The sequence below is a fragment of the Metopolophium dirhodum genome, chromosome 1 (assembly GCF_019925205.1).
Source record: "Metopolophium dirhodum isolate CAU chromosome 1, ASM1992520v1, whole genome shotgun sequence".
Lineage (NCBI taxonomy): Eukaryota > Metazoa > Arthropoda > Insecta > Hemiptera > Aphididae > Metopolophium > Metopolophium dirhodum.
Genome location: NC_083560.1, coordinates 78,300,614 through 78,580,966, shown reverse-complemented (window position 1 = coordinate 78,580,966; position 280,353 = coordinate 78,300,614). Strand labels below are relative to the sequence as shown.

Below are 280,353 nucleotides of genomic sequence, written 5' to 3'. Positions count from 1 at the left end.
GCGGTTTCTTTTTGTTCACCTTCTCCTCAGTTGATCGCTTCTGTCTTTTTAGCTCTTCCTCTTCATACTCTTTCTTTTTCTGTGTGAAAAATAGCTAGTCACAATGAAAAATTTAATATGGTTTTAATTTTTAATGAGTGTCGCCAAAATTCCTGCCAAGCACAGTTATACGCTAAAAGTTATCCTAATAGAAATCAACCAACACAGGCAACACATAATTATTTTCTACGTATTTAAATAAAATCAGAACTTATGGTTTATTCGGAAGTAGAAGCTATCGTCATTTTTCGTTCAATAAAGCAAGCAGATATTGAAGCTAACAAAGAAATTGAAGTTTAAGTACTTGACGTATGTTCAGATTAACCCCCGATCATCCATACGTCATGTTACAAGATAAGTTAGAATTGACCCATGAAATGAATATTTTATTTTTAAAAAATCTAAGCTTCATTCCTATAAGCCAGATTTAATACATTATCTTTGAGCTAGTGATAATGAACGTATATTACTATTTATTTCATGGCTACTGGTACAAATTTAAAATCTTGCTCAGTTTTTAAAATAGACTGCTAAAAATTGATTTGCATTATAATATGATAGTGGTGGTGGGACCTTTTTTTCCCCTCACTTATATGTAGCCTTTAGTATGTACGGTGTGTAAGCACTAGTTAGTACAGTTTGGGTGTCTGCGTCGCATGGACGAGACTGTCCTGGAATACCGGATGTATAGTTAAGTGAAAGTATTTAATTTAAAATATTTAATAAATATTTCGAGTATCAAGCTGTGTGTTTTTTTTTTTTGGTTGGAATTCCTGTTAAATTTGAAATATAGTTAACAGACAGTCAGAAGTGAGATAACAACAATACTTCGAGGAGATGTTGACCTGGTCCGCAGAAAAGGAACTGCGAACGAGGCGGAGTTGGATCTTGTAGTTTTCGTCGTGCTTGCTCACCAGCGTTACGAGGACGTAAAGCGAGAAAAGAGTTACGCGTACATAGTACGAGTCACGGAGTTGCAGTCAAGATACGTAAATATTTGTATATTACAGGCGTAAGGCTACGCGAAAACGTGGTTACAACTGATGTGAGGTTAGTATTTAGTTACACTATACCAGAGGTCACCAACTGGCGGCCCGCGGTTCGCATCCGGACCGTGGACACGTTTTTTACAGACCCTAATGGCTGCGTAATGATAAAATATACAATAAAGATTTTACATTACGTTTTTATAATAAAATTACGAATAAAAATATTTTCCTATATTGTGAGTATGGTATACATATATAATATATTATGTATATCATATACGTGTCTCCTTCCTCGAGGGTTACGTTGAAAGCCCATAGGTGCAAAAAATAATTCAGAGAAGTTGACTGATAGGTACGTTAGTAACGTTAGACGCTCGTTCCAAGTAGGTACGTTTTATTACAATTTAGTAGTTATTAATTATTAATGTATGAAAAAAGTCATTGGGTATTTAAACGTGTTTTGGACCGTGGGAAGTTTGGTAAGTTTCGAAACGGACCCCTGTAGAAATTAGTTGGTGACCCCTGCACTATACTATGGTACACTATAGCATTATTGTTGGTGGTAAAGGATCAAGTGGCTGGACGAACGGTGACCACCATACAAAGACTGGTGATACTTGTATTCCGTGGTTGTGGTTACCAGGGGAATCACGACTATACGGTGTGTGTATGACTCTGGAGAAGGACGATAAGGTGCTTATGGCCCAACACGTAGATGAAGAATTACGACGTATCAGTATCATTTTACAGAAACCTGATGGGCTCAGAACGAAGACAGAGCAAGGGATTGCTAGAAGTCCGTTTCACCAGCCCCCCAAATATTGAAATCTCGGATTTTTTTTTCACTAAAAATTAGCATGATTGGCAAGACTATTATCATAATTTGCATGGCACTATTTAATGAGAAATAATCAATAAACTTTGGGGGGGGGGGCTGTTGAAACGTTTCGCCAGCCCCCCCCCCCCTATCCTTGAAAAAAAAAGATTTTCCCGAATTTTTTTTAACCAATAAGTACCAAGTCTGCTTATTTTGGCTACTAATATGAATACAATTATTTTATATAATGATAAGATTAAGTTGTAAAAAATTAATTAAAATTATTAATACAAATCAATAATACCTACTTATTGTATGGTTGAATCGATTAGGAATCACTTAGGTATACATTTACTACTTGCCTGTTATACTGGACCCTTTTCGTTTACAACAAAATATAGGATACGACGGGATGAGCCAACTTGTGTACGGGAAAATCGGGAAAATCTTTTTTTTTCAAGGATGGGGGGGGCTGGCGAAACGGTCAAAATAAAGAAAGAGGGATTGCTCGGTAAATATTGGCGTGCGAATTCCGTGCGTAGGCGTGCCAATTCATGCTAATCACGTGCTAATTATTGGTTAAAAAAAATTCGGGAAAATCTTTTTTTTCAAGGATGGGGGGGACTGGCGAAACGGTAAAAATAAAGAAAGAGGGATTGCTCGGTAAATATTGGCGTGCGAATTCCGTGCGTAGGCGTGCCAATTCATGGTAATCGCGTGCTAATTATTGGTTAAAAAAAATTCGGGAAAAACTTTTTTTTTTCAAGGATGGGGGGGGGGGGGCTGGCGAAACGGTCAAAATAAAGAAAGAGGGATTGCTCGGTAAATATTGCCTTGCGAATTCCGTGCGTAGGCGTGCCAATTCATGCTAATCGCGTGCTAATTATTGGTTAAAAAAAATTCGGGACATTTTTTTTTTTTTCAAGGATGGGGGGAGCTGGCGAAACGTTTCAACAGCCCCCCCCCCCCCCCCAAAGTTTATTGATTATTTCTCATTACATATTGTCATGCAAATTATGATAATAGTCTTGCCAATTCATGCTAATTTCATGCTAATTTTTAGTGAAAAAAAATCCGAGATTTCAATTTTGGGGGGGCTGGCGAAACGGACGTGATTGCTAGTGGGTATAGCCTACAGAGGAAACTATTGTATAAGCAGTATCGACTACTATTTTTGACGCCGAGAAACATATGTGGTAGAGTATTGTGGTAGCAGCGCATGACTTGGGCGGACACCTATCAGTCGACAACACCGTCAGTAATATCATTCAAAACGTTTGGTTTGTCGGAGACGTCGGACTACGTATATCTGAGTGCCTGATGACAAAGAAGCCAAGGGGATGACAACCTGAATTATTACATCCTATACCACCGGTATTCAAGCTATTCAAGCTCAGTTGAGATAGAGGTTAGGTTAGGTAGGGTAGGGGGTTTTAGAGACGAATTAAATGGTAGTTTCAACCAAGGTTTGGGCAAATAAGTTTTCGTCCTCGTCAAATATAGCTGAAAAGACAATTGATGATCCCAAGCGTTGGTTGGCGTATGAGGTAGCTGGCAATTCGGTTATATCCTTTAGTTCGGTTAAATTTCAAACAGTCGCAGCGTCGATGCGGTTACCCAAAATTCCTCTACCTAATTTCTCAGGAGACTTGGCAGATTGGCCAGTGTTTCACTGTTTTGGGATCGTTTTATATCTGCAATGGATAGTCATACCGACGTCCCAGATATTGAAAAATTCTATCACCTCCTGAGTTATCTAGAACCTGGGGCATCTAAAGTGGTAATATGGATAACTTTTTCGAGTGAAATGTATTCGCTAGCTTGGAGAGCTCTAGTTGATCGGTTTTCAAAACCTCACAGATTGTTTATGCTCGATACGATATTATCAGTTCCGATAATTCAGCAGAAATCTATTTCATCCTTAAATAAGTTCTTGAATAGTTTTAATGAAAATATTTCTGTTCTTAAATCTCTTGATATTCCTAATATAGGCGATTTTCTACTATTTTCTTTTGCCTTTCGATCTTTGACTTTATCTTCACGTCGTCTGTTTGAAATGGAAAACTCAGAAGAGTACCCAATTATTCAAATTTGTCGAAATCCATGTTCAAGTTTTGGAATTGGCAGGGGAAGCTTCATCTTCTTCCGGTACAAAGGATAGACATTTGAAACCGTCGAAGTTTACGATAGAATAGCAAAAGGGTCGAAAGCCATCTACATTGTTAGTAGCAACCAAGCCAGATGACACGCCACTTTCTAAGAACGATAAGTGCCTGCACTGTAATGAATCTCATCGGTTGAGTAACTGTCCCGTCTGTAAGGAGCTCTCGGCGGACGGCCATATCAAGTGGCATCAAAGCACAGACTTAGAATGACGTGATTCAGCAATCAACACTGGTCAAACAAGTGCAAAGAAAGCTGTTCCAAACGTAAACGGCGCCATTACCTGCTTCTTCATAGAGATACACAACCAAGTCAGAGTTCTGCAGCTCAGCAGTCGCCTGCCGTAATGCTTGGATCCAAATCGTCTACGTTTGCATTGCTAGATACAGCGGTGTACTGGTTAGAAATGTTCAATTTGTCAGGGCTCTTCTTGACTCAGGATCTCAAATCAGTGTCATCACGAAAAAATGTTCAGATCGGCTGGGTCTTGGGTGGTCAATATGGACAGCCTCACTGAAAGGGCTTCAGTGTGTTCCAAAAGTTTTAAGAACAGTTGAATTAAACGTGCGACCTTGTTATCAATCAGCTTTGGTCATAACTGTCAAGACGTGGGTTTTACCTACAATAACGGCAGACATGCCAAGTCAACAGTTAACTTCCAACATTAGGAAAAGCTGATCTTATCTGAAGCTTGAAGACCCCTACTTCGATACTCCAGCTCCAGTTGAATTGTTATTAGGTGCCGACGTTTTTCCACAAGTGTGGATTGGTAAGCAATGCTCATTTGGTCTCCCGTCCGCATACAGTTCCGTGTTTGGGTGGGTGCTAATCAGTCCAGTTCTGCAGACTGCAAGACGTTAGCTTCAGTGTACATTGCATGTTAGCAACGTTTTATCCGTCCGTAGAATCGCTGATGGAGAGGTTCTGGAAGGTGGAAAAACCAGTTATTGATGAAACTGGTTATTATAGTGTCCCATTACCATTTAGATAAAATCAACAACTTCCCACGTTTGAAAGTATGCGTAGAATTTCGATCAAGCGCTTCGAAAGAACGGAAGTTGGAGCAAGATGAAAATTTGGGAATAGCCTATCGTAAATTCATAGCCGAATACGAGGGGTTGGGTCACATGACCAACGCTCAAGAACCAGAACTGAATGTTATTCCACATCATGCTGTATGGAAGCAAGGAGCCAATCTATGTAAATTAAATTGCGTATCATGTTTGATGCGTCTGCTCGTTGTGATTCAGGTCAGTATCTGAACGACACTCTATATGTGGGTCTGAAACTTCAACGTGACATAGTAGACGTCTTGCTCGGATTCCGGTTATATCGCATTCTCGTCTGATATTTGTAAGATGTACAGACAAATTCAGGTGAATGTCAACAGTGCTCCATTTTTAGCTTCGAAAGTGTTGCACTACATTGCTGATCGCTTCTGTGTACAGCATCTCCTGTTCAAAGGACTCTTAAACTTCAGACTTATATGGACGATATTTTCACAGGAGTGGAAACATTAGACGAACCTTATATATTACAGCGGAGTCTCATTAACAATATGTCAACATATAGGTTTGAACTCAATAAATGGTCCAGCAACACTCCGGAACTGCTAGAAAGGATACCAAAGGAATATCGCGTGTAAGGTTCATTTTCGTTCGAAGATGAAAAGTCGACGGTCCATGTCTTAGGAATAAATTGGAGACCAAATGAAGATTCTTTGAGTTATGATTTCAGTTTAATTAAATTCGTATTCACAAAACGCGGTGTACTGTCCGTAATCCTAGGATCTTAGATCCATTAGGGTTTTTGTCTCCAGTGGTGTTATTCGCAAGACATTTTGTGCAGTCTATTTGGTTGTCTGGTCGCTTGGGATGACAAGCTACCACTCAAAATTGGAGAAAAATGGTCCCAGTTCATTGCGGAGTTGCTGCCCTCGTTGTCATTTATACGCATTCCTCGTTTTGTTGGGACCCAAAGTGGATCCACATATTATATGTTATGTGGATTTTGCGACGCTTCGGTTCGTGGGTTCATGGACAGATCCCCGTAATACATTTCCCCATCAAATATTCCCCCATCTAGTGATTTTCCCTGTATTACGTAATTTCCCCGTAAAAAAAATACTATTTTTTTATAATTCCACAGCTATATGTTTTAATAATACAAATGCTTGCATAATGTTGTTTAATAATAATAATTATAAAAATATGTAAAAATTGTAATGTTTTAATAATAATGTTGCAAAATGTTCTTTAATAATAATATTATAAAAATATGTATGTAAAAATGTAAACATTTTAATGTTTTAATAATAAATAATGTTGCAAAATGTTCTTTAATAATAATAATTATAAAACATATGTATGTAAAAATGTAATCATTTTAATGTTTTAATAATAAATAATGCTGCAAAATGTTATTTATAATAAATTATTATTATTATTATTATTGTTAATAATAATTATAAAAATTAATACCTTACATTTAAGAATTGTGAGCAATTCCAATTAAATATTCTTCAAGATTACGTTCAATTTTTTAATGCGTGTAGTCGTTTTCATATATTTTTCCTTTTAGCTGGCTGTTCTTGACCAGTAATTAACTGATTGATTATTAATTCAGTTAAACCCTGTTATTTTTTAATTATGTATAATGTCTATTAATCTCCATACAGTTGAATGAAATGCATCTGCGAGAGTTGCATCGTATTGATTCCATACCTATAGTGCTAAACTAAATGTAGGTGGACGTCGAGTTCTACGTCTATTTGGTCTACCGATCCATGTTTCTTCAAAGTAGTCTGTCAATGGAAGCAATAGTTCTTCATATTCAACAAAAAATGTTGGGACATTAACTCGTCAAATCTTTCTTTGACGTCAGGTATTGATAGAAATTCTAAATCCATTAACTGTTGTATATTTAAGGCAAAGTCAGAGTTTAAAATATATTTTTCTCGTACTTCAGTGATACACTTTATTTTTTTCCATATACACTGACCAAAATGAAAAAAACCGCCTATTATTTGAACATTCTTGCAAACGTCTGTAAATGCTCCAAACAGCGCTTTTTCTAAATCGACCATAATAGGTACTTGATGGCCGTAAGTTTTTTCCCAAATTTAGAAGATCTTGTGCAATCCTAATATAACTATTACGTGTTTTGTTTGGAATAAGTGCAAACACTAAAGGTAATTCTGTGGCGTATTTTATTGAATGGATTGTAAGAAGCTGAGTAAAGAGTTGTGGTGATGATTTAAATGTACCATCAATAAATCAATGACACTGGTCTTACCAGGGTCGTATTTACGGGGGTGGATATGAGGACAAATCCGCCCCCATGACCCTAAGTACATGAGTATTATTATATTATAATTATTACATCGTAATGTGTAAGCTAAAATTCTTGTCATCCGCCCCCTTCAAAAAAATACTAAATACGCCACTGGGTCGGACGCTAATATTTTTAAATTTTATTCAGTTGAAAACAATATTATTCGATTATCATCATCAACACCACTATCATACAGAAGAAATGGGTGATTATTTAATGTAAGTATGTACGGCTCAATAATAGTTAATTCTGCTAACGTTGAAGGATTTGCAGGTGGTGCGTTTTCATAACGCCTTAGTCTTTGGACAGTTTTCCTCATAGCGGGTACTGAAGGTATAGCGCCAGATATTGCTTGAGATGATATAGCAGATATACTATCAACAACCATTTGGTAAGGAATTTAAGTGACTTGGCTGGATGCTGTCTCTTTAAATTCGTTAATAATAACTTTAGCACTAATTTCTGTAACTTCGGTGTGATTGTGAGCAGTGCTCGAATTGGGAAAAATTAAGTAGAGGAGCTCAATCTAACGATTTAAAAATTGCGTTCTAAGGGCGCAATTATTCAACACATACCATACAAAAAATAGTAGTGGTACGCAAAAAAAAAATAAAAATAGTAGGGTAGCTCCGTCCCCCTGCGCACCCCCCTCCCACCCCCCCCCCCCAATTCGAGCACTATTTGTGAGTGTCTTTGTGCAAAACAACTTTATTGTTTTTTGTATATGCCCGTACTGAACACTTGTACGTATTATATTTAATACATTTCCAATACGTCTTTCCATTTGTTTTATTCGTGTAGTCCTTTCTCAAAAATATATTCCTCATGTACTAATAAATTTTGTCCTTTAGTACTTTTTATGTAAGTTATTTTCTGGTAAAAAAAAAATAACTCGATTTAACTGGAAAAAAATTAGGGATAAGCCGATACTAGAACCGATACTAGATATCGGCCAATATCAGTGATATCGGTTTTTTTTCAAAACCAATGCCAAAAAAAAAAAATCTATAGATCAGCATATTAATAATAAAATATTAATATTAAAGTATTAAAGACTAAAAAATAAACAACAAACATGTGATAACTATTAAGTAATAATCAATGTTTTCACTTTTCTAGGTATCGGTGTGTTATCGGGTATCCGTTTTATGGTGGTATCGGCTCATGTTATTTTGTCAAAAATGTTGTTTTTATATTTTCATATATTATCGGGTATCGGATTTATATCGGCAGCATATATCGGAGTATCGGAAATCGGTAAAGTGGTATCGGCCCATCCCTAGAAAGAATATGGCAAGTATTACATGGCGTATAATATAATATATGGCGTGACGGCATTTCGATATAACGACGCGACGGTTATCGACAAACTGTTGCAAGTTTTGGTCATGTAGGTATACAGTATACTGAATACGGGGATCTTATTATCCTTATAGGTACTGTTGTAACGTGTCCGCTTCAACACTCAAAATTGAATCAGAAGTATAATAAAGATACACAAATTTACATATACTCAAAGTATTTTATTAATTATAACAACGTCTGTTCTAAAACTAAAAGTACATACTCTTGTCGTCTCTCGTATTCGACTCCCTTACTTGTCTATGACTTTCCTATTTATGCTAAGCGGAGTCACCTTGTTATGATGACGTCCGTAAAATCTAAAGATGAGCGCTATTCCTAGTCTTCACCTTTGATCTGTGCACACGCTTTCCTATAAAATGGATTTCTAGCAAAGTCATCGAATGTCAGTGAATTCAAATACATAATTATAAATATTATTTTACATACTAATAATGAGGAATGAGGATTATTACAGTACAAATAAACAGGCTATTGACTTCCGCTGTCGAAGTCTTTATTCTAAATAATAAAAAATATATTTGATAAAAACTATAATATTTATAGATTAAACAACAAAGTTTAATAGTTTGTCCATATACAGACATACTGTGTGTACCTAATTATAAGCTATATAAACATTACATGATATGCTCACACACCATTATAACAAACTATAATTGTATAGAATAATAAACAACGGCCAGACTGTCGTTTGTAGAAATCGGTCACATCAATTAAAACCATTAACGACGACAATTAAGATATGGGCATACACTTATAACGGTATTACGTAGGATGTGTGCGACTTTATTTTATGCTGACGCCAAAGAAAAATCTAGTTCCCAGGCTCACGATAACTTTTTGATAAAGCCGCCTACCACTCTCTGGTCAGCATCCTCGCATCGTGCCTTAAACCAGTGCATGAGCACCAACCACCAGAGTAACAACCTAAAGTCTCAAAAAACGATTTCAACGAGCGACAACTGGACTCCTTATGCGAGCAATAATCAGTGTGTTATTTAATTAAATTTGTGTGTTTGAAGTATTACTTTGTTTCATCTAAAACCTAAAACCCCTACAATATTATCTACAAACAACTGCGAATCAGGTAAGGCATATAATATAATATTTTATGTTTATTGCAGTTAATACATTCTATGTGCTTTTTTCCATAAAATTGTATTGTACGGTGTATTTGATCTAATTCTCGAATACAACCTGGAGGAAGGTAATAGCGTAATTTTACTACTCCAACTTTTACCATTTTAATATAACTATCGACAGGAGTCGTTTTATATTTATCTTATTTCTACGTTATTACAAACATATTATACATTATGGACTTTTTACGGGGAATTGTAATAGGTACGGGGAAATCACTGGGTCTGTTAGGGCTGTGAGGAATTAATTATGTGATTGTGTAGGGCTGTAATTGAAAAAATATTTAAAAAATATATAAGAGATGGTAAAACGGGAAATAAATTAAAATATATTATATATTTGTAATACTGTGTTATATAATATGTCTACTGACTACTACCTATGTATATAGAAAGTGCGAAACGAAAACATGTTTTATTAGTTGGCACATTAATGAATCTCACTAAAAAATTCACACAAAAACGCGGAATTGATACACCTTAAATCCAGAAAAAAGTTAGAACATTTTATTCAATCACCACCATTTATGATAATTACTATCAGCAAATAATTTCAATGAACATTCGGAGATTTTAATTGTTATGTTTGATTATATGTAATATCATGTGAAAATATTTAACTGTTTTGAAGAAACAAATTTCACATATTTTGTATGAGTTAAACTAAAAATATTTTAAGTACAAAAAACAACAAGTGAAATATAACACTAAATATTTATTATTATTAATCAATAATACTAAAACGGTTAAAATAATAACAGTTGAAATTTTAATGATAATTGTTAATTGCATTGTCAAAATACAGTTAATAATCATCAAATGATAACAAAAAAAAAAAACAATAAGTAACTTTCTTAAAAATAAAAATACTTTTTAAAAACATAAAATAAAATTTTAAGATTTCTTCATAAAAAAAATTATTATACACATCAATCATAGTTGAATGACATATTATAAAGTATACTAAAGGAAGTATAACAACTCATCCAATCCTATGTTGGGCGAACGTCTGAGACTCTGTCCAGTGAGGAATGCCAACTTGTGAGCCAATTGACATGGAGCAGGAACTCGAACCGTACCCTAGGAGTTATTAACATAATTAATGAGTATAGGCATTAAAAAAAGAATAGCCTACAAAAAGGTATACTAACCGACCAATTGTAGTACATATGGGTCAACTTGAATGTAAGTCTTTGCATTATATCGGGAGGAAGTCTAAGTGTATCTTCAATAACTTGATAATGTGTAGGAGTTACAGTACCCTGTCTTACATGTTGTGATACCAAGAAGAAATCATACCTACAATTCATAATTTTAAGCATTACATTTTTTTTTTATAAATATACTTTTGCTTTACTTTATGACAAACAAAAGTAATTTTTAAAAAATTCAAAAATGCCAATATAATAGAATTAAATTACTTTAATCCCATTAAATGTACAAATTTAGGTTAAATAATTTATGTATGACTTACTTAGTTGGGTCTGTAACAACACTATCAATAATAGTACCGGGTCGAGGATTTTCAGGCCCTCTATTACTAGGAGCAAAAAATCTTGCACTAATTCGTTTCGTGACTATGACAAAAGCTAGTGGGACAGAAGTTGCCCCATAAAATTGTTCACAGGCAGTCTAAAAAAAGATAAAAATAAAATACAAAATACAATTTAAAATAATTTAAACCTACCTGCAAAAGTCTAACTTCTGTCTTATGGACGTGTGATATTTGGCCTTCTCCAACACCATCTCTATATACAATTATCGAAGTAGGTAATGCCCCATTTTTAGCCCTATACTTGGCCAGTGCCTCTGAAAAATAAAATCAATTTTTTAAAACTTATATCAATAGCATACCTACGCATATAAAATAAGTTTAGATAATAATTAAATTGTTAATTCTACAATAATAATTAATTATGAGACAATAATAAAGCGGATACATCTAAGTTAAATGACTACCTAATTTCAAAAAAAAATCCAAATTATATAAAATTTCAGTATTTTATGGTTTAATAATTATTTGATTATTCAATACTTATTCCTCATACTTTTGAATAGAGAAACTGATGATATTTATTCTTTATCCTATACAGTTTAGAAGTAGTTGGTAGGCAGATTCCTACTTACCCGAATAATACTGATTTTGAGGGTAGTGTTGTAAGTTCACGGCTCACAGGTGTGAAATTGAGTTAGTGTTAAACCAGTAATTTGGTATTATTTATAATATTTAATAAACTACAAATGAGATCTAAAAATTAGATAAGTGGTACATTGTAGTACTTTAGTAGCTTTAAGCCGATTTGTTGATCAAGCCAACTACTGGTAAATTGTTACAGTTGTGACTGAGAAATGGAATATAATTTTAACTTAGAATAATATTTTAGTTAATAGCTTAATAATATAATGACGTGTTCTCAAATTTCAGGAACATCGACATAAAAATCTGGTAAAATACATAAGTTAACAAATAAAATCCACAATTGACGAATTAACAAATACATACTGCTTATGCCTGTAGCAAAATGAACAGATAGTTCCTCTCCACTTTCATGTGGTTCAACACAACTGAAGTAACTAGTGTGAGCATCATTCATGGTTGATACCAAAGCTCCAAATGATATGTTTTTCCGCTGGCTGTCATGACACACATCAAAACCAACTATCATCATCCCCTAAGACAGAAATAGAATAAAAATAACTACTATTTAATTTGTATATTTTATTTTATTTAAATTACTTTTTTAGGAATGGTAACTAGCCAAGGGGCACCTCCAAGTTTACAATTTATTTGTATAGCAATTTTTGTACAAACAGACAAATTGTTCTTTTGCACGTTTTTTAACAGTACTACTTGGGACGGTACTGAAAATAGATATTCATTAAAAATTCATTTAATTTTATAAAATCATTGTCATATATATTAAAAATATACCTGCTCTATCAATACATAGTTTTCTTTTAATCATACTATAAATATCACCACGTGCTGACGGAATAACACATAAAATCAATGACGGATTCGATTCATTAATTACTTTTTCCAGATCGTTCAAAAATGTATTTGACCTCCCATCAACCATAGGGAATCTAAAGATTATATTTGTGAGCTTTCAAAAAATAAATAAATTAAAAAAATATTTACATAACAGGCCTGGGTAGTACAAATGTCATTCCTTGTGCTGCTTTTGAAAGACTTTGAGCAAATGCTTCTACTTCACGGCAACAGTCTTTAGGAGCTAATATGGTCCAATTCTTTACAGTGGCAGAGGTGAACATTGGTAAAGAGCGTAAATGCTTTGTCCAATCAGCTTCTTCGCCGCCATTATAGCCTTTAGAACGACTTTGAATTGGCTCTGGTTGTAATGTACGACCAGTAAGTTCAACCAATTTGTTACTTAATGTCAGATTCCATCTTTTCAATTCAGTTACAGACTTAAATAAAAATGAACTCAAAATTAAAAAAATTAAAAAAACTAGCTATGAAAATAATTAATTACATCCGGTGTAGAAAGAAGTCTATTTGCAAAGTTCGTTAATCTTTCCATGCGTTCTTTGGGATTCACACGGGTATGTATGGCCATATCTTTCATAAGTGTAAAATTATTTCTATAATTTAAAACAAGATAATGCACATCAATTAAAAAAAGTTTTGAATTAAAATACCAATTTATCTACCTCATGGCATCAGTTATACCAGTCATAATGCATAGTTCTGGAACAAGATACACTAACGTATCTTCAGCTCCAAATCGTCTTACAGATTTTTTATTTTTCGAAATCAACATTGGTTGTCTACCACCACGAATTGTTATGTTCCATTTCTAATACAGTAATAAATATAATATTAATATAGGTCTACAATAGTTATAATAAATCATTAGATATATACTTCTTTGTAATATTGAATGTAAGTCATTTTAGACCCATCTTTTTTACTAAATTCAGAATTAGGGTCAGAATTTTCATCTATATCGTCAATTCTGTAAGTTTCATTATTGTATTTTGTCATAACTGTGGTACCAACGACACCACTTTTAAAGTTTATCTAAATAATAAAATATATTTATCATTTAATTATTCATTTAAGGTATTATAAACTGAAATCCTCCAAAATCATAACAAACACACCATCCAATCTTTGTTTCTATTTCTATCAGCAGCGCACTGATTTAAAAAGTCCAATACTGTCTCTTGACGCATTACTTTAGTTGAAATTTCCGCACAGAGTAAAATATTATCTTCATACCTTCCAATCGTTGTTTCATAACCTGGCCAAAGTTGAAGCTTATGTTGAGCCATATCAATCTAAAACCAATTATAAGGGGTCGAATAAATAACAAATAAAATACTTATGGAATTAAAAATTTTTACTTTGGCATCTGGATCATAAAAGTTTCTTCCAATCAATGTCAATTTAAGATGTCGAAGACAATTACGCAAAAGTAAGTTAAAAACTTGAATGTTGGCATAATCACCGGTTTCTATTACATTTGTGAATTTCACTGTAATTATTACAATTTGATCATCCTGGCGACGTGAAGATGTAAGTTCAAAAGTCTAAACCAAAAAATTACAATTGACTTCTAACTTTCTAATTAATTGATAATCACTAAACGTTTAATGAACCAATTGATGATAGTGAGCTAGCGGTCCTTAAACTTTATTTAGTGGTCATCATTTATATACATTTTTAATGCAGCTCTTGGCAAAATAATTCTTGATTATCCTTGGTTATTGTTGTGATAGCATTATTACAATAATAACCAATAAAATAAAAACATTTGATTAATTATCAACCTTTTCACTGCTTCACTATTTATGCTCTGCAACCTGTGTATGCAACGTACAATGAAATATGTTTTTTTAAATTTAATTTTGAGGTTTCTATGATCTAATTATTTAAATTTAAAATAATGTGATTCAGGGTTTTTTTTACAATGATTGGAAAATCATAATATAAAATACAGGAATTATAATAATACATCTGGAGCAGTGAAAGGGTTTACTTTATACAACAACTTACAGATGGATCAAATCGAGTGCCAGAAAATAACATGGTTCCATCAAACAAATATCCTCCTAAAAGTTCTCGATGCTGAGCTAATAATCCTCTTTTAGTACTAATTCTATCCTCTTCAGGATTGAAGTCAACTCGATATTGATACAAACACCAATTTGTATATGAGGTGATGGGAAAATAATTTGCCAACAATTTTACTGGCTGTCCAGAAGTTCCTGAAGTACATATATAATTCATAATCACAATGAAAATACTATTAATGTTTTCAATTTTACTTTATAATATTTCATTAAAATCAATTTGGCACAATCATTAATTTTACCATAGTACTTATATAATAATGAAAGCAATTTTAGTGAATTATTCCATTAAATCATAAGTATAATAATAAATATAATTGGTTTAAGTATACATTGTATAATGTACATTTACTCTAAGGCTCGGATTTCAATGCATTTGCATCTTGTTTATGGAATGCTTGACATGATGCTTTCCAACTATAATGTGTATCAATAACATATAGACAGACCACGTTTTGTAAGGGTATTTTTATTAGATTTATTACCTTGTATGGCATTTTAAACAGTTTAAGTGAATTTGTTCAGGTTATTTTTAGATGGTAACTAGAAATGGTGAAGAAAAAGTTAAGCCATAGCAATATTGAAAAATAAATATACCAAAAATAAAAAAAAAAGATTAAGAAAATAAGTCAAATATTAGAAATAAGAAAGAGATAATTTATGGTCAATAAAAACTTATTAGTAGTCGTCAAATATAAGTCATTTTAGTTTCTAAATATTAGAGAACAATTATTGTACAGTGCAATAAATTTAAATATCTATTTCACTGCAAATATTTTCCTTTTTTTTTCAGTTATAAAATATTGACAAAATTACATGTTAAAAACACCTAGGTATACTTTTTTTTTACATTTTTATATTTATTTACATCAACATATAATTTATGTTCTTTAAAAATAAAAATATTCAAAGTGAATTAAATTATTTAAAAATATTTTATTAGAGCATTGAAATTAGAGTCCTTAAATATCATTTAAATAATTCAAAATTAATTCTTTCAAAGCCATATTTTAGTATAGTTCATTTTAGCTCTAATACACGAGCCAGCTAGTATTTTAAAATCAATTTTTTTCTATAAATTATAATATATAGGTGTACTATGTAAAATAATATAAATAGTATATATTATGAAAACTGCCCAGAAAGTAAGATTACAACGTCAAGGAGATCAAGGTTGTAGAAATGTGGCTTAAGGAGGTGGAGTAAAAGGTATATGAGCACATACTAAAAGCTGGTGTCAAGCCTTCAGAAATGTAGTGAAAATTTTTTGGAGAAATAATCACATATTTTGACATATTATATATCCAGCAACTGTAATTAAAATATATGCCTTTTTTTCGATTTTGAACAGTGTAGTAACCTTACATTCTAGACGATTCTCTTATAAATGTATAATATATTTTCTAGATATTACAAAAAATAAAATAAAAATTGTATTCAAACATTAAACCTTACCTTGTTTTCCAATATCCCCTAATGAAGATTGAGGTCTTGGTGTTCTAAAATGTTCAAGATCAATTTGTCTTCGGCCTCTAACTGCTCCGCGCCCTAACGGTACTAGTGCATCACCTTAAATGTATAAGATATAAGTTGGCTATGTCATTTAGATTAAATTGATTTTACCTTTTCACTGCTAAGATTTTTTTTCTAAAATACCATTTCAATTTTTTTTTTTTCATATTCTTAAATGATAATAATTATTTTGTTAAACCATATTATGTAGAAATTTAAAAAATATGTTTATTGGCTTGCATTTTAAGTTTTAAATTTATACGACAACGGTACACAACAGGGCCAACAAGAGCTAGACACATTCTATAGTTAGAAGTGGTGTCAGTTTGGTCTTCACTAGAAATAATAATGATTTAAAATGTGTATCATTAATACAATGAACACAGAAACATGTTTTTACTGTTACATTTGTTATTTTTTTACCCATTTTATTTTATGGATAAAGGAACGTAATAGTATGTCTGTAGCTAGTACGTCCATAGCAGTGAAAGGGTTAAGACAGACTATATTGACTATAAGATATATTACCTGCACCCAAATTTTTGAGGCCTTCTGTAATTTGTTGCACCTTAAAAAAATTGCATATAAATATGTATGTAAATAATATTAAATTTTGAGATTCTTACTCCTGCCATAGGGTCTTGTTTAAGGGCTGCAGTATCAGCAGACATTCCAGGCCTTGGTACATTATCACTAAAAATCCCAGGTCTTTGTAAATTATCAGTAGACATCCCAGTTCTTGGTAAATTATCAGTAGACATCCCAGGTCTTGGTAAATTATCAGTAGACATCCCAGGTCTTGGTAAATTATCAGTAGACATCCCAGGTCTTGGCCCTAGTGGCCTAGGGGCTCTTTGCTGGGGTGCACCAGTAGGTCGTGGTGGCATTGGACGAGGAGGCCGTGGCATTGTACCCGTAACTGGCGTTTGTAGTGGCTGTGAAGAAGGTATTGGCTGTGATATGGTTGGTCTAGGTCCTCTTATTCCTTGAGGAGGTAAATTTGATACACCTGGTTGAATGGTTGGGAATTGAGGACGTCCGCGGGCTTTTCCCCTAGATGGTCTTATGGGTTCCATTTGGAACAAATCTACTGAAATAAAGTTTTAATTTCTATATTATGCTACGATAAAAATAAGATAAAAAACATATACAGTTATGCAAATCTAAAATAAATAGTAGTGGAATAAAAGTAAATACTATCACACCATAAAATGCTGTTAAACTGACCTATATCAATGATAAACTATCAACGGTGATGCATTGCTACACTATATAGATCAATTTGTATTTTATAAGTTGATTCAATATTTTTATAAAATGTATATATTTGTTTTTTTATTATTAAACTTAACTATTTACAGAGGTTTGAGGATGGTTAGCCAAAAAATATATTTATCTTACAAAAAACATAAGTTAAGTTAAAGTGTGTTAAATCCTCCTTTAATGAATAAACCCAAAATACGACTGTTCAAGTTGATGAGAAGATATTAAGATGATTTCAACATGAATTATGGAAAAAGTTGAGAGGTACATATGTCAAAAATATAATGATGAAGTCAAGATATAAAAAAAATTGGCTATATTATATAAAATTATCGAAAGAGAATCAAAATTCTTTAGGATTAATGACTTGCTTAGAAGATATTGAATATGAAAGGTTACATCTAAAAGACTGAACTATTCTTAAAATGTTGTGAATCTGTTCAACAAATAAAATGTTGTTAGGCATCTCCTCAAAAGTTATGAATTGTCATAAAAATCTATAAAACTTCTCCTCATTTTCTGCCTAAATGAATGACATTGGTGTCTAAAATGTGCAATGCAATGATACTTTTGAATGTTTTTTTAAGAGAAGTTATATTAAATATATTTTAAATGGATAAAACAATAATATGTTAATAATAATAAAACACCCAACCACACACCTGACCACGGTAGGTAAAATAAGATACAACTGAGTACTTGACCGACCAGGGTCGTTAAGATATAGAATTAGAACAATTTTCATACAGAATACAATTATATATTATTTATTTGATTTTCTAATATTAACTTGAAACTAAATAATAATTAATTTTAAAATTTTAAATGTGGATCCTCCTTTAATACATTTTAAGCTTTTTGTCCGAAAAAACAATTTTTAGGAACATTTATATGGGCATCTGCCATAGTGTTTTTAATACTATTATTGTTTTTTTATATCTATACTATAAAAGCAAGTCTAGTTTTTTGCGCTTCCGTACGATACCAACTTATTTTGGTGCTAATGTCTTCCACCAGTACAAACAGCACGGTGTCTGCGATCTATCCCAGGTAGATTGCTTACCTGATAATATAATGCTGCGAATCTCACGGGACAACGCCGGTCGTGATAGCTATACATTAAAATATAATATCATTTACACTTAAAAAGATATTGCCTCCACATCATATATTACACCAAAAAAGTTTAACAATCAGAATTTTTTTACAGGTAACGGAAAAGTTAAGATAAGTTTTAAACAGTTTTACACTACTTTGCATACAGTTCAATTACTCTTAATATAAAAAACAAATTGCAAGATAGATAGACAGGATTTTTGGAGCCACGAACAGCCCCACAATTAACAAACAACTATCCACCGGGCGGAGCACGCGGGTGACAGCTAGTAGTATTATAATAAATCATAATCATTGTAAAAAATAAAAGATACTATTTCTTCACTGTTACCATCATTCAGTATCAGTGTTTACTATTTTCTTGTTATTCACTATAGCTGATTTAGGTAAAACAATTTCACTATCAGTCTTGTAATAAGTCAGAGATTCCCAACCAGGTTGCCGCGAAATTTATTTAGGGTACCGCAAAATTATTTGAAATATATTTTTTAAGAAAAACGATTTCATGAAAAATATAGCACTGCGAGTAACAAATAAATATTTAAGACTTAAATTATTAAATTTATATTGGGAATATTGTTTTGGTATTTGCATTGATAGCGCTCCTAGTATGACTGGTTCTATAAAAGGTTTTGTTTCATTGGCAAAAAACTGGTCCTCAGTTAAAAAATGTTCTTGATGATGTGGTAAAAATGGTAAATTTTATTAAAATGAGACCATTAAAAACACAAGTTTTTCTTTAATATGTGAAGCAATGGAATCACAATTTACTGAACTTATTTTACATACAGAAGTGGTAAATCTCGTGGTAAAGTTTTGTCCAGAGTAAATGAGTTAAAAAATGAACTTATCGTATTTTTTACTCTTGAAAATGTACCTGAATTTTCTAAGTTATTGACGAACGAAAAATGATTGGAAAAATTATCATACCTAGCAGGCATATTTTCATACTTAAATCAAAAAAATTCAAGTATGCAAGGACCAAATGAAAATATATTAACATTGTGTAGTAAGTTATTTACTCTTAAAGATAAATTAAATATCTGGAAAAAACGTGTGCAAAAAAATCAATTTGAGATTTCATTATCTGTGACACAAAAAAGTTCCCAAGTTATGACATTTGTAATGGTACATTTAACTGCCTTAGAAGAAAGTATAGACAAGTATTTTCCTGATTTAGATATTTCCGAGTATGGTTGGAGAAATGACCAATCTGATAAAAATATAAGTTTAACGAATTCAGCCTTGAAGAAGAAGAATAGCTTGCTGAAATAAGAAACAGTCGGAACTCTTTTATTAAAATACAAAAATGTTTCATTAAATGAATTTTGTATTCAGGTTGAAAAAATTCACTTAGAAATTAGCAAAAAAGCTCTAAAAATATTACTGTAGTATTCAACTTCATATTTATGTAAACAAGGATTTTCTACTCTTGTAAACATAAAATCAAATAAACTAATGAAAATGAAGTTAGTTGAAGAAGAAATGAGAGTATGTCTTTCAACCATTCGACCACAAATAAAAGATTTGTGTAAAAAAAAACAAGTGTCACATTAGTTCCATAAGTTCCTTAATTATAAATTAATATTGTAAATCAATTAATAAATAAAAATAAATACAATGTAATGTGTATACTGTATATAGTATATACCTACACCTTACTACTTTTGTTTATACTTATGCACTGATACATAAAACCGAAGTAGTCTATATAGGCCATAGAGCATAAGGTTCCTCCAGATTTTTAGAAAATGACTAAGGGTGCGGTGAGTCAAATTTTATTTTTATGAAATTCTAAATACAAATATTTTTAAATATTTGTTAAGTATTCTGAATACTTTTTAAAATTATTTTTAACAACAGTTTAAATACTATAAAATCTATTTTATTAATTATTTTTCACAAAAATTTGATAATCAATAAAAATAAAAGCTATTGTTTTCGATGAAACTATATTGGCAATATATCATAATATTATTCCAAGAATAATTTATTGTATTTAATTATTATAACAGGCATTGAAATTTGGAAAAAAGTTATAATAATTATAGTAGGTCTAGACATATATCCTCGTTTTCAAAAGAGAACATACCGCTTTCGAATGATTTGATTGGTGCGTCGAGAACCACGTGATCACACTAACAATGGGAAATTGGTGGGGGATGCCCGCCGCCGGACATAAATTAGTCGCCGACCGGTATGTTCTCTTTTGAAACAGAGTATAATTTCACAGAATATAATTTATACAATTATTGAATTACAACAAATAAGTTATTAGTAGTTATTGCTGTTATTAGGTAGATATCTAAAATATTAATATTATTTTGTAAAACTAGTAATAACTAATAATATATTTATAACATTTACAGTATTTTACATTGTTTACAGTTGACATTATTTTTCTTTAAATAGTTATTTATTTTTTAATTGTACTTGTAGAAATGTAAAATAATATTTAATTTATACTTGTATTATATATAAAGTATATTATCTAATTATGTGTTGATAGTTATCAAGCTCTAATATGTATATCATCGGCTTAATTTATAAGTATCAACTATAGCAGCGGTTCCCAACCTTTTACTTATCTATTCAATTTATTTATACATGCAAAAGGGGTAAGTATAAATAGAGAAAAAATTCACTGCATAAGATTTTCAGATGAAATTGTCATCATGTATCAGAATCAAAAAAAACTTGCATAACTTGCTTTACATTGCAGAGACATCAAAATAAAATAAATGCTATGTAAAACAAAAACAATGGTGGTGACTAAAACAATGGTGATCACTAAGCTATTATCCAACAGCTATGGCAAAAAGAGCATTTATACAAAAAATATGGTTAATTATAAATAAGAAATATGAATGGGGAGGAGGTGGGGCTGCAGTCAATGAAAAAAAAGTGGCTCTTAGACCAAAAAGCAAGACAAGACTGAAGGAATTAGGTTTGATAGATTTTAATTTTGAAAACAGATTATGATTGATCAACAAGGTTTCCTAGGTTTCAATAGTCTATTTTTATATATTCCAAATATTGTTAGTGTCACAATGAATAATATAACTAAAAAATATCATATTTTTATTTATAGATTTATAGCTGGAAAAAATAGATATTCAAAATTACCTATATAATAACATAGTTAAATTAATGGTTAACTTGTTTAACTATTAAATCAGTTTTAAGAGGACGAGAATACATGATACTCGCATGTGTACATACTCTCCGTCTTACAAGTGCATAAGATAGCAAATTTTACACTCAGCAGAACACGTGTAAGACCAAATTGACCAAATTGACCTCTTATAAAATCTAAAGATAAGAGTATTATCTAGGTAACCATGGGCTTTCTATTATATTTTAATTTTAACGCGAGTTATGAGTATTTTAAAATTGGAAATTGTCAGAACATCTTAAAATACACATAACTTGGTTTAAAATTAAAATATATTGTTATATGTCATCTCATGACGATTTCAGTTCAAGAACGCAATAAAATATAGTTAAATTATTGACCACGAGAGGGCATTTTAAATATTATAATTTACATTACATAGAGAAACAATAAAGAAAACAAATTATACCCAATGAACCAATTTTTTGAGTTGTTGCAGTTCTGAACTGGACCGTGGAATTGATCTAATGAAGCAATTAAATTCTAAAAACAAGTTTGAATTTGTTGTCAAACCTACTTGAAATCAACTTTCCAAATTTTACTTTTCCAAAAATTTTAATGTGACTATTTTATAATAATATTACTCTTTTTCAATAAAACGTTTTAGGAATTGGGGAGAAAATATCAAAAATGTGGGAAAAGTCAATTTCAAATAGACTTATTGACAAATTCAAATCTATTTTCAAATTGCTTCATTAGATCACCTGGCATATTTGGCAAAGCAAAAAGCTAAAATCCTATGCCATACGTGTGTAAGACAAAGACAGAAAATCACGGGGTGGAATCTCCTTAACAAGATGAGGGAAAATGTCATCAAATGCTATGTGGATGGAGAGTATTGATAAATGATTGTGAAACATGGACCATGAATGAACAAAACAAAAAGAAGCTGGAAGCCATGGAAATGTGGAAGTATAGAAGGTTATTGAAAGTTAGTTGGTCAGAAATGAGAAGTAACCTCGGAAGTAACATAAATGTATTAAACCAAGTAAATGAAAAAAAGGATTCTACTAATTAGCATAAGAGAAAGAAGTAGAAAAATGTGCGGTCACTTATTGAGGCATGACCAGTTTGTGGCAAACATATTCAACAGGCAGAAAAATGGATATAAAGGAAGAGGAAGACCAAGAAAGACATACATTTAGAAGATATGACAAGACAAGCTGGCTGTAATCGATACACAGACACAAACAGGAAAGAATGGAGGACCAGATTTACAGCGACAAGATAAGTAGAATAAGAAAAATTGAGTATATTAAATAACCCAAGTATAGGAACTGTTTTTATGTATTTTCAAAAATGCAGAATTTAATTGATTTTATTGATCGAATTAATGACTGGAAACATTTGCACAATAGAATATAATGAAATCATTATTCACAAGAATTTAAAAAAGATTATCTTAAAACCTTGCATCAATTGATGGAATTGTCTGTATTTTGACAGAGAGAAAAGATTGTATCATCATCAAAACCTAAACCCTAACCATTAGCTATTAGGTATATCTAAAAAATATTACCGACATCTGAAATATGATATTATTATAAGCTATATTGCTGATATTAAAAGTTATTTCTAATAAATAAATAATTTTAATTTTGATTTTTATAAGATAACTTAGAAAAAATATTTTAAAAAAATACCAAGTTAATAGGTTTCAAAATCAACATTTTTTAACTATACAATTTGTTATGGATATTATATAAATAATTAAAATGTACCTACCTACCTAATTATTTGTCACTTAGTTAAATAGTTACTAACTATTAATAAAAAAATTTTTTTTTCTTAAATTGATTAAATTAATGAAAGTTAAACATCCTAATAGCACTATTAGTTCAACAATCTAATAGTTCCATTGTAAAATATCCTTAACACACATTAGCTAAATTTAAAGTGATTTAATTAAATACATTTAATTTTGTAATTATTACATTTAACCACTTGGGATTCCAAATTATAAGGTAATTTACTGCAATTTATTTTTTCCACGAACCTCGAAAATCCTTAGCACGGTGAGCGATAGTAAATAAATCCATAAGTTCATAATTAATCTTACAATTAAGAGGTCAACACTAACCATATTAGACATTCTCATTGCGCCATCGTTATTCACAAAAATAATACTTGGTACCTAGCCTTAACTCAATATTAACGTCAATACATTTTTAATAAGTAGGTAAAATTTAAACGCTTGGTTAGTTAAGATAATACAATGGCATCTCGTCGACCAAAAAAAAGTACAACCTACAAATGTTCACAAAAAAATAAAAATACTTGGTGAAACCATTAAGACACGGCTCTGGTCAATCAAATTGACGTGAACAATACAGAAATCTAATACGTAGCCAGCGCACGAAGCACACAGAACACAAGGAATCAATCAGAAAAAAAAAATTAAAAACCACGTTTTCTTCCAACATGTCTGCCTCCCCAACGACCGTCGTTCGAACGTCGAAACCAAACGAAATAGGATGAACAATATAATACTAATGTTATTACATAAATAAAACAATCATACCTGAACGTTGAGTGTAAAATTGAATTAAAACAACGTTTGCGCCAAACGCAAAAACAAAATCTGCATACACGTGAAACGGACGTGAGTGACGGTTAAACGAAAATTCGAAAATGTCGGACGGCGGAACAGAGTGAAGAATGCAACTTGTAAGTTTGAAACTAGCGCTGGTTTGCCGTGCGGGCTTGTCGGAACACCAAAACGAAAGTGCGCTTGCGCCGTACGGGATTCCGTGTCGCGAGTGGGCAGTGACGGCAACTGCCGAGCGGCAACGGCGTAAGCAGAACCGGCAAACTTGTGTAAAAGTGCACAGAAAGAACGGTAGAAGTGGTAAAAGTGGCGGAAAACGGCGGAAGGAAAGAACGAGCAACCGCCAATCGGAAGGCCGGATATGGAAAAAACTGTCTACAGTCCATATGGCATATTATGCCTGCGGTGTGTGGGCTGCAAACGTACGCGGGGGTATCGGCGCTCGGCAGAATATTATGGAATATTACGTACTATAAATAAACTTCATGATACCACTCGGCCGAACAAAACTCGACTTGTTCACGCATCGCCGCCACAAAACGGGCACTGCAGGGCGCGTTAGTGTCGGCCAACACGGAACTACAGGCTGCAGCAACTGTAGAAAACTGTATTATCATAATTAACTGAACACAATCAATTGTTTGATTCATTATAATATAATATTATATGTATTATAATAATATGTCTATGGTTTGATCCCACTCCATAATTAGTCCATATTACTCTATGTTCCACTCGCGCGCATACGTTTACTCTTGCAATTATCACACATATATATTTTATTTACTATAATAATATACCTTTTTGTTTGTAGTTTTTGTTAGTTTTTGTCATCGAATGTTTATTGACTATAATATATTATGCCGTGGGTATTTGGATACATTTATTTCTAAGACCTTATCATTTTCATAATAATAATAATACATAGGTAACCAACCTATAAGAATAGTTTATATTATTAGTTCATTGTTTATATTATTAAGGTTAATGCGAGGGTGTATTAAATTAAGTTGTATGCATGGAGGCAGAGGCCCCCACTAATCACTTTAGTCGACATTAATCTAGCACCCCCATAAATTTAACCCAAATTGCGCCTATGCAAATGAGGTTATCGATGAACTGAGCATCCAAAAAAAATAGAAAACTGAATTTTGTATTGAAACTATTTTTTTTTTGTTTATTGTATTAAACACGGGGTTGGCGCTAGTATGAATTTATAATAAATGCTATAAGGTACTATACAATTTGTGTTCATTATTATTTCACCTTGATCCACACTAACCTCAATAGGTAACATGTTAGGGTATTTTAAAAATGTATTTTATGTACGTATTTGTGGGTGTATTATTATATATTTCATACCCCTCCCTTAGCAAAATTCCTAAATACGCCACTGTAAACATTAACTATAAGCTTTAAAAGTCCCGTGTGCAAAATATCTTTTGAGGCCCCAAATGACCATTATTATTATTGTTATTTTTAAAATATAATAAGGAAGTTAAAGTTACTTCATTAGTTACCTATTACTTTTTATTAACCATCCCAACAGGCAACAAATCAATATCAATGTTAGATAATATGTATTCCACTAATGTAAAATTAAAATGACTAAAAAAAAGTAAAAACTAATCTACGATTACGATAATACAAAGGAATCTATACACATAGACCGTGAACGAGTTTTATTACATATAAATATATGATAGACATATAATGGATTCAGTCACGGATTTAGGGTGGGCTAGGGGAAAAATTTAAATTTTCCAAATTTTTGACAAATTTGATTTTGATTGTTTTGTGTAACTAAAATAAAAATAACCGTCGATACATGACATGTTTTAAATTAATTATAAGCTATTATCATATGACGATTTGGTCATTTTCTATAAATATTTACATTGGTTTTAAACAATATTTTAATGCAAGAAAGGCGAAGGCCGTATACCGTTTTGCGGCTTTTATCAATTTCTTTTTTAAGAAATATTAATTTTAAATAAGTTTATTATTTTATAAATAAATAAAAATAATAATTAATACAATTTACAATTTGCTTTTATTATTTTGTTATCACGGGCACGAGCACAAACAATTTTAAATACCCCACCGAATGGGTGTGTAATTTAAACAGTTGTGTTGTCAACAAAAGTACCTACCTAAATACCCAATACAGCGGGTCTTTACTATAATATTATAGAAATACTCATCTGAAAATGTATTTCCTTGAGATGCGAAATAAATGTTGGTATTCGCCCAAGCAAAAAGGATAGTAATATACTATACTAAACATTAGTTCCTTTTATGCCAAAAACAAGGACAATATTCTGGTTAGATTGATGCAATAGAAGCACAAGATTTATACGATGACAACAAAATTAAAAATTATATCATTATAATAATTATCATACAAATTTCTTAGTCTGATACTCTAATTAAATTATTTTTATTTATTACCTACTATTTTGTAAGTGTTAATTTTTTGTAAAAGTAAAAAGTACTTACTTGCTTAAAGGTGTTTGCCCTGAAAATTGAAAAATACAATGCTTTCATATTTATATTTATAAAGTGAAACATTTTCAAATGCCATGTAGTGAGTGCAATGGGGACTTGAGAGTTGAGAACCGAATAAAAACAAATATATTTTAACATAGGTAATTCTATTTTCAAACACCATGCATCTTTAATAATTATAATTTATACTTATTACATGTAATTTATCAATAGGTATAAGTAATATTAATAATTTAAAATTAATTAAATGATTTAAATGTGTCATTAGTAAATTACAGAACAGCTCTCTATCATTAAGTTATGATTAGTTTTTAAGTTTAACAAATTAAGCTTTTTAACATTGAAAGGATTAGGGCAATTAATAGAAAAATATACCTTAAAACAAAAGTCAACTTAAAAAAAAGACAATATTAAAATAAGTATCATAAATTATTATCTTTACACAAGTCACAAACATACCTTTTATTTTAATATAGAAAATATATCTTTACCAACTATTAGAACGTACATAGTTCCCATATTGAATATATTTGTTTCTTCTTTGTATGATCTCTGACTCCAGTTATGTTCTATTTAAAAAAATATGTATAATATGAACATATAGCTAATAGCTGTACAAGTATACAACAACGAACAAGCCCGATTAAGATAATTTTGGGCCCAGGGCCAAACAATTTTAAGGGCCCATAAACATAATCAAAATATTGATGACCCACATTATTTCAGAGATAACATTTTTTTTACTTTATAAATTATAGGTATATTATATTTCATTATTTAAATACTTTTTTATAAAATGTAAGTGTTTGAACAATGAACATAATATACATAATAAATTATAAATATTATTGTATGAATACATAAAAAATTATATTATTTTGTTTTCATTTTTATCAATAATATGTACTGTAAAATTGTGTATAGTTAATTAATTAATATTGTAACGGACTCCCTACTCTTACCACAAGCTATTGCTTATAGTCTATAGAGTATAGAGAGTAGGTATCAACAAGAGGACGCCACACCCGCATGTGTTCACTCCGTCTTACAAACGCGTAACATACCAAATTTACGGTCAGAAATTCAAGTTTTATGCCGTTAGCTGAAAAATTAGAGTGAATCGACATATTATGAAACTTGGTGGTAAGAACATTATCTGTGTTTTGTTGAAAGTTTTTTTACGATGATTCAGTTTTTAAGTGAGTTGTAGCGTGTATAATAAATGTAAATTAAAAATGCTCATAACTCACTTAAAAACTGAATTATCGTAAAAAAACACAGATTATGTTCTTACCACCAAGTTTCATAATAGGTCGATTCACTCTAATTTTTAAGCTAACGGCATAAAACTTGAATTTAAGGTAATGAGTAATGACTAATAAATAATAATGTTTCAATCGTCATTCTGCATCCGCCGTAAATTCGTAATCGACAGTATTCAGTATTCACCATACTCGGATATTCCTATAAATCCCATTTCCCTACCAACTATCTTAATGCTAAAAATAGACGATATTACGATACCATAATAATAATAATAATAACATAATTATCCATTATCGATATATTATTATAGTAATATCATTGATTATAAATACTAGTACTATAAAATATACTATATAGTATTTATAATCAATGTTAAGGGGATTCGATACCGTGATTTTCTGTTTTTGTCTAACACACGCGCGACATAGTATTTTAGACGTGTTTTTTGCCAAACATTCCAACTGATCTATTGAAGCGATAAGAATTCTGAAAACAGATTTGAATTCGTCGTCAAGTCTACTTGAAATCGACTTTCCCACATTTTTGATATTATCCCCCAAATTCCAGAAAACGTCATATTAAAAAAGAGTATTTAAACATTTTTGTATTTCAATTTTTGGAGAAGCTAAAATCAAACAATCAAAATTGTGAGAAAGTCGATTTCAAGTAGACTTGAAAACAAATTCAAATCTTTTTTCAGAATTCTCATCACTTCATTAGATCAATTGATATGTTTGGCAAAGAATCCGTCAAATATCCTATGTCGCGCGTGTGTTAGACAAAAACAGAAAATTACGGTATGGAATCCCCTTAATATTTAGCAATACAGTCTATTATGAGAAACGTTAATATATTGTATTCAAATATTTCTAATTTAATAAAACAAAACGTACTATCCGCTAGAGGCCCACTGTTGTTTGTGGGCCCAGGGCCATGGACCCTCTGCCTCCCCTTAATCTGGACTTGACAACAAAAGTAATGAAAGCGGCAGTAAAATGTGGGGAAATGGCGGTTTCAATTTTTTTTAAATACTATTGAGAACAGTGTCAGTAGTCTTTTCAGGGGCGGACATAAGGCCATGCCCCCCAAGACGAGACATCTTATTTTTAAAATATTTTCATTGATTTAATTATGTATAATTAATTGTATAATATTAATTATTATGTGATAATATTTTGATCCAAATTAATTATCATTTGATAATGAAATTATAAAAATTTTTACTCAAAATAATAACTTAATAAACTAATTTTTGCTATATTATATAAACACTTGCCGACTAATTTTACTATAGTTTAAATATATATATTACGGGCAAAGTAGTAAATCGGGCACTGTGAACAATGCCCGGACATTTTGGGCAATGTAAAAATGATAATTTTAATACTCAATTTGTTCATACATTGGCGTACATTGGTACGAGATTAGCGGGCAAAGTGTACCCTGCCGGATTCAAGTGGGCAAAGTGAATTAATTACTGTACACATTTATGTCGAATGGTATTTATACAATTGTACGTAACAATAATACTACACAACTATTCTTACATAGTTACATATTTTATTCGTTTGATATTGATACCACGACTTACGCGTTACGATAGATATACCTATCTAATTGTACGCAATATACGCGTTGACGGCTGCTGATAATACGAACCGAACCGTAATTTCAACGACAAAGTGATCACATAGAATATTGTGCATTTGCAAAAAAACACTAAGATTGTAAACACTACAATCAAGATCATTTTTCATGATTATCGAATGATTATATTGTCACATAGTCCGTCATTACTACTGTATTATTATGTAACACCAATCGGTGTAAATGCAAACAATTTAGTCGACTTTGTGACTCAAAGTGCCATAATAGTTGTGTAAGAGTTAATAAATAAAGTAATATAATGCTATTTTACGTGCATAAGATTACTTTTTAGTAATAATTAATTAAAATAACTATAATTTAATAATACAGTAGTCACTCGATAATTCGAAATTCAAGGGACCGAGTTAAAAATTCTATTTATAGAGGTTTTCGATTTACCGAGTGTTTGAATAATATTGAGGGAAAACAAATTAATTCCAATTAAAGAGAAGTGAAACATTGTATGTATATATTACATTAATTATAATTACACCAATAATTGTGACGTAATACGGTTTGAAAAATAGTTTTATACCGGATTTCTACGGTCCGGGACTATACTTTTTTGTTCCATATTTATACGGTCCATGCGAATACGTTCGAGATTTTACGGCCCCCTGATGTTTTCACAATTTTTGGACAATTCTAAAAAGTCCAAAAGGCTATGAATTAGACAATAAATTACAGTAGTCACTCGATAATTTATTCGAACCTCGATAATTCGAAAAACTACATAAATCGAACTAAAGGCTGAGTCCAGTGGCGAATCTAGGGCTTAATTTTGGGAGGAGCATGGGGGGTAAAGGTACAAAAAGTTCCAAAATTGGCTAAACACAATTGCTATTGCAATTTGCCCTCCCCCTGGATTCGCCACTGACTGAGTCCCCTGAGAAGAGGGGCCGTAAAATCTCGGAACGTATTCGCATGGACCGTATAAATACGGAACAAAAAAGTATAGTCCCGGACCGTAGAAATCCGGGATAAAATTATTTTTCAAACCGTATTATGCGGCACTGTGTAATCGCGGAATTTCAAAATATGCGGACTATATTGTCATGGACCGTATAAATCTGGAAAGTATACTCCCGAACCGTATTCTCTCGGAAAAAAATATTACTTAGAAATCCGGAATAAAATATTTTTCGAACCGTATTATGCCGGACCGTATACTCTCGGAATCCTAATTTTGAATGATATTAATGTCATCAAGCGGTGTTAATGTGTTATACTACAATCATATAATAAGGTTTAAACATTCTTAGGGGGTTTTAAATAGGCAATTTAAAATGTGGATTATTATTTATTATTTCTAACATTTGGTCTCTGTAAGCTGTCTGCTACTTTTTAAATCATAGCAATTAACAAACCAACAGATAAGATACTAATTTAAAACTGTTCAAACAATAGAAAAATGTTCGTGTTGAATAAAAAATTAAATATGTTTATATTTTATATTGTGACGATGTAACATATTAATTATACCGTATAGGTAATAGGTATCTATTGTTTAAATTCCAAAAAATCAAAAAGTCCATTCGATATGAAAGCTAATAATTATTACATTAAATTCGGGAACTTATTGCTTAAAGGTCTGGTTTCTAATCAAAGATGTTACTAATTCTTTTTCTTGTGACTATAAACGTATTAATGGTATTATGAATTTAACTTATTCTTTAGCAATGTTGGAAATAATATTTCATATATTTATTTTATGGTTACAGAAATGTACAGCGGTCTATTATAGTATTATGCATGATATATAAATGACATATTAGTAACTCAATCTTCTTAACACCTATTACCTTAAATTAAATAGAAGAAAATATTATAAACATAAAAGACAATATTCCCCTTTTTTATGTTAAACTTAAAAATAGAATAGGTGCATGCAAAACTATATCAATACCTTTAAATATATTTTTATAACTATACTCTATCTGGAATATTTCCTACAAAATTAAAAAACACCCTTATTATTTCTTTGTATAAATCAGGGGCTTCTGAAAATTTTACTGATTATAGACCTTTCTCTCTCACACTGTCTATCTCAAAAATGTCTTAAAAATAGACAAGTAAATTTCTTAAATCATCATAATTTTTTTTTCTAATAGTTAGTTTGGGTTCAGGAAAGGTATGTCTACTAATGGTGATCTACTGCAGACTTTAAATTTTATTCATTCAAGTCTGGATAGAGGTAATAAGCTAATAGACATGTTCCTTGATTTGAAAAGAGCATTTGATTCGGTCGATCAACTATAATATTTTTATAAAGAAATTAAAGTATTGTGGTATCCGTAGAATTGCTCTACCTCTATTATCATCTTACCTTTCAAATAATAACTCAACACAGGTAGTTAGGATTAATGAGGGCTTTAGTTTTTCGATTTCTGTTAAATGTGGTGTTCTTCAAGGTACCATCTTAAGACCTATACTATTCCTTATATACATTAATGGACTTATTAATTTGAAAATTAATGCTAAGGTAATTTATTTTGATACATAGTGTTACCTTGAACATAATAATATTGACAATCTATATAGCTTAGCTAAAACATATATCAACAACATTAAACCTGGTTAGATAAAAATTTCTTGTACTTAATATTAACAAATCTAAATCTATGTTTTTTTAGTATAAATAATACTAATGTACCTTAGAAAGATGTCATAGCTCATAGCTACAATTATTTAAGTAAAATAGAAATTTGGGATTGCCTTTTACTTGAAAATATTTTAAAATATTTTATAATCATCACAAAATATAATAAAGGCTAGTTATCATTAAAAGTAACCGTGACTTAGATACTTATTAATAAACCACAGTTGAGGTCACCCTAGATAAACTAATAGGTATAATAATAATATGATAATATAATAATATGATGGTTAGGTACTAAATATGTATTATGCATAACGATGGAATTATATAATTCCTTAAAACACTACCTAAATAACATAATACTTGATGAGGGAAATGCACTTTTACAATATAATATATTAGTATTAGGTATTAGTATTATAGGTTAGTACAAACACATAGGATTCATATATTCACCAATACCTTAACTAGATATAGAAATGTGTATAATAAATATGCAATGCACATAGTATAACATACTTTTGATTTATAATATTTAAAATAATTTAACAACAAAAACGTATAATAATGTGTAGGTTGTAGGTATATGTTATATGTATCATGGGTTGCCGTCAATGAGTGACTTCACATTTCTGTCAATAAACTATCATCAAATTAAGCCATTGTATAACTTGTAAATACAGATTGTAAATTTACTAAACTTTGTTCAATAAAAAAAAGGCTTGTATATTATATAATAATAATATTACATTATATTATGACTTTATACAGGTAACTTTTATTTAATGTCTCAATATAAATTATTATTTAAACCAGTAATTATAATTTATAATGGTGTGATATGGCATGTATATACAAGTAGGTACCTATGTATCATGTATGTATATAGTTTGCATTGTGTATCTTAATACATCTATGCAGTGGTGTAGTGGGGCGTATACGCGGGTATACGGCGTATAACGACTTCTCCAGTTTTTTGTTGATGCGTATACTTATAATATAATTTGTGATACGGGTATACTGTATAGCTATAAATCAATAATATAAATAGTATTAACGAATAATCAATAATACCAAACATATTTCCTTATTATCATGTTCATTAGGAACTGTTATTATTTTTACATTTTACACATCTATTTTTAACTTCATTGCATGGATTTCTATTTATTATATATATATATATATATTATACGTCTAAAATTATAAGCTTATCGATAACGATAGCCGACGCTGTGATTCACGGTCACATGCATTACTGAAAATAATTTTGTCAAAAAATATTATTTTATGTACATACACTGTGTCACACAATAATTACATAAATATAACAATTGATCTAAAAAAAATTATGTTTTCATTTATTTTTAATCATTCAAAGTTGTGATACCTAATTTATATACTACCGAGTATACATTTAAGACTATAAATATTAATAAATATTTAGGTTTTTTGACTTAAAAAGAAGTGGGGATAGGGGGGTTAAGAAATTAACATAGGTAATCATAAACAATTTAAATGTATAATCATATATTTTAGGAGTATGATTGTAAACTATAGAGACTCAATTGCGGTAAGGTATTAGTAAAGTGTATGTAATTATAAATATATCATTGGTAATAGCGTAGTATATAAAGTGGTGGGGGGGGGGAGGGGAGAAGCCCCCACGTTTACATATCAAGCCCATTAAAACGTATACTCAGTAAAAAAATTACGACTACATCACTGCATCTATGTGTATTAGATAAATAATTATAACATTCAAAATCATTTAATTTAAAACTAACAACTGTTACTTCCAACATACCTACTTAAAAAAATTAATAAAAATAATAAGAGAATAATAAAAGCATAAGAAGAGCCCAAATGTATACAATAGCCTATATTATAATATGGTACCTACCTACCTATTTAATATCATAGAAATATATAAATTACAAAAATTAGTGAAAATACTTAATTTACAAATATTTCAATACACCCACAATTAATATGATAATTTATTTAACTCATTGAGTGATGTATTAAATAAATCAATATTACAGATAGAATTACCAACCAACATAAGTTTGTTTACAGATGAGTGCATACTGCATACTATATGTACTAGAACCAAATAAAATGATAAAATAAGGATTTATTCCTAGACTTAAATGAATTAGTTTTAAAATTTAAACGCTCTATTAGTTTAGAGCAATCAATGTGATTATTGAGTATATTAAATAAGAGTTTTAAATTAAGCATGTGTATAATGTATATAAAATATATATGAATTAATAGGAAAGTGGCTGGTTAGTAAATGTAATTCAATTTAGCTACATGTAAGGGGGGATTGGGGGACCATAGGTGATTTTTTCCAAGTATTAACCATAATTTTAGTGTATTTTTTGGTAGTATTTCTACTATTATAAATATAGAAATAAAGTAAGAAAATAATAAAACATTTTATTTGAAGGAAGGCAAGGGATACAACTGTACAAGTACATAGGTGCACACAGGCTATGGAGATTTGTTAAGACTGAAGCTCTTGCTATACTATTAAAATATTTGTAAAAGTAATCTAGGTTCAAAACAATTTTCCTAGCTTGACTCCTTGGAGAGAATACATGTAATGAGAATAATACTTTTTGAACCAGGTGCGGCTCCGTCCAGATGAAATCAATATTTATTTCGATAGACCTCCGTGATATACGCGTACCTACACGTCAAATAAACAGACCACTTGTCCTTAAACGCGTGTGCTCTCGTTGACAAAAATAAATATTTATGGAGGCCTATCGATGCTAGGAATTATTTATAATTGAATATTCTTGTCATGTAAACAATACCGTTGAAAGATAAAAATGTTATCACATGATTAATGGAAAATCTAGTTTTATAGAATGATATTTTTTTGAATACAATAATTGTATGGAAAAAACAATTTTCGAACCAATTATGGAATGGAACATAATACTATATTTATTGGAAACTTAAATTTCGGAACACTATTTTAACTGTGTGTCTGTGTGTCTGTTACTATAGTATAATTTATCCATTATGGGAGTATATACTTCATTAGGTATTGTAAAAAATGCATATTGAAGCATAATACCTAATAGGTATAATAAATTATTATGATTATTGATTATTTTTGCATATTTTTCTAATTTTCCAGATAATATAAGGATAATATTTGTAGGTTTTTTAGAGAATATTAGCATCATATTTTAGATGTATTAGGAGATTATAAATCCGGAATTTAAGTCTAATATGGATTCGTATATTGTATAGTCCTACAATTAACATATAGATGTTTGCAGGGTCGACTAGTTCCTAAAGTTATTGTAACTCGTTACAAAAATACCTAACCTATACCAACCAAAATCGTACAAACACTAAAAATCTACTGGCCAGATTAATTGTAAAAACCAAAATGAACGAATTATACCCACTTATGAATTATCAAAGCACAATAAGCACAACGTAACTTGTAACTTTCATATAAAGTTATAGAAAAATTTGTGACTAGTTACAAGTTACAAGTTAAATTGAAAATGAGTAACTTGTTACAATTTACAAAAGTTACCGAGTTGCATAATATAGTTACAATATTGAATATACATGTATCCAATTTACTCATAAACATACGTGTTTCACATTAATTATTAATTTTAAAAACTATCCAAATAACATGTTTTCGTTTATCCAATTTCTCAACTGTATTTGTTCTTAAGAATTAATTTTTTATTTATTTATTTTCCAAATAAAGACAGTTCTTAATTGTATTTTTTCTACATAATATAATTCCAAATAATAAATATCTTTAATATGTCATTTTAAATTTTGTCCGTCCAGATATTAACGTTTCTAAAAAAAATGTTATGGAATCGGTGGTGCTCCTGTGAAATAAAATAAGTAATAAAATTGACTATATCAAACCCTTTAACACGGGGGTATGAATGCGGCTAAGAATAATAGTAGACTTATAGACTAATAGACTGAGCTTATCGCGAATCAGGATTTGTACGTGTGTATTTTTTTTCCTGAGAAATACGGTTCGAGAAAAGACGGTCCGGGAGTATACTTTCCAGATTTATACAATCCGCATATTTTGAAATTCCGTGATTATACCGGTCCGGCATAATACCGTTAGAAAAATATTTTATTCCGGATTTATACGGTCCGCGACTATACGGTGTCATAATTTTTTTTCCGAGAGAATACGGTTCGGAAATATACTTTCCAGATTTATACAGTCCGTGACAATACAGTCCGCATATTTTGAAATTCTGCGATTATACGGTCCGGCATAATACGGTTAGAAAAATATTTTATTCCGGATTTATACGGTCCGCGACTATACGGTGTCATAATTTTTTTTCCGAGAGAATACGGTTCGGAAATATACTTTCCAGATTTATACAGTCCGTGACAATACAGTCCGCATATTTTGAAATTCTGCGATTATACGGTCCGGCATAATACGGTTAGAAAAATATTTTATTCCGGATTTATACGGTCCGCGACTATACGGTGTCATAATTTTTTTTCCGAGAGAATACGGTTCGGAAATATACTTTCCAGATTTATACAGTCCGTGACAATACAGTCCGCATATTTTGAAATTCCGCAATTATACAGTCCGGCATAATACGGTTCGAAAAATATTTTATTCCAGATTTATACGGTCCGCGACTATACGGTGTACGTAATTATTTTTCCGCGAAAATACGGTCCGGGAGTATACTTTCTAGATTTATACGGTCCGCCAATTTACATTCCAGAATTCTGCAGTCCGTGAGAATACTTTCCGAGCTTATACATGCGTCCTTAACAAGAAGTTAATAATTTAATTATTAACACAATTATAGTTATTATTTGTTAATTTTTTTTTAGATTTTATTTTGGATCAATAATTAAATAACTATAAAATGTACGACGTACGTATTTAAAATGCATTAAAAGTAGTTAGATAACCAGATATAGTAGCCTGATTTATTAAAAACATTTTGAGCAAAATATATAAAACTTTTTTGTAAAACTCCATTATGACATTATATAATAATAATAATAAAATAGGAACGGACATTTTAGCTTCTGAGCGGAGCGATGAATGTATTGATTTTACTATGATGTTTGTTTTTTGTGTGCAAATAATTTATTTATTATTATTTTATTAGTTTTATTTTGTACGACTGACTCTTGTTTGTACTAAAAATAATTATTTTAAGTAGGTACCTACCATAAGCGTGCGCAGAATTTCTGGCAGGGTAGTCATACATAAGTACATAACACATTAACACACACACATATTACATATATATATTCATATTCATAGCTAAGTTATAAAAACTAATTTGGATGGGGTAACCTCATTTAACTACATTTACCATACTAAAAAAGTATTTTATGATTATCATAATAATAATATTGAAATTTGAGGGGCCCGGGGGGAGTTCGCAGAGTAGTCAAGTGCCTACCATACACGCTTATAGACTACCTACCTACTAAGTACTAATTAATTGTTAAACTGATATTCCAATGATTATTTTTTACTTATTAAGTGAACAGTGAACACAGAATTATATTTAAAGCTTATACAGTTATACCTACAACATTTAAAACATTTCCAACATTAAAAAAATTGTGATAATAACTAAAAGCAATGCTCAAGGTAGGTCTCGACCAACCTTAATTTAAGTAATACTTTTTATTTTCTTAAGCCAAACCGTACCGTTTATGAATCTCATTTAAGTCATAACTCACATAAGTATAGCTTAAGCAATACTTATTTACTTATTATTAAGCATTGAAAATTAATAGAATAAGTGCAATATTTTTAATTTGAGTAACTAATATGATTAGTTGTCAATATTCAAGAATACTTTCAATATAATATGTAATAGCATAATTTAAATAATTGATTTAGGTTGTAAATAGGTATTTAAAAATTTGAGTGTACAAAATTGTAAATAGGTGACAATAACTCTAATTTTAAAATGAAATACCTACGTTATAATTAATCGAACATGGGTGTTTCTATGCATGTTCTAGTTCTGGATATAAATAGGTATCCATATTTGTAATCGATAAAAGGTTTGATAATTAAATTATTTTCTGATAATAAGCTTTAATAGTGTCAATTAGGGATCAAAATGCCGGAAAATTCGGGAAAATTTCGGAAAAAAACCGTTTTTTCCCCAGAGCCTCTGAAAACGTGGAAAAATTAAAGAATATTAAAATAATACATTTCCGAAAAAAACCGAAGTTTTCGGAAAAGTAAAGAATTGTATTTACACTTAAAAATTAAAATAATCTATGTAAAAAAATACATTTTAAAAAATAGATAAAGAAACCTGTCATTGTCATTTCACATTTTCTAATACGGTTATATCAATGTAATATTGTATTAAAATTTAAAACTTTTAAAAATATTAATACGGATATATTTCAATATTTGTTCTGAAAATAACGTAGTTACATATCAAATTGGTATTTATGTGGAAGGGGGTATTTCCCCGAAAATAAATCACCTGTATTTTTAAATATTATATAATAAATATTACTTGTAAGTTGAAGAAAATATATTAACAGCGCATGATTGACAAATGAGTAATGACAATATTAATTAATAGTTGTTAGGAAAATACGTAACAGCAAAACATCATTGGCGGAATTGTGGGATACAATAATATATTTTTATATTATTATAAATTATTTATTATTATTTTTCAGGAAAAAAACGGTAAAAACCCGGGCTTTTTTCGGAAAACCTTTTTTTTCGGAAATTTTGATCCCTAGTGCCAATAACTGTACACTTGACCCCACATACATTCCTTATTATTCATACACAGTTAAATAATAGAAACATATTAAATAACATTCATTAAGGAAAATGCTAAAAGGACCGCCTTTACTATAAGGGCCTTAACATCTTGCCCTGGCTACATTATTGAAAACTGGTAAGTTGTTATTCTACAAATTTTCTAGATTAAACCGGTGTAAAAAATAACACACCGGGAAGTTTGGACCATATCGTTTACATGGTTCATTATCCCGGTGCGGGATAATTTTAATGCGAATTTGTGGATTAACACGAATAATGGTCTAAACCCATTGGCCATATAATATGCATATATACATTATACACAATATATTAGTACCTATATTTTTATACGTAGGTACCTGTTATGTGTGTAATGAATATACATATTTAATACAAAAAAAATAAATATTTATTGCAATAATATAAAAAGATAAATTTAAAATAATGTAAAAATTTAAGTGTAGTAAAAAATTATACAATCAAGTAAGTATATAACATGTGTCATAAACTATCATTAATTGTGAGTGTGTGTGTGTATGAACATAATCAAAGCATCAATGCATAATAGTTAAGATAACTGGTAAGTAAAGATAAAATTATTAAAAACTACATTTTTTATATTTTCTCGTTTAAGTTAACAGTAAAACCACAGAATAGATTAAATTAATCTATTCTGTGCTAAAACCAACAATGCCTACCAATGTGCTTATATAATATTATATAATTTAGTTTTTAGTTTTTCTGATTTAAAATATGTATATTTATTGATTTTTTAATTTATTAATCAAAATATGCTGTTATTCATAAAAATGCTTAAATATGAAAATAAAATTTAATGTATACCTATGATTCTATGCTATACAAAATTAATTTATAACTTGGTCTGCAATGTGCACATGCACAATTAAAGAAAACAATATAAAAAAGTCATAAACATTTTAATCCTAGTTATAAATCATAAATTAAATGTTCTATCGGTTTGATTGATCTCTTTAGCCTCTGAGGTCGGAACGATTGTGTGTCTGTTTGAATCTTTGAAAATGATTTAATGACTGGAAAAGGAATCACTTTGTCTATATGACGGCGAATCAATCTTCCGTTCACCATAACTGTCAGATATTTTGAGGCATCTGCATTAATTATAAATCCATTTACATCTTTATATACAGCTACTTTTTGACCAAATTAGAATAATTGAGATGGAGTTGCATCCTTCATATTTTTTTTTTCTTGGCTTTGTTCCTAATTCCTGGTTATTTGAGTAAGTCCTGGTTAGATCTTAAATCTCGTCCTAAAAACAAATTTTCTGGACTCTTTATAGTAGATGTGATCTGGACAGAACTGACCTGACCTTTAAGTTCTATGAACGCATGTTTCAAGGGGAATACAAATCTTACCACATTGTCATATGATTTTACATTGTGAGGAACACATGTACAGTGTTTTAAACCAAAACTTTTCAAAAAAGTCTGAAATTCTTCTTCCATAAACGAGGATATATTATCACGAACAAGAACTCTGGGTTGACCAAAACTAGAAAACAATAATTTTAACTTTTCAATAGTGATTGATGCAGATGAAGATTTAGAGATAAAAACTTCTGGCCACATAGAATATTCATCAACAACCAATAAAAACAAATTGTCCATAAATGGACCAGCATAATCAATATGTATTCTTTCCCAGAGTTCCTCGGGAACCAACCAATTATGCACAATTTCTTTCTTTGGCGCAAGTTGTATTTCGATGCATTGAAGACAATTTATTGCAAGATTTACAATGTCTTCATCAATACTTAGCCAGTAAACACAATATGAAAGTGCTAATGCAATCATCTTAATAAACCTACATATTCTATATGTATATATTCTAAAACATAATTGTTTAACATTTTTGGAATCCAAATCCGATACATCCATCATGTATCCAATAACTACTATTATTGTTTGAATCTAAAAGTATGTTTTTGTGCAACTTTTTCAATTCTGGGTCATTTTCTGCTGCAAAGGCTATGTCCTCAACCGTCAGTGCAAGTTGAGGTAATTGCATTTTGACTAGAAAAAATGGAGCGATGATGAAGTAGTTAATGTCTTCAGATGCCACTGCCATTATAAGCTGTTTGCTTTGCTGAGATTTTCTGAGCGGTAGTGTAGAATATTCAAAATTGTAAATTTCTGTAAAAAAAAAAATAAAGAGTCGTTTACACTAAGAAAAAAAAGTAGGTAACTATTGTTGTGTTTACCTTCAAAATTACCAAAATGTGACTCAGTGGTTTGTAGTCGGTAAATACTATATAGTGTAAGCAATAAACTTACAAATTAGTACCAAATAAATTATCTTCGTGGCTTCTCGTTGTTTTTTGTACTAATTATTTTATTTATTAAAATCACGATTAAAGAATATAATATAGGTAGGTAATAAGTACACGTCATTATATTATAGTACATGAAATATTGAAAAGAGTAACCTAAATACAGGGCCGGCTCAATGTGGTAGCAAAATTGGCAGCCGCCTAGGGCGGCACTAGTGTGGGGGCGCCAAATTTCGAATAAACCAAAGTAATAATAATAGTATGCTGAATTGTATGTTCATTGTTCAAAATAATAATATTGATACTTCGTTTACCGAGAACGCACCAAAATCGTAATACTGAATACAAATAGAACGGCAAAAATTGTATGGATCTTCAATTGCTACTATCAGAAAATGAAAATGTTAGTAAATCAGATATTGATGCCATAGAAATGACAAATGAGTTAGTAGCAATATCCGAGTTATTAAAACCCAATAGTACTCCATTAGATGTGTTACAGTTTATTGTAAATAATAACAATTTTGTACCAAACGTAGCACTTCGCATTATTTTAACTATGCCTGTGTCAGTCGCATCTGGTGAACGGATCTTTTCAAAATTAGAAATTTTTAATTTTAAAAAGGTTAAGTAATCTTGCTACAATTTCTATTGAAAAAGAAGTAATGGAAAATCTAGAGTTTAAAAATGTACTTACTGATTTTTCCCAAGAAAAGGCTCGTAAAATTAATTTTATTTAACATATTTTAGATTCTGAGTGGAACGATGAATGTATTGATTTTACAATGATGTGTGTTTTTTTTTGTGTCTGTGTACACAATAAGTAGTCGAAATAATGATTGGATTTTCAACTTCAGTATCTTGTTCGATGGGGACGTGAATATCGTTAGTGCATTAGGTAGGTCGAAATTTAAAGCGCCGGGAAAAACAACATAAAAATTAAGGGAAAAACGGGAATATTTACGATTTTCCACAAAATCGATGTTGATTTTTGGTGTAACTCTAAAACAAATGAACGTATACACATGAAATTTTCATCGGTCATTTATATTAGCATTTTCTATACACGATAAAATTTTCAAAATATTTAGATTTGTTTTGAACTAATTAGGAACATTTTCAGTTTCCAATTTTATTAGTCTTTTTTTCTAAGGATATCAACAAAACTTTATTTGTTGGGTAAAAAAGTTTGAAAATTTAATACAAGGCTTCTACTATATTGTTACAATGCCATTTGAAAAATATTAAAAATCCTTAGTCACAGTTTTCATTTATAAGCATTTAAAGTTCAAATTTTGACAAAATACGGAAAAATCACGAAAAATAGCAAATTATTTTGAGTTGAGAATTCATAAAAATTTTTCTTTTTAAATCTAAGATTTGAAAATGTAATATAAGATTACTCATAAGTTTGTCTACCTTTATCAAAAAAAAAATGTCTAGAAGAAACTTAAATTAAATTTTTATGAGCGTCTGAAATTTATATTTTTTCAACATTTGATATTTACTCGATTTCTCATGTAACAATTTTCTTATTTTATTGTAATTAAAAAACGAATGACTGTAGATACTTGAAAATTTCACTGAATGTTTATATTAGCATTTTCTATACACCATAAAATGTTGAAAATATTTTGACTCTTTTTGAGCTGTTTACGGACATTGTCAGTTTTCAATTTTTTTAGTTTTTTTTTCTATAAATATCAATAAATTTTTATTTATTGGGTAAAAAAGCGTGAAAATTTAATATAAGGCTCCTGATATATCGTTCTAATAGCAGTTGAAAAATATTAAAAATACATAGGCACAATTTTTTTTTATAAGCATTTAAAATTCAAATTTTGACAACATTTATCAAATTTATAATTTATTAATTATTTTGTGGTTAAAAATGTATAAAATGTTTAACTTTTATGGTTAAGGATCGAAAATTTAAAACAAGGCTCCAGGTAAATAGGTTATATATAAATTACTTTATTCACAATAATATCATCAAATATACTTGGTAAAATCATAGGCTGACAGACCGTTTTCGCTCAGAATCGTTTTTCTTATACAATGATATTATATCATTGAATTCAAATTTAACACCATCCATTACAGTGACCCACTTGTAACCTACTGTACAGCAGAGCGACATCCACTTATCCACCTTTTTTCCTATAAATATCAATAACATATTATTTGTTGGGTAAAAAAACGTGAAAATTTAATGCCAGGCTCCTGAAAATATTTTTACAATAGCAGTTGCAAAATATTAAAAACACAAAGGCACAATTTTTTTTATAAGGATTTAAAGTACGAATTTTGACAAAATGTATCAAATTTAAAATTTAATAATTATTTTGTAGTTAAAAATTTATAAAATGTTCAAATTTTATAACTAAGAATTGAAAATTTAAAACAAGGTTCCATCACGTAAATAGGTTATATATATATTACTTTATTCAATAATATCATCAAATATACTAGTAATACCATAGGCTCGCTCAGAATAATTTTTCTTATACAATGATATTATATCATTGAATTCAAATTTAACCAGGGCTTGAAACTGGTTACCGGTTTTTAACCGGATTATGTAGTTTTGACATTTTATCAAACTTTGGGTTCCAATATAAGCTACTAATGAGTAGAGCGTGGATTTGTATGCATATGCATATTTATTCTGGTTGATCGAATAATATGTTAAGTGAGCACACAATTTGTTTCATGACATGACGATTTAAAAAATGAAATTTTTTAGCGCATATTTTTGCAAATGTTGACATTTTTCTATTTTAAGGGTTTATTTTACAATTTTAATAGCATATATTTCATCTTTTAGTGCATATTTTAATGTTTTTTTTAGACATTTTTTAAATATATCTCCATATATAAAACATGAAACTGAGGGCGCCCCCCACGGCGACTTTTCGTACCGCTAAAGTGGCTATTGGAGGGAAAACGGATTTCTTTTGTGGCGCTCAATCAAAATTTTTGAGACGGCCAATGAAAAAATTCGATGGGTGGTCTCCCAGGCCTCTGCTTTGTAATATTATATATCAAAAAAAAAAGGTATATTAACAAAGAACTTAGAGATTATAAATTTGTATAGAAAATATTATCAGAAAAAAAAGGTATATTTACGAAGAACTTTGTATTTATATTGAAAGATTAAAGATAAAATCTAATATTTTTTTTATCTATTAATATAAATAATTTAGTTTATGTATGAAGATATCAATTTCTTCAGATTTTTCATCCTTTCCCCCTTTGAGGACTTCCTGCATCTTCGCTCGGACCTTATTCGCGTTCTCCGCTAAATTTACAGGCCGCGCGCGGCTGTCCTTTGTTCCCAGCGGGCCCGTCGCGGCGGAGATAACGTGCAAACTGTTTGCCGCCGTCGCGCGTGTTTATCGATAATTTTTTAGAAAAGTCGAGTCTTACCACTTTACGTCGCGTAGGTATTACTATATACAGGCATAAATACATGCGTCGAAAAGTTCGATTTTTTATTGATATATTTACATGTTTTTTTTTTTATTTAATCAACTGCGTTATTATTATATTATTATATTTGACTGCCTTTTGTCCTTTTGCCTACTCGGTCTATATGGGTACCTACATGTATATATTAAAATATCCTAGCTCGAGTCGAATCGACTATACTATAGGTATGTTTAATCATGAGCATAAAATCAAATTAATAACTAACCTATACATGTATACTATATGACTTAATGAGGATCTATTTATTTATTAATATTTATTATATAGTAACTGTAGCAGTATTTGTATGCTACATTAAATTATTAATTACCAAAATAAGAAAGTGGCTATTTGATTACCTCAACCAGTTAACTCACCTGACAACTGTAATATTATATTGATATTTTTATTTGTTCATATATCATAGGTAGGTACCTATATACAATGTTTTTTTAGGTTGTGTAGTATATCGTTTGCATTGTGTGTAGTCATATACTACGTCATTCGAGGTGACTGATCTGCTAGACACCCAAAAAAATTCGTTAGCTATATGATTTACATGGACGTCCGACATTTTTAAAATTTTTTTTGACGTAATTTATTACTTATTTTTGCTTTTTTGGTGACAGTAATGAACGTTGTCCGCGATCCGACGAAGTCGGATTGCCTACCCGCATAACTGAGGTGACTGCTCTGCTATACACCCAAAAAACATGGCGGCTATATGATTTGCATGGACGCCCGAATTTTTTTCACGTAATGTCGCGTTTTCGGTGGCAGTAAAGAATGTTGTCCGCGATCCGACGCAGTTGGATTGCATACCTGATGCCGTGACCCGGCCGTCCCACATTGTCCGCTATCCGACGAAGTCGGATTGCCTACCCGGATAACTGAGGTGACTGACCTGCTAGACACCAAAAAATCAGATGCATTTCCGCGGCGACTATATGATTTTTTTACGGAATTTCGAATTTCCAGTGGCATAACCCGGGCTACCACGTCGAACCGCGGTGGTCCTAACCTTATCACCAGACCTCCTTATCACACATCAACCGGCTCCAGACCGTCGACCAGACCAAAAGACCACTGCAGCTTCCGACATCAGTTAAAACTCTTAGTAAACTCGGGAGGTTCGGGGGTCTCCCCCAGCGACGCTCGGAGAGCTAGTAGTATTATAAAATAAGAAAAAAATTATTTATAGTTTCGATTAATATCAAAATAAATTAATAGGTATACTTGTAGGTATAAACAGTTTTCCCAAATATGACCTTAGATCAATAATCGGAGTAATAAAATACATAATAAGATAAAGATTTTAAAGACTATAATTTGTTTTAGGATACATTGTTGATATAAATTGTTTCCTATTTTTTTCTTATAGATCAAAACTACCTACGAAAAAGAAAAAGTAGATGAGTATTTAACATTTTAGTGCATATATTTATGCATATTTAGGATTTTTTAGCGCATATTTGGTTGATTTTTAATGCAATAAATCTGCGCTCTACTTATGAGGAAGGAGGAATCTTGTATTATATTTTAAAGCCATTGTTTTTAAAATTAAACATTTTAATACATTTTTAACTGATAATTTATTTTCATAATTTTGACAAGTTTTAATTGTGTATACCTCATTAGTCATTATCTAATGTATAACTTATTATAAAATCTATTAATTGAAATTACTAATATTTTTTTTTCAAAAGCTGAATGGCGTTAATTTAAATAAATCAAAATATATTTCTATCCAGTCCCAAGAGTTTACAAAAGTAATCTGTCTTATCCCAGCAAGGTTGTTAAGAAGGATAAACTTGTTTTCTGGTAACAAGTTTCTGGATTGCATTTTGTCAACTTGAGACTAGTCAATAATAACAACTATTTGACATTTTAAACTCCTTGACCAAACAGATGAATAATTATTCAAAACTTCAAAACAAATATTACTTACAATAGTTGTATACATAGAAAAAAAAACTGTTTATTAACGAAAATTGGTGATAATTATCATTAACAAGGTACATTGGTACAACTTATTTAATTTCCGTATACCCTGAGATTCCTATCAATACTATTTTTATATACTCAAACAAAATTCATTGTATACAGAATTTCTATTTATTTTATTGATTGTCTTTTTTTTTTATACACAAAACAGTCGTTTACATAAAATATTAAATTTAATTATGTATAACAATATATCACACGTCCGTTTTAAGAAAATATTCATTTTTTCGGAATTGTGCTGTTTTTCCATGTTTTTTTACGTAGCAAAAAGTTCAAATCATATTCTGTATTTACTGCATAATACACATTAGCTGTCATTGGTAAAATCATTTCTGAAATATAAATATAAAAAAATTAATTTATTAAAGAATAATCACATGACATACAATAGCTAAACAAACCTTTATCAGGTAAAACTTGAGATAGGGTGTAGTTTTCTGGGTCATCATCAATACAAAATTTCAGCATAGCATTTCTAATAACTTGTGGTGTACGTTCATTGTTACTCAACATAATACTTTTGTATAATACAACTCCTAAAATAAATAAATAATAAGTAGAACAGCATTTTTATTCTTTTTAAGTCTTAGTGTCTTACAATGTATATCAAACACATTTCTGAATAATTGAAATACATTTTTATTTTAAAGATGTTTATTTTAATTAATTTTTTCTTTTGTGGGTTATGTGCAGTTGATTAAAAAAATATTTTGGTAAACATTTCATAGATTATCTAGGTTCAACTATGTATTTAAAAATTATATTTAATTACTTAATAGAAAACTTGTAAACTGTAGTCATAGTTATAGTTAGAAAATTCACTTTGTATAAGAATTAATTATATTATTTTTGATTTTAAGTTTGGTATTTTTTAATATCTGTTGTTGATCATTTTCCCACTACAAGCCATGTTTAATAAAGTAAATTAATCATACAATTTTATTTATATTATATATCAATTTAAAATGTCAAATTTTTGGAAATAAAAGTGTATTTTCAAAGGAAAAATATTTTTTTATGACTTTGATTCTGATAATATTTTAAAAGCAACTATGTTTTAAACAGTTCAATAGAATATATCAAACTATTAAAAACAAATTAATAATAGTATATGATTATAATCAGAATTTACATAAAGCTTAAAAATATAGTTTAATTTAACATTTTTACGTACCATCAGTCTCCACATTATCAGCATCAACCGTTATTCGAATAATATAAAAATCAGACGAAGTGTTAAATGTTGAGTTATTGACACTATTTTTAGCTAAAATATTAGTGTTATTGCTTCCATTTAGTGACATGTCAAAAGATTGCAAAGAATAGCTACTTGATGAAGAAGATAGGTCTAGCAATGAATCCTGCAACTCAAAAATGTGTATTTTGTATAAATAATATTCTTTGTAGTAATGAACTCATCGGATTTATGCTCGTTGGTATAAAGTGTTGATAAAATATTAATTTTGAATACAATAATATATATTATTATACAGGGTGTAACAGACAAAACTAATAGATGTAATTAACTAATTGTGTATAGTAACTTTTATTCCTTTCATTACTTTTTCTAAATATTTAGATAATTCCTATATGATAATTATTAAGGTTTGGATTTGAAGACAAAAGCTTTTTTTTTTATAAAAATAATAGAAAAATAATTTTTGTATAAAAATGCGTGTGATTTAATATGTAAGATGATGAACATATTTTTTTTGCCTTTTTCACTTATAAATGCCTTTATTGTGTTTAATTTTCAATTGATTTAATAGTTTTATATACAATATACGTATAAACGGTACAAATCGATAAGATTTTCTGAAGACTGTGCATTGTTGGCTGTTAATTATTTTAATTGAGTTTTAGTATCGGAGATATTTACCGATATCACTAAATACTTGATCGAGTATTTGGTATGGCCAGTTAATTTAACGTTTATAAAAATACCCATGCTACACATCTATAGAATAAAATATGTTCATAATGTTTGTATATACTTACTATAGATTCAACATTGTTGGTCAGTCTGGCACCAATTACATTTTCTATGCATAAAAATATTTTAAGCCCAAGCCGTCAACGTTTTACTGAAGACAGTTTATCTAAGTACATGATTTTTTTTTAATAGACACTAGTTAAACATACAATATACAAACTATTTAATTTTTTTGTAATTGTTTTTTTTGCCTTTTTGACATTTTGAATGCTTTTTTTAATGATAATATTGCCTTTAAATCCTAACCCTAATAATTATTAATTAAATATTTAAAAAAATGTAGTTAGTAGTTCAGCTAGCATTAGTTTTAGTCAGGTATTTCTGTTACACCCTAAATACTAAACAAATATTAGAGTCCAGAGTTTTAAATTAATATAGTTGATTGAAAAATATAATTAAAATTAAACAAATAATTCATAGTTCTGAGTTAAAAGTCATGTTTTTTCAATCTGATATTTTATTGAAGTATTGCATACTTTTATTTCCATATTTTTAATTCCGGTGTTTCGAGTAAGCTTTATGTTTTATTTTATTTGCTAACTTTGTCTTAGTATGAAACCACTTTTATAATAATAAAAATAATTTTACTTTTGGAAATAATATGCCAATTACATTTTTTTCATGTATGTTTTATAATACAAAATATTCATAACTAGGTATGTACAATAATTTGTAACAATTTAAAAACAAAAAAAATTCATTAATACAAACTAATAAAATTCACATTTTTTTTCTTATATTCACATATAAATTTACTTCCAATTACTTTAATGTATAGATATTAAAATCTGAACTGTAAATTCTAAAGATATATTAAAAAAATCAATATTTTCCCATAGTTACCAGCGGACATAAGAATATTTTTATAAAATAAGTTTTTTTCACAACAATTTTAGATTCTGAGCGGAGCAATGAATGTATTGGTTTTACAATGAAGTGTTTTATTTTTGTGCCCGTCATCACCATTTGGGGCAGTAAAAATGCTTCGATTTTCAACTTTGGTATCTTGTTCAACGGCAAAGTGAATCTAGTTGGTGCATTGGGTAGGTCAAAATTTAAAATAGTTTTCAAAAGCATCGGGAAAAACAAAAAAAATATGTATTTGTTCAGAAGATAGTTTCCGTGTTTGATTATTTGTGTACGGCCTGATATGAACAAGTGAAACCACTAAATAAGTGGTTCAGAAAACCCATAAGATTTAAGTTTATTAAGTAAATATGTGATTTATCATTTGAAATACTTTTTTCATATCTGTATACACAGCATTGGTTTTTGATTGAGTAATATACAATTGTAGGATTGATTGTTTAAATGGGCTCAAGTTTGTTACTGTTCATCTATTTTGTTTTAAGCCATGTTAGTTATTTGATAATGATAATGGCGTAATAATGCTATATACTATTTTAGAAAATAATTTGGGAATAATGGATGGTAATTATTTATTAGATTTTTTACCTTTTTTAAAAAATAGAGATAGCAAATTATGACTTGCATTGATCAGGACAAATACAGGAGTCTAAAGATTTATTGAATAACACAATAATAGGTATGAATGCACATTCTTTCAAAAATGTTGGAGATATTTCATCAGGGCTCATTGTTGTTGATACATTGCATAATTTGTTGAAAACAATCATCTGATTTAGGACAATTTTTGAAATAGGATTTATATTATTTTCTTTTAAATAACTATGAGGTTGAACATTATTATTTAAGACATAAATACTTGAGAAATCATCTTTCAATACATTTATAATGTTTTTTCCATTATTAACTTCCTTATTTAAAAGACATTTCTTAAGGTAAATTAAGGTAATTTATGATTGTTAGTACTATTGTTGTTTAAAAATTTCCAAAAAAATGTAGGATTGTTTTTTATAGCTTTTTGTCAGTTTTTATAAAATATATGTCATATGAATCGTAATCTCAATGTCTTATGTGTTCACATTTAGAATGTAACTTAGAATATTCAAAATGTCTTAAGTGTTTGTATGTATGTTATATATTTGAACTCGTTTTTAAGTGTAAAATATTCTGTACGAGTCGATAATCAGAACACGAAATAAAGACTTAACAAACACTAATGATTTAGTTTAAATATTAGTGCCATATTCTTGAAGTATATATTTTTACCTGTTTATCTAAAGAGTTATTTGGTGAGTGCAAACCATCATCAGATAATCCATACAAGCTTTTGCTGCTACAATTACTTGAAATCGAATCATTCTTTTTATGTTCATAACTGTAAAAAATATCCTTGAATAGTAATCAGTCACACATATTTTGATTTAATAATTTAAAAATTTGTGCACATTATACTTAATATACTTTTGTTTCTTTCCAGTTCCTATTATTGAATTCGCACACGATGATGGTATATTATCTGATGGTTCTATTTGACAAGAAATTCTGAACGCTTCTCTATCATCCAAAACTAATATGGAATGAAACCATTGATCAAATACTGAATCCTCAATTATGTTATATGAATTTGCTGCCCCTTGAAGAAGCTTAATCTAATACCCAAACAATGAAGATAAACATATTTAAGACAATTACAGATAGTTAAAATATTTATATTAAACAAAATCTAAAAATTATATACATACTTGAGCTAATACTTCAAACTCTTTTCTTTTTTTATCAAAATTAATTAGACCATCAGGCAAGAGATCGGGAGTTGCAGCATCAATCATGGTCAAATCAGTTAGAAATGTCCCTAAGTACGGTATAGTTCCAATGTTTAACTTCTAAAAATATTTAATTTACTTTATTAAAATATGAAAAAAAATAATAATTCGGTATTATTTGCTGTAAATAATGCACAATGTAACTCACACTCATTGTACTTTGCTGCTTTTGAATAATTTTTTGTAAATGTCTATCATTGTGTCCAAATGTATCGGCAAATTTTGCTGTACCTTCTCTTATTAATAATTTTCGTTGCGCCCATTGATTATTATCTTCACTAAATATCCGTGCAAGTTCTTGAAACAATTCCACCTAGGGATTTTTTTCATGTACATAGATTGTTAGAAATATTTTACCTATGTTATTTTATACAGTTCACTCAATCAGTATTACCTTATCTCGAGGAACCGAATGCCATGTTTTCTTTAATCTAAATACTGAATTGGATTGTAAGCCAGATATAATTGCTTTTAATGAGGAAAAATTCTTAAGCACTCTTAATTCCTATAGAATAATAAAGTTAATTAAACAATTTATTACATACTATCATTACTATACTTGAGCAATGTCAATCCAAGTTTCAATAACATGTGGTCTATCTGAATTGATTGCCAATATCACAGTACTGATAACTCTTAGTGACACAGCGTTGAATTGATCAATTGTAGCGAGGACTGTAGGTGCAGATCCTGCTCTTTTATTCTTGGACCAAACTGCACCTAAACATTGATGAGCAACCATACTTCTTAAGACATCCTATATAAATTAAATACAGGTTAGAAATGTTGATATAAAATATGGTAATAAAATATAATAACATACACGGTCCATTCGTGTTAACTGCTCAGCAAAATGCCTTTCCGCTATGTTAGGAAAATTGTAAGGAGAATGTGGAGAATTGGCAATAACTAAGTCATAATCATCACTAATAAATGTAGTAGTGTCTAGAAATTGTTTATAATTAGATTAATATTGAAAAAAAATAATAAGTAAATTTAACAAACCTAATTGTTTACATTCTTTAAGGAATCGTTCAAGTCTATACGTTGCTTTTATGTGAAGTTCAGTTTTTGGCAAATATGTAAAAGTAAAGGAATGTAAACATCGTAAACAAGTGTGTAAAGGTGGATCACGAAAGTCTTCAGGATATGAATCCAACCAAACATGTAATGCAGATACAACAGTCCTAAAATAATGTACAACTTTGAATTTTGTATTTACAATTCTTAATTTCACTATGACAAGTATAATTATATGATTATGTATTAATTTTTATAAAATGTATCAAACAGTGTTACACTTATTATATAATCATACCATATACTGATCATACAAAAATAAAACAAATATTTTATTATTTAAAATTGAAAAAATAATAATATAATATTAGGTATATATATAAGAGCATTTAAAGTTAAACAAAAAAATTACTTTTTATGTGGATCGATCATTGATTCTGATAAGGCTTCTTTGTTGTTTACCAAATACTCATATCTAAGAAGAATAAAATAAAAACATGTATAGTAAAATTAGAAATCTTATTATTTAAATTTTTTATTACAATATATATAAAATATGAATTGTATTATATTATATCAATATAACTGCACTCAAATGTATTAATTCAAACTTATAAGTTAACTAAAATTCAATACAATTTTCTTGGTTGTCTTTCATACTAATGTTAACAGAATCTCACTTACCAGCTATTCAGATGTTGAAGGATTTTTAACTTACCCAAACTAAAACTATTATTTTTAAACATATATTAAAATTCCTGTTTAAATTATTAAATAATTAAAGTTATTCTTGAATTACTAAAAAGTATAAACTTCAAAACAAATGTAATAGAATCACAGGATAAATTGATATTTTATTTAAAGAATATAAAAAGTAATTACATAATGAATATAAATACATTATCTATGCAATTATTTATATCTCATGAAAACACTAAAATTAATTTTTTCAATAATATTAATCTTTAAGTACTTAATTTATTGTAAATAGTTTTCATTAGTTTTTAATTATTAATATGGAAGGCTCCAACCCAATCATGATGAACCGTATTACTTGGTTTATGGGCATACTAGTATATATACATTATTATTTGATCTGTGTAAAATTAAATATTTTGAAAAATATGTTATTTTTGCTTTAGTTGAACATGCATAATATTTATTTAAAAATAGGGAAGTATGATAAAGTATGATACACAATTAATTATGAATACCAAACTCCACACGGGAAAAATGAACAAACATCAAATTAAATGGCAATTTTAGTATCACCGAATTGAGTTTTTTTCTACAGTGTACAGCGAAGTTTTCAATATGATTTAAACTAAGTCCCATACATTTAAACCAACAAATAAATAAGGAATAAATTTAACTCTCAAAGCTTAAAAAAAAAGTAAATTGAGTATAAAATACTCTTAAAAATAAATTAGTAAACATGAAAAATAATTTCTTTGTGTTGTGTTAGTCAGTTAGTGAAAGTGTTAAATTCAATACTCATTATGTAAAGCAGTCAACTTGTTGTATAAATCAATATTTGTATTAGTATAGTTATTTAAGATATTTAAAATTGGGTATTTCAAAACTAGGAAAATGGTGATCAAAATATATGGTTAATGTTTTAACCGGGGGTGTGTTTGAAAATGATTGGTTAGACTTCAGTTTACTCTACATTATCAAATTTATTCCAAAACAGATTCCTCCGAATAACTGAGTGATGTATTCGTATCAATATTTTTGTATTGATAAACGAAAAGTTACAAAATTAGCTCTTAATGATCATTATTTGATTGAAATAAGAAAAGGAATAATTATAAGGTACATTTAAAGTTAAACAAAAATAAAGCTCAAAGTAATATATAGATTTTGGTTTTGTTATCTTCGTGAGATAAATATCATAAACGGTAGCGCGGAGTTAACTTTGTTACGCTGAATGACGTTGGGTAACTTGAGTTAACTATATTTGAGATTTTGAACTCACCCCTGGAGGCTAAAGAGTAAGCATGCTATTCCATTTGTATATACATCAATTTATTACATGCATATTAATAAATACATTTCTATTATTGTTAGATTTAAAATTGTTATCAGATAAGATTATCATACAACTTTTAAGATTTATTAGCTTATAAAACAAATTATACCTTGTTACAGAAATATTTATACAGAACATTATGTGGAAATAAAATAATATTTATACCTTTCAATTAATAATGACAAAACATGATGAGGTGATGCAAAAGTTCTATAGGTGGCAAGAAATATATTCACAAATGTGGATTCTAATTCACCGTCATCTGATGCTAAGCTATTAACCAATTTCTCTATTGTTCCAGCTTTAATGAACTTTACTCTGATTGTCTCCCATTCTAAATGCGATCGTTCATCATCAGATTCCTACAATAAATTCAAGATAATTTATTTATTTAAATATTATGAACCAACAGGTATAAATTAAAAACAAATTAGGTACTAGTTTAAAAATATCGTACCAACAGTAATGTTTTTGTAGGATTTTGGTACCGCACTTTTTTTAAATAAATTGTGTAGACAGCACCTTCTTCTCTTTCTTCACCCCATAATTTCCATGTTGGCTGCTACAAATCATAATAATATGTAGATATTAATACTATTAGCAGGTTTAATGATTGATAAAAAAAGGATCCCATAAGGCCATGACTTATATTCTTAAAATAGTTGATGTTCCGAGTTAAATTCAATTTTTTCTAATCTTCCAATAATTAATTTGAACATAGGCACTCTGCATCAATTATCATAAGCCATAGACACAAAATGGTAAACCCTTGTGGCTTGCACATGATGTGTATATGTTTGATTCACGAGGCTTTCTCCCATAAAAAATGGTTCCTGCCAAATCATCACTGACCCGATTGAATAAATTAAAATTGGGACGTCCCACTTTCAAGTGGCCCTTTACAAGCCTTCTACACCGGGGTTCCCGAGAACGCAAAGGCTGTGTCAGTGACGAGGAATAGTATTTTATTATTGAAAAGAAATTCGTCTCAAACTCACCGAGGTTTCGGCATCAAAATTCATACTTGTCCGCCTGCATCATAGTGTTTTGAAAAACTAAACCGAATCCTGGTTGTGTTATCTGCACCGTCGTCGAACGGTGACAGCGGTGTTGGGCGCGTATGTCCAGACACCAACAGCTCGGAGAAGTGACGATTTTTGAAAAACGGATTCGGGACGATAACAACAAGTTAAACGACGTAGCGCGTCCGCGTCGTTTCCGTGCGAGCCACTTACGAGTTCGTAGTTACGAGTTTACGACGGTCGACGACGACGGCGATGATGTTGATGATAATAATAATAATAATAAGAATAACAGTACAATGGCACACACACGCATATGCGGATTGCGGACAGCTGCTGTTATCAATTTTGAAAATCGTTAACAGTCACTTATTCGAAATTAATAAAAAATAATATTATTATATTAATACAATAAGAATCAAGAACATAACGTCATAACCGCAGGACGGGCGCGCAACAAGTTCCAACAACTACTATAGGTACAACAGGCACGCGCAAACCAAACGTCTCTGCCTGAACACGAACCGGTCCCCGACGATGGGTCCAAACGGTTGCTGTGCATGTGTATATTATGTTATTATTAATTACCTACCATTTCACTTTTACTTTATACAGACAAAATATTATAATGCGTTATGCGTTTAATAAATAAAAATATAAATACAAACACTGAATTACGATGTATGTATTATTATAATATTATGATCTGAATACACATCTGTGTTAACAGGTATAGGCATACCTACCTGCGAAATCAGCTTCTCGCAGAATTTTGAGTTAATGTTACGAACATAAATAATGCTAGTAAAAATAATTAAATATTTATAATACAATTTACTATACTGTTGTCTTCTTAAAAATAGTTCAAGAATCACCATGCATTTATGACTTTTTTTAAGAGAGGCAACAATTTCTAAAAAAAATATTTTACGTTTTTTTACGGAGGCTAACTATTCATTTAGGTTATCTACCATAAAATTGATGTTGGTGGAACCAACCGCATCTGTGAATAAATTCTAGGCAATATGTCTATGATGATCTGCAGTATCGTACCTATACCAGATACCTACATGTATAGGTAATTTACTTTGCTCCATACCTATTAATATAATACCCATATAATAATTTTATTTATTAGCTATACGTAATAACTATATACATTAATAAGGCATTTTAATATAGACTTGAGCCCCAAAGCCTCTACTAAAATACAACTATTTTATTATAATAATAGGTATTATCCGGTAAAGCACGATTGAGCATAAAACGATTGAGCATATACCTTTTTAGCAACACGATTGAACATAGAATATTTTATGCGATGTTGCCACATTCACGTGACCAAAATTTTGTAATTTATTATTTTCACTTATTACCTACTACACCAATTATTATGATACTAGACGTGAGCCGTGAGCTGAGCCCAGTTTTATCGACAATGTTATCGATTAAAAAACTAGTTCCAGACCAATAAAATTCCAAAGTTTTTAAATTGGGAGGAAATATAAGATAATAAATTAAGATACAATTCCAAAATTATTATAGAAATAATATCAGTGTTCGATAGTATTATAGTATTCTTGACTTATAATTACAGCGTTCGGACTTATCTAGATAATTATTTGTTCATCTTTTATCTTATCTAGATGAATAGTTATCTAGATACATTTTTTATTGATAAAAATCACGAAATTGTACAAACACATTTTAAATATTTATACAGATTCTCAAACCAAGTTTATGGTTTATTTATAATGTAATTATTTTTATTTATATCATTATTATTATTATGTTCCAAGTGTCCAACTAAAATATACCTAAATTTAAAACTCGTTTAAAAAAAAATTGTATCTTTTTTTTTATCTAGATAAAAAAGTATTTATCTTTATCTAAATAAATATGAGTTAAGTTATCTTTAATATCTATCTAGATACATTTGAGTTGTATTATCTTTATCTTTATCTAGATAAAAAAATACTTATCTAATCCGAACACTCCTTATAAGCCATACCGTCATTTTTTTAAATTCGTACCAAATTTTGATTTTATTATTTTCATAACTATTATTATTATTATTATCAAACAGATTTATGAAATGTGACTATATTATTGACTTTGAAATCATGTTATTTTTTTGATATGTTATAATTATTATAATTATTTAAATAAATATTTTTGTATAATATAGTTTAAAATAGAAAATGGAAACGTTGCAGGTTTTATGCTCAATCGTGTTTCAGCCGTATTATCGAGTTTTTCGATTTATGTATCTATAATAACATTTTTGTTTCTAAATAAAAAAGCTTGAAAAATTAATACAAGGTTCCTCATAAGTTGTTCCAAGGTAATAGGTAAATTACCTAGATTTAAATATATCGAAAATACATTGGCACCGAATCACATTGTCAAAATAATTTTTTTAAGCGTTTAAAGTTCAAACTTTTAATTCATGAAAATTTACAAATTATTTTGTTGTTAAACATATCCTTAGAAAAATAAGCGACTTGCAATCGTCTCCGCTTACAATATAATTTTTTGTGTATGCAATATATATTATATTATACATTATATTATTTTATTCAAATTTAACACTATAACACACCTACTTTATAGTTTATTACCTACTCAATTACGAGCTACACTCAACACATATGTTTAGCTTTGAAACATTGAACAATCATAAGACCTCAGCTAGTATGGCATATATGTATTTTATGAACTCATATATTATTGTATTTTGGGTACAAACTACAAAGGTTTATGTATCAATGTTAAATAGTTGAATATTTATATTGTATTTTTTTATACAATAAAAATGAAATTATTATATGATAGTGTAAATTTGAAAGGTTAACTTAATTCAATATTTGTTGTACATACTAGAAACTAGAAATTATTTAGATTGTTTGCTTTAGGTTTAATTATATTATTATGTTGTTTTTTAAATTTTCTATTCTGACGAATCATGAACGGAACATATTTTGCCCATTTAGGAAAGTCTTACGTATAATAAACAATGGTTTGTCCCATTTTAATCACATTTTTTCTCATAATAGTATCAGTCATTCTCATTCAGCTACTATATTTTCGTGTGCACTCGATACAAATACTTTACTGAATGAAAATGCATAATTTTGTCTTTAGTGTCTTCACTTAAGTATTTAAATTGTACAAAAGTGTTAATAGGTATTAAAAAAAAAAAATAAAAATATTTTGTACGAAACATAATATATTTATATTATGTAAATACAGTAATTTCTATATAAGTACCTATACAATATAATATATATATAGGTACCTACGTGATATTAAGACACAAGAATAATGAATAAATAGGAAGTGACAATACGTAGGTAATTATAATTTACTTAATAAGTGTTCATTGTTGTATTATTTTTTTTTTAAAGTTTTAGCTGATGAATAAGTTTATACGTATAGGTAGTTGCATTTTTTATAATTTATAGTTTATACTATACCTAAATGCTGCAATGTACGTTATTATTACACGAAGTACTTACCTATATAACACATAACATAAAATATAAATCAATAAATATCAATATGTAGATACATTGATACGTAGGTACAAACATTACAAAGTATGTAATAATAAATTTAGCATTTTCAAAATAATGTATTTTATAAAAAAATCTTTTGTCTATAACATTTGTTAGCAATAAGTTAATAACGTTTTATTCATATTAAATATTAATTATTAATACTGTACGTATTCATAGGAGTGACTATAAATAGTGTCAACAGAGGCTCTGCCTATAGTACTATAGTATACTGTGGCAGAGGTTGCCACTTTAAAAAGTGCCAGTCATTATAGCCAAGAAAATTTAAAATAGTTGTAGGTATAGGTCTATCGTCTATACCTAGATAAATACATAAGACATAACCAAGGGTCAGAACCTTATGCGCTTAAAAGTACTTAAATATGCACATACGCATTAAAAAACATAATATGCAGTAAAATGTGGAAAATTTGCAATTTATTGAAGAAAATATATATACACATTACACAATATATAATGTACGTGATGGTGCTTTTTTAAAATTTTTTTTGGCATTCGATACAATTTTATCGATAGTGCTAAATTATCCACGTATACCTCTTCAGAAATCCTAAGGGGACCATGCGCAGCGCATGTCACGTGAATCATTTTTTAGTATGGTGGACTAAGTGATTTTCACACTTCACCATATATATAGGGTGCCGCCTCCGGTAGCAATGGTAGCATTACAATTTACAAGCTAGGGAGCATTACAAAAATATACATTAATGAATTAATTTGTTGTCATTATATATCTAATATTTTTTTGATGAACTATAAATTTCTAAAAAAAAATTGTTTTTGTTAATTCATGAAATATGCACATTCGTACAAAAAATAACGTAATATTGCAAAATTATGCAACAAAAATGTTTGTATTTGAAGTTTACGTACTATGTAGATCGAATTTGTATCGAATCAGAATTTCAATATGCACTTTCTAAACAAATATACAAATGCTTAAAGTTCTGAGCCTTGGACATAACTTATAAATGTAAACTCCGAGAGAATTATATTATATTCAAAATTAATTCCTTAATTTTCTATCCAAGATATTTGATTGATACAAAAATTAGTTGTCTTTATCATAATATTTTAGCGAAGGCCGGCTCAAAGGCAATATAAACTTTACAAATAGCTTAGATCATATACTATGGAAGGAGCTATACAGCGTATGATTTTGTTTCCGATATAGCGACGAGTCACCGAATTGGCTGATCAATGTGCGCAAGTGCAATGCAACTCCTCGCATAATTATCCATAGGTAGGTACAATAGGTATCTGTGGATTGTGGATATATATGCGAGAAGTCACGTTGCGCATGCGCATATCGACCACCGAATTCGGCAACTCGTCGCTATATTAGCAACGTTTTTTGTATTGAATTAATACGCTGTGGCTCATATCCATAGTATATGATCTAAAACAAATAAGTACCTCACTGACAATATCAAAAAAAAAAAAATTATTGGACATAATTATTGATAAAGTTGACGGTTATCGGTTGATAAATATATATTAATGTTAATTATTAATAGGGCATAGGTGAGTAATTAATTAGTTAGTTATTAGTTATTCCATATTGTTAATTTTATAAATTACCTACAATACGGTACAAATTAGTTTTATATATTATAATTTATAAGTATAGGTATTAACAATATTATATTTATCACTTTATCATTTTATTATTATAATAAAACCGTGTCTGAGAAGTGAGTACCTATATACACATGTAAGCTGTAAGTATTGAAGCATATTGTACATTATAATAAGTAAGGCTATATCATATTGAATATAGGCTAGCTTATTATAAGTACCAGATACCTATGTCCTACGTCTAACCTACATAGTTAATAATTATTAATTTATTTTATTATAGATACATTATAAACAAAATAGCAATTTCCTATTGCTTTTATTATAATTTCATATTCGGAAAAGTACCTAGTTCATTAGATATAGGTACCTAATCATTTAAAAATGTTGATGAGCAGAGTAGATAAAGTGCTAAAGTGCTACCCCACAACATTTTGCCCCACTACTCCGCTCATCTAAATTATAAATACTTATAACTAATGAACTACATGTCTGAAATCTGATTTTTATAGATTCAAATAATAAATTCTATAAATAATATCCTACTTCAGAACACGGAATTAAAAATGTATGGTGTCATTCAAAAAAGTACAAAACTTAAAAGAATATAACTATAAAAATAGTAACAAATATAATTTTTGTTCAGAAATGTTGTTTTCAAATTACATCAAATTATACATAAAGCTGAAACTTTTCGAAATAATGAGTAGAATCTTAAATGGATTTATGGATCACCTGGTATATATTATATATAACACCCTGAATAAAACGTAGATATTCCTTTTTATTTTTTACACTAATTGCTCACATATTTTGAAGTTTATGTATATTCATAAATATGTTACCAATAATAAGTAAATATTTCATTGAATATTCTATATTTTTATATTTACCTATTCGTTGACATATTGACAATATCCATTATTCTGTATAATCTGTGGGAAATATGTTCAGTTGAAACAGAGAACATTGTAATCAATTATTTAATATAAGATAAGATAAATTAAATAACGATTTTTGCCATATTATGCCCATATCGGTTATATACAATCTATATAATAGATACTATTCTATTACTACAGTGAATAGTCTGTTGTTCTCATTCATTCGTTTGTTTTTGAACTCTGTATTTTAATTTTTTTATATGGCTAAAATTTAAAAAATATTATTTTAAATAAAACCTTTTTTATTAAGTATTTCAATTCTTTAATAGTTAAGATAAAAAGTACCAATCATTTTTTTTTTTTTAATAATATATATATTTACATTTTTTGACTTTTTTGTTACATAAAAATCTGAGTCCTAGCCCCTAATAGGTAATATAATATAATATTATGTATTGTACCTAACTTATAACACAGTGACACGCCGAATACAATAATACATATAAAAAATAACGCTATCAGTTGAACTACAATATACCCATTGTGGTTTGTTTTACGTATTATTATTATATAAACAAGTATTTTTTTCATATCGTTAAATTAATATTACACTCGTCGTAACTATATTGTGTTGTTATTGAAATATTAACACTTTTAATTTATTGCATGTGCCTAGGTATAGCCGTATAGGCATACTATATTTTGTGTATGTACGTCTATTTCAAACTGTATAAAAACCGCTTGTTGCAGTCAAGTCATTATACTATAAGATTAACCAACTATATAGTAACTAACTTATATAAGTTATAAAGTAAACAAAGATGATTGTACTACTTAGGTAGGTACATACTATACGTCTATACACAATAATGTTTTATAATTTTCTTGGTAGATAGATAGATGTGTATACACATTTAGCCATAGTTATTTGATTTAATAGGTATATATTATTATGACGTATAGATACAGTAAAAGAAATTTTTATTTTAATTATTATATTCAGATTGCCGAGTGTAGCAATAAATAATAAGTATAATAACATCGAGGTATATACAAGGTAATTATTTAAATTACTATAATATAATATATACATATAATTTTTACCAAGAAAGTAAAAACATTGTATAATTGTAAAGCCCCGACAACCGATACGGCATGTGTAAATCAAATAACTAATAAGTATTAAACAGCTATTTTTTGTATGTTTAAAAAATATAATTCTAAACAGGTTTTAGGTACATTCTACTTGATCAGATTTTTTTTTTTGATAGCATGCATTTTTAATATACACTGCATCTGGTGATAGGTAGATAATACTACCTATAGGTACATAATATATAATAGTCAGTGGTTTCATACAGTTCTATACCTATTTTGAAAACGAGTTAAAATGTAAATGAGTCTCGGTTTTCAACTTAAAGGTTTTCTATAGTCCCATATAATTCTATCCATCTCGGCGTCTCTATTCATATTATAACACATATAGGTACATATTTAATTCAATATTTATAACTAATATAGGCGCGGTGTGTCGGGATTAGCTGACAAAAGGCAAGGACCCAGTACTCAAAATGTAATCCTATATAATATATCGTACCTATATAGGTACTATGTGCAGTATATATATAAACATTATTACTAGATACATCACTCCTTATAACTTATAATACAGACTATATTATATACACGTCATCGGTCCTCAAACTGTGCGATGTATATGGTATGTACCTGCACATGATGTAAGTACAAATAATACTCAATACTATTCTGCAGACTGCAGAGGAGGCCAGAGCTTATAAGATTAGTAAATTCCATAAAAATATAAAATAATATATTGTACCAGTAAACAACTGGTGTATGTAGTATGTGGTATGTCCAAGAAAACAGTGTATACTGTATAATTAAATTACCCATATTACTCAGTACTTTATAAATGTTTTTGAATTCTGTTTTTGGGACGTGAACTAAACTGTTAGATCATCAAACTCCCGCAGACAGAATTCTAAAATATGTATAGGGTATTAAGTAATGTAGGTGACTGAGTTATAGAGAGTAGCCAGTTTTCGCGGACTCACGGTATAAATGTATAATATACTACACTATAACAATGAAGAACAGTAAAAATTGTTCAGGTACCACGCTAATTATAGTCGCTATACATAATGATATTGTTGTGTGATATTTCTTACGACTATAAATACTATTTAAAAATAATTTTCAACCAACAATATTTAGACTTTAGTATATGATATATATTTATCTTATTCTGTACCGAAGTTTCAAAATAAAATACAGGAATACTATTTATACTTATGCAGAATGTAAATTTTCGCAACTCTACTATTAAATAAATTCGTTCTAATTCATATCAAGTGGAAAATATAGGATGTTTGTGAAATAAAATATTAACTTTAGGAACCTCTGCTACCTATTAGATACATAGAGAATTCAGTTTTATTATTCCTGTATAATATATTTTATATTTGAGTATGTCAACATTCAAGATGGATATTTCCAGTTTCTGTACAATAAAATATGTATATAATAGAATTCAATCCGATCACAATCTAATATAATATAATTGGTTTTGGGTAGGTCTAGTTCCACATTGGTTTGGAAAAAAAAATGTTTCTTGTGAGATGAATTTTATATTATACTTCGAGTTATTTTATATTATGTTTAGGTACCTATTATAATAGGTATGCGATGTCGCTATATGTATAATATAGTACAATATATATTAAAAGTAAGTAGGTTCATACCTACTTTACAAAACGCAAACAAATATAATATACATATTATTAAGTATATTATGTATTATTATACGTTATTATCTTAACATTATAATATTATATAATATATTAATATACAATAAACAGTGGCGTACGCAGGAGTAGGGTTCTAGGGTTCTGACCCCCACCCCCCTGAAATTTCTTTTTTCTATAAAAAAATCTTATTTAACACCATTTTGATACACGCAGATCAATTGTTGGTCATTTTAATAGATATAAAATAAATTGTTGAGTATGACAAAGACATCGATAATCATAGTTCCTGTTTTTTTTTTTTTGGCTGATTTAGAACATTACTAATAAACGTCTGCCATAATCGATGGCATCATCGTCCATCAATTATTACCACGTTTATTACGGCCCGAGGAAGCTCTATAAGCTGATGACCTGGTTAAACACTGTAATGTAGACTAAATTTGAGATCATAACTATAATTAGTTATATAAAAACTGTTAAGTAAAAAATAATGCAAGTTATTTACTCTGATGAAACCCTAACCGAACTAAAATCCTGCGTACGCTACTGATAATAAAGCAAATCGTATGGATCATAATTCATAAATGGTTATAACTTATACAATTAATCGTAACGGTTTTATTATTAGTTTTATGAAAATATTAGATTAAGAATCAACAAATTTGAAGGCAAATAGGTATACATAATATATAGATAATATAGCTAGGTGCCTCATAGTTTATGAACATCGAAAACCGGTTTAATTAAAAACAAAGTGCATCTTCATATTTTTTTTTTTAAATAATCGATAAATTACTTTTAAGAGAAAACACTGCAGTAACGAAAAATTACCGAAAAAAGAAGAAACTTGTTCACGTATTGAACATTTTTTTTACCATTGTACACTCGAAAACTTGTTATAAATGTTTATTACATTATTATTTTTAAATTGCATTGCAGTTTATGTTTGTATTTGAAATGTACATCATTTAGAATTTTCAAAAACGTTAGAATTGAGTTCTGACTACCTACCTAATGAGTTTATTTATTATATAGTAGAGTATATCTATATATATTACGTATATTAAAAGTAATAGATACTGATGAGTGATGAACAATGGCTGGGCATGGGACTTATAGGTAATCGATTAACGTTTAACCCGCGTTTTAAGATATTAATATAAGCCGTTTTTAAGATAAATAAAATAAAATAAAATACTAGTATGGATAGTGTATACCGCCGCCATACGGTATACCTATGTTGCTTAATACTAATTTAAAACTATTTACAAATGGTCTTTATTTTTCTAGTGCAGCTCTTAACAGGAATTTAAGTATATTCTGTAAAAAAGTAAATAAGCAGTGACTATAATTGACTAACCAACTGTAAATTAAGATTGCCTTCAAAAAGATAAAAAATACCATACAAAACAACTATAATATGAAGATTTTAATGTTCTAAATATCAAAAACTCATGTTTGAAATCAGCAGTACTTTTTTAAAACAAACATAATGTCATCCTATCACCCCTATGTCATGGTGTTGATATCAGGTATCAGGTATGCCGGTACCTATTGTTTTTACAATGATGTATTGATGTATTTCTTATTTTTTTTGTGTCGGAAGACACTTTTTCAAGTAGAAAAAATGCTACAATCATTGACTTTGAGAGAGGTTTCTGGTAGTTAATTGAATCTAGTTAGTTTTTTGCAGAAATTATTAAAATATTCAGGAAAAACGACAAAGTGATACATAATACAAAAATGTGTTAAAATTGTAATATGATTATTAAAATAATTGTTTGGTGATTATCAAAAAGCTAGACCGTCACCACTCGTAATCGTTTTTTATTGAGAACAACACCGTGGTGTTATAATTTACGACTATCTTTAAAGTTTAAACTATCTGTTGTGCACTTGTTCTACTCGTAATATTATAATAATAATATTCAAAATATAATCTATATAATTATATATTTATATAAATTTAATTATAATCTCAATGTATTATTTGAATACAATTATTTCTACCATTAATATATTTATATTCCTACAAATATAATATTTATAATATTTTGCTTACCACTTCGCCCAACGTTGCCACTTATATTCTTCTGAATTACATCTCGTATATTCAAATCTTTATAATCCATATTTAGGGATTAGAAATTGGGGTATGTTTGATTACACATTCAACCAATATCTCGTCTTGCTCCTTATTAAACTTGACCATTGCAGAACTCATGTTTGAATGACCGATATTAACGATATTATTATAAATGAGAACATTGCATAATTGTATTGTATTATTAATTATTATAAAAACAACAAGTCTATCACGACATGAACGCGACTTGACTGCTCGAAGACCAGTCAGCTCACATTCGCGCTGCGAATAAACTTACATCGCCGACCGCGATTGCGCAGGGGAAACCAACGCTATTTAATTTACATGTTTGTACCAGTAGTTGCGTGATCTCGATCGCACAAGGGAAACCGGACCTTTACACGTGAATCCCGGGCGGTGACAATGTATTAGAAATTGCCTAAGCGTTGCTCCTTTAATAAAAGCAATAGAGAGGCGGCCCCTTAAACACTGCAGCAGTAGACAGTAACCTATACTCAATGATGAGATACACTCGCGACACTAATATACTGTACAGCAGATCGATTAATTATTTCGTAATTCATGTTACCTGTGATTAAAAATTATAATAATAATATATTTTGTAAATAACTCAAAAATGTAAAGTGTTTAGAATAATAATATTGTTTGCAAGGTGTGCATCTACACTCCTCGGCGTGCGCCTGTCTACGAAAATATAATACTCTACAATATATTATATAGCATTATATTATTCTTAATTCCCTATAATAAAATTCAGAGATTACCACAACTAAGTACCTACTAACATTTACCAGTATTTGCGAATGACTGCGTTTACTGTCAACATTTACTTGTAGTGAATGCTAAGCATACAGAGCATTTAAGCATTAACTTTAAACAATATGTGAGTCAAAACTCCCCAATGATTTTGGTGTTTGTCAACATTTACCCATGACTGTCAGAATTCAGCTACCGTTGTCCGTAGACATTCACAGTAAAATGCATTGAAACATCTTGAAACCATATTAGGTAATTTAATCTTTTTTAAATTGCCTACACTTAACGCCTTAACTACTCGCAATCATTATAAATTAGTGTATTTTAGACTTTCAGAGTATAATAAGCTATACTTATTTGTTATATGCGTTTCGGTAGGTACCCATTGCATTTTTAGATATTTGATTTAGATTTTTTTTTGTGTCAAATCTGGCAATAAAAAACGAACACGGAACAATCATAATATATTGATCTCGGGCAATTAATATTTAATTTAATGCTCCAATAAAACTAAAAATTTGAACACAAATTCATCATCTAAATCATGTTTAAGAAGACGCCACACCCGTTGTGTTGTCTTCGTCTTATAAGTGCGTATAACAGCAAATGTTACGCTCAGCAGAACACATGTAGGTCCGTTTGCTTAACAATTAAAGTGAATTGACCTATAATCAAATTTAGAAGTAAGAATATTATCTAGTAAACTTCGTTGGGTTTTTTATATTTTGATTTTAAACCAAGTTTTAAAATTGTAAATTGTTTGTGCCTTTTAAAATACTTATAACTTGTTTTACAATTAAAATATGAAAAAAAAACCCAAAGAGGTTCACTAGATATTATTCTTACTTCTAAATTTGATAATAGGTCAATTCACTAATAAATCATAAATGTATGTAACAACTATGACCAATTTGATAGGTTGTCAAAAATCGAACTTTAAAGTTTAAATGCATATAAAAAAAAAACTGTACCTATGTATATTTTTAATATTTTTTAACTGCTATCGTAACAATATATCAGAAGCCTTGTATTAAATTTTCACGCTTTTTGACCCAACGAATACAATTTTATTGACATTTATAGAAAAAAAACTAAAAAATTGGACACTAAAAATATCCATAAATACCTCAAACAAAGTGAAAATATTTTGAAAATCTTAAAGTGTGTCGAAAATGCTAATCTAAACATTCAGTAATAATTTCATGTATCTACATTCTACAGTTATAAGTTTTTGAATAACAAAAAAATAAGAAAATTGTTGTATCAGAATTTGTTAATTTACGGATGAATATATCCAATATCTAACTTCAAAGTTCAAGCGCTCGTAAAAATTAAATTTGACTTTCAGGTAAGTTATTTTATGTTAAATGTTGGAAAACTTAAGGAGAATCTTGTACATTTTCAAAAGTTAAATATAAATAGAAACATTTTTATGAATTTATAATTCGAAATAATTTGCCAATTTTCTTAATCTTAATGAATTTTATCAAACACTCATAAAAAATTAATGAGTATTAACGTTCAACTTTTATTTAATTTCCTTGAAAAAAAAACGTATGAGGAAAGTTGTATAATACTTTCAAGCTTTTTGACCGAGAGTAAAATATTTTATCGACAATCATAAGAAAAATAACTAATAAAATTTATGGGTGACATAATTTACTACTTACCTATACAGTGGAACCTCAATTATCCGGGGTAATGATGGGGAGGGGGTCACACGGATAAATGAAAATCACGGTTAATCGAGACTTTTTATAATAATGAAACTTTTTTTTAATTTTAATTAGAAATACATAGGTACAATTTTATAATAATGAAATTTTAAAAATTTGATTAAATTATAATTAGAAATATGTATACATACATAATATACATACAATAATTTTATACAACAAGTTATTAGGGCTTAAAATATGAAGTTATCAGTCTTTGTTTTTTTTGGTTTGAAAATATAATTTTCCTTACTTCACTTCTAATTTTTCTTAAGCCAATAATGTCATGGAAGTCAAAATCGATGTACAATATTGCTTATCTTCATATTATTATCGTCAAAAATGTCATTAATATAATTGTCGATATCGTGTATTATGTAATATAAAATTTTAAATTTTTGGAAGAGTGAGCACGGTTAATCGCAAACACGGATAATCGAGTCACGGATAATCGAGGTTCTACTGTAGTCAGAAAAAAACGAGTTTTAAAGATTGAGTATTATTCATTTGTAGCATTAAAATTTGTTTAAAAGTAACTATAAATTTCATAAAACAAAGGGAATATTAATAATTTGAGTATATTTAATTTGATTGTATTATAAAAATATCCCATTAGATTAATGTTCCCAATCAATTATATTCCAATTAATTTATTAAAATAATTATATTCTAGTATTTAAACCATGAATTACATTTTAATTGGAATAGTATTTATTAAGAACAATTTTTATTTTTCAATTAAAGAAATATTCATATTATTATGAATACACTTCATACGCTCGAAATTATGCCTGTTTTTCATTAAAACTATAGTAATTTTTCTTTAAAAATGGTACATTTTTTTCTGAGTCTATATTATTATAATACGTTTTCGAATATTTTGAGAATATTATTTTCAATACTTGTATTTTTATTTTAAATATTAATACCTAATCTTCATAATTTATATTAATTTATGTATAATATACACACATTACACAGAAATACTAAAACATTTATAATTTAGTAATTACATGTTAAACTATTATCGGATATTCGGATTATTCTTGTTTATAGGTTAACTACTAAATTATATGTTTTTAATCAATAATGGCCACTAGCCATAATTGCTTTGGTGTCATTGAATACTGAATAGGTCACCGTATTACTGTAATACTATTATGATTAATGTATTATAATATAGATGTGTTCAATTTGGATAGGTAGGTACCTACAATAATAAATCATTGCACACGAAAAACAATTTGAGCAGAGATGGATCATCAACCTATATATTAATATTACTAAGCATATTTTATCATATATAATAGGTAGATAGGTACTTCCCTATTTTAATATTTATATTTGGTAGGTAAGTATTGCTAAATTATTATATAATAATTTATTTTACTATTAGTTATTAGTTATTACCCACTTATAAATATTATAATATAAAATATTAATACAATATAGCTTAAAATTAATCTAAATATATTTTGAAAATATCATTGAGTACCTACCTACCTATAGTAGAATAAAATAATATACGTTAACATTTCAAGTCCCCGTGAGTATTTTAGAATTACAACAAGATAACTAAAATCGTTGGATGACACATTATCGTACTTTTACGTAAAGCTATTCATGTAGGTCGTATTCATATTAATAAATATTGGTGGAATAAGACACAACTTTTAGATTCTGAGCGGAGCGAGGAATGTAATGGTTTTACAATGATGTTTATTTCTTTTTTATTCTATAAACACTTTTTCTCCCTCTAAACTTGCTCAAAAGTATCAAGTATAGCATTTTTTCTGAAAGGTAATTTTCTTGAGTTGGTACTTTAAAGAGGTCATTTTTCGATTTTCGAAACGCTACTCGAAATAAAAGCGGTAAAGGAGAAAACGTACGATTTCACGATTTTATAATATTAATTAATAATTACGGACGACGTTTTCTACCAGAAATATTGCTTCAAATGAAAAATGACAATAGATATTTTTTGTTGTATTTTGAATTTTGTTACTTACGGTTTAAAGTTCGGAAAATTTTAGCCATTTTTGAGCTATTAATAGACATTTCATTTTGGGAGTTTTTTGTTGTAATTCGGTTAAAAACATTCGTAAAAACTTGAAATTGTTGGGTTGTTTACTTATATTAGCCTTACCTAGACATGGTAAAATTTTCAAAACATTTGAGTGACTTATGAGCTTTTTCTTTTCTTTTATATTTTTTTTTATTTTTATGATATTTCCTAATTATAAATTACCTATTTATATAAATCGTTCTTAAGCTGTTCTTAAAACGCTTTATTTATCACCATTCACAATTTCACCATAGAAACAAATAAAATTAAATAAAAAAGATTCCCTCGTCCGCTCAGAATCGATTTTTATCGAATGCAATCATTGCATTCAAATCGAATACAGTAAAATTACACTATCCTGTTCGAGGCCCGAAGGGACGATGGACAAACATCCACCACCGATATGCGCTGACCTACTTTTTTATAATTATTTTGAGTAGGTACAACATATTATATAAGTGTTATATTATGTATTACAATTTTAAACCTTAGGTGTGAATATCTAAAAATGTTTGTACATTTTCAACTACAAATTAATTTGAAAATGTTCACGATTTTGACGAATTTCTTACCTACTTTGAGCGCTCATAAAAATTTATTGTAGATTTCCAATCAACTTTAATTTTCAATTCCAGTATAAACATACGAGGAACTTCGTATTGGTAGTCGTACACTCGTACCTATATCAATAGAATGTATTTACCAGCTATTCACATTTTAAATGTAAGCTTTGTTAAACCTCCATAAGACATAACCACGAACGTGTCCACAACGGCAGTATTCGAAGAAATAGCCGGCCAACGCAATACGAATGGGTACCGGGGAAGTAGTGTCGTCGTTACTCGTTTTCCGCCGTCCGGAGTAAACGAATAATATCATTGCGACATTGCGTCGTCGATCCGCGGCCCGCTCCGGCAGTATCGCATTGTTCAGATTTGTTCTGTGGCGGTACGCAATCCGCAGAATCGATAATAATATTATTATTACATCTTTACATCCATGATAGACGTCTTTACAGTAACTGTTTACAACTGTTGTAGTTTCTACGATTCCACCGCGTCGTCGTATCACAGAATACGCACAATAACGCTTATCAATATCGACCGACTTTATACATTTTGTTTTATCAATTATTGTTGGCGGAACGCATATTATTAATAATTAATATTACTACCTATTTAGTATTTACTTTTATTTTATAATTGTTGTGCTAGTGATTATAACATTTTAATCAATTTTCTATTACAACATTTACGTTTACGCGGCGTAGAGAAGTTTATAATTTTTAATACTTATCAATTAATCGTTTTTTTAATGTCAATCGTTCGTTTGTCGGCGGTGGCGGCCAGATGACGGCTTTATCGTTGAACGGTTGATTTGGTGTAGACGACGATGGTCCGACGACGCTAGACGAATGTCGACATAATTATTGTAATGGTGTCGATGTCGCCAACGGTCTATACGAACCGCCGGGGATAAAAACAAACGGGACTTAGGTACCTGGTCGAGAATCTAATTGTTTTGGCACACGACTGCCGTTCACATTGCACGCCCTAGTGCCCTACGCAAACACGTCCAAGAAGGCGATATTCAACGATTTATAAATGACATGCAGTTACAAAATAATACAAAATAACCAATGGATTTCATTAGACGGACATCATTATTGTTCGTATTATCGTTATTACTCGTCAAGCAATCAACACAAGTCAATAGTAAGTACCAATTACTGTCCTTAGTAAAAATTGGTTGCATACAATTTTTAACAATTCATTATCGAATAAATAAGTTTGATTGAACACAAAGATTATTGCTGAAAACATTTTTATTTCCAACTATGTACCTCATTACCTCTAAGATTCCATAGGTAATGTAATGATAATTCTTAATTGACTTTATTAGTAATCAACTTAATTTCATTTCATTAAATAGGTACTTGATAAAAAAATAATTTTTAAATTTCCTAGACGTCTAATAAATGTATAAGTACCTAAGTAGGTACTTACAAATTGAAGAATTTTCAAGTATTTTTTTGTTTCTTAATCATTTTAAATACCTATATATAAAAAGTAGTTTCAATATGTTTTGAGTGTAGGTACAAATAAAAAGTGTACAATGTATGTATGTACTTCTTGGTCCTACAGAATTTATAAAATGTGAAGGTTTTGAGCTGTAAAGCTCTCATAAAAGTGTGATGCCCTTAGCTCCTCCCCCAGTCACACTGGCTTATGAGTTTTCATATAATTTAACAATATTTATAAGTATGCTTAGGATTATTATGTATTATACTATTGTAGTCCACATACTCTGAATATAATAGAAAATTAGAAAAATAAGATATATACAATGTTTATTAATTTTTGATAAATATTAAACTATAGGATATGCCTACTTAGTTATCTTAATATTATAATTTTATTTAATAATTCATTTTTCAAATTGTAACTGTATGAATAAACATAGGCTAATGTGTTACGAGTAAGTTAAATATTTTGACAGCCAAAATGTGAAATTAATTGACACAATGCTAACATATAAACGTTACAATATCTGAGCATTAAGTTAATATCTATTTAAATATTAAATTAATTGATGATTTGGTTTTTTTTAGATCCTCCTAGTGGATATTGTGCTCAGTATAATGGGAAGATATGTAGAAAATATTTAAATGCTTCAATTCTAATATGGTTTAACAACACTTTGACAAATGAAGGAAGTGAACAAAATGAAATAATCACTACTGGTCTATGGGAAGAAATGTTGCCCAGCTTTTCAAAAACATGTAGACCAGCAGCGGAAGTACTTATCTTTCTAAGTTCCTTAAGGTTTAATATTTAGTTTAGGTTTATATTAATTTCTTTATCTTAATTTTTTAGAAACTTCTATGTTTATATGCATTTCCTCATTGTCATCAAGATACATCTTATTTTCCACTTTGTTATGAAGATTGTATTGCAGTACGAGAATTATTTTGTTATAAAGAATGGGCATTGATTGAAGCAAATAAACAAAGAGGAATTTTTTATAAATCTAAAGGACATTTTTCTTTACCACTTTGTGAGAACCTACCACATAACTCACAGAATGGTAAACCTGTATGCTCACATGCCATGCTCACAGAGCTAAAACAAGATGAAATAACAAGTAAATTTTAGTATTTTATATTAAAAGAATGTAATTATTAGTATTTTAAATTAAAATAATATATTAGGTATTTTATTTTTTATTATATTATGAAAAAAAAAATAATAATAATGTACCTATTCATAAACTACAATTATTAAATTCTGAGAGAATAAATGAGATCAGTGTATGTTACAAAAATTAAATTGGATGACGGAGTGGCCAAGCGGACTAAGGCTTCGGTTGCGACGCACACCAACGCCGGTTCAATACCTCGGCCATGGGCGGCATTTTTCTTCGGGCAAGTCACGGTGTCCGGAGAACAAGTGTCGCCATCCCCCATCCGGGCATGGCAGATACCTACAGGTGCCCAAATCAAAAATTCTGCCTAAACAAACACGTGTTCCTCCCCTACCACCAAAAAACCTACAAACAAAACAAAAATAGCTAATGGCCTTAGTTGCCGAGCTCAAGCTCAATAAAAAAAAAAAAAATTAAAAATTAAATTGTTCAAGAGAGACAGATACGCCAATTAATCTCATTGATAGGTCTTCAATTAATCAATTTATATAATATTAGTTTTACAATAATAAAATTAATAAACATTTTTTGTCTCTCTTCGCGTTTTTGAGGAGAAAAAATTATTTAAGATTTAACTGGCAAATTAGATCTTTGGTATAACCCGTCCAGTTAATCTTGGCCATCGGCTGACTTCACAGTTACCAACACAATTGGTATTACTTTGCATTATAAGATAGTAATTGTAACGAAATCGATGGCAAAGATTAACTGAACAGGTTATACTTTGGGGATCGTATCTTTAAAAGTAGTTAATTCCCCATACTTTTCAAAATAATTACTAACACATGACATAATTAAATTATTTTTGAAATATTTTGGCACTTCCTTATTTAAAGATATTTGAAATTTTGTCTGAAGTTTTTTTTTCTGATTTATGGTGATACACAATTATATTATTTTGTACTAATATTAAAAATGTTTTTTTTTTTTAATTTGCTCTAGAATATTACTTTATGAAATCTTATTTCTAAAAGAGGTTAAAATAAATGTATAGTAAATAAATAATTATAAGAGGTGGTTTTACTCTCTTTGTCTAACGTATATTCAACATAGAAATTTAGACATGTTGTATATCCAACATACTAATTGATATAGTGAAGCAATAAGAACCATGAAAACAGGATTGAAGTTATCGTAAGATCTTCTTGAGGTTGTCTCTTATATTTTTGGTTTTAACTTCCTCAAAAATTAAATATAAGATTTACTTTAATTCAAACTTTTTTAGAAGTTAGAGGAATAAAACCAAAGATGAGGAAAAGTCGGAATCTCAAATAGGTTTAACAATAATTCAAATAAGTTTACAGAATTTATGAAATCAACTAGTACATTAAATATACAATGCCTGAAAATTTCTATGTTGCTTGTGTGTTAGATAAAGCCAGAAAATCACTGCTTTCAATCCTCTTAATTAATGTACCTATTTTATCATTTTCGTTCGAAAATTTAATTCACACATTTCTTTTTTACAGTTTTACTATAGAATCATATTTGATTATTTTCAAAATGTTAAGAGAATTAATTAATTTTTTAGTTGATTGTATTCGTGGCAATGGTCGTTTCTATCAAGGATATATTAATGTAACTAAATCGGGTTTGGCATGTCAAAGATGGGATTCAAAAGTTCCGCATGAATTTGTAAGACCACCAAATGTATTTCCTGAAGTTCAGAATTCTGAAAATTATTGCCGAAATGCTGGAGGGGAAGTATCTTCTCCGTGGTGTTATACTATGGATCCTGATGTGAGATGGCAAAAATGTGATGTACCCCTTTGTGGTAAGACCTTGATTATTGTCTAGCTATAATATAAGTGTTGTAGTCTTTATTATTTTATTTATTTATTCTCATAATTATAGATAAAAATGAAACTGAAATAGTGGAAACAAAACTTGATATCATTAATAATGACACGGCTATAAATACCATTACAATGATCTTAAACCATATTGAAACTTTTATTGATCAAACATCAACAACACATCTGCACATATTTCTTGTAATTGTTGGAGTTCTGATACTTTTAGTATCAGTTTTAATATTAGTGTTGTGCAACAAGTTGTTGTCTAATAAAACTTCATATAGATCTACACAAACTCGAGTAAATATATATGGTTATATTTTATATAATAATCTACTATATTGTTATATTATTAAACTTTTAATGACATTGCACAATATTGATTATAGGAAGTTGATATAGATTTAGATAAATTACCAAGTAATTCTGCATATCATCAATATGGAATGTGTTCAAATCCAAAATTAGAAAAACTTGAATTTCCCAGAAACAATATAATATATGTAAAAGACTTGGGCCAAGGAGCATTTGGGCGTGTATTCCAGGTGAGATAAAAAGTAAATGTTTTTGAATACCTATTGATTTTATTAATTTTTTATAATTCCTAGGCCAAAGCACCTGGTCTGCTAAAAGACGAAGAATTTACATTGGTCGCTGTAAAAATGTTAAAAGATGAAGCTTCAAACGATCTACAAGTTGATTTTGAACGAGAAGCTTGCCTATTGTCAGAATTTGATCATCCTAACATTGTTAAGTTATTGGGTGTTTGTGCTTTAGGTAAACCAATGTGTTTACTTTTTGAATACATGGGCCGTGGCGACTTAAATGAATTTCTTCGTTCATGTGCACCTAGCAATTACATTGTACATTCAGCTGAAGCTAGGGGTGATGTTTTTCGTGATTTAAATCTTACAAACTTGGATATGTTGAAAATAGCTCAACAGATTGCTTCTGGTATGGTTTACCTATCTGACAGAAAATTTGTGCACAGAGATTTAGCAACCAGAAATTGTTTGATCGATGACACAATGACAGTAAAAATAGCAGATTTTGGGCTTTCACAGAAAATGTATTTACAAGACTATTACAAAGGTGATGAACATGATGCCATACCTGTTCGATGGATGCCTTTAGAGAGCATTCTTTACAATAAATATACAGTTGAATCAGATGTCTGGGCATTTGGTGTGTGTCTTTGGGAGATTTTTTCTTTTGCTCTTCAACCGTATTATGGCATGACACACGAAGAAGTCGTTAAATTCATCAAAGATGGCAACGTTATGAATTGTCCTGAAAATACTCCAAAATTGGCATATGAGCTTATGAAACAATGCTGGAGTCGAAAACCTGATTCACGTCCTACTTTCCGTACAATTTATCAAACTTTAGAAAATGTTCGACAAGAAGTTGTTTGCCGTATGAATGGTGGTCTGCCTTCACATGCCCATTTATGATTTATTGAAATGTTTATACAATAATATGTGGAAAACAATTATTCAGCTATGTTGTATTTTATATCATTGTCTTATTTTGTAACAATTTACATCTTGTATACATATTATATTAAACAATCAAAATGTTTAATTTACTTCCTCAATGACAATAATTTTGTTTATATCATTGATAAAATCATTTTTTAAGACTGTTTTAGTAGAATAGTATTTTATTTTTGCTGATTTATTTCCTCTAAGCACTTAATTTTATTTCATAAATAGAAAGTTTTACACAAACAATATTATTTGACGTTTATTTTAAATTTTTTTACTTACCACATAATATATTAATATATTATATTTTCTTAAATATTTTTTAATACTTAACAATAATATTGTAAATTAATTTTAATTCAGGAAGTAAGTTTGCCAAAAATAATGTTTGATTGTTGGCAACAATCTGATTTTTACTATTAACTCTTGATAATCTGTACAATTTAAAATATTTTTGTTTTAGTTAATATCTGTACTCTGTAGGCGTATACTAGTCGTTCTTTTACTATGTATTATCTATCTAATAATCGTGTCATGTGTTTTTGTCATATTGATTGACAAAATGAAATTAGTTAAGAAATTAACTTAGCTTTGAATCTTACAATATTAAATTATTTGTTTTTTAATTAATTATTATCTTATTTTGTGTGAAAATAATAAGTGACATAAGTAATACTGTAATTATTTTATATGTAAATAAAACATTGATTTTATTTTAAATACTTCAACGCACATTTTTAAATTTTATCATAAATATATATTATATTATAATGATACTATTGTTTAACGCTACGACAACTATAAAATATGAATTAAGTATTAAAAGTTGAAACAACTCAATTTAATTACATGTAATAAAATACATATATAAACAAACACAAACTTAAGTACCTATATACTCTGTTCAGAATGGGACCGGACCTCGGCGGCGACCAGTTTTCGTTCGCGACGGTCAGGCGCCTCCACTACCATAGATCACGTGTTAGGCCGAGCCGAAGAAATAAGCCACGCCCATGCGCACAACTTGGCCACCGAAGTCCGGTCTCATTTTGAACCGAGTATATAACAGATGTATAAAATATGGAATCAGCTATCACTTGTATTGCTTTCTTCAGTTAATTTTATTTGGTTGTTGTACAATTCATTGTATTTGAAACCTAATTTTATAGAAATGTGATTATTGAAACACATACAATTATGTATTTATGTACATACAATAAAGTAAAAGTTTTGCTAAATATTTTTTCTTTTATCTATCGTAATACACAATTGTTCATAACTTTAAATATTACTGTCCAACAATTATATTAGTTAAAAAAAACGATTCTGAGCAGTTAGCGTAGTCCTAATAATATTATCATTTTTTATTTGTTACTTTTCATTTTATATATACCTGTACAATTTACATGTTTATTTTAATTAATAGATAAGTCAAATGTAAATTTGATTAAATTAAAACTTAATTTTTTTAGGTTTTTGGTGTAGTTCTAAAATAAATGATTATCATCGAATGATTAGATTAGCATTTTCTATACGCTATACATTTTAAAAATATTTTCACTTAGTTTGAGGTGTTTACAGACATTTTTAGTGTCCAATTTTTTATTTTTTTTTTCTATTAACGTTAATAAAATTGTATTCGTTGGGTCAAAAAGCGTGAAAATTTAATACAATTAGGGCCGCCTTTCAAGGCTCTTGATATATTGTGACGATAGCAGTTGAATAATATTAAAAATACAAATTGATAAACATTTTTCTATAGTTTTGGACGAAATTAGATATTAGAAGAAGAACAGTTTTAGTTTTGTGTTATATTTTAAAAATATTATTCAAGACACTTCTAAAGTATCTTATTAATAAATAATATAATTCAACTTGCCAGCTATCGTATCAATAATAATATTATAAAATATCCTTGGCTAACAAACCGTTTTTCGTATACAATGATATTATAACATTGAATTCAAATGTAATACCATCCATTACAGTGACCAACTCGTAACCGATTGTACAGGAGATCAACATTCACTTACCCGCTTTTTACTTTTTTTTTATTTATCATTATCTTATTTTGAATGTAAATAAAAAGCAACATCAGTAATAATTTTGTAATTTCTATTCATGTAAATAATTAATAAACTGAGATTTTTATTTAATTATTTCAATTGATAATTAGTACAATACAATTATAATAAATATTAATAGATAAGGATGAGGGCATGAATGTAAAAATATATGTTTTACAAATTTTATTATAAATAAATAATAGGTCTACTTAATATTATATAATAATTATATTGTGTTGACACTATGATAACAATAAAATAAAAATTTAGTATTAAAACAACTTCATTAAATGTATGTTATTAAATACATATACAAATAGTATAATGTTTGGTTAAAAAAAGATAGAATTGAAATACATAATTAATAGATTTGGATATTAACAAAATAAACATAAATTAAGTTTGATAGAATAAGGAATTAATATAAACAAAGACAAACTTAAGTTGAACATGAGTAATATAAAATCAGGTATCACTTGTTTTGATTTTTTTGGATAGTTTGATTTGGTTTATGTATAGTTTATTATATCTGAAACATCATATATGTAATATGTAATAAAAATATGATTTTTAAAACATTTATAATATTAAGGTACATTTACTACAATATAGTATACGTTTTGCTAAATATTTTTATTATCGTTATCGTAAATTCGTAATACACAATTATTTATTTCTATCTTACACATATAGTTTATACATACAATAATATACAATTCATATACATTCATAAATATCAATTTTTAATTTTAATAATATGTTTGGATAATGATTATACATTTACAAAATTACTTGTTGGTAAAAAATACACGGTTAAAAAAATTATTCAAATGTAACATGTAATAAATATTATGTTGTATTATAAAATAAAATAATAGCTGTTACTCAATATTACTTTTGTATAGAAGCACAAAAGTTTTTATTAGTTTTTAGTTATTTATCAAGCCAACTGCATTTTAGATATTATGTATATTTTATTAAATTTATCATACTCTAATGTACTTTAAAAACTATATAATATCATAAAATAATTTCTTACTTGATAAAACATTTGAATTGTTCTATTTATTTTTGTTTGTTGGCAATGTGTTTCCAAAAAGTAGTTTTTAATTTGATGGTTCTTATACAGTTCCTAGAATAAAAATTCAAACTGTAATTTTGATACGCAAATTAATATCACAACAATTAGTGTTTAAATTCCCAGTTTTACTTAAAAATTAACTTATAAATAACATAATGCTAATCAAGTACATAATAATAATGTCATTAGAAGTCTTAAAATAGTGTTTTCGAAATTAAATGTAAGGACCACCCAAACTGGAAATAGGCACTTGGGTATGAACCAATTCACAAAAACAAATCTTAGACCTATCGGATGAATGCTGTGTTGCATACACAATTACAAAATATTTATTGAATCAGTAGCTAATGATCCATTAAATATGATTTAGTGGCCCTGTTTAGTCTTTTAATTTTAGTCATTCAATTAATCAATTAATTAAGTAACCCTGCTTAAGTATTTACTATAATTAAATATTTAGTTGTTTAAATTATTTGATAAAATGTAATTAATATTGCAACACATATTATTCAGTAATTAATACTTACTCTAAATTAGATCAGATGGTGTAATATCTTTTAACAAAATGGCTTTTCATAATACATTAGAACTGCAAACATCATCCATCAATTTATTAGTGCAACAAGAACATTTTTGTTTTTTTAAAATTTTTCTTGAAGACCTACGACAAACTTGCTGATTGAATTTCAGTTTATTAGATTCACTTGATTTTTTTATAAGTCCTAGTTCTTGATCTAGGACAATTGTTGAGCTCCGCTTAACAGCATCAAAGTCCAACTGTGAGCCAACACATACGGTATTTAATTCACTTTTATTTCGCCCTATTCGAATTTTAGGTATAGTGTCCGTATTTGTTTTGACTCCATGAGATATTATCCTCCAATCTAATTTTTCTTTATCTGAACTTATTTTACCCATTTCTTCTTGAACTTTATCTGACACAAATTCATCATCAGAAATTAAGTTAATAGTTTTTTCAATTAAACAGTTAATTGGATCAGGAATTGAAGTCACAACATGCCGATCTGGACTAGATTTTAAATTCTTGTCAAGTTCAACTTTTTTTATTTTGTATGAGGAATTTAATTTTGATTTTTTTGTTACAGCTTTATTTTTATCAATATTGACAGAATCTTCTCTAAGCTCTTCCAAGTTGATTATTGTATTAGAAGCCGTTGGTTTTTTCATAGATTTTAAACATCCTTTTCTAAGTCTTTTCAATGCAATAGGTTTTTGACTATTTGTTTTGTTAGTTGTTAATGAGACATGGCTAGTATTATTATCCATTGCAAGTAGTTCAAAACGGTTTTTATATAAACTGACATCAAACTTCTTGAGGATTAATTTAGGTTCTAGAAAAAATGTATGTTTGAAATTTTTTGTACAAGAAATGACATTTTGATTTAGTATTTTGTTGTTGTTTTCAGCTTCTGGTTTAATCTTAATAGGCATGGCTGATTTTGTCAGTTCTTCTAGAGATTCTGTATCTTTATTAAGTAAATTATTTGGTAGCAATTCTTCAATTTTCTTAATGTTTTTATCTTTGTTTGTTGTACTTTCTCCGGATATTTGCTCTAAGTCAATTTTGCTGTTGGAAGGCCTATATTTAGAAGTCACATACTTTGGACATACCCTTCTACGTTTTATCAAGGCAACTTTTTTCTGACATTTTGGTCTCTTCTTTGACATACTCACTAAACAATCTTCAAAAATATCAGATGTGGGGGAGGAAATATTTGAAGAAATAATTTTCAATTCGACTTGTTTAGTTTTACTTTCAGATCTTGATTTTGTAGTTAATTTGGTGTCAGAACATGGAATGCATTTGGTCCCGTACCTTCTTTTTCGGAGATTAGGAATATTTTTAGTTTTTTGTTCAATAAATGGTTGCTTATTTTTTTTATGTGTACATAAATTGTGTATATTTTCTGCTGAATTTTCGCTACTTTCAATACCTGAATTACTTTTCATGAAATTAACTAATTTAGATGTTTCTTCTTGAATTAAAATGTCTTTATATAACATACTATTAGTTGGAAATTCTTTACTAATTAATGTTTTACTAGGTTCTAATGCTGCGGAAGGACAGCTATTTTGTATTTCAACTGCATACTCTCTTTTTGAAGAATTTAATATATTAGTATTAACTTGTTGAAAAGCAATATCTTTAGATTCAACTAGTTGATAGGATTTTATTTCTTTATTATATAAATTAGTATTAATAGTTATATTGGAAGAAGATGGTTCAACATTCTCTGATATCTTATCTATAACTATTTCTATGTTGTTGTCTACAACTGTATCTCGGGTTTCAATAACATCACCTGTTGTTCCTAAACTTATATTGTTAAAAAATGATTCATTTAACAAAACTGATGTTGGTTGATTAGTTTCATACATTTCTAGTTGATTTGATTCATTTCCGGTCATAGTAAGATGATTAAAACCATATTCAGGTATAGGATTAAATTCAATAGTTGACAATTCCGACAAAATATAATTGTTGGAAAATTGATACTCATCATAAAGATAATCTTCATTTTGATCATTACATACATCTTCTTTGGGATTTTCAATGATTTGAAAACTAATAGGCGTACTTGGCTTATTGTAACTATCTATATTTTCTACTACTTCAGCAATATCATCTTCTTTAATTACAACTGAAGTCTGGTTACCATCAACTATATTACCAAAATAATTTTCATTTTCCTTTTCAATAATTGTTATTTGACTTTCATCGTTTGAACGATTCTCTTCAGGGAGGCCATAAATACAAGGAGTAAGAATTTCCAACACGTTAGCTTGTGATTCTGTAGGATATATTACATTATCATGGTCTACCATAACATTATTTTCTGGTGTTTTTTCAAACAATTTTATTATATTTTGTTCTCCTACATAAGCTTTATCTGAATTTTCTTTATTTTCACTCTCAAGTATGACATCTGATTTTTCTAAAGTGTCTTCATTCTCACCATCAGGTACGATACCAAGTTGATCTGAATGGTTTTCTACACTTATGTCCTCATCTTGTAAGTCATCTGATTGTTCTGAATTGTTAATATCATTTGAATCATCAAGAATGATATCTGGTTCTTCTATATTTTCTTCATTTTCACTATCAGGTATGACACTATGTTGATCTGAATGATTTTCTACACTTATGTTCTCATCATGTGAGTCTTCTGGTTGTTCTGAATTGTTAGTATCATTTGAATTATCAAGAATTATATCAGGTTCTTCTACATCATATTCATAATTTTCACCTTCATGAATGACATCTGATTCTTCTAAATTGTCTTCATTTTCAATATCAGGTATGACATTTAGTTGATCTAAATGGTTTTGTACATTTTGTACATCGTCATCAAGTAAGACGTCTGGTTGTTTTGAATTTGTATGATAATTTGCATCATCAAGTAAGTCATCTGATTCTTCTACATTTTCTTCATTTTCACCATCAGGTATGACACTATCTTGATCAAAATTGTTTTCTACACTTATGTTCTCATCATGTAAGTCATCTGGTTGTTCTGAATTGTTAGTATCATTTGAATTATTCAGTATGATATCTGGTTCTTTTGCATATTCATAATTTTCACCTTTGAGTATGACATCTGATTCTTTTAAATTGTCTTCAATTTCAACATCAGGTAAGATACTTGTTTCGTCTGAATGGTTTTCTACACTTACGTCATAATCAAGTAAGTCATCTGTTTCTTCTAAATTGGCATCAATTTCACCTTGAAATATGATATCTGCTTTAGGTAAGACACTTGGTTGATCTGAATGGTTTTCTACACTTATGTCATCATCGAATACGTTGTCCGGTTGTTCTGAGTTTTTAGTATAATTTGAATTGCCAAGTATGATATATGGTTCTTTTACATATTCATAATTTTCTCCTTCGAGTATGACATAAGGTTCTTCTAAATTGTCTTCATCTTCAACATCAGGTGTGACACTAAGTTGATCTGAATTGTCTTCTACACTTTTGTCTTCATCAAGTATGAACTCTGATTCTTCTAAATTTTCACCAATGTCACATTTGAGTATGACATCAGGTTGTTCTAACTTATTATAATAATTTGCATCATCAAGTATGATGTCTGGTTCTTCTAAATTGTCTTCATTTTCACAATCAGGTAAAATGCTTGTTTCATCTAAATGGTTTTCTATACTTATGTCAAGTAAGTCATCTAGTTGTTCTGAATTGTTAGTATTATTTGAATAATCAAGAATGATATCTGGTTTTTTTACATGTTCATAATTTTTACCTCCAAGTATTACATCTGGTTCTTTTGAATTGTCTTCAACTTCAAGTATGTTATTTAGTTCTTCTGAATTATGTTTATCGTTTGCACTATCAAGTAGGACTTCTAGTTCTTCAAAATAGTATTTATATTCACCATCAGGTAAGACACTAGGGTCATTGTCAGAAATATCCATTTTTTCATACTCTTCTTTATCTACAGTATAAGGTATAGGGGCAGTTTCTAATAATTTAATTTTAGAATTATCTTTGAGTAACTTGTGGAAAGTGATCGGTGATTGTTCCGTGACCATATTAATCGGTAAATTATTAGTATCACTATTTCTGACGTTTACATTTTCAGGAATAATGTTTTTCATGCTCATGCCCTCTTTATGACTGAATCTACCAAAATAATATTAACTTTAATTTAAATTGCTATACTATATTATTTTGAGCATAAATATCTTTTAGATATTTAAAATTGTGCAAGATACAAAAAAAATATAAGTAAGTTAGAATTAAATGATTCAAACTAAAAAAAAAAAAAAAAAACGAGCACTCACTTGTCAACTTTACTGTCATTATTAACTGGTAGATCAAATGTTAAAGTTTGAAACGTCTTGTCTAATTTTATCATTGATAAAAGCTTATTATCTGTTGCAGATTTCTTCTGAAAAATAATTGAAAACATTAATAATTCTATAGTAATTATTGGACTTAATACAATAAAAGTATTTTACATTATCATGTCATATATAAGTTCATAGATACTAACATAACATTTGACAAAATAATTAACTATAAGTTTTTTTCCAATTCTAATATCACTATGCTAATTTTTTTTTGTGGAAAAAATTTTATTTGGCAATTGTTAATTATAAAAAAAATTATAATAAATATACCTTTGGAACTGCCACACTTGTAACAGAAGGTAGAGTACTGATGTTTTGAATGAACGGAGTGTCAAGGAGTTTTAGCAATTTATTTTCAATTTGTTCTACAGTTTCCATTTTTGAGGTACTCAATACTCCATTTATTGTTGAAACTTTTTCTCCAAGACCTTGTATTTTATCAACTATGTCATCATCTGGTACAATAAGATTACTGCAATAATAAATAATATATATGTTCAAGATGAAATGGCCAAAAAGACGCAAAGAAAGTGATCTACATTTTTTTATTAAGTTATATAATATAACTTATAAAATTCTTTATAGCTATATTCAACCATTTATTTAATCTGTAATATTTTAGCTAGTAAGATAAATTTATTTAATTATGGGTTCAATTGGGCAATACCTATAACAATATGTAAAGTTTATTTATACATTTTAAATAGGAGATAAAGAAAAGTTAATTTAAGATGGATAATACATATTTTTCAAATTGATAATGGCCGATAATACACTAAGGGCAGAATTCTGCCGTTTAAACTGTCTGTAAACTATAACCAGAGATGGTAAGAACGGCCTTGTTATCATTATTTCAACGACTATAATCAAATAATTACTTATGATGATATATGGGAAGATATGAATGCAATATTAAATAGGGATCAGTCATTCAACGTCTTAAGAGGACGTCGCACCAGCATATATTATCTCCGTCTTACACGTGTACAACATACCAAATTTTACGCTCAGCAGATAACGTTTAGCACTGTTAATTTTAAAATTAGAGTGAATTTACCTCTTATAAAATTTGAAGGTAAGAATATTATCTGGGGCATCTCATTGGCTTTTTGTTATATTTCCATTTTAAAGTGAATTATGAGTATTTTAAAACTGTGAATTGTTAATACATATTTTAATACTTATAAGTCAATTTAAAATTAAAATATAGCAAAAAGCCGATGAGATGCCCTAGATAATATTCTTACTTTTAAAAGTTATAAGAGATCAATTCACTCTAATTTTAAAATTAACGGGGCTAAACGTGATCTGCTGAGCGTAAAATTTGATATGTCGTACACGTGTAAGACGGAGACAACATATGCGGGTGCAACGTCCTTTTAATATAACTAAAATTTTTTACAAATTTTTTATCTTGTTTGATAGTTAAAAATTACTTTTGATTTAATTATTTTAAGCTTGGCTAGGTCTACATAACCTAAATGACAATCAATTTAAAACTCCAAACTATACCATGTTCAAGATTATAAAATACAAAAAATAAAATGATGGAATAGTTGCTTTTGTAAGAAACTAGATCATAAATATAAAAGTAATTGACATTTATGTCAAATCTAGAAATTAATTGTAAAAAGGGAAATTCAAACTTCATAGTCTATGGAATTTAAATACCTCTTCAAATTGATATTAATTCCGTTTTAGATGAATTCGAACAAACTATTCTACATAGAGGTAGACCAAAAAAGTAACTACACAATAATAAAATGTGACTTAAATATAGATATAATCAATAACGGTATAGATTGAAATAAGTAATAACTAGAGCGCGGATTTCTATGCAATTGCATATTTTTTTCCTTTTAATATTTTTGGATTGTTGTCAGTTATCTCCACGAATCATCATAATTTGAAGCTAATGGAGAAATTTTTTTTTTGCATATTTCTGCATATTTAAAGGTTATTGCATATTTTTGCATATTTTGGCAAAATTCAAAATTTATTGCATATTGAAGCGAAAATTTAAAAAAATGTATAAAATAATATTTTGTCAAGTAGAAAAATTAAAACTAAATTTCATAGTCACTAAATAATAATGTATACATATATTCATTTAAACCTTTATAAGATAAATAATCGATTACGACGTATACTTAATCGCTCTTGCTGTGTCAGTCGGTTATCGACATACCACTTGGCACTCGGTTACATCGTTTTTCGTTGTCCGTAAATCGTTAATATGCCGAAAATAAATGTGTGTCTACCTATAATCTAAATTGCTCTTGCTGTATCAGTCAGTTATCGACATACCAGTATACAACTAAGTTTCGTCGATTGTCGTTGTCCGTAAATTGTAAATATGCCAAAAATAAGGAGTTCGTATTCTAACAAAATTCGCGAATGGATTTCCACAGCAAACACAGACACCGAGGTTTTCACTACTGACGGGAAAATAGTATTTTGTAACCCTTGTGGAAAATCTATTGTTTGTGAGAGAAAGTCTCAGGTAGATCAACACATAAAAACAGGTCGGTACTTATAAAAATAGAAAAAGATTTTATTTATTTATTTTCTATATTTTTTTATTTTAATTTTATATTTTAGCTGCACATTTGTCTGCACTTAAAAATAAGTTATCAAAACAACAATTACTTTCAACTAGTTCTAGATCAAGTTCTACCAATAACACTTTTTTTGAAGATTTATGTTTTGCTATGGTCTCTTCTGACATACCCAAGTTGAAAAACCAACAGTTTCGTAATTTTTTGAATAAATACATTAATCATCCTATCCCAGATGAAAGCACATTGCGAAAGAGCTATGTACATATATGCTATCAAAAAACAATGAATGAAATTAAAGAAACAATTGGGCAAAATTTTATTTATATTGTTGTTGACGAGACAACTGATGCACGGGGCTTATACATTGCAAATTTACTTGTAGGAGTTATGAATAAAAACTTTTCTGGGAAACCTTATCTTTTAGCATGTAAACAATTGGAGAAAACAAACAATGAAACGATTACACGATTTATCAATGATTCCTTGAAATTATTATGGACAGATGTGGGAATGGAACAGCGTGTATTACTTTTGTTAACAGACGCGGCGTCATATATCGTGAAAGCAGGGAAGTCTTTAAAGATATGTTGTACTAATATGATCCATGTAACGTGTACCACTCATGCTTGTAATCGTCTTGCAGAAAAAGTAAGGGAGTTATTTCCAAAAGTTAATACTTTAATTAATAATGGGAAGAAAATATTTTTAAAAGTGCCAAGTCGAATCTCTATTTTTAAAGAAGTAATGAATGATACCCCTTTACCACCGGTCCCAGTTCTTACAAGGTGGGGAACATGGGTACATGGTGCGTTATATTACGCAGATTATTTTACCAAATATAAAAAAGTCATCGAGAGACTGGCAATGGATGATGCACAGAGTATTAGAAAAGTTTTGGATATAGTTGAAGATGGTACTGTTGTCAATGATTTAACATTTACTCATTTGGCATTTTAAGTGATAGTCATAAAAAAACTTGAAACTCAAAATATGACTTTACATGAAAGCATTTAAATAATTAACGAAACGAAAGAAAAAATTAATTCTATTCCTGGATCGAAAGGTGCAACACTTGCAACAAAACTAAACGAGCTTTCCGACAAAAGTGAAGGTCTGAAGATTCTACGAAAAATTAATTCAGTGTTATTAGGCGAAAAAGTTCAGCTCGAAGATCTTTATGAAGACCTGACAATACTAAGTTGCTTCATATATGCCCCAATAACTTCGGTTGACGTTGAACGTTCGTTCTCAGTCTTTAAAAATATGTTAACCGATAAACGATACAGTTTCACAGAAGAAAAACTTGAAATGCACATGATTATTCATTTTCATAATAAATACAATTTTAAAAATAAATTAAGTTTTTCAGAAAATTCCCTAAATTTTTTTTATGAAGTACCTATTTAAGTAATTAATTATTATAAGTTGTATTGTAAATTTTAAATAAATAAAAAATTTTTGCATATTTTTTACATATTTTTATGATTTTGACTCCATATTTTTTGCATATTTTCATGATTTTTACTGCATATTATATGGCATATTTCAATACTTTTAAGTGCATACAAATCCGTGCTCTAGTAATAACTATCTCAATTCAATAAATGAATATGCCTTTATTAGTCTAATTAACTATATAACTAGAACAAAAAAATCTTAAAATCTACTAAAAATATTTTTAAAATCTAATACATTAACAAACTTATGTTAAAGCATTTATTGCCCATACCACTTTAACTGACCATTACTCAATAAATACCAAAAAAAAAAAAAAAAAAACTATACAATTAATTTATATTTCAAATCGTGAACTCATGTTCCCCCACACAAACATGTTCAGTGGAGCCCAATACCTTCTTGAAGAATATATAAAAAATAATAATAATAATAAAATACAAATAACAATTAAATATAAACAATAATATATAATTATATTCAGTATTTTGTTGGCTTAATAATCATAATAAATTGAGATGATATTTTATAAAATTGAATGTTTTTTTTTTTTTTATTATTATTAATAAAATACACAATCTTTACACAATAAGGCACAATAAGAGTATAGGCTATGATAAATAAAATATGAATAACGTGAGCAGGGAGGCCCACCAGTGTGGATACCCTCTAACTTGGGGTGAAGGATGTCATGGAGTGGAATTAAAAAGATGTTTAATTAAAAAAGTGAAGTACAGGTGAAACAACATAACCAGAAGAATTGAATATAAATATCCATGTGTATTAAAATATATTAGATAGATATGCACAAGGCCTCCTAGCCAGGATTATATTTTTATATAAAGGGGACTTCACACAAATTTGTATCATCTCCAATTTTTCATCAAATGTAATATATTTTCATAATTTTGTATTAACATGTTGTGTAACAAGAAAACATACAATTCCAAACAAGGTGGCTGTGTAGTGTTGCTCAATTTGTTTGTTGTTAAGAGGACGTAACACAGGCATTTGTTGTCTCCGTCTCACAAGTGCAGAACATAATTAAAAAATTATTAAATAACAAATATACTCTCAGCTAATCACGTTTAACTCAGTTAGTTTAAAAATTAAAGTGAATCGGCCTATTATAAAACTTGTAGGTAAGAACAATTAGTTTGATTATGGGTTTTTTATGATTGTTGAATTTTTTAGCATGTGTTGTGTATAAAACGTTAATTAAAAATGCTCTTACATAATTATCGTAAGAAAAAAAAACAACATGCAATGTTCATACCATCAAGTTTAATAATAGGGTTAAAAATGTGTTTTTTAGGAAAATTCAGTTTTTAAATGAGTTATGAGCATTTTTAATTTTTACTATGCTATATTATACACGTGTAACTTTCTAAAAAATTAAACAATCATAAAAATAACACATACAAACACAGATAATGTTCTTACCACTAAGTTTCATAATAGGTCAATTCCCTCAAATTTGCCATGTTATGCACTTCTAAGACAGAGACGACAAATGCCTATATTATGTCCTCGTAAGTGTGTATCAAATATACAAAACGGGTATCTTGAATTAACAAAAATTATTTTTTTTAAGAAAAATGTTTATAACTGTTTACTGACTTAAGTGTGTTTTAAAAAATACAAGCAAAAGTCCCAAAACTTAAATATAATATACAAGATATTGATATTTTAATATAATTTAATTTTAGATATTAAATAATAAAATACATTACATACATTTGACACGATTCATCATAACTTGTAAAAGTATTTGATTCTTTCATATTAATATGATCATCCATAAAACAATTCATAAATGTCATCTTAATTTCTGTAATAATAAGAATAATTATGAAAACATTTATAGAATATAATATGTTAACATTAATTTTTTTTTTTTTAAATAACTAAAAAAACACATTTACCTTCATTAGAAAATACTTTTTTGTTAAGATCACTTTTGTTATTTGAAGATATGTTATCTTTAATTTTACCAACTAAAACATTAGCAATTGCAAGAATGTAATCATGTTTTGAATTAGTTTTGACTTTCAATGATTTACATAGTTCTAAAGCTTCAGAGTACCTAAATATATTAACATTTATAATTAATGAAATTAATAATGAATACATATATAAAAATTACTATAAAACATTCTTCATTTTTAACATAATGTATTTAATTTACTTAAGTTCTGTGTTAGCATAATTTAGAAGCTATAGCAGTGCTTCCAAACTTATTTTACTCAAAGCAAATCATTTAGCTATCAATATTTTGTAGTTTTAGCATCAGAAAAAATAAATGCCACAGACCAAACAAATATCAAATTATTTAATAATAAACTGACAATGTCTGTCAACAGCTCAAAAAGTCATAACATTTTCAAAATTTTATGGTGTAAAGAAAATGAAAATATTAACATTCAGTGGAATTTTTATGTATCTACAATTCTTTGTTTTTGAATGACAACAAAATAACAAAATTGCTACATCAGAAATTGAGTGAATATCCAATCTTCTAAAAATATGAACTTTAAATGCTCATAAAAATTTAATTTGACTTTCTTGTAGACATTTCTTTTTTAATAAAAGTAGAAAAACTTCTGAGGAAGCTTATATTACATTTTGAAATCTTTAAAAACAAAAAAGTTAATGGTTTTAACACTAAATAATTACTACATTTTCGTGATTTTTACGTGTTTTGGTTTTTTTTTCAATTCAACTTTAAATGGTTATAAAAAAAATTGTGACTATGTATTTTTAATATTTTTTAAATGTCATTGTTAAAATATATTAAGAGCCTTACATTAAATTTTATAGCTTTTTTACCCAACAAATAAAATATTATTGACATTTATAGAAAAAAAATTAAAAAAATTTAAAACTGACAATGTCAGTAAACGGTTTAAAACTAATCAAAATATATTGAAAATGTTATCGTGTATAGAAAATGTTAATATAAACATTTAGTGAAAGTATTATGTATCTAGAGTAATTTGTTTTAGAATTACACCAAAAAAAAATCAATTTTGTCGAAATCCAGTTGTTCCTTAATGTTTTTTGATTTTTCAGGTGTTTTTGAAAACTACTAGAAATTTTAAATGTTTACCTCCCCAATGCTGGTGCTCACTTTCCCACAGAACAAGATACTGAAGTTGAAAATCGAAGCATTATTTCAACTACTCATGGATTACACACAAATAATAAAAAATAAAAAACACATCATTGTAAAATTAATACATTCATTGCTCTCCTCAGAATCTAAAATTTTGGTTAAAGGGACATAATAACTATAGTTTTGTTTATGTGGTAGTACATGAAATCTGTTTGTAGAGTGGAGAGTGTGGCGGGGTATAGTAAGTAGAATTTTGTCAAATAACTAAGGACAATCAATTAAATTAATTAATAATAAAAATAAGAAAAGAATAGCATTATTAAACAGTCTATCTTAAAGAGACATAATGGTTTGTACTTTAGCTAATATATTAGTTGAAGTGTCAATCATTCCAAATTTGCAACCCACCATATGATGAAAACGTTTTTGTACTTTTTTAATTTGTGTAATATAACCAGATTTATAAATACTCCATGTTATAGAGCTTGAATATAACTAATGAACATATCACAGCCCAATGTGTAATATAAAGTTAAATTTTCAAATTGACAAGTTAAGTTTTCAGTAACCAAATATTCAAATTCAAGTCTTTGGATAAAATTAACTTTCCATAAATAAAACTTTAATAAATAGTAAGACCTTTTTGCCAATTTATATTTAAATTGTTTTACTTAACACCTTTATAATACTGTTTAAAAAATAAGTTATAAAGTAACAAATTAAAGTTATTAATTTAATTTAATATGCATCTTATTATTTTATGCAGCACTTTGATAACAAAGCACCTATGACAACGACTAGGACTTGGTGAAGGATTTATTTTTGATTTAGACTTGGTTAAATTAAATATGCCATTACTTTCGTTAGGTAAAAATCTGAAAGAAGTATTGACCATAGACCCCTATAGTTAGAACGCTTATTGTTTATCCTACTTAATATTATAAATGCGAAAGTTTGTAAGTATGTTTGTTACTCTTTCACATAAAAACTACTGAATGGATTTTAATGAAACTTTACAATAATATAACTTATACATCAAACTAACACATAGGCTACAATTTATAAAGATATACTGTGTGAATTATTTTATTTTAATTTTAATTAAAAAAAATGTGTAAATTGTATACCTATACCTTTTTTTAGTAAGAAATAGTCGCTGGCTGAAAATAAATAACATTCAAACAATTATTATAATTAATTAGTTTAGCAAAAAAAAAAACAATTAATCAATCACGGAAGCCTGGTTTTGTTTTCTATTTAGTAAATTAGAAATGTTTGCAAGTATAGCATTTTTAGAATATAAACATAATAATAGATAGGCTAACTTAAAAAGGGTTAAATTTGGTTTTTTTTATTCATCGGATTTTAGTACGTTTTTGTTAGGATTTTGTATTAATTGATTATATTATTCCACCGTAGGTGGAATTAAGTAAAAACGACAAACTTAGTATAACTCTGATACTTTAGAGTGAAATCATACAGTTACGTACAAACAGCACGGGGTCCGCGATCTACCACAGGTAGATTTCCTACCTGATAATATACTGCTGCGAATCAGAATTTTTATTCCAGGCAACAAAAAAGTTAAGATACATTTTGAACACCATATATTATACATTAAATAACGAATTGAACAAAGTTTGAGTCATATAGAGTTGGTATATTTAATGGGCAACAAAGTGCACGGGATCAGCTAGTATTATAATATTTAATTTACCTTTTTTCTTGTACTAAAAACATAAATTGAATTAATTTAGTGTCTTCAAATTTTTTTAAACAAGAAAAAAATAATTTTTTTTCATCTGGATCCAAAGGATAACTTAAGAATGTTTTTAATTGATTGGTATGCCTGCATCCTAGAATCAAGACATTTTACATGGAGTTAATTTAAAACTATTTACAATGCAATTAAGAAATTACATGTAACTTACGATCGAAAATGTATTCAAACAATATCATTTTTTCTTCAATATTTCTTGAATTCAAATGACTTAGAGCATCAAAACAGTGGTTGTTCATGATTTGTAAGTTAACATAAAATCTGAAATTAAAACATTAAAATATAATCACTAGATTTCTATTTATTAATTTGCTTGTATACATCAAAAAATTAATAAGCTATATTTAAATTGTCCGCAGAATTAGAATTTAATTAATAACTTTTATAAACAAAAATATTTTATTGTTAATTTGTAAAGAAAGTAGGGTTAAGTAAATTAAGAAAGGTATTAAAATGTTTAGAAAAATATAATGTAGAAACTTAATATTTGTTGTAATAACTAATAACTAATAAGGTTAGGTATTAATAATTAATTTAAAAAAAATTAAATATTTTGTATAATTAAAAAATTATGTTATTTTAGATTCTGAGTGGAGAGATGAATGTATTGATTTTATAATATTCTTTTTTTTTTTTAATTGTCTGTTATGTTTTAATGTAATAAAAATGCTTTGATTTCCTACTTCTAACATTTTTCTGGTAGGAAATTGAATTTATAGATTAAACGTTTGAAGGTAAAAAGTCATCGCAATTTTTTCCATAAATAGAAAAAAAGTATTTACCAGAAGATCAAATTAATTTTATGCTAGCGTTTAAGTTTAAGTTCAGATTTTTACAATACTGAATATTCCTCAGATTTCTCATGGAAAGATTTTCTTATTTTGTTGTAGTTTAGACGAATAACCATACTTGAAATTTTTACCAAACACATGCGGGTGTGACGTCCTCTTATAGCAATAATAGCATAAATTAAACTAGCAATAACAGCATAAAATAAACTTAGTAATATAGGCTAACGAACCAGAAATGTTCTTTATATAAAAATTATATTAATTCATTGGATTAAAATTTAACACATACATTAACATTGACCCCTCTAGACACCTACTGTACAACAGAGCAGAACGGTAATTACTTAACCACATTTTAGATTCTGAGCGGAGTGATGAATGTATTAATTTTACAATGATGTGTTTATTTTTTATTTATGTGTCTGCGTACACGATAAGTAGTCGAAATAATGCTTCGATTTTCGATTTTCAGTATCTTGTTTGATGGGAAAGTGAATATTGTTGGTGCATAAGGGAGGTCAAAATTCCAAATAGTTTTCAAAAGCGCCAAGAAAAACATAAAATTTAAGAAAAAACAGGAATTTTTACAATATTGGATATTCAAGCGATTTCTCATGTTACGGTTTTGTTATTTTATTGTTATTCAAAAACGAATGACTGTAGATACTTGAAAATTTAATCGAATGTGTATATTAGCATTTTCTATACACGATAAATTTTGATTTTTTTGAGCTGTTTACGGACATTGTCAGTTTTCAATTTTTTTAGTTTTTTTTCTATAAATATCAATAAAATTGTACTTGTTGGGTTAAAAACCGTGAAAATTTAATGCAAGGCTCCTGGTACATTCTTACAATAGTAGTTAAAAAATATTAAAAATACATAGGCACAATTTTTTTTTATAAGCATTTAAAGTTCAAATTTTGACAACATTTATCAAATTTAAAATTTAAAACAAGGCTATATATAAATTACTTTATTCACAATAATAAAATATCAAAATAAAAATAATATTCTTACTTATGATCATCAAGGTTGACTAATTTGATGTCAAAGAGTTCAAAGTAAATCTGTGCCCAATAATATTGTTTTTTAAATACAAATAATTTCAAGACAGTCCAGTGATACCAATTCCAAGATTTATCATTTACCATCCACTCATTATTACTGGACAAAATAAGCATAGCATCCTGTAAAATATATATTATAAAATATGTATTAAAAAAATATATTATTTATATAAATCAATGAAAATAATATTTACTTCAAACATGTCATGATCAAAAAGCCAACCTGCACAACAAAGTTTATATAACTCTTCATTTTTAACAAAAGTATCGTTAAAAATATTTCCAGTTATTTCATTCATCCTAAAATAGATCATATTACATATTAGTAAACCAAATAATTTTAAAATGTTAATACTAATTTAAAAAAATTTAATTATTTTAAAATGTGAAAACTAACTTTTGCACAGAACAGACATCAATCAAAAAATAAATAGTAATGAAATCTTTGACTCGGTTAGAGAGTTCAGTATTCAAATAAATCCTTAACAGACTTTGGACACTGGTTGGTGGATACAAGCCTTTAGTTTCTTCAATAGATTCACGTTTCCATTGTTCGATTAATTTATTTCTATTAGGTTCATTAGTGACAATAGCGTCAATAAGATATAATGGCAAATTTCCAAATTCCGTTCGACTAAACATTTAAATTTATTTTATACATTTTTTTTTTCAATAATATTTAACCACTAACCGTTTATTAGCATACTGGATGAGGGAAGTAAAATCACATTGTATAATTTGACGAGTAGGATCTTCTTCAATTTGTTTTGGTAACATTTGTAAGTTGAGAAAATAAATTATTGCATTAAAATATTGAGTGACTAAATTTAAAATTTTTACTCGATTAACCAAGTCAACTGGAATAAGAAAAATTAATTTTCTGACAAAATATTAAATGTATAACTCTATACTCAGTCTTATGTAAGAGTAACCTTAAGGTGAAGGTCGATTTTTGTCTGGTTTAGTCAGGCCATAACCCAAAATAAATAAATTAATCTTCCAAAGCAAAAAAATTGCTTTTATGTTAATTTTAGAAAATGCGACCTAGTTGGATTGTTGGAATAACAAAGTAACAGGCCGAAAACACAGCACTTAGTGCTCAAAAGCTACATCAAATGTTGCTAACAAGAAAGAAGCCCACAGTCAGAGCTAACTCTTACAACAGACAGAGTATACTATATTATAAATATATGACTAGACCAGTTGCATAATGTAAGCATTTTGACAAAATCAATATTTTGAAATTGTTTTAATGTAAATTGATCATAATTTCTACAGTATAAAATCTAAATTTAAAATATAGCATATCCAATTTAATTTATAGTAAAAAATAAGGTGAAACAGCTTATGTCAAACATATTTTACTAATCGACTCATATGATTTATGTATATTTATAAATAAACAATATAGAATTAAAATGAAAATTAATCTCAATAATAAGTATACCTGATGTATAAATATTATTTTCACGTATATTTACCATTTATTATTTGAACACAGTCCGTAAACTGCATACGTTTGAAGATATTTTCAACACTTAGCATTTGAGACAAACATTCATTTAACATCCTCACATTTTTTTTACCAACCAGCGCACCAGAACCGTCAAATAAAGGAACACCTAAACAGTATTTAAATTAAGTAACAATCATATTGAAAAAAATTATATTTACATAATTGATCAGCATATTGTTTGACAAGCATGACATGGTTCCAAAGACATTCCACTAAATGTAGAATTATAACTTCACTATGAGTTCCATTTTTCCATTTTTTAACACATTCATCAAATACTGACATAATGTTATTTTCTACTATGATAGATACTACAAAATGTAATTTGTTGAGCTGAAAAAAACAATTATTTGCCAATTAATAATGAGTTTATATTAGATTATAAGTATAAATCAAAATACACAGATTCTGAATAAACCAAACTAATAACATATTTTATGTCTCACCAAAGTGTAATTTTTGTAATCATAAGTTTTATCCCAAAATAATGGTCTTAAATTTGCTTGTAAACACTGACGGAATATTAAACTTGGGTTTTCAAATAAACTCCAACTGTTTAAAATCAATTTATCTAAAACTTCTTGCTGAACACCAACATGTTTAAATTTAATAATTTTGGTGTCTAATAAGCATTCACATTCTGGAAAAAAAAATATTAAAAAGTACATAAATATACTTGCAACAAACAGCAGTTATAAAATACAGTAATGTTATTACCAAAATAAATTGAAGATGGATAATGGAGTATTTTAAAATTATTTCTAAAATTGGAACCAAATGGGCGCAATGTTTTATTAGAAATATTAAAATCTAAATAACTGGCATAATTGGGCAATTTCACAAAACAAGCATAAGAATTTGATTCTTTAATATGGTTGATAATTGATGGCATTTGGGCTTTATTCCACTGGTTAATATCAAACAAAAAAACGTAAGATTTAGGACTGGTATCTACATTTTGACGAATTTCCATTAATATTGCAAATAATGTTATTCCACAGTTTAGAGACACACCTAAAAATAGAAAAAACATGATGATAATAAAATAATTAGTTAATTTATTATATCATATTTTAGAAAATATGTTACCAATGCTTTTTTTGTCCAAGGTGTCATTACATAAAGTTAATGCAGATATACATCGACCAATTCCAGATTCTTTTCTTAAAAGCATTTTTAATTTAATATTGTATTCTTTATATACCTTCATACATACAAACACAATATTTTATAACAAAATGATTTATTTAGATGATTTGTAAAATTTAACTCACTCTATATGAACAATGGCCATTTGACATCATAATTTTATGTTCATAGGATAAAGCAATCATCATTGCATTTGGAAGTCTAGAATTATCTGATTGAATAATCCAAAGATAACATAGATTGTTTGGAACATCAGCTTGTTCAAGAAAAGTAATATGGGTTATTGGCATATTGCATTCAGGTTTTTTTAATACATATCTAGACAAAGTAATAAAAAGCGGGTAAGTGGATGTCACTCTGCTGTACAGTAGGTTACAAGTGATTCAATGTACAATGGATTGTATTAAATTTGAATTCAATTATATATCATTGTATAAAAAAAAACGATTCTAAGCAGAGATGGTTTATCAGTCGGGATTTATTAAATTTATATTATTTATTATAGCCTTTAAATAGAATTAATACTATAATATTATAATTTTTTATTCCTTGCTACGGTGATAGCAAATTGTTAGAAATTAAAATCCTATTTTAAACGGTTTTTCGTAATTTATCAGTAGTTATTCCCGTGGCATTAAATAACTATTGCGAAAATCGAAAAATGACCTTTCTAAAGTACCACCTTGATCCAATTTGCTAAAAGATAAAGTACTATATGTTGAAATCTAAGCATTTTTTCTGGTAGAAATTTTGTATACAGGATATATATATATATAAAAAAAAAAAACATTGTAAAACTACTAGCTTCCTCGCTCCGCTCAGAATCTAAAATTATAATACATACTATTAATGATCAATCAAATACTTACAGTGTCTGCATATTTTTACAGTCCCATAGTTGGAAGTGACCTGTAATATATCCAATTGCAACAGCATTAATTTCTTCAGTATATAACAAACAAGATATGTTGAAGTTTAGTTTGCCACTGCACTGTCTTTTATAAAAATTACAGAAGTTTTCTGGAATAGAACATGTTGAATAAATTTTTTTAAATAAATTTTTTTAATTGTTATTTTACCATTTATAAACATTGCTAAATGAAAGTCATTGTGATCACATATCTTTTTAGCTTCTTGGAAATCGTCGTTTTTTCTTAGAATGAATAGTTTGCTTGGACTTGATTCATTTACAACTATTTCATTATTATTTAATTCTATGGAAAAAATTCTTTTATTTTATAGTTAAGGGTATAATATTTAGTTAACAAACGGTTTTCAATGTGACGTTTTCTTAAGTCAACTGCATAAACTGCTCCAGTTATCATTCCAACTAAAAGTACAGTGGACATAACTTTGAACTTATCACAAAGTTGATCATGAGCGAGTGATTCATTATTTATTGTAGAAATGTAGGATATCTAAAAAATGTGTATAATTTTTAAAATTGATCTTTATTATTTAGTAAAATTACTTAAGAGAACATCACACCCTTATTTATTGTCCCATTGATAGGTCAACTCATCATTCTTTTATTATAGCTTACAAGTTACAACACATAATTGGTCGTTTATAGTGTCTACAAGACAGAGACAACACACATGAGTAGTTTATTCTCTTAAGATAATTCGATAAATTAAAATTAGCATACTGGACTTGGTAAATGAATACAACGAATGATCGTTAATGTTGGAAATTGACAAACAAACAATATACCAAAAGATTTACATGAACATCCGACCAATAGCATGTTCGTTGTTTCCTCAATTTTATGTAATTCTTGAACAAAGGTAATCTGGAATAAAAAAAACAATAGTACCTAATACAAAAAAATATATATTTTTGGACTTTTTAAATCATGTTTTTTAACAATTACAAAAAATTACAAATAAAGATATACTTATTATTTGTATGAACATTTTTACAAAATTGTTAACGTTGTTAATATCCTATATTAAACTACTTTAATATTTAAATTCCTAACTATGGGTGATTCCAGGGGCGGAGTGGCACGCCGGGCAACCGGGACAATGCCCGGTGGCCTGGATTGCTTATATAAGAAGTGGCCTGGTCCTGCAGGTGTGATGGAGTAATTAATATTAAAAATATTTAGCTATTTTTTATGACTGTAAAAACAACGAAAACAAATTTATAATGTGATATGTGAACCACCAATTATAAATAGTAAATACTCAATGTTGCGATAACTCATTTTCTTATTATCGGTCGTCTTATCATAATAATAGACAAGTAAAACACACAATCTATAAATAGTTATTCAAACGGGGTATATTATATTGTAATTGACACAAAACAACAAAGTATATGACTATGGTTGTAAATAACATCACTGGCTTGCATTTTTATTTAATAATACCAATGATACCACAGATTATGTTTGTAGTTTGTATAATCTGTGATAATACGATCAATACGGAATAAATCCAAACCGCAAAGTTTTAATAGGTTTTAATAAGTTAATAAGTTAATAGTTTTAACGAAAAGTTTTAAAAGGTTATTAATAAGTTATAGTTTTACCGAAAAGTTTTAATAGATTATTAATAAGTTATAGTTTTAATAATTTAATGTGCAATTTTCGATTTGTTTTTTATTTTCAATGTGCATAAAAATTCCAAAAACAAGAACAAACGAAAAGGAGGACATGAGAGGGAACAAGAGAAAAATAAAAAGCTCTTGTCTGTGATTGGGAAAAAGTGTGAAAAAATTAATTCATATTTCAAAGGTAGGTATTGACGTATTGTAGTACGCAGAGTTGGGCATAATATTATATAGATAAAATAATATTCGAATAAACATATTTTATAATAAAATATTATATAAATACAATTGTATTTAAATGACACCCTACTCTGGTAGTATGTTATTAGTTTTAATTTAAATTTTTAATATTTTTTAACTTTTAAATTTTTGTCAATACTGATGCAAATAAGCTGATGATATTACTTTTCTTATTTAAGATGTTGGCGAATCTATGAACGAAAATCAAGAAACTTTTAGAATCGAACAAAAAATGAATGATGTAGATCCTGGTACATTTAATAATGCTGCAGTTTCAAATGTTGATAATCAAGATCAAGGTATTTATTCAAGTATTAATTAATAGTTATTTACTTTGAATAATTATAATTTGTAGTTTTTAATTTATTTAGATTTTATGTTAATGTATTTTTAATTTTTATCATTGTGACTAAATAGTCCATAGTTTATCAATGAATGATGAAGATGAAAATCAAGAAGAGGAAGACCTAGAAAATCAATTAAAACCTTGCAACTCTACTTGTAAAAATTGTGCCATTTGTTGTTACAGATTACTAGTAAGTACAACTTATTTTCTAATGCATACATGTGTGTGATGTTAACCAGAATGATGGTGAGATCATAGTACAGGGTTTCAAAAAATCTGATGTACTAGGTACACAGTTTTCTTACAAATAAAATGATAAATCAACAATAGATTATGACATGATTTGTGCAATACTTCCTAATCCTGAAATTGTTAATAACACAAGAAAACTGGTTTATCAATTTCCAGGTTATGTTACAGTTATTGAAAAATAATATATATTAAATGTTAATATGTTATACTTAATTCCTGTTATTCTAAACCTATATAGTATGTACATCGGCGTAACAAGGGGGGGGGGGCTTTTTATATAAGACATATTTGTATAAACAGTTGATTTACAACAATATTTAAGACAGTGTTTTTTAATTTTTTTTTTATCCTTATATTTGAATGTTATATAAGGTATATCAATTAATTAATAATTTATTGACAAAAGGTAAATAATATATTTTGAGTGTTTTTTAATTTTTTAATTTTGTTTTTATTCATTGTTATATAAATGGTTTATAATAGGTACCTACATAGGTATTATTGAGGGTATTATATTTAAAAAATTTATAGAGTATTATAATTGATATTTATTTCACTGTTAAACAATATTATTTTGATTTTAATTATAGTAATTATGAGTATTTTATAATTTATATCTCATGAAAAATATAACTATGTTATTTTTTATTTTTTTTTATTAGAAAATAAGCATATAATATTCTATCTGTAATAATATACAAGGTAATATATGTATACAATAAGTAATATGGTGGGAGTGGGGTATAAGTATACAGGACTGGACAGCATGATATAAGGGGGAGGGGCGGTCCATATCCCTATTTCATTTTTTTTACTGAAAAAAAATTCAATTTTTGTTGATATTTTTTTTTTCTGAACTAAGAAATAGACGTTGATGCAATCAACCTGCATTAACCGAATAATAATGTACATTTAATAATTAGTTATGTAAGTACCTCTTTGAGTAAACTGTTGGTAAATTAATAATTAATAAAATCAATGCTATAAATATTTACCTTATTCAATAAAAATCCCGATAAAAATTAATTTGTGAAGATATCAAACATTGATCAATAAATAAAAAATTATAAATAATAGATAGGTACCCCCCGGGTAGGTACTAACAATGTTTATTGTATTAATACCTAGATAACATGATACTGACTATAATCTTAATAATCCTCCATAAGTAAATTGCCTGAATATAAATATGTAGAACTGGTATATTATGCTAGTGCTAGGTGCTAGTGCTAGCTGTACATCTCAGTGGCGTAATTAGCAATTTGTCCTGTGGGGGGGGGGATATATATTTTTTTACACACAAAATATTAAATTTTCAAGTACATTGGTGAGTATATAATATAATATTATATTATGAAGGCTCTGGTGGGGGGGATCTATCCCCCTCAACCCCCCCCCCCTTAATTACGCCCCTAGTACAGCTATAATAATAATAGTATTCTGACTAGTATATTTTAAAATTAAAGGTAGCCCCAATACATAATACCATACCTACCATAATACTTACCTAATAAAATAAAATAAATTATTATTGTTATAAAATATTCAGATTATGATTGTATGAAATATAATTAAATATGTACCTAAGTAGGTTATAACAAAATTATAATTTATTTTTTCCATCAATACTATATAGGTGATAATAATTCGCTATAAATTGAATAAAAAATATTTCATGGTATTACACGATGCCATAATATAAGTCTAACCTAATCTAACCGTAACATGTTATATTATATCATGCATGCAGGTCTGAAATGTAAATTTATACTTTTTATCATAAAGGTAATCTTTGGAAATTTCTGGTAATCTTTGAGAATCTTAGGAAATCTTTGGTAATCTTAGGAAATCTCTGGTAATCTTTGGAAATCTAAAATCTGGTGTACACATTTTTTAATAGTGGTTTACCCCTCGATTATTATATAAATAAGAAACTTTAAAATTTAAGACCCTTCCCTTTTGCCACAAGATTGCTCAAAAAGTGAGTTAGCAATTCATAAATAATATTTGTTACCTACCTAGCATGTACCTACTTATTATGTAATAAGGTAATTTCTTTATGAGTAGAATAAAAAATGATGACATTCTTTTAAGTTGAATGTTGTGTCTGTACCTACCTACAATTTTTTAGGGAAAAATAAAAAGCGATATGAGCTGTCAAGGATTGAGATCACTCTTGCTCCGCTTGTGCGCCACTGTGGTAGGTACAATACACGTACACCACACATTTGCACTCGAGCTCGCACTGCAGTGGACCATACCATAAGGTATAGTATAATATATAATATTACCTAACACTTAGGCATGTATACCTTACCTCTATCGAATTGTCCGTTTGAGCATCGCCGCCGAAAGATCTGGAAAACTCAACACATCCAGTGGTCTTTGAATAGAGCGCGATGTCGGCCTTGTTTGTGAACCACACATACTCACTGCCGACTATAAATCCGCCCCTTATGCCTTCACGGTCCAGTCCCAAGTGGCATTTAATCTTATGCGTTTCTAACACTCGCACCAGATCCGACATGGTGGTCGACGAGACCTCAGAAAGTCACACAGTTTATCGTCAATGTATTAAATAATATTATTAAAAGCACCGGCGTATTGTTTTATTGGTGACGTCCGCGGTCACCAAAGAAGAACTCGTGTTTGGCGGACACACGTAATCCATACAAACAACGATGACGGACACCGAAAAATATGGTTAAAAAAACTGCAACACCGTAAACGCACCAAGAGACGAGATGCGATGTCGAGAACGATTCACCTTAATATTTTACCAGCTATCGATAACTTTATAAAAATTTGAGCTTCTAGTGCGAAGGAAAAACGTGGTTAGACTAATAGACTGCGACGCGAACACGAATACACAATGTATAATACTCCGTCGTTCCGAATTGTCATAACCAAAAAATATCAAATGAATAAAAACGGTCGGCGACGGCTGATGACTGACGAATAATCACGACGCCATCTGTATTGATTGTGATTGGTGGTGTCGTGTATTTGTACCATAGACCTATAAATAGGACTTTAATATAATTTGCACAACCTGCACGGTATCGGGTACATAGACATATTAATAATGGACTGCGCTTTCCTCACTCCCCATCTATCCGAATCTGAAATGTAAATTGTGTGAGTGAGGTAGAAACTGTTGGGGGCAATCATGAAAGAAATAATAATTATATTCCATTCGTGCCATGAAATTATTGTAATTTATAGATTATAAAACTGATAAGTAGTGAATAATTCAATTATTTCCCCTATGCTTGCCGCCAACTGTTTTTTTCTCTCTCTAAGCGCAGTCCATTTATTTATATGTCTATGATCGGGTATCTATGAGGGCATCTACCGTTACTGGTATTACCACAATTTAAGATAAGAACGGTATGCATGCGAAACGGACAAAATGACCACTGTATACCATAGACCTATAAACTAATGGACAGCGGATTCCTCAATGCGCCTCAAATGGCCTCAATGCACGGGAATCATATAAGAGAAAGAAAGAAGAAATAACGAAGAGATACAAGAGAGAAAGAACATGAAGGAGGTAAATAATTTACCCCGGGTATTGACGTATAAAACTATATAATACTGTATTTCCCTCACGTTCTCTTTTACTCTATATCGTACCCCTGACCTCTCTCTCTAAGCGCTGTCCATTAGTTTATAGGTCTACTACTACGCTGTAGCTGTATATACTGTCTAAACAGGTTGTTGTGGACAAGCACTCTCGCGCAAGTGCGCCACCACGATATTATACCTTATTTATTATTATTATAGTTATATCGAGCGCGCAACGCCGCAACTTTGGTATTGTTATGAACAAGATACCGCCGATAACGGACAGCGACGTTGTCGATCAGAGATTATACATAAATATTCCATCGTAGAGTCTCGCTAGAGACTCCTTTCCGTGCGTAAGAAAAACCGATAAAAAAAAAACACAAATGACGATAGCGAGACTATTATACATTAAGTTTCGTATTTGCGCTCAGCACTCTCACTCGCACGCGTTGGTTGTATGCGGAGTGCGAGAGAGACAGAAATAAGAACTGCAGTTTTATGATTCTCATTTTTCGTTCCGTAGATCGTCGTACCGTCTTATCTGCGGTCGACGGTCGTCGGCTTTTGTTTGCAGGTAGCAGGTATAAATGTACCTATAATATAAGATTTATATATTTATACATACGTACGATCGCATCATTTCTACAAATTATTATTATTATTATTATTAATATTAATATTATTACTATTATATTATTATTATTATCGAAGAGTCTTGCTATAATATTATTATAATATTATTATACCTATACGCGCGGTACTTTCCCATATATTTATTTTAATTTTTAAAATATTGTGAGCTATTTAGGAGTGTTCGCGCCATGCTAAGTATTTTCTAGTAATGTTGTCGCAATAGTTTAATGCAATATATTAATCAATTAAATATATATTTACTATGGGGCCGTTGGCCAAAATACGTTGCAATGTTGCATACTTGCATAACAGCATGAGATTCGGAATACATGCAGTCGGTCGGCACTCTATCTGGTCAATCGTCGCGAATAAACGCTACAAGCGGGCACTTTTAACGCTACGAGCTACTATTGTCTATTACCTCCTGCCGACTGTACCGACCGGATCTATGTATTATGTAGAACACGGGTCAGCATAGGCGCAATTTGGGGGTTCTTGAGAGTGCTTAGCACTCCCAAAATTCATATTAGCAACCCCAAATTGTTGATATCATCATCATCGAATTATTGACTATAGGTATATAAAAATTATATTTATCAATATTTTCTTTAAAAAAACATTTATGTGAATAAATTTGATAATGTCCAACAATTTTAACACAGTTTACTGTGTACAACTGTTTATTTTTCCCATGCAGAAGGAGTGCTTAACATTTTCAAGTACCTACCTAGCTCAATTGGTCATTAGAAATCACAAATTGCATTAGTATTATTTTAATGTAGGTAAGTATATTATATTTTCATTTTCATTTTGGTTTTTATTTTTATTTAAGAAGATGTACCTAATAAGACCTAATAAGATATAATAATAATATATTATAATAGATTATTTTCATTTTGTATTCACAATTTAGATGCTGTTGATGCCAAACATTCAAATAATTTTGATAATAATTATAAGTATAATTTTTTGCTTTTTCAAAGAATATTTTATCATCATAATTGTATAATGTGTGTTTTTTAAAAAAATATTTTTTCGTGTCTGTCATTAGTAATGACTCATTACCTTTAAGGACAGTAAAAATGCATAGATTTTCTTCAACAGTATCTTTTCAGATAGGAAAGTGAATCTACTTAGTACTTGGGGGGACAAAATTAAAGTAAGTTTTCAAAAGCGCCAGGAAAAACGGGAATTTTTACGCAAAATCTGTTTTTGACAAAAACGATTTCGGCTTTTGGTGTAACTCTAAAACAAATGATCGTATATACATGAAATTCTCACTGGTTGTTTATATTTGCATTATTAAACATGATAAATATACATTAAAAATGTTTTGATTTGTTTTGAGCTGTTTACGGACATTTTCAGTTTCCATTTTTTTTAGTTTTTTTTTCTATAAATATCAATAAAATTTTATTTGTTTGGTAAAAAAGCTTGAAAATTTAATACAAGGCTTCTACTATATTGTTACCATGATATTTGAAAAATATTAAAAATTCTTGGTCACAGTTTTTATTTGTAAGCATTTAAAGTTCAAATATTGTCAAAATACAGAAAAATCACGAAAATTAGCAAATTATTTTGAGTTGAGAATTCATAATAGTTGGTACTGATTACCGTTGTTTTAAATTTTAAATCCTTAACTTTAAAAGTTGAACATTTTATAAATTTTTAACTACAAAATAATTATTAAATTTTAAATTTGTTAAATTTTGTCAAATTTCGAACTTTAAATGCTTATAAAAAAATTGTGCCTATGTATTTTTAATATTTAATATTTGATATTTCAACTCAAAATAATTTGCTAATTTTCGTGATTTTTCTGTATCTTGTCAATATTTGAACTTTAAATGCTTGCTAAGATCGTGTGGTCTTAGTCCCCCACCAAAATATTGGGCTATTTGCGCCTATGCTACGAATAATAATATATTATTATACTTAAAATTGTTGTAAGTCGAAAAAAACACTAGTTCCTGTTATATTATAATAGTTTGATACTTCGATATGATTATTTTATTGTTAGCCACTAACTTTTACAGTTTTTTACATTTTTAGATTCTGAGCGAAGCGATGAATGTATTGATTTTACAATGATGTGTGTTTTTTTTTTATTTTTTTTTTAATTTTTAATTTTTTTTACATTATTTTTATTTTTATGCCTGTCATTACCTTTTAGGACAGTAAAAGTGCTTTGATTTTCTTCAACAGTAACTTTTCTGATAGGAAAGTGAATCTAGTTGGTACTTTGGGGGGTCAAAAGTAAAAATTTCCCAGTAGTTTTCAAAAGCGAAGTGAAAAACAAAAGAAAAATTAAGGAAAAACGGAAATTTTCACGCAAAATCTGTTTTCTAGAAAATCGATTTTGGTTTTTGGTGTAACTCTAAGATGACCATAGGGACATGAAATTTCACTGAATGTTTATATTAGCATTTTCTATACACCATACAATTTTGAAAATATTTTGATTTATTTTGAGCTGTTTACGGACATTGTCAGTTTTCAATTTTTTTAGTTTTTTTTTCTATAAATATCAATAAAATTTTATTTGTTGGGTAAAAAAGCGTGAAAATTTAATATAAGGCTCCTGATTTATCGTTCTAATAGCAGTTGAAAAATATTAAAAATACATAGGTACAATTTTTTTTTATAAGCATTTAAAGTTCAAATTTTGACATTATTTATCAAATTTATAATTTATTAATTATTTTGTAGTTAAAAATGTATAAAATGTTTAACTTTTATGGCTAAGGATTGAAAATTTAAAACAAGGCTCCACGTAAACAGGTTATATATAAATTACTTTATTCACAATAATATCATAGGCTGACTGACCGTTTTCGCTCAGAATCGTTTTTCTTATACAATGATATTACATCATTGAATTCAAATTTAACACCAGCCATTACAGTAACCCACTTGTAACCTACTGTACAGCAGAGCAACATCCACTTATCCACCTTTTTATGTTTTGAGTTGTTGAGACAGATAAAATATAAAAATCATTACAGAGTGTTATCTTATGAACATTGTATAACGTATATTAGATATTTGATACAATGATGGTGAATGGGTCACCAAATAAATCATAGATAGGTACACTCGTACACTTACCTATGTTATATGTTGCAAGTATTATATAGGTACACTGTTACGCGAGGAGTATATTCCGTATATATTATACCTATTAATCAATTAAACTAATAATTAATTATGTTACAATCAACGATTTAACAATGTTATTTTGAGAATTCCAGAGTATAGGTATACCTATCAATCCTGACCTAATTTGTTCTAATATGTTAATAGTTAATACTGCTGAATCCTCTAATTTGATTTTGTAGCATATAGTTTTATTAAGTGCATGAGTTTGCTCAATTCACGATAAAATTATTTTCTAATAGTTGTATAATTTTTATTTTGAAACAAAAATGTTTTTTAGTCTTAGTTATTTAAATAGTTAATAGTGCCTTTTCTTACATTATATGTATTATGTAATAAATATGAATTAAGTTCAATTTTGGATTTGAACGTGGCCCGTAGGAATTACATAGGAGGTTATCAAATATCTGTAGTGCCAAACAAAGATAGGCTAAATATTACGAACTAATAATTACATTAAACGGTCAGGCTATTGTATTAATTGTACATTTATCATTTGCATGTTTATTAAAAATCATATACCTAGATAAAAATTTCATAATTCTTGTCAGGTGCCATTAAGCCGTGACGTAGGTATAGCTACAAAATATGTTGTTATTTTTCCTTTCTAAAAAGTATTGTTTTGTGGGACTTTGTTCATATTATTATTTATCTTGGATTCTAAAATAAAAACATTTGCCCCCGGCCCAACAGAGTGCAAGCACTGAAAGCGCATGGCTCCACACCCGTGCGCATGTCTATGAGCTGCACATTTATGCACAAACGGAAATTAAAGCTGCGAATTTCAGTAGGAGGGGTGATAAAATGTATCTGATTTGAATTGAGGAATATATCGAAATTTATGTTTCAAAATGATGAGGTGGGGAGGTTAACCCTTCGAGGCGAAACGGTCGCGGTGAATGGTCCGGCGGCGAAAAGTCCAGCGGCGAAATGTCTGGCGGCGAAAAAGTCCGCGGCAAAACGGTACGGCGGCGAAACAGTCCGCGGTGAAACGGTGCGGCGGCGAAACTGTCTGCAGCGAAATGTCCTAGAGCCCTTAGCTTATGTACACCTAATATTGTAGCTGGGGATTTTTTTTCCAGGATTCATGATCCGCGATAAGGAATACGTATTATGTCATAATTTCCGTTACACCGGTAATGACGATGAAGGCTCATCAGGATGAGCAATGACAACGCGTTCAGCGGCTCGTGCGCTCCATGACGGGGCCCGGGTTTTCACGCAGGCCGCAGGCCACACTCGACGGCGGTGCCGTGTTCTGTTCCTGACTCGGCTGGCGCTCTCCGTTCCGTCACAGAACACGGAACCGACTGCATCGCCTTCGCAAGTGGCCCCAGAATTCCCAAAACGCTCACATTTTCATATTTGAAGCAAAATACATTGTTCCGAGTTATTACTGTAAAACGTGCTTCAGAAAAATAATTAAAATCCACAAAAAAGTACTTCGGAGAAGTAAAAAAGGCTTTCTGTGCGTAAGTTGAATCGATTGGGAGAAAAAATAGAATTTTGATGTAGTTAATAAAGAAGTGAAATCAATCTCAAAATTATGTGCCAAAAAGGCCCATTGTTGAAAAAGTAGAATTTGGAGCTTAATAAAGAAATTTAATCAATACCCTAATTTTGTGCCAAAAAGGTACATCATTGAAAAAGTTCCCGAATTTCGATATTAATAAAGAAGTGAAATCAAACCCAAAATTTTGTGCCTCAACTTAAAAAAATATCAATTCACAAAAATGTCGAGATGTTCAACTGCACAAACATTGAAAAAAAAATTAGCACAGAACGGCGTATATTAATGATGAAATTAGCCATAATTCGGTGTTGTAGACTTGTTTACGAGTTAATCTGTCTGTCTCGAATTTTTGTTGACAATCTAAAATTCGCGCCGTTCTGTGCTAATTTTCAATTGTAATATCAATGTTTGGAAGCCGGCAGTTAGTAGGTAGGTTGTATCAGTTATCACAGAAAAATACGCCTGTGGTCAATTCATTCTTACTCTATTAATAGTCTATGGGTCAATTGCAATATGGCCATATATGGTCTGATATGAAGTTAGATACGTGTATCCTTCTTGGTTACAAGACAATGAAAACGAAATAATAAAAAAATAGTTTTTATTTGAATTGTGAATGCAAAATTTTTTTTTAACCCATGGCCTACCGCTATCTATCCCCCATATCCCCCATATCCCCCCCCCCCCGTATATCCGTCTGATCAAACGTTGATCAAACATATACATTTATAATCTAATATATTTATTATTTATGAAAATAAAAACTATTTTTTATATTTTATATTTTATTTATATAATATACCGTAAATTAAAAATGCTCATAACTCACTTAAAAACTGAACTATCGTAAAAAACCAACGTACAAACACAGATAATGTTCTTACCATCAAGTTTCATAATAGGCTAATTCACTCTAATGTTTAAACTAACGAAGCTACAAGTGTTTTGCTGTGCGTAAGTTTGCTATGTTACGCACTAGTAAGACGGAGACAATAAATACCAGTGTTACGTCCTCTTAAATGTCTCAATCACCTCATCGACATTGATATTTCATGTCAATTTTTGCTCGATGGACATAGTCAAGAGTCCAAATTATCATTTATTTATTATCATTGAATAATGAGTATCAATGTTACTTTTAACTTTTTATGTTTTATGATTTCAAAAATCAAAAACTTGTGACACTTTCAGGGCGGGTCACGCCCCCCCCCCCCTGTGCGCACGCCTATAATAATATCATAGCTTATGAAAAACGATTCTGAGCGGAGACCACGGGTTGTCAGCCTAGGGTATTATTTTATAATGTTTTTATTAATACGGTAGCCGGTTAAGTTGAATTATTATTATTTGTTTATTATCAGATTTGTATATAATACCTATTATATAATAATATACTTTAGAAGTTTCAAACACCCACGAATAATATTTTAAAAATATAACACAAAACTAAAATCATTCTTCTTTTTTTAAATATTTAATTTCATCCAAATTTAAATATAAAATTACTATAAAGAAAAAGGTGGGCAAGTGAAATATGTGTTGAAAGTATCGGTACAATTATTTTCAAAGTTATTACTTTAACAATGTTTTGTTAAAAAAATCTCCCCTAGGGGATTTACTAGCTAATTATACAGCTGTCCCACCGAGGATTTAACCAATATACGCGTAATAGTATTATCAATTACCATTGATTATAAATACTAGTATTACACTATACATTTCTAAAAACCTATACAAAAAAGACAAAAGTGTAAGTGGGCTGAAAATAGGATTCCTTTAGGAAATCATATTATACATTTTCAAGTGATTCTTATCGTTAGGAAAAAGGAAGCTCAGATTAGCTATCTTTGTTATACCAAACAATGGACATTATGCATAAGCAGGTAGGTATAGGTACAGTCTGATGGCTTCCCGTTAAATACTCGGGAACTAAATTGGGAACTCCTATTAAGGGGATTCGATACCGTATTTTCTGTTTTTGTCTAACACACACGCGACATAGGATTTTAGACTGGTTCTTTGCCAAACATACCAATTGATCTAAGGAAGCGATAAGAATTCTAAAAGCAGATTTGAATTTGTCGACAGGTCTACTAGAAATCGACTTTTCCACATTTTTGTTTTTTTGATTTTAACTTCTACAAAAATTAAAATACGACAATTTTTAAATGCTCTTTTTTAATATTACATTTTTAGGAATTTGGGGGATAATATCAAACATGTGGGAAAGTCGGTTTCAAGTAGACTTGACGACAAATTCATATCTGTTTTCAGATTTCTTATTGATTCAATAATTAAACAATTGGAATGTTTGGCAAAAAACACGTCTAAAATACTATGTCGCGCGTGCGTTAGACAAAAACAGAAAATCACGGCATCAAATCCCCTTAACTACCTACACTTATTCGTGAGTAAGTGTACCCAGGTACTTCTATAGGAATAATTGTGTTTTTTGGGTTATTTATGGTAATAGTTATTGTTTATTGTGCTATCGTTAATCGTTATAATTATTACTTATTAGTTATCAGTTATTATATTGAGTACGAAGTATGAACTACGAATACCTATTCGAATTTAAAAATACAAAGTTATGCGTGATTGACCATTTTTATATGCAAATAAATAAATAAAATAGGTAGTAAATTAAATAAAAAAATCTTAATTTATTTTAGATTCTGAGAGGAATAATGTGTTCTTTTTTTTACTGTTTTTTTTTTCTTTGTGTCTATAGTCACTAAAAGGTATGATAAAGGCACAATAAAAATGCTTCTGTGGCTTGGCGTGGCGCGTTGGCTGCTACCAGCCGCGGAATGCGACTGGGAGTAAGTAACGGCCACAGCTACTAGCTCCCGGATGGGTGACCACCCGGGTTCATAGTAGTTAAAAACTTTGCCACACATACACGTGTTTGCTACCTACCGTAACAACCGTTAAAACAATCGTAAAATCAACCTACCGTACCAACCTTACCCCTACCACAGTTCATAACCCCTACAATAGCTAATGGCCAAATAGTCGCCGAGCTTAAGTTCAATAAAAAAAAAAAAAAAAATGCTTCAATTTTCTTCTAAAGCATCTTTTCTGGTTGGAAAGTGAATCTAGTTCTGTACTTCGGGGCCTCGGGGGTCAAAATTAATCAGAAATAGTTAGGAAAAACAAACAACAAATTAAGGAAAACTAAGATTTTTACACAATCCAGTTTAAAAAAAATCGATTTTATAAAAATAACCGTAGAAGCATCAAATTTTCACGAATGTTTTATATTATGCTTTTTAAACTATTTATAAATTATAACAATAAGAAAATGTCGAGTTTTATTAGTGTTTTTATTTTTTTTATTTATTGTTGTCAGTAAAAAAATTTTCATTCAGTCGAATAACTTGAAATTGTAATACATCAGTCCTCATCATGCGTTTTTGTTACCTGTGGATATTCAAAAAAATTCAAAATTACCTTTAAGCATTACTACATTTAACAAAAAAAAAAATTGTACAGTAACCGGAAAGATAAATTAAATTTTTACGAGGTTTTTTATTAGACATTGGATATTCACCCGAAATTAACAAATTCTCATACAATTTTCTTATTTTGTCGTTATTCAAAAACCATTAACCAGTAGGTACTTAACATTTTCATTAAATGATTATTTTATCATTTTCTTTACATTAAAACCTTTTAAAAATATGTTGACTCGTATTTATAGACATTTAAAATATTCAATTATTTTAGTTATTTGTCATATAAATTTTAATAAAAATGTATTCGTTGTGTGAAAAAGCTTGAAAATTTATCACAGAGTTCCTTATAAGTTGTTAAAATAGCAGTTGATAAATATTAAAGATCTATAATCACGTTTTTTTTATAAGTATTTAAAGTTCAAATTTTGACAATATTCATCAAAATATTGAACATTTTCAAATTGCTTGTACGTAGTTGAAAAATTATGAAATGTTTAAATTTTATAGCTGTAAGGATTCAAAATTTAAATTTAGGATTCTTATAAATAGTTCATACTATGAAACCAAAAAATATAAAAATAAAAATTCAGTTATTTTTTACAGACATTTTAAGTTTAGGAGAAATTACATTTTAAAACCAAAAATAATGATTTTAGTTATTTTGTTGTAATTAAAAAATGTTATTTGTGGGTAGATGAAACTTTTAGAGTATATTATATTATTATATTTTACACAAAACAATAATATTTCCAAATGCAATTTTGTTGTAAAATTAATTTAACCTAGATACTGTTGTACTAATGCCTAATAGTAAAACAAATTATTGTATTCAAAATAATATAAGGTATCATCAAATATACCTACTTAGTAATATATTATAGGCTGACTGACCGTCTTCGCTCAGAATCGTTTTTTTAGGTAGACAATAATTTTATATCATTTAATTCAAATTTAACACTATCTATTACAGTGACCCACTTGTAACCAGCTACTGCCTACTGTACAGCAGAGTGACACCCACTCACCCGCTTTTTATTCTTGTATTTGTAGGTGTGTAGTATGAAAAAAAATAAAGTATTGGTTACTAAATTGTGTATCAGGGGTGGTGTGTGGGTAGTTAAATTCAAAATTTGATACACCTTTATTTTGTTCGATAGCCGCCACTGGGTAAGTATGTTGGACTGGTGATGATGGACTAGGACTAATCTTTCACTGATCAGTGATCAATAAGATTACAAAAATTTAGGTATTTATAATATTATAAATGAAAATAATGAAAAAATTGCGAATAACATTATTAGAAATAACGTTTATGCTTTTTATTTACGTTGAACTTAACAATATTATTGTTTTTAAATCTTGTAGTCTATATAAGTAAGAATCTTATATTTTACAAGTTATAACTATGGACAATTCATAGTTAGCAAACATATGGTAACACTTTAACAGTAATTTTTATTTTTGAAATACTTTATCCATGTTTGATATATTGTAAATATTGAATTTAATAGAATATTAGATTATTTCTGTGATTCAAATTTCAATAAGATACTCAACAGTAAACTGCAAGCGCGTGATTTGGTGTACCTACCTAGTACCTACCTACTAAATACTTATAACATTATTATGCTATTTAAAGTTGTAATATTGTAATAAATATTTTTTTTTAATAAAATCTATTTTTCATCTTTCATTTATGCCATAATATTTAAACAATAGTTGACACCTACACTAATACTAACTTCACAGTTATAAGTAGGTACTTACTAAAAAACCCTAGGATGATTGAAAATAACCTATCCTGGACTATAAATTCCACTAATTTCATAGTTCTTATGCCAGTTTTACTTATCTATACCAACAATTACAATATTATTTATAAAAACAAATTTCACTGAATGTTTATATTTTCATGTATCTACAGTTATTCGTTTTTGAATTACAACAAAATAACAAAATCGTAACATGAGAAATCATGTTCATAAAAATATGAACTTTAAACCCTCATAAAAATTTAATTTAATTTGCTTGTAGACATTTTATTTTTTGATAAAAGTAGACAAATTTATGAGAAATCTTGTATTAAATCTTGAAAAATAAATTTTTTTATGAATTTTTAACTCAAAAGTTAGTTTTCAATACTTGAACTTTAAATGCCTATAAAACAAAATAGTGACGGTGGATTTTTAATATTTTTAAATTGTCTTTGAAACAATATACTAGGAGCCTTCCATTAAAATGTCAAGCTTTTTTACCCAAAAAATAAAATTTTATTGATATTTATAGAATAAAAAGGTAAAAAAATTGAAAACTGAAAATGTCCATAAACCGTTCAAAACAAATTAAAATATTTTGAATATTTTATCGTGTATAGAAAATGGTTATATAAACAACCAGTGAAAAGTTCATTAAAATTTAAAAAACTATTTTTAACTTTAAAATGTTGACCTCCCGAATAACCCAACTAGATTCACTTTCTCATCAAACAAGATAGGCAGTGTTGAAGAAAATCGAAGCAGTTTTGCTCCAAACAGTAATGACAGTCACACAAAAAAAAAATTTAAAAAAAAAAACAAAATAAAACAAACATCAATCAATACATTCATCACTCCGCTCAAATCTAATAAAGCGGGTAAGTGGGTTCCTAATAATATACAATATATGTACAATATACATTAGGGTTCATGTCACAGTAATGGATGTGTCAAATTTGAATTCAATGATATAAAATTATTGTAGGTATAAGAAAAACGATTCTGATTGAAGACGGTTTGTCAACCTATAATATTACTTACTACTAAGTATATTTGATGATATTATTGTGAATAAAGTAATTTTTCTACAATTATGCACGAGTACAACAGTAGATTATATTCATTTTGCTAAAAAAATTATATTTGAAAATGTAAAACAAAATAAGAAAATTGTTACCTACATGAGAAATCGAGTGAATATCCAATGTTGTAATATAAATGCCTGTATAAACAGCTCAAAATAAGTCAAAATATTTTGAAAACGTTAGGTGTATAGAAAATGCTAATATAAACATTCGGTCAAAATTTCATGTATCAACAGTCATTCGTTTTAGATTACTTACTACTAAGTATATTTGATGATATTATTGTGAATTAAGTAATTTTTTTTACAATTAAGCACGAGTACAACAGTTACAACAGGTTAAATTCATTTTTCCAAAAAAATTATATTTGAAAATGTCATTCTGTGTAAAAGATAACTGTTTTTATATTTTTTTTTAGATTTATTGGTTACAGTATGAACTATTCATGAGAATCCTTGTTTTAATTTTCAATCCTTAGCTATACAAATTTAACATTTTATATAACAATATAAATTATAATTACATCTTTTCATTACAATATAATTTGAAAATTTTCGAGATTTTGATAAATGTTGTCAAAACTTACTTTAAATACTTATAATGAAAAAAAAATTGTACCTATGGATCTTTAATGGAGGTCAAAAAAGAAAAAGAAAATGAAGGGATAATGTTAATTTTTACGCAATTTTTTGAATTAACACAAAAGTGCCTTACACTTAAAATTTCCAGAAAATATTTATATTAGCATTTACCATAGATGGTAACAACTAACATTTTTGAAATATTTTGACTTTTTTTGAGGTATTGATTAGGTAGGGATTTTTAATATTATTGTGGCTAAAAACTTTTTCACTAAATAAAATAGCTGTAAATTAAATACAACGATCCTTATAAGATGCTTTGATAGTAATTAAAAAATATTAAAGAAATATAGGCATGATTATTTTTTATATGCATTTAAAGTTCAAACTTTGACAAAATTCATCAAAATCCCAAAAATTTGTAAATTACTTTTCAGTTAGAAATTAATTTTTTTTCCATAGCTAACATTAGACTTTTTAGAAGATGATTCTTAACAAGGTTAATTTCACAGGATAATTACGCTATTCATATTTTATAGCCATGAGATATTTTCATCTCTGATCAGAATCATGGAATTGATGCTCGATAACTAGGGTACAGCCGAGCGGTACCTACTAGTCCACCTTTTTTAGATTGACGTTATAATTGTTGTGGAAATATCATTAAAATCTTTTAAAACTTAATAAAGCTGCAAACAATTAAATTTATTTTAGTCATTACACTATAAAAACTGTTGATAATTAGGTCGCTTCTTTTTTTTTTTTTTTAATAGTAAAATATCTAACTAGTATAATTAGTAAATTAAAAGAAGTGAACATAAAATGTTTATTGATTACATCATGGACATATTATGAAGTTTAAAGTTTAAACTCAACGTAATAAATTGCAATTCATGTTTTATTAATTATTAACGTTGTATACAATTTTGCTTTATCTACTCATTTATATAATAATTAGTTGGTCAAATATATGCTACAAGATAATACAATAATTATAATAATTAATAGAATAAAACACATTCAGTACATTTTGAATATTGAATTTCAAAATCATATAACACACAATAATTGTAACTTTATTTGAAAGTTTAAATTTTATTTAAGGATAATCTAATTTATGTTATGAATCATTTTAAACATAAATGTAACCTAATAATTAAATTAACTATTTAAACAAATTAAATAATATAATTTTAAGTACAGGGATATTTGGATACACAAGTTATTCAATTACTATTATGCAAGTATTGTTGAAATTGTAATTTAATATAAACAATATATAATATTCAATAACTTGATTCTATTTTGTTCTTCAAAATCAAAGTATAACTAAAATTTACAAAACAAAAATGATTAATTTAGGCTATGATACTACAAAGTTGTATTTATTTTTATATCAAACATACATAATTATAAATATAATAATAAAATTCAAAGTCAATTTTTAAATTATACAATAAATTGGTTTAATTTTTAAGCTTACATTATTAAGACCACATTTAGGGAAAAATCTTAAAATCTATTTATGTATATGAATAATAAGAACATATGACAGAATCTAAATTTAAGGTTCTATTTTTTTTTTATTATTAATAATAAATTAAGATATATTCCTACTAACATAGATATTACCTTATATATTCGTATTAATTATTAGATTTTTTTTAAATTATTTTTTTTTAGTAATTTTTTTCTTTTCTGGCTTTGGCACAGTGATGTTATTAGTTGTCGTATCTTGTCTGAAAAATGTAATAAAACAAATATATTTCAAGTAATTTACAGTATTAATAGTATAAGTAAGCATTATACGTATGCATATGTTTTTATATATATATCCAACATATAGAATGTATAAATTCCAAACTTTAAAAAGTGAGATTTAAAAAATATAAAGAGCACTCATTGCTGATTTAAATGTCTTTAAACTTGATACCAAAAATTAATTATTATATTAAAAATATAATTTGTAATTGATAGAATGGTTAACAAATGATGTACCTACTTCATTTAGAAGATGATATTTGTACTAATTTCTTTGGTTTATTCCTTGATTATCATTATAAAACCCACATTTTATGTTAATTCTTTGAGAGAAACATTCTTTAAATCTATACTAAAATAGTTACATTGTTAAAAAAAAGAAATGGTCCCTTTAAAATTGGTCCTATTAAAATAATGGTTAATAATATAAAATTGTAAACTATCTTATGGTTGTTTATGTGAAATGTATGTGATTACTACGGGCTAAAAATGTTTTTAATTATAAATAAATAAAGATAGACAATATATTAGTCATCAAGTATTACAGTTTGCTAACAAGTTGAAACACAAAGGTACAGTAAAACATTAATATTATTTAACATTTATAGCCTTATAGGTAACTAATAATATTTTTACTTTTATTTTATTAGTTATTTATACAGTTTTATTTGGTTGATATAATATAACTACTTACCCAATAACAGATGTGGATTGTAATGATTTATCTAATATTGATTGTTGAAGTCGTGTTATACGTCTTTCTGAAGTAGAAGGTGGTTCATTTGATGGTTCTATTGGCGCATGAACGATTGTTTCCTTAAAAAAATATATAAACATTAGATTTGATAAGCTAAATTGGTGATCAACTGATAAATAATGTGTGGTTGTTAATTCTTATGAAATTAATTTACTAAAGATAGTTCTAATAGACTGTAAACAAGAAAACTTTATAAATACATAAGTATTATTATACATATTAGCTAACATAGTAAATGGTAAAATGAGTAACCCTTACTGTCTCAAAATCAAGAAACATAAAATTATGTTATTTTATTATTATTAATTAATTAGTAATATAAATATAAAATAATACAGGATAACATTTAATAATATCAATTAAACAAAATATCAATAAAAAAAAAAAAAATGTATCAATATTGAATACACACACCTATTACAGCAATATGTCAAACAATTGTTTTATTTTATTTTAATACACTTTTTGTATAACACTTAAAAAATTTAAAAAATGTATCTTGCCTGCTTAATACCAGTATACTACCAGTAAATAATATAGATCAGCGATTCTTAAACTTTTTTATCCGTGGAATTCTTATGTCCATTTTTACAGTGGAAACCCTACTCCTTTTTTAAGTTTTTTTTATTTAGCTTTCAACCATAAGTTATTAGAACCCCTACCTACTTTAATTCAATAGTTTTAATGCGTTATTTTATGTAAGGATTATTTGCAATAAAAATTATAATAATTTCATATAATAATAAATAATAATGTATGTAATAATTTAAAATATTTTAAATAACGAACAAACTGAATTTTTAAATTTAAATTTTAATGAGAGAGTGAAATTGCTTTTTATTATTACAATTATTTTTAATATTGGGTTTGGCATTAAATCTGTTGCGGTATTTGTTGATACATAGGTGAAGAACCCCATTTGACATTTCACACATATAAGTGGGTGCAAATAGTAAAAGTGCCAACACGGCCTTTTTGTGACATTGAGGATATTCATCTTTTGAACTTTACCAAAATTCTACTAATGGCATTGGTTTATTTAAATTTTTCTTGCAACAATGATTCAGATGTAATTTCTATAAAAGTTTCATATTCTTTTGCTGACATGTCTGAAGGCCGTGTAATGACAATAAATGGATTTTTAATCCACAATTAATTTTTATATTTCACCTGTTGGTCATTTGGAAAATACTGGTTGAATCCTTCATTTAATCCAGTGAGGAGCTGAATAATTTTCTCAATGAAAACTTAATTTATATCAACCTCTTCCACTTCCATTAAGTATTTAATTGTTAGAAAGCAATCAAACTCATTGGAACGCATACAAATTTTCCAAAAATCTAACTTTTTCATATAAAATGAATTTTTTAGTGAGCAGTAAGTACATTTACTTGTCTACCATAAAAGGTGAAATTAAGTTCGTTGATCTTTGTAAAAATGTCACTTAAATAAGCAATTTAAAGTAGCTAAATTTGATCAAGAAATTGTGTTCCAAAAAGAGGCACGCACCTCGTCCCTTAATTAAAAAATATAAGTTAGTATCTTTCCTCAAGATAACCATCTGACCTCAGTACCTACTGTATAAGCACTATAAGTACACTATAAAAGTAAAGACTAGGGCGTATACCATATAAATTATTATTTAATATACAAACATTTTTTTCACCACTAGCCGCTACTAATCTTTAGTTAAATTTTAAATAATTTTCTTGAAAATGTTGAAAAAGCGCTTAGGTTTAGTGGTACACACTTTAAGAAACGTTGATAATATAGATAATCGTCTTGGTAGGTCACATACTAAACTTGATATTTGCAAGGTAGTTCACATACTAAACAAATACCAAAAGGTATTTCATACTTACTCTACCAATTATACTATGAGCTAATAAGACAACTATTTATTTTACATGTCTTTATATTATTTTATTATTATTGTATTATCAACGATTGATAAATGTTATTTTTTATTAATATATATTTTTTTCTTTTTAAGATTTTTGATATTAATTTGTGCAACTATAACAACAGATCATTTTTACTTAAGAAGAAAATTAAGGCTAATAGTTAAAATTGTTAAATAACACTTACCTTTATATGTTTGGCTTTGCGCTTAGGAAATAATAATTCATCCTTTTCAAAGACAGACGAAGCTGATTTCTTTGGAGTTTTAATTTCGGGTATGCTACTAACCGAAGACGATCTTCTTCTTTGCCTGTTGATGGGTACTTTTGATGGCCTGATTTCACTCTTCAGCGAACGGTGAATAGGATCTAATTCTACAATGCTAGAATTTTGAATCATTGATCTGGTCATAATTCGATTAGAATCAGTTGATTCATCTGAAGAAGAATCTTCATTTTCAGAATTCAAGTTAATCATACGTATTTTAGTTCGTTTTTTTGCTGGAGTATACAACATATGCTGAGAAATGTTCCCAACGATTGGTGATAATTGTTCAGAAGAATAAGAGGAATCAGAAAACTGATTACTTTGATTAGACTGATTTAAATTATACTTAGATCCAGCAACTTCTCTTTTTTCTTCCTCAACTTGATTTTGGAGTTTTTGTTTTTTTCTACTCCTGAGTGACTCTGCCACAGAGCGTTTTCTTATTTTTTCTGGCGAATTTAATGCTTTTTTTAAAACTACCATTAAATCGTCTTTTTCAGTAGGAATTTCATCATTTGAAATTAACATATTTACACTTGAACTTCGTTTTGGTTTTTTTTTCACGACAGAAAATGTTAAAACAGGGTCTGGCTGGAGTGATTTAGATCTTCGTGGAGTTCTTATTTTTGTATCTTGTTGATATATTGGGTTTAAATTAACATATTCTATTTTTTTTGATGAATTAGATAAGAAATTGAATTTTGGTTTTTTTTTTAATGCAGTATGTTCAGTTTTTATGATATTTGTATCTGTATTTGGAGTATCTTCTTCAGGTATTTCCTCTAAGCCAAACACAGTTTTCCTCTTATTAGCTTCTGATTTTTCTACAGGAGCTAAAGATTTCGATCGTCCACTTCTACGTTTTATCGATGAAATGTTTTCTTGACTTTTTGATCTCTTTTTTGATAATGACACCCTTACTTGTCTACTGTTATCTTCAACCATTCCAGAACTACGGAAAATATTTGAAGAAATAGGTTCTAGCTGTACTTGTTTGGGTTCACTTTTAGCTCTCGATCTCGTTGTTATTGGTGTAGTGTCTACTGATGGAATCGATTTGGCTTTCTTTATTTGATCAATAACAATTATTTTATTTTCTTGAATTGGATCAGATAACAATTTAGTTTTATTAAGAGTTAATTTTTGTTCTGTTGTGGAAGGATTATCCAATAAACATCCTTTTGTTTTTGAAATACTTCTTCTTGAAGATGAACGCAAACTATAGTTTTCAATTCGTGGGATATTCAGACTGCTTTTCTGACAACATTTATCTAATTCTGCAAGATTTTCAACTAAATTTATTTTGTTTTCATTAACAAAATTTTGAACATTATCAGAAGCATCTGGGCAACGTGGACCAACAGTTTTAATTATTGTTTCTAATTCAATACATTTTTGTATAGACTTGACTGGTTGATGAGATCCTATTTCTTCATTATTTAAACTAGTATTAATGTTTTCATTAATATTTGGTTTTTTTAATAATTGATCATTATCACCAATATCATCAATTTGATCAATGTTTGATGAACAAGACACAACAGATGTAGCACATTTAGAATGAACATCCTGTATGTTGATGGTATCCATTAATTGCCTTGGTTCAGTTGTTGTTGTAATGCTTCTTTGGGATATTGGACAGATTTTTTCATCATCTTCAACAACACAAGATGATTTACCAGGTTCCATTGTATTTACAGAATTTGTAGTATAGTTTTCAATCGTATTAGTTGGAACCGTATCTGTTTTATATAATTGTTCTTCTGATTTATTTGGTAAGGATGGGTCTGCTTGTTTGATTGTAAGTAGATCACAACATTTATTACCCATCAAATCTTTATTTTCCAGTTCAACAGATTTTTTGGATAAATCTACACTTGTACTTGGAATTTGCTCGTCATTTTCAAATATCTGCACGGAATCAATGTTTCCAAAATATATAGGTTTTAGATGAGGGGAATCACCTAACAAGACAGTTTGTCCTTTGTCATACAATGTTGCATTAAATTCTTTACACTCTGGTTGTAAATTATTAGAATCTGTATTGATCTGTTTATCAAAATTGTCGTCTGGATTACTTTCAGGTAAAGATTCTAGCTCTAATATATCTTGAATTCCGCCCTCTATTTCAACTTCTGGTTCTTTATTAGTAATATCAACTCCATTGTTAACTACATCTGACCCTTGGGTTTCAAGTTTATCGGCATGTACATCTACATTCAACTGTTCATTTTCAAAACAATATAAGTGGCCAAACAGAAGCATGGGCTTCTTCTCGGGAATTTCTTGTTGACCAAAAAATGATTCCCCAAACATAAATGGAGTAGATTGATTAACATCCATTTCTAGCTGATCTGCTTCAACTCCAGGCGTTGTAAGATGATTAAAACCATCATCAGGTATGGGATTAGATTCGTTTCTAAACATTTCAAAAGAATGATCATTATTAGAAGATGCATACTCATCACAATGGTTATCTTCATTCTGGTCAATAGATAAATCATCTTTATTGTTTTCAATGTCATCAAGAGTAATAGGCTCGTTTACTTTATCTGTATTTTCAACTACTTCAATAACATTCTCATTGTCTTCTATCACACTTGAATCATTTGTTTTGTCATCTTCAATTATAATACTACGAGAATTTTCATTTTCTTCATCACATATCTGACTGTTATCATTTGAATGGATCTCTTCAGCAACGTCATCCAAACGAGGAGTAAGGTTTTCTAATGAATTGGATTGTGAATCAATGGGATACACTATTTCATCACTGTCAACTAATTCATTCTTTTCCGATGTTTTCTCATTTTTGAGAGTTTTAAACAATTTCAAATTATTTGCAGTACTTTCATCATTGAGTATGACATTTGACTCTTCAAAACTGTTTTGTTCACTTGCATATTCAAGTACTTCTGAATTGTTTTCTTCACTTCCAACATTAAGCGAGACATCTGGTCCCTCTGAACTGTTTTCTTCACTTGCAACATCCAAGACATCTGGTTCCTCTGAACTGCTTTCTTCACTTGCGACATCCAAGACATCTGGTTCCTCTGAACTATTTTCTTCACTAGTATCATCAAGTATGGAATGTACTTCTTCTTCACTGTCTTGTTCATTTGTGTCATCATCAAGTATAACATCAGGTCCTTCTAAATTTTCATCATTTTCGCCAACATGTATGCCATTTGGTTCTTCTGATTTGTGTTCTTCCTTTTCATTGTCAAGTATGACATCAGATACTTCTAAATTTTCATCATTTTCACCAACAAGTATGCTATTTGGTACTTCTTCATTTTTATCATCAAGGACATTTTGTACTTTTAAATTTTCTTCATTTTCGCTTTCAATTGTAACATCTGGTTCTTCTGAATTATTTTCGTCACTTTCATCATTAATTACGAAATCGGATTCTTCTAAATTGTCTTTATTTTCATCATAAGATTTGTCTGCGAGGTTTTCTGAATGATATTCTTCATTTTCAACACATTCAAAGTCTTCCTGATCTTCTAAATCTTCATCTTCATTTTGATTAATAAACACAACATGTCCCGACTTATTCTCGTCATTATCGTTGTCATATCTTTTATCCTTATTTTCAGATCCAATCTCTTCATTTCCACTAAATGTTATGCCGCAGTTATTTATTTTTTCTTCTTCATTTTCATCAAATTCAATATTTTGTTGATCTAAATTGTCCATGCAAGGATGTTCTAAGTTACTTTCATTGCTTACTTCACTATGAAGTTCTGAATTATTTTCATCTGCTCTTTGCCATATGTTTTCACATTGCTTTGGGCTTATTTCTCTTTCAGATTCTTCTGAGTCTACATCATAATTGTTGAACTCTTCACCTTCTTCTACAATTTCATCCACTTCACCTTCTTCTGCAATTTCTTCTTCTTCACCTTCTTCTGCAATTTCTTCTTCTTCACATTCTTCTGCAATTTCTTCTTCTTCTTCGCATTCTGCAATTTCTTCTTCTTCACCTTCTTCATCTTCTTCTGAAATTCTGTCTTCCTTACCTTTTTCTTCAATTTCATCTTCTTCTTCTTCAATATATTCTTCTTCAAGTTCCTCGTCATCACTATGTTGACAACGGTGTCTTGTTTGGGATTTAAATCTTCCATATCTTGTGTTTTCTAAATCACTGTCTTCTGATGCAATAGTGCCATCATCTGATGCAATACTGCCACCATCTGATGAAACACTTTCATCTAATACAATACTGCCATCTGATCCAATATGGCCTTCTGTTACAACACTCCCATCTGATACAATACTGTCATCTGATGATTTTTTTCTTGATGAACCTACAGATAAAATGTCACTTTCATCCTCATCTGAATCCAATAAAATACAATCAATATCATCATTCATTTTTTTTACTGGGGGCTGCTCATTGGAATTTGTTTTCTGTATTAAACAGGCAGTAGAAATATCATTAAATAGTGGTTTTTCATTTTTACTTAAATTCTCTTGGATATTCGGAATTAGACAATTACTATCAACATCTAAAGGAGTCAAGGTCACATAATGCTGATTTAAGATTTCTTTCTTATCTATTGGAACTGATTTTGGAGTCAAAAGTTTAATGTCTCCATTCAAAGCTAAACTTGTATTTTTCGGTGATAATTTTGATACTGGAGTTTCTTTATCATCCTCTTCATCAGATGTCAAGAGAACAACACACTCATCTGCCGAACTCAAAACCATTTCTTCGTCATTCGTTTCATTTTCAGACATGTCATCTATTTTAATTTGTTCATGTTCAGAACATGGGTTTTCCTCAGAAATATCCATTTTTTCATATTCATCACTCATATTCATTTTAGAATTATCTTTGAGTGACTCCTGGAAAGTTAATGGTATTTGTTCAGAAATTATTAGATTTGGTAAATCATTGGCATCACTGCTACTAACGCTGTAAAAGCTTTCATTTTCAGGATTATCAATTTGTTGTACCACTTCTTCAAAATCAACTCTAAAAATAAATAATTTATAATATTATTATAAAATAATTAATTGTTGATAAAATGTACACATTATTTTAAAAATTATTATAGTGCATAGCCTATTGTAATGTAGATACAGTTTTGAATTTAAATTTTAAGTCTGAAAATACTGTGACTGGGGAATTATTGTTTACCGGGTGATTCATTTAACGCAAAATACTTATTATTAAAAAAGTACAAGGGCCATAAGTATCATATTCATAGTTAATAATAATTAAGAATAAGTATTGTTCAAGCTATAATTATGACTCAAATAAGATTCATAAACGAGACTTTGGCTTAAGAAAAGAAAAAGAATGACTTAAATTAAGGTTGTTTGAGACCTACCATAAGCATCAGGTACATTTAGTTATTATCACAATATTCTTATTTTTTAAATTATCAAAATTAACTTAAGCAATACTTATTCGGTATTATTAAGCACTTAATGTTTTTGAAAATAATTATCTTACATAGTTTAAAATCGTTACAGTCAAAAATATTATTCTATTTTATTTTGTGTCCTTATAATTTATAAAGTTTTTTACTTTTTTGAACTTCATCAACGAAAGCAAAATATTTTTTTGCGTATTAGGATGTATAAAAATTGAATTTAGGATGAATAAAATATTTAAAGTTTAGATGAGTACAGCAATAGATCAACACTGTGCGTGGTAACCCCACTCTGCTCATCTAAACTTTAAATATTTAAAACTTATAAACTACTTGTCTTAAATTTGATTATTATGTAACGAAGTACTTAAAAAAATATTTTGCTTTGGAATATGAAAATAAAACTGTATGTTTTCACACAAAAAGTAATAACTTAAAAAATGTCGAGGATAATAAATATTAATATATATATTTCAAAAATGTTGTTTTTAAACAACTAGAAACAATGTAAAAAAAATGTTTTCAAAAACATTTAGTTACACAAGCTCTTAATGATTGCAAACACGAAAGAAGAAAAAATATTTACTTAATGTTTCAATACAATATTTAGTATACATATTTCTAGTAATTTGATTTCTTTCATAAGTATACACTCTATTCAACTTCAGGAACACTAATAATGGAGACTAGTTTTTGTCAGCGACAGTCAGGTACCACCCATTTGTTAACCCCACAGAATCATCAATCTATATACTTTCCGTGTAGTATTGCCATTCCCCTGTGCACAAGTCGGCCGCTATCTGCATTTCTTAAGTTGAATAGAGTATTATACAAATATTTAATATTATATAGATACTAAAAAAATAATAAATACAGATAAAAATATAACGCACCTTTCAACTGTAGTGTCAGCATTGCCAGGTAGACTAAATCTAATTGAAGACCTTGGAGTCTTATCAAGACTAAACGATATTTTTTGTTTGTTTGTTGCAAATTTTGTCTGCAATCATAATTAATTTAATAACAATCAATAAATCTGAATATGAATTCAATAATATAAAAACAAATTGTATGTTAAAATCATAATAAATATTAATATATTTTTATCTAAATTTAAACCTTGTGATGATTGGAGGTCTTTTTTCAAGATATGGCCATATAAAAATGTTTAGAGTAGACCAAGAATCATAATAAAATTTAAAATAAAACCAATAGTTTAATTGATTCACTTTTCACTTTTTCTCAATTTTATTGTGTTAAGTAATACAGAACCTTAAAAATATATTATAAAGGTAGATCAAATACATAAAGATAAATATGAAAATGAAAGAATACATTAAGTACCTGTTTTAATAATATTATAAATTTGATAATTATTTATGTACTATTTTAGATAAAATGAAATACATGAAATTCTTAAACAAAACTTTATCCTAATTAAATAGGTAAACTAATTTATTAAGAAGATGGGCCCCACCAAAAGCGGGAATTATTATTATTATTATTATAATTATTTAAGGGGTATTAAAATCAAAGTTAATGAATAGACACAATAGGCTTATAGTATGGCCAACAAAAAAATATGCCGCGATTGTCATGCGCATATAAATTTAAAATCCAACAAAATTTGATCTGAAAGCATACTGCGATAAAATACTATGTACTATATACCCACTACCTATTGCCAATATTCCCTAACGTAAGACACCTGAAATTTCGTGAAACATAATTGTATAAAATTGTGTATATTATGTATCACTCTAAAATATGTACCTTTAAAATTGATGAGTAGCTTGTAATAGATGGTGACGCAATGGTTTTTTCAACTAAAGGAGTATTGAGTATTTCTAATACTTGTTTCTCAATTGGTTTTACAACTTCATTATTGGCTTTTGGGGTACTTAATAAATTTTCATCTACTTTTCTGCGTTTTTCATTACAAATCATATCATCTATAGGTGACCGCTTCCTTGTACTATTATTTGCTGGTAAGAAAAGATCACTAAACAAAACAATTTAAATTAATATAGTAAGAATTATCAAGTAATTTAAAAAATAATAATAAATAATTATTTACATTGAATTTGATGGTGTAAAAGATGCACTCTGTCTTTTTACCAAATTATTTACTTTATTCCTCTCCATTACAAACATTTTACTCTCATTGTTCATACATTTCACAACAACATCTAAAAACAATTAATTAAGTTAAACAAAACTATTTGTAGTAAGTAGTTAAACATGATAACAGTACAATATTCTACAATAGTATTAGAATACGCATTAACTAACTTGGTTTTTTATATACACTTTGAAGAGGAAGACGGCTATAATCGTTTTTCATAATATTAGGAATATTTTTTTCAAATCCATCAACTAAAAGACTAGTAATTGTCAGTGCATCATTATTATTTGACTTAAGGCTAGCTTTTAATTTTTGATTTAGTTTGATAGCTTCTTTATGTCTAAAAAAAAAGTAATTGGAGATTTATTGTTTGTTTAACATATATACATCAAGCTATACTGCTATACAGTATACGATGTACATGTATACATAATTAATAATATTAATACTATATATTTTTTAAAATACAATTTGATAGTCCATGGGAAAGTATTAATTTAAATGGTGAAATTGTCAACTAATTACAAACATTATTTGATTTACATTTATACTGTTTATTTTAATATTGAATAGTATTAGTATTGGTGTCGTTTAAGGTATATGTTAATCACTGTGTGTATACTGCTATGTTTACTACAGCCTAACCATATTATACAGGGTGATTCATAAAGCGTATAACACTCATTATCTCAAAAAGTATTAATGTTTTTGAAAATATTTTTTTACAGTTTCAAGTTGTTAATAAACTATGTTTTTATTAAAAAATTATATTTTTAAATATTTATATCTAATTTTTTAAGTTTTCACTTTTTTGAATGACAGCATAGAGTTTAAATTCATATTCCAAAACATAATATTTTTCTAAGTATTTTAATTCATACAAATCTAATTTAGGGCCATTAGTCTATGAGGTATAAGCATTTAAAGTTTAGATGGGCGGAGTGGAGTGGTATGGGGTTACCCCGCAAATGTGTGTCCAGTGTGTCCACTACTCCGCTTGTCTAAACCTTAAATACTTATAACTCATAAGCTACTGTCCTAAATTCGATATTTATGTAATAAAATACTTAGAAAAATATTCTGCTTCGGAAAATGAAATTAAAACTATGGTGTCATTCAAAAAAGTAAAAAACTTAAAAAATTATAAGGATAAAAATATAATTTTAGATTCTGAGCGAAGCGATGAATGTATTGATTTTACAATGATGTGTTTTTTTTTTATTTTTGTGTTTGTCATCACCTTTTAGGACAGTAAAAGTGCTTGGATTTTCTTCAATAGTAACTTTTCTGATAGGAAAGTGAATCTAGTTGGTACTTTGGGGGGGTCAAAAGTAAAAATTTCCCAGTAGTTTTCACAAGCGACGTGAAAAACAAAAAAAAAATTAAGGAAAAACGGGAATTTTTACGCAAAATCTGTTTTCGAGAAAATCGATTTTAGTTTTTGGTGTAACTCTAAAACAAATGACCGTAGGGACATGAAATTTTGACTGAATGTTTATATTAGCATTTTCTATACACCATAAAATTTACAAAATATTTTGACTCTTTTTGAGCTGTTTACGGCCATTGTCAGTTTTCAATTTTTTTAGTTTTTTTTTCTATAAAAATCAATAAAATTTTATTTGTTGGGTAAAAAAGCGTGAAAATTTAATAGAAGGCTCCTAGGTTATTGTTTCAAAGGCAGATGAAAAAAATTCAAAATCCTTAGTCACAGTTTTCATTTATAAGCATTTAAAGTTCAAATTTTGACAAAATACGGAAAAATCACGAAAAATAGCAAATTATTTTGAATTGAGAATTCATAAAAATTTTTCTTTTTAAATCTAAGATTTGAAAATGTAATATAAGATTACTCATAAGTTTGTCTACCTTTATCAAAAAAAAAATGTCTACAAGAAACTTAAATAAAATTTTTATGAGCGTCTGAAATTTATATTTTTACAACATTTGATATTCACTCGATTTCCCATGTAACAATTTTCTTATTTTATTGCAATTAAAAAGAAATGACTGTAGATACTTGAAAATTTCACTGAATGTTCATATTAGCATTTTCTATACACCATAACATTTTGACTCTTTTTGAGCTGTTTACGGACATTGTCAGTTTTCAATTTTTTTAGTTTTTTTTTCTATAAATATCAATAAATTGTTATTTGTTGGGTAAAAAAGCGTGAAAATTTAATATAAGGCTCCTGATATAGCGTTCTAATAGTAGTTGAAAAATATTAAAAATACATAGGCACAATTTTTTTTTTTAAGCATTTAAAGTTCAAATTTTGACAACATTTATCAAATTTATAATTTATTAATTATTTTGTAGTTAAAAATGTATAAAATGTTTAACTTTTATGGCTAAGGATTGAAAATTTAAAACAAGGCTCCACGTAAATAGGTTATATATAAATTACTTTATTCACAATAATATCATCAAATATACTTGGTAAAATCATAGGCTGACAGACCGTTTTCGCTCAGAATCGTTTTTCTTATACAATGATATTATATCATTGAATTCAAATTTAACACTATCCATTACAGTGACCCACTTGTAACCTACTGTACAGCAGAGCGACATCCACTTGTCCACCTTTTTTTACTTTGTTTTTTTAATAACTCGAAACTATGTAAAAAAATATTTTCAAAAACATTAATACTTTTTGAGATAATGAGTGTTTTACGCTTAATAAATCACCCTGTATACTGACTAAAATGTCAAAATATTCTACACAGGGCAAAATAATTGTTAACTAAGATAACTATGAGTTATTTATTACTCATGTTAATTCTTTAGACTTTTTCAATGTTGAAATATAAAAAATGTTAATGAAATGAGGAATTCTAGATAAAAATGTATTGTTATAGTAAAACCAATAATATTTAAAAAAAAAAAAACAAATTAGTAATTAGTAAATTAAGTTAAGTGTAAACAGCCATTTTTATAATTAACATGAAAAGTATATTGCATCATTATATGATACTATTGAATACATTTTTCAATATTAAAAAATTAACAATAACTTAGAATAGGCTTGATAAGTTATTGGAAATAATTAAAATTAATAAAAATGTTAAGTTAAATACAATATTTTAAGCTATTTTTCAACCTCATTAAACAAAATAAATACATTTTTAATTAATAATTCAACTTACCTTCCTCGCTGTAACAAAAATAACAATTGAAAAGTTAATGTTTCAGTATCATCAAACCTTTTCAAATAAGAAAAAAATAATTCTGCTTCATCCGCATCCCAGAGATACTCTATCAAACATTTTAATCTGTTTGTTTCTCTACATCCTAATAATAAATAAAAAAAACATTATAAATAAGGTTTTAATCAATTTATACAGAAAAAACATACGGTCAAAGAAATATTCAAACAAAGTTTGTTTTTCTTTAAAGGGTCTTGCTCGTAAATAAATTAAAGTATCGAAACATTGGTTGTTCATGATTTGCAAGTTAACATAAAACCTGAAATAAAAAAAAATACAAATGTAACTAGTTGATACTATACTTATTGTATTCTTTTAAATTCAAACATATCAAGAAATTATAAATTGCTGTTGCAGTTAATTTAATATACATAGTTGATTTATTAGGGAATCCCTTATATGTTCCATATTCCCCAACTGGAGATCCCATGGTGGTCAATTTTAAATGTTATATCAAGTATGTTATGTCTTAAAATTGTGTTTATAGAGTGACGCGCCTACACCATAGATAATATAAAAATGAATAGACTACTCCTATATTAACAAACAAAAGAAGAATGTGGTTTAAAGACAGACTGCTTTTATATAGCGTACTCACTCCAGTATGAGGTTTTATCATTAATTTTATTTGTTATATAATTGAAAAGCATATTTTGAAAGATATTGATTAATAAACCAACTGAACAACACCTTGGGGAAAGACCTCGGTAATGGTGGCAAGATAGAGTAAATGTAGACATAAGAATGGCAAACAGAGTAGTAAATCATGAGACTCCAGCTGAAATAATAAACGGAAGGGCCTAATAGGAGCTGCAAAAGACCTTAAAGGTAATACAAAAAGAAAAAAAAAATACATAAAATTGAAAAGACCCCTAAAAATATCATGTTCATTCTCATGTCATAAATTCTAGTTGTCTATCTATATGGCCTACATAGTAAAAATGTACAACATTGTACAGTACATAAATGCATTACATTTACCACTGTTATTATTGAGATTGATGCCCTTATTATAAAGTAGCACAAGCCTTAGTCATAGTTTGATGTACATTTCTTTTTTATTTTAGTTTATATTGCATGAAATATCAGAACTGTAGCAAAATTATTAACATAAACTATTAGATCTCCAAATTTTAGAAAGGTTCTAAAAAATATAAATTTAACTTTTGTTGTAATAAGTTTATATACTTGTACACAATTTAAATAGAAGTAAACATAAGCGTAACTACGGGTCAGGACAGTATACTTACTTAATAAAAGTTAAATACAAACTTATTTGTAATTAGTTATTTATTATTTTTATTAGTTATATAAGTATATTAGTATAAGTTTTGCCTATGAAAGTAAATATTTTGAAAAATTAAGTTTATAAATTTGCGTTGATAAAATAATTATTAAATAAACAACATATAGGTAGTCCAAGTAATGCATAAATTATATAATTAGATAACAAATGTAACAATTATAGAATCTCAAGTATGGAAAACTTACCAGATTTTTATGAACTTAATATATATATAAATGTAACTATACCAGAATATCTCTTACTTGTGATCATTGATGTTAACTAAACTGATTTTAGTAAGTTGCATGTAAAACCGTGCCCAAAAATATTGTTCTTTATATACAAGTAATTTCAAGACAGTCCAGTGATACCAATCCCAAGATTTATCATTAACCAGCCATTCATGACTACTGGCTAAGATATCCATAGCTTCCTATGAGTATTAAAAAAATTAATATTACATACAAATAAAATTAAATGTTAAAATAATATGATAATAGTGTGAATAATATTTACTTCAAACATGTCATGATCCAATAACCAGCTAGCACGACAAAGTGTATTCAATCCTTTATTCTCAATATCAAATTCAATAGCAAAGTTACACATACGATTTGCCGTTATTACATCAATCCTAAAATAGGTCATGTAAAATAATATATAATTTCAGTAAATTATATTTTTAACCAATAAATGATTTTTAAATATTAAAACTAACTCTTGCGATGAACAGACGTCAATCAAAAAATAAATTGTGATAAAATCTTTGACTTGGTTAGAAAGTGCAGCATTCAAATAAATCCTTAATAGGCATTGAACATTAGACGGAGGGTACAAGCCTTTGGTTGCTTCACCACCTTCATGTTGCCATTGTTCAATTAATTTATTGCCTTTAGGTTCATTAGACACAAATGCGTCAATAAGATATAATGACAAATCTCCAAATTCCATTCGACTAAAAATGTATTATTGTCTATTTAATTTAATTATTCATTTTAAAAATTTAATTACTAACCGTTTAATTGCATATTGAATAAGAGATGTAAAATCACATTGTATAATTTTCTGAGTAGGGTCTTCTTCATTAGATTCTGGTAAAAGTCCATAGTTAAGAAAACATGTCACCGCTTTAAAATATTGAGTAACCAAATTTAGTGTATACACACGATAAGAATAATCAACTGAAATAAGAAAATAAATATTTGGGTTAGTTAATTTAATTTCAATGATACATACTATTTACTTTAAAAATAAAAATATGAAATCCGGTATAAATACTAATAATTATAAATGAAGAATAATACATTCTCTGTTCAATTATATTTACCATTTATTATATGAATACCATATGCATTATGCAAATCTTCTAGGAAATGTTTAACACACAGCATTTGAGATAAGCAATGATTTAAAATTCTTTCATTTTTTTTACCCAACTGCGTACCAGAGTAGTCAAATAAAGGAACACCTAAACCAGATTTGTATTAAAAGTCATAAAAACAATCATATTTAACATATTAGATATTTACATAATTTGTCTGCATATTGTTTGACAACCATAACGTGCTTCCAAAGACATTGAACTAAATGTAAAATTGTTGCTTCACTAGATACATATGTTCCATTTTTCCACTCTTCAGCACATGCACTAAGAACTGACATAATTTTGTTTTCTACTATAATTGATATTACAAAACTTCTTTGATCAGGCTGAAAAAATTAAATTTAATCATCAATTCTTATAAGATTATAATATAAGTATAAATAAAAATACTTATTTTAAATGAACAAAATTAATGAAATATATTTTTATTTCTTACCAAACTGTAATTTACGTAATCATCAGTTTTATCCCAAAAGAAAGGTCTTAAATTTGTTTGTAAACATTGGCTGAATATTAAACTTGGATTTATTAACAACCTCCAATTTTTTAAAAGCAATTGATCCAGAATTTCTTGTTGAACACCAGCATGTTTAAATCTAATAATTTCAGTGTCTAATAAACAATCGCATTCTGGAATAAAAAATTTAAATTGTATATTAGAGAACAAATGGCAATGATTAATTACTGTAATATTACCAAAATATATTGAAGATGGATAATAGAGTTCTTCAACATTATTTCTAAAATTGTAACCGAATGGGCGCAATGTTTTGTCAGAAATATTTAAATCTAAATAACTGACATTATGAGGCAATTTTACAAAACTAGCGTAAGAATTTGATACTTTAAGGTGATTTATATTTGATGGCATCTGGGCTTTATACCACTGGTTAATATCAAACAAAAAAACGTAAGATTCAGGGCTAGCATCAACATTTTGGCGAATTTCCATTAACATTGCAAATAATCTAATTTCACAATCTTCATCCATATCTAAGCAATGTAAAAAAACTCATTATTTAAAATTATTATATTTTGCAAATACATATTTAACATTTGGCATATAACTTATATTAGATGATCAACATTAATTAAATATAAAGTGTTAAATTACCAGTTTCATTTCTGAACAAGTTCACATTACATAAAGTTAATGCAGATATACATCGACCAATTCCAGATTCTCTTCTCAATGACATTTCTAATTTTATGCCATTTCCTTTATAAACCTTTGTACAAACACAATATTTCATAAAAATAATTATTTTAAATATAAATTTGTAAAATTTACATACTCTGTATGACAAACGGCCATTTGACATCATAGTTCTCTGTTCATAAGTTAAAGCAATCATCATTGCATTTGGAAGTCTAGAATTATCTGATTGAATAACCCAAAGATAACATAGATTGTTTGGATCATCAGAAGGTTCAAGAAAAGTAATATGGGTTACTGGCATAACACATTTAGGATCTTTTAACAAATATCTAAATGAAATCATAAAAATAATTTGAGTTAGAAAGTTATAATAAACAAATCCAGTATTTACAGACACATACTTTGTAAGATTTATGATTTTATAAATACCTATTATTAAAGAGTGACCAAATACTTACATTGTTCGCATTACTTTACAGTCCCATAGTTGGAAGTGACCTGTAGAATATCCAATGGCAACCGTATTGATTTCTTCGTTATACAACAAACTAGATACGCTGAAGTTTAGTTTGCCACGGTATTGTTTTTTACAATAGATACAGAAATTTTCTACGATAAAATATAATGATTAATAAATTATGAATAAATTGCTTAAATTTTATTTTACCATTTATAAACATTGCTAAATGACAATCACTATCATCACTCATCTCTTTAACTTCTTGGCAATCCTCGTTTTTTCTTATAATGAATAGTTTGCTTGGTCTAGATTCATTTACAACTATCTCATTTCTTCGTAATTCTATGGGAAAAAAGAATTTTAATTTTAAGTTTATGGTACAATATTTGGTCAACGTACGGTTTTCAATGTGACGATGTCTTAAGTCAACTGCAAAAACTGCTCCAGTTATCATTCCAACTAAGAGTACAGTGGACATAACTTTAAATTCATCACAAAGTTGATCTTGCGCAAGTGATTCATTATTTATAGTAGAAATGTAGGATATCTGAAATAATGAATATATATGTTAAAATTGATATTTTTTATTTAATAAAATATTACTTAAGAGGACGTCACAACCCTTATTTGCTGTCCCATAAATAGGTCAACCGAATTATTTATTAAAGATTCTTGCAAACAATTTGCCATGAAAAGTCTGTTTGTAAGTTTGATACAACACATGTGGGTAGTGGGTCCTCTTAAGATAATTATAAAAATTAGCATACTGGATTTGGTATATGAATACAACGAATGGTCGTTAATGTAGGCAATTGACAAACAAACAATATACCAAAAGATTTACATGAACATCCGACTAACAGAAAGTGTGAATTTTCAGTTTTATGTAATTCTTGAACAAAGGTAATCTGAAATAAAAAAAAAACAATAGTATCTAGTATTATTTTACAGTACCTACAAACTATAAATAAATATTTTATACAAACAGATGGAAAAATGTCTAATATCTAATATTTTTAGACTTTTTAAAAGATCATGGTTTTCAACAATAATTATAAAAAATTAGTCAACATTTCTCCCAACTAACAATAAAGGTATCATTGAATAAATTTGTTTATGCAAATCATAAACCATAAATCAAAATACTAAATTATTTTTATGAACATTAATTAATTATATTTGTGAATTTTATAATTAAATGTTATTGGTTCCTAGATCAAAATAAATAATAATAATGTCCAAACAATATGTATAATTAATAATTAACATCATTGTACCTAGCTTCAAATAAATTATTTATGAAATTGTCAACATGGATTTAATGCCTAATCATTTTATGAATTCTGATTTCGGAAGATAATATAACAGCGGTTATACCTATTGTTCCTACAATCATAATATTATTTACTTAGGTACTTTATTTTTTATTTTATTATTTGTTTAGTTTATTCTTTAAATTTTTATGAGAAATAAATAAATAAGTAGGTACCTATATTAAGTTTTGAACCGATAGTTATCGAAATCAATTAGGTACTCGATTAGGTAGGTCATTCAAGTTTAGATGATTTTATAACTAATACATTTTTAATATAAATTACAGTTAAAAATGTTTAAAAAAGCATTAAAAAACAATAAGCAGCAATAATTGATTAATTAGTACATTTAAACTATAATTAAGTCCAGAATTAGTTCCCTAGATATTATACATGGGTACCTAAAACAATTATTGTGACCTTACCATTATTTCCCTCCAAAATTGATCAGTCACCTAGGTCTTAGGCATTTATTAAGCACACCTACCTATTTATCCCTGTATTTATCGAAGCGGAACAGTCGATTTAACGTGAGCGGTATCAACATTTATTAGCCTAAACCGGTGTGAAAAAAAAACGCACCGGGATGTTTGGACAATATCACTGATATGGTTCAATATTCCAGTGAGTTTTTTTTTATTTACACCTGTTCTTACTGACGATTTCTCATATAACATACATTGTCTAGCGAGAGAACACGCCAATTCTGCGTAGCCCCACCATTGAGACTGGTTTCACTGTGGCAACTGGTCTCCCGTGTACTCCCGAGGGGACTGGCTGAATAACCGATTTTCGCATGGAGTGTACTCTCGCTGGACAGAGTATAGGTACCCATTTACCCAGTCGTCTTGAGGACGACCAACGTGGTTGCGCGACTTACCGTAAACGATTTGTCCTTTTGATTGGTGGCAAATGACCGGGACGACACAACTGACCCGAGCTGTTTCGAATAAAGTATGATGTTGGCCCCGGCGGCGAACCACGCATACTCGCCGTTGGAAATCAGACCGCCGGACTTGTCGCAATCGGATTCCAGCAGCTCATTGGAAATGTGATGCGAGCCGATGACCTGCATCACTTGTTTCAGGGCGGACATGTTGCCGTACGCGATCAGCAACGGAATCACTCACGACGCTCACGCACACGGTACGCGGTTACCCTAGCCAGCGGGAACGTTTGCTCTCGACAGAAACCGAAAACGCGCTCTCTCACACACTAAGAACACCGAACGCACATTAGCAGTGCCGTGTTATAACGATGCCTGTCGATGACTTCACGGGACGTCCATGCTTTTCCAGAATAAATTTTTTTTTTCCTAACCGTACAGACATCCAATATTCCACTATCAGACAATGGACAGCGTTGGCGCGTCGGTGCTGCTTGCCGTGCATGGCACTATGGCAGTCGACCGTTCCCACACCCCTCCACCTAGACCACAGGTCACGTGATTGTACTGCTACAGTTGTTCGACAAAACGACGCTGTTGTAACGGCAGAATCAACCTTGGGCAGAATGTTGGCGACGCGTAGATAAAACGACGGAACATCTACATGCCGCATTGTGTTTGCCTATGTGCAGCTATAACAGGGGTTATAAGATCAAACGTTATCGGACAACTTACTTGTCTTAGCCGGACGTGGGAGTGTGGGAGTGCGGGAACGTAGATAAAAGAATACGCGCGGAATATTGAACTAGTGAACTACCGAAGTACCTATAACCTACTAAACTGCTGAACAGTGAACAGTACTAGTGGGCTCAGCTGATCACTTTTAGCTCCGTTAGTTTAAAAATTAGAGTGAATTGACTATCTTATAAAATTTAAAGGTAAGATATCTTATTACGTAGGGCATCTCATAGGATTTTTGTTATACTATAATTTATAATTTTAAAAAGAGTTATAAGTATTTTGAGATGTACCTACTTACAAACAATTTACAATTTTAAAATACTTATAATTTGCTTTAAAATTTAAATTTAATAAAAACCCTTTGAGATTTCCTAGGTAATAACCTTACCTTTAAACTATATGAGATGATGTGAATTGATTCTAATTTTTACCCCGTTATAACTTCCTACCAAATTTTAGGTTGCTCGGTCAAATTTCACCTCCGAGTTACCTGTCGCAGAAATAACGCAAACCTGAAAACATAACCAAAAGATAAAAATTAAAAAATGTTGTACACGTGAAGGGTTGTACCTACCGTATATAAATAGAGTACATTTTTTAAAGGTTAATGAGAAACAATAATCTTATTTTAGCTGTAATTACCTTTCTTCATTTTGCTAAATATCATAACAATTTACAATAACTACAGCACAGATAAATGTAAACTTAAACCTGATGCGATTTCAAGGAGGTGATAATTTTTGTTTTAAGTGATAATTTGCTAAATGTATTTGTAATTGTTTTATAAAATATTAAATGTATTGAAAGTATTTGAATGTATTGATTTTACAATGATTTGGGTATTTTTATTTTTGTGTGTCATCACCGTTTTGGGAAGTAACACTGCTAAACTGTTACGATTTTCTTCAACGGTATCTTGTTCGATGGGGAAATGAATCTAATTGATGTATTCGGGAGCTCAAAGTTTTAATTCTCAATATTTTTAAAAAGTGCAAGGAAAAACAAAACAAAAATTAAGACAAAACGGTAATTTTTACGCAAAATTGGTTTTCGACAAAACTTGATTGAGTTTTTGGTGCGTAACTCTAAATTAAAAATAATCGTAGATATATGAAATTTTCAGTTTATTTTAGTATTTTCTATACACAACAACATTTTTTTTTAAATATTTTGATATGTTCTGAACTGTTTACGGACATTTTCAGTTTTCAATTTTTTTCTATAAATGTCAATTAAAATGTATTCGTTGGGTGAAAAGCTTGAAAATTTAATACAAGGCTCCTAATATATTGTTTTATAATGACAGTTGAAAAATATTAAAAATACATATTCATAATTTTTTTTAAAAGCATTTAAAGTTCTAATTTTGACAAAATACAAAATACAAGATTCCTAATAAGTTTGTCTACCTTTATCATTGAAAAATACATTTAAAAATGTAAACAAGTAGGTAACTAGTAAGTCGTTTTCAAGTAAATTTTACGACGAATTATAATATGGTTTTAGTAGTGTAATGGGATAAATAGGTTAGTTTATACAATTAAATTAGCATATAAATTAGCAGAGATTGATACTTGTAACAAAAAATATAAATATTATTCGTTTAGCATTTTTTTAACATAAACGTTCACGTGCTGTGAGTGCTCTGCTATTCCTTTTACATTATCTATTTCCTTTACACACACAGCGTTTTACAGCAACACCCACTTTTATATCAATCACTACTACGCACACATTTAAACGACAAACTAAGGCAATTGCCTATATTGAACTCCTTAAATACGGTCTGTATCGAATTCCATGTTATCACCAATACTTTATCCATCACCGGTGACCGGGCATCACACTATCACAGTATTATAATTTACTATGCTAGTTTCTTCAGTACATTTTCAAATGAATTCATTGTATACATAATATATTATCATCTTTGGGTAAAACTTAAAAGAAGGTACAATTTTTTGTCTTAAAATATTTAAAAAGTGGAGCTCACAAAGAGTGGCTTGCCGGGAGTTTTTAAATTCTAGATATGCCATTCCACCCCTGAGTTATATGAAATACAGACAATAGCATATAGAAACTGTCAATTTATTTCATATCATTGCCCCTAGAAAATTTAAGTAGTTGCCTATTCTACTCCTTGTAATTTTCATGAACAAATACCAATTAATAATATAAACAATTAAAGTTATTAGTTAGAAATATTAAATAATTTAGATTTTATATATTATAGTATTTGCATAAATTCTAATGGGAAATAGAATAAACAATATATGTACGTTTTATAGTATAGGAGGTATTCAATAAATTGTAATTGGAAATATACTACCTATTATATAGGTACTTCACTTTTTTATAATAATAACTCAACACAAATTAAAATGTGAAATTATAACGTAAGTGCTTAAAACAAATAAATCCGAATGTAAGATGTATGAACCACAACGGCTGAAATACAGTTTAACCCGGCACCTAGCTGAAAATCTAAACGCTGGTATTATCAATGTTCTTGAATTCCTCAGGGACACAGAACTCATCAATCATATTATTTAGTAATGTTTATTAAAAATGTATAATACAAACACCTATAATGTTTTACTACTAAGTTTATAATATGTGTATCTTTGTTTTCCTTTTAATCTATTTATATTAGTCATAAGCTTTTACCTATTGTAATAATTTACACCTTAATGCAACAACAATGTAAAATATTAAATAATGTAGACAATGGCCTAAGTCACCGAGGCAGTTTTCATCAATAAAAAAAAAATAAAAAAAAATAACTAATAGTAATAATAATTTATACTCAAACATGAACTTATTTTTTGAAAATTTATGCTGGTTGCACTTCTTCACATATAGTGTAACGAACTGTGACTACGTATATAATAATAATAATGATATATTCAATAATAGACATAAATGCTGCAGGGAGCACGTAACCCCGGGCGGCATACATCGATAAAACTAATAGTAGTAATATCAGTAATCCTGGAAAGCCTACATCGATAGGAGTACAGCCAGTACAGGACTAATAGTAATAACATCAACGGTACCGCACAACACGTGATAAGTATATGCACGCATTATCCATATTCTAGGAAAAACGAATAATATAATAAGCGTAAAAGATCATGACTTTGTAGAAAATATATACTCCTAAAATAACATAATTATACGAATGACGTCTAAAGGTGACCTCAGGAGTACGCAGAGATATACCGTTTTTATACTAAAAATGCCATAGGAGGGAGCTATTAGGAATACCCGACGAGGTACGTCGATGGACAAGTGTCCATCAGACGAGCAGCAGCAGAGAAACCACCAAGTCAATTATTAAGTCACATCTCGTTTACCAAAGTTATTAGTTAATTATTTTGGACTTAGAATATTTACGTTAAAGTACAAATAAATATACATAACTCATACATTCAACTTGTTAATTATTTCAAAATACTTCCATTATTGAGCTGAAGTAGTTGGTTCGTTACAATAGCAATACTAGGTACTAAGTACTTACGTTTACAAATTAATCTAAAAATTGAGTATTGACCAAAAAATATAGAACACGGTAAGTTTTAAATTCTGAGCGGATCGATGAACGTATTGATTTTACAAAGATGTGTTTTTTTTTAAATTTTTTTTTTTTGTGTCTGTCATTACTGTTTGGGGTAGTAAAACTGCTTCGATTTTCTCCAAAAGTTTGTTCGATGGGAAAGTGAATCTAGTTAGTACATTCGGGAGATAAAAATTTCCAATAGGTTTCAAAATCACAGAGAAAAATAATAAAATATAAGGAAAAACAAGGATTTTTACGCAAAATGGGTTTTTGGTGGAACTCTAAAACAAATTAGGTACCGTAGATACATCACTGAATGTTTATATTAAAATGTTCTATACTTCATAACATTTTGAAAATATTTTGATTTGTTTAAAGTTGTTTACGGACATATTCAGTTTCCAATTTGTTTGTTGTTATTTCTATAAAAATCAATAAAAATTTATTCGTTAAGTCAAAATGTTTGACGATTTAATACAAGGCTTCTAATATATTGTTAAAATAGCAGTTTAAAAATATTAAAAATACATAGGCACAAATTTTTTTTTATAAGCATTTTAAGTTCAATTTTTGACAAAATGTATCAAATTTAAAATTTAATAACTATTTTGTAGGTAGTAAAAAATGTATAAAATGTTTAACTTTTATAGCTAAGGATTGAAAATTTAAAACAAGGTTCCACGTAAATAGGTTATATATAAATTACTTTATTCACAATAATATCATTAAAATATATACTTAGTAATATCATAGGCTATCTGACAGGGCTTGCAAACGTTATGATTATAACGTTATATTTGAAAGAAAATCGTTACGTTAATTAAAAAAACGTTTATTATATTTGAATCAAAAATAATTAAATAGGTACCACAAAACAAAACATAACGGTTAAAAAAATATATTATACATCATTAAACAAAACATAATTTATAGAATATCATTAAACGAAAAATAACGCAAAACGAAATATTTTTAAATCTATTTATTTAAAAGGTCTATAGGTTTCGTAGAAACATTTATTTCATGTAAACAATATAAAAATTGATTATATTATATTTCGTATCCGGGCCATTAGTCATTACCTACCTGCATTAGTTTTAATTTTTAAATTTAATAGGTATTACTATTTTAAAAAACGATAAACGCAAAAATTGTATAATGTTTTGATTGTAAATAACATAAAACGGATTTTTTTTTTCAAATGCAAGCCTTGCTGTCTGACCGTTTTTACTTAGAATCGTTTTTCTTATACAATGATATTACATCATTGAATTCAAATTTAACACCATCCATAACAGTGACCCAATTGTAATCTGCTTTACAAGCAGAGTGACATTCACGACCCACTAGCCTACCTTTATTATATTGTTAATTGTAGATATACTTTTTTTTTTTTTTTTTTTCTGTTTGAACCGACGGCGTCGCGGGGACAGCTTTCGCATTACTTCCGCGAAATTGTAGATATACTTACGTTCTTACAAACTTACCCTTAGATCATATGACATATACGTAGTATGTATTACAGTATTACGGTAGTATCATGGTATAATATTATGAATTATGATCTAAGATCTTATGGAACGTGATATCTCATAGGTCTTTATATTATGCTCTTAAGACCGTATAATAATTATCTGGCGTATCTCATAAGTACCTATATTCATTTAATAGAAAATGTTTTGGTTAATTATAAACACAAAACAGTGAAGACATAAATTGTTTACTTCTTATACTTAATTAATAATTTACTATGGTAAAAATTAAATGGAAAAAGTTTTTGACCCGATTTTCTCAAAAGTGAATGATCACAATAACATAATCTTACGGTATTTTGTTTAAAAAAAAATGTTTTTCTAGAGAGTTCTATCAAATCCATGGACTTGCAACTTTTCGCTATTACGTATATTTTTATTTACTATACACAATGAAGTTATTGAAATATTTAGATTAATTTTAATCTATTCATAATATAATTCTATTTACACAATTCTTCGGTACGCCGCGCCAGTATTAACTAAATGCGTTATTTCAGAATTTTACCTGGAATGCAAAAATAGTTACAAATAACCAAACATAATCACAATTGCTCGCAAGATAGGCACTCTCAGATTTAAAAATCATTATTTAACATTATGAAATTTTAATAATTCAACATATTTTCTTTTATATTTATAAAAATGAAAAGAAGTATGAGCAATGTATATATTTAGGAGGTAGCTGGTACTGCTGGTAGGTAATTCGAAAGCATCGTAAATATTTCTTTCAGTTAAAAACTAAATTCATAAATAGTTAAAAGTTAATATTAATATTTAACAGTCAAAATGTACGCATTTAAAATGTTTAATAACGGTATAATATTTATAGCTAAAAAAAATTTTAGTTAAAAAAAAATGTTTACTTTTATCATTGGACATTTCTAAATCCATCAACTCGTGGTAATTTCGTTATCATAATATTTATAATAGCAATGGATATAAAAAGACAAAATAATAAAATACAATTATAATTTTTTTAATTTATTACACTTTTTGTTGAATGTGTTTAAAAATTAAAATAGGTAGCCTGAGGAGAATTTGACATTAAAATTTAAAAATACCAGAAGAGTAATTATAGTACTACAAAATACAAGTGTGGAACAAAATGGATTGTCCCATTTTACGTCTTACCGTTTCAGTGGCGTATATAGGGGGGAGGCCCCCTAGGCCAGAGCCCCTAGTGAAATTGCAGGTTCAATTAAAGCATTTTATGTATATCTACACTGTTTACAATTTTTCACCATGATTAATTTAGCTGGTTGATTAAAATCGTTTTTAGGAATCAACATGGAAATGTTAGATTGTCAGGACTTGCTTTGATGACTTGTTAAATTCATAGTAAGATAACATTAAAATATATATAATATAATATATATATATGAAACTGTCAATATTTTTTTAAAAAAATTAAAAATTAATTTTACATAATAATCATAAAATCGCTCAATTGCTCAAAACCACTCAGCTCCCTAATAAATGTATAGTTATGGCTATATTAGTCGTGCTATGCTTGACTAGTGATAAATTGGCACATAGTGAAAATAATTCGTATATACGCCACTGCCAGGTTTCCCTATACAGTTTTATTGATAGAATGATACATTGGTATGAATCACAAATATGTAATAATTATATAAACACAAATAAAATATTATATTATTTGATACTGTTTAATGTGTATTGTGAGAATCTAGGACAAAATATCCAAGGACAAAATATCCAAACCAAAATATCCAAATTTATCCGTTTTTACGTAAATTAGTATATTATACTTTACTTTGTAATACAATTAGCTAATTACTAATAGTAAAACAAATTACATTAATAGTAGTAATATCACAAATTATACTGCACACACATTAGTCAAACCCCTGCTTTGAGTCATCTGGGTACTATTGGACCACCATTGAAAAATAAAAGAAAACATATATTAAAACATCTTTGCGAAGAGTACAATGATGGAAGTAGACATTCCAATTTTTTTAAATAATATTGCTAATTTTATTAGAAAATAAAATAAAATTTTCTATTTTTAAAAACGTTTTTCTAAATTTTTAGAAAATAGTGTAGGTAGTCATTTTTTTAACAAATTATTTTATTTTATTGTGTGTTCATAAAAAAAAATTATTTTACATTTTATTTTATATTATTAATGTGCGTGCAAAATTTATTTTACTATTAGTAATGCAGTGTATATAGGTTTAAATAATTTTGAGCTAATTTTAAAATTTAATATTTAGAAAATTTTAGATTCTGAGCGGAGCAATGAATGTATTGATTTTACAATGATGTATATGTATGATGTATATTGTGTATATTTATTTTTCTAAAACGTTTTTCTAAATTTTTAGAAAATAGTGTCGGTAGTTAGGTTTTTAGCAAATTATTTAATATTTTATTTTATTTCACTGTGTGTATAGTACAGTATTCATAAAAACAAATTGTTTTACATTTTATTTTATATTATTTAACTATTTGACTAATATGTGTGCAGTATATTTTGTGATTTATTAAATAATATATTTATATTATTATTATATATTAGGTATATTTTTATAATTAAATAGTTTGATATTTGAGCTAATTTTATTACAAAGTAAAGTGTAATCTACTAATTTACGTAAAAACGGATAAATTTGGATATTTTGTCCGTGGATATTTTGTCCTTGGATATGACCGATTACCGTATTGTGAGTATATGGCATTAGGTATTGGTCAGTAATCGTGGTATGTTATCTTAAAAAAATGAATATCACATAGTTTACACATATTATACGATATACCTACTTATTCAAAAAAAAAGGTATAATAAAAAAATTATCCTTACACAATTTCCTATGTAATCTATACTAAAGTACAATATCGCTTATTTTACTATTTTTTAGGGGGGCTTTAATTTCAAACAAATTATTTTTTTTTTGGGGGGGGGGGGGGGGAGGGCTAAGCCATACATGGCGCTTACATGTAACGACTAAAAAGTAGCGTAATTTAATTATTTTTAAATAAGTACTAAGTAGCAGCTTATCCAACACAGTTAATAAGAATTAAGATTCACCGACCAAAATATACAAATTGATAGGTGACATTGTGACAAAACAATAAATACAATATCATCTACATATTCCCTACCTACCTATTTACTATTTTTACACAATATTATAATATCTCAGTATATCACTTTGCAATGCAGTTATAATATAGTTAATTTTAAATTATGTCGCGTGACTGCGTGAGTAGCATATAGTATAATGTACACACAATAAAAATGTTCATTGACCCACAATAGTTTAATAAAGGTACGTCAGCAAAATATGTGAAATGACTCACGATGAGCCACAAAATTCGTTAGTGACACACAGTCATCACAATAATTATTATTATTGTTGCACGATGTTAGAAATAAATAACTTTTTTCCCGACAAACCAGTTTGAAATAATATAACAATAGTGTAGTAATAATAATACGACGAACGTGGTCGGAGCAGTTGCGATTCACGAGTGTCAGTCGTCAGACAATGTCTGTGGGACATTCGCACAATAAGTCTGACTCAGTGCCCCCGCGGTTCGGAATAGTTGTTTTTTTTCGCGGTCAACCTTCACGCGTCCCATGCCCATCTGCTTAATTTCCAACCGGCGCATTGAGACGACAAAGTCGCTAATGGCCACTACTGCCACTCGGCACCCGCGCGGATCGCTGCAGCCCCAGGCAACCGCGCTTGCAGGCTGCCCCTCGCCATAGATCAAGCTCTAAGCTGTAGTTGCCACTGTATATCAGCTATGCCACAACTACTGCCTGGGGCCCAATTTCAAGAATTGGCGCCCTGGTTACTGCATCAGTCGATGTGCAACATAGAGTATTACTCTATGATGTGCAACGACGACAATGACGTAATGACGTGATAACAGAACAACAATGCGGTTGCGTGCGCGTGCGCGTGTACTCCTTTCGTTGGCACAGCCACAACAACAATTATATTATATATTTCGGTCGTTCAGCCAACGGCGGGGTGGGGTGGGAAGAAAAAACCTACCGCCGACGAGATCGTTTGCCACAGTCAGCGAGAGACGTATCGCGTTCCGTAAGTCTAAAGTACGATCGTCCCGTACGTTATCGCTTCGCGTACGGACACCGTGGTGTAATAATAATAATAATAATAATAATAAATCCGAATTCGTCGTTAGACTCCTTACCCCCATCCCCCCCTCCCACACATTCCACCAACGACGCCGGGTGATCAATCGCACCGCTATTCAGGCATTCGCTATCGTTCGCACCGACCGACGACGACTGCTCACGCTATCAGTGGCGAGTGATAGAGGACCGTTTTTGTTCATGTAATACTACGACTACTTACCAGTTGTCGTGCCCCGAGTTATACGTTAATTTATTATTGCTAACGTAATATTATCACGCACACGCACACGTTTATCGCGCTCGTACGTGTAACGTCGCATTATCATCTTTATATTATTATTATTATTATTATTTATATCGTTTCCGCCGGAGTGGTGATAACCGATAATTGATCAACAAACTCGGTGTCCGGTGACCGTAGCGTAGTAACCGTGTGAAATTAGGTTATTTCGCGTAGTTGTTTCGCGTCCGCCTCTGTGCAATTATACAACTCACCGTCGCGGTTCCTGTCCGTTTTCGTTTTTCCATCATCAGTTGGAGGTGTCCAGCGTTATTTTTTACGACAGTGTGTCGCCCGTCGCCCTATTTTAAGATGACTGATTGCCATGGCCATGGAAGGAGAGGAACTCATCTCGGACCAGGAAAAGGTAACGTTTTGCCCTCAGCTACTAGGTACACTGTGGTCTGTGATGAGTGATGAAACACCGGAAGACGTTAACGAGACCATAGAGTTTCTTGTACGTTCTGTGTAGCACAGTTTGTCCCTGAAAACCGTGGTGTCTACAGTGAATGACCTGTGTGCAGAGATTGCTCTATTCATAGCATGATGCAGGTACCAGGTATATAAATTAGGGAAACAATTAGAGGGGAATGCAAAATTGTAACAACAAAATGTGTAACCTGAGTATTTTAATGTCTCATTACCTAATTAGGATATAATTAAAAAGAGTAAATATATAATTATAAATATATTTTAAATAGAAGGACTGTCCTCCTGCGAACCTGCTTAGATATGCCTGTAATAGATATGCTGCATGCACCTATCACACATTTTTATAGCTGGTTACGAACAGAGTCCTAGTAAAACCTATTCGAACAAATTGAGTCCCTTGGTAGTTTTTAAGGTACATAGCTATACTGTTGTATAGCTATGTTTCTTTTGAACAATACATTTGATTAATGTGTGTGTAATATGTAAAAATATACACTATATGCATATGTGTATTATGTATAATTCAGTCACTTAAAATATAAGATAATAATTCAAATTAAATCCAAAATTCCTGGCCTACTCCTATAGTATGTTATTATATTATTATTATTTTTGTCTGACAAAAGTCGTAAAAATTATATGAACATGTCACATAGTCACTTTCGTACACGTAGACGGCTGATTTTTTTATTTTATTTGAAATAATCCAAGGAATCAATTAGTATGGGTTTTTTCCAATCGCGGACCTCAACTGGTATATTTTTTGATTGTACCCGGTACTCAATTAGCTTGTACTATTTTCTGTATTTCCTATATTGAAATAATGCATTAGGAACTCAGAATAAAACGCACACAAAATAATTGGAACTATTCGCCATGTTTTGGATTAAAAAAGTGTCCATGTGTATATTTAATTGTAAACTATTTGAGTAGGTAACAAACCTAAATGTCGATGGTATTACACATAATATTATTTACATATCTGTGTCAATTTTCCAACCAAGAAAATGTCGAACAGATATTCATTTAATGACACGAGTTCCTTATCTAGTATAGTATAGAATATCTGTGACTTATATATTTGCAAATTAAATGATTATCAGGAAAAAACTAAAATTACCTACCTATCTATATTCTATATAACAACTATACAGAGTGTAACAGGAACACTTGACAAATAAATTAACTCTTGTTCTTTTCAATCTTTTAATTATTTTTTTTCATATAATTTACAGATGCTTGCGTTACACATATAAGATAACATTTTTCATTTTAATTTTTTAATACTGATCTTAAATTATTTAAATGTGATAGCTACATTTTTTTTGAAAATTTAAAATGGCCAATTTGTAAATCTGGTTTTTAGAAAAAATTTTATTTGTAAAAACATTTATTTAATTATTGTAATTCATTTTTTTTTCAATTTTTTAGAATCTCATTATTTTTGTTAAGTAAAATTGATCCAGTCGTAAAAAAACATTTTTAATTCAAAAAGTATCAACTTTTGAAAAATGTTTCATGATAATTTTTAAGTAGGTACTTGGTGAAATCTAAATATTTTTTTACAAAGTTATTACTTTTCAAATTAATGAGTCTTACTTCAAAATTTTTTATTTTCAGTATTAAAAAAATAAAAATGTTATAGGTATTATACACAATACAATCAATATGCATACATTTTTTTCTTTTTCATTTATTTCTCAAGATAATATTACTGGGCCTAACTGATTATTCTCATGTAATATTGATTTAAAGTTTAATGTAAAAGTAATTTAATTTGTCAGGTCTTCCTGTTACACTGTATAGGTAGTTATAAGTACCTACCTAATAAAAATTAATACTTTAATTCAAAATAAATATTATTCTCATTTATTTATTAAGGTAAAGGTAATGTTGTAAATAATATTTTAAATGTTTAACATTATTTTACATTTTCCCTGAGATTTTAAAAATGTGTATAAGAGTTACACATTGTAAATAGGCAGGTACCATTTAATAGTAATTATCAGAGGAAATACCCATGTATGTATGTTTGTGTATTATGATTATTCAGTCTATTATTTAAATTTTAAAATTAAAAGTTATAGCTGTATTGTTAATAATGTAATAGTTGTAGGTAGGTATTGTTTACTCATTAGTCATTAATCATTAATAAAAAATAATAGTAATAATAATTACATACCTACTTACTAATAATTAACTGAAGATAAATATTTACATTTTTTTTCATTACCTATGTTTTTAGTCATATTTTTTGTTTTGTTTTAGACTAAACAATTAGATGCTCAATTATAATTATAATACAATAAAACTTTAAATTGTAATATAAAATAATATAAGGTTTTTTTAAAATGTAAAACTAATTTAACATATATTATGTTATAAACTTACTGATAAAATAAAATATTATATTATGATAAATAAATGAATATAATAGATAATAATATAAGGTATACCTATTTTAACTTTAAATGAGTTAGGTAACCCATAGTTTTTAAGATACCATAATGTTAGGTTGGGTTAATAAAAGATTTTATGACTTGTTCTTCGCTTTAGAACTCAGAAATTAGGCACTAATTTTTTTTAATCAACTAATATGTATATACTGTGTCTATTGAGAGAACACAACTCGTTCGCGCATGTCTTTAGGGGAATATCTCCCATAATGCGGCAGTCGCTGGCAAGCACCTCCATGTAGAAATGCGCAGGAATTGACGAGTTTTAGTTGCCGCCCAGTTGCATTCTCTCACTGGACGCACTGTAGCTACTATAGTCATGCGCAGGTTTATCATGAAACTGAGGACTGTAGTGGAATTCGTTTAAGGGTTTGGATGGGATTAAACCCTCATAATCCTCTAAAGTACCTTAAATTCAATATAATTAATACAAGGTCAAAATAATTATATAATTACAAAATAGGTAGTATAGATATAATTTCCTAAAAAAATTTCCTAACTTATCCTCAAATATAGTAGGTATCTATAATTTAATATTTTTCCTTATCTATCAGAATTCTGACCTTATTAATATTAATTTATATTAAACCATTCATATAATAAACAACTATAATATATAAAAGGGTTATTTCTTGCAGGAATAAAATTTGTACACAAACTAATAACAAGATGTATTTCATCAAGTAGAGGGGGGTTTGATAACAATTCTATAAATAGGTAGTTGTTAAGATATTGACAGTTTAATCCGTCCAGCCAACACCTACCATTCTCACTTCTACTGCAGAAATGTCTACTATGCCTACTATTGATACCTTTAAGTTTGATACTCTACCTATACTAGGTCAATTCACTCAAATATTTAAGCTAATAACACAAAATTGGAACGTTAGAACACAATTTTGGTATGTTATACAATATTGTAAGTTTGATATCCTCTTAATGCTATTATTAGTTTATTCACACCAAAAAGCAGTTTAACATGGATACAAAAATGTACAAACTAATTAATGGTATGATTAGAAATAACATATTTAAAGAAATTAGTTTATAATTATTATATAATACATACAATAGTTAACTATTGGTAAAAAAAAAAATAATATACTATCGATATGATAGAAGACAATTTAAATATGAGGGACGTAGCCTAAGTAATTAAACTAAAATTAGCAGCTCTATGCATTGAATGTAGTATGTGGTTATGTCCGTAGGATGTTTTATATGTTGGAATATAGAATTGAGACTGGGTTCTAGATGAATGGCTAGAGATTCTGAATGGTATGGCTGAAAGGAGATCAGACACGTCAATAAAGCCATTTGATAGGGCAGATAAAAACTCTAAGTCTGCATTATCACAGCGAGAGGATAAAGTTTGAATATTTAAAACCGGTCTTATATTGGTATAGTTGTAAGGTATATGATGAATACCAAATTTAAACGCCGCGTAATTTAAAAATTTGTTTTGTACATGCTCAAGACGAATCTGTTTTCTAGGTTTTCGAGCGCAGAAAGCACATCATTGGGAGTGAAAGTAGAGGAAGAAGGCAGGCCATATGGTAAATTAGGTTGTAAAGTCTAAAGATTAGGAGTTAATGTTTGACTAAAGACAGATGAGAAGTGTTTAGTGAATAAGTTGGCCGATTCAATTGGGTGAGAAGACATTTCATGTTCAAGTTTTACTGACAAGGGAATGACTGGTTTTTGATTTAAGTCTTTAATATATTTCCAAAAGGATCTAGAAGATTCCTGCTATTAAGACATTAGAAAATATAGTGCTAATCAAAAAAAAAAAGACAAAATTTGTCTTAATTTAAAAAAAAAAACAATGTAATGTTAAAAATTAAATACGGTAAAAAATTTGCTGCAGCAGAAGTTCTTAGCTGCCTTCCCTGGGCCTATGCTACCCAAGCCCGGATTAAGGGGGAGCACGGTCCCAGGGCACATTGATTTTGGGGGCTCATCTTTATCCCCAAAATAAATTATTTTACGCGTCCAATACAGTTTTCAAAAAAAAAAATTATTTAACTAGGTAGGTATAATAGGTTAATTATTATTAATAATTATAAAATAAAATTGTTATTACGAAAAATTACTATAAATAATCAACTATGTTTGTCAACAATTTTGTTTGTTTGTTTGTTTGTATTTTTTTTTTTTTTTTGAGCATTTTAGATTACCGATTTAACTATTTAAATATATAAAAAGGTAGTCATAAGAAAAAATTATTTAGCTCTTGTAAATTAGGTATTTCAGTTAAAAGTATTAATGCATAATATACTAAACCATAGTTAATAACCTAGTGAACCAAAATTGATCAATTGACTGTCAAAAAAATGTTCAGAAAATAAGCTTAACCAGAATCCATCAAAAAATATAGTGGTTACCAATTGAAAAAATAAACAGTAAACAGTGTGTCTGGTTACAGCCGCAAAGGCAATAAACCAACGTGCTGCGGTTTTATACGGCCGCAGTGGTTTTATTAGGACAGTGTGGTCTATCTAATTTAAAACCTTGTATTTTGATCGAACCGGACAACTGGATGATTTCTATCGCTGCGGTTATAATTCTGTGAGAAACCACATAGTAATAGGACAGTGTGTTCTCAGCCTAAAGTGCAGATATTATTTTTCTTTATCAATAGAAGTTGTAAAGTTGAATAGAAATTTATTTTGTAAACTTTAGAATACATAGGTAAATTTTTTATGTTGCATATTATATTTTTATATTTTGAACTACTTTTTCCTTTCAAAGCACATTTTTGTTATTTTAGTTCATGTTTTGGAATTTTGTTGCATATTTAGGGTTGTTAGCACTTTAGAGGCATATAAATATGACCTTAACAATCAATAATAAAATAAGAGAATATTTTGGGATTATTTAAATTTTAATACAAAAATCCAAAGTCCAATGAAGATACCTACATGAAATATTTAAAAATGTTAATATATTTAGGGTGGGATGCAAAAAAGTCCTGTAGCGACTTACCGAAATGTTATTGGACCGTTAACGATTCTGTAAATAAAGCTGGGTGTTGCTTGAACGCCCGATAGTGTTAATGGTTCTATAAATTATCGAATACCAGACCTTACCCGGATTTTGGTTCAGTAACTTACAGATCGATGAAATATCATTGATATTATTAATGTTAATGGCGGTTTAATTTATTTGGTAATCACGGTTATCAATAATTCAATATTTCTTTGTGCAACACTAGCATAGTCTAACACAATCATTAACTTTATCGAATGAATAAATGTCAGGGCCGGTAACAAATTTACAGACTAATGCAACCTGCTCTTAATATTTATGTTTTTGGGTAACTTAAAATTGTATATAAATTCCATTAGATACTAAGCACTTTTGGTGTACCTATTTTTTATTTAAATCATTTATACCTGGTTAAATTTATATTTGAGTGCAGAAATATTTATTTAATTTAATATTTTAGTGTTTATTTTGGTACTTTGTTAATTGTTGCATATTTTAATGTTTTAGCACATCATATTATGTTAATATTTTTTAATCATATTATTACTTTTTATTAGGCATATTCTAGAACATAATATATTACATTTTATAGAGCATGTAACTATTTTAGTGTATTGAAGTCTGCCTTTTAGAAGAAAATAGTTTAAAGGTATAAAATACAAAAATATGACAACGGAAAAACTGTAAAACTCAATTGATAAAATTTAAAATTTAAAAAAAGAATTTACTATTCATAATAAACCTTATCAATGCCATCGTCTCGTAAACCACACCCTATTTTGTAGATTTCATCATGGATGAATATGATTTTTTAAATTGATAAAAGAACATTGAAAAACATCAGATTTCTAATCTGATAGATCATCAAGTTTATTGAGAAATACACGTACCTATTATAATTTGTGATAAATTTTAAATTATGTATAATTATGTGTATATAACCCTTATTTTGTGTATATTTGTATTAACAAAATATTGTTATTTATAGGTCAGGATTGTTTCGGATTTCATACTGCATTCACCTCCTGGCGAATTTAATGAAGTATTCAATGGTAAAATATTTAAGTTAATATTTTATTTTTGCTCATCATTTATTTTGATGTTTTTTTTTAAATTTTAGATGTTCGAGGCTTAGTTAACAATGATGCACTTCTTAAAGAAGGAACGTGTTGGTAAGTACTCAAATAATTATTTTTATGATAAAATGATTCTATGAATGATATTTTATTATGAATATATTTTGATGTTATTTTGATTTCAGGGCATTTGCTTTATACAATAAAGAACAAACATTACCTGTTAAGCTAGAAAACAGTGAATATCCGGTGCTTATTACTCAATTTAATGATCTAGGATCTAGTAGATTTTATGATCCTAGATCTAAACAATCATTTAAGTTTGATCATTTAAGAAAAGAACCATCAAACTATGAGGTAAGTGTATTGAGCTGTATATTTTAAACTTGGGTAGCTAGTTATTAAAATTAAGTATCAAAAGTGGTTTTAAAATTGTGATCTTATAAATATTGTATTGTTAATTAAATTTGTTTATGTTTTTTTCTTGTCTATAGAATTGGGCAACTATTATTTACTTTTTAAAAGAATCTTTTAAAAAAAACAACTGTAATCTAACAATAAAAGTGATGTTTTTCTAATTCAATATTTAAAAATATAAGATCGTACATAAAATTTCAATAAGTGCAGTATTCTTAAGATATAAATAAATATATAAATATTAGAAACAACTTAAATGTTGATTAGTCAGTGTCATAGGCGCTTTTGTTTTAAGCTTATTCAATATTATCATAGTAAAGCTTTAGCCCCCCAAATCCCAAACGCTATTTGCGCCTATGGTCAGTGTTATATAGTATTGTTATAAAATTAAATATATATTTCCATTTGCTTGATTCAGTGTTGATATTTAACAACATGTTAAACAACTTTAAAGAAAAGATTTAAATTAAATTAAATTACAGAATTGGGAGCCAGATTCAGAGACAGAAGCTTGGCGTTCAGTATTTGAAACAGAATTTACTTCATATACGTCATTACATTATAAGCATGGTACATGCAGTGTATTTGCAAAACAAGAAGGTTCTTCCACTGTTATAACAGCTTGCATTGAGGATCATGAATTCCAAGCAAAAAATTTTTGGTTTGTTAATTTAATATGATTAAAGCAATAAATTATTTATATATATTTTTTTATCGGGTTAAAAGGAATGGTCGTTGGAGGTCTCAGTGGACTCTCACTGTTGGACCAACTAATATAGATGTTTTTGGATTCTTACGAATTCATGTTCATTATTATGAAAATGGTAATGTTCAACTTGTAGCATCTAAAGAAATAAAGGAATCAATTGCATTAACAGTAAGATTTAATTATTTATACCCATAATATTTAATATATCGTTTTAACATTATATTATTTAATTAAGACTGAAGAGTTAGCTGTTAAAGAAGTTTTGAAAATAGCAGAAGATGCTGAAAATGAGTACCAGATAGCTATTACAGAAAATTATCAAACTATGTCAGAAACAACTTTTAAGGCACTCCGTCGCCAGTTGCCAGTCACTAGAACAAAAATTGATTGGAATAAAATTGTTTCTTATAGCATTGCTAAAGAGTTTAAAACTCAATGACCAATCAAACAATTAATAGTCATTGTTTTATTTTCATGATGCAAAAGACTTAATTGGTAAGTCCTTACGCTTGCTGAAATATTTAAATATTATGAGAAAAGAATCATAATTTGTTTTATTAATTATATCTTTCCACCAATGAGTTAGAAAAAAATTGAACCTTTAAACCAAGGTGTTAGGAAAAAATTGTACAAAACAAAGTGTGAAATTGCTCGCTTAGTATTCAATATAGTTTTCCTTTTATTTGTAAATTTATTGAGGTATAATTTTTATTTTTGTATTTTTAATTTTTATTTATTAATAATTTTGTTGAGTGTAAACAAAACTTTATTATGAAATTAAGCTTAGATTTGGAAAGTAAACAAATATATTCATTTTTAGATTAATACATTTTCTGCTAAAGTTAAAAGTTCCAAGCGTATTTTATTACTTTTTGGATTTTAAAACATAAAATAAAGTATATACCTTCAGTTTTTAAACTTAAAAAATAAAAATCCATATTTTATAATATTGCAAATGTTAATGAATGTAAAATTAGGTCAATTTCATTAACTATATGTTTTATAACTATTTGTTATGTAATAATTTATCAATTTTAATCAAAATGTATCATTATTTTTTTTATTTACAATTAATATTTTATTCAGTAAGAAATAATAACCGAAAGCCAATAATGTATCTAATAGATTCGAAGCACAAATTATAGTGTAAAAACTTAAACTATAAAATATAGTCAAAAGTAATTATCTGTTATGAAAATTTTAATTATGATCTATTATATTTTTTTTCTTGATACCTATGAATGCATATTTTGAGTTCAATATTTTAAGTATTGATTCTAAATTTTACCTTATAAAGTTATTAAAGTTATTTTAGTATAAGTTTAAATGTAATTACTTACATAATTTAAAATCTGTACCATTATTGGATTTATAATTTTGTTTCAAAAGTTATGTATTCATATCCTTAAAGTTCTTATTCCTGAATTATCTTCAATTACTGTTCTGCTTATAAAGAAATATATATATATTGCTGCATTTGTTAATGTTACCCTTTAAGTATTACAGTTTTCTTTCATACATTTAGTATGTTATTAATTATTATTTTTCGAAAAAAAACCTAAATTAAACTTGTTAACATTATTATGATATTGTAAATTTATTATCAAAAATTTATGTTTTTACATAAATTTCAAACGTTGTTGACTGTTTTCTAGAAAAACAATATTGATGTTATGGATATTAATGAAATGAAAAACTAGATAATTCTTACCACTATTATACTTTTTTTGTATGTACAGATATGTATTTGTAAAGTCAAATATTTTAAGTACACAAAAGCATTTTCTGTTAACTAATTACATAATACTATATATTAACATATTTACAAACACACATATATATATATACATATATACATACATAATACATATTTAAATATATGTGTATAATATGCTTGTCTAAACTTGAGTAAAACTGTACAATATATTGCTATATTAATTAGGAAAAACAATTTTGGTGAAGGTTATGTGATTTAAATGTTGTATAATTGTAATGAATGCCGTTAACAAAACTTTGTTTTTGGTTCATGGTAGATTTTTTTCTAATAAATTTGTTTTTGTAATTAAGAAAAATGCATAGAAACGTGCAATATTTAGTTAAAAATATAAAATATAATGTATATTATGTATTTCAATAAAATAAAATATCTATCGCGGCTTGTATTAAAATCTAGTGAATTATCATAGGTCATTATAATTGTATACCAATATATTTAAATTTATTTTGGTTTTATATATTTCATGCTCACAAAAACAAATTTTTCGTCATTATCCGTTATGTCAATTATTAACTATTATTAAATGATTATATTATTATTACTTTTATCATTAATATTTTATTATTTATTTATTATTATTATTATTATTATTATTATTATTATTTTTATTTAATTATTATTATTTTAATTTAATTTAATTACTAAACAGGAATGTTCTTATAATATGACTTTCTTGTTTAATTTTTAAAATAATGTTATTCAAAGAGGAAAATTATATATTATATTCAAAGCTACGACAATTTATGTTTGCTAAATTTTTCCGTCCTGATGTTTGATATTCATACAGCTTCAACTTTTAACTTCTGGTGTTTAAAAGTTGTACAGATCATTTGGAATTTATAGTTAGCTAAATTCAATATATTATTATATTGAATAATATTTATCATAGTTTCTACCCTTTTGTATTGAAGCTTATCAATTGTTCAAAATATGGGTGGCTGGGAGGTTGTTATATATATTTAATGCAATGGTCTTACAAACCAAGAGATATAACATTATACAAATTTAAAGTTAATCTATACCCATGACTCCATATAATAATATAAACATAGGTATTTGTTTATTGAAATAATTTATAGACAAACACACATTAATTTATACAAAAATAATTAATTATAGCTGTGTAAACTTAATACCAACATTTATCATCTTCTTTTACATTTTATTACATTACTCTATTATAATTCTGACTATTGGTTATTCCAAAAATATGTCAACATGGATCATTTATGGATTGTCAAGAAATAATTTGTATTCTTTGTAGCAATCTAACTAAAAGGCACAAACTATCAAAATATCTATTGTTAATAGTTTTTATTGTAAATATATTAACATTTTGCATATTATTTTATGGACAAAACTGTACAAATGACTAAGTATCACTTTGTTCACCATAGCTGATAATATCTCAGTGGAATGTAGAGGTATGAGGTTTTATTGTTATAAATGTAACGCAATGACAACTCACTGAATTTGAAAAACCATTTTGAGAGAATATAATAGTATAAAAAATATCGGAGAACAAGGTGGCGACATCTTGGTTTGTCTAGCTGCCTGTACATATGTATCGATGCTTGAGCTGGGCCTGCTAATACTGATTTACCTATGAAAAAATAAATAGGTATGTCAGTTACTTTTTGATACGCATTGTGTTTGCCGACCACTCCACACCCCGTCTATTAGCTGCTTCGCCGCTGTATGTTGGTCGGGTAATTTAACGGCCAATGGAATGAGGCGAACTACGACTATGGTTGGGAAGGGTGGGATGCGCTAACCGGATTACCTCTCGTATTGTTGCTGACATACCTATCTATTTTGTCATGGATTTACCCATGTACCTATCATTGTTTACCGTGTATTGTGTTTATATAATACTATACCAAATAATATTAAATTAATATACAATATAAAGTACAGAACCCCGCTTACTATTTATATAGTATTTATAATATTATGCTTACACAGAGGAGTTAAATATTAAAAACTGGATTTATTACTTAAGTAAGAAATTTATTATCATTAAATAATTGTTTCATTTGTGTACACAATTTTAATTAATAAATGTTACAATATACTTTCACTACATTATTAATCATCCATACGTTCTTTATTAAAATAGTAGTTACTTAATATAGAATGATGAATACATTAATATTATTATTAATTATTATATTATTCTAGTTACATAACAATAAAAAATATTAGAGTAAAGATGAGTTAGAAATGATAATCGTTTACCATAGTGTTTTGTAAACACACGTTTACTATAGCCCATAGGTACATTTTAAAGTACAAAACAATTTTAAAAAAGAAACCGTTTATTACGACACTGGTTAGCACAATGAAATCTTATGGTCACAGTAGAAATCCATTTTTTAAATTGATCAAAATTATTTGTTTTATTTTATAAGTTGTTAAATAGGAACATTTTTCTAAAAGAAAAATATTTTCTTTACTATTGTTTTATTGACAACGTTTTTCAATTTCTTATTCTAAATCTGAATATTTTTCAGAGTAGGTATGTAGTACATCAATACATACAAATTAAATTTTAGATGAATAGCTTATGATTTATAAGTATTTAAAGTACTAATGATACCCCAAGTGGTCCAATACTCTGCTCATCTAAGCTTTAAACACTTAACTAATAAACTACTTTTCTGAAATTTGATTTTTATAGATCAAAATACTCCAAATAATATTCTGCTTAGGAATATAAAATTAAAAAAGAATGATGTGATTTTAATGAGTTATGAACTTAAAAAATTACAACAATAAAAAATAATAACATCTATTGTAACGACTTAAAATTATGTAAAACTAAAATTTTTAAAAACGTTAATGTTTTCTGAAATAATGATGACTGATGAGTGTTTTAATGGATTACCTGGTATTCTGGTACTATTATGCTCGTATTATTCATTTTGTCCAATCAGTTTTCCACCATATTTCTTTAATACTTACATATTATTATGTATAGTTGTTATTTTCTATATAATTTAATACTGATACAGAGGTATTATTAATAATAGGTACCTATTAATAATTAACATGTTTTAAATAATTTTTTTGGTTAGGTATTCAAGATTTTTCATCTACGTATTTTGTCGATTTTAATATATTTTATAACTTCCGAGCTCTATCTATGTTTGTATGAATTATTAGTTGATGTTACCTACGATTTCTCAGATAAATCGAGCACATTATATCCGGGCTTTTCAATGCCGTTATAAACGATTAACCTATACTGTATATCGATTTGTACTCATCAATATCAATGGAAAATAATATTATTTAACTTAAAAACGCACGCTTTCCTATACGGCTATATAATATATATATACCTAAAACTCAATCACACAAAATTATAAATCATTTAACAAACGTATATAATATAGGTATAGGCAAATGATAATATATCAATCAATTACACAATAATATATTATTACAGCAACTTAATATAATATTGATATGTTTTACTAAAAAAAAAATAAAAATTTCATTTCATTAGTAGAGCATAGTTTTAGGTAGGTAGGGGAAGGTCCACCTATTTAATAGAGTCGTGGCGAAGGGGCCGAAAGTAGACTCCGAGTTTTGTAAGGGTCGATAGCTGGGTGGGATGGGGGCTAATTTAGTGTTAACTAGTAATTTAGTAATTATACTCGTACTTAATTAAAAAATATGGCAGTAAATTAATAATGCATTTATCAGGGTTTTCAGATGGATAGAAACCGAATATTAAACTAGGTTGCCTCTAAAAAATGTCAATTTCGCGTCATTTCTATTGCGTCTATATGTATATAATGTAATATCTATTATAGGTTTTAAAGACACGTACGAGAAGTAACAGTAATAGTGAAATGTACACATTTTGCATCGTCGTTAGGTATATTGACGGTGACAATAATGCACATGAGTGATGATGTATGCAGACGTCGTTTAACAAGAATGTGTCGTGTGACGAGTATTATACGTCATATTAAGCCGGACAAGGCAAAAATCCGTAGGCTAGGCACCTTACTTACAAAAACGATGTCCAATAGGCGACGTTGAGGATAAAAAACGAAAACGGGAAAAAGAACCGTGAGAACTTGTCGATGTAAAGTGCGATTGCGCGGCCGTTGCAGAAAGTCGGGTACTGAGGTGCCGCGGCTACGGTGGCCACACTTCTGATTGGACTTCGGTTTTTCGGGTCCAGTTCCTAAGATCAAAATCGAAATATTATTAATATGCCTGAAAATATAGGTACGTAGGGGCGTGCTCAGGGGTGGGGTGGGAGGTCACGGGGTTGAAGTTTAAGCTGGGCAGTACCTACAATAGGTAGGTACTTTAGTATAAAAGTTAACTTTTTTTTTATTTATTTTTTAAATCATTCATTAAGCTTATTGGGATTCCACATACTACCGTTTTTTAGCAAAATAGACTTATTATACTTACATTTGTCCCAACGTATCGTTTTATTCCGATAGTAATTTTGAAAACATTTAGTCTTACTATAAAGTCTATTTTGAATCCTTTGAATCAAGAGTTATAAAAAAAAATTGAAACTATTTATTTTATCATTGAAACTTTTAAATTTTTTTCTTGAAACATTTTCTTTTTATTAATTATTATATTAAAAAGGAGCTCAAAGAATTCAAAGTTGACTTAAAAATACAAAATAAAATCTGTTTTTGAAATTATTATTGGTGTAAAACTAAAGTATGTATGTTAGAACTTGTTTAGGTCTGAACTACAATAACATTTCGCCATGAAATAATTTCACTACATACAGTCAGTTTTTGCAAACTGAACATTCAGTCCGTTTGCGTAGTTCAACTGAACATATAAAGATGTTTCCTATTGTTATTTGATAGTTGATATAAAGTTCGTCCGTTCGCCGCTATTTGGTGACCACTGCTATATAGGTACCACTTATTATTTACCAGACATCCTGCCAAGCCCGGATTAAGGGGAGGGGGCATGGCCGCGGGTCCACGACGGATATCGAACATTAGTGGCCACTGGCGGGTGGTACCTACGTTTTCTACACATAATATATAGATAAAGGATATATTATTACTATTTGGCCCAGGGCCCAAAATTATCTTAATCTGGGCTTGCGTCCTACAGTGATATTTATTATTAGAAAACTTTGATTAAATATAATTTTATACCTAATAATATATAAAAATATATACATAATTTATTGTCGATAATAATCAAAGTTGGATACAGGTGGTTGAACGATTTAGCGGCACGCGGTCGGGCAGGTTCTTATAAATGCGCAGATATAACTGCCTAAAATTGAACTCTGGTTAAGGTGGGTTTCTGCACTGTTCTCGTACATGTGCACGTATCTTCCTATCCCGGATAGTTGATATTTGGTTTAGGTATTGAAATGTTAAACCGAGTTTACCACACAGTATACCATGTTAGTACCGTCTAGTGCAATGGTCTCAAACACGCGGTCACATGCGGCCCTCGAACTCTTTCGATGTGGTCCGTAATAGTTCAACAAATTTGTAATATTTACAAATATATAAATATTTATAAAAAAAATCGCATTATGTGATTTGTAACAATTGGTGTTAAGTGTAGGTATACCTAGTGTACTTAGTCTGATGTTGTGTGCGTAACTCACAGATCGCTGTACATAATATATAAATTATAAGCTTTATAGACATAAAAAAAAAAGAGTTACTACAATGTATTTCTTCCGAACCTTTGATGTATAAATATATAGCCCGCTGGTAATTTGAGCTGGAGACCAGTAGACCACCACTGGTCTAGTGGATACCCGCCTTTATATACGACCGCCTCGAACCGCTAGCGGATAGTGAATACTGAAATACGGATTTATGAAATCACCCTTGAAGTGTATAAGAACATTATAACAATTATTCAAGTCCATATAGACAGGCGTTTTTTTAGGGGAGGGATTTGTTTTAATTTTATAATCAAGTATAACCTTTTATTTGGAAGAGGGCTTAAAATACTTTATTGTAAGCGTATATTATATTAATAATACGCCTTGAGGGTTATACATTTCGTATACATACCTAATATATTTTAAAGCCTGGAGGGGACCATGTTTCTATTTAATATTTTTATGTTTAAGAGAATACAATTATAAAAAGCCCCATCCAGATCTACCTCTCCTTAGCCACCCAATTTAAAATTTCCGAGCACGCCCCTTTAAGGTAGGTGCATTCTCCACCGAAACCGCGTACACTGTGGTATGGTTATACTGGTCCGCAATTGGGGTTAGTTTTATTTTTATTAAAAAAAAAAAAATCGAAAAGTATTTCCAACGGTTACCTATAATAGCCAACGGACGTCAAACCGCATGGTAACGGGTAACTACCAGGAACTGGTATCGAACCTATAAAAGAATCGGTTCTGGAACCGGAACCTTTAAAATATTAAAAACCGGAAACGAAACCATTATTTTAATAAATAGATTACCGGAACCGAACTGGAATTTTTAAATTAAATAGGTGCTTTAGGTTCAAAAATAAAATTATTTTATCATCATTTAATGGTATTACTGTTTTGTGTATAAACTATGTATGATCATATGAGTTTTTTAATATTTCTCATACTATTAATTAAACCAGAATTCCAGATAGGTATTTAAAATGATTATACTTTTTGGTACCTACCTATATTATCTGGAACCGGTACCGAAATTATTTGAAACCGATACCTTTATTTTTTTTTTTCCAGAACCGAACCGGAACAGTTATTTTATTTTTAGAGAACCAGTACCGGAACCGATACCAATAAATTCAAAAGGTTCCAATCCCTTGTACCTAAAGTAGATTATAAGTAGTGGAATTTTTACAACTATTTAGTACCTATATTATTATTTATTATTTATTATGGTAGGTAACGACTCACCAGTTAACCACATATTTTATACGAACACTGTGGAAGTGGAAAGCACCTTAGTAATATTAAATATATTTAAATAATTATTACGTTTACTGACTCGTAAATAAATTTTTTTTATATGTAGAACGTAGGTAATTATACACATTTTGAAACAGCTGACTGTTGATTTCTGTGAGCAAGGGTAATTCAGTCATGACTCATGATTATAATTTTTAATGTGTTTTTCGTTCTAGTCTATAACTTCGATTTGTGTACAGTATATAGTATTATACCTTGAAATCGTCGCCTCCTCGGATGTCTTCTTCTGAGTATCCTTTCATCACTTTGGTCGCCACCGGTCCCATGTAGTTATTGACGACGGCGAATTCCATTAAGGATAGAAAAACGAAAATCGAACACGAAGACATCCATATGTCGATGGCTTTCACATAGGATACAGGTGGCAGGGACTGTTGTGACTGAGTGTTTTGAGTGGCTGCGTGAAAATGATTGTTTTTTTTTAAAAATTAAATGCTTTTACGATTAATATGACTTATTAATATATTTGATCGATTTTCGCGTTACCGAGCGTCAATAGCGAAGTCACGCCCAACGTCACTCTAGCTGGTATGGCCTCGGGTTTTATCCAAAACGAAATCCATGACATGACAACGATGAGCGCCGATGGGATGTACGTGTGGAATAAATGATACCCTAAGCGTCTTCGTAAATTGAACATCACGGCCAAACATGTGAAATTCCCTATAAATTATAAACAATATTAGGTACCTACCTAATGTATTGAATCGCGCAATCCAGGTTATTATCTAAATTATTATTTTAGTTTTAATAGCATTCTCCCAATACTCGAATTGATAAAAAATAAATACCAGTTATACGTATAGTATATTCTTTATTTACCAGAAAATTCTATATTTAATATTTTATAGTTCATTTTGATGGCAATTTATATATAGGTACCTAGTTAATTTATGTAATCCATATGACTATATAATGATGAAATGTGTTACCTATATTATTATGCACTTATTGCATTACGCGACTGTAACTATAATACCACGTAACAACAAATGTTCGGGAAGAGACAAAAAAGTAAAAACTATTTAATTTCTTTCAGTGAAATTATTATATCCAATTCTGTTTCTCAGAATGATAAAAGCAGCAGGAGCTTACCTAATATTGTTTAAAAACGATACAATTTAAATTTTGATTACCTTCCTATAATAATTATTTTTTTAACTGTGCATAGGTAAGAGGTAATATTAGAGAGGAAATCAGGAAAACGATGAAGATACGAGATGTTGTAAGAATTGAGGTATTTCTTGTTTAAATACAAATGTTGTAGATACCTATCTAGATATTATCTACGATATATATAATAATAAATACGCGGTATCGCAAAAACTGTAATTTTAGTGGGAAAAACTTATCAAACTGAGATGTATAACTAAACTTGTAGAAAAAATTACTATCAATTTAAATGGTATCAAAACATAATTTCGAAAACAATGTTATTGTTACGAGCCGGGTTCCTAGGTATTGCAGTCACGATATTAGTCCGATGAAAATAGTTGTCTATACAAAAATATGTTAATATGTATATATAAAACAATTTTGAGCGGCTACAGGTAGTTTTCCTCGATGATCCCCGGTTGTTCCGGGGCCTTTTAGTTTGCACAGTGTTCAACGCGTGTATTATTCACATATTAATTAATAGTATTATAGGTATTGTTCACACCTGTTGAGTATTCTATTGTGCAATCGGTAGTTATATTGTTTGATATATCGAGTTGAGGTAATTCGATATCTGGATTTACCACTAATGGATCTGTCATATTCCATATAAAAACCAAATCGTGAGTTGTGTGAGACACTGAAAAGTTAAATATTAGTACAATATAACAAGTATATTTATAATAGTTAGTGCATATTACTGCATAAATGATATAGGTGTATAGGTAACGAGGAAATCAGATTACTTATTTAATTAATAAACACAATAATATAATATACTATCGTTAATATACTATAGAGTATAGAATATAGGTAAGTACCATCAAAATAACGAGCTAGGACCAGCATATTTTCTTAAAGGTGTTATATTAATGGGTGTGTGACCTATAACTTATAAGTCCATTGGTGCTGTTATATTTAACTAACAAATAGTAAAATAAAACTTAAATGCATTTATTTATCAGTTACAAATTTATAGGAAAATTATAGATGCGTTAACAAATATAGGTATATGTGTCCACAGTTAAATAATACTTAGTAGGTAGGTCACCGCACCTATATGACTATAATATATACTCGTACCTGAAGGTATATTATTTTATTATTTAGTATTATTTGTCACTCACGGCTTTCGATCATCATTGAACATATTTGTGTGTCATGTGGATACGATTCAAATTTCATCGCACACGATAATACCAACGTCAATCTAGTGGCGGGGAAAAAAATCGTGATTGGATTAGTATAAATTATATAGGTCATATACGAATATACCGACACGGGTTAGGTTATAGACGAAATAAGAGCAACGTGTCGACTGTCGGCTACAATTATTGTTAATTTAACAACTGAGTATACCGCAATTCGTTAGGGATACGCCGTTCAGTAAACTACGAGAAAAAATGACATTGTACAAGGTGATTCACCTCATACCAATTTTTTCATTTAACTATAAATTTATTAAAATGAGAACACCCACTTTTCACTGTAAATTATTTAGTAGATCATTTTTTTTAGAATGTATTGATTTACCTATACCCATGTGTTTTTTTTGTCTGTATACACGACTTACTATATTATAGTAAACAAATTACTACGATTTGTCTTAAACTTTCAAAGGTAGTTTTTGATAGCAAATAGTTGATCTAGTTGGTACTTATAAGAAGTAAAAATTATAATTCCCAGTATTTAAAAAAAACCTAGTAATAAAAAGCAGGTAATTAGATGTTGTTCTGCTGTACAGTAGGTTATAAGTGGAGGACTCTAATGGATGGTTAAATTTGAATTCAATGATATAATATCATCGTATACGAAAAAAGATTCTGAGCGGGGATGGTTTGTCAGTCTGGATATTTTATATTATATTTATATTGTTATTACTTATTACCTATTAATACAATGGCCGGTAAGTTGAATTAATATTATAAATTTACAACAAAATAACTAAAATCCTTATTCTTGGTTATTTATTATGTAATTTCGTCTATATTCGAATAAAAAAAAACTGTCTTTTAACCTTTTTTTTTAGGTTTTTTGGTTACAGAACAACCTACTTACAAGGACTCTTGTTTTAAATGTCCAATCCTATTAACCATAAAAGTTGAACATTTTATACATTTTTTTTACATTTTTAACTACAAAATCATTTTTTAATTTTAAATTTGATACATTTTATCAAAATTTGATGTTTAAACTTTATAAAAAGAAATTGTGACTGTATTTTTAATATTTTCAATTGCTATTGTAACAATATATTAGGAGCCTTATATTACATTTTCAAGCTTTTTAACCCAATGAATAACATTTTATTGACATTTAATGAAAAAAAACTAAAAAAATTGTCCGTAAACAACTTAAAACATGATAAATATTTTAAACTGTGGTGTATAGAAAATGTTAATATAATATTCAGTGAAAATTGCATGTATGTACTGTATTTTTTTTTAAATGTTATACCAAAAACCAAAATTGACTAAGTCAAAAATCATTTGCATAATATTTCCTGTTTTTCCTTAATTTTTTTTTTGTTTTTCCAGGCGCTTTTGAAAACTACTGTTGATTTTAAATTTTGACCTTCTCAATGTGCCAACTAGACTCACTTTCCACTCGAACAAAATATTGAAGTTGAAAATCAAAGCATTATTTTAACTACTTATCGTCTTATCATAATATGTAGTACGTACACATCATTGTAAAATCAATAAATTAATTGAAAATACGGATAACGTGGAATTTGTTTAGACAAGTTATATGTAACTTAAAAATAAATAGCTGTAAATACTTGACATAATACTTCACCAAACGTGCATGTTATAATTTTCTATACTTACATGATAAAATTTTCAAAATATTTTGATGATTTTTATTTATATAGGTATATCTATATATAGTAATTCAGACATTTGACGTATTAGATTTTTTTTTTTTTAATTTTAATGAGAAAATGTTTATTTACTCAAAAATCTTGAGAATTTTAAAAAAAATAATTTTTTTTTTTACTAAAAGTTAAAATTTAGGCAAATTCAATATTTAAACGAAGATTAACGTTTTCAGTAATTTAAAATTATTTTTTGTAGGATTCGAAACTTTTAAGTAGGTGCTTATATAATTATATTTTTGTATACATAATGGTCAATGACATTTTTAATACATTTAGATTAATTGTAATAGATTTAATGCAATATATTTATAAGATATTAGGCTGGTGTATAACAAGTCTTCGCTCAGAATAGTTTTTCTTATGAGTTATGATCAATGATAAATTGATATCAAATTGAACACATACATTACAGTGATCTAAATGAGAAGGACTTCTACTCGATTCCTATGCTGCACAGTTAAATGGTTACCTACTTCCCACTTTTTATATTAAAGATAATATAGTTCTTAAAAATGGTTTTACAATAATATAAAATAGATGTAATAGGTAGGTATCGGATATAGTATTTATTTCCTTGAACTATTTTTTTTACAAATTATAAATATTGATGGATTAAAATAGATTACGAAAATGTTCATATTACCATCGGATAACCCCCATATGTTCCAAACCTATTATCGTGGACCTATTATCCTTAGTAGGTAGGTACGCAAAGTTGAATATCTCAAAAACTACTCGTTAGAATTTTGATTTTAAGTAGTATCTATCTAAAAATATCTTAAAAATTTGTAAATGCGGCGTATAAGTATATTTAAACATTACAAAAATCAGATTTTGAATAAATGCATTATTGAAGAAGAGAAAGTGGGTGAGCATACTTGGAAAATTGCCTTACATAAAGGTAAACTGTACGTAGTATAATATACGTAATGTGTTATGAGAAATATCAGAAACTTTTGGGGGCGACGCCACGTGTTTTGCTCTTCTTTCATCCCCGTGTGTCTCAAGTCCGCAATAAATTCGTCATACTTTGACATGTACAGCAGCGTCTTGTCGTGGTACAGCCACAAGTAATGGTTGGGTATGCTCATCTCGTGAAACGTCACTTTTTTCGCGTTTTTGAAGAAACAATCGGGTCGCCATATGTCGTGCAACCATTCGACATCCAGTATGCGGTAGTCTTCGCTCATGTTTTCCGGGAGCCGGAGTCTCTGGTCCCTCCAGCTTTGCGCCAAGAATATGTCCGCCACGTACGTCTAGAACCAAAAACCGCGTTACCTAAACGGCTATACCTCCGTTGTCCACGTAGAAACGTAGTATATTATAGGTTAGGTTAGTTAATATACAAAATATAAGACATAATATACCGTGCACCTCTCCTCCCCACGGATCCACAACTATAAACAGTCGTTTGTTACATAACTTACTGTGATTTAGTAAATAGCAGTTTATTATTTGAATCCATAATACTGTTATCAGTTTTGTTAAGTAATTGAGTAAAAGTATTCAAATCAGGGCTTAAAACCGATTGAGAAAATTTTGGTTTCGGTTTTGATTGTGTATACCGGTTTTAAATTAATTCGATTTTGGTTTCAATTTTTCAATACCAGAATTAGGAAATTTCGGTTTTGGTTTCTATTTTGTATACCGGTTTTCATTTTTTTTCGGTTAGGTAACATCACGCTACATTCAATTAATAGAAGTGCTCAAACAGAGATTTTGAGATTTATGATGGAAATATTTGTTTATAAATGATTTCTATTGGTTATAGGAGAAATAATTAATAGAAATAGTATTTATTTATTATTGGTTGCTGTTGGTTAATCGGGAGATTAGGTACAAGCATGCATCAAATCGAATTTTCACACATTGCCTACCAGGGTGGCTGAGTTGCACTTACTGCAGTGAGTTACACTAAAAAGGAGTTGAACAATCACAATTTGTTTAAGAGTTGTCATTTTTTACGGGCCACAAAGTGTGCAGGATCAGCTATAGCCTATATTAAAATATATACGTTTGTGTGCAGATCTCTGTGAAGAAGATAGGCTAATTTAAAAAGAGTTAAATTTGGTTTTTATTAGTCGGAATTTAGTACGTTTAGGTTAGGTTAGGACAGTGTTGGGAAAGTTCCTTTTAAAAAGGAACTCGTTCCCGTTCCTCTTTCCTGTCCCGAAAAAAGAACGCGTTCCCGTTCCTTTTTAAAAAGGAACGCGTTCCCGTTCCTTCATGTTCCTTTTTTTGCAATTTGAGTGGTGGTCAATGGTGTATTTTGCGAACAATTTTTAAGTCAGAAATAATCGAACCGAGAGAGTTAACCGATTATTTCTGACTTAAAAATTTTTCGCAAAAAACACCATTGACCACCACTGAAATCGGTTAACTCACTCCTTTCTAGGAGCACCGATTTTTAACAAAAATGATTTGTCTTAGATTTTTTTTGTTATAATTCAAAAGTTGTATAGCGTAGACTTGAAACTTTATATATATACATTCATATTGCATAATTGCATAATATTATACATGTATATTACTATAGTAGTATAGTATACAGTGTATAGTGTGTACTATACACGATACACCACACATAGAGATATGCTATAGGTTATAGGCTTATAGCCCATAGGAGTATAGGACATAGTATGATACAACAATCTGTTTTTTTTTTTTTAATTCAATTTATTTGAAAAAATATTTTTATACTGACATTTTGTTTTGTTTGAGAAGAACTAATTTGGCGCGCGGAACCGGAAACGACCCGGAACACGACACGTAGTCGACCGACGGCGTCGCGGCTCAGTTTTGGCGCGGAAACACACTATATGCGCTTCATAAAATATACTGTGGCACTCAACGTGTTAACATTTTTTCATTATTTGAGGAACGGAAATTTTCGTTCAAGTTCCTTCAAAATAGGAACTCGTTCCCGTTCCTCGTTCCTATATTTTAAATGGAACGCGTTCCGAGCTTCGTTCCTTCCCAACACTGGGTTAGGACTATGTATTACTTGATTACATTAATCCGCCGTATTATATCAAAATAAACTTGGTATAACTTTGATACTTTAGAGTTAAATCATACACTTATGTACAAACCGCACCGGGTCCGCGATCTACCGCAGGTAGATTGCCTACCTGATAATATACTGCTGCGAATCAGAATTTTTATTCCAGGCATCAGAAAAGTTAAGATAAATTTTGAACACCGTACACCGAATATTAAATAACGAATCGAAAAAAGTTTGAGTCATATAGAGTTGGTACATTTAACGGGCAACGAAGTGCACAGGATCAGCTAGTACTTTATAATTACTTAACTACTTATAGTATTTGGGTGTTATTTTAAATACTTTACTTTAAAAGTATTTTTTACAACACTGATTGTTATACTATATATAATATATTACATATATAAAATGTTATTACATTTAAAAATAATAAACAAATTTCGAACATAGACGTTAATCTATAATATTATATTAGACTATTATGATGTGTTATTCTAAAATCATTACTTGGCGCGTTACGTGACAATTTTATCAAAACTTGGCCAATTAGCAAATTTATCCAAGAATAAATGCATGGACACATAATTTTTTGTGTATTTAGCATTGTTGAAATCTACTTATTTGAGGAATACCAACATTCGTATTTTTTGACAACTATATATATATCAATTATTAATTTAAGTATAATTACACGAAAGATTAAAATTGATCTATAGGTACGAACGATTAGGAGTTATTAGGCCTCAGATTTCAATGCAAAGTCAATTATTTTTTAGGTTATCTAGGACAATGCATTCCAAGTAGAAACATAATTTGTTAAATGTAACAGATGGTTAGGTATACTTACTTCAAAAATTACACTTTTATTTTGCATTTTCACGGTTTTTTCATTTAGGGGCTAAAAAATATTTTGAGGGGGCTATAGTACCCTTAGCGGGACCCCCTTCCCCCATTTTACATATATGGAACTTATATCATTGCATATGAACCATGAACTTTATGATTATTCACAGTAAAGCGTACAACTACGTCGTGTGTCGTATAGTGCAAAGGCGTAGTAACTATGGACCATAGGTAGCCATAATAAAAAATGGACTGATCGTAGACAGAGGTTCGTATACCAACATTGTTCGAAAGAGATGCGCATACAACTTAAAACAGTCATAAAAGAACAAATCACATATTATGGAGTAAAAACATTGTAAAACATTAAAACATTGTTTTTAAAAATGTTTCCACCTCCAAATTTTTCTTATCATTCCATGATATCTGATTTTTTTCTGTTATGATTTTTTTAAACTATACTCTATCTCTTTCATATACATGAATAATATCTTTGATCTCTTTCTAACAATGTTGGTCTCACGGTGACATAGGCGGGGTGTGTAGGAGGCGCAGTCCATTTATTAATATGTCTATGCTATAGAGTATAGACTAATGGTGACAACTGGTAAATATATAATATTTGTTTAAAAGTTGAGCTGTAGTCAGTTTTTGGTATACTCGGTTGCAACTTGGCTATTACACGATAACAAAAAAGTAACGTCCAATCGCAATGCGATTTAATCGATGCGACATAACATGACACACGACGTGAATCTGGCTTAAGTGTAACGTTTATTTTTAGGTTTACCATGGATTCTTCGTTAATGGAATCCAAAGACAGCACGGTGACGTGGAAGTAAACAATAGTCGGTTGCCCTTGTACTTTTGGCGCACGGTTTTTGTCGTAGTTTTTTGGATTGATCGGTAAAATGTCGGTGAGTGACAAGCTGGTTTCGAAGACGACATTGTCACTCTCAGCGATGTCACTTTGATCACTGAAACATTCCATTTGTACACAGTGGTTATTGACAAAATAAATGATTATGAATTAGAAAGAATGGAAGGGTAATATATTATTTTTGATTTTCAAAAACTTTACAATAAACTACATATATTATGATCATGATATAGTTTTAATAGGTATAAAATGTCCTTAATGTGGGTTCTACAGGGTGATAATTGACTTAAATACAATTCGTATAGTTCAACAAGAAACTAAAATTATAATAATAAGTTAGGCATATCTAATATATGTACAGCTTCACGCTTTCACACTTTTGGCAGATTTAACGGATATATAAATATGTGTATATGTGTAGACGCAAAGTAATAGATGAGTTTATCATAATTCATAGATAGGTATTATCACGATCTGACATATGCAAATACTGTATAATAGGTTCAATTAGTCTGATTAGACCAAGTTATTGAGGCCCAATGGCCCTAAACTTGAAAATAGCTTACAAAATATATGATTTCGTATTTTAATATGTCTCACACACCCACACACAATAATTTATAGAGTTGAACACTAAAGCTATACTCTCTGTGTTCTCAACAACCTTTAACATCTTGCAAAACCTAAATGAGATTTTTTTTAGTACCTATTTTAGACAAAGGTATCTATATCTCAACATACATAATATGTGAATATGCTATATAATATATGTATAATTGTATTATCATTTGCAGAGTACATACTATTAACTACTTTAAAAAGGTATTGAAAATAGACAAAAAGTATATTTAAACTTTTGAAACTAGTTTTGATAATGATGAACCATATACATTAAACATTTAAAAAATATGATTTACTGTATTGTTGATATTCAAGAATAATAAAACATTTAAGATGATTAAATTGTCGAACTCAAAGTAGGTAACATATAAATGGTTGACGGCGCGTATTCTATGCACTTCCGTGGTAAGTACCTACATATTTGTGAGTTACAAAATAATGTTGTTTGTCATTATAAAATACGATTTACGAGTAAGTACACAATGTTTAGGTGGTAATCGATAGACCTACTCAATCGGTACGTGGGTATAGTACCGTAGTAGATTAAAAATGAATGGTAACTTCAAGGCTCGTTTTTCAAGACGCGACATGTTGCCATGAATAAGTATAGTATTAATAATAATTTTTATTATACGCATTAAGCAACTTATTTTATTTTAATAATATAATGCAATACTGAATAAAGCATCTGAATAATGAAATTCCGTTTAATATTAAGGTTATTATTAATTTATTTATCTCCTATTAATAACAGTTTACGACAATGACTCTTAGGTTGGTAACCACAGGCTTAATTTATAGACGTATCGGCCATCGGGTATGTAGGTTGAGATTTTTGTTTATCGGTTATTACGTAGTGTACCGACTAGCAAATCTTAATATTATAGTTAATGACAAACTACATTATGAAGGGAATTCAAACACAATACCATTATGATTTATCAGACGTCAGACGTCAGAGGTTGCCTAATACTCAATATTCTATAATATTTAAATTGTAATCATAGTAATTAGTAATCATTAATCGTATAATTCATAATAAACTATTATTACGGTTTCGTCGTCTGCTAAGATTTTAATGTCACATTTTATTGACTCATAGCTATTTGTCATTATGCTCATTATATAAGTACATACCTACTACTCACTACTCAGCTCTGTCCATAGAGGAGTTATAGCGGTGTGTTCTCACCACACACTCCTATCTACAACAAAATAACTTATAACACCAAGTATAAACGATTAGGAAATAGTTCTAGTTAAAATCAAAAAGAAAATAACCACTAATTGATGATTTTTCTTTGATAATTAATTAATAATATTAAAATTTTAATATTTCAGATACTCAAAAACTTGCATAAAAATTGGTTTATCGTAAAAAAAAACTAATGTATGGAACATGTTAAGTTTATTTCATTCTTATATTTAAGTTTAATTATAGCCTATTATAGTTTTATCCCTCTTATATTAAAGCTAACAACGCAAGATCTGTAATTTGATATGTTGCACATAAGTGTGTGGTTCCGAGAGTGAAAATAAGTGCGCCAACATCATTTAATATTATGTCAGATATGAATAGCCGTATAATGATTATATATTCATATTTTTTATTGACAATTAATATAAAACATCCAGCTATGGTTGCAGTTGATCAATTTTTTGTTATCAAGACAAAAAAATAATTCAGATAAATTTAAAAAAAAAACATGATTATATGGTATACGGTTTTAATTGTTATAATTTTATAAAGATGAGCTAAGTCTCCCTTAGCCCCCCTCAGTTTGTTTTTATGATAGTCGTACTCTGGTAGGTAATAGGTATACCTATACCAACAATATATTTTGTTATAAATTATAATATATATATGTAACATAATATAATAATAAAGTCAGATTATACAACTTAGAGACTTTATACATCACAATATTATATTTCACGGTACATCAGCTGGTATAATAACTAATATTGTTTAATATTTAATTACTATTATGAAATATTAAAATATATTAATATAATATACTCAGTTGGCTAATGGCTTCTTCTAGACTGTAACTACATACTTTACAACAATATTATTAATATTATTATTTATTATTATTTATTATGTACCATAAAACGCACCAATTCATTCTATTGGCACAGTGGTGTATTTAGCATTTATTTGAGGGGAGGGGGAGACATAGTTTTTCTCCCTCCTTTCGAAATACATAAATATATCTATTTTATTTATCTTATTTATCTATTACATCTATCTCATTAACTTCCCTGATGCCAAAAGTCAGCATTTATTACCTATTGATAAAGTGGTACCTAAATTGAAAAAAAACATAATTAACTATATATTAAATATATTAAATATAAGCTGAAAAAGTCGATGTCGCTCTGCTGTACAGTAGGTTACAAGTGGATCACTGTAATGGATGGTGTTAAATTTTAATTCAATGACATAATATCATTGTATAAGAAAAACGATTCTGAGCGAAGATTCTGAAGGTCAGTCAGCCTATATAGGTATTACTAAGTATATTTGATGATATTATTGTGAATAAAGTAATTTATATATAAACTTACTGTTTACGCGGAACCTTGTTTTACATTTTCAATTCTTATATATAAAAGTTGTGCATTTTATACATTTTTAACTACAAAATAATTATTAATTATTAAAATTGATAAATTTTGTTAAAATTCAAACTTTGAATGCTAATAAAAAAAATTGTGCCTATGTATTTTTAATGTTTATCAACTGCTAATGTAACAATATATTATTAGAAGCTTTGTATTCAATTTTCACGAATTTTTACTAAAGAAATAAAATTTTATTGACAGTTTTAAAAAAAAAAACTAAAAAAATTGAAAACTGACAATGTCCGCAAACAGCTCAAAAAGAGTCTACATATTTTCAAAATTTTATGGTGTGTAAAAAATGAAAATATAAATATTCAGTGAAATTTTCATGTATTTACCGTCATTTGTTTTAGATTTACATCAAAAACCAAAATCGATTTTGCGTAAAAATTTCCGTTCTTTCTTAATTTATCTTTTGATTTTCACGGCGCTTATGTAAAATTGTAAACTACTGGTAAATTTTTACTTTTGACCCCCGAAAGTACTAACTAGATTTACTTTCTTATCAGAAACTGTATAGGTACTATAAGATACTATTGAAGAAAATCTATAAGCACTTTTACTGTCCTAAAAGTTGATGACCTGTCGTAAACCAGGTCTATGTGTCGTCACAATTGGCACGAAAAGGATTAAAATGTTCAAAAAGTTTCGTTTACAAAATTTATTGTTTTCGTTAGAAGGTTCTTAATTACTTTATGTGAACTGCAATTTTACATATTGGGGACTGTTCCATGGCAAGAGGGGAAGAGTAAATATACTTATTTTTGACATGCTTAACTTCTTGAGTGTGTGTGTGTGTGTGTGTGTGTGTGTGTGTGTGTCAACGGCGTAGTTTGGGTTCTGAAAGAAAATGTAAGAAATGTAAATACAGTTTTTTTTGTGGGTAAATTTCGTCTTAAAATCTGAAAGTTTTGAAGTTTGTTTACCTTATTTAAAAATATTCTGTTATTTAGCAAAATTATTAGACCAGAAAGATTTGTTTATATAGTACCTAACTTTTCTGCAATACAATACATATTTTACATTACTTAATCATAAATATTATTTATGCTCACACCATCACACCGGAAGAGCTTAATGTCAGATTCATTGGAAAATTAATTAATACAATAATATTATTTGAAATTATAATAAAAAAAAATACGTAATAGAGTTCAAACATTTCTGCAAAAGCACAATTTGTATTTTGTAGTAATCGAAAATAAAGGAAAACAAACTACAAATGTATAAGCCGGCGTGTATGGATGTAATGTCAAAAGCATAGGTGTGTCTAGAATTTATTCACAGATGTGGTCAACAAAAATGACAGGTTGAGTCAACCCCGTAAAAAACCTAAACATTTTTTTAGAAATTGTTACTTATTGTACATGTATTATGCCTCTCTCTCAAAAAATTCTATAATGCACACGGATTCCTGAACTCTTTTTAAGAATATGATAATATAGTAAATTGTTACCCGATGACCTATAATATATATGTCTAGTGCTATAAAATATGAATCCAAAAGATTTTACTCGTCGACTCTAAGCGATAAACTGATAATTAATATATTTACTATTTTTACTGTAGTGCGATTCATAACAACTGTGACTCGACGCTAACGCGCCTTGTGGTGTTTTTTCATTAGGGTTTCTAAAACTAGTGCGTAATAATGCACGACAAATTTAAAATTGATAACGAATATTTTACACATTTTTTCGATCCTATAGCTTAAAACTCTTGGTTTGAGACAAAACCGCCACGAAGCGCGTTAGCGTCGAGTCACAGTTGTTATAAAACGCACTATAGCTTGATATTTATATTATCTACTAACATTAATTCTGCAAGAGGCCGCTTCACAGGTATGGCCCGTAAACACGATTATGGTCCAAAGTGCTCACAAATAATATGAACTCAATATTTTATTACCGAACTTCCTCTTTACGATATTCAGGACCGGACACAGTATTTTTGAGAGATGGAAAAATTTAAACCGCCTATCCAAAAAAGTTGATACAATAACTATGTATAGAAATAATTGTTTTTCTTAACTGTTTAATTACTATGAAATTTTTAAAAATATTTATAAATTAAAATCGTGATGTTAGATAATTTTAATATTAACATTTAATTTTTAATTTTAATTTAGATTTAGAAACACATTGTTAAGAAGAATTAGGTACCTATAAAATAAAATTTAAAGCATTTTTTACCATCATTGTATTTTCCATCAAGAGGCAAATTATCATTTGCTTTATTACGTAAACAATCATTAAGTAAGTAGGTACATCGTTTTTAGAAATATCGTTGACTAATATAGAAACAAAAAACATTTTACCTTACATTATACACATTTTTTTCAGTCAGTGGGGCTGGGGGCGGGGAGAGGAAATTGTTGGCACTATTGCGGCATTGAACCTTTATTCAGCTCTGACGACATTCAACCTATGTCTTCGTAGTTTTAACGATATTGCGGCGTAAGAGGTTTCGAAATATGTTACACGACGCGTAAGTATGTACAATGTTAGTTAGTTAGTTAGTTATGTACTTATATGTACGTATAATGCTTTAAAATTATATGTACAATGTATCTATACTATTATTTATAGTGAACATGGATTGTCCGAGTGTGGGACAGTGATTTCGACTGTTGAAGTAAATAATCAAAATATTTAATTTGAAGTATTAAAACTGCAGTAAGAATTTTTATTTTTTCTCTCTTAAGCGTGTTGCGTGTGCACTTGACTGCAGTTCTTACATGCACGCTACTCCCCCGGTGTGTGTGTGTGTGTGTGTGTGTGTGTGTGGACGGACAAGCGGGTATAGGGTTGCGGGTGGCGTGCCGAAGCGTTGCGTATACCTCAAGGGGGACCGCAGCGAGTCCTGGTCGAGTTTGTAGTAGAAATTTTGTCGCCTGTCCCGGACGCACAGCCGCCACGTCAGGTATTCGATTTGCTTCTCGGTGTCGCCTGTGAAGTTGCGGGGCAGGGGCGGCACAGCGGGTACCGGAATCCAGTCGGGGTCGTACATGCCGCCACCACCGCCACCGCCGATGAGAAATTCCTGGCGCAGCTCCAGCTGTTCGATGACGGGCACCAGGTTGGCGAGCAGCGTGCACCGGTCGCCGATGTTTCGGCAGTGTTTGGTCATCGTTTTGCTGTAGTACTTCTTGTCCGCGTACATTGACACATTGCCCAGCCTGTCGACCAGCACGTCGAGCAGCTGGACGTTGAGCCGCCAGCCCGTACCAACCTGGACCAGCACGAAGTCGCCGACGCCGAACAGCCCGGGCCGTCGCTCGAGCTTCGAGCTGAGTTCGTGGAGGTCACGCGCCTGTTCCGCTACAGAACACTCGCTTATGAACTCCTGGTACACCTGCCCGGTGACCAGCAACAGGTGTTTGTGTAGTCCGTGGCCCGGCGGCCAGCTGTTGGTGCGCGCCGGTGGTTGAGGTGGTGGTGAAGTAGGTGGCGGAGGTGGCGTCGATGATGGCAGCGTTAGAGGTGGCGTCGACGATGGCAGCGTTAGAGGTGTTGTCGATGATGGCAGCGTTAGAGGTGGCGTCGATGATGGTAGTGTTAGAGGTGGCGTCGTGGTTGGTGGTATCTGCGATGCCGGTAACCGCCGCTGCACCGGTCGTTGTTCGGTTGACTGCCGTCGCGATTCTTCGCAGCCGTCGTCGTTGGAGGAGGCCACGGTAGAGGACGGCGATGCGCACTCCGACACGTGCGGCCGGTACCTGAATGTCGGGTTGGCGGATCGTTTGTGATGCCGCGCGTAACAGTGCCGATATTTCCTGTAAACGCGCAAACCTGCATAGTATAGGCAAATATATAAACGGCGCAGTAGACGCGAGCTGAATAAATGAAAAAGAGTGAGTGCTGCAAGTATATAATATACTCACGAATTTGAAGTGAAATTTCTTTCTCTCCACGAGGTTATACCAAAACGTTTGGCCTGGGTTCCGTCGCTCTACCATAAGCTCCGTGATAGGCTCAATCAATTCTGGCTTTAAGTTTATGGGAGGGGAGGGGAGGTAGTCAAAACGCTGAACCACTAAGACACTCGTACCCAGGGATACTTTAAATTTTAAATTTACTTCTACTCGACCACAACCTGTCGGCGAAGCAACATAAGCCATTTCCGTCGGTCCCGTCGCTCTACGATGTGTGGGTGATTCAAAGTCGACTGTCAAAACTGATTTTTTCGAAAACAATTTTGCGACTTGCGATTATTCAGTTTTGTCCTTCTGTAGCCTCCATAAAGAAGTTTCACTTCAAAAAGGTATAATAGTTTATTTTTGTGAGAGGGGCAGTGGTGTTGAACTACAAAAAAATCACTATGATCGCTATTGTATCGATTTTTATTTTAATTATATATTCATCCATCGTCGGGTGGCATAATCAAGATGGGTTAAAATCATTTTAACACTTACATACTTTTGCTATGAGTAGATTTAGTTTTTAAAATATTTAAACAGCATTGATTGTTGAAGTACCAGTCATAGCTTATAGGCGCAACTAGGGAAGTTCTTGGGGGATGTAAAGTTGTAGCGAAAAGAGATGTGATAGTAATAAGTATGACAAATATTAGATATGTATGTAATATATATATTATACATATATTAGACATAAATATATTAATATTTGTACTTTATAATTGTGACGAAATTATAACTAGTTGTGTGAAGACTTAAAATGTTCAATATGTATAATATTTAGTAACGTCGTTGCAGTTTGCGATATATTTGACAAGGTTGGAAGCAAGTCAACCAATATTTTAAACCCATATTAAATTAATATGAAAAAATGTAAGTTGAGATTAAAGTTAAAAATAACTTAACTTAGTTAAAAACCAGTTAAATTAATTTTTACAATCCACGCTAAGCGTGATAGGTAAATTTAGTAAAAGTAGGTATCTATATTACTTATAAAAACAAAAATATATCATTGTGAAAACAATTCATATATAAGAGTAAAACTGATAGTAAAATTAACAAAATTGGAGGCCATCCAATTGATAGATTCTACCATAGGTAACAGAAATAATTAATTATACAAGGTTTCTTATAAGTACCTCTTTTATACTGAAATCTAAAAATTCTAAAAATATATTTAAATAAAATATTTTTTTATAGACATTTCAAGTGTACATTTTGACGAAGTTAGATATTTTTATGAAGACTAACAAAGAATACTATCTATAAAGAATATCTTATTCTTGGGGATTGAACTTTTACGTACCTATATTATTTTATTTTAGGTACACAATGCCATTTTCAAAACATTTAGATTAATTTTATACTATTGCTTATATTTATATCTCGAACAAGCTATTCACGCCTTTTTACGGTAAGTCAGTATTGACTCAAAAGTTATTAACAATAATTTATTTATTTATTTATTATTGAATACGGGACGTGCTTGATTACATTGTATAGTATACAAAATGACTAAGAGAAAGTTACATAAATAACAAAAAATACAAATATTAAGATATAAAGAACGAACAGATAATAATTTAATGCTAAGTTCTAAGGAATAGTGGGTCCTCATTGGCCAGTTTCATCATACGGAAAATAGGAAGATTTGTTAGATAGTTACAGTGGCTAAAAGTAATTTGGAAAGGGAAAGAGTATCTGGAATAGAAACTTGAAACTCTGAAATTAAGTTTGTATAGGAGGGCAGGGGAATCGACTTCACCATTTATAAGTTTAGAAAGCAACGTAAGATTAGCCTGTTTCCTTCTGTCACACAGGGTAGACAAATGGAGGCACTCCAACACAGGTTAATACTCGTGAGGTGCGCACTCAATGCGTAATGCGAAAGCTGCAAATTTCAAAAATTTAAGCTGATCTCTTTCCAGTTGACTACTACCATCAAATGTGCACGGATCACAAAGTATAATTACCCCATACTCCAACATAGACCGAACAAAAGAGAAATATAACGTCTTAAGAGAGCTGGACAGTTTAAATTCAGCCCAAATTCTTTTCACAAAACCGAGAAGATAATATATAATTACTATTATAATAATCTAATGGTAAAATAAATTACTTTAATAGCATTGTAAATAATATCATAAAATAAACTTATGTATTTATATATATTGGCTGACGGGTTTGTCTCCGCTCAGAATCGTTTTCGTACGCTATAGATATTATCTATAATTAAATCTAGATTTTATTTTTTTTGGAGGAAAATAAATTGTGTAAGAGTACATAATCTCATTTTTGGAGGAAATTGACTATGGCCAATTATCAATATTGCTTGTATCAATTTTATTAATATATTATATTATATTATATTTTACCCACTGACCATCATTGGGTAACATCACGATGGGCTAAAATTATTATTATTATTAATAACTTAATATATTTTTGTGTTGGTTATCGGTAGATTAAAATTTTAAAATATTTAAACTGCACGTATTGTTCATTGCGGATTATGCGCCACTGACATGGTGCAAGCGCGCACCGGATTCACATTGTTCGAGGTTTAGAGATGTGCCAGTGGTGTGCCACCTAAAATATTTGTAGGAACCATAAAGTGGTGGTGTTTACGCGTTACGTGTCTGCGATCAAAAAAAATACAGTGGTATAGATATATCATGATTTTAGTGTACCTTAGTTTACAGGCAAATCAGCGTCGGTGTACCCTTTTTTTGTGAAATAATTCGACCCAAGGCAACCATAAGTCGTGGATCGGATTTAGCACTTGGAATATTTTTAACATGATTAAAGATACTCTAAACTTTTTTGATTTTTCTAAGAACAATCTCTGAGATTTTAGTAAAAATTAGTCAAGTAGTTTTTAAGAATATATAAGCTACAAACATACATTATACATTTGGTTTTAAGATAATATTATATAGTTCCTTTATTCGAGGCCATATAAACGTGACTATTTGATACATGCTTCTACTTTATCTGCCCGAGTAACCAATGACAACTATTTAAATACTAAAAAATACTAATTTCTATACTATTACTATTAAAATGTGTAACCAATGGCAACCATTTATAACCAAAAAACCTACATGGGTGGTACGAATATACAATGAAAATGTCAAGTCTCTATAGCTACCATAGTTTAGGCTCTACGTTGAACAGTCAGTCAGTCAGTCAGTCAGTAAGTCAGATTACACAATATTTTTTGTTTTATCCGTCATCGGCAGTAAAATGAATTGATTCACGGAATTTTCGGTACTGGAGAGAGCTACGTATGGCTCACCATGCGAAAAACAATCTTCGCACAGATCTACTCCTACCACATGTAAATATCTGCCCTTGCGACTTATTGATGGTGACTGCAAAAGAAACTCTAACTGGAAATTGCACTCTTTTAAACTCAATTGTCAAGTCTGAAGGAATCAAAGGAATTTTTGGAATAAAAGCAAGCTTCCCGGCGACTGGACCCGTAAGAATTGTAGCTTTGATCACATTATTACGCAAAGAAGTAACTTGTAACCGCGTTCCGTTGCACAATATGGGAGGGTTAAGATTTCGAAGCAACATAATCGGAGTTTCTATTTTCAATCGTAACTTGTACCGTGGAAATTCTGGAGATCTAATGAATTAAGAAATTCGGTTGGAAAATTCGTTGCTTTAGCAGCCGGTACCAAGTCTAAAGCAAGATATTCTCTCAGTGTGCCCGGAAACATCTCTAAAATGGAGTCATTCAATTCATCAGCGGAACTGTTTAGTGGCGTGAGAATAGCTCTTTCGCAGAGCCAAGTATACGGCTTTTGCAGTAAGTTTAGGATGTCAGGATATACGCTTGATATTAAGGTCTCAACCGATCTCACAATTTTTCCGACTTTAGTATCTATAGTGATGTATCCATTGTCATTCCAATAGGTACCATCGCTGATTTTCAAAAGTTGCGCTGGAAAGGCAGAGTTACTGCCTCCAAGGTGCGCTCTCATATTTGTACACAGAGGTAAGATTTCGATTTCATGCCATATTCCTGATGACTTCAAACATGCTTTTACGATATCTGCACTTGAACCCTTAGGGATTATAGGCAAAGTTTGATAGAAGTCCTCGGCAAAAACAAAAGTAATACCTCCCATTTGTTTATCGGTGGATCGAATATCTCTTAAAATTCTATCCAACGCTTCAGAATGTGCTCTGTGGCTCATTGTACACTCATCCCACACTATGAGCTTTGTTTTCCTAAGAACGTCGACCAGGGGTCCATTTTTCCGGATATTACAGTAGAATTCTTCATGGCAGTTAACATTCAACCGTAATTTGAACGTCGAGTAATACCGGAAGATGCGACACCCATTGCGATGCTTCCTTTCGATCTAACGTAAGCTAACAATAAATTGATTAACCACGTTTTCCCCGTACCACCAGGAACGTCAAAAGAAAACTTTAGGCAAGTTTTTGTCGATGCTCGCTGTGATTTTATCGAAAGTTTGACGTTGATCGGGAACTAATTTCAGTGAATTATCGTGCACACAATTTTGCAACTCCGCAATATCGTTCCCTTTTTAAAGCCAAAATCAGTGAGGCGCTTTTCAAAGAGCGACAGAACTTTATCTTCAAGCAATAGCAACCCTTCATTAAAAATTTCATTGGAAAATACGAGATCAAAGTTATTAGCCTGCAGCCGTTTTTGATGGAGAATATCCTCACTCGTATCTTTTTTAAATGTTTCCCACAGAATGCATGGTTCAGACGGATAACAGAATCCTAAAATAATTGCGAATAGATCCCTCATTTTTTCAGAAGATTGTGACAAAGCTGCATCGGTTAAAGTATATTTCCATTGATTGTCGTCCTCTAAAAGCCCCTGGGCTTGACAGGCTGATTTAAACGTAGGATGTAGATCTCCGTCCAATGTTTTCAAGAAATCGAAGGAAGTAGGACCTTGAACGTGATGTAGTAATAATCTAAGGTGGAAACATTCACTCTGACTTGGATGTACGGTATAAACTCTCGCCATCGCAGAACATCGTTAAATACCAGGATACACCACATCTTGTCCTCTTTTTCTGCGTTGAATAATTTTTCTGGATGTATCCCAAGTGTAGGTAGGCATGTACTTGATGGTACAATAAAGTTTTTGCAAAATCGTCACTAATGCACAAATCAAAAAAGCCGTCAATGTGGTTTTGGTGGATTCGACAGAATGTTATTAGTAGTTTCCGTAGTAAAATAAACACGTTGATTATTCTCTAGATGAACTGCAAGCTGCAAGATCGGTGGATCATGATCATGAATATTGAACCTGAAAATTGAAGCCTGAGACGTACACAAATACATTCCGTTTTGAAAATGGCTTACCTCGCCTGTATCATTGATGGAGAAAGTTGTCTGGTCCGATCCTTTATTAATATACTTAGTAACTATTTTATCAACTTGATAGAGTGATAGGATTCAACATTAACGTGTGCATTAAAAGTTCTTAATAATACTTGACTATACGGCACGATCCAGCGGTTATCAATTTGTAAGGTCCTTCCACCAATTCCTCGTGTGAAAAAGAAACCTCCATCTTCCGATGACCTCCGACGATATAACCTGTCCGATCTCGTCAGGTTTTATTCTCTCGTCCAGTCATAATAAAATATGGGCATGTGGAAATCCACGCTTTTGTCACTCAACCGTGGACATGCTGCACTTCACAAGTCCGAAAGTTTCAATTTTCTTAAAAATTTGCATTAATTTCTTTAGGTTTAAGTGGAAAACTCGAGAAACAATGTCATATCTGTCTGCTGGCTGCTGATCCTCGAATAATTCATTCTGTATTTCAGGCCAGTTAGAGTTGCAGGTGAACGTAATGAAAAGTTTAGATTACCGTGCGGTCGTGCATATGCCATACCATCTTGAGTTTTTTCGTGCATATATCGCGGCTCGATGCTCGGTTCACGGGAACGTGATCACTGATCAGCGTGGATGACCAACTTCAAATTGTGCAACTCATTATTCTGTAAATTATACTTGAAAGAACGAATTAGACGGTTTTTACTTTGCAAGTCTGCTTGCAAAAGTGCTATGAAGCCTCTATGTAGAGATGGATTGATATTTATACGTGCAGCAAACTGATCATCATCATTTGGCATAAAATAAATTTGCAAAAATTGATGTGCACCACCTGGCTGTGGAAGTAAGCTACCATACGATGATAGACCTGACCGTATATTTGGAAGGTAGGCATGTGATTGCCCTCCCTAACATCTTGGGCTCCAAAAGACGTCATCTGAAATAACGTATTGTATTGTCTAGTTTTTTTTCAAGAAATTCGGAGAAAGCGGGTGTGTATTATTCAGTAGACTTTGCATAATGTCAGGCTGTTCATGAAAAGGTGGCAGATCTACTTTCCCCTGCGCACGACATAAGCTAAGTGGTTCGTCTTTCCATTTTTTTGCATGACATTTAGAGCATATTTTCCCCATGTTACCTATCTGAATCTCTTTGAAATTGATGTAATCTAATTGGCAGTTATAATTAAAGGCACATTTGTTTTCAAGGAAGCTTACATTTTGTAGCTTGTTACTCCTGGATCGTTCACGCTGTTGTTCAAAACGCGTTGATCGTTGAACCGATGACTCACGGGTTCTCCTGTCTCCTATCTATACACGCTCCTGTAATAATCGAAGTTCAGAACAGAATCCCCTAGCGCACGAACACTTAAATTACGCCGAGCCGTTTTCGATAATTGATTCAGTCTCTCGCAGCCTCGCATTTTGAACTCTTCTAGCATCTGAATTTCTTCTTGATAATGGAGATTTTGCCTTTGGCATGACTACGTATCCTGTACACAATAAGTAATTCAAAATATACTAAATACCGTATTAAACTTTACCGACTCATGAACCAAATCACGCACTATTATTATTAATATAATAATATTTTATTTTATTTTTATAATTTTCTATTTTTAGAACATATTTTCTAGGAAACTTATATAACTTATTAAATAAATAATTCCATACTAACATTTTAGTATAAGCGAAACATTATATACCAAAAAAGTCGTCTCTTTGAGTGGTTTTTGCTAACTAAACAGACACGCTAGTATAATATATAACAATATTAGTACCTAATATATAAACCTATGATAATAAAATTGTTGAAATAACATGGTACGGAAAGTATTTTACTTCTCGGAACAATTATTCATATCTACTAGTCGATAAAACACACACAAAAGAAAAAAAAATTCACAGTTACAGGTAGCTGGAAACCCGCGGGCATCCGTGCCGCACAATATGAATTAATAATATAATATATAAGTACAATTTATACGTTTATTTTAACTAATAATAACTTATTATTTATTAACTTTACAGGACTAAATTTATGCCTAAAACCTTCTGTGATGTGAACGAAAGATTATACCACTGAGAAAGTTTCTATCACAATAGAATTTGTCTGAGTTATCTACTAATTAAAATAAACGTGTAAATTATATGTATCCATCCTTAAAGTCGCCGTGCAACGTGCGATTATTTGGTGTCGGGCATGTTTGTTGATTCGTATTATTATTTCTTGTCAATAAATATTATATACTAACTGATCCCGTGCACTTCGTTGCCCGTTAAATGTATCAACTCTATATGACTCAAACTTTGTTCAATTCGTTATTTAATATTCGGTGTATGGTGTTCAAAATATATCTTAACTTTTTCGTTGCCCGGAATAAAAATTCTGATTCGCAGCAGTACATTATCAGTTAGGCAATCTACCTGTGGTAGATCGCGGACTCCGTTCTGTTTGTACGTTAGTGTATGATTTAACTCTAAATTATCAAAGTTATACCAAGTTTGTCGTTTTTACTTAATTCCACCTACGGTGGATTAATATAATCAATTTATACAAAATCATATTCTAACCTAACCGTACTAAAATCCGATAAATAAAAAAAAAACAAATTTAACCCTTTGTAAATTAACCCATCTTCTTCCCAGAGGTCTAATCTACCCACAAACATTAATTTATATATCTAACTATATAAATATACACAGACTATAACTATACAGACTAAACTCTGGAACTGCTTATCAGATCTTCTTGTATATCTGTCTATATATAAAAATGGATCCCTGTTGCCCTTGGTCATCGCATCAGCTGAGGAACAGCGGAACAGCGGAAAAGCGGAACAGCTGGACTGATTTTCCTAATTCTTTTTTTGTTGTGTTCGTAATTGTCAGGAGAAGGTTCTTATGTAACACAATTTTAGGAAAATCCACCGGAAAAGTAGGAAATCTGGATGTTAAAAATACAGTGACGCAATAGGTTATGTTAGGATTTTGTATTAATTGATTATATTAATCCACCATAGGTAGAATACGACAAACTTGGTATAACTTTGATACTTTAGAGTTAAATCATACACTTAGGTACAAACAGCATAGGGTCCGATATATACTGCTTCGGATAAGAATTTTTATTCCAGGCAATGGGAAAGTTAAGATTTATTTTCAACACCATAAACCGAATATTAAATAACGAATTGAATAAAGTTTGAGTCATATAGAGTTGGTACACTTAACGGGCAACGAAGTTCACGGGTTCAGCTAATATTATATATATGTATATTGACAAAAGATAAAAAAACAAATCAACAAACATGCCCGATTAACTAATAGCAACCAATATATTATACACCGGTGGATTTTTCTAAAATTTTCTTTCATATAAACCTTTTCAGTTAAATACTCTTTCGGTAAAAAAAAAATCAAGAAGATCTGATAAGTAGTCCCAGAGTTTGTACAGAGATTTTAATTTCACATTTTTAATATTATAGGTTATATTTAAAAAGTAAAGCAAATATTTATTTTTTTTTATTATTATTATAATAGCTTAAAAATCCATGGCAACCATTTATAAACAAAAATGTCCATCTGAAATCTCAAAATTCCCGTTTGAGCACCTCCCGGAGTTGGTCCTCTCCCTTTTAAAATTAGCCTATCTTTTAAGTTCAGCCAAATTACACACATAGTAAAAATTTCATCAAGATCGGTCCTGTAGTTTCGGAGTTTATTCCGGACAAAGACGTGACACGGGATTTTTATATATACGATGTATAATTGAATGTTTGTGTGTAGATAGACCTCTGGGAAGAAGATATGCTAATTTAAAAATGGTTTAATTTGGTTTTTTTTTATTCATATGATTTTAGTACAGTTAGGTTAGGTTAGGATTTTGTATCAATTGATTATATTAATCCACCATAGGTTATAATACGACAAACTTGGTATAACTTTAATACTTTAGATTAACTTTTACAAAAACGGAAAAGTTAAGATAAATTTTTAACACTATACACTGAATATTAAATAATGAATTAAACAAAGTTTGAGTCATATCGAGTTGGTGCATTTAACGGGTAACGAAGTGCATGGGATCAATTTGTTTAATATAAAAGTCGTTAGGTATTGATTAGTTGAATCAATGATTAGTTCTTGATTATTTGTATACAGGAAATAGTTATGTATAGACGTATAGTTAACTGTGAAATACCTCACATACCTGGGCGTCATGCGTTTGGGCGAATTACCTTTTTACTCACATAACAGAGGCGTACCAAGGATTCAAAACTGTGGGTCTGCCTTACTTACGAGAGACCACTGTGTAGACCAACTAGAGGTATTACAAAGTCACTCAATGCGCTTGCGATTTACATTATGTCCTTATTAGTTATTTACATCACATTTAGATACCAAAATTAAATATACTTCAAATTGTTTGACGATGTTAGAGAAATTTTCAAAACGGTGTTTCAGTGTATTTATAAATGAATTCAAAATAACAAAATATGTATTACATTTAAAATTGTCATCAGCAGACTCAATAATATTTTCCAAATTACTTTCATCATGAATTTTCTTCGTTGTTCTTTTACGTCCTAGTGTAGTGATTATAAAAAATGTTAATGTAGTTTACCATTTCAAGGGGCCACATTCAACTAGAAAAAAACTGTGGGCCAGCTGACCTCCCCCCCTGGCTCCGCCCCTGCCACATAATAAAAGTAATGTGTTAGGGCGAGTTTCTTATAATAAGTTTGATCGAGTATGATACAATATAAACGATAAAGTTGTATATTTGTTAATATTAAGATAAAAATAGTATATAAAATCTATAGGGAATTTTATATCAATCTAAATATGGCACATCATTTCAATTTTTAATCACACACATAAATAAAACAATCCACTTTTAATCATACTCGTGGAATTCATAGACAACCCAAGTCTGTCAAAATGAGAGAGAAAATGGATTAATAAAATACAACATCCCAGGATATTAAAAAATATCGCCCAAACCCATTACAATGTTTTAAAATCACTCGCCCAAAAGCATTATGCTAAATTTCCCAAAAACATTGCATTTTTCAAAAAATCGCCCTAACGCAAACCACCCCAAATACCTATATGAACAGAAAATCCCAGTGAGAATATGAGTGATTAATTAAATCCTTAGTAGTTCATAACCGGTTTTTAGAACTGAAACCAAAACCTAAGTCTTTTATTTTAGTTATTTAAACCAGTGAGCAAACCCGTTAATATAAAAAACCTGGTTTTAAAAAACCCTAACGGAAACCGCCAAATTTGTTTTTGTTTCTGTCGTTGCTTTAATCAAATATTATGTACGAGTATAGTTGAAATCCGTTTTGGTATATTTTTTATAATATTATAATTAGGAAAGAGACAAAATTGGGTTGATTTTATAATCAATGGCAAATCTAGGATTTTGTTTATTTTTCACAATATTAAATACATATATTTTAAAAAAAAACACTCTTACGTGTTTTTCATATTAGTGATTAGACGATTAGTTTAAAGGGATTTTATATTAGTATGATTCCATGTTATGTCGGTTGTATTATCTATACGGTAAGATGTTGCATGCTTTTGGTTAGGTAACTTATAAATACAAAATATAAAGTAGTTATTTATAAGTTCGTTTAAAAAATATATGCATATGTATTTTTAAATTTAATTTTAAGTTTGACGTTACAGATTTATGTTAAAACAGATAAATGGACCATGGGGGCCAGACCCCTCTGCCTCCCTTTAAATCCGCCACTTATGGTTATACCTATACTATAACTATAATCGTGTACACGAGTTCGTTACTGTTATATCACACAAACTTTTATTTTTGTTATTTCTCAAAATGTCACTAATACACGGAGTACACACTAATGTGAAAGTGAACCGTTGTAAATGTATTGTTTCATACCTAATAATATACTAGCTCCGGCGCGCCTCGATTTATGTGTACATTTTTTTTCATAGCCAGAGCGACATGGTTAGGTCAGTTGGAGTTGGGTGAGCAGGCGACTATATAGTGTGGTCGGTCTAAAAACACTCCACGGGCAATTAATAGACGGTGAGAGTACAAAATATAATAATAATAATAATAATGCGGTACAAAAGCGGAGGTGACGCCAAATGAAGTGCGGCCAAATGAGGTTTGAAGTAATTGTATATAGGAGCTATTACGAACGGGTAATGATTTGAGTTATAATAATAATAGTTATAATAACGAGTTGATGATTAAAATATTCAGTATTGCATTCGTTTCCATAAAACTGTCTAATAAATAATAATTGTGTATTCATATATTTTTAATTAAATAAATTACAATTTTGCTCGGAAAGTAGGTATAAAGTAGGCTTATGCCTAAGGTATTGGTTATTACTTCATTTTCAATTACTGTTAATTGCATTCTATTGTTTTTGACATGTAATTATACATTAATTTCAACTTAATTATATACTCATAACAACTGTCATTTAACATATACATGTCTTATAATAATTTATTATAGGTGCGTATAAAATATTGAAAACGCCTATTCGTGACAGTTGTTGTACCTGGAATGCCTATCTATAACGCCGTTTAATCGTAATTAATTTTTTTATTGAAATCCACTAAAAACAAAACAAAATACCTATTGTCGTGTCCTTATAATCCTTATAAACATCTGAACGAAAAATGACAAAAGCCGCGTAATCTCAATGTCCGCATTATAAAACATTCAGAATATTGACGGATATAATTTGATTTGATTTCACTGACACGTCAAGCAGTAAATATATTATTTAGTTATATATACCTATACATTTATTGTTACTTATAAACGCTATAATTTGATACTTTTGTACCTGTGCTATTATAATTTATAAACAGCTTAACTATGCTATACTTTGATATAACTTGTGTATTATTAGTTAAATATTAGTTATTTAAATTATGATTATCAAATTAAACACTGCAACTCGCAAGATACTAAAATATATACATAGTTCATATACTACTACCAATATAACATATTATATCAGTAGTAATATTATAAACCATAATTCTGTTCAAGTGATGTGTTTGCTCAAAATGCTGATTAATAAATTGCCGTCTATAATCATTGAAACTTTATAAGAACTTTTTAAATTTTTTTTCTGAAATATTCAAATATTACTTAAATTTCTGTGAAACCATACACATAACATAAATGTTCATTATATACTATATAATATCAATGGTTTACTGGTGGTACCGGTGGACGGTTTTATAACAGCCCTACAACTAGTATGTCCCACATCATATTGTGTTTATTGTATTTTTAAATTGTCATCAAATGTTGAAACTTAAAAATAATAAATTTGTATTAAACAAACTTTTGTACATAAAAATTCGTGACTACAAAGAGTATGTTTATTCTGAAAAGACTAAAAAGTTATCAATATTTCACTTTAAAAATTGATATTTCATATTATTTTAGTATTTACTACGTCGTGTAGAACGAGTTATATAACATTTTATCAAAATTAATATTAGGACATTGTCAAATTAAGATCTTTTTCTACCTCATAATTTCTTACAGAGAAGTGAGAACCAACAATAAACTACTATAAAAAACTAACTTACTAACTAATATATTTTGAAAAAATATGTTAGTATTACTTTTTACAATAAAATTCTTATGTTTCAAACAATTTTGCAGTAATTCAATTCGTTGAAATTTAATATCTATAAATTGTAAAAAATTGTCGGGAAAAATATTATCTTATTTTATTTTTATGTAACTCTTTTCACTAGTTAGGTTTTCGTTTCTATTTTTATTCGAGAATAGGTATTATGTTTAAAATATTAATTGTATACGTAAGTGCAAGAACGTTTTCGTGTTTATGTTATTTTATGACGATTTAAAAATTATCATCGTGACTACAGTAAGATGGTACTTAAATTGTAATAAGATCGACTTGGTATTATTAGTTAAACGATATGCTGTAATTGTCATTAAGGTACATTGTACAATAATTGTACATGCATGTATGGTTTTGAATGAGTATTGGTAAACAAATAATAAGCCACGCCAACTCTGTATTTATATATTATTATAATAGTCCGACGCGTATATTAGACTTTGGAGTTGGGACACGGTTACTCGAGAGAAATCATAGCCTGTATAGTTAAATAGGTATTATTTACTTACTGTGAGCTCAATGCGGTCTGACCGATAATTAGAAGAACATAAATCCCGTACAGAAAAAACAAATTTGTCATTAGACTCGCTGTAAAAAAAAAAAATCAAATCAAAATCTAGTAATTGTATGTTATTATTATTTTCCGGCCTGTGTAAAAAATATAATCGCATAACAATATTATAAAACCATAACGTGCACATCGAACGTACCTAAAGACACTACCATCAGCTGCGTTTAAATAAATTTACATATTGTACAACGTGAACTCGCAGTATATCATGTATATAGAATACTTGTCCAGTGCCATGGTAACGGACATAATATTATTTCAAAAAACTAATTAATTAATTAATTAATTAATTATTATTTGTTTTACGTTGCAAATAAGTTTAATTGGAATACACGCGATGATCGTATAATATAGTGTAGGTGTGATATATATTGTATTGTAATAGTAAGTACCTATTTTATATTATATCGTTTATATTTGATCGTAGTGTAATGTTATTGCTAATGATTTTATTTAGAAAAAAGATACAGGGACGTGGTAACATATTATTAAAAATACTTAAGACTTCCATAACATCATAAATATATGATAGGGACTTTAGTTCTAAAGCATTAGGTATTCGAGTAATATTTTGATGGTCACGGGTCTAAAATTTAGTGTGAAATTTTACGAAATATTAGAGCCCAATGGCTATATTTACCGATGATACCCTATTGAGGACAGGCACACAGCTATTATCTCAGCCGACCATTTCCATGATGTCCCTATTGTCTATTGAGCACTAAAAAGCATTATACAACGTTATCACTTCTAAGTTCTAAGAATAACGTGTATATACCTTCAGCCATGATTTATTCATGAACCAAAAAAAAAGGATTAGTATCGTCAAAATTGTTAGTCGTAAAGATTTCGGAATGAATTAAATCAGAATGAATAATAGTTAAACTTACAGGTATGCTAAGAAAAATGATATTATTTAAATTATGAGTGTGTATAATTTTATATTTTTTGTGATGTGGAAAATTGGCAATATTGCATAGAGTTTCATGCTCAATTATATCGTGTATTGATATTTTTAGGATTTCTATCGTTAACGGCTTCTGTGCTTAACGGCGTGTCTGTGAACTGTGTTGTTAAAAAGGTACATCGTGATCAATTGGGTCATAGCCCTATTATTACAATATTAAGAACCTTGCCAGGTTGCCCTGATAAAGCACAAATTTAGCACGTCTAGTAGGTATAAGGTACTTACTTAACTCTCATTGAGTAAAAAATACATAATGACGTGGATGACCTGGATGACCCAAAGTAATACAAGTTAATTTAAATTGCTCTTACTCGTAGTTTTAATAGTTTTATATTTCAATAATGCAATCTAATCTAATCAAATATGGTCTGAGAATGTTATTTAAAAAATAATCCAATGTTTTAAAAATTGACATTTAAACCTATGCGACTGCTATACAGCGACGGGTTTAAGTAGAATAATTAAAAATCGTTACGGCGACTGCTGCCTATGTATAATATGTATAGCCATACCGGTATGATAATAATATAGTACTTAACTACAACGTATTGTATGAAGGCGGTTACTGGTTATTGGTTATATAAATTAAAATAAAATCGTCAATAATAATATAAAATTATGTGAAATTAAGATGGAGCTTATTATATTATATTATATTATATTATACTATATTATACTATATTATATATAAATACGTCTGCAGGGCACATCCTTTATTTTAAAGACTTGTAGAAAACCAAATTATATGGGATAGTATGTATGAGATGTGTATCGATACTTGAACTGAAAAGTGTTTATTTTTTTTGTTGTTATAAAATGTATAATTTGAATTTTACTTTTTTCATTTTTCATTAACTACTATAATGTTCTTATTTATTTTATTACGTTGTTTTATCTTGTATTCTAAATGGGTGTTTAGAACTAAAGAATTAGTTATAGGTAGGTATAGACTTAAAAAATTCAAGACATAGGTACGCGTATACCAGCAGCTATAGATCCTATGTTGCACACACACACACACACACACATTTTATATGCATATAAAAGTGGGTACACTAAATAATATAATTATTTTTTAATAGAATACCACATGACATACTCATTATATTGTATAGGTAGGAGAACGTCATGTGGTTTTTTTTTATACAAGATGAGTGTGTTTCTACGTATGATAAATTCTAAATTCTAAATCCTACATTACATACTAGTATACTACTCACCCATATCATTTTGAATGGCGGAATATGTTTTGACTCGTTCAACGCCAAACAACAATCATAACACATACAGATAGCTTACACATTGAGTAGTTACATAACATACAGCGGACACTGAGGGTTAAAGTATACTGTTCTTTTTTTTCACTATTATTTACACGGCGCTGACCCTTTGCAGGTGTAATAGAATAACACCCAAGCGTTGGTTATAATAGGATTCACTAAGCTGATACCATTGCGTACGCTCTAGTAAACCTAAATATACAATTTAGATTACTGATTACAATATAATGTTGACTTTTGTTTTTTTTTATTTTGCTTCGACCATATCGCGTATAGACAAACAATCATACCTTTACAAACAAACGCATCTCTTCGCGTCCACATCATACTTGTATTGGCTCCGTTGACAGAGTCTGACAATTTACATTAATTATAATATGTAATAATATTAACTATACTCATATACCTACCTAATACCCATAATGATTCAAGTCTATAATATATCAATTTGTTTAAGATAATGCAATTAATGTATATATGTCGTTTTCAATGTACCTACCTATAACCTATTTTCTTTCTATCCCAGCACAATTCATAAAAAAAAATCAATACGCCATTTAATCAATCTCGGCGCGCGTACCTATACCGGCTATACCGTAATACCTATACGTAATAATGTATTTTAATTTGTTGCTAATACTATATATCTACCATCGGGTCGCCGAGTAATAATATTTTAATTATTATTTATTATACCTAGTAGCGGTACCAGCTATACTCGCATATACGGAGTGATTCATTTAACACAAGACGCTTTTTATTTCAGAAGACTGATAAGACGTTTCTATTACATAATTAAATAAGTCGTTTAAGACAATATTTTTTACTATTTTTTTAAAAAATTCTTTTGAATGGCAACATACATTTTTAATTTCATATTCCGAAGCAGAATATTGTTCAGAGTATTTTGATCTATTAAAATCAAATTTTGGGCAAGTAGTTTATTGTTTATAATATTAGGTATTTAAAGTTAAGATAAGCAGAGTAGTGGACCAACATTTTGCAGGGTAGGTATTACTTCACTCCACTCATCAAAACTTTGAATACTTTTAGATCTACCTGTTCAAAATTAAATTTTCATGTATCGACGTACCTACTCTAAAAATATTCTGTTTGGAATAAATGAAAAATGAAAAATGCACGTTGCAAAATCTAAAAAAAAATGTTTTTTATAAGGAATTTATATGTAAAAAATATATTTTCAAGAACGTTAATAGTTATTGAAATAATGATTGTCTTACGTTAAATGAATCATACCCGGTGCGTATAGCTAAAGTTTTCTTTATCTTAGACGATCGATATAATATTATATTGGTAGGTATAAAAAAAGATGTCAAAAATACAATTGGATAACATTAATCGTAGATACTAATTTTAGCATAAAAATTGTATACATCTTTTAATCGTATTATTTGGAATAGGTATTTCATACATTGTAATTTGTTAATATAATATGTTGTGTATATAAAAATGATAAATCTTAAGTTTTTAAAAAAAACTTTTACCTATATGTTTACTTTTGTCAAATTTTTTTTTAGATCATAAAACGCACTATAAATATTTTGTTACAATTATAAAAAAAAATTAAATTTCTGTATAAATTGGACTCATGCCTTAGGTACATTTTTATACTAGCAGGCTTTTAATACAAATTATGTTATAACCAGGCGCTTCGTATAGGCTATTTCAGTATTTTAATGCGAAAGCTCAAATAGCAAAATACTAAAAATAGATAATAGCTGCTTTGAATTTACCAACTTCAGGTCTATGTAATATGAAAGTATTGCTTATTACACTAATAACTTAATTTAAAAGTTTAAACCAAGCAAAATATAATAGAGGTACAATATAATAATATTATATTAATATGTATAATATAATAATATTATATTAATATGTATAATATAATAATATTATGTTGTACCTCTATTATTTGTATATATATACAAAATTAATTTTTATTCAAATGTTCAAACATTTAATCAATGAAAATAAATAACAATATATCTTGAGTGGGGTGGTTGTTTTCAAATTTAAAACGATGATATTATGTTAAAATAATTTTAGCTGAAAACCAATTACGAGTAGTAGAGGTACCTAAAAACAGGTTCAAACAAAATTGGTAAAATATTTTTTTACAATTTATTTTATAATAAATATATATATAATATATATATTATAATCTATTCATTTTTTTACAAAAACTTTCAGTAAATTAAAATAATATCTTTTTAATGTCATCTGTATTCATTTTCATTCTAGAGAAGTTTTACAAGAAATATTTTGATTTTTACAGTCCTAAAGTGTTCACAGAAGTAAAAAGCATATTATTATTGCTCATCGTTGTAAATAATGTAAAGGCAGCTAGTAGGATTCCCTGTTTAGAATTTTAAAACGTTAAAATTTAAAATAGATAAAAAGATTACAAACAACGTATCAAATAACTATTTACTTTGTTATATTATTAGTATTGTAAGACTTATGTTATCAATAAATAATATGCAATATAATTGTATATAAATTACAAACAATACTAGGTACCTATACTAATACACGAGCACGTTGTTATAGTGTTATCGGCATTCGTCAATTATCGGTTCTTTAAAATGCACAAGTTATGTTACTTACTTATTTATTACTTCAGTATAATATAGTCTATATTACTAATAACAATAAATAAATTGTTTGTTTTTTTTTTTTTACTAAATAGCTTCACGTTTAAAACTACTACATATCAACAATTAAAATAGATTAAGTCTAATTATTCAATTATAATTTGAAATTACATAATATAATTGTTAGACTATCGTGAAGTGTATACATGATACAAACTGAGGGAGAAAGAGAAAAAAAAATGAATAATAAACAAATAATAATATTTTATAATGAGTTATTGATGTTACGGTACCTATTTAACGATAAGTTGAATATATTCTATAATATTATGTGTATGTTAATTGTTAGGGTTCAATAATTTGAAAGGACTAAATGTATACATTACTTTGATACAATTTAAATCAGATTTCCCATGCAATACCATTGCTTCTGAATAAAGATTTGAAATATTTTCTTGATGGTAAATAATATAATCGGTCTTTGAACTTCAATATTGTATAATAGGTATCAATATTGTTCAAAATTACAAAGCTTTTCTGTAATGTTAAATATAAACATTTAATAAATAATAATTAGGTATATTTGTTATTGAAAACCAATAAATGCATATTCTATCGACGAACCATATTATAAAATTAAAGTAAAATAAAAAAATCGCTTCGCTTAGAATCTAAAAAAAAAAGTAAATAAGTAAATGATAAAAATAATTAAACTGGGTGCTCTATACGGGTATATTATTACTTATAGTTTATAATATTTAAAATATTAAATGTGTGTATGTTCTAAAATAATTATATATGAAGTTTGTATACAGGACACAGGTACCTATAGTACATTAATGATTGGTACTTCAATCAATGTTTTTTTTTACTTTATTAGATTTTGAGGGAATCCATTGATTTTACATAATTATTTATCACGATATTACGTGTTCTTACGTCATCTTTAAGAGCAGTAAAAACGGAAACCTTAAATATTGGGGGTGGTTTCTGTTAGTGAGTTGGGTGTAGTTTGACTTTGGATAGTGGATCAATTCTTGAAACTTTGAAATTTGAATATAATCATCTTCGTATGTAGTTCTTACTGGAATTAAAAACAAAAATTTAACGTGTAAGGCTATACGTAATTTTTATGAGCCTTGACAACATTGAATACTCAAACGTAAATCAACGATCTCTTCGAACATTTTTTGTTATTTTGATGTAATTCAAAATAAATTAACCGTAGAGTGGTAGACCCTTGAAATATTTTGTGAAAATTACAAATTATTTTGTTTTTATCAAAAGTAAATCAGTTAAATTATTAAAAGTGAGTCAGTTAGGATACGTTTGATTATATTATATTATAGGTATAGATTATCATGCTGGTAAAAAATGTGTGACAGAATTATAGGTTAAAAATTAAAAATTATATCTAATTATCCACTCATAAATAATAACAATTCTTTTGTTTTGTAAATAAATTTGTAAAAAAATGTTTATACCATAATATATTTACTAACTGTAATAATATAATAATATGTACCTAACCATTTCTAAACAAAAAACAATTTATAGAAAAATCTCTTTGAAAAAAAGGCTTTCAGTGCTCCCGAATTTTCCTATTTTTCTGAGTAACTTTTCCAATTTTTCTTTCTGTAAAACCTCATTCAGAATATTACAAACAATAATAAAAAAATGAGCCAAATCGGTCCAGCCTTTCTGGATTGATGCTCTTATCAAGCCCACAGCTTTTCATTTTTATTATATAGGTAAAATAATTATTATTCGTACAATAGCAATATATTCTTTAATTAATCATAAATTAATAAAATATATGTAAACATAAATAATCATAAAAACATTGTTGTTATGAATTTTCTTCTGGAAATGTCCTATTAACATCACTATTAATAACTATAACATTATGTTTGTTTAACTCATAATTAACTTGTTTTGCTCATATAAACACGATGTAGGTTAGCCAAGAAAGTAAACATAATTTAAACATTTGTTTTCTTCACTAAAAAAAATCGTTAAACAATTAAGAAAACCTATCAAGATTTTTCATCGTTTAATAAAAAGTGAACATTTTTATTGTAATCACACTAATAAGTTATTAGGTTAATCGTTATTAGTATAACAGTTTGGTATTATCGTAATATAAATAATATATAATAATATTATTATAATGATTAAATTGTATAACTAAGCAGGCCAAATCGGGTGTACGAAATAATAGGTCTTACTCCGTATTAAACTCCTAGACCCCACTATAACGATGGATTTAATTTTCAGATCCACGGGCAGTACCGAAGTTATAACATAGTTAGGAACTAGAATACTAGATTAATAATGATTAATAGTAACTATACGTATATAGGTATACATCGTATATGTATATATATAATATAACTAATAAGTAATACCTATTACCAATGATGTTCTTATGATTACAATAACGTTATACTAATATAGTCGTAAACATCCCGTCGACAAGCCCTACGCCTTTTCCGCGACCGAACCGCTTTGATTTGGCATTTTCCGCTGGACAATTTACTATTATTCTGACTTACGAGCTTATTGTAGTGTAGAAGTTCACACAGCGCTGTCTCGCTGTATATATGTATATGGACGCGCCCGCCGTACTACCTTGGCCCGATCAATACCATTTCGTATACAATACTATATTATATAAGTATATATGATTATACGCATACGATGTATCCGTTTTATACTGGGTGACATTTTTTTAGCTACTTTGTCCATCAAAACAATATGATATTGCGTCTCTAAAAGTCTAAACATTTTCTTCTTTTGAAGAATACACGTTATAGGTACAAAGATTTTACCAAAAAAACAATATTTATATATAGAGTATAGACATCTGAGTACCAACCTATAAAATTTATATTTGTGAGTATTATTGATAAATATGACATATACCTATGATATAATAATATTATAATATACATAACTACCTATAAACTTGAAAATCCTATGTGTACCTATAAGTGCGGCACAATATTTCACTGAATATTATGATACAGTCTACTCTTGGCATCCAACATTATTTTTTCATCGAAACTTAAAATATTTTATTAAAATCATTCGATGCGTTTTGGAACATTTTGCAAAAGAAACCAAATACCAGGTTGCACTTTATCTGAAAACTTAAAAGCCAAGGGGAAAAAATCAACCTGCATACAAATACATAACATATAAATATATAAAATAAAATATTTATACGTTATTCTCAGGGGTGAATAAATTATAAAAAATTAGAGACATTTTATCTTTCAGATACAGCGAATTTAAGATAATATATGTATACGGACTGGATCCCTTTGGCGACGGTGCAAGCCAAAATGATACGTATAAAATAATATACGTGTACATTTTTTTCCCTTTACAAAAACCACGCTAGACGATTTTCACAATAATAAAAAAAATATATATATAGGTATAGGGAAATAATATATAATCACAGCAGTTGGTGGCCGCGTAAAAATAGAGACGACCTTAATTTCCGACCTGCGATACGAGTATAATCGCGGCGGCGACTACGTGTAGCCGTGAAAATATTTTTTCGCAAAGCCGATTGCCAAAAAAAAAAAGTTTTCCTTTCCTCGCTCTCACCCCGCTCCCCCCTCCGCAACTCCCACGACGGCGCGATATTATTATCATCACTGGTTCAGCTGCCGCGCTACCTAACCCACTGCTGTCGCCGCCACCGCCCAACGAAATAATAGCCGAAAGCCCTCTCCCACGGGCCGCGCACTTATGTTGTCGTGTCGACGTTTTACGGTCCTCAGTGTAGGACTCTCATTCGCATAATATCCGTCCAGTCGTATACATAAACACCGTGAGTATAGCATATTATAATACTATATTGTACTTTAAGATTGTTATAATAATAATAATAATAATAACATCAAATATTATGCTAAGTCCGCATGCGTGTAACGTATTGTAGTTAGGTCAAGTGTCGAAGGGGTTTTCAATACTGCCTCCTCGATACGCGCGTTATGTCGTAATCTTTGTTATCGGTATGACATAATATTATTAAATTATTATACACACGTACGCATGACACATATTTTTTCATAGCGTAATATAGGTAAAATCACGTCATAAATTGCTTGTGATAATTAATTGAAAACAATAACACAGATAGGTATGTAGGCTATAACTAACAGTAATGGTAATTGTCTAATTATAGTATTGAGTATGACAATATATTTATGTACATATTATATATTAAGCGTGTTGGGGAATAACTAAACTCTAGTGACGAGTTTCACTTTTTAAGTAATTTGATGGTAATTTAATTACATTTTTTAGTAAGTAATTCAAGTTACTTTTTTGTAATAAAATTACTAAATTAGATACACACTACTTTATTTTTTTTTTTAATACATTGTAAGAACCAATTGATGATGTCTGCACATTTATCATATATAAGTACAACTTTCTGACAAAACAAATATTTTTTATACGTAGTAATTTGGAAAATGCATTGTTTAAAAAAATAATAATAATGCATGTTAGATAACTTTTGGTTTTTAAATAAAGATTATTTCATATTGTTGACTATCATTACTTAAATTTTTGAAAATAAAAAGTAACTTTAATTGTAACGAAGTTACTTTTTAAACTCAAAAGTTATGTCCTCGTTTAAAATTATTAAACTTATTAAAAGTTTATGTCCTCTAAATTAAGAATAATTCAATTACAATTTTTAAAAGATATTTCTTTATGCAATTTAATTACCAAAAAAAAAGTAACTTTCCCAACATTATGTAATTATAGGTATATATATTATTTTATATTAGTAAGTACCATTACTCTTGTACACATAATAATGCATAATGTTATTACGTCTTATATTAGTGTCTATAGTCTACAGTCATCTATAGTGTAGATTATACGAAATCTATATGCATCCCACATCGCCACACACCTGCGATAATGATTACTTTTGTACTCGGTTTGCAAAATAATATATTCTCAGCGTATTCTAATATAAGGATTGGATTTATTATAATAGAGTTCTTTAGTAAATAGGTACACAGGCACTAACTTATTTTCAAGCATGTATAATGTATATAGGTAGAAAGTTTGGAAATGTTCTCTGTGATCAACGTGCGTCTTATAATCCTTAAATAATTGGAAGGCATATATTTTTATACATGTGTCCAGCACACATTGTAGGCACTTTTTTCTTATAATATCCATTCTTGCAAGGGAGAGGGGAAGAGAATTTTATTTAGATAGAAAACGGTCATTATTGACAGCCGCGTGACAACCGTGGAAGGGACTTGCAGATAACGTTGGCGTGCACCACTCAAATATAATAATATTTAATCAATTGAAGCACACCCACACGTATGATTTATAATACACTATACAACTATACAATGAACAACCAGAAAAAGAACACATTAAAAAGTAAAATATATTAAAACTACAATGAGTACTGAGTAATATACGTATACCTAATACCTATACCATACGCGAAAACATTAACAAATAAAATATAAATCTTTAATTATCTGGACATCAATATTGAATAGGTATACCTATAATAGTACTGAATACTGATGTCTATTATGTTTAACAATAGTCCACAGGAACAAAATTAAAATTTGATTTTAAACTGGCACGTTTTTTTTTTATCCCAATGAATAATGTCCAGTCAAAAATCGATTGTATAAATGTGTCACCGTTCTAGCTGTAATAAACGTTCGTGTTATTTAGTAGTAAAACAGTAGGTACCTAGGTACTGTAATAGTATAGTATAACAGTAAATAGTCGGTAGGTATGCTTCTCGTATTAATACATATCATTTGTTGTAGCTCCAATTTGCTAGTCTTGGCCCTTGGAACACATATTTATTTGCTAAAAAGGTGAGGTATAGGTATAGTTATTTAATATTGATTAATTATTATTTATTTATCTATCTCATTGTTATCAAAATAACCTTTTTATAGGTACTTATACCTTATGCAAAATTAGGTGTTGCATATACATTTGGAGCAAAATAAATTATTTTAAAACCATGCATAGTATTGGATCTCATTTATGTTTACTCGCTTATGTCCGTCCTACATGACGTACTTGGTAATTTTTCAGTTAATATCTATATTTTTTCTACAAAATTCACTTTAATAAATTCGTCTACTTACTGCAATGTTTAAACAACAAACAATAATCATTAACGAATTTACTTCTGCGTTTATTTTGTCATAGTAATTCTCATTCATAAAACTATGAAGTTAGCCATCAACCTAACCTATGTTCATATTTATCTTCTGGTCTCCCGTTACTGGCACAACATCAAATTATTATGAGCTCTGTTTGTTTTTATTGATTTAATTCACATTTGTCCTTGACGTTTTAAAACACTTGACGACGGATGCTTGCAATGTGTTAAATATTATGTACCTTAACGACCGTAAATCGCAATCTGAACCATAATGTTACAAAATACAAGGTTATACGTATTTATATTTTTCGGTGAATACATTAAACATTTCAAGATAAAACCGTTTATTTGACATGACGAAGTCGAGTTATCATTTTAAACAATAATTTAAATTAATTGCGTCTAATGGCTAGAGAGACAAGTATAATAGTTAATATTAATAATATTATATAGTTATGCTGCAGTACTATATTGTTTTAATTTTTTTGCGAATGTTTTTTATTTATTTAAATAAACGTAGAAATAGTATTATTGATTACCTATGGCTATTATTGAACTATTCATATTTTAAAATTTTAAAATTGTCAAATCTTTTTGATTTCATGTAAATGTGAACGTATCTAATGTAGTTTGTATAATATAATGGTGCCCGTGAGTATTTATTAATGATTTATATTATTTTATCCATATAAATCAGTACCTAACGTTCTAACAGATAAACTGTGACAATGTTACTGAAAATACATTTAAATACCTACCTAGGAATAGTTTTTTTGCATAATATTCTGTGTAAATTATTTTAACATTTGAGTATATTTCATTATATTTTATTAGTTTTTAAAATTCGACTTACGTATTTTTTTTTATTAAGTATAACCTCCTTTGGAACTTAGCCAAAATAAGTATTATGACCTTTTATTTTTAGATATACAAATTATGTTTAATATACGATAAATGCTATTTTTCTAAAAATCATTATAAAATATTTACGCAAACAATATAATACATTTTTACCCAAAAAATTTAATAAAAATATTAATTAGTAAAAATAACATGTGTTATTAACATGTAGGTATTTTTGCTTATAAAAGTCATAATTAATATTAATTAATTGTATACTGTTCCCATGAAGATATTTTGCATGTAAACATACGAGTAGTATAATAATAACTAATAATATGACCTTCTGCATTATCCACTCGTTTTAAGCTAATAACCTTTATGGACCTTATCGGACGACGTGTAGTTTGTTTATACAGGGTGATTCGCCAAGCATGCTCACCCCCATCTTTTCCTTTAATAATAAATTTATTCAAATTCTGATTTTTAGAATTTTTTAATATACTCAAAAGACAAATTTTCAAAATCTTGAATTTGTACCTATTACTTAAGGAATGTCCTGTGGCGATGCAAACTTCTGTTTTTTAAATGATACCATTCCCCCTTCACTTTTTTTTGAAGATATTGATGTACTTAATTCAAAATTCGAATGAGCAGTTTCTTTGTAATTAAAATGTTTGCGCTAAGAATAATAGTTCCTTAAAAATGGTATTACATAAATATAAAATGGACGTAATATTGGAACTTGTATTTATTATACTTGGGTGATTTTTACAAATTGTTAAAGTTTATAGATTAATATTAATGACTAAAATTTTCAAACCGCCATAGTCACCAAAAAATATAAACCCATTACCATGGAGCTTTTATCCTTAGAACCCTAAGTTAAATAACTCAAGAACTACTCGTACGAATTTCTGATACGTCAAATTACTCAGAAAAAGTATCCACTGAATAATTTACTGTTGAAAAGAGGGTGGGGGTTCTCATTTGAAAAACAGAAGTTTGTATCTGCACGGGACACTCTTTAAGGAACACAAAAAAATATCAAGAATTTAAAAATATACTATTTAAATATATTTAAAATTCCAAGGGTGATCATGGTAATAACACTTAGTACTGTTGTCTGTTATTGCTTAAACTCTTCAATTAAATGATATGTACACTCAAACACAAATTTTTTCAAAGTTAAAAATGTATTTTTAACTTTGTATTTTTTTCAACAGTTGCAATCAATATAAACGAATATGTGTGAAATCACTCTACCAACCGTCTGGATACTTGGTAAGACGAAATAACAAAATATTTGAACTATATGTCATTGATATGTGTATTAAATTAAACAGGTGGACCCGGTAGCGGCAAGGGTACCCTTTGTGATAAGATTGTTGCCAAATACGGGTTTACTCACATTTCGACTGGTGATTTGCTGAGGGATGAAGTGAACACAGGATCAGAACGTGGCCAAGAATTGGTGAAGATTATGAAAGAAGGAGCCCTAGTTCCCACGGTACGGTTTCTATAACAATCAGTTTGCGCAGCTTAACTATGAACGTGTTTACGTGTAAACCTACCTTGCTACCTTAACAAATTTATATTCAGCACTCAGCAGTGTCATAAATTTACGAATGTGTGTTTCAGTCTGTTGTCATGGAGTTACTCAACGAGAAGATCAAAAGCAAAGTAGCAACATCTAAAGGTTTCCTGATCGATGGTTATCCACGTGAGAAGAAACAAGGAGAGGAATTCGAAACTGCGGTAAATTATATTAAGTATTGAATATTTATATAGGTACTATTATTCTTAAAGTAAAAAGGTTCCGATTAGTTTTTTTAAACAATAAAACTGACCGAGAGTTTTGATAGATTAAATATAGTTTTGATCCAATTGCCAAGTAAAAATTTTAACTTTGTTATACTTAGATTTGCTTTTACGTCTTACGGGTAAAACGTAATTTCCAAAAACTCATATAGATTTACACATCAACATTAATTTTGATATGATTATCTTACCCATACATATCTAATATAGCATAGGTATATATTGAGAATTATGATATATTCATTGTTTTACTGAACTATAAATGCAAAATTAGTTATACTATTTACTTGTCTATATAATATCTATACCTATTTATATTTTATAATAGGGCAATATACAGAAATATTTTCCTTGTGTTTTTATTTGTTCCGGTCCCGAGTCATATTAATTGCATTTTTTTCGAATTTTTTACAATCCATGCTTATATTATAATTTATAAATGTGAAAGTCAGTCTGTCTGTTATGTATTCACGCCTAAACCGCTGAATCTATTTTGATGAATTTTGGGTATAGAAATATATGATGGGACCTCGAAGAAAAACATAGGCTATTATACCAATTATCCATAGATACATATTGTATCTATGGATAAATATTCGAGAAGTCGCGTTGCGCATGTGCAATCGACCACCTAATTCAGTGACTCGTCGCTATATCGGCAACGTTTTTTGTTTTAATTTGATACGCTGTGGCTTCATCCATAGTATAAAAGTGTAATCCTAAGTGTAAAAGTAAATATAAATGATATAGGTACCTATAGCTATATTATTAAATATGAAAGAAATTCAAATTTTTTTTTAAAAATCAATAACCTGTGGTGTAATGAGAAGCTAGGTCCCTGCTTTACATTAGTGTTATCGTTCTATATATTTCGTTATAATATGTGCATCACGGTTTATGATGAATATTTTATACCTTTATAAATTATAAGACACTGTCGTGGGGTGTCACTACAACTGCCCCTGGCTACGCGCCTTACTATATATAGTAATACTGTAAATTGTAATAGTATATTATACTATATAGGTACTACTGTACTAGGTAGGTACACTATAATATAAATATGATTTAAACAAGTAGGTATTTTTTTTATACAGATGGGTAGGAGGTAGTGAGGTACAGACAGACGACAGTTATGTAGGTATAGGTATTTAAAAAGAATGCCACAGTAAAGTTTACTAACTGTCTATTTTTAACAACACGCAAGGCACAAGAATAAAAAACTACACTATTTTAAATTATCATTGGTACGTAGTTTGTTCATTTTAAATAAGGCGTAATTATAATAAGTTATATTAAATGAAAAAACTTAGTTTAATGAGATTTATGATAGCAACAACTTACAACATACCTATTTTCTACACAAAATAATATAATATAATCGTTATATTTTTGTGTTTGAAAACAGGAAGTTTTAATAAGTACCTGTATAAGATTTTGGAATGTAGAATAAAAAATATTTTTAATAATTTTGAATACGGTTTTTAATAATTTCACTTAATCATTTTAAAAAAGTATTAACATTTTTAATACAAACTTTTAAATTATATAGGTTTTGTTGGGATAAATTACGGAAAATTACTATTTTAAGTGTTTTGCTTCTTATAGATAAAACCTGTAGACATGGTATTGTACTTGGAATCCAAAGACGAGACGATGGTGCAAAGATTGCTCAAACGAGCTGAGACCAGTGGTCGGTCAGACGACAATATGGAAACAATTAAAAAGCGGTTGCAGACGTTCCACGACAATAACGATCCTATTATAGAAGCGTACAAGTCTAAAGTAGTTATAATATCGGCCGAACAAAGTGCCGAGGCTGTTTTTGCCGAAGCAGAGAAAAAACTTGATACATTGGTTGCATAATTTTAAAAATAAAAATCTGCATCAGTATTGATGATAATAAAAATCGACAAAGTTATGGTAAAAACTAAAAGCTCAAAGTTCTATTTGAAAAAATATAAGATTCATTTTTTCATGCGTGTACCTATATTTACACAAGCTATAAATATAGATTTAGGTTCGGATTAATAAAACATGATAAAATATCAGTTGTAACTTAGTTTACCAATACAAGTAATTTTATATTATTGTATTCATTGTATTGTTGTAGATTATAATATTTTAGAGTATATAATACAAAAAAATAGAAAATTTAATATTTATGTGCTTTATAAATTATTGGTGTCATTGCCTCATATAAAAAGCATTATTTTCTTTAACAACACTACAATTATTTTTTAGTGTTTCTATGTTTATCATAGAAGAATTCGAACCATCTATTTATTAAGAAGGTATAATACCCTTCTTTACATACATATAGCTTAAAGAATAAAGATGATTATGCTGATAATATAATATTATAATGTCATATTTAAACATAATTATTATCGTTGTTAATTATAATAAAGTTGTTATTGCAATATTTTAAATGTTATTGCTTTTTGAGAACAAAATTAAATATTTATGTTTTAATACAGTATTGTATTGTTTTTTGTATTATTGTTAGATAACTACCTATAGTAATTTATTCATTCATTTTAATCAACAGTGTTTAGAATATTTATGACAAAATTCATTAAATATTTAGAATCAGATAGGTAAATTGAATAGTACTTATTACATTTTCTAATATTAATAATATTATACATATTTTAGAGATATTGTACCAACAAAGTAATTGGGTGTACAGTGTACACAGTGAAGTGTTACATTTTTATGGGTCTCTTTTGTAAAACTTTTTGGTGAATTTAAAAATATGTGAAAACAACAAACTCTATAGTAAATAGAACTATATTTACCGAATACAATGAATTAAGTTTAAGTTATATGAGTAAACATTATACTATTCTGATGTAAGGAAATCTTTGTAAAAGACTGGAGAATATTTTTAAGGAAAATATTTTTATATCCAACTACTTACTATTTCATTAAACAAATACTTTCTGGCAAGAAGAGTTACAAGTAATCCTACAATGTGTCACAGAACCAATCTATTATAACTGGTAACCGAAGAATTTATCAGGATAACATCAAAGTAAATTTCCCTTTATTTATTCTTTCAGATATCAACGTGTGAACCTAATATTTCTTTTTCCGTTAATTGAATGTGTTGAATGATAAATGATAAGTGCACAAACCACTGTAGTTATTAAAAAATCCACTATTTTAGACATTAAAGAAACAACTTTAACATGTACACTCAATAAGTAAAACAGTTGGTTGAATTAAACAACAAAACTAAATAAATTAACAAGGCGTCTAATGGAATATCTAGAAATATAGAAACAATTATCAATAAATTGAGAATCAGCCACACCCGTTTAACACACTTTTACCTAATGGGAAACAAAGACATGACCACCTGCATTTCATGTGTGACAATGACATTAAGACACATTTTTCCGGAATGCAGATACCAAGACGTAAAATCAACCCAAACTTATATGAATCCATAGGGAAAGACATATTATAAGGTGACCTTATCTCCTTCCTTAAAAAAAACTGGGTTGGACAAGCAAATTTAGAAATAATATTTTTCCTATGCACATAAATATAAATTATAAATATATTAAAAAATGAAAATACCGGCCCCAAAAGCCAGAGTTCAACCATAATGTGATTTAATGTATACGATATGTATGTTTTTATGACTTATATAATAAACCTTATATAAAAATTTGTAAAAACTAATTGTCTTAGCTGCTGAACAGGAGGGGGGTATATGGTGTCAAAATACAATATGTGTATACTGAATAGGTATGTCTATTAAAATCTTTATATCTCCCATGAAAAATCCAAGATACGCAACTGCTGCTAAAGTTTCAAATCAATAAAAAAAAAAATAGTTATATAATAAGCATGTTATTTTATTTTATTACTGTCTATGAATAAAATAGTGCCAGGGTTTGAAACGTTGTCACCCCATCAGTGGCGTTTGAACAATATTGTCAAAAAGTTACCTACCTATCGAAGAAATTAAATTATTTCAGCAAGTACAGTTTTGTACAGCGAGTCGAAATCGTCCGTACATGGTAGACGAGCTGAATTTGCCGTTTCTGACTGAGTTTAGAATAGAAAATACGTGGAATGATAGATACAAAGTATCAGATTCTACGATGTCACAATGTCGTAAGCCGTGAAGGGTTCACACACCACAGTAGTACGGTACTAATTATCCTCGAGGAGCCGATTATGAGAACATTGTTGTTTGATTTAAGCTTGGCGTTCATGATAGTTATGACATACAAGGCCGTACGAGTAGATTAACCACTAACTGGTCAACTGCGGGATTTATTTAATATTTTAATATCATAATAATATGCAATAATATTATTTTCTCAATTTTTATTTTTTCACCTAATCTTTGAATAGCACGAATGCACGATTCAGCCAGGCGCCAACCAGTCTCCGACATCGGTTATCACTTATCAGCGCTGCAGTTGTTATCGTTCACAATATCATATTATTATCACATTTTGGCCCACCAACAAGAACAACAACCACAACAGGCCAGCAGTGATGACAGAGACGATAAAAAAACACATTTTTAATCTTTTTACCGCGCTCATTCGTATATATAATCTGTGGTATTACCATAGAACAACACCACGGACAGACGTAAACAAACGAACAAAATAACAATATAACAATGCGAAGCGCTCGAACACCGTTTACAGCCGTCCACACTGATTTCAGGTTTGAACACTGTAAACAATCAGTCACTGTTCCGGTGGTCGTTTTATGCGCATATATATTTCTGTTGAGCCGCATGCGCACATTCGAGATGTCCAACTGATTTGCGTCTGTTGTAGTGTTTATACTAATACACTATACCGGTGTAGTACCCATACTGGCATACTGTTGTATTCGATGTAGCCGGCACCAGCTCAACCCTCAGCCACCATTCAGACGTGTGTGTGTATGTGTACTGCTTATGCGTCTGTAGTCTCTACGTCTGTTCGATCGTCGTCGTTGCTGTTGTTTGTCTTGGTCGTAGCCGCTTGGGCATATTGGCATAATATCGTCTTGTAATTGGACGTCTGTGTACCGTTGTCGCCAGTTTCAAGTCCACACCGGCCGTCGTTGTCGAAGTCAACCTCCACCTACGGTAAAGGTAAGAGCTGTGTACAGTGGGTATGCATCTGTGCGACTGTTGCTGCTCGTTCCGGTCGTAGCTGGTAAGCGGCCATATTGGTACGTGTTTTGACGTTTGTGCACAGTTTTCAGCCGTTTTTACCAGCTTCCAGTCCGCGTCGCTCGTCGAATTCAACGTAGTGCCCACGTTAAAGGCATTTCACCCGTCCTGTGATCTGACAAACGGCGAGTACCCACGTTGTGCCTCGAAAGAAAAATCGCCGCATGTTGCATTGCTGGTCGATCGTTGGACAATCCGTCGTGTGGACTGTACCGCTAATCTGAGTCTAGAACGTAAGTACTTAGTATAACCTGGGTACGCCCGGCCACTGATTTTTTTTTTTGGGGGGGGGGGCGCTGCTCGTCCTGGTCGCATCTGATGTGTGGCCATATTGGCACGTGATTTGACGTTTGTGCACTGTTTCAGCCATTGTTACCAGTTTCCAGTCGTTGTTACCAGCTTCTAGACTACGTCTGTCATTTCGAAATTAACGGAGTGTCCACATGAAAGAGAAGGATCCAAGCTAACAATATTGTTGAAAACGTAGCGGTGCAATTTTATCGTTTAATTATCCGTTGTGGACTGTGCTAAATTTTGAATGTAAGTATTCAGATACCTACTGCAACACTCGTGGATGAAGTTTGGGGTTGTGGTGGCTGAATGGTAGACGTCCCTGGAACCACCACAGTTTTGTCGATTATTCAGCGATAAATACGGAAACATATTTTCTTTATTAATTTAGTTGATTTACACGTCATATATTACCTACCTACCTACTACCAAATGTATAATATAATATGGGAATTTATTTGACTAGGTACCCTATTTAAAATTAAATTTCCGTTTAATTAACGCATAACATACTTTAATGTACGTTCAGCAGTTCCAATAATTTATATGACAAGATTTCTTTATTATTTCATTTATAATAATTATTACCTACTATATTATCATGCATAATATTGACTGTGTTATGTTGAAATGGTGTAAATAACCCATATAATTGAAAATATTTTAGTCGTAAAACCCCTTTATGTATTTAGTTTTTTCACAAGTTTTTTTTAATAAATCTGATCATAAAATATTATTATATTAAGCGGAAACTTCTGTGATAACAGAATAATACTTATCAGCTGTGATGGGACCAATTGATGTTTCGATAATATTTATAAGTTATAACAGTAACATTTATTATAATTGTATTGAAATTAACAAATTTAAATTAGAAATACTGTAATTTAAAAATTGTCTTACAAAATATAATATTGGTGTAAAGAACACCCTTTTTACATACTCATGTTTTAAATTAATTTTATTAAAAGGGCTATAACAGATTATTCTACTAATTTTTTTGAAAATTTTGATACTTAAAAGTTGGTTTTTGATTTTTTGAGGGTTTTAATAAAATATTGTCGATATTACAATAACAATTATTGTTAATGGAATAATTATTATAGAAGCCTAGTACCAATATAAGACCTTTTAAAATATTATTTTCATATCAATTAATTTTTTTTTTTAATTTAGAAATTTACTATGGACATAGGTACATATTTTAGACTTTTAGAGTAATGATTAGGGAACAGATTTATTTTCATAAAATATTCATATTTTACACTATTGTACTGGGTGATCATGAGTTGCCTTATCTTTGACGACCAGTTGTAATTTTATCGTTATAAGTATAGTATATGAGAGACAATAGTCTATATTATTATTCATAAGTAATTTGATAAATGATAAATTTATGTGACCGTGAGCGCAATAATATAAGATGAACAAAAATATACACTATAGATAAAAATATGCACTATAAAATGACAAATATGTATTAAACCAGAATAAAACATTGAAATATACAAAAAACAAATAGTTATAAATGATCTATTTTGGGGAAAATTCTCATAAAATTTCAAATAGTTTATTCCAATACCTAAATCCGTTCCCGAGTGATGATAAATATTAAGACCTTTTCTATATTATATACTATAATAATTAATCAAAAAAAAAAAATATTTATTTTATATAATTATTTATTTGTTTTAGTTAGTAATAATGATGAATATGGAAGTGGAAAATACTGATGACCAGCTTGTAACAATTCATTTTGATAATAATGTCAACGACACATTTAATAAATTGTTTTTAACGCAACATAGTGCATATTTTGAAGCTATGTTTAATGGAAACTTTTTAGAATCTCAATCAGAACAAAAAATACATATAAAGGTATCTATAGAGTTATCAATAATCAAAATTTATTTTTCTTTGTTATTTAGTGCTTATGAACAAAGGTGGTGAGAGGTATGCTCAGTATTCTGTAATTTAACAATTAACTGCCCATACACATTTTATGATTGCCTTTTAATTTATTGACTTTCCAAGTATATTTTTTTTTGTGAGTACTTACTTTTTCAAGAGGTATATTATTTATTGTATAATAATATATTTGTACGTCTTGCAGGACCTCTGAAAATATACTAATGCCATATTGTAATTGTAACAGTGATTAATCATATACCCAACATTTTAGTTATTAATTTCGACTAGTGCTAAATAAAATAAAAAGCAGGCAATTTGTAACCACTCTATTATACCCTTTTATTGAGTAGGTCACTGTAGTGGATATGTTTAACTTGAATTTAATAAATGATTCCGAGCTGAGACGTAAGTCAGCCTATATTACGAAGTATATTTTATCATATATTAATTATAATGCTATATTAGTAATACCATATTACCATTGAATATAAATACTTAACCAAGGTTACAAAACAATTATTTTAATAATAATATTAAAATGTTCATATTTTTATATTTTTCCTTATTATTTTAAAAAGTACTTAGAATTTTCAATTTTGACCTCCCAAATGTACCAACTAGATTCAATTTTACCAGAAAGCTCTTTCAAAGTTGATGATCAGAGCATTTTTTCTACGATAAAAAGTGTACAAAATGTACAAATCAATATATTATACAAATATACAATTTGTATCAATATATACCGCTCCGTTCAAAATCTAAAAGTTATATTAATTTGGTTTACGAACAAAATTAATTTATATTTCCAATTAATATTTTTATTATACCTGTTACAGTATAATGTACTATATTGTATAAAACTATATAGGTACTAACTACTAATGCACATAATTTTTTTCAATAAATCTGAAGTTCGCACTGGTGCATAATTGCATAACATAACATAATTTATCCTTGATTATATTATATTATGCTGTTTGGTTCAATCATGAGCTTATTGTTTTACTATTGGCTCAATATTTGTGATTAAAAACTGTTTGGTATTTAAAATAAATTTATTATAGTCGGGCTCATCAAAAGTGAGCGCTAACTACAGCATTCCCAGTGATATTTATAAATTAGTGAGTATCAAAGTAAATTAGCACACTTTTTAAAACTGTTGAATGTTTGTAATTTATTTATTCGTTTTTTGCACTACAGCTGAAAAAATAAATGAAGGTTTAGTGAATATTATGAACTCTACAAAATATTAATTGGTTGTGGTATTAAACAATTAGTACAATACTGGGAACTTCTGGTGCCGACAATATTTCAGCTCCACCTATTGGCCACCAGCGCTCATTTTTTTGTGAGCTCGACTATAGTAATATCTTTAAATGTTCAGCAAATTTATTAATTATAAAATCCATTTTGTAATTTCAGGAAATAAGCCATAAAGGTTTTGTGAGTGTCATTAACAGTTTGAAACATAAAAAAGTAATTTTTGATGATTTAGATGATTTACTTACTATACTGGAAGTATCACAGTTTCTTCAATTTCCTTTCATTATTGCTGAATGTATTAAAATTGTCCGAGAGAAATATCTGTTTACAATTTATGCGGTTAATGTGTTTTCAACGGTTTCTAAGCTTGGAATTAAGAATCTACTAGAGAAATCCCAAGCTTATATTTTGTATTATTTTAAAAAAGTATTGGCTCAAAATAAATTTGGTTTCTTAAAACTAAGGAAAGTAGATTTACAAACATTGTTGAATAACAATAGTTTAAATGTTGATAATGAACAAGATGTGTTTGATTTGATTGTTGATTGGTGTTTAGTAAATAATAATTACGATATCGAGTATGAAATGATTGTTAGTTGTGTGCGTTTTAAATCTATGAATAAAGAACAATTGGAATATTGTATTTCAAAAACTAATAATTTGAATTTACAAAATATCATGATTCCCTATATGGATTGTACAAGAGAGCCTGTACAAGACCCTATGACTATGGGGTTATTTCTTAGACCAATAAGAAATATTCCTTTTGGTTTGTGTGCTGTTAAAAATGAATTGGATGGTTATTCGTTTGTGTATCGGTGGGATTGGGCTTCTATGCAGTTTACAAAGTTTATTAGATTGGATCCATTGCCTCTTGATACAACTGGATATCATGTGATTGTTAAAGGTAACAAAAATAATTTATACTAATTATACTGAGTATACATGGTATTTGTTAAATTTTTATAGGCTTAGAAGTTTATGTGATGGCTGGAGAAATTGCATATGGAAGAGGATCATGGAATAAGGAAGGATGGAAGTATAATTTACTTTCAGAAGAATGGAAGAGATTGAAAGAGTAATTATAAGTTTTAAAAATAGCTGATATAAATAATGTTTCATTTCATTTTTTTTTTAGTTTTACTCCATCCAGTAGGCGCCACGGAGTTGGCCATTTTGTTGGTGATCATTTGTACTTAATGGGAGGTCTTACGAAGCACCGATTGCCAAATCGAAATATTGAACTCTTTTCAATAGATAAATGTAAGCTATAAACTAATATAATGTGGTGTTAAATTTAATAATTTTTATAATTTATTTGTTTTAGATAATGATACACTTGTTAAAGTTCATATGAGTTCTTGCCAATATTTTCAAAAAAGAGTGGATAGACAATTTTATGTTTGTTTGGAGTATAAAGGTCATTTAGCGATAGTAACTAAAGACAATGAACCATCATGGTATGATCTAAGTCCTATTGGAAATGATCAAAATGCTTATAAGTGGAGAAGACGCATAATAAATTTAAGTGAAGTAGTTATTTGTGCAACTTGTTATAACGACACTGTTTATATGCTTAGTAAGTTTTACGTTTTCATTGAAAACCATAAAACATAATATGTTATTAGTATTACAAATTTTTCTTATGGTATTCTTGCAGCTTACGACAAAATGTGTATTATTAACTTACACAGCTACTGTCCAATGTACGAGTTGACCAAGAAGTTAAAATCTTTTAATATAGCATATGATGGTGCTACTACAATGTGCGCTTTTAATGTTGATAAAGCTATGGTCTTTAAAAATGATACATTTGAATATTATTCTGTGGATAATGACTTCTTCATAGAATATAAAATTCAATTAGATTCTTTTCACTCTAATTACTTATTTAGTGTTCCTATTTATATAGAGAAGACATTATAATTTATTTTTAGTTATGTACCTAGTATTATAAGTACCTATTTATAATATTTATTATTAAATATTTCCTTAGTATTGTAAACTTAACATTATTCAACATGATCTATTTTCTGTATTAATTATGGTACAAATTACATTTTACTCTCCATTTAGGGGATTCAACACCAATCCCATCATTAAGGTGTGTGACTGTGTGAAAAAGAAATAACGGAGCGATTAAATTAATTAACGTATTACACAAAAATTAATATTAATAATTGTTTTGTCTTCTTTTTTGGTCAAAAGTATCAACTAATCTATTAATCCATTAACATTTCTGAAAAAATATTTGAATGTGCTATAAAATTTACTTCAAAACAACTTCCTTACATTTTTATATTAATTTTTTCACTTCATATTATTAACATTTGAAAATTTAAAAATCTAAATTCTAAGGGTTTAATTAATTTCTAAAAAGTGGAAAAGTTGTTATCAGTGAACTTTATGATAAATTAAATGTGTTTTCCTGTCATTTATTTGATGACTTGGATAATCTGTACAGTAATCAGTAGTGTCTAGGATTTTTTTTAAGGGGGGTGTCACCAAAACATATATAACATATATTAATTGACCGCCACTGCTTTTTATATAACTGATAGCCAATTTTTATGACATAGTAGTAGTACTTGGTAGCGCAGGAATGCTCCCAAATACTGGTTTTTTTGTTCTAATGCATTGTTACAATATAAAATAATTTTATTACTTTACATTTTTGTTGTTTTTAGTATTTACATATTATTAGTTTAAGTTTTTACTCATAAATTGTTATTATAATATTTTTGTTCCAAACTTCTAGAGATTGAATATCCTAAAGTATAGTTTTTATATTTTATTACTTAATTTTAATATTAAACATTGTAACAAAAATTTATTTTACACTATAATATTATACATTTTTTAAATATTGAATTAAAAAGATTAAATGCCCTTCACTTAAAATTTTCTATTTCTGTATAGGAATTATTATTTTTATTCTATCACACTAATAATAATTAATATGTATATTAAAATTGAACAAATTTTATAAAGTAAATGTACCTATCAGAAAATAAATTTATCCCAGATATAAAAATTGTTATCTTTTATTTATGATTTGTTGTATATTAATGTTATGTGCTATTTATAATACGTTATTAATTTAATAACTAATTTATTAACTAGCTTGGCAATGTAAAATATAATCTAAATATTATATTATAAAAGGAATAAAAGGCTTATTTTTTATTATATAAAAATCATTATGTATCTCGATTTGCCATTTGCCCATTCCATTTTATTGATGATTCCATATAAATAATGAGTATAAAATCAACTAGATTGTATTTATTTAGTAACTATGTTGTGTTTGGTACACATAATTTTGTTTCTTTCAGTTTAAGATTTATTATAATAATTATTTAACTTAATGATTCCTTAACTTTTATTCATGCTAAAATATATTCAACATATAATATTGAAATGATGAATATTGGCATTTGAAAAACATTTATTTCATGTAAATTGAAATTAAGTATAAATCTACATATTACAATGTTTATAAAAGTCAGCCTCCAGGTTAATTACCAGTGTACTCTAATAAGAATGTTTGAACTACCTACTCTGAATTACATTTATATTTTCATATTATTAAAAAAAATTAAATGCTCTACACTTAACATTTTCTTTAACTGTCTACAAATTATTGTTTTTATTATATTATAATATTATCTTAATTTGTATATTAAAATTGAACACATTTTATAAAGTAAATGTATCAGAAAATAAATTTATTCCTAACATAAAAATTGTTATTTTTAATTTATGTTTTGTTTTATATTAATGTTATATGCTTAAATTATAATATGATATTGATTTAATAACTAGTTGATTAGTTAGCTTGACAATGTAGAAAATAATTTACTGTACTCAAATTATATTACTAATAAAAGGAATAAAAGGCTTATTTTTTATTATATAAAAATCATAATTTATCTCGGTTTGTCATTCCATATTTATATCTATGATGCCACATATATTAAAGATACAAAATCAATTAGGTAGATTGACGAGCACTTATTTAGCAACTATAATAATTTATTGTATTGTATACATCATTTTTTTTTTAAGTTTAAGATTCATTATAGTAAATATAATTTAACATATTTCCAAAACTTTTATTCGGGCTAAGCATTGATTCCATTATTGATAAAGCTTTCAAAATGTTGGGTTTTATTTATAGAAATACTAAAAACTAACAGAAATATTTATTCTAAAATTATTTTACTTCTCACTTGTTAGAAACTTAAATGATCGAAACTTATAAAATTTTCAGGTTACCTACCAAATTAAGAAGAACATTCACAGGTTTGATGTTCTTGTTAATACTGATATCTCCAAACTGCTCTCAACAGTTGACTGTAGTTTTAATAATTATTGTACAAGGTCAAAAATTAGTCTTCCATTCTATTTTTTAATAATAATAAATAAATATTATAGTTACACATCATACTTTTCCAGAGTTCTTCCTTTAACAAACAAATTGTTGATCATGTTAATTTCTTTTTTATGTCATGCCATATATTCAAACATAATGTTTATCGTTATGTTGCTAAGCTGCTTTAGGTACGTTTTGATACAAATCCATGATAATTTTTTTGTCGTAATATCACGTTTTATTAATTTTTTTTTATTGAATGTTGATGTTTTTGTGGTTGTAAAATATGTTGTCATGCAATTATTATGTTATGATTATTGTTAAAAAGAGTCTTTACCATTAATAAATAAAAAAAATAACATGTAGGCATCATAATATAAATAAAGAGCTATATGTCAGATAACTTTTAGTGTAACAGTATTGATAGTTCTAATATGTATTATGATATATTAAGTATTTAAGTATTAACTATACATACAATCAAATATATTCTTTTTAAAAGATTATTTTCAATTTAAAATTGATTAAAGGAGTACATAACACAAAACAAATTGTTTTAATCATTTTTTTTAAATGTTAAATTATGGTAGCTATGGTTATATTGAATGATTGGGTGAAAACCCGATATAAAAAAAAAAAAATGATTATTTTAAGAGATATTAAGAAATGTATACTCTATCCAGAATAAGAACGCACTAGATTTACATAACAAAACCGGTTTTGCCCGTGTCCGCCTGCCACCAGCTGGTGCGTTCTTTTCCTGGATAGAGTATAAAATAGCCGCGTGACGTCATTGGGCCTGGTCTAAGTTCCTCGCTTCAAACAACGATTTACCAATCTAAAAATTGTATTTTTGAAATTTAGTTTACCTATAAATGTGTGATTTTATGTGCTTAAGACGATAAATAAATCTCTTAAGATTTTTAATATTTAAAAACTAAACGTTACATTGAAATTCTGATACTTGTATCATTTTAAGCACGTAAAACCATACATTTATTTGAAATTAAATTTAAAAAATAAAATGTTTAGGTTGGTATATCGTTGTGTGAAGTGGAACTTTTACACGTAGGTATAAGATGTGCAATTACGATGAGTCGGCGGGCCCAATGACGTCAAGTGTATTTTTTCAATTGCTCATAATTTTTTTTTTTTTTTTCTATTGGGTAACCCGCGGCAACATAGGCCATTGGGTGTGGGGGACTGGGGGAGGGCACTGTAGGTTTTTAAATTGGGTAGGTTGGTACACGTGTGTGTTGTGTTTTGGCAGAATTTCTAATGGGGCACCCGTAGGTTTCTGCCGTGCCCCGGGTGGGGGGATGGCGGCACTTGTTCTCCGGACACCGTGACTTGCACGGAGAAAAATGCCGCCCGGTGGTCGAGGATCGAACTCGGACCGGCTGTGCCGAAACCGTCGCGTTAGACCGCTCGGCCACCTCGTCCGCCCTCTGCTCATAATTTATTGAATAATGTGAGCAGAAACATAAAACCTATACCTACCATTATTCTTAGAATTGAACGTTTAATCAAATTCAATTTTTTTTTGTGTTTTGTTCTTTTTTAACTGCATCAGCTATATGACTATTTAAGTCATTGCGGTACTTGTTTATACCAGAATTAATCATGTTCTTATTTTTTTCAATTATTTGAAAATAGATAGATAGGTAGCTCATCATTAATAAGTAATAACCTTGTACATTTTAATTAACAATACTATATTACTATCAGATTGCAGTTGGTAAAGTCGTAAAGATAACTTGAAATAGTTTGAAATTAGACAAAAAAGTGTTCGTATATAGCTGAAGTTGAACTTATTGAAATGTTTTTCCGTCAACTAAAAGAAACACTTTTATAGTTTGAATTTGGTACTGAAAACCTGTTTTGGGCATAAGAACTATGATTAGGTAGGAATTTAATATGTTTAAAGCTTATACAGATTGGGTTAGTTAATTTATAATTGATAAACTCAAATTAATTTGTTAATATTAAATAAAGTATGTACCTATCTACCAATCTTGTGTGTCTATCACCTTTTAGAGCACTAAAAATGTTTCAATCTTTAATTTTAGAGATGGTTTCTGGTAGGAAATTTGATCAAGTTAGTACTTACAGACTTCAGTGGTGTAATAAACAATAAAAACAAAAAAAAAATTATAGAAAAACTGGAATATTTACATTTTAAGGGGATTCCATACCGTGATTTTCTGTTTTTGTCTAACACACGCGCGATATAGGATTTTTGACGAATTCTTTGTCAAACATATCAATTGATCTAATGAAGTGATGAGAATTCTGAAAACAGATTTGAAGTCTACTTGAAATCGACTTTCCCACAATTTTGATTTTTTGATTTTAGCTTCTCCAAAAATTGAAATACAAAAATGTTTAAATACTATTTTTTAATATGACGTTTTCTGGAATTTGGGGGATAATATCAAAAATGTGGGAAAGTCGATTTCAAATAGACTTGACGACGAATTCAAATCTGTTTTCAGATTTCTTATCGCTTCAATAGATCAATTGGAATGTTTGGCAAAAAACACGTCCAAAATACTATGTCGCGGGTGTGTCAAACAAAAACAGAAAATCACGGTATCGAGCGGTGGATAACAAAATCGATTTCGTTGCAATTGAAATTTGAATAATAAAATCCATAAATACTTTAAACTTTTATAAAATAATAATAGAATTAATAAAAGATAAATATATATTATATAACAATAATTCGTGAATTAATTTAAAAGTTAACCTATGTGATCAAAACTCAAGTCTCAATAGTGTTTATAAAATAGATGTTTTGATTAATATGGTAATCAGTTGATTTCCGTTAATACAAAAATATATAAAATTAGCTATTTACTAGTCATTTACACGCACACTACTTATACAATCTCGACGCTAGTGTTAATATGTAATTGGAAAAAATAAAAAAAATTTTCGCCCCCGGGTGGGCTCGAACCACCAACCTTTCGGTTAACAGCCGAACGCGCTAGCCATTGCGCCACGGAGGCTTGATGAGTTCATTTTACTAATATATAGTATTTAAGTGTAAACATAGATATAGGTATATGTATATTATAATATCTATCAATGGGATTGGGTATACACCGTATACTGTTGTACCTAGTACATTAGTACAACACACATTAATGAATTTTTTTAATCACATAATATATTATTATATAATATGTACAATTGGTTTTTAGTAGATTCGTCAGCCAAAAAACTTATTATGATATAAAATTAAAAAATCCATGAATTAAGTATTAATTTATTTATGTTATTATAATAATATACGAGCCTGGGCAAGTTAATGATAATTTTTAATTGAGTTAAGTTAAGTTGATGGAAAACATTTTAAAAAGTTTTAAGTTAACAGTTAACCTCATTTTTTTTTAAACTCAGCTAAGTTAAAAGTTATATGAACATTTTCAATTAACTTATTAACTTAAATTAAGTTATTATTATTTTTTTTAACATCTATAAATACCCAGTAATTATATGGTTTAAAATAATAAAAATCATAAATATTATTGAACTAGCCAATAGATTTTCTATACATAGAATTAAATTATTAGGTAGGTACTGAATTAATAGAATTATCTAATAGGTACCACAATCATACGAAATTGAAAATGCTGAAATAAATACAATCTTTTGATTTATAAATAAATAAATAACTTATTTATAATATGTTCTTGAGAATCGTACATTTGTGATTATTATATCTATATCAATATAATAAGATAGTATTATCATATTAGTTATTAGTATTTATTAATTATTATTATTACAATATGCCAGTATATGCCGCAGCTAGTATGGTATGGTATATATTTTTACCTATACATACGATACACATATGTATTATAATATAATATATACCTAAATGGCTATTGCTATTATGTATATGTATTTACTATATAATTAAGTTATTTTTCTTGAAGAATTCTGGTTAATGGAACAAGAAATTAATTTAACTATATTTCTAATTTCCTATTCTAGTAAATTGTTTTGTAATATGAAATTATGAAACAACAATAATAATTTTTATTTTTATTATATTTATTATTTAATTATTTATAAATAAACTTAACTTGAATTTGGTTAAAAGTAACTCGTTATTTATTAAGTTTATATCAATTAAAATAAGTTAAGTTAAAAATTAAGTTAATGAAAATTAAATTTCAAAAAGTTAAACCTGTGAGCTGGGGGGGTTGTACCTACCACCCAAAATTCCCCTCCCTCTTTTATATACCACTTTCTCTGTAAGTGAGTTAGTGAGGTAACCAAGCCCGGATTAAGGTCATTAAGGATCAATTGGGCCTCGGGACACCATACACTTAGTGGGCCCCTTTCAACTTTAACTTCAAAAAATAATGGTATCATTACATATTAACGACTTTATATTATTGTATAATTCTTTACTCTACAAAAAATATACAGGTGTATCTTATGTCATTGTACGTGGTTTTTTTTTAACAATTATGGATCAATGATATGGAATTTCGTTAAAACAAAAAAAGACATGTTACTTTATTTTTAACAGACAATTATTTATAACATTTTCTAAATTTTTAAACACGCAGTTATACCAATAATAAAATCGACTTTATTTTTTCAAATGGTACCTATAACATTTTTTATGGATTCAAGTATACTTTTTTTCTGAACATTTTGGCAGTCAAATGATCAATTTTGGTTCGCTAGGTTAATAACTATGGTCCTCTAAAGTTTAGTATATTATGCATTAATACTTTTAACTGAAATACCTAATTTGCAACAGCTAAATATTTTTTTCTTATAATTACATTTTTATATACTTGAATAGTTAAATCGGCAATCTAAAATACTAAAAAAAAAACAAACAAAATTGTTGGCAAACATAGTTTATTATTTATAGTAATTTTTCGTGATATAAATTTGAGAACATTTTATTTTTTAATTATTAATAATAATATTTTGTTTTTGAAAACTGTATTGGACGTGTCAAAAAAAAATATTTTAGGGATACAGATGGGCTCCCAATATCAATGGACCGTGCCCCCTTGCCCCCCCCCCCTCCTCCCTTATTCCGGGCTTGGAGGTAACTTTTATAGTTATTTTAAATCACTAAAAGCAGTGTGTAGTAAATTGAAAAATATTAAAATATTTTTGTAGGTTATCATCATCAATTAGAATATAATTTATAAGAATATTCAAGGTTTTATAAAAACCAATTTGATTATGTTTAGAAAATAATATTGGGTTTGTTAAATAAACTGTTATAATATAATATTATATGTATATTATTATGTATGTTGATCCTTTTAGTTATATTTATTAGATATTACAAAATAACTAGCTAATTCTTTAAAATCCGATTTATGATTATCAGTGTAGGGCAAATTATTTTTAAAAAGTAATGAAATTACGTTACTCGTTAATTCAAATATTTTTATTTAAATTACATTTGCGTTACCTACCTAAAATTATTTTTTCATTGATAAAGTAGTACCATTGATTATAAATATTTATAGTCAATGGTAGTACGTTACGAATAACGTTACTTTTTTTATCATTTTTTTTTTAACTATATTCAATTCATATGATTCAATTATTATGTATATATTTTACAATCATAGACCTAGTGATAATATGCCTATATTAGTATTATATTATTATATTATATTTATAACTTTTATTAAATTTTATTTTTAAACCGAACTCTTTTCTTTCTGCTAATAAAGTGATAACATTTATTCCTGGAATGTTTAGTAATATTGTTAACTATTATCGGAATCAAAAATAAATATAATTGATTTTTAATTTTTCCGGAATATCCTATACCTGTATAATTTATTCAAAATAATTATTTTAGTAACGTGGAAAATAACACGTTAGTGCGTTACTTCATAGAAATTACTTTTCAAAGGTAATTTTGTTACAATTGCATTACTAAGTTATATGTAATGAAATTACTGCTGCATTACTGTAAAAGTAATTGTGTTACAGTAATTTGTAATTACTACCCAACACTGATGATTATAATTTATAATAATCAGTTTAATTTTTTTAATATTTTAACATATTAGACTTAAAGTAAATATAAAATAACAATACATATTTATAATATGTTATAGTACCTATACCTAAATATATAATATTATGACAATATTCTATAAATCACGATGCTCTTATACTAGTTAACTTTTCAGTAGGTATTACAGTAAACAGTATTGTATTTCAATAGACACAACATAGAATAATTTAAATATTTTATGTACCTGCATGTTTAGTTATTTTATATTAAGGCAGTTATTTAATTATTTTGTGTTGAACGATTATCATTTCTTCTTTGTTGTTTATAACAAATTTGTCCATAGTACCTATAGAAATAAAATAAGTAGGTTATTAATTTAAGCTAACGGAATAGGTAATTAGTAAGTTAAAATATTAAATGATTAATGTTTGTTATTTCTACAAAACTAAAAACACGTTATAAAACTTGAGACACACATGTATCATTCAGGGGACACACTTCGATTTTCAGGGGACAGTGGGACACAAAGTGTATCAGGGACACAGTATTTTAGCCCCTGGCACCATTGCTACTTCACTACTTTACTACTTGCTACTTCTACCTAGATATAGCTAAGTACAGGACGATCTAGCTTATTTGGATAAATAGTATTCGAACAATTATTTTTAGTGTAACTAAATAAATAATAATGTGTTATATTACATAAGTAACTTGTAACTATAGTAGTATAGTGTTCGAATTTATGTAAATACTAATTCTAATTTGTAAGTGCTAAAAGTTTAAAAAAAAAATGCGAATTGAGATTTCAAATGTTAAAAATAATCAATTTACTACCTTAGTATTTAATTTCATATAATACTTGATATCATAAAGATTTGGAGAAAAAATAATTAAAACCAAAAAAAGTATTTCAATATTTTTAAAATAAAACAGTCGAAGAACAACAATAAGGAAATAATATATTGTATGGCAAGGGCTGAAATTGCCTTCCAGCACGAGCCACACATACTATTATTTGTCACGCCTCTGCATTCATCGATCACGGCAAAGGTAATGCAGGGATCTATGTAACAATTAGACCATAATTATACGATGACAATATTTCATGAAAGAAACGATTTGGTTTTATTTATTTTAAGCGTGACGCATGGAGGTTATAATATGAATATAAGATGTAGGTAACCAAAAGTTTATGTTTTGTAAGGACCGTGGTCCGTGGTATAGATTTCAGTGTTGGTTGTGCAGAGGATACGCCCAGAACTTTTGGGGATTTCCACTTAACCGCCCGGCACTTCTTGGGATTTTCACTTTACCGCCCGCTGGACGGAAAAAGGACGCTTTCCAACGCTTCAACATAGATAATATAAGAATGGATATTAGAACATAAGAACTTATCATCACTAGAAAATTTAGTGATACGTTTTTAATGTTATATGGGGCAATATTGATATGATAATTGATAGTAAATAGCATTAATGATTAATTAGTAAAAATTAACGATCTATATTATTCTATAATCTAATTACAATTAATTATGTACGCAAAGTTTAGAGTAATATTTGAGTATTCCAATTTCCATTTTCAGACACAAAAATCAAAATACAAATTTGAAATTGACAAATATTGTAAACAGTTTTTGGACATAACCTTAAAAAAAGCCTCATATTTTCTTTCTTTCTTTACGTTCTCTCTTCCTTAAAAAAAGCACATGGCCCCATATGAAACTGGTATTGGGGAAACAGATTAACAAAATACACTCTGGTGGAAACAATTTGTTTTATATTGGTTATTTTCAAGGCTGGGGAAAGTTAATGATTTTTTTTAACTCAGTTAAGTTAAGTTAATATGCACCAATAACAAAAAGTTAAAAGTTAAAAGTTAATTTAACTATAGGTTAACTGAGTTAAGTTAAAAGTTCATACACAATTTTTGTTAACTTTTTATTAAGTTAAGAAAAAGTTAATTTGTTCATTCAACGCTAGCGTACTTAATTTTTTTTCCAACCCAAAACTAAATTATAGGATATAGTGTTTTTACTTCATACAGTATTTCCATATAAGTTTGATTCGAATGATATAAATTTTTAACTTCAAACAATTTACGATACATATTTTTTGACATGAAAACGAAATAGACTGGAATAGTGAAATATTATAAAATTAAATACAAAATAAATTTACTTAATTTACTTCTTAAAATGAAAAATTAACTCGTTAATTTCACGTTAATTAAAAAAGAAATTTAGTAAGTTAACAGTTAAGTTAATAAAAGCCAAAAGTAACTAGTTAAGTTAAAAAGTTAAAATAAAATATATTTTTTAACTCGTTAATGCCCAACCTTGGTTATTTTACTTTTTATAATAAATGAATTTTGGTATCGAAACTTTATACGCTTTTGTAGCTAACTGTATACGTTGGTAAGCACAATTTCTACTAATATTACCAAATACATTCAAATACACTTCACTTAAAGGAAAATATATGCGAAATGTCGGGAAAATACATACAATCTCCCGACTCGAGTCCCGACTCCACGTAGGGGGGATCGGGGGAATCCGCCTAACCAGCAGTACGATAGGCGTCGACAGCGCTCCCAGTGTTAATCTGTCTTCCCAATAGGCAATTATTTAATCTAAAATGTAATTAAACATTTAAACGGCAGACCTGCCTATTAACATAATCGTGAAATAATATTTATTCAACCAAATAATGCTAATTTTATTGAGTCACGCTTTATAGGTATTATAGGTACCCACCGGCCACCATACAGATTTAAGTCGACCTCTCTGTTTTCTATCATAGTTTAAATTGTAAGTTGAGCAACGAGTGAGTGCCCTCCCCTATCTGTTATTCTCGACATGTAAATACTTTATCTAAATTACTTATTGTACCAAATTGTATAGATTGTAATTATATTTTAAATAAAAAAAAAAAAAAAGTTGACCAACGATATTATAATGTTGTTACTTTGCCGCATTCACGCTATTTAATATTAAAACTTAATTCAATTTGATTATTTAGTATTATTATTTATTATTCCTGTAGGAACAGAATTAAATAACATAAACATAATGGATTTTAATAGTCGGACCTATTGGCTATTTATCCACACTGAAATACTAATAAAATACATAGGTATTTAATATAATGCTTACTAATAATTTAATAATATGGTTTCCATAGGTTAAATTTTTTAAATTATTTCCTATACCTGCAAAATAATAAAACAAAACAAGAATAATGGAATATAAATTGTTACGTTTTTTGCTTTTGGGTTAATATGTTTGAGTAATTTTTTGCCTATATAGGTAAGTGCCATTGCAGGTTACTCACTAGCTAAAACGTGTTGCACCAATCAACCTCCTATATTATACATGGAATATAATTATTATATTTGTCTGTAGCTAACTGGTCTTAATATACTTAACAGTTTGAGTCTGCAGTATGTACTGATTACTACTATCCTTTGTTCTACTCCAATTGTGGGGGGCAAAAATTAATTCTCATTACCTACCACCTTTTGCACCATACAATCACAATTTTTTGTTTGTAGACATTTCAAGTTCAAATGGCGGTGACAATTAATTGGACCTATTTCAACACAAAATAATGATTTTGGTTATTTTTGTTTAACTCAAAAAATATTATTCATAGGGACTTTAAACTTGTTTCCACTACGTATATTATTATTTATTGTAGGTACATAATGACATTTTTAAAAGTTTTTGCAGTAAAAAAAAGTTGGTTTTAAAATATAAATTAAGTGAGAAATGTATAGGTGGACGATAGTTAATTAGGAAGGTAAATAATGAAGTAAGTATTTAAAAAAAAAAATGTATACGTTTTTGCGCACACATTTTTGGACGAGGTTTAATTAGGTATAATTATTTATTGAGTGTGATTTGTAATTTTTAAAGACCTATTAGTACTGTTTATTTATCCAAGCACAAATTAACAACTATACTATAATCACAACTTTTCTAAATAATTGTTACGTTTCATTTGTTTCATTGTCGTTTGCAATAATATGTGGGAATACTTTGTTCACACTCAAATACGATTTAGGTATCTACACGAACACTCATGAACTACTGCAGTTAACTAGGTACTTGTATAGAGAGTACGATATGGTTACAAAGAACGAGTTCATTAAGTGGATTTAACAATTATCTATATTTATATAAATATTATAGCATTATACATATTGTTAAACGTTCAAATATAGTGTCTAGGTATAATAACAATAATAAAAACTAAAATATAAAATATTATTACGGCACGTAGTTGAGGTTTTTTCTTTTCTTATTCAAAATACGATAAAATTTCGTCTAGAGATTTTCCTTTTGTCTCCGGCATTATAAATATTGCGAATAAAATGTTCAAACCGCAGAATATAGTGAATATCGACCAGATACATATATTATTCCAAATCGTAACACCAACGATGGATACATTTTGACAACCAAAAACCATAAGATGTATCCAAACGTCTGAACATATCCGTTCATGGAACCTGTACCTACACGCACACAATAAAAGAAAACAATTATAAAATAAAAATGAAAATGCAGTTATTGTTATGGCTTGAATGCTCGATAAATACACTTTCACGGGATAAATATAAATCCTGGCATTATTAAATTTATATAGATATCAATATACCATAGTAAATATATAATTTATTGTTTTAGTATTTATCGTGTTTCCAACCAACTACATACCTACCTATGCTTTTATTTTATATCATAATGTACATGTATTGAATTGTATTTTATAAAATCAAAACAAATTATTATAAAGTAACTGTGAATATCAATTATAAATTAAAGTAATTCACTGGGACAATTTTTAGTTTTATTAATTTGTTGATTACTTTTTTTCATTTAAAATGGTGTTTATTTATTTATAAATTTATTTTCATTATACATATTGTAAATATAGGTAATGCAGATAAATTTTCTCAGGTAGATATACTCAACAATAATCACACATCTTTAAAATATATTTATTATTATTTACCTAACTTGTAGGCATAGAATGTATTCTATTCTATAATGTAAAGACTTGAGATGAATAAAAAAAATTGATTGTTTAATGGTTCACTAAAAATTAATAGATCAATATCATGATCCACTGAAGGGTCGATTATACTAGGTGAATTAACTAGCATAGAATGCCTGGGTTTCAAAACAGTGTATAGGTATTTAATTAAGTACCAATTACATGTCTTATAAAATTGAAGTAGGCACCTAACCATCACCCCCCCCCCTCCCCCCCCCTTGCGGTTATATGAAGTCGTAACGATAACAAAAACTCGTCTCGACCTCTGACTAACATAGTAACGTGTCAAGTATTACTAAACCGATGGTCCTTTCTATTCTTTCTCTCAGTTCTTCAAGAGTTGTCAGCAGAGGTGGAAAATCCGGAGACTCTGCTCCTACACTTGACAACTGTAAATAGATGGCACCAAAACCCGGGGAGTTATGATTTTTCAAAACCCAAAAATTCACGACGTGTGGGGATTATAATAATTAATATGTTACATTACCATTACAATATTACATAATATAATCTATACGGGACGATGCTTACCCGAAATTGCTATTGGGGACACCTCGCCGCTGAGTATCCAAGGCAGCGGAACGAACGGTTCGGAGTCGGCCGTGTAGAACATCACGCCGCTGCAGTGCTGGCAGACGAAGAACCTAACCAGCATGACTAGTGTGGGCTTCCGGACAGTCGGCTGCGCGTACAACTACCAACACGATGCCTGACCGGAGGGATTTCCACCATCGCCGGAGGGATTTACGCCGACCTCCCTGGAACGATTTCCGCTGCGGGACCGGGCGCCGGCTGGGTCAACGCGGCCGAGGTCGAACCACGCGTCCACCCTATCAGCTTCGGCGTCCCGCCCTTTGGCCCGGAGCCACTTGGACGGTTCCGGCACCCAGAACAGCACGACAAAGCCACCGATGCTCAATACACTCAGCACGCCGGCTATTGTCTGCCACCGGAAGTACATGGACAGTACACACCCTAGCATTATGCCTATGCCCACGAACAGCGTAGGCCCAGCCGCGTGCAGCGCCCGCAGGTGGACCGGAAACACTTCGGCGATGTACAGGCACATGCAACTGCTTACGCCTGTCATGACGATATTATTATTTGATTGTAGCGTACATAATATTTCAGGTAAGTATAGGTAATAAATAATAATCATATTATTGGTGGATCGAACATAAAATATGTTCACAAATTCAAAACCAGACCCAAACAACAATTTTATTCGAACTTATAAAGATGTTTTTAAAATAAAAAAAAATTTTAAATTTCGGTTTGAATTTTATTAAGTTTGAGAACTAATCCTTGGGCCGAGTGCACACTAGTTTTTGCATTAGTGTACCTACTTACCTCTACATACCTCTACTTTGGCGTGAGCTCAGCCTTAATCTATGTATTCCCTTCAGCGTCTAGAACCAGCTTATCCGGATACATAGTGTCATAGTCAGCATTCAGCTTCATGACTCCGTACTGTTCCATTGTTTGACGTTGCAGGGAAAATTACGTTTAAAATTAATACTTAATGTAGGTACGACTTGGACACATACTTAGACATAATAATATGTTACATAATTATTGTAAAGTCCTCTAAAATTTGTGAATTGTATGTATACTTGTAATACAGGTAACTTGTTTCAAAAGTTCCGTAGGTATTACCCTGAATATTTATTGTTTGTGGAAAACCGGTAAAGTTAAATGTTGTTTTTCAACTAAAATGTATTAACAATCTGGGTAAATGCATAAATCAAAAAAAATGTTCAACTGATTTTTTCAAATTTTTCAAAATAATAGCTATTATTTTAATCTTAATTTTTGAAAATGAGGAAAAACTGACTAAGTTACATCAAGTTAAGTTTTAGATATTTGTGAAAATTATATCTAGTTGTATTAGAAAAAGTAATATTTTATTAGGTATCTTCTAAAATATAGAAAAATGTATTATTTTGGAATAATTATGATAGACGGATTAAAGGTTTTGTAAACAATTACCTATCCATTTTAAATTGCACTTAAATCTCTACTAATAGATGGATTTATTCTTATAAAATGTCATAAAAATCTACATGACAAAGAAATTGCTTATGACCAGTTACAAATCATTGAAATGTCCAGAGCCGTATTTAGGGGGAGCGGGGGCAATGGGTGGCTAATTTTTTAATTACATTTTAAATATTTAATTCTCTCTAATATTATAAAAGATAATTTGAAGATCGAGCTTACGAATTACGCGAAGGTGGCATAGAATATAAATTAAATATACAACGAAAGAAGAAAAATAATATTTATACGGTGAACTTAAAACAAGATGAACTAAATTTTTGTGGAAGAAAAAATGTTTTGATAAATACATACTGTTATTTTAGATAAAACACATTCTTAGTACAAATTCAGAGTTATTCAAATAAAAAGAGGCATACCTATGATAATTTAACATCAAAATATTCCTTTTTTTTAAACCTATAAAATCGGAATCAGAAGTTTCTGAAGATTCTGAACAAATATATAAGTTATATAACTAAAATATACAAATACAAAGACTGCTTAGGCCTTAGATAAAAGCTTTTGTAATAAATGTGTACACTTACAAAGTCTTATTAAATCTCTTAAAGATAAAGCTACACAAAATATCTGGGACCTAAGTGTTATGATTGGTACGATTCAAAGATTTACAAACAATCTATTCTTATGTTGACATCGCACTTAGAATGTTATTGTATACCTACACCAGCAACGATATTGTTCTTCGGAAAGATCATTTTCAACCCCGGGAAGATTATAAATTTATCTTAGATCGGTAGGTAATGAATAATAATCGCCTAAATGCTTTGGCTGTATTAAACATTGAAAATAATCTAACTTCTAGCCTCAATTATTATGATAACATAATTAAAACATTTCCCTAGTCACAATCCAGAAAAAAAATTTAAATGTATAATTAATATAATATTATACACATAATAATATATATATATATATACATACATATACAATATACTTATTGTTTTTAAATCACACTAAATTTTTATTGGGTATAATAAAGCGTTTATTTTTGTGGCCTCAGGATGGCAAATTCCTAAATACGGTTCTGCTGGTTATGTCCATTGTTCGATTCGATTCTCGTTACTAATTTTATTTCCCACAAACATGAAAAACAAATCTGCTCTAATGCATCCAAGTTGGTCAATATTAATTACTGAATTTGAATTGTAATTATTTTTTTAATTGTTTAACGAAATATGAATTTAAAATAGCGATTTCAACTTTTTCAAAAAATCTATTGCACAAATAATTTTTTTGTTGACATTTTGGCCATTTATTCAGATTTTTTTTATACTTTTAGTTGGACTATCGCTTTTAAATATAACGAATGCCTCACCATAGAGATACGAAGATACATAGAGGGCGAATAAATCAATTGGGGTCGACTACATTTTTATATGTAGGTATATAACAACTAGGTAGATACCAGCTAAGATTTCCGGTTGTACCTATTCGTATTTTGTACGATAATGAACCAAAGAACCAAAAGCAGAATACTAAATGAACTGTCAATATATAGCAATATTCAGAACTTATTATATATACTCTACTTTGTAGATAACAACACTAAATTTTATCTAAGATACAGATAAAAGACAAACAAATCAAATTCATCTAACAAAAAGATAAAAGATAAAAATATTTTATCTAGATAATTATCTAAATATTTAAATAACAGATAATTTTAGAAATTATAATTAGAACGACTAATTTAAAAAAATATATATACCATCATGTAAGTACACAAAATAATACACACACAAGAAAATCCATGGCTAACGGCCGTTCTTGCCGGGCTGGTGATGGGGTCACCGGCCACTTTTCGTGTCACGTACTATTATTAATTAACAACATTAAAAAGATATTTACGAGTATTGTGTATTTGTGTATACGAAATAATGTTTATTATTATTATAAGTCATGTGCAATTAAAATTGGTTTAGAGATTGTTTATAGTCCATAGATTTATAATATAAAACATAAAACCCAAAATATATAAATAGCATCTCATGTATTGCTCGTCCGACTTATCAATTGTCATTAATTTCAGACGCATTGCAAATACGGAAAGAATAGACGGCTGGTTTATCTTTATTTCTCAATGAATAATATTTTATTCTATGGAATTTGGTTTGGGACGGCGGTGGTTATAACTTGCCATCTGTTCTATTATTCGTATTGTAATTATAGTTTAAAAATATTTATAAAATTCTGGGAATTTGACATATTTGTTGCGACAGTAATATACTAATATAGGCTAATTACATAAATTAATTATTATATTATATTATATATTATTAACCGAATACAGAATATTAATTATTAATAAGTAATAAGTACTAAATAGGAATAATTTATAGTCTTTTCAGAATAACGTCATATATTTTTAGCCCTGGATGTTATTTTACGTACAAGTTGTGCCTCAGATAATGAGAATAAAAATGAAACATTTTCGAACAGATCTAGCTAATTTTCACCAAAAAAATTATCTTGTAAATTTATCTAGATAAGTTAAATTTTTATCTAAAATAAATACTTAGATAACTTATTTTTATTTATCTAGATAAGATAAAAGATAAAAAAATAATTATCTGGATAATTTATCTAGATAAGTCCTAACACTGCTAATGGTTACTTAAAAATATTTTCCCAATCTTTCTGCAATCATAATTTATATTGTACCTACCTGTACATTAAGCTAGAACTTACCAAAAGGATATCCTAGTAAAATTCTTCCAATCATAATTGTTGTATAGGAGTTAGCAAACGTAAGTGTTAGCCAACTTAAAGTCATCGGTATGAAAGATATTTAGTGCTTTTATTCTTCCAATCCTATCTGCTAATATTCCAGTTATGATTAAACCAACAGGTGTTAGAAGCATTGAAATACTAGCTAAAAAAACAATTTAATCATATATTTTTTTTACTTTTTAGTATACAATATCCAAACAGATAAGTGCACCTATATGATATAATTAAAATTGATCGGTAAATACATTTTTTTTTAACGTGTATTATTTGCCTATATTGATCCTCGTAATTTTTGGTTGTATTATATAAAATGTGGGTGATACTCGCTATACCTAATTATTTACAATTAAGTAGTTTCCAATTATTTTTTCATCGCTGCACATCATTATTAGTAATCTGCCACGCTATGCCAATAAGAGGTATCAGGAAAATATCGACTTTTCAAGAATCACACATAAAATGTTTTTGACCTTTAATTAGATCGTTTGTGCACATGTGTCGATTAATGATTTTCAAAGTGGTGTTATTTTTATGGTTTTTTGACACTAAATCTATTTTTTACTTATAGTTTTTTGGAATTGTTGTGTATCCAAATATGCAAGCCTGGTCATTGAGTAAGTTAATGATAATTTTTAATTGAGTTAAGTTAAGTTGATAGAAAATAATTGAAAAAGTTTAAGTTAATAAAAGTTTAAGTTTAAGTTAATATAGTTGTCCTAATTTTTTTTTAACTCAGTTAATTTAAAAGTTATACGGAAACTTAAAATTAACTTACTTGGGATAAGTTGTTTATTTTATTATTTATTTATTTTTGAAATATGTAAATATCCAAAATGTAATATGACCATAAGTAATATGGTTTAACATAATAAAAAGTAAATGTTTATGCAATATGTATCACTTATCAATAATAATTGTATTTTATTTATTGTTTAATTATTTATAAATTAACGTAACTTGGATTTGATAAGAAATAGCTCGTTATTTATTAAATTCTAAACAAAACAAATTCGGTAACTTAAAAATTAAGTAAATGAAAATGAAATTTTAAAAAGTTTAGTTAAAAAGTTCAAATAAACTTAACTTTAAATTTTTAACTAGTTTATGCCCAGACTTGCAAGTTAGACTTGCTTTTTAATCATAATAATCAGAAGAGAAAAAAAGGTAAATCCATTCTAAATGAGTTACCGACTTACTGTATAATTTAATCCGATATTCTTTGACACACTCAATAAAGAAAATATGTAAACCCATATATTTTTATAGTATATCTAATTACTATAAAATATTTTTTGATATTACATTACACATTTAAACTAAATACCAAGTAATAGTTCAAGAACGTTGTATTGGAAAACACTTTTATATAATTACTTATCTATCCTTTTAAAAAATTATTTTTATAAAAATTTTAATTGTTTGAAAAATAAAAATCAATTATACTTAAAGTTCGTATTTAATGAAATAAATTTGTTTTATCTATCTGATATAAAAAAAAAAAAAATACCTATCTATATAATTACTTACCGTTGTCTGTTGCATATAAAATATTATAATAATAACATATTGAAAAATGTATTAAATAATTAAAATGTTCTATATACTTTTATGATAATATTATATGATTTATCTAGACAGTATATTATAATTTATATTAAATTAGCCAAGTTCCTAGATACTTAATATACACTAATAATTCCTGTGTCTTAAATTTTAAACTTACCTACTGTTTTAGTTGAACTAGCTCCAGTTATTGCTGTAGCTAAATGCCCAGATTAACCAAAGCTCTGTTCCATTTCATTTTAAACAAATAGGCGCTGAGCCAACAATTAAAAAGTATACTAGTTAATTTTGTGATTTATTAAATAATAAATAAAAACGATTTATAAGTAAAAAGTCTATAAATTAAAACGTGCAAAATAATTTATTGAAGGGAAATTTATATTTCTTACCTGTTTCAGTGATGACTGGTAATACAATTGTTCAAGAAACTATAAATAATATTAAATCATTTTTGTTCATAATTTTATTTATTTTATTTCCATAGAAAAATTAACCATTTAATTTCTTACCACTTGTATACTAGATTATAATATAGTAATAGGCTATACTGTTTAGTCTGCAACTCATAGTATGGAAGGCTAAAAAAATAATCCCATACAATATTGTGTCACTTACCGTATTTTTCTCTCTGAATTAGTTGTATTGCTTATTTTTTTGTGTTCGTAGAAAACTATCGAACTCACCTTGTTTTTTCATTTTTTATATGTAATTTTAACGATTTAAGATTACGATTTACGATTTCCTTCTTTAGAAAATTAGATTTATAGTAAGTTTATTTTTCTATAGATACCAAATCTAAACTTGATTATGAAAAATTGCAGGAGTTATCGCTTAGTGGTTTAAAACGGCAGAGTTATTTTAAGTGGCAGCACACTTGTGCACAGAATAGTCTATAAATACGTTACTTCCATTTTCTGTGAACATGGGTTTTCCACACTTAAGTACTAATATTAAAGTTAGAATAATATTAAAAGATTCCTATGTTTAAATTATAAGTATCACTGCATTTATATTAACATACATACCAAACAGTATTTTACGATTTTGTCGTGTAATAATTACAATAAAATGTATTAATATTGTTTTGCTGTAATATAAAAAAATAAATGCAAATATTGTATTTTCAAAGGTGTTTATAGAATAAAACACTCCGTTCTCCGTTAATTGAACCTATTTTCCAATGCCATGGAAGGGGAGGGGGAGGCTAATGAGTAATGACTAAAAAATAACGTTTTGTAAAAAAAAAAAAAACAAATTTAGGTATGTTGTTAACACACATTTTTCTCAATTGGTATTTCTTTTTTTTTTAATTATCGAACGTTTACTTAAATATACTTTTTAAACTTATTTTTTACACCACTACTATAAACTTAGTTATCAATGCATGAAAGTGTACATACTAATCCAAGATTATTGTTCAATATTTAATTTTATATTTGATGAAGGTTCGCGAAGTTGTGTCAAAAGTGTAGATGATTATACATAAGAACCACCAATAAAAATCTCAGCAAAACTTATTGAAACTGAACAAAATAGCTGAATTAAAATGTTAATGTCAAGTAAATTACTGTATGGTTATTATAACACTTGAAAAAATATAAAGATAACAAAAAAAAAAATACTCAAAGACAATTAAAAATAGTTTTGGATATAGGTATACTTTAAAATTAAAATTATTTTTCTTAATTATACTTAAAAGGAAGACGATCAATTATCTTATTTTTTTTTAAATAAGTAGCAGGTAGGCTAACTTATTAAATTAATGAAATATATACACTATTTATATTACTTATTTTTTACTACTTCATATGATTAGCTTACAATATAACGTAAAAGTAGTTTTTTTTTTAAATAATAATATTAAGTTGCTAAAAATTTTACTCTAGAAGACAGCAAATTTCAAAATAAAATATTATGACAATATACAAAAGATGCAATTCTTATTGGTTCTACAATACTTAAATAAGTTATAAGTTATAACTTAATTTTTATAATCTATAATTGTTTTTAAGATTTCTAGCAGTAATAATAATATTTTAATTGCTGTCAAACTTCTATAGGAGGTGGTGATTTTCGAAATATCGGTTTTATATACTCCTGATACATTTGGTTAGGTACCAAATAAGAGATTTCAAATTTATTTAATTGTAAATCTATATGGTTCCCAATTTCCCATAGGCTTATTTTTTGGTTATTTTATGTGTACGCGTACTGCGTAGTGAACGTAAGTTTCGCCAAATTGTATATGTAGCTACCTATCCTAGACAACTAAAAAAAATTACACGACAAGGTACTTTATACTGGCTATTTCAACCACACCTTATTTCCTTTGTGAAGACCTTTTTAAATATTTTGCCGCGTAAAATACGTGTTTCATATATCTACTAATGGATAAAATTGTTTCAGAAAACTATAAAAACACATGACACACGGTGGCACTGAAATTGTAAATGTATTCTTGTATGAGAGGAACCCAAAAATCAGTAACTAATTTTTAAATCAAAAATTAATTTTAAATGATTATCTTTATTAGATAGGGATTTTAGAAAGTTCAATGGTCTTATATTATTTACTATTAAGTAGGTTTAATCACTGAATAAGCAGGATTATTCGTATAGTGCAGTGTTAACAAATCGCGTGTACCGAGTTGATATAATATTATCTTTAGAAGTCATAACGAGTTTCAAATGCGATAATTGTTACGATATGAGGTTATCAACCCTGAATATAACAGTCATGTTTCATGCAATCCCAAAACATTTAATATTACACGTAAAATATGTACACTATAAGATTGTAATATTGAGATTCCTCAATCTATACCATGTCATGTCAATACACATTTTAATGATTTAAAATTGTTTTTGATAATTATTGATCAAATAAAATAATTTGACCTTGGGACTAGATGAGATAGTCATTGGAAATACTTTACCACACAATATTATATCCAAGGCAACGGCAGGATCTCGAGTAGCTGCTTGACAATAATTATTGTGTACCTACGTGGTGGACGCCAAGATTTATAATCAAGCAAAACCACGTATTGCAATACATATTATGCATATAGTACTAAGTAGTTATGAGCTTATTATTAATATATACTTAATGAATTATTTTCTTTACGCAGCATTAGTGTTGTATAAATTGAAAATTATGCCTAACAGATGAATATAACTTACAATTTCTAATTTAAAAATAGAGCGATTAGCCTATTTTAATTAAGTCAATTATTTCATGAATTTTAAATGTGTAAGTACCTACGTGCCGTGTTAGATTCGATATATAATATTTATCTATTCAGAGGTTCGTGTGTTAATCAGTGCGTCTGATGTGTTGGATCAGATGAGGTAGAGTCATTAATGAGTAAATTTGTTATATTGGTTGCAGGATACAACGTGTTATTTATTTGACTACGTAGGTATGTGGTCATATATTTTTGTCATAATTTATGGATTCATAGCCATCATACCTGTTATAATATTACTTTATCTTTATGAATATTTTTTCTAATAGTATGTTTCCTTCCCCAACAGATTAATGAGGTTACTAATTTTTTAAACATTCCTCCTCTTATTAGTCCTCCAGAAAAATTCTTTACACCTAATGAAATTAAACAAACAATACAAAAATATTCACTAAGAAAATCTCCTGGGTTTGATCTCGTTACAGTCGAAGTGGCGAGATGCCTTCCTAAAAAAGCTATAGTTCAATTAACTTATATATTTAATGCTATTCTTAGATTGTCTTATTTTCCAATCTTATGGAAATTCTCCAAAATAATTCTTTTTCCTAAGCCTGACAAACCTCTCGACACTCCTACTTCATTCAGACCTATTAGCCTCTTGCCATTCCTCTCAAAAATTCTGGAAAGACTTATTTTAAAACGTTTATTACCGCATATTACCTCCAACAACATACTCCCAAATTCTCAGTTTGGGTTCCGCAACTCTCACAGCACGATACATCAAGCTCACCGAGTTGTTTATGCTATTTCTACAACTCTGGAAAAAAAACTTTACTGCTCTTGCGTTTTCTTAGACGTATCACAAGCCTTCGACCATGTCTGGCACAAAGGCTTACAATTCAAACTAAAAAAATTTCTCCCCTCTGCCTTATTCCTATTGATTAAATCATACTTAACTGATAGACACTTTCAAGTTCAATTTAATTCTTCAACATCAGGCATTGCACCAATTAAAGCGGGTGTACCACAAGGCGGCATACTCTCCCCCTTCCTATTTAACATTTATGTAGCTGATCAACCTTCCATGCAACAAACCATCGTAGCCGATTACGCCGACGATAAAGTTATTTTATCCATAAACAAAAATCCCTCCTTAGCTGCCTCATTAAATTTGCAATTGCATCTTAATCTCTTATCTGAGTGGTATGCAAAATGGCGAGTTAAAATTAACCAAAATAAATCTCATCACACAACATTCACACTCAAACAAGGAACATGCCCAAACATTACCCTTAACAACGTACCAATTCCCACTTCTGACACAGCCAAATACTTAGGATTAATCCTTGATAAAAGATTGACATGGAAGAAACACCTTCAAACCAAAAGAATAACCTTAAATAATCGTTTGCGTATGCTTAGACCTCTTTTAACTAAAAATAAGTACTCCACTCTAAATACCAAACTTACAATCTACAAAGCGCTTCTTAAACCAATCTGGACGTATGGACTACAACTATGGGGTTCATCAAAAATATATAACACTAATAGAATTCAAACGTTCCAAAATATATCACTTCGACGATTATCCAATGATCCACCCTATATTTCTAACTATACTCTGCATAACGATCTCCATATGAGAACAATAGTTGAGGAAGCACGCATTTTTTACACTCGTTTCCACAAACGACTTCATTCACACCCTAACCCTCTCATAAACGATCTTTCTATCCTTACATTACCTGGAAATCCTAACCGCAGACTGAAAAGGAAGTGGTGCCGCGACCTATTAATAAAAACTTTAATGTCTAACGTCTCTCAATAAAAAAAAAAAATAATATAAATTATGTAATTATATTAAAAATTAATTAAAATAATTAATCAATTAGTCAAGAGTCACTAATGGGTGGCTGCTTAAATCACGCCTGTCACGTATCATGTACTTATATAATATAAGCTTATTGTGCAAATTGTACAGATTGTTTATTTCAAATAAAAAAGAAAAAAAAAATGTTTCCTTATTTCTGTAATATTTTCCTTTTTAACAATTTTCATCTTTATTTCGATAATCTATTCGTCTACTCTCTTTTAGGTTAATATCCCTTTTCAACAGGGCTTGAAACCGGTTACTGGTTTTTACCGAAAACCTATAATCGGTTACCGTTATTATAAACCTATTTGTACTCCCAGTTATCGGTTACCGGTTACCGTGACAATTTTTCAGCTAACACAAAACGTTATATAAGTAATAACGTATTATGTTTTAACCGGTTAAGAACCTATTACCGGTATTTATAAATCTGACTACCGTTACGTCAATAATATTAATAATATTATGCTTAATTTATCTTAGCTACATAAATGATTGTACGCTCGTAGCTACTAATGGCTTAATAAATAATAACTTCTTAAAACTATTCTTAAATCATACTATTATATCTTCGTTTTTTTCCCTAGTCTAAATTCTTGTAATAATAATTCAAATAATTGGTATTCTACATTTCTATTTCCTACCTACACCTACAACATAAAATATTGTTGGTTGGCAATGACGGTACTCGATAGTCGATAGTCCCGGTATCCCTCATCGTATATTGTACTGGGAAATCTAAAAATATCTTGATTCCTATAACAACACGAATATTATTAATTATACGGGTACAAAGGTGTAGTACAGTTTTTTTTTAGAAAACTGGTATTCAATCGGTTACCGGTAATCGAAATTTTTTGGAAGAGGTTATCACTTAACGGTAACCTTTAATTTTGAATATAGTTTTTGTATTAGAGTGTATAGACGGAGACAACAAATGCATGGGCAGTATTAGCGTATCTAGGATTTTTTCAAGGGGGGATATATAATTTTGGAGTAGTAAAACTGCTTCGATTTTCTTCAACAGTATCTTGTTCGATGGGAAAGTGAATATTTTTGGTGCATTGGGGAAGTCAAAATTTAAAATGTCTGATAGTTTTCTAAAGCGATGGGAAAAACAACATAAAAATTAAGGAAAAAACGGGAATTTTTACGCAAAATCGGTTTTCCACAAAATCAATTTTGATTATTGGTGTAACTTTAAAACAAATGAACGTATATACATGCAATTTTCACTGGTACCTCATTTCACGGGCTCGAACAAAGAGAGCAGGCCTCTGACCAGCTAGCTGATGTTTGATAGTAAATGTACACTCTCTCGTTTTAAAGACGCCACACCCGCATGTGTTGTCTCCGTCTTACAAACGCGTAACATATCAAATTTACGCTCAGAAAATTCAATGAAAATATTTATAGATACGTGACATCTGAAATTATTGAACTAATTAAAATTTAAATAGGCAGGTAAGTATTCTGAAATCTGAATACATTTAAAAAATATTCTAATCAAGACTGGTAGTGGGAGACGACAGATATAATTTCCTGTTAGTATAGGTAATAAATATTATTTACTTTCCATGATTATAACCAGTGGCGTATTTACAAGGGGGTCCAAGGAGTCCGGACTCCCCCCCCCCCCCCCAATTGACTCATGTCTCGTACATGTTAAATTTGTGTTTTTACATGATTAGAAAAACAAATTTTATCATAAGATACGAAGGATTTTGTAAAGAAATGTCGAAGCTTCAGTTATCAACATTTTCAATTAATATCGTGATTTTTTTTTTTGTTCTGAGTTTGATACTGAAAATGGTTTAAGAATACCGAGTTTATTTTTTAATTAAAATATTTTGTAGTTTTGAACATTGCCAGTATCTACTAGAGAGATCTTTTTCAACCTTAAAATCCTCAAACCTTTAGGAAATATTTTTATAAAAGTTATAAGTTATAACATAACTATATTAGATTCTGAGCGGAGCGATGAAGCTAGTGGTTTTACATAGGAGTTTTTTTTTTTTTATCCTGTATACAAAATTTCTACTAAAAGGAGTGCTTTGATTTCAATACAAGTAGGTACCTTATCTTTTAGCAAATTGGAACAAGATGGTACTTTAGGGAGGTCATTTTTTGATTTTCTAAATAGTTATTTAATGCTACGGAAAAAACCACCTAAAAATGGGATTTTAATTTATAACGCTGTTTACCACTATAGAAACGAATAATAAAAAAAAATATTTCAATATTAATTCAACTTACAGGCTATATAATAAATAATAACAATATAAAATATCTAGACTGAAAAACCGTCTCCGCTCAGAATTTTTTTTCTTATACAATGATATTATATCATTGACCCACTTGTAACCTACTGTACAGCAGAGCAACATCCACTTACACGCTTTTTAAATTTGTTTTGTACATATTATTATTTAATAATTAGAAACTCAAACATTTTATATCGTCTTATAAAATATATGGTATATTTATTTAATAAAGAGTAATTGGGTGGTATAGGGGCTTTGCCCCCGCGCCTCTGTTTTCTGAAAATTATCTGGACTCTCCGCATGACAAATTCGTAAATACGCCACTGATTATAACTCCTCCAGTAAAAATCTACAAGCAGTGTATCGCCTGTTAGTATAGAAAATATTTACTCCCAAAAATTACAACTCCCACAGTAGAAATCACTAGAGAGTAAATACACCTGTTAGTATAGGAAATATTAACTCCCGATAATTATTACTCCCCCAGTAAAAATCACCAGGGAGTAAAAATCATCTGTTAGTATAGGAAATATTAATTCCCGATAATTATTACTCCCCCCGTAAGGATCGCCAGGGAGTAAAAATCGCCTGTTAGTATAGGAAATATTTACTCCCGATAATTATTACTCCCCCAGTAAAAATCTTCAGGGAGTAAAAATCGCCTGTTACAACTATCCTAACGTAAGTTTGGCTAGCGTTTTGTTAGTACTTACCTATAGTTACAACAATAGTTTCCCTATGGTATTTAAAAAAATATCCATTGTCATTTCTTTATTTTAGTCATTATTAATAGTTTGATACTTCATCAATGTATTATTGAAGTGAAGCATATTTTTATTTTTTTCCTAGGAGATAAATTATTAAATTCATGACTTATTTTTCAAAACTTTCCTTAGGTATAACAAAATTGTGGGAACGTGGTAATAAGCTAAACGTTGCAGTTGTACTAGATTGTATGAAACCCTTACAATATCATTAATCATCGTTATTGACATCAGGGCTTGGAACCGAAATTAAAAATACCGGTATTTTAACCGGAACCTATTGAAAATATTGGAACCGGAACCTTACCGAAACCCTTTTTTGATTTTCCTAGGAACCTAAACCGGAACCGGAACCGATATTTATCGGAAGATAATTTTTCGGTTAATTTCGGTTTTTTTCGGTTCTAGTTTTATTTAATTATTTAATATATTTAGGGCCGTTCTTACAATGTCCGGTAAAGTGTCGGTTAACGCTAACCGACTGATAACAGATTTTATTACCGGCAGAATTCGGCCGGTTAAGTGTCGATTAACTTTAACCGGACACTGTAAGAACGGGCCTTAGGGCCGTTCTTACAATTTCCGGTAAAGTGTCGGTTAACGCTAACCGACTGATAACAGATTTTATTACCGGCAGAATTCGGCCGGTTAAGTGTCGATTAACTTTAACCGGACATTGTAAGAATGGCCCTTAGGCAGGTAATACATATTATTAAATAATTGTTGATTCTTAAAATTTGGTTGTAAATGAATACGGGTAATTATAATTGTACATTTCTATAATCTAACAGTTCCAGGAAACAATAAAATATGAGCATTTACCAAAATAAATAAAATAAATATTGTTATTTGCCCGTTGGTTTGTAAAGCACGTCGTTATGATTATTTCCTTATATTTTATAATTTATAAATAGTTTTGGATACAATGTCTTGTAATGTAAGTTGATGAATGATGTCTAATAAAATGATTATTAACGCGGTCAAAATACACACCCGTATAAATTGTTATCAGATTGTGACAAGGACTAATAATTAATATTATAATGGTATACATATACATATTAAATATAATATCTGAATAGTTTCTTACAATCATAAATTCGATAGTCGTTATTTGGCAGTGTCCACCACTAAAAATAGCATATCATAGTACCTATGATACCTATCATACAAAAACAAGTAACAACCAATCAATTAATGTGGTAATGTTGAGCACAGACTGCTTCTATCTCGTAATTATTTGTTGGTTGTTGACATAAGTCATACAATTTTCTATTTGTGTTGTGAATTGTGATTTGTGATTTGTGACTTGTATATTATATGCAGTGGCGGTCATACGACTCATACGTCAGTACTCAGTACAACGTGAGAACTAAAAACCTGAGCAATGGGTCGTTTATCAGAATCGAAAATTTATGAGTATTTTTCATACGATACAAACAGTAAATTATCTGTATGTAAAGACTGCGGTGGTAAAGTAAAAGTAAGTTTATTTATTTGTCATTTTTTTGGTAGGTAGTCATTAATACGTAAGTATATTATACGGTTATATACTACCTTAGTACCTGCAATTTCATCTTTTAACTATCGAAGTATATATACTTCACCTATTTTATCTTAGATGGTTGTGGCCGTTTAAATTTAAAAAAAATGATTGTTTGAAATTTGAAAAGTAGGTACCTATCTAGTATCTACCTATATTTTGGTTATGTTCTGTATATGAGTTAATAAATGATGATAGTGATACTACCTCAACATCAGATGACAATAATGATAATAACAGGTAATAATTATACTCATATGTTGTAAACAATAATAGATATTGTATCATATTATGATACATTTTTTTTAGTGATCTTGAAAATGTGTCAACCTTCAATCCGGGTCTTGATGATGGAGAAATATCTGATTTATTAAATGAAAACTTTGATGATGTTGATGAACAATATGAAAAAACAGAAAAAATTGTAACTGATATTGTTGCCCAAAATATTTGTGGTGAGATTTTTACTGGTAAGTCTGTTAATAGATTACTCTTCAGAGGCTATAAATAAATTAATAGCAGTAACTTTTTAAATGTTAACTATAGTTATTGAAACTCACAAATAGTTCATTAAGTATAATTCATAGTTTATACATAATTATTAATTACAAACACATATTTTAACTCATTTAAAAATGTTTAAATTAAATAAATAAATAACATTATTATATTTAAATATTTCTTGTGATATGTTGAATAAGCACAACTAGACAAACTTTTTTATAGTGAGGCTGTAGCTCATATTATTTACTCTTTGTTATTATACTGTGTGAACATTTCCCCTACACCTATTTACTAAGTTGGTATACTTGCAAATGGATAGTTATAAATATAAGTTTACATGAATATTGATATTTATTTCATAACATTTATCCATTAAGACTCACTATGCCATCCCCACTTTTTTCTTTAATAATGTATTTAATATTTATTAAAATTCTGATTATCGGAATTCTCGAATATGCTTATTGCTTAAGGAGCTTCACTTCTTATAACATGAGTCGACCCTATTTTTAAAATTTGTTTTAGATGTTTTTAAAACAAAATAGTAAACTTACTAAGTCCTTTAAGTTTTAACCCAATAAGGCTACTATAATTTGATTTTATCATTTTAGATAATTATATAGGCATATGCATATGCGCAATTTCAACTTTTGACTTGGGGGGCTGAATATATTAAAGGCAAGCAGACCATTGCAATATAGAATTTTAAAATTGTATGTCATAGGTTTTTTTGGGGGGCTGCGACTAAGTTTGGGGGCCTTATCCCCCCGATTTGCGCCTATGGGTGTATGAATGAAGTTTATAATTGGTTTTTTTTTACTTTTTCAAAAAAAAATATACCTCTAAATACCGGTATTTACCGGTATTAGAACTGAAACCTTAATTCTGTAATTTTAAGAACCGGAACCTAATTTTTTGAAGAACCAAATTGAAACCGAAACCGAAAAAATCATAAAGGTTCCAAGCCCTGATTGACATTGCCATTTGCCGTTGTAGATTAGATTAACACTTCCTTAAAATATTTTGCAGTACTTCTCTAACGTGCAGATACTTTAAATGATTGTTTTTTCTAGTTCAAGAAACCCTGATTTTTAACGACCATACCAATATCGGCAATATTCCACGATCAAAACGACAATACCAATTTTCCGATAATCATGAGGTTCAATGACCACCACTGGTTGGATTGGCTTTTATTTTGAATCTTTAAATAGTCTTTCATCTTATTTAATGAGTGGTAGTAGATAAAAATTGTAATATGAGATATTGGTATTAATGTTATTGAACTTAAAAAAAGTATTTGTTTAAGTATTTTAAATGGCATTTGTATTTATATTTAAATACTTTGAAAAGAAAATATTTGAATAAGCATTTTAAATACAAAATATACCACCAAGTATTTAAATACGTATTCTGAATACATTTGTATAGTATTCTTTACAAACGTAAATTATTTAGACTTATTAACTTTTTAAACTAAACAATTTTATAAAAATGTACCTTTTTTTATTAGGTTTGAGTAAGTACCTAGTAAAATAGTATATTATATTATTACAACAACTTGCGAGTAAAAAATATTATTTAACTGTTTGATTGTAGAAAAATTTTTTAGAAACAATTATTATTATTATTTAGGATTTAGGAATATATTAATTACTATAAGTAAATATAAATCAATAAAATATTTATAAGGTAAAATTTAGTTTTTTATTTTACATGATAAAAAATTCATCAGTGGTTTTAGAGTTCTTCATTAGGTTTTGACTGATTTTTATTTCAATAGATAGCAGTTTTAAGTAATTTTATCTTTTTTATCGTTATTATCACAGTTTATAGAAAACCGCGGTTATTATAATCATTTGGCAAGGTTGTACCACCTTACGGCTATAATTATGAGTTTCGATCTTATAATTAGTATTACAAAATTATCACAATAATTGATAAACTTTTAATTTATAATCACGAATTGAGATTAGGCGCCAACTTCAATACTTATACCGTCATACATTCATACGTAAAGACACAAATATAATATAACAAATTTTAATAAAATATTTACATTTTATTGTTGGGTGTACCCGGGAATTATCCCTAGACCCACCCCTGTTAATTTACCGTGCATAATTATATCATTGGCTATCAATATTGTTGAAGTTATTAAGTATATTATCTACAATCATTGAAACAAAAAAAAAAATGAATTTAATGTTTGATAATTTATAGTTCATACGATTAGTCTTCACTTAATGAAAACTGTTTACATTCGCCCCCGTAAACCATATTATTGATATTTTCGTTGTTCAGCCCTAAAGCTGCGCTTGAATTGGATGGACGGAATTGTATTTTCTGAGGTCAAAAATATATTTGTTGCATTCTGTCATTACGTGTTAACTGTTAACTGTAACAGTTAACTGTTAGGTTAAGGCCGCAGGTTGTAGGGAGTTCCTCATTAGTCTTTAGGTTACGTCAAACTAGTATTAATATTTAATAACATAATAATATTCGCGTTGACCTATACATTTATTTCTGTCTCGGTTAATGTGCCTTTTTATATTATTACAATAACGAACACGTAAGAAATCTAAAACGACGAAAAAGTTATGTACCTTTAAAATGTCTGTACGACAGCACACGGTTCGGTGCACAGCCTTGACACTCAATGAACCATTTCTGGCCTGTTTCATTTTATTTTTTTCTGTATTTAATATAAATTCAATTCAATTCCGAGTGAATCAACGAAGAATGTGTTGGTTTTCCAGCAGAAATGTTATATATCATATATATTTTTTTTTTAAGGTAGGTATTTTTTTCCTTATTTGTTTTGTGGACATTTTTTCCACGTAGCACAAAAGCTCCAAAACTTTATATAAAACAATAGTTTCATATATATCTAGACCATGGTAGGTATCTACTTTGAAACTTTGAAAGTATAGCGTTTTAAGATTTATTCAGTGGTCTCGGGAAAAACTTCAAAACCTACAGAACCGTGAAAAATACGTAAACAACTATTGCGATTAGTTAAGAACTGCTAGCGGCGCTAATAATCATTTTTCAAACCCAATGATTTATCATTGCTTTCAAATGTTTATATAATAAAATTATATGTACAATAATAAAATGTGTCGAAATGAGCGATGCCCGACGATTTGCCGACCAACGCTCGATCTCTGTATTTTTATACCTATAGGTATATTTTATATAGTATGTACAATGTACATCTTTTATTTTTTCTGATACGTCATCCGGTCATCCGGATGAATTAACAAAGTGACCACTAATGAATTATTTATTATAATATAAAAAGAGTGAGTGGGCCCACCATTAAACTCTGAGGAAGTAAAACTTCTTCTTTCATAAGTATTGAGGCCCGTGAAATTGTAAGTGAATTAGGGAGAGAGTGAGAAAAATCAATACAATAAAAATAAACGTGTACGCCGCCGCCGTGCATGTCTTGCAAAATAAATAAATAAACAAACGTGTTGTTTCATTTTTCGTTCTACCCACACCTCAAGAAAGAAGTTTTACTTCAATAATATATTATATAGTACGCCGTAATACACGTATTAAAAGTCACACGCCTTAAAATATGAGATCGTACATTCAAAATATTATATAAAAAATATGTGATTCGAACAAAATATATAATAATAATATTATCATCTTATCGGCGCGTGAAAATGTCTACAAAATAATATCGTGTTCGTCGATCACGTTCGACTGGCGACCGCTGTGAACCGATGACGACGACGCACTGATTTTCACTGACATCACTTTGGCCGAGTAATTTTCTCTCACAATTTCCTTAAAGAACTCTACTTGTTCGCCAGTCGTCTTGTTGACGGGGGTCCATGCCGAATAAACGAATTCGTACAATGTCACCATTCCCAACGACGAGGCAATGTGTTGGCTAACTTTGTCGGTGAACACGCCGGAGATCACTTGGACGTCGAACCATTCGTACTCAGGTAGTTGTCTCTCCATGACGTTTCTCAGCAACTCCGTGCCGATTCCTACAGGTAGAACAACATAGTTAGACGGCGATTAAAATAAAAGTTTAAACATAGTTTACGTATTTAGAGACCACGTCAATATCGTCAATATCATAACATCATTGCTATCACTAGCCTTGTAAAAACTCGAGTTTATTTGAGTAAAAGTATTCAAATAATTGTTTAGTAATCAAAAACGTATTTTAATTTTTATATTAATATATTTGTTTTATTATTATGTTCAAATTATATATTGTATTAAAAATCAAACACTAATTTTCAAATAAATTTTATTTTTAGTTGATATATTTCCTATTTCTATTTAATCACGGGAAACATAAAAACAGTTTACATTGATAAAAGATTATTAATTTCCTTTGGAGAATTTATAATAGGTAAAGAAAATTTATTATTACTAGCTATTTAGTGATTTTGAATTATATTTGTTTAATATTGCTAATCCTAAATTTGCTTTCATCTCAACCTCACATCAATTATCACCTTTAAAAATAATGCTGTGCACTCTGTGAATATTAATCCATCTCCTTTATATTTAACTCAAGTAAATACTTAATCATTTACGAACACCGAAAAAAGAATAGGGCCTAAAATGGTTTATTGAGGTATACCATATCTGATTGTTTGAAAATTGTTTCTCTCTCTGGTCCACGCACACCATAGATAAAACGCATTAACGCAGAATCATTTTTTCTATGTTTTTAAGTAATTTTAGAGTAAAATCACCCATTACAAAAAAAGATAGATAATAATAATTTTGAGGGAATGACATATCGATTTTATATTTAATTGTTATTTGACTTTGTATTCAATTTTCAAAATAAACAAAAAAATGTTGTAAATTTAAATTATGTTTAAACTGTTTTGAGACAATATTTAGACAAATTGATGTGTCATTCCTTCAAAAATATTATTCTCTGTCTTTTTTGTAATAGGTTATATTACTCTAAGATTACTTAAAAACATAAAAAATGATACTGCGTAAATACGTTCTGTCTATGTTGCGCGTTGGATAGAGAGAGAAAACAAACAGTGCGCTGACATCCTCTTAATATTTAAATTTGTTTTTAAAGATTATGGCCTATTACATAGATACGATTTAAACCAGAGCCAGAAAATATTCCTACCTATTTTTTTTCATATTTTTCCAATAATTTATCATCTGAAACTGAATCAAATGCTTTTGCAACGTCCAAAAATATTTCTAAACATAGCATCCCTTTATCAAGAAACTAAGTTAGCAAAATACGATAAAACATCTTGATTCATGGCTACCAATATGTTCTCTAAATACAAATTGTCTTTCATTTTGTTTTTTTTTTTTTTTTTGAAAGAAAATTTGGCTTCAACAACGAAAGTTGATTTAGCCTGACATTAAATTTTACATGGCGTCTTGTTTCTTAAGATTAGTTGTTACATTATATTATTATATACAAGTTATAAAGATAATAATTTTCTCATAATGTCTGAGGTACTTAAAAATGTTAGATTTTCATGGTTTGGCTTTCGTCTACATTGTTTATTGTAGGATTGGAATGGTTTTCGTCGACTGATCGGTATAATTGTCGGATTTTCGTTTCCTGCAATACCAATGTGAGATGAAACCCACACGAATTCAATGTTTTTTTGTGTTTGGATTAAACATGCTTGAATGTTTGAGGTTATATCATTTTTTGAAGATAGGTTTTGAAGTGGTAGTAAGGTACTTAGGGAGTCGCTGATATTTCATTTATGGCGTATTTATAAATAATACACTTTTGTAGATGAATTTTCTATTATTTTAGCTATTGCTGAGATTAACAAAATAAGACGATAATTTGACCTTTCCCTTAAATCCTCCGTTTTGCAACTGGAATAATAACGATTTTTTTTTGTGTAACTATTTGTGGAACATATCTTTTTAAAACTCATGGTTGATAAATATAATATAATTGATTTTAAAATGTAGTCGGACATTTGGATGAAATAACATCAAATCCTGGTGATGCACTCTTTTTTAATTTATTTTATTATAGCCATCAATTCGTTTTCAGAGAAACATTTATACTCTAATTGATATTCATTATCGTAGTTATCATTATCGTTATTACGTTAATTATAAACTAGTGCAATTATTCTAAATGCTAGAACCTACCTGCATGTGTTAAGCTATATTTTCACCTACGTTTACAAAATAATAATCAAATTTATTAACATAATGTTCATTATGAGTTTTATTATTTATATCAATTAATATATTGTTATAGAACATTTCTGGGTGTTAGTATTTGGTTTTCAGTTGACTATTACCCATCTCAATAATAATATTCCAAATATTAACTGAAATTTGTTTAGTACTTATCCTTTGAATGACTTTTAATTTAATTTTTATTATAATATTCATTTCTTACATATTTTATTCTTATTTTTTTTTTATAGCATTTGTGCAATCACTGATCGTATATCATTTGGTTTTTTAAGTGTCATTTTACCTATCTCTTGTTCAAAAATATAATTCAATAAATCTATTGTTATCCAAGGTTTTATTTTCATTTTATACGAAGAATTATAAATATTCATCGTTATCATTGCGTTATTTAGTTAATTAGGTAGGTATTGAAGAAGTCGTGAAATATATTATATTATATGGATGTATTAACTTTTGGCTCATGATTATCAATTTCCTAATTTTCTTTATTTTAAAACGTAGGTAGGTACATAAAAGTCTAATACCTAAATAAATTGATTTATTTGTAGTTGTTTTTTTGTTTATTTTAATTATTGTCTGGATCTATAAATAATATATAGTTGTGATCTGTGATATTAGACTGAAGGAAAAATATGGTTAATACAAGAATTACCATCATAACTATTACTATGGTATGGTAATTTATGTACCAAACTAAAATAATCTATTTGCGCCATTCAATTTAAGTTATTTAGTTCAAATTATCTTTACTGCCTTTTCCGATATAAATATTCCATTATTTTTGCCCATTCATCGTAAATCCATTAAGCAATATTGTTTTATCTTTTCATTCGTTGATATAAACTTGTTTCTTTCATTTTCATCTGGCAATCAAGCAGTTATTTTCATTTCCATTTTATGTTCCACTCTATATTATGCATGTTTAACATAACATTCTAAACTTTGATAAGGTCGATGTTTCCTAAAATAATGATATACAATTTTCATTTGGACTTATTGGTTAATACCAACGATTTCAATGGCTTCAACAAATTATTTCTTCTGCTCCAAGTCTTCAATTTTTGTTTTTAATAGGTAACTGTATACCTCTGTTTCAAGTTGGTTATTATTTTCATAAAATTGTACATTCATTGGGACTATTCTGTTCTCTAAGTTGTTTTATTTCATCTAAAATTATTCCTACCGTGGTATTAAGTTGGTCAAATTTATCGTTTATATATCGGACCGGATCTTGCTAAAGTGTCTATGTAAACTTTTTCTTGTTCACTTGTTGTTGTATTTTGTTATTCCACTCGTCTTTGCACTCCCTACATGACTATTTGCTTTTCGTATTCTTGGACAATCTAGTTAATACATTTTCATTTATTCCTAGAGGATTCATACCAGCCTAATTTTTAGGTTACCTCCAAATTTACATTCTGAACACATTAATTCATCATCCTTAATGATACTTCATTCCATTTTACTGTTAATTTTACTTAGTATCTATATAATTTAATGTACTTACTATACAATGTAAGTATACTATACGGACATACAGTATAAAAATAATATAACCATAACGAACTATTCCGATAATTTACAAGAACGGATAATAACCGATCACTTCGAAAGTCAGAACAAACCGTATTTGAAAGTAGATACCTAGGTATGTATCTAAAAATAAGTATTTTTTTTATTAAACCGAGTACCTAGGTATTAAAATATGTATACTAAATACATTTTAAAATAAATACCTGTAACTGTATTTGAATATATTTAAATTACAAAAGCATCACTAATTCCGTGAATTCGTCATTCCATGCCGGTCTCCGCTGTGGAGAATCGACGAATTTTAACTCTACTCACGTCCTACAATCAGCTCGCATATAGTTTCACCCTATCTTTTTAGTTTCACCCTCACAACTACGCAAATGGGGAAGTAAGCGTGCTTAGTTTTTACATTTGTTTTAGGCAGTATGTGTAAGTGTAATAGCGTTACGTTTGTTATAGATAAATTATATCGAACTAAAATCAGTTAAATTTTTTTATATTGTATGTTGAACGGAAAAATTTCGTACAGTATAATATTATGCTTATGTTATTGTACTGGGTAGGTGCTTGTTTTCTTCAACCAACAGGCCAACAATAGGACCCAATTAAAATATATTCAATACAAGTACTTACTACTAGTCTCTACATACATATTATTACACAAGTAAATGTAAATTAATTAGTAAAAAGTGTAATCCTGGTATTTAGATTTATATATTAAACAAATAAACGATAAAAATATTCTACACAATCTGATTTTTTATCGGGCAACTCTAATTATATTCAATCAATTTAAATTTGTTTATGAAAAACCACATCGAAGGTCTTATAAAATACGAGTAATATTTACAATATTTCTTGTCTGTAGTATCTAAAATGTTTAGTATATTAATAGTAGGTACAACACAACACTTTTACACCTGTTTTGAGTTTAATTGCTTATCATTTTTATTTAATGGAACTGTAATCAATTTAAAATAAGTTTACACGGAGATGATTTTATAAAAAAATAACTTACCACTTACTAAATAAATTTTACTTTTGATGTACATTAAGTAAATTGCAATAAATAGCAAGTATTGCTTGATAGTAAAATTATGAAGCGTTTGTCGTTCCTCGTTAATAATTAAACAACATATTATTTTTAATGTAGGTACCTACTATTTATAAGATGTATAAAAATAAAATAAATACGGTAAAAATGTATAGTCCACTAGGACATAATATTATGCTTATTATGATATTAAATAACATTAATGAATATTTAAATTTATTAAAAAATTATGTTAATACAGATTTGGAAGTAAATATTAGAATATAACAAAAATTCAGTGAAAGTTACTAGATACTTAAATATTAATAAATACAATAAAACACGGTAACTACTGTATGAGAACATATTTTGAACGATTTTAAAAATATCAACTTATTCACATTCATATTATATCAAGTTGGATAATAGATACAAACCTTTACTTCTATATTGGGGAAGTACAAACCACGAATACACTTCTAACATTTTGTCCACGTTATTGTGTGTATATGCATTACCCCTTTTAGTTAAATAATGTTTGAACTTTTGCAGCTCTCTCCATATCGTACCTTCATATACCTGTGTATTAAATATACGTATATAATAGTTTTTTAAAAAATCAGTTTGGTAAAATGTTTATGGTTCAATTGCTTTTTTTATTTTTAAATAATTAATAAATATTATAATAGTACCTATAATAATACGTTAAAATAAATGAATAATAAATCACGAGAAAAAAATCGAAATTCCCATAAATATTGGAGTTTTGTGTTATCATACGTATAATTAATTAATGTTAGCAGATTTTTTGATAAGCATAGAATTGTATAAATTTATTGATATTATTGAGAATTAATCTTGTAGGACATAGGATAGTTTCAATATAACATAATATGTATTTGTAATAATTGAGTCAAAAATCTGTTTATTCTACTACTGTATTCGTGTAAACTTATTAATTTTTTGGCGGATTAACGAAAACTCATAGTTAATTAGCCATTGGCTGTATATTGCTCACATATGTAAGTACTAGGAACTAGGAAGTTATTTGAAAAAAAAATTGTTACCCTGTCTTTACTGAATTCAGGATCTCTGTTATTTATTTCGTTGAACCGACATACTAGAAATCCAACTAAATTTCCAGTGTCCTGCTCCACAGCCACAGTTGAAAGTGTGTCTTTCATCCAAGTATGAACCAAGTACAAGTATTCTTCAACAGATCCATTGTCCGTATGCATTTGACTACTTTGAATTAACGGTTCATCATAGATGTAATGTTCCTATTCGTTTTTAGAAAATCGTAAATATCATCAAATGCTATAACTCATAAAATCTTGTTGTGGTTTAACTGCTGAACGAGGAAATTCAGTTGTGTTTTAAATTTACACCAGAGTAGAGAATGTATTTATTTTTCAATGATTTTTTGTGTCATCAACTTTTTGAGCAGAAAAATTCAATATTCAATATAGAGCACCTTTTTTCTGGGTAGAAAATTTAATCTAAATTAGTACTGTGGGGGATTAAGTCGTGTAGAAATGTAAGAAAATTATATTATTTAACTTAAGATTTCAAATACTGGGATTTAATAGGCACCTAGCACCTCCATAAAAAGACATTGTTGTATACACATAAACTTTTGACATTATCAATTTTACTTAGTATTATGATTTACCTCGATCATTTTAAGGACTTCATCAAATCTATCAGATTTTAGTTCTTGTATTTCAATTTTGTCATTTAACGTGGTCCAAACTCTTGGTGATTCAATTGCAGTTTCAATTAAATAGTCATCCTCCCAATCCTGCATTAACATATTAGGTTCACTTTCAACCATGAGGCTTAAAAAGCATTAAAACTGCACTAAAAGTTAAATTTAAAACGTTTACTTTCCTAGAAGGTTGGTTACACATCAATTAAATTGTTATAAAATAAACAAAAATAAATAGTTTTTCTTGACACTTATTTTGTTGATTTTTAAAAATTATAATAAAACCAAAGTATAAATAATATTTTAATACGTCATATACTATTTATATAGGTACTAGGTATTTATTATTGTATTTAAATTAAATTATCTCATAATTACTGACTTGCATGGCTCAAGTGTTTAAATCATCTAAGGGTGAAGATAACTCAATTTATTCAACTCCATCTCACATACCTACTCTGTTAAATTATGCTTATTACCTATGCACAAAATACAAAAAACATTTGAAGCAATGTAAGTTTAAGCAAATCAAAAAAAAAATTTTTTTATATAGACATTTTAGATTATGTATGAACATGTTATGATCATATTATGTATTATAAATTACAATGGTTTTACAATCATGTGTGTTTTTATGTATTTTATATGGCTGAAAAGTGTTTTTAAAGTATATATTGTTTTTACAGTGGAGAAAAATGATTCGATGTTCAACATCAAGAGTGGTTTATGGTAGGAAATTGGATTAAAAGTAAAAATTGTTAATATTGAATTAATGACGTTAAAGGAAAAATATATCATAATAAATTATAATCGATCGTTCTAACAATCAAAAGGGGGGGGGGGGGCTATAGCCACTGGTTCCTGCTCAGAATCATTTCTTATCGTGTACAATGATTTATCATTGAAGTCAAATTGAACAGATCTATTACAGTTGTCTGTTCAATGACGATGTTGATACATGCTGGTTAGTAATTATTGTAAAGCAAAGCAATTTCCCGGGATTTTTTTATGAAATTTTGGATTAAGTAAAATATAATATATAGACTAGCTGAATACCCGGCTTCGCTCGTATGCAGTTTAATTTGGGGAAAATCCTATCTTGTATCTCGGTTTGAGTGTATCTTAGTTGTAATCAGTATTAGGAACAGATAACAAAAAAATCATCTAGATAAAGATAAAGATAACAACACTAAATTTTATCTAAGATACAGATAAAAGATAAACAAATCAAATTCATCTAACAAAAAGATAAAAGACAAAAATATTTTATCTAGATAATTATCTAAATATTTAAATAACAGATAATTTTAGAAATTATAATTAGAACGACTAATTTAAAAAAATATATATACCGTCATGTAAGTACACAAAATAAGACACACACAAGAAAATCCATAGCTAACGGCCGTTCTTGCCGGGCTGGTGGTGGGGTCACCGGCCACTTTTCGTGTCACGTACTATTATTATTATTATTAATTAACAACATTGAAAAGGTATTTACGAGTATTATGTATTTGTGTATACGAAATAATGTTTATTATTATTATAAGTCATGTGCAATTAAAATTGGTTTAGAGATTGTTTATAGTCCATAGATTTATAATATAAAACATAAAACCCGAAATATATAAAAAGCATCTCATGTATTGCTCGTCAGACTTATCAATTGTCATTAATTTCAGACGCATTGCAAATACGGAAAGAATAGACGGCTGGTTTATCTTTATTTCTCAATGAATAATATTATATTCTATGGAATTTTGTTTGGGACGGCGGTGGTTATAACTTGCCATCTGTTCTATTATTCGTATTTTAATTATTATAGTTTAAAAATATTTATAAAATTCTGGGAATTTGACATATTTGTTGCGACAGTAATATACTAATATAGGCTAATTACATAAATTAATTATTATATTATATTATATTATATTATTAACCGAATACAGAATATTAATTACTAATAAGTACTAAATAGGAATAATTTATAGTCTTTTCAGAATAACGTCATATATTTTTATCCCTGGATGTTATTTTACGTATAAGTTCTGCCTTAGATAATGAGAATAAAAATAAAACATTTTCGAACAGATCTAGCTAATTTTCTCCAAAAAATTTATCATGTAAATTTATCTAGATAAGTCCTAATACTGGTTGTAATGTAGGTACCTCAGTTCGTGGACACATCGGTGTTAGTGTACCTACCTCTGTAAAGTAATTTGACCTAGTTGAGCAACTGCAAATTTCGGATTGGATATTCCAATTACTTGGTATATTTTTTAATGTGGTTTAATATCTTACTCTTTAAGCTTTTCTGAAATCTCTGATATTTGTCAGTCAGTCTGTTGTGGCCAATGTAGTGTTTATGGTATGTTATATTATAGTATAATATGTGTCTGGAGTTGATAGCAGCGAGTACACATTTAGCATGTTAACACCTCCGGATAAACGGGACAACATATAAACTTTTGTTTGAATTGTGTCATCTATAATTTAGAAGTTTAAAGGTTGTTCTGTGTTTTTAGAGTTGTAGAATCCTGCCATCCCGTTTCTAGGTTACTGTGTGCGTGTGTGTGTGTAAATTAAACGTAAAGTCTGAGCACAGACGAGTGACTCCTTCTTCTTCTTGGACAGCCGTAAGTGGTGGATCAAGTGATCAACATGCTTTTGTATTTCGGTATAGATTGATGGTAACAACCAGTACATTATTAAAATGCACGTGATAACATTAAACTGCTAGAATCAACGTTATTGTGACTTGTTTGTAAGACCTTTGTAAATAATTGTCCACGTTCGTTAATAAGTATCATCCACCTACATTTAAATACCGCATTTTAATATATAATTTCCCAGTTAGGGTGTTCAGTGTTGTTCATCTGGTACCGTGTGTAGCGAGTGAAAATTGGTCCTCGTTTTGTTGTAGTGTCTACCTGTGGAAACTGGTGATATTAGTCATACGTGTACGGTGTACGAGATCACTTGTTTTTCATTGTACTATAACAAATTATCATTACGGACTTGGCATGGTAGTGTTGGTAAAACCAATTTAGTTGTCCCAATCTCCTTCAGGTAAAGCTGAATGGCATTGAAAGACGGAAAAGACATTAATGATGACAATGATAAGTTAATAAGAGGCTCGTCATTCTTATTATTATCATCATTAACTGTTAAGTAGACAAGTATAATTATATAAGTATATTTTATTCTGTACCTATACGTCTTAATATTTATTGCAAAGGTTACTGTAATTATAAATATTTACTTAATATATTATGGGTGCAGTCCATTAAACTTAAAATTGTTGATATATCTGTTATTTAAGGACAGGCTTTGTTTATTATTATTATAACCACCCTAATACCTACCTACACTGTCCGTTAGGATAAGTTCTTTTATACATAGATAGGAGGTTAATTGTTTTAAATTATTAATTAGATAAGGAAAATTAAAATTGTACTAATCAATAATGCATGTGTCTTAAGTTTAAATAAAAGTACCAAAATAGATGTTATGCCAATTGTATCGACAGTAATCGGGTCAAATTTTTGAAAACATATTGTAATACATATTTTAATTCGTCAGGAAGTTTACTTTAAAACGACTTTTCCTCTTTTTTGAAATTTTAGATTGATAGTATAATCAAGTTAAACAATAAAATACAAAATAATTAATATTCGTGTAGCGCGATACTGACAAGTGCATGCACGTGCTTCGCTGTTTCTTTTACACTAAAGATACAGTGACAGTGTCACACACACACATACACACATAAACTAATGATCACTTACTACGCACACATTTACACTATAATACACGAGCACGTACTTAAAAAACTGCTGATATTGAACTCCTTAAAAATCGGTAGGTGTCGAATCTCTTTAAATAATGTTACAATAATTTAAAAACATAAATATAACTTTAAACAATCAATAGATAATAATGTAAAAATTATAAAAATGGTTGTATATATTTTTTCCTTTAATAATGTTATACACCTATAGGCGCAATTTGGGTTAAATTTATGGGGGAGCTAGATTTATGTCGACTAGAGTAATCAGTGGAGGGCGTGGCCCCCCACACCCCCTCCATTTATACAACTGTATACACCTTCGCATTAATCTTAATATACATAATTACCTATAGTCCTATAACATAATTCACTTTAATCTATATTATATTTTTATTATGCCTATATGTATTATTATTATTATGAAAATGATAAGGTCTTAGACATAAATGTATCCAAATACCTTGTGGCATAATATAATAGTCAATAAAAATTCGATGTTGCTATCAAAAATTTGGAGGTTAATCTAACCCTTAAGCACCCCCCCCCCCCCCTCAAATTGCGCCTATGGTTATACCATTTTGTTTTATAATTAAGTAAGGACGTAAAATAGTTATAATAAACACTATTATTGAGTTTTATAATTAATAGAAGTTACCTATTAACGGTGTTTATGACATGATAATATGTATATTATTAAAAATTAAGTCTATTTTGGCGTCAGCAATTATTTTCAGCTTATTGACCGTCAGCTTTGATATTTGTTATTGTAGAAATAATGAGTCGGCTATCTTATATTTGTATAGACGTGGGGTCATGTGGAGTTACATGGAGTTACATGTCATCTATTGGTACGATATAGCTATTTGTCAACTACAGATATGAATACGTTCGATTTAATATACCCGTTAATTACCAAACTATATTTTTATTGATTAAAATTACTGTAGTTTATTTATAAAAAGAAGCTGGTAAGTGAATGTCGCTCTGTTGTACAGTAGGTTACAAGTTGGTAAATGTGTAATGGATTGTATTAAACTTGAATTCAATGATATAATAGAATTTTATAAATGTTTTAGAAAAACGGTTCTGAGCAGAGATGGTTTGTCAGTCTGGATATTTTATATTGTTATTATTTATTATAGCCTGTAAGTTGAATTGATATTATAATATTATAATTTTTTATTCGTTTCCATGGTGATAAATAAAGCGTTAGAAATTTAAATCCCATTTTTAGTGGTTTTTTTTAATTTGTCGGTGGTTTTTCCCGTGGCATTAAATAATTATTGAGAACATTGAAAAATGACCTCTACTCTAAAGTACCATCTTGATCCAATTTGCTAAAACATAAGATACTATAATATGTATAAATCAAAGCACTCCTTCTGGTAGACAGTTTGTATACAGGATAAAAAAAGAAATAAAAATAATAAACACCAATGTAAAAGCACTTTACATTATCTAAAATGTGATCAATATCTACACCAATTAATTTAAAATGTTAAGCTTTTTTGAAATATTTTGTTATATAATTATATGTCATTGCTAAACAAAATTTTGAAAAATAATTATATTTTAACATTTTTTTCAATTATATTTTTATATATCGAGTAATAATCATTCGAAATAGGTATTTAAAAAAATAGGTGCCTAATGAGAAATCAACTTTTTCTGTTTTATGATCACAAGATATTTATATGTACCACAAATTAATTTTTATTGATAGATTCATTCACGATTCACGAGCAATAAATGTGACCAATTGTGATGTCATCGATAAATAACATTATATGATGAGTGGTATGACAAGTTGTTTACTAATTATTTAAGATATTAAAATGTGTACACAATTTAAAACGATAATCCTTTAAACATATTATATACAGATAAAATTAAGTTCATGATGCAATTGACAGACAATACAAAACTAAAAGTTAAATCTATGAAATTAGTAATTTAGTCAATAATATGTGCAAATATTAATTATTTTACGACTTAGTGACTAAAAAAAACTGTAAAAAAAAATAGCAAATTGCCTGATCTAAAATTGAGAAATACAATAATAATTATTATTATAAGGGGAAGGCGGGGCAGTACCGTATGGTTAAGCTTCTATGGTTTATAAATCATGTGATTTTTTTAACAAGATTGTATTTTTTAAACTGACTTAGGTACATAGAAAAACTTGCAGTCCATACATTTTATATGAAACTTTTTTAAGTTTTTTTTTTAAAAATGCGTGTAATTTTTGTTTTACTTTTTTTGGAAAAATACAAATTTTCCAAAAACCTGGGGTAATACCATATGTACTCTGGGGCATAAGAAGCCATGATTTATATATCATATAATTTTTGACGAAATTAATTTTTTTAAACTGGTATATATTAAAAATCTAGGCTAACGCATCGTCATTCCTCTCAGAATCGTTTTTCGTATCCAATGATTTATCATTGAATTCAAATATAACGCATCCATTACAATACTCAACAACTACTGTACAGCAGAGTGATACCTACAAGTCTACCTTTTTTAGATAGATGTTTTAATTGTTGTGGAAATATCATGCGTAAAACCAATACATTCTTTCACTCCACTGAAAATCTAAAATATATTTTTTTATATTTGAAATGAGTGCATATTTATACTGAGTAATACTGGCTTATTACAAATCAACAAATATCCCGTTGCTTTAGATTTGATTAAAATACACAGCATATAATGTTTAATAATCGCCCATTTGTAAAACTGCTGTCATTGGTTTGACGTCGTTATAGTATCGTATTGATAATATTATTCTGTATTGTAATTGTACCTATTGAAATCATATCATTATTATGAAGCTGTTTGAAAACAAGTCGCTTTCCGCGGAGGCCGAAGAAATAATGAGAGTTTTTGCGGAACTGAGGGCCGCAAAGTTCAATTTTCTGCGAGGATGGGACGTGGACCTGAACGTCGCCGGTACAGATCAGCCCAGCCGCAGACATGACCCAGCTCAGGATATCTCGGCACAGCCGCGTCGGGCTTATGTCCAAGACGCAGGAGACATTGCGGCAGGGGTGGATCGGCTGACACACCGGCTATACGGGTCGGATGCCGAAAGAATGGGACTGGATCTGTTCGGCGAGCCGGCTGCAATGGTTTACTGACAGATCTGGCTGCCGAATTATGCGGTTCCACCCTTCCGGCCCGCCATAGCGATCGTGGACGCGGCGGTCAACCGGCCGCTGGTACTGTCAGCGGACAACGTCGTCGTCGATAACTCCGCGGTCTTAAAGACGCCGCCGCCAACGCCGGAAGTCCCACTGACGGCGTCTGCAGCGTGCGGCGACGACCCTTGACTTCCAGCTTCGTCGGTTCAGTTCCGACGGAAACACAACGTTCCTGGCGGAAGACCACCGCCTCCTGGCCACGTCCGGCCAGGACTTGGCAGTCCGCTAGCCACCGCAGGACTTCCGGCGTTGACGGCGGCGTCTTTAGGACCGCGGACGGATCGACGACGACGTTGTCCGCTAACAGTACCAGCGGGGCTGGTTGAACGCAGCGTTCACGATCGCCATGGCGGGCCGGTAGGCCGGGCCAGCAAAATTCGGCAGCCAGATCTGTCAGTAAACCGGTGCAACCGGCTCGCCGAACAGATCCAGACCCATTATTTCGGCGTCTTACCTGTATAGCCGGTGTGTTTAAAAACACTTTCGGGATGAAATGACTCCACGACGCGTGAATGTAAATTAAACAAAACATTTTATTGGAATTACGAAGATGACAAAATAAAAAATACATTTATTAATTGTGTATTTATATTGTAAAAAAGTAACTACGACAGAATGTTGTAATTTCAGGTAGATATTGTCATAGGTATCCTATGGATATTAAAAATTTGTTTAATATTAAATGTACTATAGTGGTTCAAATAAGTTATTTACTTAGACATGTCATTAATGAGAGTTTTTGATTTATGATGTAAGTTTATTATATAGATATACCTGCTAAATGTCTTCCAAATAAAAGTTGTTCCTGGAGAAAACACAATAGATGGTTGAAATCGTTTATTATAGGAATATTTTCACATTAGGACAGCTGAAGCAATAAAAAGGGATGATTGTTAACTTATCGGGAGTGACATTGATATGAACTTTGACGAATATTGATTGGCAGTTGGTTGGTTATTGTTAGTGGAATAATGTAATAAACTAATAAATGTTTTATTTGCGATAATGTGATAAGTCACATTCATTTTACATCGTCAAGCCAAACTCTCGAAAGACGAAATTTTAGTTTATCGTTATATATTTTATATATTATTATTATTGCTAATCATGTAACTTATTTTTTATAAAAAATTGAGTTGAATAAAAAATATTGTACGATAATTTGTTCAAGGTTTACATAAAAAGTTATTTTACCTAGGCAATAAAATTTAATTTGGCCAAAATTATCAAATATACATAAATCAAATTTGGGATACCTAGGTATGTAGTTTGTATTCCTTCATAAAATTGTTGTAACTACATAGGTTACCTAAATGAAAAATAGGTTAAATTAGGTCATTTTACTATTATTGATATATAGATTAATGATAATTAGTAGTAATAGTTATACATTTGTAATAATATTCCGTTTTAAAGTCTACAGATTATAGAATAAAACTTTTTAAAAGCTCGCGTACGCTTCGTCGTTTTAAAAAGTTACCTATTGTCTTACAATAAATTATTACGGATTTCACAATCGTGTTAAATTTTGAAATTAATTAAGAAATAAATTGTATTCATTTTTTCAGATCATTTTATTGGTGTCGCCTTTACTTCTGTAAAAACAAGCACGTGCTACATTGTCGTAAACAATCTATTAGAGTAAACTATTTATTTATAAAATTATAAACATATTATTGCGCATGTATGACTCTTGATAATACGTATTATGTCTAACTACTTAAATAGGCTAGTAGAAGTAACGTATGTAAAACTTATATTATAATTTCAATTGTAGCGGGTACTTGAGAAATTCGAGAATAAATTTATTATATTCATCTTTTTTATCCGAGAATGCTAATTTATTTCTGTGTGCAAAATCATATTGTAACTTATGAATATTAATCAGTCAGGCCCTACCACTCTTATTGTTGAGTTTTTCATTCTTAGTGAAATAGCATGTATATTATATTACTATGCACGCAATCTATATAATATATAAGATCCAAATACCACTGACTCACTCATCGCTGTGTCTCAAAAACTACTCAACGAACGAACTTGAAATTTGAATTAGAGGTTCCTTTAATACTTTCGCAGTCCAATAAGAAAAGATTTTAAAAAAAATGTTGAGTTTAAAGAGGTACTCAAACATGCAGGGACCTTGAGGTTCACGATGGAAATTGGAAATTGGAAATTTTATTTATTTTATAAATAGTTGCCATTGGTTACAATCTACAGTAGAAATTAGTATTGGTTAGATAATTTATTATTGGTTGCCATTGGTTATTTGGGCAGATCAGGTACAAGCTTGCATCAAATCGAATTGTTGAACATTGCCTACCAAGGTGAAAGAGTTGAACTTACTTCAGCAAGTTATACCCAAAAGAAGTTGAACAATCATAATTTTTTTAAGAGTTGCAATTTTTTAGGGGCAACGAAATGCACGGGTTCAGAAATTATTTTATAAAAATAAACAAAAATTATTAAAACATTAACATTTTTTCATTTATAAAATTATAAACCATAATAGGCCAAACACGAATCATTGTTATATTTTGTTAAATTGCCCAAGCATTAAAACTATCATCCAGTATTATAGTAGTTAAAGTATAGTACCTATATGACTTAATAATTCTGATATAGGGGGACGAGGTGGCCCAGCGGTCTAACGCGACGGATTTGGCACAGCCGGTCCGAGTTCGATCCTCGACCACTGGGCGGCATTTTTCTCCGTGCAAGTCACGGTGTCCGGAGAACAAGTGCCGCCATCCCCCCACCCCGGGGCACGGCAGAAACCTACGGGTGCCCCATTAGAAATTCTGCCAAACACAACACACACGTGTACCAACCTACCCAATATAAAACCTACAGTGCCCTCCCCACACCCAATGGCCTATGTTACCACGGGTTACCCAATAAAAAAAAAAAAAAATTCAGATATAGTTGAAAAATATCGATTTAATTGTTTTTAATTAGACTTTTAACATAATTTTTCTTTTTTTTTCAATTTAAAATATCAATTATACATTTTTATTTTTATTATTAAAATTAAATTTATTATTATTATAAGAACGAAATATTAGCTATAACTCATATTGGTACTTATTTAAAACAGAAAGATGCATAATATTATGGACCCATATTCCATTGTTGAATTTAAAATTTAAATTATTATTTTTTGAAATGTTTAATCAATTTGTAAGTACCTATATATAATTTATAAAATGATTATTATTTTTATATAAATGATTGATTAAAATTTTTTTTAATTCAATATACATTATGAATACCATAAAAAAATGTCGATTTTGATATTAGTTTTGATTTTTTAGAAGGGTTTCAACTAGAGATGTTCTTTAGCCGAGTCTTAAATATGATATCGAGTACTCGCCATAGAGTAGTGGCCATCAAGTAATTGCCGGGTACCCGGAACATCTCTAGTTTCAACGATTTTCAACGATTTTTATCAAAATTTAAAATCGATTTCAAGCCCTGATTTTAACTAATTAAAATTATCAAAAATATATATTCGATTCGATTACACGCATAACTATTATTATTTTTCTAAAATTTACGACAACGCGTTTGCACACGAAATACAATTGTCAACAATTAAAACCAGCTTGTATGTATAGTTTTGGGTGTATCACTAAGATGACATCATACAAAATTATCGAATCTTAGGACACGGACTTGTATACTCGTATAAAGCAGAACGATTATAATTTTCACTAGTGGTTTCCCGAGAGTTAAAAAATACTGACGTGGCTGAGAACATGGTAAACCACGGTTAATTGCAACTTATCTGTTGTCAAGTATATTAAGTACGATAAAAGCATTTTCTCTCACTACTATCAAACTTTGACGAAACTTTTAGAAATGAAATAAACATTTTTGTTGCATGAAGGTTTTTGCAATTTTGTTTTTAAGTGACTATATAATTCTGTTATTTTATTTATCTGCAGTTAGTAAGTACTTACCTGTTGTGTGTAAAGTCCTAATAAGCCTTATAAAGGGTGAAGGGAAATGCTGCGTAGGTATATGTATACAAATTTTTCATCATCGGTAAAAAAACTAAGACTCAGATTTATATGTAAATACATATTTTTACCGTGTAAATAATTTAATTTAGGCAAGTGAATAAATTCGTTTCAATAATGAGCCATACTCGATATGTATTACATAATTTTTTCACATATTTTATCATAAAAACATATTTTTACATAGGTATTTCTCAATAATTAATTTTTTACTAGGTATATTTACACAATTCGGATAGGTAATATACGACTGTATTTGTTAACTTATTGTTAGAATTTATGTAATTTTGTAACAATTACGTTTTTCCAAAAGTACCTACGTGTACAAAATAATACCAGTCACCAAATCTAATTTATGGTCGATATAGTTTTATCACCCAGACAAACGGTTGTCAATAATATATCCGCGATAATGTTAATTTTTTTTTAATTTATCCTAAGCCACGTCCGGGGTAGGTACCTACAGCAACAAGTCAACCTGATTTAAATTGCTCTGAATTAATCAGAGATATTTATTGCGGAATAAATGGGATATTGTTGCAGGCTGATACTTCTTTGGACATTGCAAATATGAAATTTTCATCCAACACATCTGTTGAAGTCGAGAAATTTGTTAGATTATTAGAAAAATCCATGGAACAATTCATTTGCACAATTTGAGTCTGTATAAGGTATCTCAATGCAATAAAAATTCAGAATAAGATTTAATTACCTATACTACATACATTTTTTTTGTAATTTTTTTCACTTTTATAATTTCATTTTTTTATTGCATGTATATTTACATATTTTATATATTACTAACTAGAAAATTTGGAGCTACACAGGTTATGTAAGCCGTCCCTCATACGTGGTCAGGTTTCTTTGAAAATAGGGTTCCTAATTTTCGTAAATTGTCTGTAAATGAGTTGTAAAAAAGATAAATGTGTGCAAATGAGTTGTAGCCGAAAATACATCTTTTCTCCATCCGGTGTCTATAAATATTATTTATTACTCTCCAAGAGTTTGTTATCGCCAAGTTTGCTATCATCCCCCCCACCCCCCCCCCCCCATCTATAATAATAAATACATAATATTGATAATCTAATAATTTGACTGAAAAATCGTAACTTCATTACTATTAGATACACCTACCTACCATTAGGTGTTTATCGCATAATATTCTAGAATTTTCGAAATCACGGAAACCTAAACCCTCTTAATTAATAATATTTGATACAACGTATTCCTCATATTGTTGTTTTGTGAATATACGAATAGACGGATAGAATGAAAATAACTAATTATTGATGTTTGAACGTATTTTTTTTATGCATTCATTTTGTCGTAGAATTTGCTAAAAATCTGAAAATACAAATCGAAATAAAATACGTCATTAAGATTTTTAAGAAAAATGGGTTTTGCCAAAATATATGTTTTTTCAGTTTATCGTAATCTATCATCCATCAATTCCAAATTGCATTTTGTATACTACTATTTATGTAACCAAGTTACCGGAAAAATTATGATTAGGTATAGGTAACCACATATGACACATAACTATGAAAGTTATAAACAGCAAAAGCAATTGGTAAAGTAAATGTCTAAACATTTTTTAATTTTATTAAAACGTAGAAATTAGTTTTTCTATGTACCTACGAATATTTTATGAAAATACACGACTTTGGTTATAATTTTATAAATTATAATATTCGTAGCATGATGTGAGATGTGGTTAATTGTTGCTATTGTGAGAAATTCAACGAGACTTGTCAGAAAAGATCAGAGAGAAGAGTTTTTATATTTATTTATTAGATGAATATTGATTGTCACCAAGATACAAAATATACACAATTTCGTACGTTCGTAAAACTAAATTGTTTTATATTATAACCTAAAAAGTATTTAGGTATTTATAACTTAAAAATCTTAAGAAAATGCTCTTCTATTTTCAATTATTTTTTATTTAATAAACTCATACTTACTCTAGTAATTACACAAATTACAGCTATGTATAGCAGGTGACAATAATTAAAATTTAATGTTTATAAATGCACAAGGTATTGGTTTTGAAATATTGACACTTGTCTTTGTTATTTTATAAAAACATAAACATTTGGAAAATCACCACTCGCAGTCCAATAATTACACGTTTCCTTGTAAGTTGCATTACATTATTAAATTATATTATTATTATTTTACGCAGACACATACGTATACACATTCTAGGTAAAGTGTATTAAATGTAATTTTAAACGAACGAGAAACGTGTGCTTCTACGAAATATAGTATAGAAACGTTCTTTATATTTTATGTCAGCTTATTATTATTTTTTTTTAATGTAAATTCTAATTTTCTTTTATAAGGTTTCGGTTTGCGCATACATATATACAATTATTAATTATTTTAATTAAAATAACTGCATTCAATTTTATTTATCAGCGTTCAGTTGATTTTCACAATTTTTTTATACGCTGAAATCAGAAATCCAATAAAGCGCAATATTTAGTTTTTTTTTTTAATTCTTCACAGACGTCGCTATTCTCGCACGTACTGAATTTCTACGTAAATTAATTTTATAATATAATACAATCTTTTTGAATACTTCATTATTGTCGATTTAAATTGAATTACTTGTTTACTAACACTATCGTAACTCATTAATATGATTAATAACTTAATATATTTTATTGTATAAATAAAAAAAAAACTAAAACTGTAAAAATACAATAGTGTTATGATACTTGTGGCCAAGTGGCTGGATTTGTGTGCACTGTGAAAAATAAAAATGCGCAACCGACACTTAAGATTTTGTACAAGTCAACCGGTCAAGGTTCCTTTTGAAACCATACTGCAGATAGAAGAAAACACTTCTTAATCTTAACATATTATATAACAAAGTGCTTTTTTTCTGCCTGTATGCTTAGATCTTTAAAACTACACAACGGATTTTGATGCAGTTTTTTTTAATTGATAGAGTGATTCAAGAGGAAGGTTTATATGTATATAACATGCATAATATAGTAGAGGAACACTGCCCCTTTTTTGTATGCACAAGCATATCTGGAAAAGAACTCTACTTATTTTAGTACGATTTTCACTAATACATTGGTTCAAGTCATGGGGAAGGTTTTATTGTATAATAATTTTCCTTGGTGAAATGAATTGGGTGGCCAAAAATAATAACAATCTATGTATATTGTATATATATATGAAAAAAAATGTTTGTATGTAAGTATGTCATTGTACTCCTCCTAAACACTGGACATTTTTTGTGTGTTTTTGAATGAGTCCTTGAATGGTTTAGATTCACAATTAGACCCAGTTGGTTCAACCCAGAGTGGTGCTCAAACAGGTATTTTGAGATTTACGATGGAAATTTTTGTTTCTAAATGGTTACTATTGGTTATTAGAGAAATAATTAGTAATAATTAGTATTTTAAATATTTGCCATTAGTTACTCTGGCAGATGAGGTAAAATCGTCCATCAAATCGTCGCACGCTTATGGTTTCGAATAAAGAAATTATATATTAAAACAAATATGAGAGTTGAATGTATATTTGTAGCTATATTAAGGTTCACAAAAACTACTTGACCGATTTTGTGAAAATTTCGAATTGTTCTTGGAGATATCAGGAATGTTTAAAGAGTAGTTTGAACCACGTTCGATTTATACCAAGTGCTATACCCAATCCACCACAAATAAATTATTCATCTCTCGATTTAGTTCACAAAGTTACCCAAATTTATCTGTGAACTGAGGTACCTAGGTAGGTACACCAAAACCAAGATACACTTATATAATCAAAATTTTTTTTTAAACATTTTTTAATAAAAAAAAATTGAAAATAGAAAAGCATTTTCTTAAGATTTTTAAGTTATAGGTAACTAAATACTCTTTAGGTTATAATATAAAACAATTTAATTTTACGAAAGAATGAAATTGTGTATATTTTGTATCTTGGCGACAATCAATATCCATCTAATGAATAAATTGAAAAACTCTTCTCTCTGATCTTTTCTGACAAGTTCCGTTTAATCCCGAAATCGGGTTATTGGTACAACGAAAATTGGATGTTGGTTTATCCAAAGTTAATAGCCTCAAAAATTGAGTGGACCGTTTTCAATAAAAGTTATTTCAATAGATTATTACTTGAAAATTGGAGTGTGTATACAGCTTGATTTTTCAATTAATATAGGCTGTAGATAGGTAAAGGGTAGCTCACTCTTGATTTTGGTTAGCATACGAAAAAAGGAATTTTTTTTGTCAATCTAAATGGTTGCAATTCGTTACATATTATATTGATATTTTAATTAGAATAAATATGGTGTATACATTTTGTACAAATATATTTATTAAAAATACAAATTTTTTGCCAGTACAACGTAGGATGGGACAGCTAGTTTAGTTATAAAATTAAGTTTTTTAAAAGAAAAAAATTAGGAAATATTAGGTTCATTAGGTGCAATGCATAATTATTTATTAATTAACATATAAAACACTAAACAAAATATATCAACGAAAATAGTATTATGATTTTTTGATTAGTATAGTAGGTAAGGTACTGAGTATACCTACTATCTGCTTTGAAGGTTCAACATGCAAAGTAATAAATAAAAAAAAAAAAATAGGCTACAATATAACATACAAAATTAAATTACAAGTGTGTACTCAGGAGAATCAGAAAAATATAGCTACAGTGCCCTGTTATGAAATCTGCAATTTATAACTATTTTACCCCATTTAATTAAGTGGGTAAATAGGTATATAAAAATATAATTTATTATGGAAAATTATTAAAAATTAGAATTAAAAATGAAAAAAAAGTAATAGTATACATTACAAATGTGTAATAAGTTAATTTTTTTTTCGAATACTTTTTTTATAATTTACTATGATATAATAATTATGAATATAATATGAACATTTTTACTTAAGTTATAATTTAATCATCATTATCACATGTTAACGACCAGGATTGCATTTAAACCTATTTTTTTAATATCTGCATAGTTGAATTTATACTGTTTTAAGTTTTTACAACCTGAAAATACAAAACAAATATAATTTATTATTATTTCAAATTAATAATATAATAATTTACCTTTTTTACATAAGCAGCTTTTGTATTATCCTTGGTCTGAACTGACAGATAACTGACAGAAGTTTTACTATTTCATAAACACTGTATTTTAAATTAGGTACCTACGTCTTTTTCTCAGGACTCGAAACCGATTGAAATAATTTTGGTTTCGGTTTTGATTTTGTATACTCACAAGTATTTAATTTTTTCCATTTTGGTTTCAATACCTGTATTAGGGAATTTCGGATTTGGTTTTGATTTTGTACAAGTACTAGTTTCCAATTTTTTTCTGTTTTCGGTTTTAAATTATATTAGCTGTTTCCATTTTTTTCTGTTTTCGTTTTTGATTTTGGTTTTGGTTTCAGTTTTTAAACGATTTATACCGATGTCTAAAATCGGTTTCAAGACCTGGACTATTTAGGTTTATTCTAAGTTTATTAATTTATTTGAATCGCGGGATCGCGCGTATGAAGCGCCTTTTGTGTAAAGTAAACTTTTAGAAATGTTCAAGATACCAAAGATTTTCAAGAAAAAACCGTTTTTAAAATTATATTTTCGGTTTTGGTTTTAAAATATAATGCCGGTGTCCAATTTTTTCCGGTTTCGGTTTTGAATTTAATACCGGTTTCCAATTATTTCCGGTTTCGGTTTTGAGTTATAATACCGGTTTCCATTTTTTTTTCGGTTTTGGTTTTAGATTATAATTACATCTAGTATCCAATTTTTTTGGTTCTGGATTTTTAACGGTTTACACCTGTTTCTGAAATCGGTTTCAAGCCCTGCTTTTTCTATTAGTATAGTATTTTAAAATAAATTTATTTTTTGCATTTTTATGAAATCAATTTTTTATTACACCGGTTTAGTTCTAACTTCATATAAGTTCCGTATTTTATATTAAGTACATCTACGATAATATTCGCTGAGTCGCTATAACCACTATCAACTTGTGGTACAAAAACATTAAGACAATCGCCAACTGAAACTTTTAATATAAGCATAAGGTTATATTTTTCTTTTATATTATAATAATAGGAATATTGAAATATGATTTCAGTAAGTGTGTATACCTATATATTTATTTAATTTAACTAAATTGTAATATAGTTATTTAAAACTTTAATATGTATAAAATTATTCTGCCCAATTCCTATGTACCTATCCATCTCTATAAAAGTATTAGTATACAATGAAAAATGAATGAATCTAAATAATTATATTTACTCTTAGATATTATTTCACAAAAGCATATAATTGCACATTTCATATTGAACTGGGCACTTTCACGTTTGGGACGTAACATTTTTATAAAAATTGGTTTAAAATTTAATTCAAATTCACAACTTTACAATAACCAACATGTCAATAATACATATTGTTCATCGGTAGATAATTTCGTTTTTTAAAGACCGTTTCATAGCCTTGCGTAACGACGTGTAAACGTTTCGCGCAAAAGACGATCATCTGCACTTATGTATGCTCATTGCTCGAACATAGAAATCAAAATATTTAAACCACAAAAATGTAAAACCAATATTTTCAATCGAAAAGAAAGAAAATATATGTTTAAAACCTAATTAAAAGTCAGGAAAATAATAAAAAGAAATTATGCAACAATATAACAATTATTAAATTATAAACCAAATATATTTTTTGGAAATTAAAATCAAAAAAACTTATATCGATAAGCAAATTTGAATTTAAAGTCAAACAATTTAATTTCGATTTCAACCCCCTCAAAATCACTGTGGTTCGATTAAAAGTTATCGACGAGGATGGACTAAAATAGGAGTGCAGAGGACGCGTCATGTGTTGTATTATACGCCTTGGCAGTCGGCTGTATATTAAAGATGAGAATATAATATTATTATAATCATTTGAAGCAATACAACTACGTAATATATATAATAATATACGAACCAGAAAATGAAACTGTCCTTAAACAAATATATGATGTTGTATTGCACATTTACTGAATCAAACAGTGTAGTTGTTACGAATGTAAACAATTCTTTACATCTTCTTAAAATGATTAAATTATATAGAATATAGCCATATAGGTACAATGGTACATATTGAATAACAAAACAGTGTTATTAACATAATATATTATTATTATACTATGCGCTCGTGTACGATATGACAGAACTCCGCCATTTAGCACCGACTTTAATTAAATTATACAGACTACAACTACACACAGTCGTTGCAAAAGTGAAATTACGTAATTATATACGTATAGGTACACGGCATCTACGAGAATCCATAATAATCTATAGTGCACAGTAATATTACGTATATAATACGAGTAATAAGAGAGTTATAATTGCGAACAACCGATGAAAGCCCCGTCACAAACACAAGAAGTGCGTATCATAATAATATATAACCTACCTACCTATCTATATATTATTTCTAATTATGAAAGACAAAGTCTGAAACTCTTCACTGCACTTCTTCTGGGAAATATTCAAAACCCCAATCCTTAATTCCGTTCTCTAATTTCAAAGATCTGTGTTGCTAAAG

At 28.9% G+C, this 280,353-nt stretch overlaps 11 protein-coding genes, 1 non-coding gene and 1 pseudogene across 17 annotated transcripts; 4 read left to right on the top strand and 9 right to left on the bottom strand.

Moving 5' to 3' along the window:
* Nucleotides 1-10,545: 10,545 nt before the first annotated feature.
* LOC132936475 (piwi-like protein Siwi) lies at nucleotides 10,546-24,767 on the bottom strand. Of its 2 annotated transcripts, none has more exons than XM_061003207.1 (18): nucleotides 24,533-24,767; nucleotides 17,084-17,547; nucleotides 16,986-17,025; nucleotides 16,401-16,514; nucleotides 14,869-15,080; nucleotides 14,217-14,402; nucleotides 13,974-14,150; nucleotides 13,735-13,890; nucleotides 13,521-13,666; nucleotides 13,343-13,451; nucleotides 12,988-13,277; nucleotides 12,778-12,932; nucleotides 12,583-12,707; nucleotides 12,349-12,517; nucleotides 11,533-11,654; nucleotides 11,320-11,477; nucleotides 10,997-11,144; nucleotides 10,546-10,925 (listed from the first exon to the last, which is right to left on the bottom strand). In XM_061003207.1, the coding sequence occupies exons 2-18, from the start codon at nucleotides 17,531-17,533 to the stop codon at nucleotides 10,809-10,811; spliced, it is 2,874 nt and encodes a 957-aa protein (XP_060859190.1). In that variant the 5' UTR covers nucleotides 17,534-17,547; nucleotides 24,533-24,767; the 3' UTR covers nucleotides 10,546-10,808. The 2 variants fall into 2 exon arrangements, with proteins under 2 accessions (XP_060859190.1, XP_060859189.1); XM_061003206.1 differs by having other exon boundaries at nucleotides 17,084-17,544.
* Nucleotides 24,768-40,640: 15,873 nt separating this feature from the next.
* Nucleotides 40,641-41,222, bottom strand: LOC132942035 (uncharacterized protein K02A2.6-like). The gene has a single exon (XM_061010321.1). The coding sequence runs from the start codon at nucleotides 41,220-41,222 to the stop codon at nucleotides 40,641-40,643; it is 582 nt and encodes a 193-aa protein (XP_060866304.1).
* Nucleotides 41,223-46,798: 5,576 nt separating this feature from the next.
* Nucleotides 46,799-56,387, bottom strand: LOC132935643 (ral guanine nucleotide dissociation stimulator-like 1). 3 transcript variants are annotated; one of them, XM_061002239.1, is made up of 15 exons: nucleotides 55,907-56,387; nucleotides 55,366-55,470; nucleotides 55,074-55,270; nucleotides 53,289-53,351; nucleotides 52,862-53,043; nucleotides 52,680-52,801; nucleotides 52,416-52,613; nucleotides 52,251-52,361; nucleotides 52,005-52,169; nucleotides 51,776-51,916; nucleotides 51,495-51,682; nucleotides 51,300-51,408; nucleotides 48,348-48,534; nucleotides 47,575-47,709; nucleotides 46,799-47,505 (listed from the first exon to the last, which is right to left on the bottom strand). In XM_061002239.1, exons 1-15 carry the CDS (start codon nucleotides 55,928-55,930, stop codon nucleotides 47,393-47,395), a joined length of 2,040 nt encoding a protein of 679 aa, XP_060858222.1. In that variant the 5' UTR covers nucleotides 55,931-56,387; the 3' UTR covers nucleotides 46,799-47,392. The 3 variants fall into 3 exon arrangements, with proteins under 3 accessions (XP_060858222.1, XP_060858221.1, XP_060858220.1); XM_061002238.1 differs by having other exon boundaries at nucleotides 51,486-51,682; nucleotides 55,366-55,467; XM_061002237.1 differs by having other exon boundaries at nucleotides 46,800-47,505; nucleotides 51,486-51,682.
* Nucleotides 56,388-72,291: 15,904 nt separating this feature from the next.
* On the top strand, nucleotides 72,292-79,106 carry LOC132934221 (tyrosine-protein kinase transmembrane receptor Ror2-like). The gene is made up of 7 exons (XM_061000498.1): nucleotides 72,292-73,096; nucleotides 73,993-74,180; nucleotides 74,258-74,525; nucleotides 76,117-76,359; nucleotides 76,440-76,681; nucleotides 76,771-76,926; nucleotides 76,990-79,106. Exons 1-7 carry the CDS (start codon nucleotides 73,021-73,023, stop codon nucleotides 77,833-77,835), a joined length of 2,019 nt encoding a protein of 672 aa, XP_060856481.1. The 5' UTR covers nucleotides 72,292-73,020; the 3' UTR covers nucleotides 77,836-79,106.
* Nucleotides 79,107-79,939: 833 nt separating this feature from the next.
* Nucleotides 79,940-105,653, bottom strand: LOC132934220 (uncharacterized). The gene is made up of 24 exons (XM_061000497.1): nucleotides 105,054-105,653; nucleotides 100,991-101,134; nucleotides 100,613-100,760; nucleotides 100,422-100,556; nucleotides 100,212-100,362; nucleotides 99,468-99,660; nucleotides 99,283-99,397; nucleotides 98,911-99,207; nucleotides 98,640-98,833; nucleotides 98,352-98,526; nucleotides 98,159-98,299; nucleotides 97,369-97,534; nucleotides 97,075-97,311; nucleotides 96,872-96,977; nucleotides 96,628-96,797; nucleotides 94,968-95,077; nucleotides 94,754-94,892; nucleotides 91,847-92,007; nucleotides 91,659-91,752; nucleotides 86,176-86,377; nucleotides 85,837-85,943; nucleotides 81,543-85,675; nucleotides 80,974-81,066; nucleotides 79,940-80,463 (listed from the first exon to the last, which is right to left on the bottom strand). The coding sequence occupies exons 1-22, from the start codon at nucleotides 105,261-105,263 to the stop codon at nucleotides 81,589-81,591; spliced, it is 7,482 nt and encodes a 2,493-aa protein (XP_060856480.1). The 5' UTR covers nucleotides 105,264-105,653; the 3' UTR covers nucleotides 79,940-80,463; nucleotides 80,974-81,066; nucleotides 81,543-81,588.
* Nucleotides 105,654-119,471: 13,818 nt separating this feature from the next.
* On the bottom strand, nucleotides 119,472-140,865 carry LOC132951395 (uncharacterized). The gene is made up of 24 exons (XM_061023209.1): nucleotides 140,386-140,865; nucleotides 138,960-139,100; nucleotides 138,592-138,739; nucleotides 138,400-138,534; nucleotides 138,191-138,341; nucleotides 137,869-138,061; nucleotides 137,688-137,802; nucleotides 137,270-137,566; nucleotides 137,010-137,203; nucleotides 136,719-136,899; nucleotides 136,517-136,657; nucleotides 136,205-136,370; nucleotides 135,908-136,144; nucleotides 135,706-135,823; nucleotides 135,453-135,622; nucleotides 134,054-134,163; nucleotides 133,845-133,989; nucleotides 130,859-131,031; nucleotides 130,644-130,755; nucleotides 130,340-130,568; nucleotides 129,460-129,566; nucleotides 123,099-128,163; nucleotides 120,948-121,069; nucleotides 119,472-120,231 (listed from the first exon to the last, which is right to left on the bottom strand). Exons 1-24 carry the CDS (start codon nucleotides 140,599-140,601, stop codon nucleotides 120,162-120,164), a joined length of 8,736 nt encoding a protein of 2,911 aa, XP_060879192.1. The 5' UTR covers nucleotides 140,602-140,865; the 3' UTR covers nucleotides 119,472-120,161.
* Nucleotides 140,866-150,162: 9,297 nt separating this feature from the next.
* Nucleotides 150,163-162,419, top strand: LOC132934673 (F-actin-capping protein subunit alpha). The gene is made up of 7 exons (XM_061001000.1): nucleotides 150,163-151,008; nucleotides 157,506-157,569; nucleotides 157,638-157,689; nucleotides 157,779-157,950; nucleotides 158,493-158,671; nucleotides 158,737-158,887; nucleotides 158,955-162,419. The coding sequence occupies exons 1-7, from the start codon at nucleotides 150,967-150,969 to the stop codon at nucleotides 159,156-159,158; spliced, it is 864 nt and encodes a 287-aa protein (XP_060856983.1). The 5' UTR covers nucleotides 150,163-150,966; the 3' UTR covers nucleotides 159,159-162,419.
* Nucleotides 162,420-162,434: 15 nt separating this feature from the next.
* LOC132934672 (glycine receptor subunit alpha-4) lies at nucleotides 162,435-199,315 on the bottom strand. 2 transcript variants are annotated; one of them, XM_061000998.1, is made up of 10 exons: nucleotides 199,149-199,315; nucleotides 196,900-196,978; nucleotides 182,302-183,237; nucleotides 176,124-176,310; nucleotides 172,516-172,742; nucleotides 169,733-169,815; nucleotides 169,111-169,245; nucleotides 167,937-168,113; nucleotides 167,645-167,847; nucleotides 162,435-164,697 (listed from the first exon to the last, which is right to left on the bottom strand). In XM_061000998.1, the coding sequence occupies exons 1-10, from the start codon at nucleotides 199,150-199,152 to the stop codon at nucleotides 164,518-164,520; spliced, it is 2,211 nt and encodes a 736-aa protein (XP_060856981.1). In that variant the 5' UTR covers nucleotides 199,153-199,315; the 3' UTR covers nucleotides 162,435-164,517. The 2 variants fall into 2 exon arrangements, with proteins under 2 accessions (XP_060856981.1, XP_060856982.1); XM_061000999.1 differs by lacking the exon at nucleotides 182,302-183,237 and having other exon boundaries at nucleotides 162,521-164,697.
* Nucleotides 199,316-205,513: 6,198 nt separating this feature from the next.
* Nucleotides 205,514-213,153, top strand: LOC132935975 (adenylate kinase isoenzyme 1). Of its 2 annotated transcripts, XM_061002616.1 has the most exons (6): nucleotides 205,556-205,667; nucleotides 207,661-207,711; nucleotides 210,077-210,134; nucleotides 210,197-210,360; nucleotides 210,492-210,608; nucleotides 212,280-213,153. In XM_061002616.1, the coding sequence occupies exons 3-6, from the start codon at nucleotides 210,098-210,100 to the stop codon at nucleotides 212,535-212,537; spliced, it is 576 nt and encodes a 191-aa protein (XP_060858599.1). In that variant the 5' UTR covers nucleotides 205,556-205,667; nucleotides 207,661-207,711; nucleotides 210,077-210,097; the 3' UTR covers nucleotides 212,538-213,153. The 2 variants fall into 2 exon arrangements, with proteins under 2 accessions (XP_060858598.1, XP_060858599.1); XM_061002615.1 differs by lacking the exon at nucleotides 207,661-207,711 and having other exon boundaries at nucleotides 205,514-205,667.
* A 2,059-nt stretch (nucleotides 213,154-215,212) lies between these two features.
* LOC132934700 (uncharacterized) lies at nucleotides 215,213-221,678 on the top strand. The gene is made up of 9 exons (XM_061001031.1): nucleotides 215,213-215,787; nucleotides 215,894-216,101; nucleotides 216,235-216,408; nucleotides 217,855-218,037; nucleotides 219,493-220,240; nucleotides 220,303-220,411; nucleotides 220,472-220,596; nucleotides 220,661-220,912; nucleotides 220,994-221,678. The coding sequence occupies exons 4-9, from the start codon at nucleotides 217,864-217,866 to the stop codon at nucleotides 221,257-221,259; spliced, it is 1,674 nt and encodes a 557-aa protein (XP_060857014.1). The 5' UTR covers nucleotides 215,213-215,787; nucleotides 215,894-216,101; nucleotides 216,235-216,408; nucleotides 217,855-217,863; the 3' UTR covers nucleotides 221,260-221,678.
* Nucleotides 221,679-226,646: 4,968 nt separating this feature from the next.
* On the bottom strand, nucleotides 226,647-226,719 carry Trnan-guu (transfer RNA asparagine (anticodon GUU)). The gene has a single exon. It is a non-coding gene; the product is annotated as a tRNA-Asn (tRNA).
* Nucleotides 226,720-235,484: 8,765 nt separating this feature from the next.
* On the bottom strand, nucleotides 235,485-242,620 carry LOC132942023 (uncharacterized; annotated as a pseudogene).
* A 12,340-nt stretch (nucleotides 242,621-254,960) lies between these two features.
* On the bottom strand, nucleotides 254,961-261,874 carry LOC132934347 (uncharacterized). The gene is made up of 4 exons (XM_061000656.1): nucleotides 261,713-261,874; nucleotides 261,108-261,320; nucleotides 260,610-260,619; nucleotides 254,961-255,289 (listed from the first exon to the last, which is right to left on the bottom strand). The coding sequence occupies exons 1-4, from the start codon at nucleotides 261,872-261,874 to the stop codon at nucleotides 254,961-254,963; spliced, it is 714 nt and encodes a 237-aa protein (XP_060856639.1).
* Between the last annotated feature and the right edge of the window lie 18,479 nt (nucleotides 261,875-280,353).

Excerpts from the sequence above, each read along its gene's own strand:
- LOC132934673 (XM_061001000.1), top strand. The coding sequence starts at position 150,967 with ATGGCCATGGAAGGAGAGGAACTCATCTCGGACCAGGAAAAG. Across the intron at positions 157,951-158,492 it reads AAGAACCATCAAACTATGAG|AATTGGGAGCCAGATTCAGA; the intron begins GTAAGTGTATTG and ends ATTAAATTACAG. Across the intron at positions 158,672-158,736 it reads TTCCAAGCAAAAAATTTTTG|GAATGGTCGTTGGAGGTCTC; the intron begins GTTTGTTAATTT and ends TCGGGTTAAAAG.
- LOC132935975 (XM_061002615.1), top strand. The coding sequence starts at position 210,098 with ATGTGTGAAATCACTCTACCAACCGTCTGGATACTTG. Across the intron at positions 210,361-210,491 it reads AAGGAGCCCTAGTTCCCACG|TCTGTTGTCATGGAGTTACT; the intron begins GTACGGTTTCTA and ends TGTGTGTTTCAG. Across the intron at positions 210,609-212,279 it reads GAGAGGAATTCGAAACTGCG|ATAAAACCTGTAGACATGGT; the intron begins GTAAATTATATT and ends TGCTTCTTATAG.
- LOC132935643 (XM_061002237.1), bottom strand. The coding sequence starts at position 55,930 with ATGAATTTTGATGCCGAAACCTCG. Across the intron at positions 51,683-51,775 it reads AGTTTGAAGTATTAGCTCAA|ATTAAGCTTCTTCAAGGGGC; the intron begins GTATGTATATAA and ends TTTGGGTATTAG. Across the intron at positions 47,506-47,574 it reads TCAAGTTTTACCTGATAAAG|AAATGATTTTACCAATGACA; the intron begins GTTTGTTTAGCT and ends TTTATATTTCAG.
- LOC132934221 (XM_061000498.1), top strand. The coding sequence starts at position 73,021 with ATGGATTTCATTAGACGGACATCATTATTGTTCGTATTATCGTTATTA. Across the intron at positions 76,360-76,439 it reads ATGTGATGTACCCCTTTGTG|ATAAAAATGAAACTGAAATA; the intron begins GTAAGACCTTGA and ends TCATAATTATAG. Across the intron at positions 76,682-76,770 it reads ATAGATCTACACAAACTCGA|GAAGTTGATATAGATTTAGA; the intron begins GTAAATATATAT and ends TATTGATTATAG.
- LOC132934220 (XM_061000497.1), bottom strand. The coding sequence starts at position 105,263 with ATGTCGGATCTGGTGCGAGTGTTAGAAACGCATAAGATTAAATGCCAC. Across the intron at positions 100,761-100,990 it reads GTATTCATTTACCAAGTCCA|ATATCCTACATTTCTACAAT; the intron begins GTATGCTAATTT and ends CACATTTTTTAG. Across the intron at positions 98,834-98,910 it reads TCCATCTTCAATTTATTTTG|AATGTGAATGCTTATTAGAC; the intron begins GTAATAACATTA and ends TTTTTTTTCCAG.
- LOC132942035 (XM_061010321.1), bottom strand. The coding sequence starts at position 41,222 with ATGATTGCATTAGCACTTTCATATTGTGTTTACTGGCTAAGTATTGAT.
- LOC132934672 (XM_061000998.1), bottom strand. Across the intron at positions 168,114-169,110 it reads CACAATAGAATACTCAACAG|GGAATTTCACATGTTTGGCC; the intron begins GTGTGAACAATA and ends TATAATTTATAG. Across the intron at positions 164,698-167,644 it reads GAGGAGGCGACGATTTCAAG|GAACTGGACCCGAAAAACCG; the intron begins GTATAATACTAT and ends TTTTGATCTTAG.
- LOC132934347 (XM_061000656.1), bottom strand. The coding sequence starts at position 261,874 with ATGGTTGAAAGTGAACCTAATATGTTAATGCAGGATTGGGAGGATGAC. Across the intron at positions 261,321-261,712 it reads AAGTCCTTAAAATGATCGAG|GAACATTACATCTATGATGA; the intron begins GTAAATCATAAT and ends AAAAACGAATAG.
- LOC132936475 (XM_061003207.1), bottom strand. The coding sequence starts at position 17,533 with ATGGAACCCATAAGACCATCTAGGGGAAAAGCCCGCGGACGTCCTCAA. Across the intron at positions 17,026-17,083 it reads AACAAGACCCTATGGCAGGA|GTGCAACAAATTACAGAAGG; the intron begins GTAAGAATCTCA and ends AATTTTTTTAAG. Across the intron at positions 10,926-10,996 it reads ATATGTACTACAATTGGTCG|GGTACGGTTCGAGTTCCTGC; the intron begins GTTAGTATACCT and ends AATAACTCCTAG.
- LOC132934700 (XM_061001031.1), top strand. The coding sequence starts at position 217,864 with ATGATGAATATGGAAGTGGAAAATACTGATGACCAGCTTGTAACAATT. Across the intron at positions 218,038-219,492 it reads AACAAAAAATACATATAAAG|GAAATAAGCCATAAAGGTTT; the intron begins GTATCTATAGAG and ends TTGTAATTTCAG. Across the intron at positions 220,597-220,660 it reads ACTCTTTTCAATAGATAAAT|ATAATGATACACTTGTTAAA; the intron begins GTAAGCTATAAA and ends TATTTGTTTTAG.
- LOC132951395 (XM_061023209.1), bottom strand. The coding sequence starts at position 140,601 with ATGTCCGCCCTGAAACAAGTGATGCAGGTCATCGGCTCGCATCACATT. Across the intron at positions 139,101-140,385 it reads AAAAGGACAAATCGTTTACG|ATTACCTTTGTTCAAGAATT; the intron begins GTAAGTCGCGCA and ends TTTTTATTTCAG. Across the intron at positions 136,145-136,204 it reads ATTCAATATGCAATTAAACG|TCGAATGGAATTTGGAGATT; the intron begins GTTAGTAATTAA and ends ATACATTTTTAG.